This window comes from Lontra canadensis, unplaced genomic scaffold (assembly GCF_010015895.1).
Source record: "Lontra canadensis isolate GAN:19392208 unplaced genomic scaffold, GSC_riverotter_1.0 scaffold5, whole genome shotgun sequence".
Lineage (NCBI taxonomy): Eukaryota > Metazoa > Chordata > Mammalia > Carnivora > Mustelidae > Lontra > Lontra canadensis.
In genome coordinates, this window is record NW_022630999.1 from 22947568 (window position 1) to 23235925 (window position 288358).

The 288358-nt window shown below is 39.8% G+C and overlaps 1 long non-coding RNA gene, 1 other non-coding gene and 1 pseudogene across 2 annotated transcripts; 2 read left to right on the top strand and 1 right to left on the bottom strand.

The window, feature by feature from the left end:
- The first annotated feature begins 13371 nt into the window (after positions 1-13371).
- LOC116864252 lies at positions 13372-133782 on the top strand. Its single transcript, XR_004381974.1, has 3 exons — positions 13372-13456; positions 80101-80159; positions 133730-133782. It is a non-coding gene; the product is annotated as an uncharacterized LOC116864252 (long non-coding RNA).
- Positions 126619-126727, top strand: LOC116864459. The gene has a single exon (XR_004382017.1). It is a non-coding gene; the product is annotated as a U6 spliceosomal RNA (small nuclear RNA).
- Positions 133783-226300: 92518 nt separating the features above from the next.
- LOC116864444 lies at positions 226301-226460 on the bottom strand (annotated as a pseudogene).
- Positions 226461-288358: the final 61898 nt, after the last annotated feature.

Sequence of the window (288358 nt, forward strand, 5' to 3'; positions counted from 1 at the left end):
TGGTGATAGCAGTATCCTGAGCCGGCCAGAGCTTTTTTAAGCAATCTGGCAGCCCTTTTTAGTAATAAGAGGTAAATCATTCTGCTGTTCCTTGCTATTCGAAGCATTAATCATGTTGAATTCCTTTGTTATTCTGGGGTCTAGATCAAGTGTAATTCTATAGGAATTCCATTGTAATCTAGTATTAATTAATCTTTGTTTTATAATGCCAAAAACCTTTCTCTGCATTTGTTTGCTCGTACATCAGTTATTAGCTTTGTTAGTACCTAACTCTAGCGGTGGAATTGTTACTCCTCTCCCTCTCTCTCATTTTCTTTTTCATCTCTATCTTGGAAATTGTCATTTTCCTTAAGTAGGAACTCTGGGCAGCTCTTGTATTAAGGAGGACTTTGTTACACCAAAGAGTTTTGAGAGGTGGGAGGCGAGGATGAGAGAAGGCTGGTAGCAATCTCCTTAAGGAGCTAGAAAAACTGGGGTTCAAACTCCAGCTCTGCCACTTACTGTGTTATTTTCGGATAGGTTAGATAACCTCAGTTTCCTTTTCTTTAAAGCAGACATTAAAATGGTTCCTATTTTCTGGGATTATTGTGAAAATTAAGTAACAGCTAGTTCTGCCTCCAGTGATGACTAAAGCTGTCCAGGGAGTGGATATACTCCCTGTCCCGTGATGGTATCATCCTCAGTCAGTAATGCTGTGTGTCTTTCTTCCCGGATGTAGGAAGCCATGGTAGATCATTGCTAGTGTCACTTTCAACTTGAAGATTTGGAGTGTTTGCATAGAAACCATGTGTTACTGGCTCCAGGAAACACCTGCCTGCCCCTTGGCTCTTCCCAGAATACGCCTAAGCAACAATGGAGGGTCAGAGGCTGAGATTCTTGGCTTTTCAGTGGTAAATAATGAATGTTGTACCAGCTGCCGGCAGACTCTGAAACCTTCTGTTTTGAGATGCAGGAGAGAGGGAGAGAGAACCCAATATGCATTTATCTGGTCATCATCTTCAAATAGCTCTTTTCAGATTTCAAAAAAGGTAACACTATCCTTTTTTTCTGGCTGGCTTTCTGCATCCTGCCACAAAATAGGACTCCTGGCCCTAGATTTTGACCTGGTATAAAAAGCAGTATATTTTTATGACCTGGTAACAGTCACATTTCTACACCATAAAATATTAAAGCAGGCATGACAGTGCCTTTAAGATCTTTGAGGCAGGTGCTATCAAAATGTGCCCCTTTATTATTTATTTATTTGACTCTTTCTGTATAGCGAAGCTTAAATGCTTTTCAGGCCAAATAATTAAATTCCATTATGGAAAGGGGATTGTTGGCAAAATGTGCTCACTCTGGCTATTACTCTTGAGGCCCCAGGGGAACTCCATGGAGGGGAATAAAAAAATCTGGCTTATGTTTATATGTATTATATGTACTATGACATATATAGAGCCCATAGGAGTGATGCCACATAAGAAACTACATGGGGAGGGGCCGTTAGAGATCCTGTTCTTCTAGCCAGCATCCTCTTTGAGCAGGAATTTGGCTTCAAGTATACACCCCTTGCGCCAAATACTGCATGTCCTATGAGCTGAGAATGGCTTTTTGTGTTTTACATTAGATGGTTGAAAAAAAAAATCAAAAGAAGAAGAATATTTTGTAGCATGGGAAAATTATATGAAATCAAAATCTCATTGTTTGTAACATTTTTTTTATTGGAACATAGCCACACCCATTTGTTTAGTTATTATCTGTGGCTGCTTTTGCACTGTACAAATTGAGTGGTTCTGACAGAGACCATGAGCGGCAAAGCTGAAAATACTTACTATCTGGCCATTTGTAGGAAAAATTGGCTGATCCCCTGTCTAAGAAGAATTTGGACTTGGGGTCTGGAAAGGATAGTGTTGGGACTAGAAGAGTTTGAGATCTTTTATGCTGTTGATGCATTTGGTTTGTGACTCTTGATGTTGATGAACTTGAGTATTTCATGAAATGGACAGACAGTCAGGTTAAGGGAAGAAGACAGGGATTAAAAAGGTAGTTTTGGTATCCCAAAACTCTCTCCCCCTAAGGCAGCTCCCAGGGCTGCACACGGGGTGACATCCTTTCCTTCCCTCTCTAGTGCCTCCTGTATCTTCTGTTCCTCATCGTCTCTACTGCTGTCACCCAAGAATAAGCCATGACCATTTCTCCTGGTCTTTGAGAAAAGCTTTTTCACTGGTCTATTTCCATTCTTGCCCAATAACAGTTCCTCCTCCACATAACAGCTGCAATGATTTTTTTTTTTTAACCAAAACTGATCATATAACCTCCCTCAGATTTTTGCATGGATATGTATTTTTCACTTCATTCAAGTCTCTGCTTGGAAAGGGTTTCCTTGCCCTCTCTTTTGAGAGTAGCCTCCACCTCATCCCCTCATGATTATCTTATTACCTGATTTTATTGCTCTGCTAGCGTTTGTCACTGTGTTACATTATCTTGGTTGGTTTACTGGATAATGCTTGCTTTCTCCTAGTAGAATGGCAGCTGATCAGAGTAAACACCTTGACTGTCTTATTCATTAGGGTATTTCTAATACTCATGTGTTCCCCACATGATACTTAAGAAAAGTTTGTTGAGTGAATGAGTAAATGGATCGGCCCTCCTGGCGGCAACGCCATAGAGTATTGGCATCACATTCTGCTTGCATGCCTCTCCAGCGGTGCGGAGACATTCTTAATTTCCTTCATTGTCTTTTGCCCATCAGTGTGTCATACATAAGGCAGCATGTTGACCCAGCAACTGCACTGAGGGCCAATTTATGAAACGTTAGTCCTGTATTCTGTGCCTTAGATCCCTTGAAAAATCTGAGTTTGTTTCCGGATCCTTTCCATTTCCAGGGACGTTATACAGGTGTTTCAGGATGTCCAGATACTAATACTAGCTTCATCATTAAGAGTATGGGTCACAGAGTTAGACTGACTGTGTTTATATCCTTGACTGCTATGACACTTGGGCGGGGGATTCAGCCTGTCTGTGCATCAGTTTTCCCATCTCTAAATGAGGCTTAATTATAGCGCCAGCTCACAGTTTGTTGTGGGGCTCAGATGAGATTGTGACTATAACACAGGTGGTTATATATATTATATAAACATAATCCTGCCACGTGGCAAATACTTGATGAATGTTGCTATTGTTGCTATTATTATTAGCTGAGGATTTCCCACTTAATTAATCTTTCACTTAACCAACAATTTTTCTTAAAAGAATTCATTGTATGCTACAGACAGTGCAGATTCTGAGGGTAAACTGGCAAAACAGACATATCTCTGCCCTCGAGGAGACAAAAACAAACATTACTTAAATTTTGGTTTTATGGCATTCAGTTCTGGAATAGTAGAGGAGTCAAGACCTAAATAAGGTCTTAAAACCAGGTAGGTAGAAGAATAGCAAAGTGCATTTCTAGAATAATACAGTGACAGGGAAATGTCTCTTAGACTTTGGTACAAGGTAGTCTATTAGAAGGTGATGGAAAGAAAAGGATGAGAGAAAGCATAACAGACCTCAGCAAAATTAGCTCTGACTTCAATCCCAAACAATGTCAGTGCTTACTCATCATGTCTCTCCCCTATAATGCTGACATAATTCCCCTCATTGATTCATTAAAAACAGTTTTCTCAAAAGTCATACAGCTAAATATGGAATTTTATTTTTTTTTTGTCTTTAACATTCGCTTCAAATCACTACTCTAGCAGGGTGGTAACATTTTAGAGTCCTTTTTATTTGAAAGCATTTTACAATGATTTTTAAAAAAATATTTTTTTACTTATTTATTTGACAGAGAGAGAGATACAGTGAGAGAGGGGGAACACAGCAGAGGGAGTGGAAGAGGGAGAAGCAGGGTCTCCATGGAGCAGGGAGCCCAATGTGGGGTTTGATCTCAGGACCCCAGGATCATGACCTGAGCTGAAGGCAGATGCTTAACAACTGAGCCACCCAGGTGCCCCCATTTTACAATTATTTTGTGAGAGTTTCCAAATATACATGATGACAGGTACTGTTATTCCCATTTTATGGATGATGTATGAAAGGTGGAGTGACAAAAGACAAAGGGTCTAACACACGAAGAGTGGCTTGAGAAGTATGAGAAATGAAGGCCCACAGAATTTGGGTAATGATGGAGACCAAGGCGTGGTATTAGGCTGCTAAGGTATGGCTTCTGGCTTTAAAACTTACTGTGAGACCAAGGCATATTATTAACCTGTTTGAGCTTCAGTTATGTCATCTGGGGAATGGAGATAAACATATTTTTCAAGGTGCCTATGGAAATCAAATCAAACAGTATTTATAAAGCGCTTGCTGTGGTGACTGGCTTAGGTTAACTTCTCGATACCTGGTAGCTCTAAATGTTATCACCAAGTTTCTTGACTATCTTTTGATAGTAATGAATCTCTGTCACATATTCTTTTTGTGTGTGTGTGTGTGTGTCACATATTGTTATTTCATCTAATTTTTCAGTGCAAGAGTTGTTCACTTCTGAAATGGACTCAACACTAGAGCAGGAAAGACCCCTCAGTTTCCCATAACATTAGTGTCTTGAGAGAAGTTTCTAGATGTTTGGACCCAAAAGAGTCCTGTGGTCAAGTAAATAAACAATAACTTCAAATCATTAAACCAATTTCTTCAAGGCAGGATTTTTACGATGCTAATGTGGATTTCCAGGAATATTCCCCAAAGTTTATGTCCTCAGAGCTCTTTTCCATGAACAACTATTAATAGCTCATGGAACCCTCGTGCTCCTTGTGATAGGCATTGGAAAGTCCTAATCTGGTTAACCCTCATTTTACAAAGGAGGAAGCTAAGATTAAGAGAGGAAAAATGGGGGCACCTGAGTGGCTCACTGGGTTAAGCCTCTGCCTTTGGCTCAGGTCATGATCTCAGGGTCCTAGGATCGAGCCCCGCATCGGGCTCCCTGCTCAGCAGGGAGTCTGCTTCCCCCTAACCCTCTGCCTGCCTCTCTGACTGCTTGTGACCTCTCTCTCTCTGTCAAATAAATAAATAAAATCTTAAAAAAAGGAGAGAGAGGAAAAAATGGTTGTCCAAAGTCACAGAGAGTTCATGGCAGATGGGGAGTAGAACCCTGTCTTGATCTGCTGTCTTTCTGTCTACTCTTTATTTTCTTCCTCCCTTGCACTATAGCTGTTTCCATGGATGTTTGTGTTGTATGTGGGGATATCTCCATGTCCTTCCATATCCTCTCCTTCAGCTCTCAAGTGGTTCGACTGGAGACCCCTTCACAGAGCCCCATCTCCTCTTACTCAGGAACACCTCCTCATTCTTGTCTCTTAAGTTTCCTGCCATCTGCATTCTTCCTCTTGGATCCTTTTCTTTTCTAAGGCTAACCTTCCTATTTTGCAGTAAACCTTTGATGGCTGAGAAAAACTGTGGGTAGCAGACACTGTCATGCTCCCCCAGATCCCCTTGGATCTCTTTCATGTAACTTTCCCTCAGTGCTTTTTCTTTTCTGACCTGAACTTGTTAGTGTTTTTGAGGGACACTCTAGGATGATTGCAATGGCTTCACCCCAATTCTCAGAGGGGTAGAAATACCTGGAATTTACTTGCCCAGGGCTGCTCTTTGCCAACAACTGACTTGTGCAGGAGTACAAAAGCCCAGCTTCTTTGCCTCGAATTGAGACAAACTCTGAGGTATATGCTTTATGTTCCAGGGTTCCCTATGGGATCAGACTTATTCTTATATCCATGCAGATTTGCCAGAAATCAAGCCTTAACTTAGTTTCTCTCTCTACCCCTGTCCTACTTCTCCCTTAATGATTTATCCTGGAACATTTCTTTAGCAAATCACTTGTCCCTGAATCATTCTCCCAGAGGGTATTTATTTCTTTCCCTCCTCTCCCCTCCCAGACTCTGTTTCTAAGGAGCCCCACCTAAAACACTAAGTTTCCACATCTTAGAGAGATAATATGCATTTAATAAGGAGGAGAGATACAATGGGAATATCAGCCACTAGGCAAAGCTAGTGCTTAGTATACTTTTTTTGTGGGTAGGTGGTATAGGGGATAAGACAGGAGGACTTTAATGAGCCCTGCGAATTGAGCCATGTAGATGACTTACATTTTAATGTGTTAGGTTTCTTCTTAGTAAAGGAAGGAAAAAAAAAGACTCTAGGAATGCCCTTATTTTGGCAATGGATGTAAAAAAATAATCTAAGTATGTATTGGTTTTATGGATCAGAGGAAATGGAGGGATAATGGAGGAAAAAGGGGGTAATTTTGCATCTAAGAAGTTGTATGTCAAGGTCCATTTTGGCATATCAGCTAGGGTCTCTTGTAACTATCACCAATATGTCACCAATCCTTTTTATCCTGCACATGCTGGCAGCTTATTTTAAATCATCATGCCCCAGATGACATGGTTTTTGTCCTCCACCAGATGGTTCAATTAGTCGAGATTCTGAAAAAGCCAATTGGAACATTCTTTCAGCTCCATCTATTCAAGTCAGCCATCCCTTCAAAGCTGGGTGGGGACTCTGAGAGCAGCCGATTTACCCAGCCCCAAGGCATCAGGGTTATTACTTTTTGATGGGCTCCTAGAGGGCTGGAAGAGGCTGCCAGTGTGACTTATATATTGGACAATGCCAACACCAGAAGAAAATAGAGAGAAGAGCTTTCTTTCTGTTGGACGGTTTGGAATGAACATGTTAAGGAGGTGTGATGGAAGAACCTATTTCCTATTCTTCCGCCATGGCACACTCCAAGTCAATGCAGTCATGCTGGTTTTGATTCTCTAGTGTCTTGGTGCTACCTGGATGCCCTTACTTGAATGAAACATGGAATTAGTTCCACATTTCTTCCCTTGAAATTAGCATATTAATGTGGCAGATTGATAATGCTAGAAGGATGGATGCTTGAACACACAGGCTGCCTTCTGAGTGCTCCAACTAGCGGTTTCTTTTTTCAGAGTGAAACTCAGTACACTGGCACCAAGTCATAGGATTTAAAATGTGAAAGGCATCATTTAGTTCAACCTCCTCATCTTACCTGGAGGAAATCTAAGGCTTAAGTAGATGGCATGATCAGATTCAAGGGAAGCTTGTTGGGCCTGTAAACTGGAGGCTGAATGAAGCAATTTTCTTACGATTTCTCATTTTAAGGAGGCAACTTGGTGGTGGTGAGAAAAATGAAATATGTGCTTTTGAGTTAATAAACCTGGGTTCAATTCTTCATATTAGGTATAACTTGGGTAAAAAAACAAAAAAACAAAATACAAAACAAAACAAAAACCTCCCTGAATTTTAGTTTCTTTACTCTTAAAACTGGGATAGAAACACCTTCTTAGCAGGGGAATTAGATTGAAAAAATTCTGTAGAAAGTTTTTAGTACAGAGTTGGCTCATAGCAAGGGCTATGCAAATGTTGTCTCATTGCCTTTTCTTTCCTCCCAAAGGCACAGAGCTGATTAATGGCAAATTTGGCTACCAGTTTTCTTGACTTCTGATTTGGTATTCCTTCTACCTCACGTTCACTCATTCTTTGATTCTTTGATTCTGAACGATTTTCTTCTTGTGACTCAGTTTGTTTGTAAATTTTAGAAAATTAGCAACTATAAGATGGGGATTACAAATTACTGTAAAAGGAGACTCAGGGTGGAATGGTTTATTCCAGACACAGAGTAGCAAGAATGGTTGATAAGGGGGGGGGAATGATATTGATTGATGAATTAATGAATACAAGAAATATTTATTGGGAACCTGAAATGATTGGGGTACCAGAGGTAACTCAGAAGTGATAAAAGCAGATTCAGACCCTGTGCTCACCAAGTCACTTGAGGTGGGATCAAGGAGGATTTGTTTTTTAAGTAGACCTTGACTGATCTTTACTCCCTTTGAGTATGTGCAAGATACAGCTAAATGTAGGTTGAACAAAAGACAGCCCTAGTAGGAGCAACTTCTTTTTTTAAAAAATTTATTTCTTTTCAGCATAACAGAATTCATTGTTTATGCACCACCCCTGGTACTCCATGCAATACGTGCCCTCCATAATACCCACCACCTGGCTCCCCCAACCTCCCACCCGTCCCCCCACCCCTTCAAAACCCTCAGATTGTTTTTCAGAGTCCATAGTCTCTCATGGTTCATCTCCCCTTCCATTTTCCCTCAACTCCCTTCTCCTCTCCATCTCCCTATGTCCTCTATGTTATTTGTTATGCTCCACAAATAAGTGAAACCATATGATAATTGACTCTCTCTGCTTGACTTACTTCACTCAGCATAATCTCTTCCAGTCCCGTCCATGTTGATACAAAAGTTGGGTATTCAACAACTTCTGATCAGAATACGGAACTCAGAGACACAGTAAAAGCTGAAAATGTAGCTTTTAAAAGTATTTAGGAAAATGCTTTGATGATAGATGGATAATTAGGTATGAAGGGAAAGAAAGATGTTTTAGGGGATATTCCCAACCTTTTACATTAATACAGAGAAGACGGAACTCTTTTCCATATCTCATTCTTTTAGCAATAGGATGGAGTCAAGAGAGTTTCCATCAATGAGTACTTATCAAGCACCAGGCATTGTGCTGGGTGCTTTAAATGCATTACCTCACTTAATCTTTACAGAATGGGGTGGTACATTTTAAAATCACCCCTAATTTTACAGATACCAGAATTAGGATTTAGGCAATCTGGCTCCAGAGCCCAGGTCATTAAACCACTTCTTGGCCCATCTGGCAGGCTCAGCTCTGCAGTTCACAATGCTGCACACTTTGGAAATAACTGAATTTCTCTGTGATTCACTTTCCTCATCTGTAAAATAGGTTCTGCTCCAGGATTGTGTTGAGGACAAATGAGCTAATAATAGTGAAAGTGTATGGTTAATTTGCCTGACAGGTAAGGTGACCAGTTGTCCCAATTTTCTTGCGAGGTTTTCATTTTTAACACTAAAAGTACTGTATCCTCAGAAATCTCTCAGTTCCAGGCAAGTTGGGACAGTTGGTCACCTCTGTGCAAGTCCCATTCCAACCTGTAGACTCTTTGGGCAAAGTGTTCATAGATTTTGGGAGAACAGGAAGCAGCTTGAGGAGGCAAATGAATATTAGCTGATGATCTAAGACACTGTCAACTTCTGTGGGCTGAAAGCCTTAAGGGAAGTTTCCCTGATAAGGCCTGTGAGAAAAGTGGGGGCGTTAGAGCAGCATGCAGGAAACAGGATGCTTGTCAAGCCACGGTTCTAATGCTTTAAATCTGTAAGCCTCTGATGCACAGCCTGTGTTCAGAGGCTGGAGATAAATTACTGATTACAAGGGGCAGGGGTGGGAAGGCAAAAGGTAGGGGGCAGGGAGCCCTGGTGGCAAACTCAGCCAACTTTGGCTTTCTCCAGGTAGAGCTTTTTCCCTTTCTTCTTTTATAGAACATGCATTTTGGTGAATTTGAATCTGATTTTGTCATTGACTAACCATATGATATTGAATAAGCTACTTTACCTCTTTATTTTATTTTTTAAAAGTTTTTAAATTTTAATTTCAGTACAGTAAACATACAGTGTTATGTTAGTTTCAAGTGTATAATTTAGTGGTTCAAAAATTCTGTACAGTACTTACTGTTCATCATGATAAGTGTACTATTAATCTCCATCCCCTATTTAACTAATTCCCTCACCCTCCTACCTTTTGGTAACCCTCAGATTGCTCTCTATAATTAAAAGTCTGTTTTTCTCGCTTTCCCCTATTTTTTCCTTTTGCTTGTTTGTTTTGTTGAGGAAATCATGTGGTATTTGTTTCTCTGACTTATTTCACTTAGCATTATACTCTGTAGAGCCATTAATGTCATTGCAAATGGCATGATTTTGTTCCTTTTTTATGGCTGAATAGTTTTCTATTTTTTGTAAAAAAATATATATACCACATACATATACCATATGTATACACACCACATACATATACCATATATACTACATATATTTTATGTATATACACCATACATATATGTATATATATACACACACACACACCACATATATATACATACCACATATATATATGCCATACGTATACACTATATACCCATCTTCTTTATCCATTTACCAATTAATGGACATTTGGGCTGCTTCCATATCTTGACTATTGTAAATAATGCCGCTATAAACATAGGGGTGCATGTATCTTTATGAATTAGTGTTCTTGTGTTCTTTGGGGAAATACCCAGTACTGCAATGACTGGATCACATAGTAGTTCTATTTCTAACTTTTTGAGGGACTTCCATACTGTTTTCCAGAGTACCTGCACCAGTTTGCATTTCCACCAACATTGCATGAGTGTTCCTTTTCCTCCACATCCTTACCAAAACCTGTTCTTTCTTGTGTTGTTGATTTTATATTATTTTTAAAAAGGTTGATTTATTTATTGGAGAGAGAGTGGGAGAGAGAGTGCAAGCATGAGTGGGGGGAGAGGCAGAGGTAGAGAATCTTCATACAGACGCCCTGCTGAGCCTGGAGCCCAACTCAGGGCTCTGTCTCAGGACCCATGAGATCATGACCTGAGCTAAAATCAAGAGTTGGACACTTAACCAACTGAGTCACCCAGGCATCTCTCTTGTGTTGTTGATTATAGTCATTCTGACAGATGTGAGGTGATAACAACGCATTGTAGTTTTGATTTGCGTTTCCCTGATGGTAAGTGATGATGAGCATCTTTTCATGTGTCTGTTGGCCATCTGGATATCTTCTTTGGAGAAATGTGTATTCAAGTCTTCTGCCCATTTTTTTTTAAGATTTTATTTATTTATTTATTTGACAAACAGAGATCACAAGTAGGTTGAGAGGCAGGCAGAGAGAGAGAGAGAGAGAGGGGAGGAAGCAGTCTCCCTGCTGAGCAGAGGGCCCAATGTGGGGCTTGATCCCAGGACCCTGGGATCATGACCTGAGCCAAAGGCAGAGGTTTTAACCCACTGAGCCACCCAGGCACCCCGTTCTGCCCATTTTTTAATTGGATTATTTGTTTTTTGGGTGTTGAGTTGTGCAAGTTCTTGATATATTTTGGATACTAGCCCTTTATTGAATGTATCATTAGCAAATATTTCTTCCATTCTGTAGGTTGCCTTTTAGTTTTGTTGATTGTTTCCTTTGCTGTGCAGAAGCTTTTTATTTTGATGTAGTTCTAATAGTTTATTTTTGCTTTTATTTTCCTTGCCCCAGGAGACATATCTTGAAAGAAGTTGCTACAGTTGATGTCAAAGAAGTTATTGCCTTTTCTAGGATTTTCTAAGATTCTTATGCTTCCAGGTCTTACTTACATTTAGGTCTTTAATCCATTTTGAATTTATTTTTGTATATGGTATAAGAGAGTGGTCCAGGTTCATTCTTTTATTTGTTGCTGTCGAGTTTTCCCAAGACCATGTGTTGAAGAGACTGTCTTTTCCCCATTGGATATCTTCCCTGCTTTGTTTAAAGACTAATGGACCATGTAATTTTGGGTTTATTTCTGGATTTTCAATTCTGTTCTATTGATCTATGTGTCTGTTTTTGTACCAGCACCATACTGTTTTGATTACTGCAGTTTTGAAATACAACTTAAAGTCCAGAACTGTGATGCCTCCAGCTTTGCTTTTCTTTTTCAAAGTTGCTTTGGCTATTTGGGGTCTTTGTGTTTCCACACAAATTTTATCCCCATCCACCACTACCCTTCCCTCTGATAACAGTCAGGGTCTGTTTCTTGGTTTTTGTCATTTTCTTTCTCTTGTTTCCACTTTGTTCATTTATTTTGTTTCTTAAATTCCACATATGAGTGAAATCGTATGGTATTTGTCTTTCTCTGACTGACTTATTTCACTTAGCATTATACTCTGTAGCTCCATCCATGTTGGAAATGACAAGATTTCATTCTTTTTTATGGCTAAACTATTCACCTCCTTAATCCTTAATTACTGTATCCATAAAATGGGAATTACATAATCATTCCTAACTTCCGGTGGAGTGGTTAGCATTGAATATGAAACTGTGACTGACATGACGGGAGCATTCAATAATTCTTAGTTACTGCTATTGCTACTACTATTCCTACTCCTACTATTATTATTAAATACTCTATTAGGGTAGGGTTGCCAGATTTTACAAATAAAAATACAAATGCCTGTTAAGTCTGAATTTCAGATAAACAAAAAATATTTCTCAGGACATACTTATACTAAAAAGTTATTCATTATTAACTTCAAATTCAAACTTAACTGGACATTCTGCATTTTATCTGGCAATCCTGTATTAGAATGATGAAACTATCCTAGGTCTACAGGCTTTCCTGGGACACAGGACTTCTAATCTAAAATCAGGACAGTCACATGGGCATGATTTGTTACTCTGTTAAGGTAGAAGTCTGGTTGCTGTTTAGAAGGTCACACTTGAAATTCAGATGATAGTGGTGTGGACTCTTTCCCTAAAAATACACGTCTGTGTTTTGCATATATTTTCAGGAATTTCTTAGACTCTTTGAAGCCTATCCCATGAATTCCTGGTTAAGAATAGAGATTCTGAAAAATCGTCCAAGTTTGAAGCAACTTTCCTTATTCTTCTCTGGCAAAACCTGTGAACATCATTTGAGGAGATTCAAGAAATATGTGGTGAGGGAGCTGTGGACCTCGAATCACTCCCCAGATGAGTTTTCAGAAGATAAGTACATTGATTGATAGAAGGAAGATTAGTGCCTGTGTCTATGTATCATAAGATGAGATAGTCTCTATGTTGAATTTCATCCACTTAGTTAATTCAAGCTTTCTTCTAAATCCACTTTGAGGCCACAATGATCTGTTTTGACGGTCCAAATTGATCAAGTTGATTGAACTTTCATATTTATTATTTTCCCATATGAAGAATTGAGACAGGTCCCAGACCCATCCGAATCTGGGGGATATGAAATAGAAGATAGAAAAAAGCATATGCCTACCTAGCTCTCGCTCCTTTTTCCTTATAGCACTTACTAGTTCTTTTCTCTTTTAGAAAATATCATGAAATATATACACAAGTTGCTGAATATAACAGACAAGGACAGGATAGAGAGTGATGATAAATAAATAACCACATACTCACCATACAGCCTAAGAACTAGAATATCATCAATCATTCAAAGACATGTGTATGTCCTTTGTTTTCACTGTTATACAGTGTTCAATTGAATGAATATATTTTGACCTATTTATTCATGATAACTGATGGACATTTGGGTTGTTTCAGGTTTTCTTTTTATTCTTCTTTTTTTTTTCTTTTTTCCAAGCAGTGCTATGAACATTCTTACACATGTCTTCTTGAGATACAAGGACAAGTGTTTCTCTGTGGTGTACCTTTAGGAGTGGAATTGTTGGGTTGGAGAACAGATATAGCTTCCACTCTATGCTGATTGCTTCTGCAGGTCTCAGAAGAAGAAGAGAAGTCACAGTCTCACCAGCAGTGTATGGGAAACCCCATTACTCCACATCAACACCAACACTTGGTATGGTCAGACTTGTTAGTTTTTGTCTATATGGTAGATGTGAAATAGTGTCTCATCGAGGTTAAAACATTTTTTGTTATCACATATAAGGCTGAGTATCTTTTCACATGCTTATTGCCATTCATCGTTTCCTTTTGTGCAAAATGGCCATTCATGTCTTTTGCCAATTTTCTATTTTTATTGCTTAGATTTGTTGCTTATATATGTTGCAAATGTCACTTCCCAGGTTGTGGTTTTCTTGTCACTCTTTATGAAGAGTGGTTTGTTACGTGCTTATGCTTGTCATATTTATAACTACTTGCTCAGTGTCTGCCCCTCTGACTAGATTGTAAGCACCATGAGGCCAGGCATGGAGTCTAGCTCTGTCTTCAGTACTAGTACAGCACCTGAGGTACATAGTAGGTGTTCAATAAATATAAACATATAAGTATACCTACACATAAATATGTCGTGTAATAAGGAGTCATTGTTATTGCTGTTTTTGAAACTGCCTTTCACAGAGAAGAGCAGAGCAGGTTAGGTAGGAAATCTCTGCTATTTACTAGTTTGGTGACTTTTGGGCAATTAACCTTGTTGTGCATCAAATCCTTTACCTGGAAAATGCTATCTGGTAGGATTGTTGAGTGAATAGTACAAGGAACTTTGAGCAGTGACTGGTAGGTAGTGAGCACTACATAAATGTGGGCTGTTATTCTTATTTTTCTGCTGAGTGAAAACCCAGGTTAAATGTTTCTAATGATATGTTTGGGAATCATAGAGTGCTGGCTTATTCTGCATTGCTGAAGGGAGAATATTTGAGATGACAGGGGCAGTTGGGTGTTAGGTAGAGAAAGGGTAGAGGACACTCTAGAGGTAGAGTACCTGAGAAGGGACTTTGAAACTGTCAACTGTGTATTTTTTTAAATTTAAATTTAAATTTATTTATTTATCTTGCTTTGAATAATATATATTTATTTTTTTAAGTTTTTTTTTTTTTAAAGATTTTATTTATTTATTTGACAGAGAGAGACACAGCGAGAGAGGAAAGACAAGCAGGGGGAGTTAGAGAGGGAGAAGCAGGCCTCCCGTGGAGCAGGGAGCCTGATGCCGGGGCTCAGTCCCAGGACCCTGGGATCATGACCTGAGCTAAAGGCAGAGGCTTAATGACCGAGCCACCCAGGCGCCCCTAAGTTTTTTAAAATTTTCAGTGTATTTTTATATTTATTTGTTATTAACATACAATTTATTATTTGCCCCATAAGTGTATTTTTAAGAATAGCAGAAATCCCACATAAGAGACTCTTAACTATAGGAAACAAACTGAGGGTTGCTGGGGAAGATATGGGGGAAGGGGGGGGATGGGGTAAGTAGGGCACTTGAAGTAATGAGCACTGGGTGTTGTATGCAACTGATGAATCACTAAATTCTGCCTCTGAGACTAATAATACAGTATATGTTAATTAAATTGGATTTAAATAAAAGAGACTAGCAGAAGTCCTCTAATCTGATATGATAGGAGCAGTGTACAGTTAATTAAAAAAGAGGTTAAATCAAGATATCATTTAAAAACACATTTATACATTTTATTTTAATGTAAAAGACACACAAAGCAAATGTTCATCTCCTCATCATTTGATGTTCAGTGAAGGTCTTTGTTTCCTGGTCAAGTCACCCGCCATTGAAGTTCTTTGCTTTTCTTGCACCAGGCACTCTGTAATGCACCATCTGTGAATTCTAGTTTTTATTTTTTAAAATTGGATTGTCAGCTTAAAAGAAACTTGGGATGTTATCTCAGTGCAGAGTCCTTCCAGAGGTTTACTATTATCCCCATCTTTTGTAGTTACTCTTTTTCTCAAAGATTGAACCTGACAGTAATTCCTTTAAAAGCATACCTTTATCGAGTCTATACAATGCATTTGCCTCAGTTTTGATAGAAGTGAGAGTTGTATTTTTATACTTATATTTATCTGTTTATATTTAGTTGAATTACATAATTACAATAGCAGTACAACTGTCCCAAACAAGATTAGGGAATAACAATGTTTGGGCATCAGTTATGAGTTGTACAGAGGTCATGGGAAGCGTGGCTGGTCAGACAGGGGTCATTCAACGTGGCTTCTAATGTAGCTCACTGGAGGCCACAGACTGTCTTTCTCTGAGATCATTAGTAAAATCGTCATTGTTTGCTCCTAATTCTCTGGGATTGGATGTTTTGGGGGCAACCTGAGGAGGAGTTGAAGTTCACATCTGGGTGCCTTCAGTGGAAAACTTAGATGACTCCCTGGACACAGGACTCAGGGAAGGGCAGTTGAGGGAGTCTGAGGAATTACAGGTATCTTAGAGAGATGTAGGGCTTCCCCCACACCACAGAATTAGGATTTTGAGGTAATTTTATTGAGATTTCAAGTGACAGAAGTGTCAGATGACATGATAAAGAAATAAATGTGTTCAAGGAGCTTAGACGTTAATTCAAAAGGAAATTCCCCTGTGTCTTTTCATAGATGTTTGTATGTTATGAGAGGACCAGAGAGAGGTGGTTTTACAAGTGGGATTTTCTAGGGGCCATGAATTCTCTCCACAGGCTGTTAGGACTGATCTACCAATTAGACCACCTTTACCTTCTTTTCAGTCTCTGTATGCCTAGGGCTCAGCATGGCTGAGGAGACTGGGGTGCGAGGAAGGAGGTGGGAAGATTTATCTGCACAGATCTGAGGTATTTTCACCATCCTGCCGTGGTATGTGCAACAGTGCCTCTCTCAGGAAAGCTCAGACCTTGTCATGTTTATGGAGTACCTTGCAGTTTAAAACCAAACCAAAATTCCAGTCCTATTTACTCCACACCAAGTTTTAGTCATTCTTGTGGTAGGCCTAATGCTTGCTTCTTAAGATATTAAAATCTTGGTGAAAATGCAGATTTGATAAAAGTGGTAATGAAGGAAACTTCCATCCACCCATAATAGTTTAGAATGAATTAATTTTCCAAATTAGTAAAAAGAGAGTAGAGTCTCAAGGGAAGGGAACACTTGGCATATTTTGACTAGGGGGTGTGTTATCTGAAGGTTGAGAGTGCATGGGAGTATTTGAAAGAGAACCTTAGCTAACTTTGAGACTCTGGGCAACAAAAGGGCACTATGATGCACTGGATGCTTCATTGGGAGGATACCAAATAAAGAGAATAACAAGGAGCTGAACAGCACCTTGGTATTTTTCACAGTTTTGTCTAATGGCTTTGGCCCTGACCATTAGACCCTGCTGGCTGACTTTGGTTTCTTTGTGTTCCCTGGAATAGCCAACAACTGGCCTTGTGAAATTTTTTTCTTCTATGCCTTACATGTATTGAGCACAGGGGAGCTCTGGTTCTTCCCTAAGGACAGTGAGGGGCAAATAAGTCTTTATATTGGATTTGGCAGAGGCTGGAATGACCATGTACTGATGCTGTATGCTATGTTTTCTTTAATGTATATTCCATGGATGAAATCATTGGGCAGATGTTGGTTTAGCTGGTTTCAGTATCCAGGTTCTGAATTCCCAGGGGGGTCTGCACGGTTTTCCATTAGCAATAATTATTATTATTTTAGTCACTAACCCTTAGTTGGGTTCTTACTATGAATATGTGATGAACTAGCCACTCTCTATGCATTATCTCATTGAATCTTCCCAGCAGAACTGTGAGGTGGGTACTATTATTTTGAGGAAACTGAGGCTGCCTAAGTTTAAAAAAAATGAATAAAGCTGGTAAGTGGCAGAGCCCGGGTTTGAACTTGGTTTGTCTGGCTTTAAAGCTGGTACTCTTAATGACTATGTGGAAATATAGCCTCTGAGCAATCAAAGAGTCTATTCTTTTTCTTTCAGTTCTAGAGAAATCACAGGAAGTATCTTTTCACCCCATTTGCAGACTTGCCTGAGTTGAACTCTGTTGCAGCTAAAAAGTTATCCTCTGGGCTTATTCCAGTATGTGAGGAACGTGCAGATTGCTGTGCCATCTCAAGATCATGGTGTCCAGGTCAGAGCAACAGAGAGAAACTTCCAAACATGCTGGAGCTAATGATGCTATAAAACTCAGGCCTCTGTAGGCCAAGGCCATTGCAGCCATTGGAACAGCGCAGACAAGAATGGCCATCTGAGAAAACCTTCCCAGATGTATGAAAAAAAAAATCACAAAACAACAGAACAAAACCAAGGGAGAAGTAATTTTTTCGTGTGAGGGCAGGTGTAGGTTTGTGACTTCCTGGAGCACTTGGAAATTACAGCAGTTCTCAATTTCATGTGCTCAAGAAAGATTGCTCTTTGCTTTTCTTTAAAATAACCTCAGTCCCCATTTCACTGGTAGACCAGAAATTTAGTCTTGCTGAGTTCTGGGGACCAGCTCCTGGGGATGGCCCAGGTCATCAGCCATCAACGTGCCTCATTTGATGAGATTCCCATAAACTCGGCTCACATGGTGTGATTCCTGCCCTGTTGCTTTTGTGTCACAAGTGGGAAAAGAGCATCATTGTCAGCAGGGAACCACACAGCCATTCCTTGCTAAAGTATTGCTATTTTTCCAGAACACTACCAGATGATGCCCTCAGGTGTCTTCCCCTGTCTTTTCTTTCTTTCTTTCTTTCTTTTTTTTTTAAGATTTTATTTATTTATTTGACAGAGAGAGAGAGAGATCACAAATAGGCAGAGAGAGAGGGGGAAGCAGGCTCCGTGCTGAGCAGAGAGCCCAATGCGGGGGCTCAATCCCAGGACCCTGAGATCATGACCTGAGCTGAAGGCAGAGGCTTAACCCACTGAGCCACCCAAGTGCCCCTCTCTGTCTTTTCCTTCCATGTTTAGGAATTTCCTTCTTTCTTGAGATAATTCATTTCTCTTCTTGTTTCTATCCGGTGAGTGAATTACCTCTGGTCTCCAACCCTATTTTCTTATGCATTAAAGACTCCTGGCATATTCTCTTCAGTAGATTTAGGCCAAGAATTGCAAACTCAAATGCCCACAGAGGCTGGATAGGAATGGAAGTGAGTAAAGCAGCTTGTCAGCGGCTTGGTCTATATAAAGGGGAGGTTTCTGCTTAGTTCAGGCTTGCTGTTGTCATTCACCGTGCCCCGTATTGCCGGATCTTCTGATTTTTCAAGAAAAGCTGAAAATCCAGATTTTTAGGAGCGATTTCCTTTATGTCAAATGTTGGCTAAAGTCTTTAGAACTAATCTGTGTAGGCCAGACTGAATTGTCCATGGGCCATCAGGTTGTCATCACCAGTACAGGCTTTTGAGAGCAAAAGTCAAGGAAGAAAGTGTTTCATAGTCACAGACCTTCCCTCAGGGAAGCACAGGGCTTGGTACCTGATTGGGTACAGGGGAAAGGAAAAAGGAAAAGACAGGAAAGAAAAGCACATAAATGAATTTCTCAGACAATTGTGTGACTATAAAACACATTGCTTTGACTCACAATGTCTGCTTTCCTAAAAAGAAATCTTCTTTAAGTCTTAGGCTTTGCTTTTCTCAAATCAGTCGCTTGGGAATTAATAAGTCAACTAACTTTTCAGCCTGAATTTCACACACTTATTACATACTTCATCATGAAGTTTATACCTGCTGGGTGCTAAAGTTAACGTTATGTTTTCACATTGATGGAGTCAAGATGTAGCGAGGTTACTTTGTTTCATTCCTAGTTTTTGATGCAAATTTGTTTTTTAGAAAGCATTCTCAACTCTGGAGAGACATTTCACAGGGATGTTGCCTCTACTCAAAAGATGACTAGTGTGGAAGAGTATATACAATCAATTCCTACTTCTACTACTATCAGTGAATGAATATATACTTAGGGAACCCTCTCTCAGTCCAAATTTACTTGGCTGAAAGTGACACATACTTAATTCAAACTGGCTTAAGGAGAGGAGGAATTTTTGTGGAAAAGTGAAAAATTGTCTCTCTCCAGTGGTATGCTTCAGGGGTGACATGGTCCAAGGGCTCAACTGATGTCATGAGGACTTGGTCTCTCTTCATTTCTCAGCTCTGCCTCTTGCCATGTTGGCTTCATTCCCAGGCTTCTTGTGATGGCCCTGGAATCTCCAGGCTCAAATTCTCTTTCCTGCTAACAGACCCATGGGAAAACATGATGCCTTTCTCTCCCTAGTCCCAGGAAAAGCCTCCCTGACTCTGATTAGATTATGAGCCCATTCCCCAAGTCACTTGCTTGGCTTGGAGAATGCAGCTTTTTGATCAACCAAGCCTGAGTTAATATCAGTCTTATAACTCCAACCCCTCAAAGAGGGCCCCCTAGAGACTGAAGCAGAATCAACTCTTCCCAAAGCACATGAATTAAGACTTAGAGATGGGGGCTCCTGAGCAAAGCTGGGATGCTGTTATTTGAAGAAGGATATATGGATGCTGCGTGGAAAAATAATAGATGTCTGTGCTGAGTAGAGTAGTAAATATATGGTTCTCACCATCATATCCCCAGTACATTGGATCATCTTTAGAATTCCTAACCAGCATGCTGATGGTGAATAATGTTAAATTTATGTAATGGAGATATGGTTTGGGAAAGTCAAATGAGGTGTAAAGTTGAATATTTTTTTTAAAAGATTTTATTTATTTATTCAACAGACAGAGATCACAAGTAGGCAGAGAGGCAGAGAGAGGGGCAGAAGGAGGCTCCCTGCTGAGCAGAGAGCCTGATGCGGGGCTCGATCCCAGGACCCTGAGATCATGACCTGAGCTGGAGGCAGAGGCTTTAACCCACTGAGCCACCCAGGCACCCCAAAAGTTAAATATTTTATTTGGAGAACTGTGGTTATATTTTGTAAGATAAAGAATGGGAGCAATAACTCATCAGGTGCCTATGTCCCATTTAAACAATGAAACTAAAAGCTCTATGAAGGTAAAAATTATGCCTTATCCTGCTTGGTTTTTTTCTCACAGGAACTGACGTCACAGAAGTAAGCACATAAACAATACTTAGTGGTTTGAATAATTGAGGACTCAGTGATACAGAAGGAAATGACAGCTACCACTTATAGAACATTATGTCCTAGACTCTATCAGACTTGATTTAAAATCTCCAATATGCCAGCAAATGACTCAGTTATCTCAAGATCATTTGTACAACAGGACCAAGAGCAATACTTAGGCTGGATTCTGGTGAGGCATAAATATGACCTCAAAGGTCCCTGGCATACTTTCCACTAAATGAATACTGGGCATTATTATTTTTATATAATCTTTTTTACAACTGACACTTTTTATTACCCTGTTTTATTCTTTCCACAAATAATAATGAAAATACTATTTTTATTTCCATTCTATCCATAAGAAAACAGGCTCAGAAAGTGTAAGATACTCAATCAGGGTCATATGTGAGTAAGGGATGGAGCAGGAATTTGTTTGTTTTTTAAAGATTTTATTTATTTATTTGACAGAGAGAGAGAGATTACAAGTAGGCAGAGAGGCAGGCAGAGAGAGAAGGGGAAGCAGGCTCCCCGCTGAGCAGAGAGCCCGACGTGGGACTCGATTCCAGGGCCCCGGGATCACAACCCAAGCTGAAAGCAGAGGCTTAACCCACAGAGCCACCCAGGCGCCCCACGGAATTTGAACCTAGTTTTGCCTGCCTCCTCAATTACTCTTTTATTCTGCCTTCTTATCCTTTACTCTGCCATCTGAGAAGATGTAAATTACCCAATCCCTGAATTCCTGTTTTTTTGTGGGGAGTGAGGCAAACCACTGGTAATGCAGAAAGAAACCAAAGAACCTCTTGCTTCATTTAATTAAGTAATTTTTCTCCACGTAGGGCAGTTCTATAGAGTCCTGACACTGAGACTTCCCTAACAAATGCAAATGAATGTACATTATAAAGCCATTCTTCAGTTAGAGCAGAGCCTTTGGTAAATGCCCTGGCCTCAAACAGCTAGGTGGCCACCCACACGTGGCTCATCTCAAAGCTGTGATTGTTGCCACAGGGATGAAGGGATGATGAGCCCCTTCTTCTAAGTCACAGGCAGCCTGCAGGGGATTTCACTGAACAGTTAAGAAGTACTTACTTAGTTCTGGGCACTGTTCTAAGCATTTTACAAATATTATCTCATTTAATCTTTTCAAGAACCCATTTGAACCCAAGGAACCAGCATTTGTGTTTTCGTTGTGAATAGAAAATAGAGTGCTTACCTTTTTTTTTTTTTTGAAGATTTTATTTATTTATTTATTTGTCAGAGAGAGAGAGAGAGAGAGTGAGAGCGCACACAAGCAGACAGAGTGGCTGGCAGAGGCAGCGAGAGAAGCAGGTTCCCTACCGAGCAAGGAGCCTGATGTGGGACTCGATCCCAGGACCCTAGGATCATGACCTGAGCCGAAGGCAGCGGCTTAACCAACTGAGCCACCCAGGCGTCCCTAGAGTGCTTATTTTGTGCCAGACACTGCTCAAGGAGCTTCAGATACATTGGATTACCTGTTTAATCTTCACAAACAACACCATGACATAAGATACTATTATTATCATTCCTATTTTACAAGTAAGGAGACTGAATATGGGAAGAGGAAGAAATTTACCCAGGGTCACACAGCTGGTACTTAGTAGCTCTGGGATTTGAATCCAAGCAGTCTGGCCTCAGAAAGTGCACTTACTTGCTAACTACCCTGGACAGTAACCTCCTATTCCCTGATTGCTTAAAAATAGGTAACTCTTTTTTTGCCATTGAAACTTTAAGAAAATAAATACAGCAGCTCTGTCTAAAGTGAACACTGTTGGTTCTCAACTTAAACTCATTGACCAGATTTTCTTGAATACTTAGCTGAGATAATTAGAAAAGTAGGAAGCTGTGAACGGCATTGACCCTGTACTTAGAGTGATATGAACCATTTATTGGCTCTATGACCTTGGGCAAATTATTTTACTTCTTTGAACCTCAGTTTATTAATCAGTAAAATGGGGTAATAGTATGCTTATCTCATGGGGTTTACTGAAGAATCAAAGAGAAAACCATGTAAAGACCTCATATAGTGCCTGGAATGAAGAAAGACACCAATATTTTTATTATTACAGACTAACATTTTGCCACCATAGGGATGATCTTGTTAGGTACCCTATTAAAAATGCCCTATAAACACATGAAAAAAAAAATCTCCTTATAAAGAAACAAGCCCTTCATTTTGTGATTAATCCTTGACTGTGTTATCTGTTGAATATCAGTCTCTTTCACTGAACTATAGAGTCCACTGAGCTATAAACTCTACCAGTCTGTGAACTCAATGAATGTGTTTATATTGTCTGATTTTGATGCATGGCCTCATTGGGGACCTTGGTATAAAGAAGGAACATCTGTGTTCACTGGCTTGAACAAGATTTGGACATTTTAGAATATAAAAAAATTTATAAGAACAACTCTAGATATAGGGATATTAGTTTACAATACCCAGTTGGGATTAATTCTTTGTCATTTGGGGCCAACATCATCTGATGGACAGTATTCTGTTCTCTGTTTGGTTCAAGACTGACTCTATACAGTTTTGGGTTTAGGTGAGTGTCTTCTGGAACATATCTTCCATCTATTTGCACATAACCTTTCTCTTTATCTGGGGACTCTCCACTATAGGGCCCTACTTAAAAAATCTTCCCCAGAAGTGGCCCATCCCCTCTTTCACTAAAAAATTAATTGTAATTGGAGGGGAAAACATTTAAATATTGACAGTAGTTCTCTGAGAGTACAAAGTGCTTAACATAGGGCTTGGCACAGTTTTTATTAAAGAGAAAGAACGAAAAAGGGAAGAAACCCAAAGAAAGAGCTAGAATTTTACATGAAACTGAAAAGATATCCTTTTCCACTTTTACCCTCATAAACCTGAAACATTTGTTTTTATGGTGATATTTTTAGCCCACTCAGAAATGTATTGATTTGTTTCCTGTGACTCATTGTCTGTTTCTTCTTTCTATGTTAAAAAAACATATTAAATATCAGTGTGATAATATAAATATATATGTGTGGGTGGATGGAAGGGTGAAGGGAATTTTCTTTTAAATTCTAAGAAGGGAAATAGCTTTCTCGTATGTTCCCACATCATCAATCAACTCATCACATCCTCAGTCTACTTCATTTTCTCCTTCGAAATAATCACATCTGATCATAAAGCTTGAGAAAAAAAGGTTTCAGAACGTTCTGGAGATGGCCCATTATTTGGGGGCCTGTAGACTTTCTTGTAGCTTTCATTCAGGGTTGAAGAGCCATCCAGTGCTATTTCCGTTTTAGGCAGTAGAGGGCAGTCGTCTCTACTCCTGCCTACCCAAGATTACCCCGCAACATTATGTTTATGCAAACAGCCTTTGACATAATAGCTTTGAAACAGCTGAAAATTGAATTGTGCCTTGAGGCCAAACATCTAGACCACCACCTTTGTTATATTCATCTGCCACAGTAAATTGGGTTCACCATTGGCTCCGGGAGCTGCTTTCTCGTAGATTCTGGCCCCACAATAACTTTGCGTGGGAGAAAGACAAATGTGGCTTCCTCACACAAAATGTTGACGGGGGTTTCATTTCACAAACTCTTATCTGAGGGGCTGGAGATTGCAGTGTGGATTTCTCCAGCCATCTGAAGAAAAGAAAAAAGAAAAGAAAAGAAAAGAAAAGAGAAAAGAAAAGAAAAAAGAAAAGAAAAGAAAAGAAAAGAAAAAGGAAAGGAAAGGAAAGGAAAGGAAAGGAAAGGAAAGGAAAACAGGAAACCTAAACCAAATCCATCTAATTCTGGAATCTCTCTGTGTGTGTTTCCATAGCTTTTTAGTTTCTCCACATAATCTAATTAGGACTTCGCCTCCCGAAATAAATACCTAATAAAGAATGAACCTATTAAAAGACTAAATTTACTACACACCCGTTTGTGCAAACCCTCTGTATGTTTCCTTGAAGGGTAATGCCGATGAAATTGAACATTGTTTGACTGGATAATGGTCTCCCGCTGTAAGACGAATTATAGATAATAAACGTCGAGGGGGGGAAAGCCAGTCGCTTTATTGAATTCCATCGATGATAATGCCGTCACCTGAAATAGCTGCCTGAAAAGAGTGTAAATGGGAGAGAAGCAGCGGCATCCAGAGCCAATTTGCAACTGGGGAACAGTTCATTTTATTGGAAGTAATTTTATTTTGCTTTGGGTTCACTGCCCTGGTTTGGGGGGTTGACATAAAGTAGATGTTTAAGAGAAATATGTTTGTGGGCACCATGAATGCTTTTCACAGGAGGGTACTTAGGCATTGATTAATAGATTCATTTATCAATAAATATTTAATGAGGGCCTACTGTGTGCTAGGCACTATTTGGAAGCTGAGGATAGGATAGTGAGCAAAACGGGTGTGTGTTACTCTCCTGAAACTTACAGTCTACTGGAGGAGGTAGAATCCATTCGTTAGCAAATATTTATCAAAAGGACTCCCAGATCAGTATAAAGATGGCTACCAAGGAGTTTATTAGCATGTTGTGAGCTCACTTAATGGATTCAAATCCTGTCACCATACTGTTCTGGGACTCAGTTTGCTTTTCTTCATAGAAGTCTATAGTAATTCCTGTCCAGTTTGCCTAATAAGATTGATGTTTGAGTAAAATAAGGAAATATGCAAAAAAGTGTTCTGTAGTCAATGTAGTCAGTGGGGGTTATTATGGTGGACTTGTGCTTTTCTAGGGCCTACCCACAAGGATCTTACAAAATTCCTAGGTAGACAAGAGGAATATAGGTTGATCAGCAGTAAGTAGTTCAGTTTATGGGTAAGTAATAAAGTGTGTGCCACAAATGGTAAAATAATTTGAATCAAGTCCGGAAGAAGGTAGGCCTTGAAGACAAGATGGGTTTAGAAAAAGAAGAGCAGGAGTCTCAGACTAGTCTATATTTTGGGCATATGGGATGCTGATGTATACACTGACAGTTGGAAAACCCTGGTGATGGTGGTGGGGAAGGTTGTTTGAGTGGATTCAGCTCAAGTTCAGCGTTCCTTTTTTAATTTTTTAAAGATTTATTTATTTGAGAGAGAGCATGCAAAGGGGAGGAGGGGTGGGGGTGGGGAGAGAAAGAGAGCGAGAGAGAAGCCCAAGCAGATTCCATGCTGAGCAGGGAGACTGATGTGGGATTTGATCCCAGCACCCTGGGATCATGACCTGAACTGAAGGCAGTTGCTTGATTGAGCCAACCAGGTGCCTCTCAAGTTCAGAATTCTTTATGGACCAATCTGTTAGGTTGACATCTGATCTAATGTCAGATGGTACTTCAGTGACCTTCTTTGTTTTTTGGTTTCTACCCTTCTTTTGCCTTTCATGTCTCACCTGGCTACTACATACTCTCTACCACTCTTCCTCCAAGCCTTCCCTGCGTCTTGAGGACCCTGCTTCCCAAAGCTGTGGCTGGTTGTTACATGATCCATACTAAGACACTGATGGGAGATCAAAAAGACCTTCACATTTTATGTCACTTTCCTGAAAAGGCAATGCTTAAAACCAGGGCTTCTCAAATTTTTGTGATGTGTGGACCCCTTTTATTTTTTATTTTTATTTTATTTTATTTTCTTAAAGATTTTATTCATTTATTTGACAGAGATCACAAGTAGGCAGAGAGGCAGGCAGAGAGAGAGGAGGAAGCAGGCCTCCCGCCGAGCAGAGAGCTCAACGCGGGGCTCGATCCCAGGACCCTGGGATCATGACCTGAGCTGAAGGCAGAGGCTTTAGCCCACTGAGCCACCCAGGCATCCCTGTGGACCCCTTTTAAAGGGAAAAATTCTCTCAACTCTAGAGAAGACAACCCCCATTTGGAAAACACTGACTTAAACTTTCAATTATAAACTGTCATTGCTAAAGAGAAGATTTGGTCTTATGGTTGCTAATTTTTTTTCTTTTGAAATTATCATTTCAATGAAATGAAATGAAATGAAAACATGGAATTAAAAAGTGTTTTTGAAACTTTTAGGCGCTGGGGAAAATTGGCCTTTCTGGGCCCTTTAAAATAAGCACTTCAGGGAAATCCCTACACCCCCAGGGTCTCAGTTCCCCATTTACTTTCTCCATTTCTCTGTTATGTTTCTTTAGACAGCTAAGTGACATTTCTTCGATGATTAATGATGTTGGGGTCCCTCAGGAGTCCCATACTGTCCACTTGTAAGGATCTGAAAAGGACCAGATCTCTGAATTTCTGTTCAAATGCACTGTTGTGTTCAGTGCTAGCTCCATAGGCTGGTTCTCCACTCAGCTGTGAAGGAGAGCTATCCCTGTTGAAGGCTCCTGTGAAGCCTCAGAGAGTCATCTTCATCGTCTGCCTCCACATTAACATATTCTCCAGCCTCATGGAGAAATCTAGTCAGAAGAGGCAGCCATTCTGAGACAATTTCCTACATTTGGAGCACAAATTCTGTAAGCTCAAGAGCACACCTTCATCTTTGAGGGATTCGTGTCAAGTCGTCCTTGCTGATACCTTTGGTGTGTCTACATCTTGGACAGCAGGAAAGGAAGAAGATAGGAAAAGACAAAGGTAGAGTATAAGAAACGTAGAAATATTAGAGGAACAAAACATGGTAGAAAAGAGAAAAGAAAAGATGTTTCCATGTGATGCCATCAAAAAAGACATTGGGCAGTGGGACTAAAATACATTGAGTATATACTGCATACCAGCTGATTTACAAAGCCCCCTGCTGTATAGTGGTGTGGACCCTCCACTGAGAAAATCACCTATATAATAAATCAATTTAAATCCAGCCCTGAATCCTGATGGCTGGAGGAAAACCCAGCCTCTATCATTATGGGAGTTCCCTCAGCCACCCGTGCTGTTCCTTCAACCCTGCACCAGGAATTTGCCAAGGTCCTAGGCTTTTTCTTAATGCCAGATACAAGTGGCCACGTTGGTCCATATAGATTGGCTCTCAGGGCTTCTCCAGACCCTTCAGTTGCTGGCTGTTGGGGTTTGGACTCTGATGAGCCCAGAAGCCCCTGTATCCAGGGTTGAGACTCCACTAGTACACCAAGTATCTATTCCTATGAGCTCTACTTCTTGCTTGTACTTCACCTCTTTTTTTAAATTACAGAAACTTTCTTTTTCCCTCTCTACTCCCTTCCTCAAAAGCATCCCTCTTCTCTTCCCTTTGGGTTTACTGCCACAATCTCTTCAAAGTTATGGGGTTTTTACGAAAGATAGAATCATTGACTTAAGCAGCTTTTGTTTTATATCCTGTGGAACTCTCTAAGGCTAGGAATATTAAGGATCAGAATACATGTTTGGGAAGGGGGAGGAAGGAAAATTAAAGTAGAACACTAATTAATATCTTAAAGAAATTTTCTGCCCAGTGATAATATTCAAATCATTCAGGAAAAAAATCCTGTCTTCAGGAGCCCTTTAGAATATGATGAAAGGATTTGGATATCTGTCTAATTTTCTTGTAGCTCTTTAAAAAACATCTTTTGAATAGATACTACTTGCTCATGGTTCAGAATTCAAAAAACAAGATGTATCATAAAAAGATACCCTCTCGACCTTATTCCCAACCACCAGTTCACACCAGAGGCAATCACTGTTACCTGATTGTTGTGTTTCCTGCTAGAAATATTCTGTGCATGTATGATCATATATGAATATAGTATATTATTCTGCCCCCTTTTTTTGCTTAATATATATTTTTAACTTCTTTTGCATAATTATACAGAGCTCTCTCTTTAATTTTAACCTTAACTATATTATACTTTATGTATTTACTATAATTTCTTTTACCGGCCCTCTGTTGATGGAAATTTAGGATGTTTCAATCTTTTGCCAATATAAATAATAACAATCCTAATTACTGTATATAGGTTTAGATAAATTTCAGGATAAATCACTAGAGCTTTAATTGTTGAGTTAAAAAATATGTACATTTTAAATTTTGACAAACTTCACTAAATTACTTTTCTCAGAGATTAAATTAATTCACATTCTTATCAATCAGATTTTCAATGTGTCTGTTTTCTTATGTTCAAAGCAAATTGGTATAATTTTTTATCATTGTTAATCTGATAGGTCAAACATGATATCTCAGTACAGTTTTTTTATGTTTATTTCTCTTAACTTGAGGAAGTTGTATAAGATTAATATGTTTACAAGTCATTTTTATCTAATTTTCTATGAAGTGTATATGTCCTTGCCTATTTCTATTTTGGTAGTTGGGTTTTTCTTACTGATTTCTTTTTTTTTTTTTAAGATTTTATTTATTTATTTGACAGAGAGATCACAAGTAGACAGAGAAGCAGGCAGAGAGAGAGGGAAGCAGGCTCCCCGCTGAGCAGAGAGTCCGATGCGGGACTCGATCCCAGGACCGTGAGATCATGACCTGAGCCAAAGGAAGCGGCTTAACCCACTGAGCCACCCAGGCGCCCCATTCTTACTGATTTCTAATGGCCCTTTGTATATTAATGAAAATAGTCTTTGGTCTACGATATGCATTGCAAGCTACCTTTTCTCTAGTTTGTTATGTGTCTTTGGCTTTTTTTTTGTTTTTTTTTTTTTCTGTTTTCTTTCATGCAGAATTTTGTGGAGCAAAATTCATCTATAATTCATTTTGGCATCTGAATTTTTGGTTACATACAGGAATGCTTTCCTTGTTATAAGATTATAACATTTCCCTCAGTGTTTTCTATTCTAGAACCTTTATGGTTTCACATTTTGCACTTTAATCTTTGGCTCATCTGGAATGCCTTTTGTGTAGGGAATGATTTAGGAATCAAACATCATTTATTTTCCCAGATGATTATTCAGTTTTCCCAATACCATTTTACTAATTTGCAGTTCTTTAAAAAAAATAAATAAGAATTCTTTGGAATGTATGCTCTTTCTGAATTCTGATTCCAGAATCTGAGTGGGACTAGTTGGCAGGTAGCTTGAGTTTCCCAGGTACGCAATAATGAATGACTGCTATTGAGAAGTCAGGAAATGAGTCCCAGAGGTAGCTGGGAGGAGGGGGGGGCGGGGAGGAGACTATCTTCATTTCTTAACCCCTTTCATAGATGTTTATAACCTTGGGAAGAAAGGGTTGGCTCGAGTTAACACTCTTGGTGCCAAATCTTGGCAGCAAATAAAAACCTAGTTAGAACTGATAGTAAATAAGGTATAACGAGCCCATGTTAAATATATACTTTGCTATCATGTAGGAAGGCCATTTAGCTTATAATAGCTTTTTTCTACTATAAATTATTTTTTAATATTTCTAAGGAAATTTTTTACAAAAATATCTCAGAGAGGTGATTTTTATCTCTAGAGGCACTTAGTCTGAACTGTTTCCTTTTTGTTTTTCCCCACAGAGTGATTTACTGTACTGGCAGCATTTTTTCCATAGTCAACTCTGTTATATGAAATTCTTTGTCCTATGTCACAGTCACAAATCATTTATCTTGGTTATTTTGGGGTAAAGATACTTTCCAGTAAGATGTAGTTATTCTGTTATGTATCCCCCTCCACTGTCCTTGTCTCTCTCTGGGGCTATCTTTCCATGAAACTCTTGGATCATCAATCAATTTTTGACCGTCCAGTTCATTGAAGCGCAGATTTATCTGGTAGTTTTGGTTGGGTAGACCCAGCATTTGGCATTGTGCGGACACAGCAAAAGTATCTCTCAACAGATAGTACTCAAATCTTCAGTAAGAAGGCACTGATCTTAAAGTCTTTAAATGGAAAATATGTGTGACAAGGGAGCCATCTGAGATAACTATTTATGGGGAATTCTCATTTGGGAAAAGAGCATATTCTCTAGGTCAGTGGTTCTAAAAATTAGTGGGTACAAGGAGCACCTGCAGAGTTTGTTAATGTTGATTCTTTGACCCACCCCTAAAATTCACGACTTCTTAAATCTGGGATGCTTTCTAGGACATTTTGTTAATACACTCTTCAAGTGAATCTGATATAAGCCCACAAACAACACTTTAAGGTTCTTCACTAAATTACATTGATTAGGCAGTGTTGGTTTTCAGTGAAACAGGTGGGAGACCATGTTTGACTTTGGACTTTGTCCTTCATGTTTTCTCTATGCTCTTCTGCTCTTGGTCTCCAGTCTCTTGTCACCTTCAATTCCACCATCACTCCCTGTGCTCTTGACCATGACAATGCAGTCTCAGTTGCTTGCCATAGCCCTTTTCCTAATGAAAGTAGACCGTCTTGTTTTCATCACCTGAGAGTATTGATGAGAAATGGAATGGCTATGCTAGTGGACTCTTAATTTCAGATCAACCAACATTCTTCTTGGAATACTCAATATATATTAATTCAATGAACATTTATCAAGTGCCTGCTTTTCAAAGGTGCTGGGGATAAGATGATGAAGCACACAGCCTCTATCTTCAAGGAGGTCATGTTCTGGGGCGCCTGGGTGGCTCAGTGGGTTAAAGCCTCTGCCTTCGGCTCAGGTCATGATCCCAGGGTCTTGGGATCGAGCCCCATATCGGGCTCTCTGCTCGGCAGGGAGCCTGCTTCCTCCTCTCTCTCTGCCTGCCTCTCTGCCTACTTGTGATCTCTGTCAAATAAATAAAATCTTTAAAAAAAAAAAAAAAAAAAAAAAAAGGAGGTCATGTTCTGGATCAGAACTTTTTTTTTGGTGAAAACCTCAGTAGTAAATGTTTTAGGCATTCTGAGTCATAAAGTCTCTACTACAACTACTAAACGCTGTCATTATAAGGTGAAAGCAGCCATAGACAGTATATAAACAGTGAATGTTGTATGTTCTAAAACATTTTTATTTGCAAAATTAGTTGGTGGATCCTTGGTCTAAAGGGCATGGGCAAGCAACAATTACATACATTGTGATAATGCTGGAATAAAGGCTAGGACCAGGAATAGCAATTGTGCTTCATCTCAAGAGCCAGCTCTGATCAGTTGGTAGTGAGTGCTTAGAACAGTCGATTCATTCATTCACTCAACATTTATTTACTTATTTGGTACCTTTATGTGCCAGATTTAATGGAACAAACTACAATTATTTATTAGCTTTATTTTCCACAGATTGGGAGTTGAGCATTAGGGCTGTGTATTTGCTACCAATGAGCTATCTTAAGGATACACAAATGAGTAAGGAATATTCTACATGTATACATCCATATACTCAAGGAATTCAGTTTTGTGCTATCCTAGTAGTGTAAGTACTATTATGCCCCTTTTACAGATACTAAAGGAATGTTAAGGAATGTACTAAGATCACTCAGCTAGTAAGCTATGGAATAGCATTTCAACCCCCATTTCCTGCTCATAAATCCAAGACCTTTTCCCTACACCCCAGCTGTTTTTAATAATAATGATTTATAGTACAGAGTTCATGGCTTGAACTGTAGTGTAAACCCAGAGGTCAATGACCTTTAAAAAATTCCAGTCTCTTTCCTTCTGACATGCCTAGACAAGGTTGACACTGAAGCTGATCACAATAACCTTGTTAGCAAGGGGTGTGAGAAACACGGTTGTTGAGCTTTTGCTATTTGTGCATGTATGTGTGTTTGAGGATGAGTGTGTAACCCTACTGAAGACAAGGCCCTCATAATCCAGTCTCAGAGCTGTGCTGCAAAGAACGTAGTTTAAAAAAAAAAATGTTACTATCAAATGACTCAAGTTCTTTATTTAAATTGCTCAAATCTTAAGAAGGGATACAAATGCCACAAAAGCTCTTCTAAAAATATTCCTCTCATCTAATCATCTAACTCCCCCATACCTTGCAGCTTCTCCTTCTCTAAAATTTTTATGAAATTCATAGGAAAGCTCCAGCTCTCCGTGCTAGTCTTTGTGCCTTTTGTTCACCCCTCCCCTGCTTCTATCACAGAATTTAAAGAACCATTCTGACAGTAGCAGAACCTGTCCCAAAGGGCTAGAGAAGGGAATAAACCAAGTGAGCAAAACCAAAAAGTCATTTGTGATGTACTCATTATACTTCCTTGTTCTCATCAGGCAGGTCTACAGAAATCCTCCTTGAGCACCCTGTGTGAAGTTGTCTTCCCCCAAGCCTTCCTACTCTATTACTTTGTTTTCTTTTCTTCATAGTACTCATCATTAACATTAATTAGTTATAGCACTAATTGTTTTGCTTACATGTTTATTGTCCAGCTCTCTGCCCATCTTTGAAACACTAGGCTGAGTTCAAAGAGAAGTATCTTGTTTCTCCTGTTACCTGGTATATAGTATGTGCTCAATAAATATTTGTGGGAAAATGAATGAATATTGCAACCTTAACATGTTAAATGTCTTGGGATTTTATAGATCTCTTGCGGTTTTATAAATAATAATGCTTTGATTCAAAGAAATTCCTAATAGTATGATATGAGGTGTCAGGATCAAGCCTGTGGGGAAGCTATTTTTGGTCATGGGACCTTCTTGGTATGCCTTTAATTAAATAAGTAGATAGAGGAAGGATCTTGTGAATGGTATACTGTGGACATTAATATGAGTGTTTGTTTTGCCTTGACAAGCCTTGGGAGCTTTCGGACTGCCCTATAATTATACGCAGCTATTTTGTGTATTTACTCTTCCTTAGAGGAAGGTCCACAGCTTTCTTCAGATACTTAGTGGGATCCATGACCTTCCAGATTTTAAGAACTCCAGCTTTCCAATGCTGTTATACCTATATTCAGGATCTTTTATTGACATTCATCAGGAGTAAGATATTCCTGGGTTTTCAGAGGAATTAGAACAATGATAACTAGAGTAATAGGGGGGTGAGTCTTCTCTCTTTTTCTGTCTGTGTAAATTGTTTGTCATGTACTCATGAGACTGGCGTTTCTATTTTTTTCAAAATGGAAATCTTCAAGAAAATTTATAACAATGATATATATTTGTTATTTAATAAAATCCCATAGTGTTGCAAGTGAAATTTTCCTAATCCCACACTTCAGAAATTACTCCTAATACTTTGTGTATATACGTTCCAACATTGGCTGCAAAGATTAATAGACTTGCATTATGCACAATTTTTATGCTAGGAAATAATTAAAATGGGTAAGGGAGAAAATAACTGTTGAACGACTGGATGAAGGAATGCTTATTTTTGTGGTCACTTCTGATTTCCCCATTCCAAGTGTGTTGAGGCAAGGACATGGCAAGTACCACAACTACAGCAACAGGTAACATTTATTAAGTGCTTACTGGCGTCGTGCTAAGTGTTTTATGTGCCTGATTTTCAGCCCTGTGATTCAATTATAATTTCTTTTAACAGCTCAAGAAACCGAGGTGCAGAGAAATGAATCTACTTGTTTGAATTAAGTGGCTTGAAAGATCCAAGACTTACTGGCAGCAAAGCCCACTCTCTTGGTTTTTCACCTCAACTCTGCCGAGTTACCATGATGATAGAGGAGTAGTGTGTGAGGAGAACAAGGCAGAATTTGCTCCCCCCTGAGTTCTTTCCTGGGGTAAGGTCATGGAGAGCAGTTCTCTTAACCTCTGCCCTTGTCTCCATCCACTGTCCTTTGAGGAACTCAGTGCAAATTAAATTCCTCAAAATGGTGGTCCAGAAAAACTCAGAAGGGGGTACAAAAATTGAACTGCATCTCTGAAATTCTCATATCAAATTATTTTTAAAATAACTATGTTAAAGCTTCCCATGACACAAGAACTTTCTAAGTAAGAGTGGGATCAACAACTAGTTCAGGGAGAAGGAAGTCAATGATGTGATGTGGTAGTCATTGGAAGCTGGGACATCTACTCTTATTATTAATGATACTAATAATGATGATAAATGAAGTATATTTGTTGGATTTCAGCAAAGTCTTAATTACAAGATGAACACAAAGACACACTCTTTTTAACAAAGGCATTAATGTATGAATGGTGATCACTTATTACTTGCCTATGGACTGCACTTCTGATCTGAGTAAGAGAGTTTCCCAACTTCTGTTCTAGGAAGATTGGTGAGCAGGCCAATTCCAGGTCAACAACCCTACAAAGAAGAGGTACTGTTTAAAAATTCTACTCTTATGCCCCTGAAGTTCTGGGAGTTTAAGTATCATGAATCTGAGAATTTCCTAACATGTAGGACCCTTGGGAAATATCATGTCCTGGTCCTGCATTTATAGATAAATAAGCTGAGGCCAAAAGTGAGAAATTCCTCGCCCAAGCTTACCCAGTTGCAGGGTTAAGAATCCAAATTTCCAGACTTCCATGACTATGTACCTTTTATCCATTCAATGCTGCCTTCTTAGGACTTGGACTATAAATTGTCTTAGACCATTAATTCAGTGGAAAACTATGCATTGTTTAGGTCATGCCCTTCTAGACTGTTGGATTCTCACCTTTCATTGCCCTTGAAGGGTTTTATTACTTTGTAAAGTATAGGTAACAGATAGCAAAGCAAAAATAATTCTTGTTCCTTGATAAGCAAATGAATATGCAATTGAGTTCTATCCAGTGGACAACCAGTCGTTTTATGTCCATTTTCATATTCTTTTAAATAACACAAATTTGTTGGGTGCCTGGGTGGCTCATTTGGTTGTGTCTGACCCTTGATTTCAGCTCAAGTCATGATCTCAGCGTCCTGGGGTCAAGTCCCACATCAGGCTCTCTGCTCAGTGGAGAGACTGCTTGAGATTTCCTCTTTCTCCCTCTGCCCCTCCCCCTTGCTTGCTCTCTCTCTCTCTCTCTCTCAAATAAACAAATACATCTTTAAAAAAAATAACATAGATTTGTGTTGGTTATATACATATACATATGTATATATACATTTGAACTGGTTATATCATCTGCTTGGTTCCTTTATTTAATGAGTTGAATAATAAATGATATCTTCAACATGTGTCCTATATGTGTATAACTTATAATTTTGCTTTTTTTCGTGGAAATTATCTTTTAACACTACCATCTTCATGTATTTTGGACATATCCAAGAACCATATTTTACTTAATATCTTTCTTGAAATTAACTCACTTTAAAATACTTAATCTATTTTAGGAGGATATTTGGTATCCATAATATAGTGGAAACTGTTTACCAGAAATAGAAATTAAGCATAAAAAAGAAATACAATGAAAATAAAACAATGTTATTGAATTTTAACTGGAATTTTACTGGTTTGTGAACACTCTGAACCCAGGGCTTGCTTTATCTCTGTTATAATGGATATTAGTGGGGATTAAGAAATGTATCTTTCTCCTTGTACTGGCCTGGTCAGAAGAATTGAAAGAAAATGGAAATGAAATGAACTTTCTTATAATGAGAGTCAGTGTTATTTAGTGCTGTGTTCATGTACCATCTTAAATCACATCCCATACCACCTAAAAGTGTCTTGAGGTCACAGGGAAGGATATGTGTCCACATTTTAGGAAACACTGTTTTAGATAATTATTTTTTTGCTAATCTTGTAAATGAAGACAAACAATGCTTCTATCATTTACACTAGCACATGATAAAGTTGTTTATAGTTAAGAACTAGAACAAATTTTATAAAAGCGTCCTTTTATCTAAAACGTCAACTAGCAAGAACATATCCATATAATTGAAAATAGACAATGTCTCTGAGTTGCTGTGACAAAGGCCCATTATTTTATTCTCAAGGACTAGCTACTTTCATGCCTTTATACAGATATAGTAAATGTAAAATAAAGGCAGATTAAAAGCAAGTTCTGAGATGCCTGGGTGGCTCAGTTGAGCATCTATCTTTGACTCAGATCATGATACCAGGGTCCTGGGATTGAGTCCTGCATTGGGCTCCTTGCGCAGCTGGGATCCTGCTTCTTCCTTTGTCTGCTGCTCCCTCTGCTTGTGCTCTCTCTCTCTTTCTCTCTGACAAATAAATTAAAAAATCTTTTTTTTAAGCAAGTTCTGTTGACATTATGGGGACAAAGAGAGGAGTTGTGTGAAAGCAGAGTTGTCTGGATAATTGAGTGTAGGACCAGACAGCACTGTACACATGCATGAACTCCTGAGACCTTCCTTGCCCGTGTTACGGTAGTAACGATCAAGAATGACTGCCAGGCCTTTAGCTCCAATTCACAGCTCTTTCTTTAGCTCCTGTTCTCCATAATCCATAACCTTGGAGACATCCTCACTGTGGGTACCCTACAGAGGTCCAGAAACCAACTATTTATCTTTTGCCCCAATCATATTCTTCCTCTTAAGTTCCTTAGCTCAGTGAATGGCATGTCTATTTTCCAGGTGCCTGTGCCAGGAAGCTGAGGTCGTTTTCTGACTCTCGCCCCTCTTCCATCATGTTCAGTTGATCATCAGGTCCTTTGGGGTCCATTGCTTCAAAAATTTCAAATTTGTCATCTTCTTTTATTCCTATTGCCATTATTTATGTTAAATCATCCTCTTCTGTGAAGTAGACATCTTCAACATCTTCCTAACTGTTCTCCCTGCCTTAGGTTCCTTTGTGCACCTCAAGTCTATCTTACATATTTCTGTGAATCAATTTTATAATGTGAAAGTCTTCTTTAAAGTTTAATGTGGCTCCATATTGTAGTCAGAATGAAGCCTGGACCACTTATGGCAGTTTGTATGGTTTGTAATAGTCTGGCCCTGCCTCCTTCACTAGTCTTTATTTATTGACAGTCCCTCTTCCAAAAACCTTTATGTTATCCTGTCCACCAGCATCTGTACCCATATACCGTTTTGGTCCTGCGGTAATAAATGAATTACTCATGTGTCTATCTAAAGCTAAGTTCTTTTATTTGTGCCCTAAATCCTGATATTGTGCCTACTCATGGACATTATTTTAGCAATTCTTCCCTTTCTCTCCTACAGTCTCAATATTTTCCTCTTTAATGGATTATTCTCATCAGCATTTAAATATGTGGTTTTTTTTTCACATCTTTGATTCTACCTTTTTTTATGCCAGTTGTGACTCCATTTCTTTGTTTTCCTATACTGTTTTAATTTTCTTACTTTCCTTTCTCTCTTAAACCTACTCCACTCAAGATTTACCCCCATACCTCTTATCAAAATGGTTTCTGCTAAGGTTACCAAGTGACTTCCCTACTATTTAATTTAGTAGTTGTTTTTTAGAATTCCTGTTATCTGACCTATCACCAGCTTTTGATGAATACTGAGTACTTTTTCCTTCTTAATGCTTGCTTTCCTTGGCTTCCAGAACATCACACATTTGCTTGGCTTTCCTCCTACCTCACTGGTTGTTGCCTCCAAATCTCCTTTCTTCATTTCTCTTCTTCCTGCCTTCTGAATATTGGAGTGCCCCAGGACTCATCCGTAGTCTTCCTCTTCTTTCCATCTACATTCATTCTTTTGGAGAGTTTGACTGGTCACCTCGCTTTAAATGCTATCTGTGTGCTGGTGACCTTCCAATTTATATCTTCAGCCAGACCTCTCTCCTAAATCTCAGACTCATACATTCTACAGCATGCTCAGTTTCTTCACTTGGATACCTGATAGACATCTCAAATGCAACTTGTTCAAAATTGAATTTCTGATCTCCCTTTTCACTTCCACCTCAAACCTGCTTTATCCACAGTCTTTCTCTTAGCAGTTGATAGCATTTACATCCTTTCATATGCTCAAGCACAAAGTATGCAGTCATATTTGAATACTTTGTCTTTCACGTCCCTCAACCAAGCTGTCAGGAAATACTATGGACTTGGCCTTCAAAATGTATGCAGAATTCAACCACTTATCACCTCTACTGCTGCCAGTCTAGCTACTATCATCACTAGCTTGGGTTACTTCAGTAACCTTCGAACATATCTCCTATGTCTGCCTGCCTTGGGGGCTTTGCTGCATGCTGTTCTCTCTGTCTGGAATGCCAGTTCTTCAGATATCAGCATGGCAGTCTCCTTTAGGTCTTTGCTCCTAGGCCACCTTCTCAATGAAGCCTTCCCTGACCACACTAGTTACATATTACATATTATACATTAACTCACCTATTAAATTTATCTTTTATTCATAGTCTTCACACAACAATGGCAGTTGCCCATAATAAGGCTGTGCAGGATATGTACACCTTTCCTAAACTTACCTTGACTCATTGATGGGATGCCATGCTCACTTGAACAATGGATAGTGGGCCTGAGCTTAGGTTCCTCTTACCTTCCAGGCCATAGCCCCAAGATTATGGAGACACCAGATCCCTTGGATGTTATGAAAGGGGGTCACCTGGTAAGGATGGTAAGGTGGGGAATCCATGTTCTGAGCACTATTTGTCTCCTGCTTCATTGGCTAGGTTTGAACAAATGCCTTGACTTCTCAGGCCTTACTTTTCTAGCTTAAGAATTTCCTTTTTTGGCAAGTGTGAACTTTGCAAGCCTAAATTTTCCTTCTGTTCTTATGTTGATAAACTAATTAAAAATACAGCTTATCAAAATGTACAGCATAGCAGATACAAGTATAGACTCAGGCTGCTTGGGTTCTAATTCTGGCACTGTATATAAGTTGTTTATAAGTTGTGTGACATTAACATCATCCCTTCTGTCTCAATTTTTCCATCTATGAATAAACACAATAACAAGACCTCATTGTTATTTCCAGAGATAGATTACCTTATTTTGGGTTTCAGGTTTGGGAGTGGAAGGATATGGGTGGAGACATTGAGTGGAAATCCCAACAAAAATTTCTTCCTGACCAAAATGGTTGTGCCTGTGGGAAAGTGAGAACAACAACCGTCATCCATTGACTAGATGAATTAGTTTGGTATTGACTAATTGGTGGACCCTGCTCAGTAAATGCTGTTTGAAAAAAATAAATGAATGAATGTATCTGGAAAATAATACTGTACATGCATCCTAGAACCCTGTGAAGTTGAATTCGATATCCAGGTAGGAGAGCAATTTGAATTTATATAGCCCTTTTCTACTAAGTATATCAAAGTACATACAATCAGTTCTGGTTTATATATGTGTGGTTAGCTATGGTAGATTTTTGATGTCCTGCTGTCTTTGCAATGCATGTCAATTTGGTTTTGGGCTACCTCTCTTTGTTCTTAGGTTGGAAGTAACAGGGAGGGCACCATAAGGCAATGCAAACTCATTTTAGTTGCAGTTTAGAAATAATGGTGAAGATAAATTGGGGTTTGGAAATGTAAACTGAGTGTTCCAAAGCTGAATGAAAATGAGTTTTGCATTATCTGTTCATTTACATTGTTTACATAGCACTTCCCTTCCCACAGTGTGAATAATTACTGTGGGGAAGTGGAAAGAACATGGGATTTAGACTCGGATACATCTAGGTTTGAGTCTAAGTTCCTTTACTTTATAGCTATGTGCCCTTAGCAAGTCCATTAACTTCCCTAAATCTCAGTTTTCTTATCTTTAAGTATAGGTGTTATGGACTGACATTCAAGATTGAAGCTCTAACCATGACTTTATTTGGAGACAGGGCCTTTAAGGAGGTAATTAAGGTTAAATGAAGTCATAAGGGTGGGGATTTTATTCAACATGGCTGGCGTCCTTATAAGAAGAGGAAGAGACACTGGGTGTGCATGCATAGAGGAAAGGACATGTGAGGAATTTTACGGTAAAAATTTTACAGGTAAAACTGCAGAAGGCAGCTGTTTGCAAGTTAAGGAGAGAGGCCTCATCAGAAACTAACCCTGCTGACGCTTTGATTCTGGACTTAAATCCTCCGGAACAGAACTTACTCTAGAAGTAAGAGGGTAAATTTCTGTTGTTCAAGCCACCAAATCTGTTTTATTCTCTTCTGGCAACCTGAGCAAACTAATACAATAGGTAATAATGCTGTGCTGGTGCTGCTGGTGATGATTGTGATAAGAGTCACAATAATACTATCACCCTCAGAGGAAACATACTACAGAGATTTAGAGTGAAGTTTTGAAGTCAGAATTAACTAGCTCATCATAGCTCTGCTACTTACTGGCTCTGTAATTAGATTTTTAACCTATCTGAACATAAAATGAATAGCATCAACCTCAGAATGATGCCATGGGACACCATTGAATAAGTTATTGTGTATAAAATGTTTAGTTCATTGCTTGTGTATGCCATGAAACAAGATATGTGCTTCATACATATTAGTATTTAAAAATCACACCTGTACAACTTATTTTATAGTTTTGTGAGGACGAAGTAAAATATTGCACATGAAGGTGCTGTGTAGAATTAAGTAATTTTATTGTTAAAGATGTGACAATTTTGGACATTTGTAAACATTATTCATTTAACAAATACTTAATGTGTTTATGTTATATGTAAACTCTAATTTATAAACTTTAATTCTGTGGTATTTCCCTTCAAGTTTCTCGGATGAGTCCAAGTGTTTTTGAATAGTTAGGTAGCTGTGCTGTTGGTCAGAGGTACAGCAATCTCCGAACCATATTCTTTGATGGGCTTCTAGCAGGCAAAAAGTTAAAATTGCATTCTATTGATCTCCATGACCCAGAGATGGAAAGGGTTGGTTGTTAATGAAGCACAGTCATTATTCCAGGTAGAGAATTCTTCAAGAATAAAAATTAATAACAGAAGGAAGTTCAGATCTATAAGCCCTTAATAGCGTATGTTTAAGTTTCAGATTGCTTGATGCTTTTAGTCATGCCTGGGTTTATTTAAATTTAAAAAATACTGGTCTTGATTTTTTTGTTAAGATATTCTTAGGAATTTTACCTTTTAAGTTTCTATGTAAGTGGGATCTTTCCTTAATAGGAAATATTCAAATGGATTTTTGCTGACATATAGTAAAGCTATTAATTTTTATTTATCTTTTATCTTACTCCATGCTGAGCTCCCTTGTTAGCTTAAATAGATTTTTTTGGCTGATTCCTTTGGATTTTCTAGGGAGATAATTATAATTGCAAATAATTTTGTCTTTTCCTTTTTAATATTTATTTAACATTTCTTTTTCTTGTCCTACTGCATTGGTTAAAGCCTCCAGAACAAATCTCATGGTTTGGCATGTTTGCTTATTCCTAATTTCAATAGAGGTATCCTTAGTCTTTCATCATTATATATGTTTGCTGTTACTATATGATATATATTTTAAATACCATGTTAAGAAAGTTTCCTTCAGTTTCTAGCTTAATAACAATTCATAATTTGATTTGTCTGTTCTCTTTGGTTGAGGTCACTATTTTCATTTATTCAGACTAGGACCATCTTCCTATTCCCCCTGGACCCATAAGTCAAGGCCTAGGAGGGAGCTGGTGGAGAGTGTTGATGAATCTTAAGCAACCACAATGCCTCATTGTATAGATTCTTCTAAGTTAGGCCAACTATAGGAACTTGAACGAAACTGGTTAAACCACTGAAAAAAATGAATACTAATTTTTTTGAATTGTCAAACCAAACCCAAATGTTATTTTTTAATTGAATGAGAGTCAAAGAAAAGGTCTTTTTTTTTTTTTTTAAAGTCCCTAGGAAATTTGTTCAGAGCAGTCCCAAAGCTATATATTTTTTGAGTACTGTTGAAATGGAACAAAGGGAGAACTTCAAATGTCTCTAAATTCAATCTGCCAGGACAAATGGTTCATCCATGCAAAGTTCCTGGTAACAGGAGGCATACTGCTGGAGTTGGGGTGGCCAGACTCTGGAAGTGGCAGCAAAATTCTAGCTCTTGCTTCTGATGTTGCAGTATTACTCCAGCCTCACCCCAGGACTTTAACAGAGTATGAACCTTGGTCAATCTGGTATTAGGAATCCAGCCCAAGGTATCACTTCCCAGGATATATACTTGAGGAGGGATAAGTAGACTGTATATGTATATATATATGTAATTTGTCTATAACCACCACCCTACCTGCCATCATAATGATGAAGCAAAAGGCATTAGCTACTTTTCTATGTAGGTGTAGGTGTAGGAGTAGCTGTTTTCCTATGAAAAAGTAAAATAGGCAAAATACTTCTTTAGTCCTTCAGTTTTGCCTCTCTGTCCCCTTCCATGTTTTCAGGAAGGGTCAGGTCTTATTTGCCTTTGCAGTACTAAATGGTCGCACCATGTAAAATCTTAATATTTCAGGGAAAAGTTCTTTGACTGCTGTCCTACCCCAATTTAGGTCAGTTTGAATCTTTTGGTCACCTTATTATCCCATCAGAAGTGAAATTATTTCCCATATTTTTGTCTATTTCTTGGTTTAATATCTGTCTTCGCAACTAGAGGTTAAGCTCCATGAGGGCAGTTATTTGGAATGTGACTTGCTCATAGTATGTTTCCAGTAAGTATTGAATAGACGGTTGGGCAGGTGGCCTGGAGAACCACAGTGAGAGAACTCTCATATTGTTTTTGCTGTAGTCGTGGTTGCCAGACTTTTTGAATATGACCATAACCTGCTCTCTGTCTTTTTAAATAATCCTCAGTTTATGATGTTCCCCCATGACTATCATAGTAATCCTACTAGAAGTACTTTTGGGTTACATGCCTTGTAATTAATCTTCAGTGCCAAATGTTGAGTTCAGTTGGTCTAACAGATGAAATGCAATTCTTAGAAAAACAAAACAAAAACAAAACTCAATTCAAGCTCCATCCACAGTTTGGCTTCATTCTCACATCTCACTGTTTTCCTGAGGTAAGAACATACTTTGTATTTCCTGCTCCTCTGCCTTTGCCCAAGTTATTTCTCTCTAAAATCCTTTGTTTCCTCAGCTATGTAATGCTAAACCTCATTCCAGACCCAGTTTAAACCTCACCTTCTCCAGAAACTCTTCACTTATGGCTCAGTTCCTCCCTCTTTCCAAAAAGTCCCCTTAGCACTTACATTCTGATGCTCTTACTTAGTACATAGCCCTGATGATGTTGAATTCAGCTCTGTCAGAGACTGTGTTCCCTGAGAAGCAGACTCGGGTGGAGTTGAGTGAGGCAGGATGTTTGTTAGGCGTGCCCTTTGGACTAACATCTATAGCAGGGAGATTCAGGAGTGGGCAGAGGGAGAAACAGAGCTTACTAGAACCCCACTGATGAGGGGAGCTGTGGCCAGTCAGAGCTGCTTGGCATTGACTAAAATGGCCCAGCTCTTACATTCATATGGTAATCAGTCCCTGGATGTGGCCACCTTGGGCTGGGAGTGATCTAGGACAAGGCAGTTTTTTAGAGTTGTTCTAATCCCTGGAGTGGCAGCCGCTAAATGCTCTTTGCAGATAGCACTCCCAGCAGGTGGAACAAATTATTCCTTCCTTCCTTCCTTCCTTCCTTCCTTCCTTCCTTCCTTCCTCCCTCTCTTTCTCTCTTTTCCTCCCTCCCTCCCTCCTTCCCTTCCCTTCCCTTCCCTTTCCTTCCTTCCTTCCTTCTCTCTCTCTTTCTTAGACAAGGACAGCATGTGTGGGGTGTGGGAGATGGGCAGAGGGAGAGAGAATCTTAAGCAGGCTCCATGCTCAGTGCAAGCCTGACACGGGCCTTGATAACACAACCCTGAGATCATGCATGACCTGAGCCAAATCAAGAGTCAGATGCTTAACCCACTGGGTCACTCAGGTGCCCCAGGACAAATTCTTTCTTAAGAGGTAATCAGTGTCTGCCACAAGCTTCTTAAGGTACAGACCATGTCTTATATATCTATGAAGACCTAGAATGCTTAGCCCTGTGCTTGACACAAAATCAATGCTCAGAGCACCAATAGATGCTAAATGAATTGCCAGTTGTTTTTGGTCTAGATTCTTATTTCTGACCATACAATGAGTTCTTTGAAATGAAGAATACTTGCTCCTCCAGAACTTATTACGAGGTTTTTCACATAGTATAGGAGATTTATTTGGCTGCCTTTTAGAGCTAATCCATGGGTATGTGTTTCATAGTTGGGTACATATCTGTTTTGGGTTGGCTTTATATTTCAAGCACATATGTCATGGTGGATGAATGTGTGTTGTGGTTGGTATAGATTGTGGCTGAGGGCTTGGGGTATGCCTGTGATGTAGCTGAAGAATTCTATGCCTGTGAATGCTGAGTTTTTGTGGTGCCCGTCTTGGTGCATGTCTTCACAATTTGATATACATAGGTTATGAAGTGTATATGGATGGTATTGGTGTTTGTGATGGTTGAACTTGGACATGATGACTGGGGAAAGAGAGAGAGATGAAGTTGTGAGGGTGTGTATGTTATGAGGGCTGTGTGTGTGTGTGTGTTTGTGTGCACATAAATATGCGTGTGCATGCTCGAGTATGAGCACGTGCTGGCTAGAGAGCATTTGCCCTGGCTGGGGTATGGTTGTTGTCGGGAGCCCAGACTCTAAGCTGTAGGCCCCTCTCCTCTGGCCTTGTGAGGGCTGAGCAGGGCCTATCCCCAGCCCTAGCAGCAGGAAGTCCCTCCACTTTCAACAGACAGCAGTATCAGCCATAATTAAAGCTAATTATTCCACGGTGCTCCGCATGTGTGTTGGCCTCCAAAGTACCCTGCAATGAACGGGGAGGCAGCAGGGCTGTTTTTCTTCATAAAAACTTATGAGGAGCGCTGAGCAGATTAACAGCTTTAATGACAAAAATTACCGCTTACAACACTGACTTCAAATCAAAGAACAATATCCGCAGACAGATATTTTCATGGTTTTCATAACAATTCATTATAGGTGGCACCAAGGGATTACATTTTTATTTCCCCTGTGTCGTCTTTCTCAGACTCAGGTTCATTTCTCTTAATGAGGCGGCGGAAGATAAAGGGCAGAGACAGTGCCTCCATGGCGGCTGCTGCGCGAGAGGCATTTAGGGTCACAGAGCCATCAGAGCTCCAAGAGGAGGGGCTGAGGAGAGAGAGTGATGGGAGCAAGAGGCTTCCTGCCATAATGAACCAAAATTAAGACATAAATTCTCCCACCTTTGTTCCAACAGCTCCAACTCGGGGATTCAGCTTTTTAATGAGGAATGGATCAGAAGCAAAAATTATTAGCTAATTAATTGTACAGAGAACAAAAAAACCCCCAAAAAATCTTGCAAGAAGGATTGGGAAAGGGGAGCTGTCCTGTCCCAGCAGCTCTTCAGAAGCAGCACTGAAGGGGAAGTTTCCATGTCCGCACAGTGGCATTGGGAAATGGGACTAGGTGTGTGGGGGGCTGGTTCGTGTTGGCCAGGCTTGGCTTGATAAGATAGAATGTGGTGGAGATCCAAAGGGCTTATGTGGAGGAGCCTCCCATTATGCCCACTTGCTGATTTCCTTTAGACTCTTGACACAGTGGCTTTCTGATTGAGCCAAATAGAGCAGAACCAGTTGAAGAGTCAAGTGTAGTAACTTCCCTCAGTGTGGCTTCTGACCCCTGACCATTGGATCAGTGGCACTCAAGCTTAAGTGTTTGTAAGAACCACTTGGGAAGCCTGGAAAAGTACAGCTTCCTGAGTCTGATTCACCAGGCTTGGGCTGGGGCCTAGGGATCTGCATTTAAAACAAATATACCAGGTGATTTTTCTGCCTCTGCCTACTTAAGGTTAGAAGTCACTGGTCTGTGCTCAGAATCAGGAATGCTATTCCATTTCTTATTGTCCCTAGGTTCTGCATGTGACTTTGGACTGCTTATTTCTTTATTCGGTGTCTTGGTTTTCTTGTCACTGCATAGAGGACAATAATACCAGTTGAGAAATTACTTTGAGATGAATGCCTCATTTGCTTTCACTGCTTGTAAAACCCAAATTAAATCTTGAAATCCTGGCATACTCTTTACAATCCATTCAGATTTCTAACAGGTTTATAAATAAAATAATTAAAACAGAAAAATACATTGCTTGTCATCAGCTTTTCATTTTGAATTTGGTCTTTCTTTGCTACTATTTCTCTGGGTACTGGTAGGGTAAAGATTTTAAAATTTTTTATTGTGAGACTCCAGAAATAGAGATAACAAAATGGTTGTGACAGGAATATGAGAAAAGGCAGATGGGTCTATAGTGCATTTAGTGTGCAGCAGACAACATCTGAGTGTCTTGATTAAAATTTGTCAGACTATACATCTCCTTCTATCAATTTCAACAGGTCAAGGAACATTAACACTGCAACTATCTGTGAGGGACAAATGCAACTGCATATGATTATCTTTGTGTGTTAGACAATGAGAGGATCCTGCATTATAGAATTATGATTATAGCTTGTATGTTGGACATTGTGTTGGGTATCGATATTTTGGAGATGAATAAGATACATTTCCTGCCAATATGAAGCTCATTGTCTAGAGGAAACTAGGTAGAGGAATAGATAATTATTATATTGTGTGGTCATACATCCTTGGTACCATAGAGGTACAGAGGAATGACACATCATTCTTGGTAGGAAGCAGAGAGAGGCAGTGTGGAGGGTTTGGGAGAATGTCATGGCATTGGAAGGCAATGAAGGAAGATTCTTATTGGTAGTACCAACACTTGGCACAATAGTCAAATGGGTAAATATTGTTTCTGGCACAGCCTCAGTCTCTGGTTTCAAGAACTCTCTCTCCACTTGAGGTATCTTCTGATCCAGGGAAAACCAATGACTTGGATACCCAGGGATTCTTCTGTGGCTCAACACCACTACAATGTGCCTTTCTCCACACCACTGCTTACAATGAATGCTTCCTAACCACCAACACTTGACTATGCTGTGCTCTAGTCATTCATCTAAATGATGACTTGGAACAACTTAAGCTCTTCTTGCGTTTCCTTTTGCCTTTCACTTTAAATAGTCACTAAGATCCGATCCATTGTTTCTATCTCTGCAATGTCTTTTGATTTCTTTCTCTTTTTCTTTTGAATTTGCCATCACCCTACACCAGATTTTTATCCTCTCTGACCTAAATTAATAACAATCTTAAAGTACTCTTTTTGCCTTTAATTTTTCTGCCATTTGATACATTCTCTACATGACCATATATGTTATTCAAAATAGATATATGAAGAGTTACCTTTTTTCTTATATTTGTTGGATAAATGTAATCACTTCTATGTGGCCTTAGAGGCCCTGGATATTTTGACCCAATTCCAGTCTTTCTAAGATCATCTTCTTCTGCTAGGTTCTGGCTTCAACCATGCAAAATGCTCGAGTATTATCTCCAGTGAGTCATTTGTCATCTTTGAGCACACAGTGTAGTTCCATGTTTTCATGCCTGTGTAATATGATTCCCTCTGCTTGGAATGCGTCTTAGAGAAATTTATACCCCAATTCCTTCCTAAAGGAGTTAGAAATAAGATTGGATAATTGAACTGATTAGATGATTGGATGATTGAAATAATAGGTAGTACCTCCTCTATCACGAGTCTGTGTAATGGGTAAAAAGAAGTTCATATGGTTTGGTCTAGTCCTTGGTCTTAACAGTTCAACACATTAAGGAATGTTTCATTACTTTATTCTAACCATGTTCCCCACAGTCCCATTCTTAAATATATGCTGAGAAATGTTAAATATTTACAGTTGATTTCATAAAGTGATTGATTCCTTTTGGACTTCTTCTGTCACGCTGTTGGAATTTAATGAGTTTTTTTTTTTTAACTTAAGCACTCAACTTCATTTTTCACCTATTACAAATTCTAATGATAAATATTTATTAAGTGCTTATGATATCCCAGGCATGGTTCTAAATTACTTACCTGAAATTAACTCATGAAATTCTCACATTAGTCCAACAGGGTAGGTTCTGTTATTATTGCCTATTTTAAAGATGAGGACACTGGTGCCACAGAAAGGTCAAATTACTTGACTAGTAAGTGGTGGCCCTCTGGCTCCAGAACCTGCGTTCATATATACTAAGCCAGTAAATTATGTGCTTCTGGATAGGGAACTGTCTCATGGAGGTGGGCACTCAAATTCTCTTTGGTCTCAGCCATTCCTCTGCAAGCCATATATGCCCATAACAAAGCCATAAAAATGGACATTTTATTACCAGCATATGCTTAGCCTTGTACTTAAAATAGATTCCTTGCGATCATCTGGAGGACACGTTTTGACTAAGACAGGAGAACAAGGCCTAGAATCTAAGCTGTCAAAGAGGTTTTCTTTGCCCCTTTTTCTGAGCCTTTGTCTCTCTTTATCTTATCACTCTAGGGGGTGAGCAAAGGTCAGTGGGGGGAGAAATAAGCCAAAGAGCAAAAATAGCAGCAACAGGCATTAGTCTTGCAGCCTACAGCAGAGCTGATTTACACTGCTTGGTGATGGGATCATCTAGAAAGCCTTTGTATATAGCACAGTGCATATTCTTCTTCTTCTTAAGGATATTAATATGCATATCATATCTATCTTTGGTATATTGTAGTAGACTAGAGAACAATGCTGGGTTTGTAAGAGGCCTCAATCAATTTTTATAGAAACGAATGCAAGATTCCTTAAGTAGAGAAGCACAGCGATGGCTTTATGCATAATTAGGTATGTTTATGTAAATTATGGTTTACTCATATAGTAGAATGCTTTGTGGTCATTAAAATATATATATTTTTAATTTTTACAAATAATTTGAAATGAAATAAGAATTAATGATGTAATGTTAAGTGTAAAAACAGGATGCAAGATTATTATACAGTGTGGTCTCAGCTATGTAAAAATAGGCATAATAGGTATTAAAAAAGAATAAAGATGATCTTTACTTGCTTCTCCAGGATATATTGTTAAATAGTAAAGCAAGAAGCAGAATAAGTTCTATGGAATAATATCATTTCATGTAAAAACGTATATATTTCAAGTCCACACAAAAAAACTTTTACTCTGGGGAATAAAACTGGGGGTGGTAATAGTTACAGTGGAAGAATAGAGTACAAGATCTTAATTTTTAGACTCCCCCCCCCTTTTTTTTCCCTAGATCGATCTTTCTTTCTTTCTTTCTTTCTTTTTTTTTTTTTTTACCATGTCCATACATTTTCTTTTCAATAATGAAAGTTTCTTTTTTATAATGATATAGATACATAAGTGTGTCAGTTAACATAAGGGGAGCGTAAGTTTGTGGGCCATTTAACTTTACTTCTTTTATCTTTTTTTGAGTATCTAAATGTTCTAAAATGAGTATATTTTATTTTTATAAAAGAAATATTAAACATGATTTGAGACAAGCTGAAAATCTGGAATGGTAGCCAGGGACAGAATTAGAAGGGAAGTCTCTGTGCTGTTCTTGCAAAGAACTCAAGCATCCCTTAGTCATGTGGTCAGAGATTGCCTCCTCAGAGAGGCCTTGTCCTGAGCACTTGCTCTGAGCTAAGCTCTTCTAATATTCTCTGCATAACACCTTGTTTGGTATCTTTCACTGCATGTTCACCATCATCTTGTTTGTTGGTGTGTTTGCTTAATGTTTGTGTCGTCTTCTGGGCTATGGGTTCTGATCTGGGATCACATATGGTTGTTTACTCCAGCACTCCAGTCCAATGCCTGCTGCATGATCGGTGCTCAACAAATATTTGTTGAGTTACGAAATGAATGGGTGAACATTCAACCTCTATATGATCTTTATATCCTAGAACCCACCAACAAAGGTCTTTGTAGGTAAGAAGAGAAACATCCACAGTGGACTTATGCTTTAGCATGCTGGATGAGCATGGTCCCAGCCAAGGGTCCCAAACACCAAGATAGCAAGAAGAGAAGGATGGGCTCAGGAAATGTGTTAAAGGAGTGGATACCTTATACTTAGGACAGCTATGTCATACTGTCATGTGGGCATTGTCATTGGTATGGTGGCAGGTATCATTTTATCAGATTTATGGTGAAGGCTCCTCTGTTGTTACATGGGCACATATATTGGGAATGAGGGATAGAAGGTGCACCACCAAATGTTATCATTAACCCCGGTGAAAGCCCACATTTCCTCGGCAAGTAAGACTACGATATTAGAGGTAACGGCTTGAAATTGTAGCAAAGAATTTGGAGAGCTGTATTTTTCTAGACTTGGCTGGGCTGGGAGCTGGCTGTTTGTCTTTGATGTAGTTATTCCACCTCTCCAAGTCTTGTTTTCTTATTTATAAAGTGGGGCACTGAGTGATAATCTCTGAGGGTTTGGGGGATGTACCATTGAATGATTGATAAAATAAGAAGAAACTTTTCAGTATGATTTTCTAGGCACTGTCAATAGGGTCCTAATGTGAGACATGGTACAAAAGTAGGATGTGAGTCTGGTCATGGATTAAAGACTAATGTGATGTGATAAAATGTTATCCCAACATCTTTCTATAGAAAAGAGTTACAGTCTTCAGTGACTACAAACCAGTATGCATGAAATGGATCAGGTATGTGCATAGAAAAATTCTGGCTTTGCCATCTACTCTCTGAGTGACCCCAGGAAAGTTTCTAAGCCTCAGTTTAGTTTTTAGTTTTTTTTTTTTTTTAATAAAATGAGGATAATAATAGTAATACTTATTATTACAAGGATTTCTCTAAGGATCAAATAAGAGGATGTGTGAAAAGCCACTAGAGTGGTGCCTGGTCTATTGTACTGCTCAATAACCATCAGCCTTTATAAGTTAATATCAGTTATAATTACAGAGTGTAGATCATGTGCAAGGATTTCATTGGTTCTCCATGGCCCTCTTTAAACCTTGTTTAGCCCACTGAGCCACCCAGGTGCCCCAGAACCTTGTTTAAAGAAAAGAGTTCTCTTTAAGGGAGTGCATGTGTGGTAAAATGCTTCCTGCTCTAGAGAAGAGCCCCTACCAAGGATGTACATGTTATTAATAAAGCCACCATTTTCACCCTCCAGGTGCTTGGGCTCCATCTTCTCCTTTGGGCCTTACAACAACTTCTATGAGGTCAGTCTTCCTCTCCCTTGTGTGGCTGAGCTTCAGCAAAGTTACCTGCCTGAGTTGGGGGCAATGCCAGGGATGGGAACCAAGGTCTGTTTGACTTCAAAGACCCTGCATTTAAGCCCTGGGCTATATAACCTTTTGCAACCATTATTTGTGCTTTCTCTGAGCTCCATTTTCTGGCAGCCAAAGGTCATTCTTGTCTGTCCTCTTCTGTCATAGGCTTATGGGTTGCAGAGAGTGGGAGTTGTTCTTCTGTATTCCCCATGGGTTTCCTGGGGTTCTCTTCCATCTGTTCCAGCATTAGCTGTAAACTGTGTGTAGGGTCTTCAACCTTAAATCCTCTTGGCACTTCCAAATGAGAGAAGGTGACCCCAAGTTCAGACCAGCATGGGCTGTCCACAAAGCGTGGGAAAATTATCAGCAGAGACAAAAAAAAAAAAAAAAAAAAAAAAAAATTTCTCCCTCAAGAACTGTTTTTGTAGGGCTGCATTTTCCGATGTGAAGAGCACATTTTTTGTTAATCTGCTCTCAATGGCAGAATCAGGGAGAGTGGGAACAGGGCTATTTTATCTACCCAAAACAATTCATCAAACGAGCTCAGGGGATCTGAGATAGTGTCTAACAAATAAAAGTCAACATTGCTCCCTTTGTCTTGGGCCATGCATGCAAACCATTTCTTTTAAAGGTAAGAGGGGTCATCTTGATGTTCTATGGATGTCAGCAGGCACTACATGCTTTCTTTTACCCCTTCCTGTCCCCCAGGAAACCTGGCGATCTCAGAGGCTGCTTAGGAGGAACAGTGGGAAAGAAATGGATGTCAAGGGCAAACAGAAAGAGCTTGGTCATTGTGGAGAGTTTGGGCTTCTGTGGGAAAGAACTGGCTAGGCCTCTGGCAGAGAACTGAAGAGTAGAGACACAGTTCCTTTCATGGAAGGCCCACCTCAAGAATATTGTAGCTTTCCCTCTGCTTTGGGACAAGAAATGTAATAATAATGATTTCAGTTAATGTTCCATGAGCTCTTTCAGAGTGTTTGGCATGAGGCTAAAGGCCTACATAGGCTGTCTTATTTTATCTTCACAGAAGTCCTGGGAGGAGTGACAATTATTATTCCCAATTTCTGAATTGACAACTGAGGCTCAGGGGGGGAGAGTCACTATCCTGAGGTCACACAGCCAGAAGGCAGAGGAGGTTAAGGTTTGGACGTGGGGAATCTGATTCTAATCCCATACTAGAAGACCCAGACAAGCTGTGAGTTACTCACTATCTTACTTAACTCAAGCTAGTTAGAGGGCAGAACTAGGATTAGAATTTGTAGGGTTTCTGATTTTTGTGTGTGTGTGTGTTTTTTTAAACAATATTGCACTGCTTTTTTGATTTAAATTGCCACAGGAATGACATTTCAAAGGAGCAAATTCAATACAGCATTCAATTCATTCAAATTAATCTCCCAAATGAATGGTCAAGCTTGGTAGTCTCTCTTAAACATTGCCAAAGAGCAGTCAAGGTGATTTTTTTGGTTGTTGTTAAATTCTCTTTAATTATTTTTTTCTGAATATAAAAGGAATATAAATCAATTGCAGAAAACTTGGAAAACAAAATAAAGTAAAATAAAATAAGGACCCGTAACTCTACCACCCAGAGATAGTGTTAGCATTTGAGCATGTTTTAAAAGCATAGCTGATATCAGAATATATATATATTTATATATATATAATTTTATTTTTACAACTTAAAATTATATTAGCTATGACAAATAGGTTTTCAATCTAATGCACATCTGATTGATTGATATTTAAAAGGCTTCTGAGGCCTCATCTGGGTTCTTGGTATTGTGATGAACTAATGATAATTGCTATTGGTTCATAGTTGAGGACCGTGTCTGGAGAAGCATTTATTTGGCATACTGTCAAGGACTGCATCGTGGCTGTACTCCATTTGAAGACATTTTGATGATAGTTTTATTTCCAGGAGCAATGATGTTGGGACAGGCTGAGAGCTTACTCTCGTATTGATGAAGTTTGCCTGGTGGCCTGGATTAGAGCCAGGATTTCCCTTGCTGCCAGTACTCCATGCACCAGAAGGATATGGGTAATATCTTGATAGGTATGTGGAGGCCCCATTCCTGGGGACAGAGGAACTAGCTGCAGGGATAGCTACTGCTTTATAAACTCAGCCCAGGACACTGCCATCCTGGCAATTGAATAGCATGCCTTGCTGAGTTTGTCAGTGTCACCTTACCCCATCCCATGTTTGTCTGGATACTTGGTTGTCATCTTACATGTGGCTTTCTGCATAGCCAAGAGCAGAAGTCAATCACTAATGTTAGAACCCTTTACTACTATTTATGAATCTTTTTTTTTTTTTTTTTTTAAAGATTTTATTTATTTATTTGACAGAGAGAGATCACAGTAGACAGAGAGGCAGGCAGAGAGAGAGAGAGGGAAGCAGGCTCCCTGCTGAGCAGAGAGCCCCATGCGGGACTCGATCCCAGGACCCCGAGATCATGACCTGAGCCGAAGGCAGCGGCTTAACCCACTGAGCCACCCAGGCGCCCCCTATTTATGAATCTTATTAAATCACGAAAATAGTGATCACGAGAACCTTAGGGCTGGAAAGTACTTTCAGGCACATTCCAAGGCCGTTATAGAAGAGGCCACCAAATCTCACAGAGTATGACAGGGGCAGATCACCCATCCAGCTAGTGGCAGAGTCAGGCCTGAGGTCAAGTTATCCTGACCTGTGTTCAGTTATTATCTTGACTTGTTGATTTGTTTTTATAAACTCTATGGCATTACATTTTTTATAAGGAGAAAAAGACATTGATGAATAGATTTAGAGTCCTACAGAGGTGATGAACTTGGGTGCCTGGGTGGCTCAGGTGAAGTGTCTTCCTTCAGCTCAGGTCATGAGGATCCCAGATTCTGGGATCAAATCCCACATTGGGCTCCTTGCTCAGTGGAGAGTCTGCTTCTCTGCCCCTCCCTAGCTCGTGCTCTCTCTGTCAAATAAATAAATAAATAAATCAATCAATCTTAAAAAAGGAAAAAAAAAAAAAAAAGAAATGATGCACTTAGAGAGAAAAGCACTGTTGTGTAATTTACCTTTATATCTTGATTCTTCCAGTTATCTATGTCTACTGTGACTGGTTTCCAAAACAAAAATTAGATCATGGGGTCAAGGAGTTATTTGATTTGTGAATTTATTTTTAATCAAGGTCTCATAAAGCTTTAAACATAAAATCATGTTTACTTATATAGTGATAGCTAACATTTATTGAATAAATACTGTTTTGAGATTTTTCATGATTTTTCTCATTTTCCCACAATCCTGTCATTTAAGTATCAGGAGTATGCTTACTATATAGATGAGAAAAACAAGGTTAGAGAAGTTAAAAGACTCAACAGATTCAAAGCTTATAAAAGCCATTTTTCTCTCTGATTCACAAATCTGTTGCCTTGTTCACTATGCCATTCTAGTTCCTGGTTCACATTGCATACATATGAGATATAATTTAGGAATCAACTGACTTACTGAAATAATAAAATCAGCTAAATCTGGGGAATAGGGTCACTATCCCCATGACTAAAGATCTTTGATTATTTTTGCCGATATACACTAAGCTGGCACCTGGTGGCAGGTCCTCCAAGTCAAATTTAACTGTGTTTGGGAGTCTTGATGCCACTTATGTCTATCGTAATGAACTGACCCAGGTTGACGTTTGAGCTTTCCAGTGTTCAGACTCTCTTTTCCAAACCACAGTCTCCATCTTGTGGGCAGTGGGCTTTGAAGGTGGCTGAATTTAAGGAGGAAAAAGGGAGATGGTGGCAGGGAATGGGACTAATCTCTTTTGAAGTCCTGCTTATGATTTGGGGACCATGCTCTACTTGAGGTCCTGATGCTCTCTCACCAGAGGCCTGGTAACTTGATGGTTAAAATGCATTTGCTCACTCTTTAAGAGACAGCAGTTTCATCATATTACTTTTAGGCTCTCCTTGGTGACTGGATGCCTGGGTTGTGTCATAAAAGGCCAGTTAAAAAGAAAAATGTGCACAAAGCCAAGGCACATCCTCTACCCTCCAAATCAGGTCACATCCCTGTTAGGATTTGTACATCCTCTGCTCTCTGGAGATCAGGTTTGCTTCTCTGGGGTCAGTTGTGCTGTTTTATGGCCTGGGCTAACCTTATGATGTCACTGAGTCATCAGAGGAGGTGGTATGGGGTTAAGAAAGACTAGCTCCTAAGAAGCAGGGCCAAGTACAGAGGGGCTAAGCAGGGACCTAGAAACATCTGTAGAGGGCCAAAGAAAGGGACTGGGAAGGGTCATCAGGCAGGACTTTGCCATTTGCTGCAAGAAAATGCTTCTTGCTACACCTGGGCAGGTGGACATGGTGACGGTCCATCAGCCAGTTATTTGCACCTGAGCACAAATCTGGCTCTGAGGCTCTGGAAAAACCAACCAACCAACCAACCAACCAACCAACTAGCCAGCCAGCCAACCAACCAAACACAGAAGTAGCCTTGCTGGTCAATAGGTTGTTAAAAATAGCAATTAATATCTACTCCCATTTTACTCCATTAAGTGTATAGGTCTCATATATCATTCAGGACATAGCAGATAGCACTAAGGAATAATTCTGGTTCCAATAAAGCTGGGAATTTATTTTGCTGGTGCCATGTTTATCATTTCCAAGGCAGGTTTTTTTTTTTTTTTTTTTTCCTGTTAAGAGTTCTTAAAAAAATAAGGGGCACCTGTGTGGCTCAGTGGGTTAAGCCTCTGCCTTCGGCTCGGGTCATGATCCCAGGGTCCTGGGATCAAGCCCCACACCTCTGGCTCTCTGCTCAGCAGGAAGCCTGCTTCCTCCCTCTCTCTCTGCCTGCCTCTCTGCCTAATTGTGATCTCTGTCTGTCAAATAAATAAATAAAATCTTAAAAAAAAAAAGATTTCTTAAAAAAATAATACTAATACTAAAGAGAACTCCATCAGGCCCATTTCCCCAGGAAGTTTGGAATTCTAGAGGCTTAGGAGAGAGATGTTTGTTTTGGCCAGGAGCACTGTCAGAAAAATGATTGTCTATAGAAAGAGCACTGGGTTGAGAGTCTGAATACCTGAGTTGTCAACCCTGCCTCAGCCATCATTTTGCGGAGGACACTGGGCAGATCCTTGACCCCCTGCAGCTTCAGGTTCCTGCTCTAAATGTGAGATTTGGGTTAGTTAACTCTTGGAGTTTTTGTGTAGCTTGAAAATACCAAGCATTGATTTCTTTAGCCTCTTTGTGATATAATTAAATAACCCTTTCCAGCTCCTGAGACCGCTGGGAAACGCTCTTTGAAAATATGTATATATCTAGCTCCTAACTCATTGAGTCCTTGTGAGCTGGTCTGAAAAGACTCCAGAGGTCACTGGGAACCACTTTTGTAGATTAGCATCAATATAGAGATCCGGAGGGGGAAAACATACACACACACACCCCACCACCACCACCACCACCACCACCAACAACAACAACAACAATAACAACAAAACAAACCAGATTTGGAGGCTGGAAGGAATTAGAGAAATAACAAATAAGAAAGCAGGCTGGACATAGTGAGACTTGAGTCATTTGTTGATAATAAAAGGACCTTTCCCAACCACCTTCATCCTTATGATAGTTTCATCTTTATGTGCGTGTGTAAGTATTTACATTTACATTTAATTTTTGTAATTACATTTACATTTAATAAATGGGAACTGACTGAAGTTTGTTGAAAATAAAGTTCATTTAAAATATTTTGTAACCCTTGACAATCATTGCCCAAGCAACCACTGAAGGACCACATGGGATAGATCCCAACACAGAGAGTGCTCTTCCTGGTGAGTGTTGAAGTATCTTCAACTCAAATCAAATTAAAGCAACAAAAAATGGACTTTACTTCTGCCTCCCTCCCGAACCACTGCTCTGTCTCCTGGGTTTCCAGATGCTCTTCATAAAAATAGATGTTACATGTTACCTTTCTTTTAGTCTTGCCTTACTTTGCAGCCTGCCCCCCAGGACTTCCCTGTCTTTTGTCACTTCTGGGCCATTTCATCGCTGCAGCTCTGTGTCTCCCGTTCTCCATTAGCTCTTATCCTGCTTGCCCTAGCTAAAGCCTCCAGAATTATTGGCAAAATTGCCTCCTAAACCACTTCCTCTCACACAACTTTCTAGGCCTTTTAAAAAATATTATTATTACTAAAAACATAATCTTGGTTCACTGTAGAAAATTTAGAAAATGAAAGACAAGCAAAAAAGAAATATAGAAATTACCCCTAATCCGGTGACCCCGAGAGAGCCGTTATTAAAATGCTAGCGTATTTCCTGGCGTTTATGGGTGGAGAGAAGAGAGTGAGGAGAAAACAGTGCAAGATGAGGGTAAAGAGAGTGGGGTACCACACACAGAGCTTGGTAGATGTACTAGGGATTTGGAACTTTATTCTGAGTGCAATGAAAAGATGACAAGGGATTTTAGCAGGGTTGAGATGATCATATATGTGTTTTAGAAAGACCACTATGACTGCAGTGCGGAGACCACACTGAGGGCCAGAGACCAGTTAGGAAGCTGTCCAGGCAACTTAATACTTCACCTTACGTCCTTTCAGTCTTCTGGAATATTGTTTTTTTCTCCCTGGGTCCATACAAATTCGACCCTTCCCTCAAGCACCTTGAAGTGGCCAGCTGTTCAAAGCCTTCCTGACTTTCCTCTCCCCAGTGCATGGGTCCACGTTTTACTAGTTGCTCCATGGGGTATAACCCACGGTTGCACTGAACCGCAGCAATCTTGTGGAGATGAGCATTAAGCTTTTCATCTTTGCGTCTCCATCATCATTACTGCTTTGTCTATAGAAAGATCTTATCAGACACGATAAATTTATTTATACTAAAATGTAAATGAAACTGAATCTATTACCCCTCCCAGGGCAACAGCTTTTCAAAAACTTCACACCTATTGAAAATGGAGAGAATAGTATATTGAGCTGGTAAATAACACTGGTCAGTTTCCCAATCGCTGAAATGCAAGTATTGCTTCATTTGCACTCCCTCCCACTCCATCCTTCCTCAGACATCTTAAATTGCACTTGCATTGTAGTAGACAAGACAAACTAATCCCAAAGAATGCATCTTTGAGGGCAAACTACTGGCATTTTACTAGATGGTTATAGAAAAATAATTTTCATAGGTGCTCTTTTAAACAACCATATAGCATATAAGGAAATTCAGTTCTTGCATTGTCATACACACACACACACACACATACACATACATGACATGTATATATGACATGTATAGATGACAAATGTATATATATTTATATATATCAATAACAAATGTATATTATTTTTTTTGTGTGTATACATATATATGTGTATATATATATATATATACACATATATATATGTATATATATATATAAAACCATGAGACACCTAATGCTTTTGGGAAGGAAAATGTTGCCATAAAGTCTAGCACATTTTTCTGGGAGATTTGAAACAGCATATTAAAAAGAGATCAAATTACTCTTTTGAGGAGAGGTGCCTGGAGAAGGAGAGCATGCCCGACAGAATGACCTTCCACTCTTAAAGATATTTGAGGCCAGGAAATGTGCTGAAGGAGTCAGCTCCTACAAAACTTAGGGTGGTGCTAGAGAGTAGTGCTCAAAAAGGCAATCTTTATTTATTTTTTTCTTTAGGCAACATAATTAAACGATAATAGTACCATGTAGCACAGTTTTATGAAGCAATAATCCAGTTCCCAAATGGGTAAACTATAAACCTGATGGCCAAGTCATTTATCCCAGTGAGGGAGCCCGATTATTGCAGGGGAAAGCAGGGGATCACCCATTATAATGATTTTGCTACACGAGCTCAAATAAGTCTAAGACACTCCATGTGGATTCTTACCCTGGGTAGGGAAGCCGAAGCTTTGATCCTAAGGGAAAGATGAAGGTAAGTGGGGTGGGTTGGGGCCTAGAGGTGTATTGGAGAGAGCTCAGGGAGGATAAGACCTTGCAAAAGAAGTTAAACGGTAGGAATCACTTGGTAGGAGTGGGTGAAATCAATAAACTTATAGTTTCAGAAAAAGTCTGACCACAGTTCCTTACACTTCCTTGCTCAGAGAGCAAGAAACTATTTTCTAAGGAAAATGGAGAGGGTAAAGGAACTATTATTTTTGGGGTCCCAACTATATGCCCAGCATGTATATAGATTTTTATCTCATTTAATCCCCGCTGCAACCCTGTGAAGTAAGGATTATCTTCTATATTCTATAACTGAGAAAAATGAAACTCAGAGAAGTTAAGCCATTTACCCAGGGACACAGAACTCATGTTTTGAGGTCAAGATTCAAACCCGCTCCTCTGACTACTGTAGTGTGTCTCCGCAGGGCAGGTCCAAGGAAGAACCTCTGATATCTGACCTGGCGCTGGGTGGATGCTCTCCAGGGGACACTTAGTGGTTCCTGATTACAAAATGTTCTTATGCTCTGAGCAGTAAAGAAAGAATGCTGAACACATTTTTTTTTTTTTTTTTTTCCTAATGGCATCTTTGGAGCCAGGAAAGCAGCCTCCCATTCTTCGCAGTGCCTAGATCTATCCTCTTCACTGGCCATTTATTTTTCCCCTGCAAAGCACTTATTTTAGTCTTCAAGAACTCAGCATACTGCCAGGCATGTGATAAGACATCAATAAATCTTGTGCAGTAAATACACAAATAAATGAAAACATCATCCACACATGTATCTCTGCCCATAGAGCCATATTCTACTCTATTGCCATATTTTGGGGGGAGGTTCAAATGTTCACCCATCTTTACTTCTTCACCTTACTAAAGTCCACTGTTATGTTTCCTTTTTCCCCCATCTTCCTAGAGCACTTTTTATCCATACTCTCATGTCTCCGAGAACTCCTATACTGTAGACTTTGTTCTTGGTTTGGCATGGGGAAATCTTGCCTCTCTGTTCAGAGTAAAAGAACCTAAGCATATGGACTGTGTCTTATTATCCTGTGTCCTCATAGCATCTATCACAGCCTTCCATTAGAGGCTTCTCACAAATGTTGGTTGAATTGAAGAACCAAAGTAAATTTGAGGAGACAAAAGGCGTAGTGGTTAAGAGCATGGACTTCAGAGAGAAACAGAACTTTTTTTTAGAAAGCTGGCTCTATACCTGCCAGCCTTGAAAGTTGTTATTCTCTCTCTAAATGTCATCTTCCTCATCTGTAAAATGTGGACAACAATAGCAACTGCTTAGGTTGGTGTGAAGGTTAAATGAAGCAGAACAGGGCAAGGGCTAAGCACAGTGGTTGACATATGCTCCTTGCTCCAGTAAGTGGTAGGAAAAGGGAAAAGGGAATGTAGACAGCAAGGGTGGTGACCTCAGTTTTTTTGGAACAGAAAAGGGTGTGGCTAGGGAGGGGAGGGGCGAGGAATCCCTTAACTAGATCCAACAGTGATAACCCTTGGAGGTGTGGCTCACTCTCAAAGTCATCTGGTCTTAGACGTTATAGCTGTTATTTACTCTCTTCCCTTGACTTTGAGACAGTCTTCTCTGTCTTCTGTCCCTCATTTGGGGATTACAAGTCAGGGTCCCACCTGGTGCATCTCTGCTGTTTTCAAGTATGAGAAACTCACAGTGATTAAGGAATTCCATCTAAGAAATCTTTCCCTGACCAAAACCAAGAAAACTCCCTAAAACCCACCTATCACCATCACCACCACCACCAAAAAGCCACAAAGAATACATTGCAGCAGAAAAAAAGGAAATCAAGACTTACTGAGTACTTCCCATATGCTAAGCAGTTATTGAGAATGTGCTATACTACATTGTGTCAACAAAAGTAGGACATTCTAGTGGGAAAAGCAGGCAATAAAGAAATAAATAATATTTTAAATTATTAGGTAGTATGAAGAGGAAAATGAAGTAGGGTAAAGGGATAGAAAGTGATGAGAATGCTGTTTTAGATAGTGCATTCAAGGGAGGCCTTGATAAGGTGAGGTTTGAATAGAAACATGAAGTCTGGAGGGAGTAAGTTGCTTCAATATCTAGAGGAAGGACATTCCAGATAGAGGAGGAGAGCACAAATCTTTGGAGGTGTTCAACATGGCTGTTGTGATCAAGAAACTGAAAGAAGGCAGATCTCATTGCATTGGGATGATAGAGGAAGAAAGTGACAAGAGATGGGATGGAGAGATATCCAGGAACCAGATCATATAGGACCTTGTAGGCAGTATCGTCCTTATCCCCACGCAAGAGTGTTAGAGGATCCTACATACTACAGTCACAGAAAGCATCAACTTATTAACAGACACACAGGCCTACATTCCTTGTGATTCAGCATTCAGTGTTAGCACACAGCAACCCAGACTTGCAACTAACCACTGTTCAGGCCCCAGAGGAACCCTTCCCCATGTTTCTTGGCCTATGATCTCAAAACAGAAGGTCAACAATGCATCCAGATTCTGTAAAGTTTTGATTGAAGTATAAGCTGCTGCTGACTTTGTAAATAGGCACTGATTTGGAGTGTGGAAAGGATTTGAGTGGATGAAGTATTTAGGTAAAAGAAAAGATAAATTAATCTGATAAATTCTGCCCCTCAGATGTCAAAAAACTTTTGCATAATGAAGTACAAAATTATTTCCCAACAGTGTGAAGCATCTATTTCCTTGCTTTACCTCATATTTCAAAATGTGCTTCTGAAAATACTCATGAACACAGTTGCATGTGGTGGCTGAAGAAAGTTTTACAATAGTAAGAAATTCATATTACTCTTAAACTTATCTATCTATCTATCTATCTATGTATCTATCTATCTATCGGTAAAAAGTGTGAAGTGTGGTATGATACCGAGTCTTTTTTTTTTGAGAGAAAGAGGGCACGTGAGTGGGATTGGTGAGGGGGGTGGGAGGGTGGTGGGGAGAGGGACAGGAGGAGTGGAAGAGAGAATCCGGGCAGTCTCCATGCTCAGTGCAGAGCCCCACATGGGGCTGGATCCCATGACCCTGAGACTATCACCTGAGCTGAAAACAAGAGTCAGATGTTCAACGGACTGGGGCACCCAGGTGCCTCATGATACCGAATCTTTATGCTGGTGATAAGGTGACCTTTCAAGCCAAAGTTACAAATGGTTTCATTTTTAGAAAAAAATTTAATATATTTAATTAATTAAAACTACATTTCAGCTCATTTAAATAATTATATTTAAATTTATATTCATTAATATAATTAACCTTTTGCCTTTAAATTTTAGTAGATAATTTTGAATATTTAAGAATAAAAATAGCATTTTTGCAAACAAAAATTTAAGTGTTTTGATTTTTAAATTTATATTAATTAAAGTTTTTGATGAAATTTATTCAAATACTGTATACTTTGAATATAATTACTTTTTAATACCTTAGACTACTTCTATTAATTGAACATGATTAGTTTTGTTGAAATTAAAACAGGAAAATCTTATAGAATGCATAGTAATTAATAAATTATCCACATATTTATTTTATTATTCATCCAAATAGCCAAATAAGCGTAATAATAATGAAGTTGAATAGTCTTTGATATTTTGTCAATTATCAGACATTTAAAAATCATAGATTTATACTTTTAGTCATTTTTTTTTAATAAAAGGTTTTATTTATTTGACAGAGATCACAAGTAGGCAGAGAGGCAGGCAGAGAGAGAGGGGGAAGCAGTCTTCCTACTGAGCAGAGAGCCCAATATGGGGCTCGATTCCAGGACCCTGGGATTATGATCTGGGCCGAAGGCAGACACTAATGACGGAATCATCCAGATGCCCCTCTGACTTATATTCTTAAAATGATCACTGTGGCTACTGGTGGAGAGCAGATGAAACCAGGGGCCAAGCACACTTGTTAGCAGACTAGGCTATTGCAGGAGTCCAGGCAGGTTGGTGGGATTAGGGTGGTGGAGATAGAATTGGTGAGAATTAGTCTGGATCTGTTTTTTAAAAGAAGAACCAAGATTTGCTTATAGATTGGTGTAGAATGTAATAGAGAAGATTGGTTTTGGACCCAAACAACTGGCAAGTGACAGTGCTTTTTACTTGCCTTTTAGGATTGTTGTGAGGATTATTTAACTGAAATAACATATGTAAAATGTCTATTACAGTGCCTACTGCCTAATAGTTGCTCAATAAATGATAGTCATATTTTATTATCTTCTCATTTTCTCCTCTCTAGAGCCATGCAAGATGCTGATGTTATGCTTTTATTTTTGTTTTCTAGAAAAAGAAATTGGTCAAGAAATTAAATGATTTAGTCAAGGTCATACAGCTAATGAACTGAAAAATCCAGTTTAGAATTAGAAATTTCTCTATGGGGGGCACCTGGGTGGCTCAGTGGGTTAAGCCTCTTCCTCTGGCTTAGGTCATGATCTCAGGGTCCTGGGATGGAGCCCCACATCGGGCTCTCTGCTCAGCAGGGAGCCTGTTTCCCTCCCTCTCTCTGCCTGCCTCTCTGCCTACCTGTGATCTCTTTCTCTGTCAAATAAAAAAATAAAATCTTAAAAAATAAAAGAAATTTCTCTATGAAAGGAACTGCAGAGAGCCTTTGAGGGCAGCTAGACCAGGATAGCAGTTGGCGTTTGCTGGGTGTGGTTTGAGAATCTGGAATTTAAACTTTGGTTATCTGCAGATGTGTTTTGGAAGAGGCGCAGGTACAGATGCCTCTTGGTGCCTGGTTGGCTTAGTTGGTGGAGCATCAGACTCTTGATTTCAGCTCAGGTCTTAATCTTGGGGTTGTGGGTGTGAGCCCTGCATTAAACAAAAACCAAACAAAAAAAAAAACAAAGCCTCTTCATGGAGGTAGAGATCAGGATTTCTGAGTGTCTGGAAGAGTCAGTTAGTGATGAGGACAACTCATCAGGAAATCAGAAACTTTTCACTCTAAGTCCGTTTAGATTACTGCTTTGCCCTTCCTGCACCTGTTAGTCTCAATGAGTTACAGTCATTTAACAGCAGCAGTTCCCGATGTCTATTGGTTGTTGCATTCCAGGCACCATTCTAGGCCCTTTTCTTATATTATTTTTCCTTTAATCCTCACAACAGCCCCTTGAGGGAAATACTATTGTTATTCCTAGTTCACAAGTTAGAAGACTGAGGCATGCTCTGGTTGAGTATCTTGCACAAGGTGACACAGCTAAGTCATAGCACAGCCAGGGTTTGAAACTAAGCGTCAGAAATCACCTGCTTTCAAGTTCAACCTGTTCATTTTGCAGATATTAAAATGGAAACTCAGCTTGAGAGGTCAAGCGCCTTGCTTAAGATCACACAGCTAGTTGATGGCAGAACCTACAACTTTCAAACCCTAGCCCAAGTCTCTTTCACCATCCTGAGCTGAAAGGAGCTTTGCTTGCCTGTTGGAGGCTTTGGCCTGCTTAAGGAATGAATCCAGATCCGGGCACAGTTTCTGATTTTTGGCTTGATGGTTTTGAAATTATAGCTTCTTAAATCTTTTTTCGATCGTGGATCTTGTTTTATGAACCTGGTTGGGAGACCGTATTCACAGTTCTCTACTTGGTTTCCACATGTGATCAACAGCAGACTCCTGCAAACAAGTCAGTTCCAAAAGTTTTTCTTTTAAACACTAGAATTGGAAGGGATTTTGATGGAGTTAGGACTTGCCTCCCCTTTTCCTCCTTCTCACTATTAAACTGTAAGAGAAAGGATCACTATTAAACTGAAAGAGAAAGGAAATGGAGTAAGTCCTGTTTGAATTTGCATCTCAAAATTAGCTCCTGAAATGAAAGCTCTGCAACTCAACCTTGACCCTATGGGCTTAGGAAGACCATTTCAGTTTCTTACAGAGGCAGAGAGGTGTCTGGGATGGAATAGTGATGGTAAACTTCCAGTGGGAATTCGTCTAAACTGCAGTCAATTTACAAATTTCCTGCCTTAGTTTCTTCACATACAGAGTTCTTCTTGCAAGGGTCAATGAGTGAATTCCTAAATATTATTCCTAAATAACTCATTTGTTGTCCAGAATAATAAAAAAAAACCCTTGCTTCCCCCAACACCACCCCACTCCAAACTACTGTAGTTTCTTGCTTAAAGTCCTGTTGCTGTTCTTTGCTTTAACAGTGGTGAGATTCAAGAAGCTAATATTTGGTATAGACTTTTCATCTCTGTAAAATATTTTCCTTTTTTTTTTTGTTGATTTCCAAAACGCCAAATGAGATGGCAAACACAGGATCTATGTGTCAAAAGATGCTGATGCAAGATGCTGATGTTATGGAGATAAGGGGGAAAGGGCTTTTTAGCCACTTGCATTGTCTAGCTAACACAAGGTTTACTCTGGAGTCTTGCCCTCAGCGAGCCAGGTCGAGATGGTTTCATGTCTTCTCTAGGTAAAGAGCCAGGCTTGTCCAATTAGAGATTTAATTTTAAATAAAAATGCCAGAGCTTCAGATTTCCTTTTTAAAGCCCCAGTGGGTGTGATTGCATTCTGGGGACATAAGATGGGGCTAAAAACTCTACAAAGCTGCTATTCTAGGTGTCTAAACTCACTAGCTAAGATCACAGCAGGGACCACAGACGTCACACCTGGAATCTGGAATGAGCATTATAAAATTGGCAAGGCTGAAAAGGCATTAGTAAACATTATTAAGAATTCCTTGCAGGCAATTAGACTCCAACAATATCTTTGGGAAATGTTTTTCCCCTTTTCTTTCTTTCTTTCTTTCTTTTTTTTTTTTTTTTTTGCATCTTTATTTCTATCTTGCTAATGAGAGAGTAATGAGCCACATACTTGTTACCTAGAAGGAATATCTTGGCAAAGCTCTAGTGAACTTAAAAACAGTATTTACAAACTGATTATTGCTTGCATTCATTATAAATTTTAAATTAGAAGGAATTGTAATAAAGAGAGCCAGGAAACAAGTTGTTCCTCACTTGGAGTTTCCATGGGCTCTTAAATGGTGACATGCTAAGATTTTTGCCACTGACGGATTGGCAATGGGAGATGTTCTTGGACCGCATGAGAGAATGTTTCACAGCTCTGGATTTGTTTATTCCCCTTGTTTGTTTCATACAACACGATTGTCCTAACTCACTGTCAAGGCAATGATGTCTGATATGTAGAGGTGAAAAATTTGTTTTCTGTTGAAAACACATTGGATTTTTTGCACTCTCTCCACTAACTCACACCACCCCATTCCTTCCCGTTTAGTTATTCATTTCCTTCCTGAGCTCTCTACTCTAGAAGAGGGAGAAAATTTGGTTAATAAGATCAGGCTCTTGACCTTGGCTGAAACACTTCCCTCCTTGCCTGAAGCGCTTATGCTTCCCACTGACCTACAGGGACTGGGAGACAGACAAGCCAACCCAGAGACCTGGCCCCCCCACAGGAGGTCCATTTTGAGTCCCAAATGCCATTTAGAAGGCCTAGGAAAAGATGAGCTTCATATCCTTTCTCTCTTCCTTGCCCTTTAATGTCCCACTTATATTTTTCCCTTTGGCTGTGACCGAAAATTTGGAGGAGTACAGCTAGGCCACCCGTCATCATTTTTGTCTTCTCATTGGCTTGATCTACATATTTTTATTATTTTTGTTTTTGTTTTTGTTTGGTTTAGCATCTGAATGTTCTTCTTACCTACCTGTAGAGGTCAGTTTGGGCTAAGTAATTTACTTGCATTATTTCATTTGCTGTTCATGACAGTCCCTAAGGAAAGTGAGGCTTAGAGAAATTTAGAAAGTTAACGAAGCGGGGGTTTTAACCAAGGAGGTCAGACTTCAGAACACTTGGCTCAAGTGTCAGTTGAATGGAAGCAAACACTGCATATCATTTCTCTAACATGAATGGATTTATTACAATACTTTCCACCACTTAAGGGATGAAGTGATTGGCACAAGAGTACTGAAATGGACATAGTAGTCTAGAATTGGGTTCTAAATGTTGGGTTCCTATATCCAGAAAGCAGATGAGTCCTACTGACTGCAAAAGCAGGCACACACACACACACACACACACACACACACACACACACACACCAAAAAACCACAGTGTATCTTCGCCTTTATGTGGAAGATCCACTTATGTTTGGTTTCCTTCTTTGGGACCTATTAGTAAGTCCTCTTGTCCTGTAATCTCTGACAGTAGCTGTGTGATCAGGGAATAGTTGTTTTACAGGACCTTGAACCACGTTGCAGGTTGACACAAGGAGTGGACACAAGCTATTCTGTTTGTAGTTCCCCACTGGGACTATGCTTGACTTGGGAGTCAGGAGACTTCTGATGAATCTGGAAAAGTAGGAAAGCCTTCATTGATTTCAGAGAATTAAAAAAAAAATCTCTTATATCATGGAATATAGCATACTAATTACGAGCATAAGGCTTTGGAAGCAAACATAAGATCCAGTCTGAACCTTGGCTTGGCATCTTAGTCATGTGTGATTTTAGGTACATTCTATACCTTGGTTCTGCCATCCATTAAATGGAGATAAAAATTCTAAATGTCTCTAGAGATACTGTGAGGATTAAATGAGATAATGCATAATAAGATGCTTAGCCCAGTGCTGGGAATGTAGTAAATGCTCAAATAGTATTAACTATGATTATGTGTCTGTTTTCCTTGGTCACTATTGAATTTTGCTATTGGTGATGTAAGGGTCTGATAAGAAAGGCTATTTCAAGCTTTTTAAAGGGGTACATAGGGACCAATCTGACGGGCAGTGCGAATCAATGCAAGGGACTTAGGGTCATATGAGATAGCCAGAGGATGCTGGGAGAAAGGATGCTTCATAAAGAATTTCTATCAGCAAGGCTGTACCTTGCTACTAGGTCTGGTACAGAAATGGCCCCAGGTCATTTCCAAATTTGAAAGGAACTAGGATTGGGAGCATCTAGGCCTATCAGAGATGTATGAATACTAGCCTAGGAGGTGGGCATTACTCTGGCTGGGGAGTCTGAATTTCAGGTGAATGCATCCAGAAAAAACACAAAGTAATAAGTCAGAAACTGGACAGAAGCAGAAATGAACACAAGGTATAGATACAGATACACACACTAAAATAAGACTTCACATTTGTATTATTTGTTATGGTTTATGAAATGTTTTCATATTCATTACCATTATGCAGAGTATAACAGCCTTAAGTCATTAGCTGGGTGAAGAGAAACCTTGCAGTCTGAAGAGAAAGCCATGGCTTTTAGGAACTAAGAGATCCATAAAAACAAAGGATAGGTGAGGAAGGCAGGGGACCAGACGTGGAACGTCAACACCAGTAAGGTTACATTTAAGCAGATTATATTATCTTGCTGAGCCTCAGTTTCCTTTCTTGCTAAATGAGAATAAATATGGTATCTGCCTTACCAGGTTGTCATTAAGACGGAATGAAGCAATGAATGCAAAATGCTTAATGCTAAGTAAGTTCTTACATAGTTGTGAGCTGGTCAATGGTAAGGAGTGTCTGGGATATTTAGTGAGGACAGTTACCTGGGAACGGATTTTGAGGGCAATGAAGAAAAGAGAAGTTAGGGGAAGAAAGGTGAACAAAAAGAGTTGTCCTGCTTGGTATTTTTGGGCTAATTTTGAAATTAATAAAGCTAGAAGTAGGACTGTCAGTGTTTCTTCTCTTGTACCAGTCTTACTTTCTAATTTCTGGGCCTAAATATGAGACCTCTGTACCCCCATGACCATGTCTGGCACACCAGACATCCATCTGGCCTCACTTTGTCTCAGTGAATTCCTAATGCAAAACACCATGTTCTTGGTGTGAGATCCTGGGCCTTGGCAAAGGATTAAGCTGAAACATCCTGTCCCTCTAGTTCAGAGAGGAGAAGATCTTTCTGCACATTTCTAAAGAAGTTGGCAGTGCTTTTTGGAAATACTGCTGAGAGGCCAAAGCTTTGGCCAGGTCTGGGAGCTTGCACTGAAAGTTTCCTTGTAGAGTAAGAGTTTACCCGTGATTCTAGGTCTTAATAGATCTCTGGTAAGGTATCTCCATCTCTTAGGTGACACGTTCACTAGTAGTGTTCTCAGCAACTTCTGATTGTGATTATCATCAGAATGCCCTTGGCTACCCCTTCCCTACTTCTGCCTCTAGGACTCTCCTTGAGATTAGACTGTTTTCTTCTTAACTCACTGTCTTTCAATCTGTTTGTTCTACCCATCCACTCATCCACCAACCCATCCATCCACCCATCCATCCATCCATCCATCCGTCCAACCATCCATTGAACACTTCAATTAACATTAATGCTTACTTTATTAATTTTCACCCTGGTTCTGAAAAAGTCTTCATTGTGGATTCCATTACTAAGGTATATGGCTTGGCATCTTCCCTGATTTTTTGTTATCTTCTAACTTCTTTCAACTTAATAGATTTCTGGATCTCATCAACTTGCTCTTCTCATGTCTTGTGGTTATATCTAGGTTGATAGTCTCATACTAGTACCCTTAATTTTCAGTGGTGAGGCTTCTAGAAGCTTGAATGAAGTATTGGATTTTGGAAGTATGTTGAATTCCTCTTTGTTTTAAGTGAAAGAAACAAGCAGCTTGCTTTTCCAGTCTTCAGAATGGGGTCTGAGAGTTGGAGCTTGGTTGGCCTGGTCATTGCTATCAATTGGGAGGTGAGAAAAAAAAATGCTGAAGACTTCTTATTAATTGCACATTTCTGGGCTCCTTCCCACAATCACCAAACTGTAATACTCTCTTCAAAGGAACTAATTTCCTTTGTGGGGAAAGCAAAGTGATCAAACAAGATGCTGAAAATGCCAGTCATTTTAGTTAATCTATCACTTATACTGTCTATAGGATAGATGCTGATGAATTTTTACATCCATGACTCCCGCATCACCAGATCCTGTCATCAGGGACCAGGGTAGAAACTTGATTTCTTGAAATCCAAGTCACCTTTTTTTTTAATTGTTAGATCTAACTTTATTTGTGTCCAGGAACCTGGGATGATAAGATTGTTAGCCATTGATTCTTACCTCATCCCATAGTTCCTTTTCTTTAAAAAATCTCAACTATGTGGTCACTATAAGATGTCTAATTTTGGGAATCTCTTCATTTTTGACCATACCTTACACCATCACTGACTTGGTTAAATTCAGGCCTCTGTGGAGAGTAAAGTCTCTTACTATACAAAATCATCCAGTTCTAGTCTGATCAGCACCTCTTGACAGGGCTTGGACCAAAACCTCAGTGTGGCCTTCCCACCTGTTCCCTGGTTTTCTTGCTCCATTTGTGGTTCTCATAAAGACGGTAAGCAATTAGGCTGTTCAGTTGTAGCACATGGTAGTGTAAAATTATGGAATTTAGGATTTTAATGAGTTCAGGTGCCATACAAAAGAACTCCCCTACTCCTACCCCCTCCCCTTGTCCATAAAATTATATGGCTTTAGAATTGGGGCTTTATGCAGCCTGGACTAAGCCATTTTATTTAAAGAAAAAAATAGACCAGGAGAAAAAAAAAGAACCAACACAATTATATGCAGATTTCTTCATAAATCAGGCACTGCAGCAGCTGTGCGGCACATGTTGGCGATCCTGAGTTTGTTGCTGGAACTTGAAAGATAAACATGAACCTGTTTCCACAGAGGAAAATCTGTTCACAGCAAGGAGCTGACCCTGTTCTTTAAACAAGGATGATGGTGTGGCAGCCTGCTGTGCCCTGCTCTGTGTTGCTGTTTGGTGGTGAGGGTCACATAAAGAAGAGACCAAAGAATGAGAAGTGATTTACCTAGGGCAAAAGGAATCAGCAACAGACCCCGAAGAGTAGGCAGAACTTGACTCTTCCACCCAACATTCTCGGGCCCAATTAGCTAGGTCATTGGAGCAGGCCAGATTTTTCATATGTATTTTCAGAGGTGAAAGATCTTTTGCCCTAGAGCTACATAATGTAGAAAAAGGGTATGCAATTTATAATGAAATAGTAGTTCTGAGACTTATCTCCTTTTAAATATATGTACATGTCCCCAGAGCTCCCGCCAAGCCCTGTGCTTGCCCTAGGTGTGTGGAGAAGGGAAGGACAAACAGAGGGGATCCATCTGTTTTAGGATTCACTGTGCAAGGCTGATTGCTTTTTCTCTGGCTTAGTGCCAATAGTAACTCATTGTAAGGTCCAGCTGTTGCCAGCCGTTTCCTTGGTCCAGGTATTCCTTTGGGAATGGAATGTAGTGCAACATATTTCTTAGCTGGCTTTTTGTGGGAATGGGTCCCTCAGCTCAACCTGCCTCTGTCTGCTTCAAATGAAAGGAGTAGCATTGTAGGTAATGGTGAGGGTCACTTTGTGACAATATGGTGGAGATTGATACTCACATCTGTGAGGTCAGTTAATTAACTGGGACTAATGGTGATGTAAACTGCCCGAAGCAGATGTGGCTAACCTCCTTTCTTCTGCTGCTAAATAAAAGGAGAAAGTTTGGAAGAGAGTCTGATCATCTCCTTTCCCCCCTATTTTCCCCCTACAACTATGTCTTGGTGCTGCGTTTGAGAAGAGTTAATAATACAGGGACCCTTGAGAGAATTTCAGGCTAAAAGTATTGTTGGGTGGGTCTGTGCCTTTCAAGAATTTTATCCCAGCATGGTTTTCTACATTAGGCACTGGCCAAATGAAAAGGTCTGTTGGCACTAGATGATTTTCTCAACCTGGAAAAATGTTAATGATCTCAGAAGCATGACTTTTTGTCCTTTCTGATGACTACTGTTCAATCTGTCACCCCAAGCCTCTAAAGGAAAACTCATATACTCAAGACACAAATACACACACACACACTCACACACATGATGCTTCATTATTAATAAATGAATGGAGCTATTTGTTATTTATTATTTAAACCTTCAATACTGGCTGGCCTGAGTGATACATGAAATATAGGCAAGTAATTTATTTATTAGAGAAAATAATGATTTTTTCCCCCACAGCATAACCCCCTCTGACCCAAAACAGCAAGAGCTTTATCAAATACAAATACGATGGCTTGTAATTTTAGAGTCTTCCAGAGCATTGTAACTGACAACCTTTTTAACATAAGTACATTGAACAAATAATTTATAGATGTATTCTGGGAATATTTTAGGGTATTTTATTACTACTTCTGAAAGCTTGGCATGTTATCGATTTTGGCATATTAATATAACCTAAAAGGGAGGGCACATGCTCAGCTCCTAATCCACATCAGCTTTGATGGCAAACAATATATTTTACTGAAGGGAGCCTTGAACCAAAGCAGTAGAGGTTAACAATTACACATCATAGCCAAAAGTTTAAGATAATGAATTTCACTCATTACAGAACTTCCATTTTGGGGACTGAAACAAATTTTGCATACTTAGGGTCTCATCCAAATTTCTCAACCACCATTTGTCAGCATGAGCTTTCCTTTCCTTACGCCTGTTTCTCTCTTGCCACTTCCTTAGGATTCATGAAGCCTACTTCCTGCTGAAAGGACCACTGTTACCCTTTTCCAAAAACGTATTTTTAGAATGGGTTTTGGGAGTTCATTTAAAAGAGGTTACTTTGTCCCTCCTTGTATCACTTGCTTCTTTTAGGTGGTTTCTAGGTGATGAAGGCTTAAGTTATCGACATCTTGTTCATATTTGGTATTTTTAAGTACTTATCTACTTGTTACATTTAGACCCAGAGCTTTATTTCACACACATTATTTTCCAAATTTCTGACCCCAGCATGGAGGCTCCTCCTTAATTTGTCCTCACTGTCTTCAGTCCTCAGTTAAAACTCGATGCATGTGCCAAGCTAGCCTCTTGCTGTCTTTGAGCCCACCCCTCCCCCCATCATTCCTGCCTTTATACCTTTGATGCTGTGCTCTTCTCTTGTCTGCCATCTCATCTTTTTTGTGTGTGAAGATTTTCCTGACCCCTCCGATAATTATCTTCTCCTTCTCTGAACCTCTGTACAACTCGGCAGCTCTCCCTTATGATTTAGCACTTTACTATGAGTAGCCTTGAATTAGTCCTAGTATCTCTTTCACATGTATCATTTATCCTGGATTGACTATGAGTAATTTGAGGGAAGGAATCATATAGGTTCCGTTTTCATTGTAGCTGCACATCACTCAGGATACAGCTAAGCAGATATTGGCAGCTCAGTCCATATTATATTCAGCAGACACCAAGTTTAATTTATACTGAAATCTAAGAAGAATCAACAACAATTTTCAAAGTATAGCTCAGCCTGTCTCCCTCTAGTCATTCAAAAGTTACAGTATGATTGGATATTCTACAAAATTTTGGTGGGCACAGTTATTGGGGATGCACTTTCTTTGCCTTTATTATTATTCTTAATGTGAAAATATTATAAATATAATAAATGCTGTTAGAAGGGCTTGAAAATCTGGCAAAGCTAAAAGAAGAAAATGAAATAATCTCCCATAATCCCTTCACCTATAGCAAGCACTAATACCTTGGTATCTACCCTTCCAGACTATTTTGTGTGGTATATGTATGTATACACACAATTTCACATATGTTGGTATTATCAGATATGTTTCACATATGTTGCTTCATTCATTCCTTTGGATAAATTATCAGAAATAATTTGCTGGGACAAAAGGATATCTGTAACGTATAAAGATAAGCATGTGCACCCATGCATGCGTGCGTGTGTGTGTGTGTGTGTGTGTGTGTATGTGTGTGTATGTAGGTACCTTAAAAAGGCATCATACACTATGCAGTCTTTTGTAACCTGTTTTTCTACATGTCAGTAATGTAGCTTTCATGACTGCATAGCAAGTCATTGTCCCCTAACTTATTTAACCAATTAATTGTTATTGAGCTTTTAGGGTTTTTAACTTTATACTTCCAAAAACAGTGCTGCAAATGAGCTTTCTTGTAGGTAAATATTTGTGCATATTTTCCATGATTTCCTCAGGATAGATGCCCAGAAGTGGAATTTCCAGGGCAAAGGGACATGCATATTTTTAAGACACCTATGACACATTGCCAAACTGTCTTCAGAAAAGTGGCATTCACTTACGGTACTACAGGTGGTAATTAAGATGGTCCTTTTCCCATCCCTGACATTTCAAAGGTATTGCAATGGAACATGAAGAGCCACCATTGGGAGAGGACGGTAGGGTTTACAGTGAGGGAAGTGAACAGCTGCCAATGTGTTGCCATTGCAGCTTCCTAAAAGACAGACCTGAGATGCCACTCATTTGCTTAATTAAAATTCCTGTTTGCCTCCGATCCCTGAGGAATCAAGTTCTAATCCCTTGGTTGGGCCTTTTGTGATCTGTCCTCAAAGTTTGGCTGAGCTCTGCTGACCCCTGTTCTCCCACATCCATGCACTTTAAGCTCCTCCTGTGCTAAGAACCTTATCTTGTCCAGAATAGACCCTCCCCTCTTACACCTTTCTAGCTTTGTACCCAGGGACAATGCTCATCTATACAGAATCATCTGTTATAGCTATGGATTAATCATAGTTCAAGTAATAATGGCCAGTGCACTTGTCAAAAAAGGAAAGTAAGTATGAGTTGGTCAAAACTCTGTGTTACAAAATGTCAATGGTTTATTGTCACATAAATAACATAGTTTAATATTCCTTCTTTGCTAAGAAATGTGTTATGTGCTTTCCTTGGATTATCATTTTTGGCTATGTTATCATTCCATATTTTAGATTAGGAAACTGAGAAAATTTCAGAAAACTTAAGTAACTTGTCCAAGGACATGAATAGAAAGTGGTGAGTTGGGATTTGAAACCTGAAAATAATGGTAGTAATACTGATAATGATACTGTTAACTGTACCACATAATGCCGTCCACCAGAGATGCCTCATTGGGTCTCTTGACAGCCTGCTGCATTCATGCCAGGATAAAGGGGTGTCTGCTGGCTTACAAAAAGACAAGGGCCCTGATGTATCTTTGCAATCCAAAATTAAACAGTATATAGTTCAGGTTTTCAAGTGAAAAGTTAAAATATCTAGTGGAAACTTTATCTTATCCATGTAGATCAGGGTTTCTTAATAGCCACACTATTGACATTTATAACTAAAGCATTCTTTGTTGTGGGGGAGCTGTGCTTTCCCTCCCCTGCCCCAAGTTGTGACAACCAGAAATATCTCCAGACATTGTAAATATATCCTAGCAGAGGCAGGCACATTCCCAGGGAACCACTGGCATAACTGGAAAAATGCAGTGGACTTTTGTCCTTATTTTTGGCTGGTCCTCTGAACCCTTTTCCTGTTATTCTGGAATCCTCACCTTATGAGATGAGACATTTCTGGTTGTCACAACTGGGGGTTAGAGGGTGCTATTGGGATCCAGTGTTGCTACTGGGTAGAGCTACAATGCACAGCATAGCCCCTGACTATGAAGAAGACTGCACCCCCAAAATATCAAGAGCTCCTTTACCTTTGTAAGCCCTTCTGACAGATTTCTTTATTTTCGACTTAAGCTAGTTCAGTAACTGGAAACTGACAAACAGTCTCATGGCATGCCCATCTTCAGAGTCTGAAAAAATCCGGAAGCCCTTTAAGAATTACTTTGTACCTGGCATTGTTTGTTTAGTCTTGTCATAAATAGTTATTAAGCATCTTTTATGTGCCAAGCACTGTGCTAGGTGCCGGGGATATAATTGCTTAGCAGACAAGGTTATTTCTCTCCTGGCCAAACAGATAGCCAAAGAGTAAGAGGGGAAGGGTGGGAGGGGCACAGTATCAGGGGGTACTTACACAGTTTGGAGGCAATGTTCCTGTCAGAAACCCCAGAGGAAATGGTAATTAAACTGAGGTCTGAAAGAGGAGGAGAAGTAATCCAGGAAAGAGGATGAGGAAGGATGTCCTGTGCAGAAAGAACAAAATTAGGAGGAGAGGGGGAACAGGAAGAAGAGGGAAATGCTGGGTGTGAGGGAGAAAAAGAGAGCCAAGAGAGGAGAAGTGGGGGGTGGGAAGGCAGAGGGAGAGAGAAGGACAGGGATATGGACAGGGATGGAAGCTGGGAGAGAGACTAAGAGAGGGAGGTCTCCAAGGAGAAAGATCCGAGTAAAACAAACTGGAGTGGCTGAAGCAGGATTTCTTTGCATTCTCCATAGCTCCGGAACCGCCAGGGGAGGTCTCTGAGTTATAATTCCCATAGACTATACATGGGACCCTCAAGCAACCTGCCTTGAGGGCCACCGGTCCCCTGCTGTGGCAGTGCAACTTGAGAATAATGTCTGGTGCTTGGGGCTGAGAAGGGAGGGAGGAGATTAATATAGACATTTATTTATTTTTCATTTTGCATTTAGCTTGGTGTGGGCTGACTGCTTTTCAGGATCTGATTATTCCCTCCCTGAGGGTCCTGTGGTCAGATGCCAGCTGTGAGGATCTGTTACCATGGGTGACATTTTCATCCAATGGGGGATCGTGCAGCTTGTTTGCAGAGTGGCAGATGGAGCAGCTAATCGATACAGTCTGGGGAGGGGTGGGCGTCCCTGCCCCCAGTGGCCCTGCCACACAATGAGAGCCGGTCCCCAGGGGCTTGTGGAACACACGCCAGTGACTGGGCCTTTGATTGGAAAAGACCTCACTCACTAGGGGTTCTGGCCCCAAACAATGCCTTGTTCTTTACTAAGGTGGCCTCCACACTTCCAGGATTTTTACAGCCCCAGGCTCAGGCAACACTCCTGGGAAAAACGACTGCCAAACCCTTCTCAGCTCTGTGTGGATGATACTGAGTATTCCATCCCAGTCAAACTCAGCAGGCATTTGTAAGCATCATCTATGTTCAAGCAGTATCCTGAGTTGGGGGAAAGAACAAGGTAACGTCCTGCCTTCAAGGACCTTAGGATGTAATTAGGAGCTTTCAGTCTGGCTATGGAATAGCCGGAAGCCACTCAGTCATCCATCCAACTCATTTATTGAATAACCTGCTCTGTGTTGGAGGCTGGGATACAAAGATGGGCAAGATGTGGTTGGTGCCCCCAGTACCATATTTAACTCTATATGCCATGGAAAAATAGAAATAGCTAGGGCTTACTGAGTCCTTTTTCTGCATTGTCTCATGAAATGCCTATAACTCTAAGAGGTAGATACCAATATTGTCCCCATTTTGGTCCTCCCCCTCAGGGATTCCAATAATTCTGACGTTGGAACGTTTCATGGCGTCATTTATTTCCCTAATTCTGTTTTCGTGGCTTCTAAGCTGTTTGTTCCAGGCTTCCTCCTGACCCTTTTTCTCTATCTGTTTGTCCTTCAGATCACTAATTCTATCTTCTACCTCAGTTACCCTAGCTTTTAGAGAATTTAGATAAGATTGGAACTCATTGAGAACGTTGTGAACATCATCCCTGCTGGCTTTCACTTCTGCCCTAATCAATTCCATTTTGTCATCCATGGCTTTCTCCAACCTAGCTATTGCCTGGATAATTGTCAGCCTGAATTCCCTTTCCGACATACTGTCTATGTCCATACCCAATAGCTCTGATGCAGAAGGCCCAGTCTCTGAATTTTTCTTCTTCTTCTTCTTCTTTTTTTTTTTTTTTGAATTTTTCTTCTGTTGGACATTCCTCCTCCTAGTCATTTTGGTGAGAGATGGCTGAACGGATGTGTAGCTGAATGTATCGACTGTGGTGCAGGCAAGGTGCACTCTGGAACGCTTCTGCCCACTGACGTCTTCTGCCCCCATAGAGATCCAGAAGTGTATAATTCTAATCTCAAGCTGATTTCATGGGTGATCAGAGTTTGTTGGTAGGTAATCAGCTCACTTTAGGGGACGGGTTGAAACGGCGCCTCCTCCTACTTCTGCCCCATCTTGTCTTCTCCTCAATATTGTCCCCATTTTTGGATGTGGAAACTGAGATCTAGAGTAGAGCAGTGACTTGTATTGATCTACACTTTAGAACTATTTCCACTGATGTTGCAAGTGTTTTAGCACTTGAAATTCATACCCACACATACATATACATGTACATATATACATGTAAATTCTCTTTTGGGAAAATATACCAAATGTCTAATAATATGTCTATTATGTTACAAAACAAAATTTAACGGAGTGAATTTTGAAGATCTTATTGGTTTTTTCAACAATTCTAAATCAGGCAGCATCCACTCTAGAAGGTAGACAGGGACTCTGAGGAGCTGTACAAAATGAAAGACTTTTATAGGCAAAAGGGAGCAGGAACAAGGACGTTGTATTGGGCAAAAAACCAGATTGGTTATTGCAAAGTAACTTTCCTTTAGGGGAAGGCAGATTACCTAGCTAGTGCTGATTGGGCAATTCCTGATTGACTGTTTTAAGGTTCCATCTCTGGGAGAGCTGAAACTTTAATTAAATCTTGGTTTGGTGAGATGGGGCTTAGCATAAGTGACTCCATTTTGGACATGTTTTCTTGTCTATTATTCTTATTATTATATTATTTTTTAGGGAGAGTATGAGCAGGCAGGGGTAGAGGGAGAGGAAGAGAGAGAATCTCAAGCACTGTATGTAACACCCAGAGCAGAGCCTGACCCAGGGCTCCATCTCACAATCCTGCAATCAGGCATGACTTACGCCAAAATCAAGAGTCAGATGCTTAACTGATTGAGTCACCCAAGTGCCCCATGTTGTCTCACTTTTAACAATTATTTTGCATTACTTAAGATCAGGTGGTAAGAAAAACTTCATTCCTTGATCTCTTAATCCCTGTGGATAAAGAGTCATCAAACCTGGGACTTTGTACTTCTGAGTGATGTGGGACTAGGCTGTTCATCAAACTGAACCTCAACTTTCTCATCCTCAAGTAGAAATGTTAAGGTTGACCTTGTGTGTACCTTAGCAGGGTTTTCTGATAACCAAATGAAAATCATAATAATGTAATCAATGAACCCAAAATGGTAACCCCTATGATAATCAGGAATCTCCTGGGCTTTATAGATGAAGTTGTGGTGCTCTTCCCAGCCTTTCTTGCCATTACCATTTCTGTTGTTTTGGTTGAGAAGCTGGCACATGAAAAGTTTCTAGAACTGGGAGGGTAGTTCACCAAATAAACAAGGAGACTACTCTTCACTCTCTCTGCTCTTGCAAGAAAAACATGAAACAAAGCACAGCCAAGTTTTCATCATCTCCCTCCTTCCTCTCTACTTTGATACAGGTTTCTCAAGTCTTATCACATGCCTGCTTCTTCCTCACCCCACCCCCACCCCAAATTGGTAATTCATTTCTTTTAAGCCACTACACATATAAGCATCACTATTTTAATTAACGAGAAGCAAACAGAAGTAAGGAGCTAGAAGGCACAGCAAGAGAGCCCACCACTTGCGTGCTTTAATTATTCATCGTGGTAAATAAAATTAAATATTTTCCCAGCAATCCAGAGCAGTATCTGAAGTAATTACACTGTCAAATTCATCAAAAATTCTCTCATCAAAATAAGAACCTTGATATCATTTAATAATTTATAATACAAATGCACAGAAATTCTAAAATATTATAAATAGAAAACTGCAGGGTAAATGAACATGAATTAGTTAGGGTTTATGTTCTAGAAAGAGGCTGTCATGAGCTGTATAAATTTTTAATCAGAAATACTTTTGATGCCTAATTTAGAGTATGGAATATACCAAGAACTGTAGAATACAAAGAACACGATAAAAGAAATAACATTTTCCTGCTGCTTGGAGATGCACAAATTCACTGCTTTTTCAGAAACACAGGACCCAAGATTACTTCAGGCAGAAGGAAGGAATGTCGTCTTTGATGCTTTGTATGTTCCAGATCACTTGTGGCACCTTACATGTTGTCTACGTGGGTAACAAATGAATTAACCTCCATGCAATGACCGTGAGAAGCAAATGGGAAAAGTCTGGTTCATTTCCACCGATAGAGAAAGGCAGTCTCAACCATTGAACCTTGTAAAAACAATGTGTGATTCTGGAAACCATATGGTTTCATCCCAGTTTTGGAATGGTTTTGATCTGTTGAGTTTCTGTATGGAAAAAGCCTGGATCAAATAGAGTAAACCACATTTTTCTTCTCCTTATTCTCAGAGAAGTATTCTCATACATCTATGTCCTGCCTTGCTTTAGGAAAAATCTGTGGGGACTTACCTGTCTCAGGACAGGTGAGGAATGGCCAAGGCTTTATTTTACCAGAATGAATGGGAGAACAGCAGCTCCACTGACCACTGGTCAGCTCCACTGATCAGGAAGGGAGGTCAGAGATGAAAAGTGGGCTTCAAGATGCTAATTAGAAAAGAAGTAAGAGCAATTTTTAAAACAATTTTGCTTTATTGTGTCATCTCATAGGTCTAAGAGTTTAGCATGGAGAGTGACATAATAATCAGAGAGATCTTTTTACAAAAAAGGTAAGACTGATCTGCTTTTATGCTTAAAACCTTTCTAAAGCTTCCTCTTGTGCTTAAAAGTCAAAGACCCTTAATAAGCATTTCAGAGCCCTGAGGGTTCTAGTTCCTGTGGGCTTCTTCGGATGATATCGCACCCATCTGCTCTCTTGTGCTCTGTGCTCTCTTCTACCTCCAGTCTGATTGAACACACTCTGTTCCCTCTGCTTGGCACATTCTTTTCCTTTTTTTGCTGGGCAAACTCCTCCTTATCCTTCAGGGCTTAGTTCAGAAATCCTTCTTTCAGGAAATTGTCTATGACCACCAGTGCTATCAGGCTGTCCTGTTATATCTTCCGTGGCACCTTGCAGCCCCCCCATCTTTATAAATGTGCTGTATTTGTTACACTTAGAGTGAATTACTTATAATGATGTACTTACTCTTTGTCTTCCGTGATAAATAGAAACTTGGTGAAGGCAGAGACCATCTATATCAGAGACTTTCTTTTGACCCCCCACTATGAGACACTTTATGATCTATAACCCCCAACCCCCAGACTTACCCTCTTTCTTCGTTCTGCCCCCCCCCAATACTCCCCAGTTTGTCCATTGAGATCTACCTCTTCATTGTTCCTGATCTGTTCCTCTCAGTCTGAATGGCATGCTCCTTCTCCTTCTTTAGGTCTGTAGTCGCATTTCATCAACTGGGGAAATTTTCTCTTTTTAAAATTTCCATCTGCTGCCTGCCAATCAATGCTGCCTATTCCACTTTCTTGCAGTTTTGGGGTCTCCTTAGCATTTAGTGTCAGTTAGCCTGCTAGGCGCTTACCTGCATCTTGTTTGTGTCTTTCTCTTCCAAGTAAGCTCTATGGGCACAGGGGTTTGTCTGCGTTGCTCACTGCTGTAGCCTCAGTCTGTAGAACATGACTTGGCACATAGTAGGCCCTCATAAATATTGGTTGAAAGAATGAATGGAAGTAACCACCTCTAGATAGAGGCAAAAACAGATGAAGAGCTAACATCTTTGAGGGATACTCTTTTATAAGAATGTGGGGGCTTGGAGGAGTGGATGCCATAGTGGGTAGGGGTGACTTCCCCCCTTCCCAGTGTGGGCTGTTTAGGTCTGTATGAGGTCCTAATGCCTATGGCTTCTTCTGAGAAAGTTTATGGTTGGTGAAGTAATAGGTGGGAAAGAATGCCTGGTGAGGAAATGATTAATCTGTTGCTATAAATCAGGGATGACAAATGGGCTTCAGTGCCAGTGCCCGTTTCATTTGATTGGTAGTACTTCCTTGGAAGGCTGTGTTGAGGATTCTGAGGCTTTTCTAGGTCTAATTGTTGTAATCAGAGATGTCTTAGGCTAGAAGCGGGGATGTGGCAGCATTTGCTTCATGCATTTGTATCCTGCTCCCTAATGCTTGAACTTGGTTATGGTCTTTCCCATGAAACCAGGCTCCCAAAGGGGCTAATGATACCCCCATTAGGCTATTTGCTGTGAAAGCTAAAGGTTAAGGTATTCAATAGGGGCCTAAGAATCCATATCGTTTGGGGGATTTTGGATATATCCTGTTGAATGATTTACTTTTTTCTCCATGGGATCAATTGGCTGAGCTGTAGTGGTGGTTTATAGCTTAGAGATTCTAAGCAAGAGGGCAGACCTCTTCTAGTCTCACTTCTTTAGACTGGCTATTCAGACCAATCCCTTGTTGTTAAGAAAGTCTACAGACAATGACCCAAGATAGACCTAGTTATGTAAAATCTTGGCCTGAAGAAGAGACTCTGGCCCTAATGCAATTCGCCCAGCATGCAAACCCTGTAAGCTCATTTACCCAGGCAAGCTACCTCTTCCCTTCCCAGTGCTACCATCAACCCCATCTCCAATAGCCACCCTGCCAAGGCTCAGCTCCCCCTTCTATCAATTGTAATTAATGACATTGTTTCTTTTCTGAAAGACTTTCCTATCCCTACACTGACACCCTTCACTTCATTGAACATTCTCTTATCACATCTGCTTTCTTGCAGCTGTTTCCACATGTGCCTGATTCAATTTCTTATACTAAGTATTTATGTATTTTTAGTATTTTCATATGTGTTTGTTTTCTCCCTTACTAGATTTAAGCTCCCTGAAGAGAGGGGGCCACTATAAATATGTCCAGAATATTTATATTTATATGCAGTCAGTATTAACATATTTTTTGTCAGCACATGTTTTTTGTCTAAAAGGATCACTGTCTAATACACTATTGCCTGGATTCAATAAGCCTACCAGTTAAAAGACACAATTGATATAATCTTATTTGGAGGACCATTTTGCAATATCTCTCAAATTGTTGAATGTGTATGCCTTCTCTTCCAGCAATTCTCCTTTTTGGAATTTATTCTACAGAAATTCTCATAAGAGTATGCAAATATCTATGTCTATATGTAAAAGAGTGATCAGTACAGAATTGTTTGTGATAATGAGCATGAGAACAACCTAAATGTCCATCCTGAAAGAAATTGTGATATAAATTATGGTGCAGACACACAGTGAAATACTATGCAATCTTTAAAAAAGAAAAGTAATTAGCCAGGATCCCTGGGTGGCTCAGTCAGTTGTCTGCCTTCAGCTCTCAGGTCATGATCTTGGGGTCCTGGGATAGAGCCCCACATTGGGCTCCCTGCTCAGTGGGGAGTCTGCTTCTCTCTCTGCCTCTCCCCTCTGCTCATGCTCTTTCTCTCTGTCTCTCTCTTTCTAATAAATAAATAAAATCTTAAAAAAAGAAAAAAAATAATAAGCTGTATGTTGACAAGCAAAAGCATTCATGATATTATGTATAATTGTATAGGATAGTACTTTTTAAAAAAGATTTTATTTATTTATTTGACGGAGAAAGACACAGTGAGAGAGGGAACACAAGCAAGTGTAGTGGGAGAGGGAGAAGCAGGCTTCCCTGGGAGCCCGACATGGGGCTTGATCCCAGGACCCTGGGAACATGACCTGAGCCAAAGGCAGACACTTAATAACTGAACCACCCAGGCACCTCTAAAATGGTATTTTTTGCAATAAGCCACAAATATATGTACAGATGTGCATATGTATACAGACATGTGAACATACATAGAAAAGGACTAGAGGACATACACCAAATTATTAGTGATTTATCTATGACGGGTAGGATTAGGAAAGCAAAACATTTTATTTTTTTAATCTTTTACTGATTTGGACTTTTTTTTTTTTAAGATTTTATTTATTTATTTGACAGACAGAGATCACAAGTAGGCAGAGAGGCCAGGCAGAGAGAGGAGGGGAAGCAGGCTCCCTGCTGAGCAGAGAGCCCGATGCGGGGCTCAACCCCAGGACCCTGAAATCATGACCTGAGCTGAAGGCAGAGGCTTTAACCCGCTGAGCCACCCAGGTGCCCCCTGATTTGGACTTTTTTTATTCTCTTTTTATCCCAGCTTTATTGAGATACAATTGACATCTAACATTGTATAAGCTTAAGGTATATAGTGATTTGATACACTCATATTTTGCAAAATGATAGCCACCATAGCATTAGCTAATACCTCCATCCTATCACAAAAATTCCCATTTCTGTTTTGTGGTCAGAACATTTAAGATCTAGTCTCTTAGCAATAGTCAAGTATATAGTACAGTATGGAAAAAATTTTAATGGACATATAATCATTCTAAAATTAAAGATATTTTAAGAAGAGTTTATTATAAAAAGAAGGCATAGCAGTTGTGTTTGCCAAAATATCCTGAAGTTTAGAAATGTTACCAAAATAATTCAGTAACCATTTTAGTTGCCCCCGGGGTGCTTAGCTATTTCTTAGAAGCATTAAATATGACTAAATGTGGTGTTTGCCTGAAGGAATTGTTCTTTTTCACTTCCTCATTGATATCAAGCTAGACTATGTGACTTGCTCTGATTAATGACATGTGAGTGAAAGTCATATGTGTAGGGCACCTGGTGGCTCAGTTGGTTAAGCTTCTGCCTTTAGCTCAGGTCATGATCTTGGTGTCCTAGGATAGAGTGCCACATTGGGCTCCCTGCTCAGAAGAGAGCCTGCTTCTCCCTCTCCCTCACCCCCTCCCTCCTGCTCGTTTTTTCTCTCTCTCTCAAATAAATAAATAAAATCTTAAAAAAAAAAAAAAAGAATGTGATATGTGAAATTTCTGAACGGAACTTTTAAGAGCCAGTTCATGGTTTGGCATGCTTTGTTTCTTGCTTTGTCACAAAGTCAGTAATATTTCAGAAAAGAGTTTACTCATTGGGCTGGGTTCCTGGAGCAGAGCTTCAGCCAATACTGATGGACATGTTACACAAGCAAGAAATAGAACCTTGTTGTTGTAAAGCCCTGAGATATGCGGGTTGTTTCTTACCGTGGCATTACCTAGACTGGTAAACCTGCTCACGGACTTCATCAGTCCCTTAAATAGAGGCCTTCATTGGCCTGGAAGTGATGAGTTCCTTTTCTAATCCTAGCCTTGCCACAAACTTTCTGAAAGATTGTATCAGCTGGGATCCTCTAGATTGAAAGAAATTCAAAGTACAGCAAAAACTAACTTAAGGATATTTACTATTGTGTGTAACAGGAAGTCCAGAATCACAGGTTCATGACGTCACTGAGGACTGCTATCTTTCTGCTTAGCCTTTCTGTTATGGTTGTCTGGTGGCTATAGAAGTTTCATGCGTCGTATGCAGATATTACAGTATCTCATGAAGAAGAAGAGCAGTGTTTCTTCCTATGTGTTTCTTTTTCTTCTTTCTTGTTTTTATGGAGGAAAGTATTTACTGTTAATTCCCCAGGAAATTATCTCCAGATCCCGTTGGCTAGGATTGGTCACATGTCTGTGCCTGAGCAATGGCAGTGACATGGCTGAGGTTGGCTTTGACCAGCCATGGTTCTTTCATTTTGGGAGTGGCAGTGGCCCCCTTTTCTGAGCACATGACTGTATGACAAGTGATTACCCCAACAGAGTTGTCCTCTGGGAAGAGCAGGAGGATGGAATTAGTGTTTACCTCAAAGACCTTAAGCAAGTACATTCCTCCTTGGACCTTAGTTCCTCCACTAATAATCTGAGAATGTTGGACAAATAGGCTTCCAATAACAGATTATTATCACAGAGTCCATGGACTTTGTCCCCTTTAGTAATGGGGTCAAAACTTCCTTACAGGGCTTTGGATGGTCAAGGCTATTGTCTGTGCCCCAGAGTACCACTGCCTTAGGTCATTAAAAGTCTTGTCTCATCAGCTTCCTGACACACAGACACATTATGTGTTCCAGCCCCCATAAAATCTTGCATCTTGGATTTTACATGCCCAGTGTGAATGTGATCTAGGTGAGGGAAATAAATGTGCAGTTTGTTAGCTTTTACTTACATATCAGATTGACTTTTAAAATGCTTTGAAAACTTATGAAGTGCTTTCTGCTTGGAGATTTTCTCCAATAGCTCCCTCTTCTCCCATGCGCCATACTCCCAGATCTCTGCATCCTTTCACAATTTGAATTGACTCAAGGTGCTTTATTGGCCAATTTAATATAAGCCAGTCTCAAGTGCTCTTGAGCCTTGAACTCCAAAAATAATTTATAATCATTATTATTGAAAATAATAGAAATGATTTTGGGTCAGGGAGCTACAAACCCAAGTTAGTTGATTTTGTGGGATTGAAGCTGAAGTCTTCACTTCTTCTTTCAAGGCACCAGTTTTCTTGTATCTAGGCACTGGCTGATAACTGCCTGGGAATGAGATGGGCTTGCCTTAGAAAAGTGTGAGAGCTCTTATATTTTATTAGGCAAGGTAGGCATGTATACAGCCAAGACCTGCTCAGGCAGTGGAAGGCGGCTGGAGAGGGATCTGTAAAAATGGATACAGTTGAAGTCATCCTGTCTCCCCCATCTTACTACATGCCCTGGAAGGCTTTTATGAACTGTTTGTAGCTTTGCCACTTGGTTATAACTGTGAGCAGTTGTCCTAAACTATGTGTAATTTCTTGATTGGCTTTGATGAGGTCATTTTTTCCCCCATGATAATGTGCTGGGATACTGAAATCACCCTCTTTTTCCCAAGAGGCACATTACCACCACACTCTGGTCCATGGGAGGGATGACTATTAAAGAGAATGACTTCAACCATCTCAAACTATCAGTCCTGTTTTTCACCACTAGGTTATAGCCTACTAGGGCTCTTGGGTTGGGTTTGTATTCCTGGAGAGCCTCTTAGAAATGTTGCTTTTGGGCCAGAGTAGCCCAAGTGGTGTCAGTCAAATCCAAATCACCAGATTACAATGAGCATAACCCATCATATAGTTATTCCAAATACCTCGACATTGAGAAGTGATTGATTGGATGATTGGCTGAGTCTCTTATAGAGAGGGTAAGAAGTCTTCCTCAGGCCAAGTGAAACAAAACCATAAAAAAAAAAAAAACCCACAGTGAAAAGGAAGAGTAGATTTCTCATTTTGCAAACTTTTTATTGTTAAACACAGATATTAAAAGTCACACAAAATAGCTGTATAGATTAATGAGTTCTAAGGCAGCACCCTTCTCACCACCATTGAGGTCAAGAGATAAAATTTTGTCATTCACCCTAGAAAGCTATTTGCTCTATTGAATCTCACCCCTCTTTTTCCCCAAAAGTAACCTGACTTTTATGGTAATCACTTCCTTGTGTCCCATATAGTTTTATCATCCAAGTGAGCATCCTGAAACCCTCTAGTTCAGTCTTACCCATTAAAAAAAAATTGACATTATCTTCAAATCTCCTTTAACATACACATTTCTCATAGAGTCCCTTCTTTTTCTTACAATTTACCTTTTGACCTCTGGAGTTTTCCTACAATATGGATGTTGCTGATTATGTACTTATTGTACAGTTCACTATGTTCCTCTGTCTTCTGTATTGTCTGCAAGTTGGGAACTGTCTTTAGAGACCTGATTAAATTGGCAGGTGGCATTGAGCTATTTCACCAGGAGGCATATGATATCCAATTTTTGCTCTTTTTTGAATGTTAACATCAGTCAATGGTCAATGTTTGGATCCATTAGTTCACTGGGAAGGACTAAATGGTGATGTCTAATTCTACCATTTTCCGTTCATTTATTAGCTAGAAAACTTAGAAGCAGATGCTTCCCCTCATTTACTCTTTGATTATCCAGTGGTACAGTTCAGGATATGCTTGACTCTTTCTCTTTATTTACCATAAAGATAATGAATTGGTTCTCTATCCTCCTCTGAAGGTAACCAGTTAGTTTTTAAAACTATTGTTATAAATTCAAGGACTTGAGTATTAATTGATGTATTCCTAGATTGCATTTTTAATTTTTATTTCCATTGTCTTTAATGTTCCGAATACATGGGTCAGTGTTTGTGCTTGGAAACTTGGTTATCTCCCTGCCTCCAAATCACCTGGAAAGGAAGCAGCAAAATTCTCCATAGACTGCGCAAAGACCAGTGGGAGAGGCTTGATTTTAATTTTGTGTTTATTTTTGGTTTTAATCACAGGTTAGGGCTAGTGGCAATGAATGAAAGGAGTTCTAGCTGAGGGACTTTGAAACTTTATGGTCTGATTGTCAAGATTCTTGTCACTGTCAGATGGGTGCCATTAAAGACCCATTTATCCATCCTTTTCTCTTAAGGTTCCCTGAGCTCCAAGCCCCTTCTGATTCCCATGTTTTTCTTTGCATGTGGCTTGATAACAGGAGGAGAATGCCCCAGTCATACAGTGCAAATATTTTCATTTTGCTCAATAATTTTCTCACTAGAAATGAATAAATTGGCATTTTGTTGTCAAAAATATATATATATTTTTTTTTATAATTTTATTTTTTATAAACATATATATATATATATTTTTCCCCCAGGGGTACAGGTCTGTGAATCTCCACGTTTACAAACTTCAAGCACTCACCATAGCACATACCCTACCCAATGTCCATAACCCCCCCCAACCCCCCTCTGCCCAGCAACCCTCAGTTTGTTTTGTGAGATTAAGAGTCACTTATGGTTTGTCTCCCTCCCAATCCCAACTTGTTTCATTTACTCTTCTCCTACCACATTAACCCCCCATGTTGCATCTCCTCTCCCTCATATCAGGGAGATCATATGATAGTTGTCTTTCTCCGATTGACTTATTTCGCTAAGCATGATACCCTCTAGTTCCATCCATGTTGTCGCAAATGGCAAGATTTCATTTCTTTTGATGGCTGCATAGTATTCCATTGTATATATATACCACATCTTCTTTATCCATTCGTCTGTTGATGGACATCTAGGTTCTTTCCATAGTTTGGCTATTGTAGACATTGCTGCTATAAACATTCGGGTGCACGTGCCCCTTCGGATCACTACCTTTGTATCTTTAGGGTAAATACCCAGCAGTGCAATTGCTGGGTCATAGGGTAGTTCTATTTTCAACATTTTGAGGAACCTCCATGCTGTTTTCCAGAGTGGTTGCACCAGCTTGCATTCCCACCAACAGTGTAGGAGGGTTCCCCTTTCTCCGCATCCTCGCCAGCATCTGTCATTTCCGGACTTGTTAATTTTAGCCATTCTGACTGGTGTGAGGTGGTATCTCATTGTGGTTTTGATTTGTATTTCCCTGATGCCGAGTGATATGGAGCACTTTTTCATGTGTCTGTTGGCCATCTGGATGTCTTCTTTGCAGAAATGTCTGTTCATGTCTTCTGCCCATTTCTTGATGGGATTATTTGTTCTTTGGGTGTTGAGTTTGCTAAGTTCTTTATAGATTCTGGACACTAGCCCTTTATCTGATATGTCGTTTGCAAATATCTTCTCCCATTCTGTCAGTTGTCTTTTGGTTTTGTTAACTGTTTCCTTTGCTGTGCAAAAGCTTTTGATCTTGATAAAATCCCAATAGTTCATTTTTGCCCTTGCTTCCCTTGCCTTTGGCGATGTTCCTAGGAAGATGTTGCTGCGGCTGAGGTCGAAGAGGTTTCTGCCTGTGTTCTCCTCAAGGATGTTGATGGATTCCTTTCTCACATTGAGGTCCTTCATCCATTTTGAGTCTATTTTCGTGTGTGGTGTGAGGAAATGATCCAATTTCATTTTTCTGCATGTGGCTGTCCAATTTTCCCAACACCATTTATTGAAGAGGCTGTCTTTTTTCCATTGGACATTCTTTCCTGCTTTGTCGAAGATTAGTTGACCATAGAGTTGAGGGTCTATTTCTGGGCTCTCTATTCTGTTCCATTGATCTATGTGTCTGTTTTTGTGCCAGTACCATGCTGTCTTGATGATGACAGCTTTGTAATAGAGCTTGAAGTCCGGAATTGTGATGCCACCAACTCTGGCTTTCTTTTTCAATATTCCTTTGGCTATTCGCGGTCTTTTCTGGTTCCATATAAATTTTAGGATTATTTGTTCCATTTCTTTGAAAAAAATGGATGGTACTTTGATAGGAATTGCATTAAATGTGTAGATTGCTTTAGGTAGCATAGACATTTTCACAATATTTATTCTTCCAATCCAGGAGCATGGAACATTTTTCCATTTCTTTGTGTCTTCCTCAATTTCTTTCATGAGTACTTTATAGTTTTCTGTGTATAGATTCCTAGCCTCTTTGGTTAGGTTTATTCCTAGGTATCTTATAGTTTTGGGTGCAATTGTAAATGGGATGGACTCCTTAATTTCTCTTTCTTCTGTCTTATTGTTGGTGTAGAGAAATGCGACTGATTTCTGTGCATTGATTTTATATCCTGACACATTACTGAATTCCTGTACAAGTTCTAGCAGTTTTGGAGTGGAGTCTTTTGGGTTTTCCACATATAGTATCATATCATCTGCGAAGAGTGATAGTTTGACTTCTTCTTTGCCGATTTGGATGCCTTTAATTTCTTTTTGTTGTCTGATTGCTGAGGCTAGGACTTCTAGTACTATGTTGAATAGCAGTGGTGATAACGGACATCCCTGCCGTGTTCCTGACCTTAGCAGAAAAGCTTTCAGTTTTTCTCCATTGAGAATGATATTTGCGATGGGTTTTTCATAGATGGCTTTGATAATATTGAGGTATGTGCCCTCTATCCCTACACTTTGAAGAGTTTTGATCAGGAAGGGATGCTGTACTTTGTCAAATGCTTTTTCAGCATCTATGGAGAGTATCATATGGTTCCTGTTTTTTCTTTTATTAATGTGTTGTATCACATTGATTGATTTGCGGATGTTGAACCAACCTTGCAGCCCTGGAATAAATCCCACTTGGTCGTGGTGAATAATCCTTTTAATGTACTGTTGAATCCTATTGGCTAGTATTTTGGTGAGAATTTTTGCATCTGTGTTCATCAAGGATATTGGTCTGTAGTTCTCTTTTTTGATGGGATCCTTGTCTGGTTTGGGGATCAAGGTGAGGCTGGCCTCATAAAATGAGTTTGGAAGTTTTCCTTCCATTTCTATTTTTTGGAACAGTCTCAGGAGAATAGGAATTAGTTCTTCTTTAAATGTTTGGTAGAATTCCCCCGGGAAGCCGTCTGGCCCTGGGCTTTTGTTTGTTTGGAGATTTTTGATGACTGTTTCAATCTCCTTACTGGTTATGGGTCTGTTCAGGCTTTCTATTTCTTCCTGGTTCAGTTGTGGTAGTTTATATGTCTCTAGGAATGCATCCATTTCTTCCAGATTGTCAAATTTGTTGGCATAGAGTTGCTCATAATATGTTCTTATAATTGTCTGTATTTCTTGGGTGTTAGTTGTGATCTCTCCTCTTTCATTCATGATTTTATTTATTTGGGTCCTTTCTCTTTTCTTTTTGATAAGTCTGGCCAGGGGCTTATCAATCTTATTAATTCTTTCAAAGAACCAGCTCCTAGTTTCGTTGATTTGTTCTATTGTTTTTTTGGTTTCTATTTCATTGATTTCTGCTCTGATCTTTATGATTTCTCTTCTCCTGCTGGGTTTAGGGTTTCTTTCTTGTTCTTTCTCCAGCTCCTTTAGGTGTAGGGTTAGGTTGTGTACCTGAGACCTTTCTTGTTTCTTGAGAAAGGCTTGTACCGCTATATATTTTCCTCTCAGGACTGCCTTTGTTGTATCCCACAGATTTTGAACTGTTGTATTTTCATTATCATTTGTTTCCATGAATTTTTTCAATTCTTGTTTAATTTCCTGGTTGACCCATTCATTCTTTAGAAGGATGCTGTTTAGTCGCCATATATTTGGGTTCTTTCCAAATTTCCTCTTGCGATTGAGTTCTAGCTTCAGAGCATTGTGGTCTGAAAATATGCAGGGAATGATCCCAATTTTTTGATAACAGTTAAGACCTGATTTAGAACCAAGGATGTGATCTATTCTGGAGAATGTTCCATGGGCACTAGAGAAGAATGTGTATTCTGTTGCTTTGGGATGAAATGTTCTGAATATATCTGTGATGTCCATCTGGTCCAGTGTGTCATTTAAGGCCTTTATTTCCTTGTTGATCTTTTGCTTGGATGATCTGTCCATTTCAGTGAGGGGAGTGTTAAAGTCCCCTACTATTATTGTATGATTGTCGATGTGTTTCTTTGATTTTGTTATTAATTGGTTTATATAGTTGGCTGCTCCCACGTTAGGGGCATAGATATTTACAATTGTTAGATCTTCTTGTTGGACAGATCCTTTGAGTATGATATAGTGTCCATCTTCATCTCTTATTATAGTCTTTGGTTTAAAATCTAAGTGATCTGATATAAGGATTGCCACTCCTGCTTTCTTCTGATGTCCATTAGCATGGTAAATTCTTTTCCACCCCCTCACTTTAAATCTGAAAGTGTCTTCGGGTTTAAAATGAGTTTCTTGTAGGCAACATATAGATGGGTTTTGTTTTTTTATCCATTCTGATACCCTGTGTCTTTTGATTGGGGCATTTAGCCCATTTACATTCAGGGTAACTATTGAGAGATATGAATTTAGTGCCATTGTATTGCCTGTAAGGTGACTGCTATTGTATATTGTTTCTGTTCCTTTCTGATCTACTACTTTTAGGTTCTCTCTTTGCTTAGAGGACACCTTTCAATATTTCCTGTAGAGCTGGCTTGGTGTTTGCAAATTCTTTCAGTTTTTGTTTGTCCTGGAAGCTTTTAATCTCTCCTTCTATTTTCAATGATAGCCTAGCTGGATATAGTATTCTTGGCTGCATGTTTTTCTCGTTTAGTACTCTGAATATATCATGCCAGCTCTTTCTGGCCTGCCAGGTCTCTGTGGATAAGTCTGCTGCCAATCTAATATTTTTACCATTGTATGTTACAGACTTCTTCTCCCGGGCTGCTTTCAGGATTTTCTCTTTGTCACTAAGACTTGTAAATTTGACTATTAGGTGACGGGGTGTGGACCTATTCTTATTGATTTTGAGTGGGGTTCTCTGAACCTCCTGGATTTTGATGCTTGTTCCCTTTGCCATATTGGGGAAATTCTCTCCAATAATTCTCTCCAATATACCTTCTGCTCCCCTCTCTCTTTCTTCTTCTTCTGGAATCCCAATTATTCTAATGTTGTTTCATCTGATGGTGTCACTTATCTCTCGAATTCTGCCCTCGTGGTCCAGTAGTTGTTTGTCCCTCTTTTGTTCAGCTTCCTTATTCTCTGTCATCTGGTCTTCTATATTGCTAATTCTTTCTTCTGCCTCATTTATCCTAGCAGTGAGAGCCTCCATTTTTGATTGCACCTCATTAATAGCTTTTTTTATTTCAACTTGATTAGATTTTAGTTCTTTTATTTCTCCAGAAAGGGCTTTTATATCTCCCGAGAGCGTTTCTCTAATATCTTCCATGCCTTTTTCGAGCCCAGCTAGAACCTTGAGAATCGTCATTCTGAACTCTAAATCTGACATATTACCAATGTCTGTATTGATTAGGTCCTTAGCCTTTGGTACTGCCTCTTGTTCTTTTTTTTGTGGTGAATTTTTCCGCCTTGTCATTTTGTCCAGATAAGAGTATATGAAGGAGTAAGTAAAATACTAAAAGGGTGGCAACAACCCCAGGAAAATATGCTTTAGCCAAATCAGAAGAGATCCCAAATCGTGAGGGGGGGGGGAGGGGATAAAAAGAGGTTCAGAAAGAAAAAAAAAATAAAAAAGAAAAAAGAAACAAATAAAAAAAAAGAAAACCAATAATGAAAAAAATATAAAAAGGAAAAAATATATATATATTAGATAAACTAGTTAAAAAACGTTAAAAAAGAAAAGGGTAAAAGTTTAAAAAAATTTAGCAGAAGAAGAGAAAAAAATTGAAAAAGAAAAAAAAATTAAATTAACTGCAAGGCTAAAGAATCATGGGGAGAAAGCCATGAGTTCCGTGCTTTGCTTTCTCCTCCTCTGGAATTCCGCTGCTCTCCTTGGTATTGAAACCGCACTCCTCGTAAGTGAACTTGGTCCTGGCTGGGTTTCTTGTTGATCTTCTGGGGGAGGGGCCTGTTGTAGTGATTTTCAAGTGTCTTTGCCCCAGGCGGAGTCGCACCGCCCTTACCAGGGCCCGGGCTGAGTAATCCGCTCGGGTTTGCTTTCGGGAGCTGTTGTTCCCTGAGCGCTTTCCGTAGAGTCCGGAGGACGGGAAGGAAGATGGCGGCCTCCCAGTCTCCGGCCCGGAGGAGCCGAGAGCTCGGGGTCCCACTCCTCAGTGCGCCCTCAGGGAACAGCGTCCAATTACTCCCGTCTGCCTGGCCTCCGGCTGCGCTCCGAGCTCACCGAGCCTGCGACCGGTTCAAGGTAAGCCCGAGCTGTGAGCTCACTCCTCGGCTCCGTCTCTGTAGCCGGCTTCCCCGTTCTAATACCTGCGAGCTCTGCGACACTCAGACACCCCGATCCTTCTGTGACCCTGCGGGACCTGAGGCCACACTGGCCCCGCATGGGCTTCACCCCAGTTAAGCCTCTGGAGCGATGTCCCTCAGCGGAACAGACTTTTAAAAGTCCCGATTTTGTGCTCCGTTGCTCTGCCGCTTGCCGGGAGCCGGCCCCTCCCCCCGGGGTCTGTCTTCCCGTCCCTTTGGATTCACTTCTCCGCCAGTCCTACCTTTCAGCAAGTGGTTGATTTTCTGTTTCTAGAATTGCTGTTCTTCTTCTCTTCGATCTCCCGTTGGATTTGTAGGTGTTTGCAATCTTTAGATAAGCTATCTAGCTGATCTCCCGCAACCTGAAGTAGTCTCAGCTGCTACTTCTCCGCCATCTTGACTCGTCTCCTGTCAAAAATATATTTTATATTCTTTTCCAAGTAAATGTGAACCCTAGAAATGCTTTCACTATAACCTTGTTTCTATCAAATTGTTTCTGTCCAGTTTTAGGATAACTCTGTACCTGGACTGTTCTTTTCCTAGATTTCTTCCAAGGGAGAGACTTACAGTCATTCTAGATAACTGAAGAAAAGCACATTCTTTTCAAGCTGAGTCCACTCACCCACATGGCCCTGAGGCAGGCCATTGGTTCCTCTCATTCTCTCACTCCAACTAGCAATGAGGTACTACTGTTAGAAAACAGGTACCTTTCCTTGGCAACAGCAGCTGCTAACAAACAAGTAGGTCATTAGCTAGGGTAATGATGGATATAACCAGATTGCCTTCCTGGCCTTAAAAAAAAGAAAATCAGTCCTTACCAAATTATCCCGCCCTGCTCCCAGAATAGATGAGAATGTCATTTTGGTATTTGAGTCTGTAAAGAAGCATTTCAAATCCACAGATGAACTAAAACACATTCTTACCTTATCTTATCACACGTGGAAAAAAACAAATTTTGTGTTTTACTTTCTTACTCTTTCTTTTCTCTGGACATACCTAAGCATAAGTTACAAAATTGCTTACTCCTGGCAATAAATCTAATGCTTTGTATTATCTATGAGGAATTGGCTTGTAAAATTTCAAAGCCCTAGTCTCTTTGGTTGAGTCATATGGAAAATAAAAGTTAATAAAAAATAGTAATAAAAGATGGGAGGAGTAAAAAAAAAAGTAATAAATACTGATTTTCTATAACCCACTAAGCAAAGCCTAAATTAAATGATTTTACTTAAAGCTTTGTTGGCAGAATAATTAATGAAAAACACCAGGCTTAAACAATTGGCCATCCATCTTTAAGCATAAGTGAAGGACAGAATCCATATGACATTCCACTGAGGATGAAAAATGAACAATTGCATGGGACCTGGATGATCCTATTTGACAGAGCACCCTCGAGACTTTTTAAATGTCCTTTTTCCTGGGACATATGGACTCTACACCATTGTCATATTTAATCTGAGAAACTGGGTTCCCATGCATTCTATTTGTTTGTTTCCTTGCTTGAGGCCTGTGGCTGGGGCCTCATGAGTTTGTGGCAATTGGAGTCAGATTTGTTTGGCCTTAAAGATGAAATAAGACAAAACCATAAACATGCTACAAAACACCAGAATATAAAGGGGATTATTGGTGCCATAATTAGAGAACTAGGAGGTCATTATGCCAGTTGTCCCTCCACCCACCCAACTATATGCCTCTCTGTTGGGCCAAGAACAAAAGAGATTTAAAAATCAGACAGTCCTGAATTTATTTCAGTGGAAACCCTCTTAAGTCTGGGTGTAGTTGGAGGGCATTTACTTGACAAACGAAGAGTGTTTACTCTGTCTTGGAGTCTCAGAAATCAGAGAACAATCAAAAGAAGTCAACCCCAAATAACCAAAGAATCTGAGCATCTTGTTATATAACCCTACACATTGTGTGAGAAAAGAAACTCACGTATGTGCATATCCCTTCAATTATTTGAACGTCCAGGTTCCCCTTCAATTCTCATTTCAAAAGTCTGACAGCTGGAGGGAACTGCTTTATCCCAAGGAAGTGAGTTGTCCATTACTGGAGGTGTTTAACCAGAGATCTGAAGGCCATCTGTCAGGGATAGTGGACCTAGGATTTATTCACACACTGAATAGATATTTGAAAAAGATAACTCAAGAAACTTTCCAACTCTGAGCAGTTAGGATGCTCTGAGTGTTAGAATGCAGGCACATAAATTTAAAGGGAAATTAACTTTTGAAGACCATAACATGTACCCTTCTAGGAAATATTTTCCTAAGGAAGTGAGTACCAAAGAAATGCTTTCAGAGAATGGGAGAAAATATAAGACTTGGAGAAAATGTGGTCATATTGAAAATCCATTGGTCATTGAATCAAATTTTAATATGTCTGTGTACCTTTTATTCCTGCCAGGTTTTCTTACTATACATTGTGGCCTTTTTTTTTCCCCTTAAAGATTTTATTTATTTATTTGACAGAGAGAGAGAGATCACAAGCAGGCAGAGAGGCAAGCAGAGACAGAGAGGGAAGTAGGTTCCCCGCTGAGCAGAGAGCCCGATGTGGGGCTCAATTCCAGAACCCCGAGATCAGGACCCCAAGATCATGACCCGAGCCGAAGACAGAGGCTTTAACCCACTGAGCCACCCAGGTGCCCCATTATGGCCTTTTGACCTCCAATGAAAAGAAATAACTTCACATGCATATGTGAAAATCTCTCTTACCTAGTCCTGACTCCCAGAGAAAAGGGAGACAGGAAATACAAGTATGTGTTGCATAATCAAATATGATTTTTTTAAACCCTTTTGAAAGCTTTTTGCTTAGTAATTTAGTTATTCAGAGAGATGTGATATCTTAAGGCATACAGAGTTCGTTCAGAACTCTCATAAATTACTTTCCATGGTACACTGGAAACTGGTTTAAAACAATCCAACCAGGGCATGGAATTTAATAAAAAATCTTTTTCTATTCAAGAATAACTGTATGTTGAAAAATCAGAAGTTTATTGGAACAACATTGAATTAACCATTGATGAGTCCCCCAAGTGGGTTATAGAGTAAAAAGGTGTACAGAGAATACGGAAGGAATGACTATCCTGGATTAAGAATAGTAAATATGTATTGTACATACCACTGTTTTCCTATCCTGTACTCATGGCAGACATCATTAATTGAGCATAGCACTCTCTGAATTGGGCTTAATTTCACAGTCTTAGCACAGAACTCCAGGCGGTTCTGTCATTTGACTAGAGTCCTTCGGTCATTCTTCTATGAACTCTTCTGTGCTGGCTTTCCTCTCCACTATGGACAAAAACAACTCTTGTCAAAGTTGCTGGTGATTCAGTTCCATATTGCCAAGACCAAATATCACTTCTTAGGGTTCATCTTGTTCAACTTGTTAGCAATTGATCTCTCCTTGTTTTTTAATGTACTTCTTCACTTGGCTTCTAGGACACCATACTCACTTGGTTTTCCTCCTACCTCATTATTTTTCCTTCTCAATATCCTTTCTGGCTCCTTCTCATCACCTACATTTCTAAATACTGGAGTGCCCTCAGACCCTGACTTCTCTGTCTTCACTCACATTTGATGATCTCATCAGTTTCAGGGCTTTAAATACCATCTGTACACCGATAATGATCAAATTGTATCTTCAGCTTGGACCTCTCTTTAACTCGAGTCCCAATTCCCTATTTAAAGTTCCACTTAAGTGGCTATTAGATGACTCAAGCGTAACATGCTTAAAATTTAACAATTTAATTTTATTCCTCAAGCCTATTTCTCCCCGTAATATCTTTTATTTTAGTTGCTCAGACTAAATCTTGAAGTCATTGCTGACCGACCTTCCTTCCTTCCTTCCTTCCTTCCTTCCTTCCTTCCTTCCTTCCTGTCTTTCTTTTAAAACCATGTATAATCCATCAGAAAATCTTGTTGCCACTACCTTAAATTTGAATTTGGAATCCAACTACTTCTTACCACCTTTATAGTTGTTATGTCCTTGGGTCTTTGGCTAAATACCTAATACCTACTGTGTGGACAACTCACTTCTGGAAAAAGTAGTTCCTTCTAGCTGACAGTCTTCAGAAATGAAGATTGAAGGGTATGATATTATGATTTATAGTAAGAAGTATGTATTTGTTCTTTGTCCCTGTTTCTGGCATAGTGCTTCTAAAACCCTTGGAATTTCCTAACTGATGGGAACAAAAAAGTGTCTTTTATTAGGTTAATGAGGTGACTTTTAGAGTGCAGCTAAAGAACAGGGCTGGTTGCCAGTGGAGCTGAGCCTGTGATTAGAGTTGGAACTTTCAGTCCCACCTCCTCCGACCTCCTGGGAGGGTAAAGGGGCTGGAGATTGAGTTTAACTGTCAACTACCAATGATTCAACTAATCATGCCGATGTACTGAAACCTCCATAAAAACCCACTGTTATTATCTCTGGCACCTGAAATGATTCTGTCTTAGGCCAGATTTCCTGGAAATAGACTCTGAGACTAGTGAGAAAGAGAAAGGTATTTCCTGGGGCAGGTTTGCAGGAACAACACCTAGGAGGGAGTGAGGAAGTAAGATTGGACAGAGGTGGATGTAGAATTGCAGCAGAGACTGTGGCCTCAGGACTGGGATGGACCTTGGGTTGCCCTGAACTGAAGCAAGGGGACTAGACCTTTGTGCTCCAGAAATGAGCAATCATTTCTGGATGTGAGCAGCTGCCAGAGAAAGGGCCAATATTCCCAGAGACTATGAGAATGAATGTGTCAGTTTGGGTGGTGTCCTATAGCACCTCTACATGTGCTTGAGATGTGGCTGATGTTTCAAAATATTTGCTTTCCAAGGCCAGGAGATACAGTGGAATGATGCAGAGGACATAGGTAGAGTTAGCAGAAGCCCAGCCTCAGAAGCCAGAGGTGCTTTTCAGCTTTGGAAAGCTGATACTGGACATGAAAGTGGGAGGCATCTCTTCTCTGTGTCCTTGGGAGCAAGATCAAGAGAGACTATTTCCCAAGAAGAGAACAGATTGCTTTTGGGCAAATTTTTCCTAGAGATTCTTAAAAATGGATAAGGAATCATAAACTTGATACAAAGAAGCTGAAAAGCCCATGATTTAAAAATTATATCACAACCCAAGTTAATTTCCTTTTTTCTTTTCTTTTTCTTTCTTCTTCTTCTTCTTCTTCTTTTTTTTTTTTTTGCCTATCAGTAATTCCAAGTTAATTCTCAGTGTCTCAAGCCTCTAAGGTTTATGCCTTTTGGAACATTCAAAGCAACATAAGCAAAGTTAATATTCACTCATCCATTTACTCACTAATTCTTTCATGCATTCATTCATTCACTCATTGATTCAACAATTTCTTATTAAATCGACAGGTGGTAAATATACAAAACTACTACTATTAACTGTCTTTGAAAAAAATTCTTTCATTGTCTCAGGTACTGTGCTAAGTAGTTTACTACATGGATTATCTTAGTTCACATTACAATTCTATAAAGTAGAATATTTTATAGAAATATATAAAGTAGGTATTATGGTACTATTTTTCTAACTTTTTTTTTTTTTTTTTTTTTTTAGTTTAGAGCAGTTAAATCATTTGCTCAAAGGTCACAGAACTAGTAAATGGCAGAGCCTGGCCTGCATTCAAGATGTTTGAGTTTGTAAAAGAATAGTATATTCTCTTTACAAATAAAGAATAACCTTATCCTCAAGAGGACTACAGTCCAGTAGGGAGACAGATAAATCAATAAATGAGAGAGTCAAGATGTGTATCTAGGTCCAAGTGTCAAGTACATGTTCTTCTCTACCTATTTGTATACTTTGAGGATGGAAGATTATACTATTTCTAGTGATTTAATCAGGATGCTTTTGGCTGCACATAACAGATTGTCCAAGAGAAAGTGGTTTAAACAGTAGGATTATTGCACACAAGAATTCTGGAGGTTAGGAAGTGCTGGGGTTTGTTGGTTTGGCTCAGTGAGGTCAGGGTTCTGGGTTAGCTTCCCCAAGACACTTGGCCCAGATCTGGACTAGTTCAGGCACAAACAGAATAAAGAAATAAATATGAGAAGGAGTAACAGGGATGTCTTCCATTCCTAACTCTAAACAGCTGTTCTCAGGGGCTGGGTTAGAAGGGAGGATGCTACCTGGGTTTTGTTCTTTAAAATGTTCAGAAATGTAACAGATTATCTACTGCTGAGACCCACTACTTTTAATGCAAAAACATTTTTGGATAAAATCTAGGGAGCCATGTAGCACTAAAACAGTTTCTTGCTTGTGAAGTCTTGATGGAGTATGTGAAGCATTTGACCATTAGTCCTGTCACACACTGATTCGAGTACTTACTGAAGGAAGTTGCCTGCGTTTCTTCTTCCTGGAATAAAGTGTTACTTACCACTGTGAACATCTTTCACTGGGTTCGTGAACAATGTAGCAGAACTGAGTAATAAACAGAATGCTGTCAAATATATATCTTCTCATAATAGATCCTATACCTTAAAATGCCTACAGGGAATCACTTTTTAAAGTCTATAACATGCAGTAGTTTTGATACGACTGGTTGAGCCATGCAGAAATGATTAAAAAAAGAGTAATAAATTCAGATTTTACACCAGGCACCGAGCATTAAGCCAAAATGAAACTACCATACTCAAATCTTCTAGAGCTTAGAGCTAATTAGACCTACATTTCCGAATGGCACAAGCATCATGCAATGCAGCAATTGTTATAATAACTATATTCTCATCTAGTGCTGGATGGTGATTTACACCAGGAACGTCTGCTAGGGCTAATGGATATTGTAGGAGGAAACCTCTGGGGGCTCTGGAGCAAGACTGGGAATTTTGTCCCTGGGCACCTCTCTCCATTGGATTCCTGGTGATTGTGTTGAGTGTTCGGTGGAGCAGAGATATAGCCCAGGAGGAGCAATGTCTCTGTGTATTTTAAGTACCACTGAAACACAGCGTTTCAGATAATGACTGGGTTTTATATAGATTTGAGGAGAAGCAGTAGTTTGTACTACTTCTTGAGATTGTTGGGAGGATAAAGTCTGACTCTGTCTATTAAGTTCTTACCATAGTGCCTAGCACATAGTGAGTACTCAATAAGTGGTGGCTGTTTTAAAAAATAAATGCTTTATCTATAGGTTGGAATGTATGGTTTATCCTAGATTGACATTTGGCTCTAAAAGGAGGCACTATTTCAACTGAAGCAAAGTGGTTAGTGACTTCAATGCCCTGGATTTCCCCAGAAAATTACATAAGCAAGGGTAATCCAGGGTCTCTGTTGATCCTGGCTGACATTCCACACGTCTAAGTATGCTTAGCTCCTGCCTGAGAAATACAGGCTTGATTCAGTGGAAAACGTGTCTGAACATTCCAGTCCTCACTTCTCCTTTATAAAGAGAGCCTGTTGTGCTAGTAGGAAGAACTCCAAATTACTTGCAAAGGGGATGGTAGAGAGGGCAGAAGGTGGGTAGTAGGCTAGCGGCCAAGTGGGTGGGGAAGAGGGGATTCCTCATAAATGCCACACAAATGCATGATCCAAGGGGTTGGTGTGGACTGTCTTCCTGGGGGACCAGATTGCCACATCATGATGATTTTCTGAATTCTTTTCAAATTCATTATTCATACCTTAAAAAATGAAACTCAGATACACGGAATGCCTCTTTTCTATCCAGAACTGGGTCAAGCCTTTTATATATGTGATCTTTTCTAATCCTCTCAATAATCCTGCAATGTGGATATTATTAGCCCCATTCTTTTTGGATAGGGACACTGACATTTGGTGTGGTTACATGACCTGGCCATTAGGCCACCCAGTTAATAGGTAGACTGGAGTCTAGCTCAGTCAAAAAGCCACGATCACACCACTGTCCCCATGGTCCCTGTGGGGAGGTTGTGGGATTGTATTTGTTCATTGTCCCCAGATGCTCTGAGTTTGTAGTACATGACCTCATGCTTTTTGGCTACCAATCAAGGAATGAATTAATCTTCCCACCAGCCTTGATTGATTCCTTGCCTCATACTTAGCACCACACTAGTTAGAGTGGGCACACATTAAAAAAATATGAAACAAGGTCCCTGGTTTCAAGGAAAGAGCACACTTGAAGCATTAGGTGAATAGTACAATATCTTGAGTGAAGAAAGACTAACATGGCAAGTATTGCAGCCATGTGCTGCGTAGCTCACAGCATCTACTTCTTGCAACCCATGTCAGACACTGTAATTCTTTTCTTGCTGATTCTGGACATGGTTTCAGTCTCAGAATCCTTCTCAACATAGCATCTCAGGTGGCCACAACTCTGGGAGCTAGTCGCATCTTTCCTGTAAGTACTGTTGTCAATCAGAGGAGTAGGAGATTAAGAAGGCCTGGAGGGGTCAGTGAAGGCTAAATGGGAATGGTGGGTTGAAGCCCAGCTCCGAGTAAGGGGAAGAATTTAGCAGTAGAATTGTAAGAACGGAAAATATTCCAGGTGGAAAGAAGCACATTAACAAAGCCCCTGAGATGAGAGTGAGGGAGTAGCCTCCTGGGGTTGGGACAAGAGTGAATTTCCCAAAGTGATGCTTTTGGGGCAGACACAATGAGATTGAATAGGACTTTTTTTTGGACTTGATTTTGACCTATTTATGAACACCATAGCGTATCAGAGATAATAAGGTAGTAAGAATAGTAACTCCTATTTATTAAGATTATTTTACCAGTTGTACCACTACTGCATACATGCGTTGTCTTATTTTATCCTTGGAGCAACCCTGAAAGAGAAGTACTGCTATTCCCATTTTATAAAAGGGAATAACTAGTGTTTAAGGATAATAGGCTATATATACCTAGTTACATAGCTGGTAGGGAATGTTACTGAAGTTCAAAAATATCTTACAGATTTTAACAAAAAATATCTGAGACTGTGGACTTTATCTTCCCAGCATGTTCCTCCCTTACATGTGTAAACAGTGACATATGCGTATAAACATACAATACACTCACATACAAAATCTCATATGCAAAGAATCATATACATGTACCATATACAGATGTAGCTACATGTATATACACATATATATGCACATACCCATACATGTTCTTGCACACTTATATTACACACATCCATATATGCACATATACATATACCATATACACACTATTCTTCTAGGAAGAGTCACTGTTCTTTGATCACCATGGTAAGTATATGACCCAGACCAGGCAGAATCAGCCTTTTCTCCCAGCATTTGAATCTTGGGCGAAGATACACAGATGTGGAAGGAAGCTGAGATATCGGATAGCAGTGTTTGGCACAACCAAATTGGGATTTTAAGGTGGTATCACTCAAGGAGAGAATAGGATCTGTTGTGCCTGTGGTACTCCAATGAGCCACATAAAGTATAGAGCCCTGCTTTTATCCCGTAGGCACAAAGAATCCCAGTAGTTGAGAAAAAGAGAGGGGTCTTAAATAACTTTTGATATGTTAATTCCGCCCAATAGAGAAATGTGGACCAGTGATTGTCATAATCTTGCCATCTCATCAATCAAATGAAGACCCTAGTTTTGAACTACTACCTTAGGCTCCCTTGATCCTCATACTTAGCACCACACAAAAGCATGATCTTACATTTTTCAGTGTAAGATAGAATGGACCATTTCTTCTTTCTTCAAATTCATTTTTTCCTTGGCTTCTGTGCCACTGCAGTGACTTGATTTTCTCATTTCTGGTGACTCCTTCTCAATATATGCTCTGTGGGTTCTACTTCATCCACTTTTCTTTTAAATGTTGATATCCTACAAGGTTTTATCACTGTTATATCTCTCTTGGTTTATGACCTTTTCCTGGTCAACTTTGTTATGGTGGCCATCTGCTGTTTTGGCCCTCCTAGTATCCATCCTACCCTTCCTTTAGTTAAAGCGAATTGATTTATTGTGGTGGAACCAACAAAACCTCTCCTAATCTCAGTATATGTGGTTCTGGTATGCTGGTGAATGTTTAACAATCAGCATTCGGGGCGGGGGGGAAGCCATGGTTTTAAACATTTTTTTGGAGTAAATATGCCCACCATAGTTAGTGCCTTTTGAACACATGTTTGTTGAGCACCTAATATGTGCCAGGAGGTACTGTTTTAGATACTGGGAATCCAGAAGGTGAATAGAATTTATTTTATTTTTATTTTATTTTTTTAAGATTTTATTTATTTATGAGAGAGAGAGAGAGAGCGAGCACAGGCAGACAGAATGGCAGGCAGAGGCAGAGGGAGAAGCAGGCTCCCTGCAGAGCAAGGAGCCCGATGTGGGACTCGATCCCAGGACGCTGGGATCATGACCTGAGCCGAAGGCAGCTGCTCAACCAACTGAGCCACCCAGGCGTCCCCAGAAGGTGAACAGAATTTAAATAGTCTTTGTGCTCATGGCTCCTATTCCAGTGTGACGATAGATAAAAACAATTAATTAAGTACATAAATTAATGAACAAGGTAATATCAGGTAATGACAAGTACTATAAAATAAAGTAGAGTAAAAGTAAAAAGAATGATTGAGGTAGGAAGCTATCTTAGACAGTATGTTCAGGGACGTCTTCACTAGAAACTGACATTTGAGCTCAGACCTGAATGAGGAGAAGCAAAACGGTTAAGAGTTGGGGGAGCAGCCCAAACCTGTAGCCCTAGAACTTTTGCTGGATTTATTTGCAAAGAGGTAGTCTTTTTATACAGATGTTACTAAATTTGTAGGATGTCAGTCTGGAAGTGCTGGTGGTGTTCATTTTCCCACCTTGAGGGGAGAGAAACCCTGAGATAAGAAATAGAGGCTGATACCTAGTAGTGCTATTTGGATATTTGGACATCCTTATGCAACTGTATATAATGCCAGCATATTCGTGCATTTTTAAACACATGAGCCAGAAAATACTACTGCCTGTCACCCCCCCACCAACTTTTTTGGTTCATACAATTTGTGTCTTAACTAACATCTTAATTAATATACATATCCACCCCATGTCTACATGTCTTCAAGTACTACTTATTACGGAGCGAATGACTCCAAAATCTCTCTATAGATTGGATCTGATTCTAAAATCCAAATACATGTAGCAGCCACCTAGTAGGTATCTTCCCCTGCAGGTGTTTGGAAACCATGTAAATTTCAGTTCATGATTTTTCTTTCCCAAACTGCTCACTCTGTTTTTTATTTCTACACACCATGCCAAGCCAAAACCCTGGGTGTCGTTCTGTATTCCTTACTCTCCTTCAAACTGCTGAAGAAATTAACCATTAATTCTCATGGCTCATAAACGTCTAGCGAACACACCTCCTGTTTCCATTCCCACAATTCAAGCTCAGGTGCCTCTATCTCACCTAGATTTCAAGTATCTTTCGATTCTTCCTGCCCTTTAGTTCCTTTTCTTATTTTAAGACATTCATAGAATGGTAAATGTGACTTAGGATCTTGTGTCAGTTAGGATTCTCCAGAGAAATGGAACCACAAGGAGGAACCACTAGGAGTTTTATACATATATGCATATATATTTGTATATATGTGTGTGTCTTTTAAACAATTGGCTCATGCACTTGTGGGGGATGGCAAGTCTGTAATAGGTAGGGCAGGCTGGCAGGCTGGCTGCTCAGGCAGGATTTCTTTAGTCTTAAGGTAGAAATTTTTCTTTGGGAAAACTTTGTCTTTTCAGTTTTTGCTCTTAAGGCCCACAACTCACTGGGGGAGGCCCACCCACATTATGGAGTATAATCTGCTTTACTTAAAGTCAACTGATGGTAACAATAAGTCATACCTACAAAATGCCTTTACCACAACATCTAGACTAGTGTTTGGCCAGATAACTGGCCACCAGAGGGAAGGTAAGTTGACACATAAAATTAAGCAACATGGATGTGAAGTAGGTGTTACAGAGCTGGTCACCTCCAGACTTTGAGAGTTCCTGGCTGATTTCGCTAGTTCCTTGAGAAGGCAAGCTGAGGGTTGAAGGCATAGTTTAGTGTGCAAGAAAACCATCAGAGTGCTTGTTGTCAAAAATGTTGGTTCCATTGGGGAAGGTATGTGCGATGGTGAGTGCTGTGAAGTGTGTAAACCTGGCGATTCACAGACCTGTACCCCTGGGGATAAAAATATATTATGTTATATTATATATTTATAATAAATTAAAAAAAAAGTTGGTTCCCTGACTTCATTCTCAGAGGATTCTTATTCTTATTCTTAATCCCAAGAGGATTCTTATTCCTACAGTGGGTATGAAGTTAACTTCATGGATCTTCATCAAGATTTAAAAAAAAAAAGGAGAATGAAAAGATGATAGAATCGGAGGGCATCCCCTGTGGTAAAAGTGGGTACTGTTTCAGTGAAATGTTCGTTTCACTTTATGAGTATGTGCATGAGGTGCTGGGGGGTTATTGTAACTGTGGGTCATAGTCAAGGTCAAAAAAACTTGAAAGACGCTGGTGAGGAATATAGTCACTATTCACCCTTGTGACATGATATGGCAAGTGACTCTTCTCTTACTCTGTGGAATTTTATCGCCATTGACAGCTTCATCCATCCTTAAATGGACAATTTCTTCATCTTCTGGTCTCACTGAGTCCAGTGGTTATGGAGTAATGAATTGTTAAGGCAGAGAGGGTTCAAAACAAGGGTTTGAAATCCCCATTCCAACAAGTTCCTGCATTCTCCTGCTTCTGTCCAGTTCCTCCTCACCCTTCCCTAGAGTCCCTCTTTGCAATTTGTAGGACTTTCTGTTGCCTGTACTGCAGGGACAGCAGAAGCCTGCACTCAGTTGTAGGGTCAAGCACCCCACAGAGCAGATAGCAATAGCAAAGTGTACTTTAATAACTCACTTCCCGAGCAGCTCTGGAAACCAAGTGCGAGATTTCCAGCTCTGTTGCTCCTCGGTTTCCTGGCCCGGGGGAAGACCTGACTGATGGCTTTGAATATCCATCAACAAATAATAAATAATAATAATAACCTGCCTGCCGCAGGCTTGTCGGAGCCAGGGAGGTTGGGTTTGCTGACGCTTTCTCGTTTTTTAATACAACTTCAAAGTCAATTTTAAGCAGAAACCATAGCAGCTTTGCACTGCAGGAATTTCTCCTTGCCACTGTCCTTAAGTCTGATTCCCAGGGTTGGGACCCATCTTAGTAGGATTGTGAAATGGGTGATGTGTCTGTTGTGACCTGGGATTCTCAGATCTGCAGTTTTTTTCTCTCTTCGGATGCACCCTGTCTCGGACACCATTGTATTCTCAAATGTCCCGACTTCCCCCTCCTTTCTTCCAGGTTATGGGTTGGAAAAGACCCAGATTGAGTAAATGAGTCCTGGGGTCTGAGGGACTACCCACTTCAGGGAGACTTGCCCTGCATAATGATTAAGATCTTGGGCTTTGAGCTCTGAATGCCTAGGTTCAAATGTGAATTTCTGCTCTTTCACCTCTGTGTGTGTGTGTGACCTTGAGCATATTACTTAGCTTCTCCAAGCCTCAATTCCTCGTCTGTAAAACAAGAATAGTATGAATAGTAGTAATTATCATAGGCAACATTTATTTAGTGCTTGTTGTGTCCTGGGCCGTATCCTAAGTACTTTATCTGCATTGGTTCTTTGAACCCCACGAGGGAGGTAATAGAATTGTCTTTGGCTTACAGACGTGGATACTGAGGCGGAGAGTAGTTGAGGAGTGTGTACCCCAGGCCACATGGCTGCTGAGTAGTGGGCTGGGATCACTCACAGGGCTGAGCCTCTGCTCCATGTCTCCTGCATGCTAAGTGGCAGTCAGCATGGCCAGGCTTACTTAAAATCCAGACTGTGGGACAGGGGAATTTTCCCTTTAGGATTTTGATTAACCCAAAGTAAATACTTTTAAGTCCAAATTTTCAGGTCCAGGGAGATTGTTGGTACAGATAATTATCCCTACTCTGCTCGATCCCCCAGACAAGCCCTTACAGCCAGGTTCGGGCTTTGCCTCTCCCGAATGTCAGCTCATTGACCAGACAGACTTTGCATTTTGAGATTCTTTACAGCACATTGGAAAGTTGATCCCCAATGTTAAGAGAGTTTTGAAGTCCACTCTGCATGGTGAATGAGTTCTTGGGTGAGGGTCCTGGCTTGCAAGCCCTTCCTACTCCAATTTGTGTAAAGCACGGCCGACCCATGGCGATTCTCCTTTACGCTGCAGTATTCTTGGTTGGAGAAAACTTGGAGACATCAGCTTGTTAGGGTGCCTTCATTTACCAGATTACTTTCCTTTCTCTCTCTCTCTCTCTTTTTTTATTTTTTTTTTTGAAGATTTTATTTATTCATTTGACAGAGAGAGATCACAAGTAGGCAGAGAGGCAGGCAGAGAGAGAGGAGGAAGCAGGCTCCCTGCCGAGCAGAGAGCCCGATATGGGACTCGATCCCAGGACCCTGAGATCGCAATCTGAGCCGAAGGCAGAGGTTCAGCCCACTAAGCCACTCAGGTGCCCCTTTCCTCTCTCTTTTGAGGAACCAGTGTCCCTGCACCCAGGTAGAAGCGCAGTGGGAATGAGGTGTTGACTGTCTGGGTTTGCTTTGTGTCAGCCACCTGGCCCTGGCCTGGACCACAGATTCCGTGTGGAAAACTGCTCTGGGTCTATCCGGGGCTAGACTGAGGGGCCCTCCTGTATTTTACACAAGCTAGGTTCTGGGCTGGAGATCTTGCATTTGTTGTTTTCCACACTCTCTGCTACCTCATTGCTCACACTGAACCACCCAGAGATGAATAATTTAGCTGGCCTAGGAATAAAAGTCCCAGTACCCTCGTCTCACTTCATTTAGGATTCACATTTAGCAGCTAGAGGTAGAAGGGGACGGGGAGAGTGACTGCAAGAGGCCATAAACCCGGGATATGTCACAGCTTTATGGCCTCTCTTGTGAAGGAAGTTTGCCAGTCTCAGGCACGAAATGGCCCAAATCCCAACCGTGGGAAGCACGTTCCAATAGGACTCCTGGAAAATGATTCAGCCACACTCACTCCTAATCCGATTTAATGGTCCTATTTTGATAGTATTACGTATTTATTTGCTGGTTAGGAGAAAAACCACCACCTCACAGCGTCTCCCTCTCCCCACAGGTGCTCTAAAAACAGGCCTACTGGAGGAGCCCCTCGTCCTTCCTCCATTGGGGGACTTAGGGCTCTAATGTGAGAACGTGGCTTTCAGACGGGGGGTGGGCTGGGATGTTTGAAAGGTCAGGGACGAGGGAGTAGGGTGGCTGTGTTAAAAGTTCTAAACAAGCCAGCTGGGGCGGGAGCATGGTCGTGAGGGAACATTATCTGGTGTGATTCTTTGTTTTCACGGCATCACCTCCGATTCCTCAGACCAACAGAATCACCAAGCTGTAAACCGCACACCTTACAAATCAGGGTTCCCTGACGTGGCTGGAGCGTTCATTACCAGCCGTAAAGGCACGCCAGCAAGAGAGGCTGCTGTTCTGTAGCCCAATTTTCCATCGCAATAACCCAATTAACTGGTGTGTGTGTTTGTTTTACAAAGCTCCAAGCTACAATAAACCATACAGATACGTGGGCTGCAGAAAGCTCTGTAATTAGGACAAGGTGTACAAATTAAACTACTCTTTTTAAACTTCAAACCAGCTAACTTCTGACATACTGTACTGCTGGGGCTTCTGGGACCGAACCCAATTAACATCTTAGTATTTTATAAGCATCGTTTTAATTGCATTTGTATGCAATCTTCTCTCCAAGTGCCTTTCAAGGTGCTAGTCCTTGTTCTGCTTTTATTACTTTGGTGATTTAAATCTTCTCTCTCAGAGGTTCCTGTTAATAATGACTACTCTGCTACTTCAAATGCTGGTCCAACATAAAACTCGTCTCTCAAAAGAATTATGCTTTAAAACAGTTACATTTAACTTTATTATTACATTTTTAATTTTTTCTCTGTTTGAACATTATGCCTTGAAACATTTTATCAACCTGTCAGCTCTTGTAATGGCTAGAAAAGAGATTCTTTTTGGAAGGAGGATGATGGCTTTCCCCCACACCGTCGCTTTTGCTCCCCTTTAGTCTGGATTAAAGGTCTTCGGTGCCACTGGATGGCCTGGTGATGAGGGGGCATTTAAATGAGTGAATCTGGGGTTTCTAAGTTTCCTGGAGGGTTTTGGAGCATTTTTGTCTATTTTGGGGCTGGGACTAGGATGAGGCAGGTGAAGTGTTTTCCTCCTGGGCAAAATTTAAGTAGGCAATGAAAAGTGCAGGGATTGAGATAAATAATATTTTAATGCAACATTAAGAAATAAAATCAGGAAAATATAACTTGCAGACCAGCTGGCCTGATTTTGCAAATGAATTTTTCCGAATCCAGGGCTGAAGCTGGGATAAGGTGAGTTGAGGCAACATTGTACAACTATAGACTGGGTTTCTGTTTTTATTTAAAATTCTGGTATTTTGTTCACTATGGATTTTTTTTGGCCTTCATTTCTATTTTTTTTTAAATTGCATTAAACTATTTCTTTTGATTCCTGAGTTTTTGGTACGCCCTTAAATTTTGCACCTGGGTAAGTGTCTCATTTGCCTCCCCTGGTTTAGACCCCACTATAAACCTAAGGGCAAAGAAGACTTAAAAAGGGATTTAAGCATATGAAGAGGTCCCGAAGGCAAGTTTTCACACAGTGAGTCAAAAATGTAGCGAAAAACTCAGCTGTGTGTATTTCTTTCTGAGCATGGTGAGCACTGACCTCACTTTCTACTTAGAAACATCCAAACAAATGTCAATGTCTGAGTTTATGAGAACGACCGAATGCCAAACTCTCCTCCTTCCTAACCCGAGCCCCCAAAAGCAAAGTGTTTCCATAATTTTCCTTTGGTGCTTCTTATTGCAGGAAGGAGTTAGGAAAAATGAGTACTAATGTTGTGCTCAATTAGGATTTCTGTTATCTGGATAAAAATATACAGTCTTGAGCAGGCAGTGAGATCCTCCTGGAATATTTTAAACCTTTTTGCTTGATTGAGTGTCTTGTCAAACAAAACTGGCAGCCTCTCTCCCAGAGCTGCCTGAATCTATGCAGATATGATTTCTATCATGCCTTTATTATGTGTAGTCTGTAATAAGGATGAGCACATATAAATCATCTCTGGATGGCAGTTAGGATGCAATACTCAAAGGAGAAAGACATTTCTGCTTTCAAATGTCTAGCGATTTCAGATATTATATAGCAAGTGTCCCCTGAACTGCACAATCTTCAATTCTACTCAAGCCCTTCTGTGGAAGAATGAGACTTTCATATCTTTCTTTGCAAGAATCACTAGTGAGATAAGAATTGTGTCACTAAGACCGGAGCACCGTATCTTTTTGGCTAGTCTGATATCAAAGTTACATTTGAAAAGATCATCTTCCTGTAATTTGGTTCAAGAGGCTGGTCTTGAGAAATGGTGGGGGAGACCTCAGGTTGGGGGTCTGCTTTGCTTTACCGGGAAATACAGAAGACATGGGGAGGTACAAAACTCTGCAGCAGGACAAAGTACATTTCTGGTGAGATTTCAAAGGGTCAGTCTTCTCCCTGAATCAGGACTGAATCATAAATATCTCAGCCCCCCTCTCCATGACACAAAGGGTAATTTGGTAACAAAACAAAACAAAACAAAACAAAACAAAACAAACACTACCACAAATCCAAATGGAAAGGCTCTAGACCTGGCTACTAATATTTCTGAGTGCTTATTTGGCAAGAATTAAGCATCTCCTTGTACTACCTCATTTAGTCTTCAGTAGACTACAGCAACTTAGGTACTATTAGAATACCTATTGTATAGATAAGGGAAGGTAAGCAAGTTAATTAATAAAGTGGTCTTGGGCCACTTCACCTCTCACATCTCAGGAGGCTTGGAAATTGAAGCAAGTGGGAGGTCAGAGGCTCTCAGGTCCCTGATCTCAAGATCTGATGCAGTTAAAAGGCAGAGTCCATAGCAATTCTTTGCTTGGGTTGTAGTGTGTGTGTGTGTGAATGGACTGGGAGTGGCAGTGGGGAGTATGGTAAATCCCAGACACACTGTGAAGTGACATTTATCTTTAGGCTCTCCCATTCTTTGGTCTGGGGTTGTCTCTTCCTCTCTAGGATTCTTGGATTTGACTGTGTAGACCCACCAGACCAGTACTCAGCCTTTCTCATGATGCAGCACACATAGAAAATGACAAATGAGAACTTCAGATGGGGGGCCAGGCTACCCCTGTGTCTGCTGCCCAGCTGCCTGCAGGCTGAGGGAGATTAGGATATGTACTCCTATAACAGAGTTGTGGGAAGCTGTGTAACAGACCAGGACTGCCAGGAGGTCTGGAGCCATGTGTCTTTGCGCCTAGCACAATTGTTGACTAGATACATCAATAGAACCATGCCTGGTGCAAAGGGACACATTGTGATAAAATAATTCCCACGAAGTTCCTAGCGATTTAACTAATTAATATACATATGTCAGTCTGCCCTTCATTTTGGGAACATTAACTCTTATGAGAGGGTGATCTTTGGGAGCAAGGAACTTTTCCCAGCACCTGTCATCAAGCGAGTGGCTTCTCTGTCCTACAGGAAGAGGTGAGAGGTGAGGATTAGCATGCCTCTTATCTTATCAGTAAGATAAGGAAGGAGGCTTGGGGAGAGAGCAAAGAACTGAGAGAAGACAAAAAAGGCAGGAAGAGAGGAGCATTTCATGACCTGAGTCTTTTTTAATGGGATTATGGGGCCATGGTTGTCTGAACACAAACCCAGGAAGTAGCTGTGACGTGCACTTTTTCTACTTATCTTCAGGCAGCTCCGGCCAGATAAGGGGTGTCACTGTAATTTCTCACTTTGGCTGCTATGACTATGCTGTTGTCCAACCCCAGGCCTCAGTGTCTGTGCGCGGGCTTCCCTGGGCTTTCTCAGAAATCCAAATGGTTGGCATTAAAGATCCAGACCTTGTCAGCTGAGCTGCTAAGAGCTGAAATCCCAGCTGGTAAGATGCATGGTCCTCCAGAGCGCAGTAGAAGGAGCATTGTTCTGTATGGGTCCTAGATCTCACTCTTTATTATTATAAAATGGAGATAGTAATTTCTTCCCAGACCATCTTCCAGAATTGTCAAAGGCAATCCAATCTCCATAAAAGTGCTTTGAACACTGTAAAGTCCGTACAACTATAAGATATTACCCTGATTTGAGGTGACAATATAATTTCAAATTTGGAAGGGAACCCTGTGTAGAGGTCCGTCGATCTACCCCTTCATCTCAGTGCACAGTGATTTGCCCTTAAGCGATTTGATGCTGGAGGTTGCAAATCCTACTCTGGAACTCTGTACGGGGGGCGGGGCATTCTACAGTCTCATTCACTCCTGTGTCCTTATTGGTACTTAACCTAAAATTTGCCTGTTGCCTCGGGAGCACTTATCTTTCTTTACTTCTGATACAGGTGGAAGAAAGCAAGTCTAAATCATCCACAGAGGCATGGACCTTTGTGTCCTTAAAGAACACCTGGAGTGTCCCCCACGGACTTCTTTTCCTTCCAGGAGGGGTCCCTGCTCTCAGAGGTCTTTTCACTTACTTCCCAATCTCACTTTCTTTCCTTCAGTTATTTGTACTGTTCTTTGTGGTAGCTGAGGTTCCAATTGTCCAATTTCTGTCCTTCCTGTCTTGTGGTCCAGGAGTGAGGATATACCTACCTGGCCTACTCTTGATGGAGAGGAGGTATGATTGAGAAGTCTCTGTGACCAGCAGTTGGTAATAGAGGAGAGGTGGGCCATTTTAGTCCACTGTGTTGCTGATCATTGACCTAAGAGAGTCCTCGTGGCAGTCCCTGGTCAGATTTAGCCTAGCCTCTGGCAGCTGGAGGCCTGTGGCAGGTGATAGTCGCTGAGCAGATTAACTTTGCTAGCTTGATGTAGAAAGACTCTGGGGCATGGCCTAGATAGATTAAACTCAGAATCAGCTGACATCTGCATATGGAAGACATTTAATACATGATTCAGTAATTGCTCAGATGGATGCCTGAGGTCAGCAAAAGAATCTAGGAAAACAGAATTCCAGGGTGCCCAGTTCTAGCCTTTGACAGGCGGTGTGACTTGGATAAGTCACTTGGCCTTGCTGAGCCACGACTTCCTGACCTGTAAAATGAGAGCAATACCTATTTCACAGGATGTTGTACGAAGACTGGAAGAGCTCACGCGTGTGAACGTGTGGAGGGCAGTTAGTTTAATTTTCAAATTATAAAAGGGGTTTTATTATTTTATTAACATTATCATTCACGTCCCTAAACAAACTTCTCTATCTCCTTGGGCAGAAAGGAAGGGAAGCATAAATTCTTAGGATTCTAAGTGGCCAAAAGGGCCAATCATGTCAGATTAGATTTCCCATTCGCCAAGCAGGGACACTGCCTTTCTAGGGTGGAGACTCTGGAGCTTGATTAAGTTTCCTTGTCTGGCTGGGCCCGGACGGACCAGGCTGGCTGAGGTGCCCATGCCAGAGGGGGACTGAGTCTTAATTTTTCAGCTGGCCTTTTGAGTGTTATGTCAGGTTGGTTGAGGGTCCATTGTCTTGGAAACCTTCTTGAGGCTAAAGAAATGGCTCTGACACTGACCCTGCACTCAAGACCTTCCCAGGGTTCAATCATTCCTTCATTCAGCTGGCATTTATTATGCTACTGTGTCTCAGGCACTGTGCTAATTTTCAGGGTACCATCATAAACAAGACACATACTGTCTTTACTTTTATGGAAGCTACATTCTAACTTGCTGTGGATGGACTTCAGGGCATCCACGAACTTCCTAAAATTGGATACAAAATTACATGTTTTTCCCCCCCTTGGGGAAATGTTTGTATCTTTGATAGGATTTTCAAAGGGGCCCAGGACTCCTCCGAAAGGGTTAAGAACCATAGTCTGGTGGGAAAGATAAGCTATTCACATGAAGCAGTAGCTACAAGGCAGGAAGTGTCTTGTAGAGTATACACTGTGGGAGTACACTGTGTACAAAAGAGGGAGTGATTCTTGTCAGCTGGGCTCTTTGGGGAAGGCAGAGTGGAGAAGGATATGTCTGACTTGATCCTTAAAAGATGGGAGAGTGCAGTTCATTGCCTCTTTATTGCATAACTCCTAGAGAAACCATTTATATCATGGTCTATTTGAATAGTGTCCCTTGGAGTTGAGCAGTATACAGCCTGAATAGCCATATATAGCCACGCTGACTTGACTAGGGGAGAGAAACCATCTTTGTGTTGGTGAATTATGGCGTTTTTTTTTTTTTTTTTAAGATTTTATTTATTTATTTGACAGAGAGAGAGAGAGAGATCACACGTAGACAGAGAGGCAGGCAGAGAGAGAAGGGGAAGCAGGCTCCCCACCAAGCAGAGAGACATTATGGGGTTGGGTCCCAGGACTCTGAGATCATGACCTGGGCTGAAGGCAGGGGCATAACCCACTGAGCCACCCAGGCACACCGAGTTATGGCTTTCTTGAGCAGGTTATTCCAATTACTCCTTTGTCGTATCTCGCCAACAGAATAGAAAGACTAACAGGAGAAAGACCAAAGAAAAATTCTGTCATATCACTGCTTGGGGAGCAACCTTAAGTGTGTGAATAGAATCAATTTTCTTATTTTTCCATGTAATTACTTGAAATCCTCACATGACAGGATGCCTGGGTGGCTCATTGGTTAAGAATCTGCCTTCGATTCAGGTCATTGATCCCAGGGTTCTGGGATTGAGTTCCACATTGGGCTTCTGGCTCAGTGGGGAGCCTGCTTCTCCCTCTGCCTGCCACTCCCCCTGCTTGTGCTTGTGTGCTTGCTCTCTCTCTTTATCTTCCTCTCTCTGGCAAATAAGTAAGTAAAATCTTAAAAAAAAAAAAAAATCCTACCATGACTTACTAAAGCAAATCTCCCATCACCCCTTGACTTATTCCAAACCCCAGGGCTAGCTTACTTAGCCTGAAGGGTTGTTAATCTTTGTTGGACACCTACTGAGGAGGGAATTGGAGTATGGTCAATCTTCTAGTGATATAGTTTCTCACTGGAGCATGGTGTGGCTGGTGAAGCATAGTTCTGCAGCATTCTTGGGGGAGGCTTTGGCTCAAGTCTGGTCATGGTAACACTTAGGAACTTAGGTTTTCTTAGCTTGTCTTCACTTGCTCCAATCAAATTTGTCAACAGCATCATCTGCTATGGGCTGGCTTCAAAGTCTACCCCTTCTCCAGCCTAGAACATGGATCTCACTTCTCACCTCTGACCCCTCCCCTGATGTGGGGCTGCTTCTTTCTCAAACCCTCAAGAGGTAGGTTTATTACATCCTTATCTAAGAACAGTTGAGTACTCTCACAATATCTCCCTTTTGAAGAAAGTTCCCATCAGGGATTTCTACCATAACATAGATGGTAAGAAAGAAAAAGAAACTTAGCCCAAGCTCACTCTCTGGTAGACAGTCCTCTTATGAGCTCTCTCTCTACAAACAAGTTTCACAGGAAAGGTGGTGCAATGGGAACATCATGAGTTTTAAAGTACGAATTTGGATTTGGAGGCTGCATCAGATCTGTGGCATTGGACAGCTTATTTAATCTTCTCTGAGCTTTATTTTCTTCCTCTCTGAAATCTTTATATATTACCCACCTCAGAGGGTTGTTACGCAGATTAAATAAGATGATGCGCATAAAGCGTTTAACACTGTGCTTGGCTTAGAGGTAGTACTCAATAAACTTTATCTAGAAGTAGTAGTAATAGATGAAGGAGAAGAGGAAAAATGGAAGGAGGAAAAAGAAAATTGGACAAGTGGCTGCAATGGCAGGAGCCATAGCAGATAGACAGCACTCAAGTTCGCCCTAATGTAACTCCTGTATCATACACCAGCAGCCATCCTCCCTATAACTTCTTTCTCTCAAAAGCAGAAGAAATTGTAACCAGGGATTTCTCTCAGGTCCAGTGTCTTGGGTGCCATTTTGTCTTTGGGGGTTTCTATTTCTTGTCTTTCTCAGTAGATGAGAGTCCTCTGATGCCCTGAGCTGACCTTCTCAGCTGTGAGGCTTCAGTTATCCCCACCTCCAGGCAGCCCAGTGCATCTTCCACATTCTCCCCAGTAGGCCTTCCCTGTGAACCCCAGCCAGCCTCCCACTCAGCTTCTTACAGCTGATCCTTCCTGTTTAAGGCTTGGAGGCATTGGTGTCCTTGGGCCTACTTTCTGTTAGCTCTGTTCTGCTAAGGCTCATTGTAGGGATTAAGAGAGCTCTTCCTAGGAGCCTTACGCCCTCCAGTGGGGTGTCTTGTGGGACTGGGGCCTATAGCCAAGGGATGACCCCAGTGACATAGCAACCATAGAAGTAGGAGTCAGGCATATGTTCCACGCTCTAATTGGCCCCCTACTCTGTCCAGGCAGTGGCCCAGAGTGTGTTTCAAGGAAAATTGGCATTTATGTATTGAGCTCTTCTTGGCTCCTGTTGGTCAAAGAAGAGTACTGTGCTATGCGCTGATCTCCCCCATTAAAAAACAGAAGGGACTAGAATGCTCTGTGCTTCTCTACGGTCTAGTAAACCCCAAGATTCAAGCAGACTTCTGTTTTGCACCCTGAATCCAGTTATGGATGTGGTATTACTTGGTGCCTCCATTTCTCATGGTATCTACCCAGACCCCAGATCTCATGATAATTAGAAAGTAGTTCCAGCATGTCTAGAGGTGGGGGGGAGGGACACTCTCCCTTGCCCTCACTTACACACATCAACATTAGTTTTGTCACCTTGAGCAAGTCACCTTCTCAATTTTTTAATCTGTAAACTGGAAAATGGTAATGGTCGTTGTGATAAGATGACTTGTAGGCCCTTGGCACAGTACCTAGCAGGTAGTAAGTGCTTAGTAAACATTTGTTACTGTTCTCATTTTTTGCTTGAATAGCTCTTTTAATTTCCCAAAGCTTTCACACACCTCTTACTTAAAATCTCAAGCCTAATGGAAACTCTTTGTGGGAAATCAGTCTCACTTGACTGTTGAAGAAACCGAGGCACCGAGAAGTAGGGTGGCTTGACCAAGATAACACAGCAAGCCTGGATGAGGTCAGGTCTTCTGACTAACAGGGTTCTCCCTCCTGGACCTGAGAGAATAAATCCAGGGACTTCATCATCTACAGGCACAGCCCGTACTTGAAAGTTTCCACAAGAAGCTTTGCTACTCTGGCATATGTTGATGTCTTGGTAAGAACTTGTGGTAAAATCTTATTCCTTCCTCAAAGTCAGGCTCAAATATGGATGATGTAAAGGAAATTCTCCAGCTCCCCAGGCTGAATTAATCCTTCTTGCCTTGTATTTTGGACAAATACCTGATTAGGCACTTGATATCATACCATAACTGAATTGTCATTGGCCAGGAATTTTGTGAAGTAAAAAACAATGTCTTATGCATATTTGTATCCTAAATAGTTCAGAGTAGGTGTTCCCTAAATATCTACTGAATTAATTCTACTGATAATGGTGCCACTATGAGCCCACTTGATCTTATAGCAACCCTATGAGCTAGGTTCTATTATTGTCCCCATTTTTTGGACAGGAACACTGAAGTCTAGGGAATAATGAAATTATTACTTAACTTGTTACTTAACCAAGTTACTTAACTTGGTGAGGTTACACAGCTAGAAAGTAGCAGGACTGAGATTTGAATCTAGATCTTACCATCTTCAGCTCTAAGCTCTTAACCAATTATTTCCAGGTTCTTGTGCCCATTCACATGGAGCATCTTCCTCTAGGTGACAAATATCTATTCCAGAAGCTGTCCGGGTCTGCCTGCCAAGAGCAGAAGTAAGAAGGAGCTGGGGAGTTCTGAGCTGAGTGGAACAGAAGAGCCTAAAAAGACTTATTTCCTCTGTATGAAGTTAAAAGGCAAATGGCTTCAACTCTTCCGAAGTGCCTCTCTCCGAGCAGCCCCATGGTTCAGCCATGTATGAGGTTGTAGCATGTTAGAAAGTCTTTGAGAAATGGTATCTCTTCTCTCGAGGTTGACCTTTTCTGGGGCCCATGAGCCAGCTGACCTTTGTATGCCCCCTCAGCAACAGTGGCTGAGGGCTAACTCTTCAGTAAACATTCCTCACCTATTGCTGAATCAAGTAAATGGAAGTTGCCAGTGTGTGATTGGGACCAGGAGTTAGATCTCCAGAAGGGAGATGCTAAATGGAGAAATACCAGTGATAATTTAAGTGGGATTGAACATATGGGGGCACTTATAATGGATAGCTGGAGCTTCTGGGTTGGTAAGTAACGAAGAAAGGGCATGTGCTGAAAGCCTTCAAAGCAGGTCACATAACTGTGTCTGGGTATCAGGATCATCATGGTATGTCTCTTAACCCAGGTTCCTGGTTAAGATCAAAGAAAAAAACCCATGGTTCCTGCCCAAGGCTCTTCAGTCTTTTGACTGGAAGGAACTTTAGAGATAATCTAATCTAGCAAATATATAATTTTCATCTTCCCACTCCCCAGTCCTGTTTCCATAGCAATGGCAGATATCGCTAACTGATGGCAGCATTCTCTCTGGAAAGGCCTAGATGCAACCTCAGAATCCTTTTATACTTAGTGGTCTGTGAAATCATGGAGTTGTCCATAGAAGCCAACCAAGACCTTCGAATTTTAGCTTAGTTCTCTCCACATGGTTCCTTCTTGGGAAGGAGTAGGAGACTTGGGGAATCCTTCCTAGGAAATATAGGGGTTTGTGTCTTTGTTGGATATCACTTAGGATAACTTGAGGTCTTGGAAAGAACACTAAATCAAAGATATGAAGTCAGGATCTGGCCTCGACGTTGTCACAAAGGAATTAAGTGATCTTAGGCAAGGCATCACCTTCCTGGATCTGTATGCCTCATCTGTAAAAGGAAAGGCTTGAGAGGAGTGCATGATTGCCATGGACCCTCTTTTAGTAGTGTGGCTATGTTGAGAAATAGCATGCCCTTGTTCGTAGGGGGCAGTGTCTATATGCCCCACATCACTAAGGGTAGACATGTGACAATCACACTTCTACTCTCCACTCCCATGCCCATAGCTTCCACTGGTAATATGGACCCTGTGTAGACTTGGTCTTAGAGTCATTTTCATTCTTTTTAGCAGGGGGTCACTACCAACTGAGGTTTGCAGGAAGCCACTACCAACTGAGGTTTGCAAGGAAAATGAAAACCATTTGCCATTTGTTGTGGGTTAAGTTGTGTCTTTCCAAAAATTCACGTTGAAGTTCCAATCCCTGGTACCTCAGAATGGGACTGTATTTGGAGACAGGGTCTTTACAGAGGTAGTTAAATTAATATGAGGTCAACAGGGTGGGCCCTAATTCAATATGACTGGTGTCCTTATAAGAAGAGGAAACTTGGGGGCACCTGGGTGGCTCAGTGGGTTAAGCCTCTTCCTTTGGATCAGGTCATGATCTCAGGGTCCTGGGATCGAGCCCTGCATCAGGGTCTCTGCTCAGCGGGGAGCCTGCTTCCCCCTCTCTCTCTGCCTGCCTCTTTGCCTACTTGTGATCTCTCTCTCTCTGTCAAATAAATAAATAAAATATTAAAAAAAGCAGAAGAGGAAACTTGGACAGAACAATGTACAGAGAGAAGATGATGGGAAGACACAGAAGAAAATGGTCATCTGCAAGACAAGGAGAGAGTCCTGGAACAGATCCTTTTTCATGGCTTTCAGAAAGGAAGTCCCCCTGCTGACAACTTGATCTTGGACTCCTAGCCTCCAGAACTATAAGGAAATGATTCTCTGTTGTTAAAGTCACCCCCTTAAGGGTATTTTGTTATGGCAGCCCTTGCAGACTCCTATACCATCCTTGCCTATATGGAATCTGGCAGGAGAGAAGCAAACAAAAATACAAAATAATCAGAGCAGTTTATTTTGTCCTCATTCCCATTGTCAAAGCCTGGCCTTGAAGACCTGGTGAGTTTGGGGTTTATTGTCAAGGAACTATAAAAGTAGAATGTGGAGAGCTATTCCCCTATTTCTATGGGCTTGAGTAAGCTTGGATTTCTCTGAACCTCATCTCCTCATCTCTAGAGGGAGATCTAGATTGAAGCAGATATTTTCAGATTCCTTCAGAAGCATAAAAATTCTTCGTTCAAACAAAATTTAGGCAGACATTTCATAGGTAAAACCTAAATGAAAATGAAGCTGTTGTGATGAGGTAGAAGTGTTGGGGAGGGGAGTGTCTTAAGCCTGTCTTCTCTCTATTCCCTAGACTCTTAGCACAGCTAAAATTGAAAAGACCCCATCCCAAGTCAGACATTCTGCAAATCTGAGAGTCTAACATCTGAGTCTGTTGGACTGTGGAATGCTTGAGAGAGGAGCTGTCTCTTAAGTAACATACCATGATGCCAGGTTATACAGCAGGCACTCAATTCATGTGAAAGGAAGGAAGGAGGAAGAAACAATTGGGAAAAAAAGGAAAGAATAACAGATGTTGCCAGAGAATTCTGGAGGTGGCCTGAGCAGTTCTGCAGATGCATCTTTAAGACATTCTATTTTGTTTGCTTAGGAGAAGTCTCCTGGAGTTCCCTAGCCATCGGGCAGAGCCTGTTGGTTCACCTAGAACTTCCTTGCCATTTCTAGGGACAAAGGCCACAAACTGAAACTAAATCAGACACTGGAGAAATAGGGGTGGCTGGAAATGGACTAAAATCTCCCCAAGGCCAAGGGTTAAACCACTTTTTTTTTTTTCAGACCAGTTGGGGTTTACTGGCTGAGGGTAGAAACTGGGAGCCTGGAAGACTGGGGTTGGAGGTTGGTTTTCTTCTCAGCTCCTAGCTAAGGGTTTGACTTTTCACCTGCTAGATGGCGCTGTCCTCTAAGGAAAAACGCCAGCTCTGCTCCACTGGGGCTCAGTCCAGGAAACAGAACAACTAAAGTTGAAAGAATTGGTGGGCGAGAGGTAGAGGAGCTGGGAACCCTCCTTCCCCCTACCCCACCTCCCCACCCTCGCCCCCAGCGACATCTCCTTTTGTGGTGGTTCTGGTTTCCTTTACAGTTCTTATTTTGCAGTGTGGGTGTTTCACACACTCCATCTGAAAATTCTCAGGGCCTTTTGCTCCTAACAAAAGTGAGTAGGAAGTGTGTGTGTGTGTGTGTGTGCGCGCGCGCGCACGCATTGTGAGGAGGGCAGGGATGGTCCCTGAGCTTCTGCCCCAAGGCTGCAACTTACAAATGACATGTTCCAGCCCTGGTCTTTGACCTTGACTTAAATGAGATCAGTTGGAAAAAAACCAGTCCGTTCTTCATTCTGCTCACCAAGCTGGACCCCTGAGATTCCTGGTGGCTTTCTTTACTCTGAAGCCTTCTCGCTCAGCTCCAGTCTGCAGGGACAGACGACATGTGGGGACTGAGACTCCCTTTCCCCAGGCAATGTTAGTGTTAGACTGACAGGCTGGCTCCATCCGGGTCTGCATGTGAAATCAGGGCCGCAGCCTGCAACTACTCCCACTCTATCAGCAGCCAGAAGGAAGGAAAACAAAGATAAGGGGGGGATGGAAACCAGGAGGGGACCCAAGAGGAGAGAGGGGAGGGCTGAGGAAAGGCAGGAGACAAGGGAACAAAGACCAGAGGTGAAGGGTGAAGGGGGTGGGGAGAGGCCAGAGGGACTGGAGGGACCAGGTGTCCGTAAAGAAAGGAAGGGCCATATAGAGGAGCCGTGGTGGAGGAGAGAGGATGGACCAACGGGGGTCAGGGGAAGACAAGGAAGCTGGAATGGAGCTTTTAAATCTGTGCTAAAGCCGGGAAACTGCGCAGGCAGGGGGAAGGAGGCTGTGCCAGGCAAACAGAAAAACAGAGGGAGAGGAAGTCTAGTAATTAGAGAAAACCTGACCAAGGGCCTGAAAGGAGGAGAAAACCACTGCGGTGGGGACATTGCAGAAAAGCAAGGCAGGAGACAGTGGCAAGGAAGCGTTGAAGCAGGCGGCGGGGGTGGGGGGGGTGATGGAAGCAAGGGAGGCAGAGAGCAGAGCAGCGAGATGTGGAACAAGCAAAACACAGCACAACTGAGAGTGAGGGAACAGGGAGGGAACCGTGAAAAGAATGCTCACCTTATAGTCATAAAAACTGGAATGTGTGTGTTTTGGCCTGCAGCCATTGTCCAAGAAACACAGTGTGGCTTTTAAGCACATTGTGGAGTGGTTGGTCCACACGTTAGTAGCGTGCCCTGGTCTGCTGCTTTGAAATGCAGCTGCTCTGAGCTGCCCACTTGGCGGCCGGTAGCCTGCTGTCGGGGACATCCGATGCAACCTGCTGTCTGTACCCAGGGTCATTCCTGCTCTATTTATGGTGCTCTAAGTTCAGACGCACCAGCTTCTCTTCCAGGGCAACTGCTTTGCTTTGGGGGCTAAGAGTTGAGATGTGTATCATGCTGGTGACCTGCTTGCTGTCTCCTGAATCAGTGGTTCCTTTGAGGATGTTTCTCAATGGGGCTGGCTCTGGGAGAGCAGAGTGGGAGGCACGTTAAAGGCAATGCAGGATGGATGTGAAGGCGAGGGCCCCTTGAGTCTGACAGTTACAATTCTGCTCCTTGTTTTTCCATTTTACTGTGTAAACCAGCGTATATGTTTTAGTCTCTTCTAGCCTCAGCTACCCATCGTACAATTGGGCTCATATCTCACCGATCTCATAGGATTCTGATGACACCTGAGGAGATGATCTCTGCAGCTGGCAGGGTGGCTAGTTCATATTAATGCTCACTAACTGCTAGCTGTTCTTTGTATTATTATTCAAGACCAGATGACGCTGTGTGTGTGTGTGTGTGTGTGCACACGTGTGCGTGTGCCCATGCCCATATGTGTTTGGGATAAGGGGCTTAGATTTAGAAGTGTCTCAGCAAGGGAATGATTTTTTGTGAAGATAGAACCAGCAGTGACATGTGTGCTGCTTTGAGAAGTAGGGAGACCATTTTGGTGACCAAAGCATGTATGAGATAGTAAGAAACTGGACTAGGGATTGGGGGAACTGAAAAAAATATAAAAGAGTATTTTGAGAGGCAGCCCAAACCTGAAGATCTTCATGATGGACGGGTGGCGGGAAAAGGACGTTTTACACATGACTTTAAGGTTTCTGGCCATAGAATAAGGTCAGAGGGAGCTCTCAAGCTAAGAATGATTTTTTTTTTTTAATGTTTTAAAATGATTGTAAAAAACAAAAATGAAAACAAAGAAGAACCTGTGACAAAGACCATATGTGGTCTGCGAAGCCCAAAATATTTACTATCTGGCCCTTTATAGAGTTACCACAACTCGGTTCTACTTAGGGATCAGAAGAAAAGTGTGCTCCCAAATTGGGAAGCCTGGAGAGGTTTTAGACAGAGTGCAATGTCCCCAGAAAATTAGAGGATTGGGACTAAAGCATTGAAACCCACAAGAAATACTAGCTTTTGCTATTATTGAGAACATAGAGGCCCAGGGATGGAAATGAACATGACATATGCTGAAACAACAGTAAGATGGTGGATTGGTTTGGCAAATAACAGTAAACAAATCTCACTTGTAATTATGACCATCACTATTATGACTCTATTTCTGTCATTGGGACTTGGGGTCTTGGTCTTGGGACCCTGGTGTTCTTAAAGCATGAGGTTTGCTAAGATCCCTTCCAATTCTTATTTTTTTGCTCATTTCTCCCTCCTTCCTCATTTCCCTTCCTTCCTTCCCTCTATGTGGAACATGCTTAATTCTCTTTGGCATTTCTGACAGCAGGGCCATTTCTTCTCCATCCTCTTTAAAATCCTGATCGTGTAAGAACTGGTTCTATTTTTCCCTTCACTATTCCCAGTGATCTGGCTTCTTTTTGCAGCCCCTCCCCCTCCAGGCACTTCCAACAAAAGAGTCAGGTCATTTTTCATGCGGTATCAGCCCAGTGTCAGCCTCCAAAGCGTTTGTCCTTGTTTCTCTGAGTGTCGGAAGTTCTCTGTCTTCCCACTAGGACTTTCTGAGAGCATGGAGTGGATCCCAGAATTTCTAATCCTTCCTGCTGCAACCGAGCCTCTTCCCACACTTTGTTTGGGAAAAAAATGATTGGCGGGGGCGGGGGGGAGCCAGTGAAGGAGCAAGGCACTCAGCCCTGGCCAGCTCAGGCTGGGGTCTGTGCTGATGGACCAGCTGTGCCCTCCCTGTTACTCAGGGCTGTCTTGAGAGGCCAGTCAGGGGACAAAGATTAGGGTCATCAAGATAAGACAGAGAATATTCAAACTGGAAGCAAAAAGAGGCTGTTTTTCCAATAGTAAGTAATCAGGGAACAGGAGGATGTAATTTGCAGATTAGGAAAGTGAACAAAGAACATAAAATTAACTTTATAGCAAAGAGGAGCGCAGTCTGTTTGAAGAAATAAACCTCCATAAAGCATTATTGTTGATAAAATCAGACTGTTGATTTAAACTAAATAGGAAATATGACCGAATCAGGGAGAGGATGGGGGCTCAGTGGAAGCTGAAGTTTAAACTTCAGGCAGAAATGGAAGGGTGGGATGGAGGGACCTGATGGGGCATGGTAGCCATGGTGGGGGAGAGATGTAGGACCAGAGCAAGGATGCGTGTGCTAGGGGGCATTGAGAGGAGGGTTGTGCCTTACCAGGATGCCCAAGTCACCTTCACTTAGGGGTTGTCTTCATTTGAAAAGTGGCATTGATTTCCAAGAACTGGTAAATAACAGATACGGTTTTGCTACGCATGCAGTCCCTCCCTACCCCTCTCCTGTTTTTAATTCTCAAATACCCACAAAAGCTCATTTGAAACACTAGCAACTTCCTATTTGAACACTAGTAGTTCATACCAAAGCAGAAGAGTCCCAAAGCAACGCCTTTGATCCTGAGGTGATTAGAACAGGGCTTCCATCCCCTTCTATCAGAGACAAGTTGGTGAGACTAGGATAATGCTCCCACCGTGGGAAATCTAGCTGTGCTGGGAGCTGCCCTTTATTTCCCCATGCCAAGCCTTCTTGGCCCCACATTGCCTAGCATGAGAGACAGATTTATTGTTTTTACTGTCTTTGACCTGCTAAGGCAGGACTCTTCCCAAGACAGGTTCAGAGAAGAATCCCTGTTTAGTAGTGTACTCAGAAGTTGCCATTTGCCCCTCCCAGTCCATTTTTCTCCCTTTTCTCTCTTGCTCCCAACCCTGGAAGCTGCATCTTGGAAATCCATCATCTTCTGGCTTTCTGTAGAGTACAGCTTATGGGAGGTCCCCGTAGGACACAGGTAGGCTAGGATTGAGAGAGAGAGCAGAGCCTTAAGGCCTAGATTCCCTCCCTGCCAGGTTGTAGGCTGGCAGCGCCTTTCTCTACCAAAGGTCAGAGTGAGTTCAGGGCACTGTTCTTGTTTGTTCAGGCCCAGAGGTATTCAAGGTACCCTTATAGCTGCTACACTTGGATTGCTTCACCATCCTTTGTCGGCTTCCTTTAAATGTGTCCTTGTGTTTAATAGTCCCTTCGTTAAGCTCTCTTCTAATGCCCCCATTTGAATGTTGTACCATTCTTGTAGGCCTTTGAAGGATATAAGTAATGAGAGCTCCTACTTGAAGATCAGAAGGCCTGGGCTACAGCTGAGTACCTATTACAAGTTGACTATGGGACCTGGGCAAGTTGCTTCTGCTTTTGGCTTTAGTTTCTTCATCTATGAAATGGAGATGATGGTGAGACCACCTTTCAGTGAAAGCAGGCTATAATTCTGTTTCCACTAGGGGTGTAGTGGGCAGGGTTTTGTGGAAAATAAGCATTTTGAATCCTGGTTTTTATATTTCCTAAATGTGTAGCCTTGGCCAAGTCTCTTGATCTCTTTGAATCTTGGTTTGCATTTTCAGTAAAACATGGGAGGTAACCCTTCCCTTGAAGTTGAAGGGGCACTCCCTTTGGCAGCACATACAGTAAAATTGGAATGATACAGAGGAGATTAGCATGGTCCCTGTGCGAGGATGACATGTAAGTTGAGGGGGAGGATTAAATAAAATTGCATGTTTGAAAGCAGCTAGAATCACTCTCATTACATGGGAGGCATTCAATCCACGTTAGAACCTTTCTTTTCTTTCCTGGCTTTCTTAAAGGGAAAATGCCTGAGCATGAGGGGAAAGAAGTTTGGTGGCTCTGGAGATTTCCATTCTTTCCATCTCTAATTCTGTTTATTTATATTTGTTTACATCTTAGCTCACAGACTCCAATTCATGTATTCCTTCCAATCTGTCTGTCCTTGAAGATTTCTCCCTAGAGCAAGTCCTTCAAAAGGAGGGCAGGTCTGTGGTTAGCTGGAGGGAGGGAACTAGGAGCAGGACTCAGGTACTATGCTACTCGGCTACCTAGTGTTCTGACCAGGACAAGGATTTTTTTTCACAGCTCAGAGTTCTCTGGGATAGCTGACATATTTCAGGAACTTTACCTTTCTTCTTTATGCAGAAGTCACCATCGTAAGTGAAGGATTGAGCCTCTAATTTTTCATGATAATCACTCATACCTAGATTTTAGGCCAAAAAGAGCTCTTGCTCAACCCAATCAATAGTCCTGTTCACCCCCAAACTTGCCATAAGTGATTTTATAAACACGTTTTTAAAAAAAAGTATATGGAGTGGGACTCTTGAAATTTTTTGCTGGAAGTTTTAGTATTTAAGTGCATGACCTGCCACAGATAGGTCTAGATATGGGTAAAGCTGTGAGTGAAAGAAATCTTATTAGTACTTTCTTCCATTTACTCTCACTGTCCCCTTTTTTCATTTTAGTATCTCAGTCTTCAAGTACTCAACATCTGTAACTGCCTGTAGTTGACCAGAGACTCTTGTAGTCAAATAGACCCCATAATTCTAATTGAGTATATAAACTTATCTGTCTTATGTCTGTCGGTACCCACTGAATGTTCTCAAATGTATGATAACTTGGTCCATTCTTTTACCCATTCATCTATTCAATCACCCACCCACCTTACCAGTCAACTGGAAAATACTGATTGGAGATTCACAAAATATGGTGGTAGGCTTTGTTTAATAATTTTAAAAAGTGTGAGTCACAGTTCCAGACTTAAGGAATATAGAATGTGTTTGTGGGCTCAAAACAAGTAAAAAATATAAGAAGTTCTCTCATAATACTAGTGCAAGCGAGGGCTAAGTGTCCAAGAGTGATAGACATTGTTGAGGCTCAAAGGAAAGAAGCAGGACAATGGGGCAGAGTAATAAGGACTGACTTTAGAGAAGATATGGGAATGGAGCCAGGCCTTGAAGGATGGGTAGAGTTTGTGTGAGTAGAAAGAAAAGAGAAAGAGAAGAGAAGGCTGGAGAAATGGGAAAAGTTAGAATTCTAAAAGTAGACCTGTTTGGCTGGAGTAGAGCATTTGAGAAAGTAGTGGTGGTAAGATTGGAAAGGTTGTTTAAGACTGATTTCTGGAAGAGAGGCTTGAATGTGAAGCTGGGAAGCATAAGCATTTCCTATAGGTAATAAAGAACTCTAAACCCTTTTTCTAGCCAGAGAGAGGAATCTAGTAGAAGTCTGCAGATTGATTTTGAGTATGGGGTGTTTGCATTATCTGTTGACTCACTGATTCACTGATTGCATGCAACACAAGTTTAATGAGCTCTGTTAAGCGCTTAACTCAATGATCATAGCTGGACACTAGTTATTATGTCCTAGTTCCTTCAGAAATCAAAGGAGTCTTTGCTTTGGGGAGAGCTTCTTAATTCATCATGACCAAATAGTTAACCCAGAGAGAAAGAATACAAATAACCACTACAGTTAATTCCTTTTTTAAAAAAATATTTTTATTGTAAAATTAAACACAGACACAGAAAACCAAACCAAACAAATATGTGGCTTAGTGAATTATTATACAGTGAACACCCTTATAACTACCACCAAAATCAAGAAATAGAATTGCCAGCCAGCCCTATAACCCTTCCACATGCCTCATCCTAACACAATCCCTTTCTACCTCCCAAAGGTCACCACTGTGACCTTTATAATAACCACTTTCTTGCATTTATTTATGGTTTTATGACTCAATTGTGTACCCCTAAACCCTCTAGTTTAGTCTTGCCCATTTGTTTTTTAATTTGATATGCCTTTTAGGTCTCTTTTAATCTATGGTCTCCTCCCTCTATCTCTTTCTTTTCTTTCTCTGGTGACGAATTTGGGTCATTTGGCCTGTCAAGTTTCCTATAGTCAGATTTGCTGACTTCTTAGTCATGGTACAGTTCAATGTGTTCCTCTGTCTTCTGAATTTCCTGCAAATTGGGAGCTGAATCTAAAGGCTTGACCTGACACAGGTCTGATTCCTTTAACAAGGTTAAGATGGTGTTATGTCTTGTGTTGAAGCAGATGCTCAGTGTCTATAATCCTTAATTCATTGGGATTTACAAAATAGTAATATTTTAATTCTACATTTTCTTTTAATTATCACTTGGGATAATTTTATCAAGAGACACTTCCCCTCATCTATTATTCTGTTACCCAGTACTGTAATTCATAGAGGATAGGTAGGAAAAGGTTTGATTATTTCCTTCTTCTACCCAATTTGCAAGATGACAATTGGATCATTGTTTCCTCAGAAGGTGACCAATTAATATTTCTTAAATATATGCCATAAACTCTTGAATTTGTTTATATTTATATTTGATGAGTTTTAGTCTATCATAAAACTCAAATCTTTGGCCAGTGGAAAACTCTTCAAGGTGCTTCCTGAGTTCTAGTAGTCTTTGACAGCTTCCTTCTAACTGCATGTCAAGATATACCAAACACATCATAAACATTTCCTGCCTCAGACCTGGAATTAGTCATTTCTCCAAGAAATACTAGTTTAGTTCAAGGGGATATGTCATTTGAAGATCAAATCCGAATGCTATTCGGTTGACTTTTGTTTTTAAGTCTTTTTAATGGAAAGAGCCGGGATAAACAATTACCCCATGAGTTCACACTGATATTTCTAATTCAGATTCATATCTACAGAATGTTTACTTAACATCTTCTATTATTGGAGTAGTTCCTTTCTTTCACCAGAAAATCCTTTAAGGCAGGGGGGATGGTAGAATTAGAATATCCCATAATTAGCATTTGCTTTTTTAAACTTTACATATACAACTTTATCAGGATAGTAATATTCATACTATAACTGACATTATTGTTACTGAAAGTAGATAAAATGGTTTTTTTTTTTGCATATGCTGATCATCTCCCCATTTTTTAATAGTTGTAGTGTATTCATACTTTGAATCATATACTAGAGTCTCTACCTTTTAACCCTCATTTATTCTTTTATCTGCAAGTAACTATATATCTAAAATTTGCCAGCAATACCTGTCTGAAAATTGTTCCTTAGTAGACTCCTTAGGAAGGTCTCCTGGGAATAATATTCTCAGAGTCTTAACATGTTATTAGCAGTTTGTGAATTCCTGGATAAAAAAATCCTTAGTTCACATTTTCTCTCCTTGAATATCTTAAATACATTACTCTAATTTCTTCTGGCAAAAAGCTTTGCTGTCAAAAAAAAAATCTGAGGATAATTTAATTTGATTTCCCTTGTAAATTATATGCTCCTTTTTGCCTAGATATCTAATTTTTTCCCCTTTTCTTTTAAATACAATATTTTTTTTCCTAGAATATCTTGTTTTTTGGTCATTCTGGGTCAATATTCTCAGGTACATGGTATGCTTTTTTCAACATATAGTTCAAATCATCTTTTATATTAGGAAAACTTTATTGTATTACAGTTTTTGGTATTTTCTTTGTTCTCTTGAGATTTTTCTGTTCCCTTGGTTACTTTTTCGGGGTCTCCTAATAGTTGTATATTGGATCCTCTTTGCCTATCTTCCAGTTAACTCTTTTTTTAATGTAAATTCCAATTGTTTGGATTTCATCATAATGCATAAGCAGTCTGGGCAAGTGGGCTTATTTCTAAACTGATTTGGGGGTAATGGCTGACCATGGCTTTTTATATTACTTTCTTTGTATTGAGGGGGCATGGAGAATCTGAGCTGTAATCCCCAAAGAACAGTGTGTATTTCCAGTAGAATAATAGGCCAGTAGAAAAGACAGTTTGGTGTCCCGAGACTCATTGTCCCTCAGATCATACGGCCTAAAGATCTGAGATTGGTACTGGAGGTGAATCCTCCACTTTTTATGGAATTCAAAATCCTTTCTTTGGTTCTTCTAATTACTAAAGCCCATTAGGCACGGAAAGCTTCACTTTCTTCAAGCATATAAATTTAAGGAAATTTCATATATTTGTTTCCCTATAGAACCTAAAATAACAACGATGAGAAGGACTCTTCATGCAGGGGGAATGATAGGAGCAAATGTGTGGGAGCCGGTCTGAGCAAAAATGGTTTATGGCTCAATAGGATAATTTTTAATGGAGAAGGGATAAAATAATTATCTTCAGCATCCTGTGTTCTGTGTGGTTCAAAGAAAAACCACTCATTATAATAGTGTGAAGTTGCTGACCCATATGACTTGGACTTTTGTTTCTGAATTACAAATTTAGTGGCTTAAACAATATAGATTTATTCTCTTACAGTTTTGGAGGTCAGAAGTCTAAAATGGGTTAAGATCAAGTGTTGGCAGGGTTCCTTCTGAGGCTAGGGGAGGAATTTGCTTCCATGCCTTTTTAGCTTTAGGTGGCCCTTGGTATTTCTTTGCTTATGGCTTTTTCTTTCCATCATCAAACTGTATCATTCCAGTCTCTGCCTCATCACATTGCTTTCTCTCTGCCCCCAAATCTTCCTTTGCGTTTTTGTTATAGGGACACTTGTGATTACATATAGGGTCCACCCAGATAATCCAGGATATTCTCCTTATTTCATAATCCTTAACTTAATCACATCTGCAAAGTCCCTTTTGCCATATAATGTAAGATTCATAGGTTTTGGGGATTTGGGCATGGATATATTTGGGCAGCCACTATTTAGCCTAACATATGCATAATCTTTTTATACCAAAGAATCTCTAATGACAGAGGGAAGTAAACTCATTTCCATGTTGGTGATTGAGTTGCAGCTCAAAACAGTCTCCTGGAAGCCTGTGGTTTCTTTGAAGACTAGCATTTTACCTTAAAGGTGTTTGAATTTTGTAGGATACTCTACACATATGCTTGCTAGCCTAATTTCCTGCAACAAAAGAAAAATTGGTCTGGGAAGATGGGCCACGGTGCTTCCATGGCTGTAAGAAGTCTGGAATACTGCCTTACACCCTGGTAATAACTGTATTTTATTTGGATGGCATGACATGACATCACAGAAAAGAGTGTGAATTAAAAGGTGTCATTAGCTTCCACTACAATTGATTCAGGTCTAGCTTGATAATCTGGAGGGAGAGGATCCCCAATAGATTCTGATTTTCTCTTGCTCAGAATCCCCAATCATGCCTGAGTCCCATGAGTGAGGCAGGACGTCTCAGTGGGGTGTGAGGTAAAGACAGCAAGTCATACTTGTCCTTCAATGAGAGTGAGTCCCAGGAGATCATGGATACCATCTACTCTACAGTGTTGGGTCAGGAGCTGGTTCTCATGGAATGCTCATCTGTGGATTGAGATTTAGAGTGGACCTTCCTTGTTTTCCTGACCCAGGATCCATGGATGATCTCTCTTTCCTGTCACAGGTCTTATCATGCACAGAGTCAGCACTCTAGGCCTGATTTCTACTAATGGAAGAGGGAGGAGCCCCCCGCCCCCATCCTGCAGCTCTCTGCATGACAGGCCATGCATAGTTATTATGCCCACTTTCTTTGAATCCTTCCTCTCCTTCTACCCCCAACCCCTTCTGCTCTGTAACTGCTCAGGGTCCCAGGACAGTTGAAATTGGGCCAGCTGGGGTGCTATTTTTAACTTCTTCACATAGCACAGCTGAGGACTTGGCCCCCACACAGTTGCATCCACCCACTGTTTCTTCCTCTCGGAGGATGCAGACAGAAAACCAATGCCTGTGCCTGGAGTGGAGGGGGCATGGGAGGCAGGAGGCCCAGTTGTTTTCTCACAACCTCCTGGCTCACCCAGCTCTGCTTACTGCAGTGTGTAGTATGGCAATACGACAGTTCATTAAATGTGGCATTCATGTGTGTGGCACACTGCTTTGAGCCTGTTTTATGCTATGATAAAGACTACATCTGTCAGGCTATATTGGCTCATGTTGGGGTCAGGAAGAGAATTATATTGCCCAGAATTGCTCTCTCCTTTCCTCTTACTAGAGGAAGACGTCTCTTCCCTTCCTCCAGAGCCAGCTGAGAGGCCCTCTCTCTGAGGGACAGAGTGCACAGAAATCTATCTACCCACTGGGTGGATGGATATCCCAGTATCAGGAAAAAGATGGGTCAACTTCAAATTATTTCACTCTTTAAGGGACTTGCCCTAGAATGTCAGAGAATCTCTGTGACCAGTTAACAAACTGACACATTATATCTATATGTCTGTGTACACACACATATATACATATACACAAATACTATATGTGATATAATGTATAATACATATTATAATATTACACATATTTGTGTGTAATACATGTATATGAAGAATTTTTTTGACTGATTTTAGTTTTGAAACTTTTCACCAGGCATTTTTGTTTCAGTTAATCACGTTTCTATTGCAGCCTGGGGACTTTTTAAAACATTTCTAGAACCCTCTATCTTGCTCCCAAAGGCTTAAGCATTATTTGATAATTAGACTTCACAATTATGTTATACATTTTGGAGAGAAGTGTGGGTTGGGGGAGGGTGGGAGGAAGAAAGTTGTGTGTGTTAGTTAATGTGGGAGGAATGAGGGTTATTATCTGGGGATTGGAGGAATGCTTATGAGAGAAAGAAGTTCACTCTGTCAAGATTGTGTTGGTTGCCAGTTCTCTGTGAAACCCTCACTTAGACACAGAGAAGGGTGGGGGTAGGGGGACACTGGAAACTTTCTCGCCTTCCCTAATTAAAATGATGCCAGAAAACAAGATCCACATAGAGGCCAGTTACATGCCACTTAAAAAGAAATATGCTTCATTACAGTTTCTCTTCATTTCCTGGAACTCACAATGGGAACATGAGAAAGGAAGATTTGTTGAAATCCTGGGAAGAGCATTTTGGTACTCACCCACCTGTTAACTTGGTATCACAATAAATCACTCACTGCTAAAATGACAGGTTTTCTCTCTTTCTTTCTGTCTTGTGTTCACATACCTTCTGCCTCTCCAAGTCCACACATTCACGTTAGCAAAATGCACTACCCTGTACTCTTGAAGTCTATTCCTTTGGCTCATCTTCTAGAGGAAACCATCACCTTTTCCTCTTCAAAAGGTACATTTTCCCTGTGTTTTCATTTTATGGAAATTATTGTGTTTTCTTCTTTTTTAAGGGGAAAATTCTGTTTTGTTGATTGGATCTGATTTCAACAAGGTTGGGTATGGGGCTGATTTTAAAAGTGAGAGAGAAAACGAGAGGAGGGACTGTGTGTTGCACTGTATATTGTGTGTGTAAGTACACACAGAGGGCCTAAGCATTCTTGGGCAAGAATTACCCTCAGGCAGAATATTAAAGTAGATGAAGATGTGTGCTAAGGACCACTTTTTTCTTCATCACTTTTATTCCAAGTCCAAGATGTCAGAGGATCATAGTACTTAAACCAAGCTATAGTGGAATTCCAGGCAATACCAGAAAATGGGAAAAGCTTTTCTTGTTTGCTTGTTTACCTGCAATTTATTATTATTATTAGCTTTTCATTGGGAGGAAGGGTGAGAGAAATTACTGAATTTAAGGGTTCTTCTAGAATCACATTACTTATGGTACTGCTTGAGGTTAGTCATGCTAAATGGTTTTTCTCTTGGTCAGGGCAATAAGGTCAGGGTTTCCCAGTTTAAAGACATAGGAGTTGTGACTGTGATGGAGATGAGTGAACTCATCTGAGTGTTAGACAACTGGGAGTGAAGGACTGTGCAAACAGGGGACCACACCACCCAACCTCAGTCATTGCTGTTGGGCAGGAATGTGAGCCCAGTGCTGTCAGACCATTGATTTTTTTTTTTTTTTTCTGGATTATTGTGTGAAGTCTCATGGTTTAAAAGTGCTGATCACTCTTCAAATTAAGGGGGGGGGGAACACCCTACCAGACAAATAAAACAGATCAGATTTCTGGATGTCTCTGCCCCAGAACAAAGAGGATTAAGAGCATTATGGTCCATTAACATGACACATGACCTTGGAAAGGTTTGCTTACTCAATTTTAAACTAAATGATTGGGGTAGATGAGCTTCACAAGTTTTTCTTCCTTAGATCCTTCCAGATTTTTTAACTCTTGAGTTCTGTGTTCTAACCTTCAAGATCCCTTCATCTCCTACTACTTCATGAAGAACTGGGTAGATGCCCAAAAGAAGAAATGAGGAGAAGAAACATATAGATGAGGGTCAGAATGGATTAGGTAACAGGAGATATTGCCTGCTCACTTGCCACTACATGCTTTTGCAGAAAAGCCTTCCTTTGAGTTATTTATGATAGCCATCTTTCCCTCCCCTTAACACCCATAGTCCTTTTCCCACCCTCTCCTTCAATAAGTAAGTTCATTCAGTGTATTTATTAGTTGCCTGCCTGGGGCCATTAGTATATACCCTTATGGCTCCCATCACTTTCCCACTTGTATTGTAGTTATTTGAATAAAAGGATGGAGAAAACTTTTTTCCCCAAATTCCCAGGATACCAGGGAAGGAAGACTGGCCTGTAGGTTGTGCTAGCTATGAGAGAAGCAAGGTGGGCTTACACTTCACAGATGAATGTACATGGTGAGGCAGGTCATCTTTTAGAAAGCCCAGATTTTGGGAACCAGAGGAGAATGAGGTAAAGGGCCACCAAGATGGCAGAAAACTGTATGTGTGTGATGTCACCCCCTCCACTCATCTCAGTTCTTCCACAAAGTTACCAAAATCATGAGATACTGGTGCCCAATCATATCAGCAGACTTAAATGCATCAGCAGAGAAAGAAGGCCAGGAATTTGCAGAAGTCATAGGGCAAACTATGGATTCCAAGAAGTTATGATATTGTCTGAACCAATTTTGAGTTCGGGTGAGCCCCCTAGGTAACATTTGGGTATACGTGGGTACATTCAGGCATGTTATCACCTTGGTTAAATTGTGAGCTTTTTCAGAACAAGATCTTTATTAAAGTTGTTTCTGTAGGTTAAATGCAGTCAACACAGTGCTTTTGCACACAGCAGATTCTAGTAAATACTTGCTGACTGACTGAATGACCAGTCGAATGAATGAATGAGTAGAGGAGAGAGCTGTGAACTCCAGTCTTTGAACGTGAATGCAGGCCTTGCATGGATAGACAGACAAGAAATAAAGCAATCTGGAAAGGGTTAATTTCTGCCTTCAGCATTCACAGGAAGGATAATGTATGCTGGGGAGGGAAAGCATTAGTCTTTCCCTTTTGAAACCCCCGAAAAATTTGTCTGAAGCATGTATTTAAATGGGCGGTATACAGGTGTTTTCAGAGCTGCAGCAGCCCCGGAGAAGGCCTCAGGGCAAACCAGAGAAGACGATACTTGGTAACGAGAAACACTCCTCAGCTACTCTGCATGCTTCAGTGGGAAAATGCAAATCAACTCATTTCCGCTTTTGAGGACAACTTCAGATAAAGGGGTCCCCGGGCAAAGTAACCCCTTCAATGTGCCTGGCTGTCTTTCCCCATTGCTATCTTTTCCTGCACTACCTGCTGTGCGAGCTGTAGGGGGTGGGGAGGGGGCTGTGGATTGGCGGCACAGGAGAGGAGAGAGGAGATGCATAGTAATGAGAAGCTGAGGGAGGAGAGAGAAGGAAGGGGGCTTTCGTGGGTGGGTGCAACTTTGTGTAAAAGGCCTTGAACTAGGAGGTGGAATTAACTCCAGTTCTGTCTCTGTGGCCACCAGCTGAGGGTGACCTTGGGCAAGAGGTGGGATTCACAGACAGTCACTCTCAAGTGAATGTTGAAATCATTCCAATTTCATCATCTAGGTTTTTTTCTTGTTTTGTTTTTTTGTTTTTTCCCCCCACATTGAGAAACTGAGATCTGAGGTATCAATAGGGAGTAAGTAGAAGGCAAGGATTAAAATACAGGTCCCTGGCTGCCAAAACAGAGTCCCTCCACCCATCCGCAGTGTCATGCTAAGAGGTGCCTGGATCAACAGGCGTTGGTTTCCATGTTTCATAATTTGGATGTGAATGTTTGGTTGTGTCTCAGGGCTCAGTTAAGATTTTAAAGATCTGAATAACTCAAAAAATTGTGGTGACCTTCCCTCCTCCCAATTTAGGTGAATGAAAATAAAAACCAGGCAAAACTGCAATTGAATTACAATAAAGTAGAATAGAGAATGATTCTTTTCCATGATGACTACTCTAATAAATTCCAAATAGCAAATTTGACTTAAAATTTTGATTTTGGGTTCTCCTGTTTCACCAGTGTGTCTCAGGCACATGCCTTTTTTTTTTTTTTTTTTTTTTTTTTTTGTTATTGGGAAATCCTGTGTATGGATCTCGAGTGTCATGAGATACCTAATTTTGAATGAGTGCATGAGAGGGTTGTGTGAACAGACATTTGGGCAATTGCTATTTTTGTGTTTATGTGGTTTTCTAAGGTATTAAATGCATATGGGTTTTCTGGGTGAATATGTATGTATACATATGCAGTTTTCTCTTTCTATGGAGTGAGGCAACCTAATTGCTAAAATTGGTAGGCTCTAGTTTGCTAAATGAGATGACATTTGTCAAAGAGTCTTTCACATGACCTGTATTCAATGCACGGTTACTTTTTCCTCACCAAATAAAAGACAGAACTACTCCAAATGAATCCCTATCTAAACTTGAAGTAGTCTGAGTAAGAAAAGCATCTGGGACCTGAATTTTTAGAGAAAGTTGTGTATCATAGGAGTCAAAGATAGGGCAGGTCAGTTTCAGACATTATAGATTTTCATAATTTGCTTTTTATGGGTAGAGGCAAGAGTCAATCAGCAAAGAGTTAACTGTAGTTTTTCTGTGTGTACATATTAGCAACTTATGTGTAAGATACATCTATATATCTCTACCTATATCTCTATATCTGTCTATATAGACACACATACATACATACATACATACATACATACATTGCTTCATATTGGTGGCCTTTGGTTTTGGTTTGGTTTGGCTCTCCAGGAGCAGGAGGTAAGAGGGTTCCTGCACATCTTCGTCTGTAATCCATAACCTGGAGTCAATATAAGCCCTGCTTGATTCCTATTTGCTCTAGAGACTCCTCTGGAAAGAAGTTTCTGCATGTTAGCGTGAGATACTCATTCAAAACAAAGTCTGAAGTTATATTCCCAGTGATCATCACAAGAGTGGGAGGAATTCACTGTAGGGTACCCTACATTTTTTCCCCCAAGTAGCTTTCTCATCTGTCCTGCTAGGTTTGTCTCAGAAAAGAGTATTTTTTTTTTAAGATTTTATTTATTTATTTGACAGAGAAAAACACTGAGAGAGGGAATGTAAGCAGGGGGAGTGGGAGAGGGAGAAGCAGGCTTCCCGCTGAGCAGGGAGCCAGATGCGGAGCTCGATCCCAGGACCCTGGGATCATGACTAGATCGGAAGGCAGACACCTAACGACTGAGGCACCCAGACACCCCAGGAAAGATGATCTTTTCTATGCTAGTGTTTGTTGAGTCTTTAATGTAGGCCACTGGTTCTCAGGGGTGGCAGTTTTGCATACCATATTTACCTTCCCTTTCCAAAGGGTATTTGGGAATACTTGGAGACAATTTTGGTTACCAAAACCAGGAGAGGAGGAGTGCTCTGGACATCTCGTGGCTAGAAGCAGAGATGCTGCTAGAGCACAATGCACACACTTTCTCCCGCCCAACAAAAATTAGCTGCCCCCAAATGTCAGTCATACTGAAGTTGAGAAACCCTGGTGAATGCCAAGCTGTCTGTTCCTTCATGACAGGCAAGTTTCCATTAACTTCTCACAGATCCAGTGGGCTAGGTACCGCTGTCCTCCGCCTTTGAAAGTGAAAGGGTAATATGGCATGGAGAGAAGAAATGACATGACCGAGGCCACTAAGGCCCAGGTGCAGGACTGCGCATAAGCCAGATCCATCTTCCAGACCGTTTTAAGCAGCACTCTGTGCCGCAGACATCCTTATCTGTGTTTGACCGGCATCCCAGAGAATGAGCTATTTCCACTCAGTATGCTGCAGCACCCACAGATACAGGTGACTTGTTCCCGCCCAGGAGAGACCAGTCTAGATTTTGTCATTCTCTCTTACCGCATGGTGTATTCTGTGCCAAATGTCACCTGTAGAGTAAACTTTGTCCCTGTTTACCCCCTTATTTCCTTTCATTTCTTTGCCTGGCCCTCTTGGTTTTGCTTTTCTCAGACTGCAACAATCTAGCTCGCCTTCTAAACTGTAACTATAACCCCTTTCTTAAAGAGCCATCCAAGTAGCTGGAGGGCCACCTTTGCGGATGGCTAATGAGATGGTTATCCTGGGGGACAGAGTATTGACAATTGCCACTGGGCCGAAGAAGAGGACAATTTCCTCTGAAACAGGACAGTCCCTTACATTCATTTTTAAAATTTTTTGATGAAATTCTCTGGCTGTCCAGAGGCTAGGAAAACAAAAATAAATCTGAATTTCGGTTCCAGATTGTGCCAAGATTTCACAGGAAAGCTTTCTTTCACAAAAGCCTTCTGAGAAATTCCTTTATCAGGAGAGAAAAGCATTCCTGGAGATCTCATTAGGTAAATTACTCTCAGATTAACATATTTTATTAATTACCTATTATGAGACCCCCTAAGCTAAACAATCATAAAAACAACAAAAAGAAGTAAATATAGTTCCCAGTGACTAATAGATGCCATAAAAGACATAATCAGTAAAATCAATTATATGCATTATTATAATGAAAGGTACAGTTAGTGCTTTAAAAAAATAATTAGGTTATTGGGTAAGAGGAAGCTAACCCCCCTTCATTACCCCTGGAGCAAGCCCCGGAGGCTTCACTCAAAGGCTTTTAGTATAGAAATCATTGGTTTTATTGGCCAGGCAAATTAGTGACTCCATTAGCTTCACCAGTGGGGGACCCTGGTTTTCCTAAGTCACCAGGTGCTTTTGATCTGGTTGTACATTTTCTCGAGTGGAAAAATAGGGGGTTGGAACAATGCATCAAGATGAGTACAAAATATTTGCCGGTCTAAATGTGTGGCAAGGGGTAGGAACCAAGGCAGAGGAAGTTAAAATGGGGGCGGGTGGTGGTTTGGCTGTGTGTGGACTGGGGCGCCGTGTGCATACTCTCTGTGCTACATGTGCGTGCCCGCCCAGCACACATGTTTGTGCCACTTGAGAGCTTATCAACATTTCCAAACCTCTGTCCAGAGCTCAACTTGCCCGTCTTGTTTTGTATGTAAAAATATTCCACTTAAACCTGTAGCCGAGCTACCTCCAAAGTGCCAATAAATAATATATGCAAAGTTTTTTTTTTTTTATCAATATAAAGAAACGTGGAGTTGTGAGGCTGGTGAAAACTCGCATTAGACAATGTAATGAAGCAGGAATTAGAACAGCGTAGTTCCTCTGGCCATTATAAATGAGGACGGTAGCTACCTGGAGAATGGGAAAACTGATGAGTACAGTCTGTTGGGGAGAGCAGGAGGAAAATTTCCCTCAGGAACACATTTCAAATTACTTATTTATGAACTGATGAACTGGGAGACCACCTATCGAGACATCGGCGTAAGCAGACTGCTGCAGACAGCTACAGAACTCCAGCTAATTGTGCGGCTGTTTTCTGTTAGAACTCCTGCTCTCCAGCTGGGCTTTGGAGGCAGGAAATTTAGGCTATGACTAGAAGTTACGCTTTTCCTCTTTCTTGTCCGCATAAATATATACATACATATTTTAATCTGCTTGAATCGGTTTGGCGGGGGCCTGGGAAAAAGCCGCTACAACCGGCCGGGGAAGGACTGAGGTGAAGATGAGGGAGGTTTGGGTGTTGAACGGTTTAGCAGGTTATGCCCCACATTCTGGGAGGGAATTGAGTTCGGGGCTCCTGTGTCAGCTCTCAAAAGGCTGTTGGATCAGGCCGTGGAGAGCCACATCTTCCTCCTTCCCTTCCCGGTAGGTCAGCGTCCTCCTCCCCCTTCTCAACACCTTTATCGCCATGGCGACAGGGTATTGCATGCTTGCTCCGTGCTGGGCTTTCTGCAGTGTTTTACATGAATGATCTCATTTTATCCGCATGAGACCCTATGAAGTAGGTACATTGTTGTCCCCATCGCATAGGTAAAAAAACCGAAGGATGAGGGAAGTAAAGCAACTTGGGCAAGGCCATGAGTCCAAAGCCATCTGATCTCATGACTCAGCCTCCTAATCATCTCCTGGGCGGCTGTAAATGTTCACGGAAGGAAGGAAAGAGCATCTCCCATTGGGGAAAGCTATGGGCTTATGCTCCGAGTTGCAGACTGCATGGTGAGGGGAAAGGAATCAGACAATCAGGGAGCCAGGGGTGTTGTTGGGAGACAGTGTAGCTGACTGGATAAGAGCTAAGTCCCTTAGGGATTTTTATTATTACCTCCATTTTACAGATAAGGTAACCGAGACTCCACAAAGTGCTGCAAACTTGTCCTAAGTCACATATGTAAGTTACAGAGCTAGGATGTGAACTGGGTCTAGGCTGTGAGCTTCCCACTAGGTAGACTAGCTCCTTGAGGGGAGGGTCTAAATCTTATTCAAGCTTTAATTCCCAGTACCTGGGAAAATACCTTGGGTAATGGGTCCTCAATACATACTTGCTGAAATGAATTTTCAGCTTTAAATTCAGCGAGCTTATGGAGTTCTTGCAGAGGTCCCCATTCCTTGGCCAATACTGCAATAATAGCAGCTTATCATATTTATTGACAATTAACTGTGTGCCAGGCTCTGTGCCATGCCAGTACACGATCATCTCATTCAATCCTCAGAACTTGATGAAACTGGTTTTTTTCTCATTATTATCTCTAGATTATATTGAAGGCATTGAAGCCTGGAGATGTTAAGTCAGTGGTAATCAACTGGGAGTGATTTTCCTCCCGACTCCCCCAACAAAAGGAACAATGGACATTCTGAAGACAGCCAGAGTAAGGAAGGTGGGCAGGTGTGCTATTGGCACCTTAATGAGTAGAAGCTAGGTTGTTGTAAACATCCTGCAATGCACAGGGCACCTTCCCACAACAAAGAATATCCAGGCCAAAATGTCAATATTGAGATAATCCGGGTTAAGCGCTTGCCCAAGCTGTTAAGGAGCAGAGCCAGGATTCAAATTCCCTATCTGACTCCAGGGCCTGTGTGCCGATCATCTACTGAACAATTCCCCCAGTCCCTCTCTGCTTGGATACCCTATGGTTTGCTCGGAAGACACAGTTCTATTATAACATGAATTGGGGTTGGCTTGGGGAGGTAAGTGACTCGAGGGAACAAACCAGGAGCCTCTAGTGGGGATCTATGTGCAAAGTAAATCTGTATTCTCAGCCTGCCTGATCTTGGGGTCCTGACTATACCAAATAAATAAATGCTCTCTGCGTGGCAATTCCGTCAGGACCAGATAAAGCTGGAGCCGGGGGGACTTGGTGGGAGGACTGCAGGGCTGGGGCATCCCAGATGGCTGACTGCAATCCTTCTTCCCGTGTAGCTTCTGGAAATCCCCAAAAACTCTCTGAGCTTTTATTTCTTTAACTGTGGGACAGACAAGGCTCCAGTCTGCCTGATTGTCCAAGCTGTTTACAAAACCACGTGAGCAAATGACTGCCTAAGAGTCATTGAAAAGGGCTTACACATTGGCTGGGATTCCCTTCTTTACTTTGACAAACATGTAATGATAACAGTGAAAACTTAGACCACTCGTACTGAGTATTTGTCTTTGCCAGGCATTTCTCTAGACTGGATATACTCATTTCATTTGTTCTTCAAAACAATTCCATGAAGAAGGTACTAATTTAGAAGGGCCCCATGCTTGGTTCAATCAATACTCTGGTGTAACCATACCTCTGATATAAATTCCTAATAATATTTGAACAAGGGGCCCTGTATTTTTATTTTTCAGTGAGTCCTGTAATTTATGTAGCTCATTTTCCCCCTTTAGATCTGTCTGCTTCTAGCCTAAATGTATAATAAGCCCTCATTAGCGCACCTGTCAGAAATGGCCTATTGCCCCCTGTAGGGTCACAGAAATAAGGGTTTTTAAAGTTGATTATTTCCCTATGAAAAGAAGTGGTGACATTTACCAGGCTTATCAATCAGTACTATCTACACATTGATCAGGTAGAAAGGGCAGGAAACTAGACCAGAGGGAATAAAATAATAAAGAACTAGTTAAATAGTCAGGCTCTGGGTTCAGACAGCATCACAACAACAGCTATGGTAATAATGATAACAGAAAGAGTATAATCCACAGCAAAACCTTCCTGAATTTCCCATGTACAAAGCCCTATGCTAAATGCTTTGACATGCATGATCTCCTTTAATGCTCACAGTAAATCTTGGGGTATGCATTACATTATTATTTCTGTCTTTCAGACGCAGAAATCATGGCTAAATGGAATGACTTACCCAACACATCATGTAGCCTGAGATGGGAGCCTGGCTCTATTTGTTGACTATGATGCCTTGTGTCAGCAACCATTCTGTACCTCACTTTGAGTGTGTGTGAATGGGAATATAGCTTACTTTATAAAATTATTATACATGTTGAATTAGGTAATGCAATCTGGGAATGTAGAGGAAGGGCCTTGCCCATTTTGCTTATTGTTGTATGCCGTATTTTAGAAGAGTGCCTGGATACACAGTTGGTGCATCAGCTATCCACTGCCAAAATGCCATGCAATAACCACTCACAAAACTTTAATGGTATATAGTAATAAGCAATAGAGTGTAACTTTATTGCTTGTATGTCAAGTCAGTTGGTGTAGTCCCAATAGCTTATTTTTTGCTTTTGTTTCTCTTGTCTTAGGAGATACACCTAGAAAAATTTTGCCATGGATGACGTCAAAGAAATCATTGCCTAAGTTTTCTTCTAGAAGTTTTGTGGCTTCAGGTCTCACATTTAGGTCTTTAATCCATTTTGAGTTTATTCTTATGTACGGTGTGAGAGAGTAATCCAGCTTCCTTCTTTCATACATAGCTGTCCAGTTTTCCCAGCACCATTTGTTAAAGAGACTGTCCTTTCCCCATTGTATATTCTTGCCTCCTTTGTCATAGAATTAACTCATATAATGTGGGTTTATTTCTGGACTCTCTATTCTGTCTCATTGATTTGTTTTTATTTTTGTGGCGATACTATACTATTTTGATTACTACAGCTTTGTAGTATATCTTGAAATCTAGAATTGTAACGTCTCCAGCTTTGTTTTTCTTTTTTAAGAAGAAGATAGCTTTGGCTATTCGGTATCATTTGTGGTTCCATACAGATTTTAGTATTATTTGCTTATTTTTGTGGCAAAAAACCCCCCAAGAACTATTGGTACTTTGATAAAGATTACATTGAATTTGAATCTGTAGATTGCTTTGGGTGGTATGGACACTTTAACAGTACTGATTCTGGGACTGCACCAAAATAAAGAGCTTTTGCACATTGAAGGAAATCATCAACAGAATGGAAAGGCAACCCACTGAATAGGAGAAGGTATTTGCATGTGTTATATCCAACAGATTAATATCCAAACTATATAAAGAACTTATACAATTCAACACCAAAAAAATCTGATTAAAAAATGGATATAGGAACTGAATAGACATTTTTCTAAAGAAAACATACAGATGGCAAACAGACACATGAAGAGATGCTTGACATTACTGATTATCAGGGAAATGAAAATCAAAACTACAATGAGGTTTTACCTTACACCTGCCAGAATGGTTAGAAATAAAAAGATAAGAAATAGGGGCACCAGGGTGGCTCAGTCAGTTAAGCATCTGGCTTTGATTTTGGCTCAGGTCATGATCTCAGTGTTGTGAGATGGAGCTCCATGTCTGGTTCCATACTTAGTGTGGAGTCTGCTTGAGATTCTCTCTCCCTCTCCCTTTGCCTCCCCCCACTACTTGCACATGTTCTCTCTCTCTCTCTCTCTAAAAAAAATAAATAAAATATTTTTTTGAAAAAAGATAAGAAATAACAAATGTTGTTGAGGATGTGGAGAAAAAGGAACCTTGTACACGGTGGGGAATGTAAATTGGTGCAGCCACTGTAGAAAACAGTATGGAGGCTCCTCAAAAAATTAAAAATAGAAAGACCATATGATCCAGTGATTCAACTACTGGATATTTGCCTAAAGAAAATGAAAACACTAATTGGAAAAAGATATGTGAACCCCTATGTTTATTGCAGCATTAATTACAATAAACAACATATGGAAACAACCTGAGTTCATCAATAGATGAATAAATAAAAAAGAACTGGCGTATATATACAATAAAATATTATTCAACCACAAAAAAGATAAAATCTTGCCATTTCTGACAATATGGATGGACCTGGAGGGCATTATGCAAAGTGAAATAAGTCAGAGAAAGACAAATACCATATGATTTCACTTATATGTGTAATCTAACAACAAAACAAAACAAATGAATAAACAAATAAAGAAACAGATCCATAAATACAGAGAACACACTGATGGTTGCAAAGGCGAGGAGGTAGGGGAATGGGAATGGGTGAAAGGGAATGGAAGATAAAGGGTTTCAGTTATGGAGTCAATAAGCCATGGGAGTAAAAGGCACAGCATAGAGAATATAGTCTATGGGTGCTGTAATTGCATTGTATGGTGTCAGATGGTAGCTGGGTACAGTTTGGTGGTGAACACAGCAGAAGTATAAGCTTGTTGACTCATTGTGTTGCCCATCTAAAACTAATGTAAAAATGTGTGTCAACTATCCTTCAATTAAAAAAAAAAGAGTCTGTTGGACTCTATCTAGATAGGTCTACTGATCTTGTGTGGGTTTGCTCATGGGTTTGAGGGTCACTTGGTTTTTGTCTAGGGTACCTGAGGCAACTTAGTTATTTGCCACATATCTCTCTTCCTGCAGAAGGACAGCCTGAGCACATTCTTATAGTAACATCAGAGGTACCAGCGTGCAAGTAGAAATGCACAAAGGCTTTTTCAAGCCTCTGGTTACTTCACATCTGCTAATACACCACTGGCCAAAGCACCACTGGGCCAAGCCCAGAGTCAAGTTGTAGGATAGGTCACCTGGACCAAGGTGGGAGAGGTGAAGAATTGGGGCCAATTTGCAATCAATGTACCATAATTGATCTCAGTAAATATTTGAAAAAAGGATTTTAAAGTGCTTGAGCGTGATAAAGGATAAAAAAATGGTAGTTTACTCGTTTTGGGCAAAATAGTTGAAGGGAATTTAAGAGGTACAAACTTACAGTCATAAAATAAATAAGTCATGGGGATGTAAAGTATAACACAGGAAATATAGTCAATAATATTGTAATAACTTGGTATGGTGACAGATGGTAACTACACTTACTGTGGTGAGCATTTTGTAATGTGTATAAATGTCCAATCACTATGTTGTACACCTGAAGCTAATATAATATTTTATGTCAACTATACTTCAATTGAAGAAAAAAAATCCTGATGGTTAAAAAAATCATAATAAAAATAGTAGTCAAAACAATTATCAAAATTACCTGATAAACTGTGGGTTTTATAAAAGGGTTAATCCAGGGGAAGGATTTGACAATACATAGCCTTTTGACCAATCATGCATTTTTATTGTTGTTTTTCTTTAAGTTTCCAAAATATACTGAGGGTGTCAGCTAGACATAGTGCCACTTTTCTTTTAAAAAGGGCTAAGATTTCACAGGTCACAAAAGTAAGTGATGAAACAGTTTCTGCAGAACCAAGGTAACCATAAGGCTCTTTCAATTTGTCAAAATAAATTCCATTCTCAGCAAATTTCCTCTGACACCTTTTCATATCATGGTTCCATGCCTTTGTTTTAATCCAATGGGGCATGGACTTGGGTTTTGAGAGTAGTGATTGTTTAAACATTCCTTTTGACAACTCCTGACAGAGCCTAGGATGGAAGCAGCTCACCTTAAGCCTGAATTTGGCCCAGTGCCTCTTGGCAGGCCCTGTCTAACTGCTCTTGAGTGCTGCTTATGGAGCAATAGGCCCCCCAAATTCTAATTTCTTCTAACGGGTTGAAGGGTTTGCTTCTAAGTGAGCATGTGTGTCTCAGAGCTGCTGCTCTGTGCAGCGACGATGATGACAGGTTGGTTTAATGCAGCTTTTGCCAAGATTAAGGGGTTGTCAGACAAGTATCATGGGAGACTGAGGGATTACTCTGAAAAATCACTCTGAATTGCTAACAGAGAGCTAGCATTCAAGTGGGGGTAGGCTTCCTTGTATTTGAGGAGCTGCAGAGAGGTCCTTAGCAGACCTGACTTCCCTCCTCGCTCTGAGAACAGATTAGGTGAGCCACTGAGATGCCTTCAACCTACGGTTATGGGTCCCAGGAGGGCCCAGGATTAGACATTAGGGGCTCTATCAACCTTGTAAAATAGCATGCAGAAGTATATCCTCATAAACATAGGACTTTTTTTTTCCCCCCCTAGGAGAGAGGGCCATACCTTTCATCAGCATCTCAAGGGTTTGTGACTCTCAAATAGAGAGCTGTCCTGTTCAGTTCTCCAGACAGGGCTCTGTGGTTAATTTTAAGGAGTTTTTTCTGTACACTGTAATGAGCAGCCAGTAAAGTTTAAAGAAGTAAGGCGGAGGGGCGCCTGGGTGGCTCAGTGGGTTAAAGCATCTGCCTTCGGCTCAGGTCATGATCTCAGTGTCCTGGGATCGAGCCTCTCACAGGGCTCCCTGCTCACTGGGGACCCTGCTTCCCTTCCTCTCTCTCTGCCTGCCTCTCTGCCTACTTGTGATCTCTGTCAAATAAAGAAAATCTAAAAAGAAAAAAAAAGAAATAAGGCAAAATGAGTAGGCTTGTCTCTTCTAACCAGGATCTGTTTTCTCTGGATCCATCTTATGAACTTGTACTTGATTTCTCTCATCATCTCTGATTTCTTTAGGTTGGCGAGCTAGTTTCAATTTCACCTTGGGATGTTGCCTCTCAGGATACTCACCTCAGTTTCATATTCTGTAGTCAGCTTCTGACCCTGTACCCTAGATAGGCTCCTGGGACCCAGTAGTCCGGCTTGGGTCAGGACCCCCAGGCTCCTGCCTGGCCAGCAGGGAATTAAATACAATAAATAAAAGGAGATGTGGCAAAGATAACATCTTACTCATCACATTTTTTCCTGTTTGTGAGCATGCAGGAAGATTACATTTCCAAACATCCCTTGCAGCTAAGTTGTTACCATGTAACTGAGTCTGGTTAATTGAACATGGGCAGCAGTGATGTACACCATTTCCAGGACTTGGCCTTTACATGGTCATGTGTGATTCTCCAGCCCTTTCCTTCCCTGCCATGGGAACCATGTGTTCTAGAATTGTGTCAACAAAGTGGAGAGGGGTCACCTAAGTTCCATGGCCTATGATGTGAATGGGAAATAAAACTTTGTTGTGCTAAGCTTTAGGGTTTATCTGTTGTAACAGCTTGTGTTAACAGGTGATAACATATGAAAGTCCTTTGTAATCTTCAAAATAACTTATATTTTGTGATTTAATCATTATTTATATTCTCTCACTGATAAAAGATATGCAGTGATCATCACATTATCATAATTGCTCTTGTTTTTACCTCTTTATGTTGCAAATGGCAGAATCCCACTCGGATAAGCTCTATAAGAAAGGGGGAACTTTTGGGGGTGGGTTGCATAAGGGTTTTGGGTAGAGGATTTTTGAGGCCCAGGGTTCTAAATATTATCATGACTTGTTTTTCTCTGTCTCAGTTCTTCCTTCCTTACTGTTGACTTTATCTGCATTTATACCCTCTCCAGAGGTTGGGGTGGGAGTGGGGTGTCCCTGGCTATTCAAAACTTGTATTCTACCAGCTAGGAAGAATAACAAAAATCCGAGACCACCTTTTTACCATTTGTTCCAGCAAGTCTCTAGGGAGTGCCTTTATGGCTTGGCTTGAGTGACCCTACTCATCCCTGAACTGGTCAGGCACGGTGTGGTTGTTTGCTCAGGCTTAGATTATAGGGTCACCCTTGGAGACTGGTGATGGTGACAGCTTTCCACTGCCAACCACATAGGTTAATATTGGTGTAGAAATGTCCCTCAAAAGAAAACTGGATTGTTAGTCTCCAAAAGGTTAATGGATATTCACTATAGCCAAATTATAATAATTAAAATTAATATTTATTAAGTACTTGCTGTATGTTAGAAAAGTGTGAAACATTTTTCATACAGTATTTCATTTAGACCCCCCCAAGAACCTGAGGAGGTAGATTTTGTTATTTATGGAGTAATGGCAATGGCATCATTGATCATTTTCCATAATGCAGATTTGATGTGAATTTATACATATTTTTTAGTGCTAACATGATTGCAGCAGTGACCATATCCATTGATAATCTAATTGTTCTTGCAGTAAAAGAACAATGGAATTTCAAGGGAAGAATCGTCTGGCATAGGACTGTTCTTGCTTTAGTGATTCAGGCCATCAAATGAACAACAAGAAATATGGGCCTTACATTGTATTTATTCGTGGAAAGATATTCATATAACACTGTTCCAGTATCATCAGTACAACCATAATTCATGATGCTGACAACAGAGCAATGCATTCTGTGTGGTCTCACCATCGAGGAAACCTGAATTTGAAGCTGAAGCTGCCAAAACAGAAATAAAAGCCATAAATCACAAATATTCAAATTCTTCTTCCTGTTCTGACACATACAACTATAGCATTTCAGGGCCACAGAGATGAAAGGAACCTCCTGTTTCACACCTCTTAAATTCTCCCTTCAAACTGGACTTAGGTTGTCAGATGGTTGGGCACACTTTGAAGCTGATCATGGAGGGTGGAAAGGGGATGGGGAAAGAGTCACAACTCAGCCTTTTAGCAAATGTGCTGAGAAATGGGGACAGTTAGAGGGCCATTTAATGAATGTGTGAAAAAGAAATAGTGTAAACGGCAGATTTCTTTCATCCACAGGCAAGGAGACATTTTCTCCTTGGCTATGAAGGACATTCCTTCCTAAGAGTTCACCACAAATTTACCCTCTGATTTCCTGTTTGGTGAATTGAGTTCAGTGACACTTTGATTAATGCTATACCTATTTTCACTGACAGAATAGTAGCTTTTACTTGGGGCTATGTATTAGGTGCTTTTCTCAGCTCAACTTTAGAATCCCAATAGAGAGTTAGTTTGTTGTGGCAAAGATGGATACCTGTCCACCAGAAATTTGTTATCCTCATTCTATACCATGTAGTTATCACCGCAAAGCAGTTGCTTAGTCAGGGACTACATTTTCCAATACCCAATATATCCAATGGAATATGGAGGAAACTTTTCTTGGGTTTTCTAAGAAGTCAGTGTGACAGTTCTGTTTTCTTTCTTTCCATGTACTGACTAAACACAGAGGCCTCCAAGATTCTAGGGGATGCTTGTGGAGCTACAAGAGGAAGGTGCCTGGGTCCTGAATCACTACATGGAGAGAGAAAAAGGTCTCCAATTAGGAAAGTCCAAGTGAACTTCCAGGACAATGACAACATTTTGGAGAGTCTGACATTAGAACCCTATAACCTCATAGACCCTGGATTCTAAGATCTCTTATCAAGATTGGCCTTCCTGGGAAACATTCCTAATTCTAGACCTGTGCTGTCCAATATGGTAGCCACTAGCTACATGTGGTTACTTGACATGAATTTTACATTAATTAGAATAAATAAGACAAAAATTTCTATTCTTTAGTTGTACTAGCTATATTTCAACTTGACATGTGGCAAGGGGTGTCATATTGGACAGTATGCATATAGAATATTTGCTTCATTGCAGAAAGTTCTATTAGGCATACTGCTCTACAGTATGGGAATTCTAGATGGTGAATTTATCTAGAGGAAATAGCAGGGAAGTCTATAAGTAGTAATAGGGCTTTAGCATCTGGACTACAATTCATTTGTTTTTTCACTTGTCCCTCTTCTTGCCAGAGTTTGTGAGGTGTTTAGAGCAGGGATTACCTTGTGCATCTTTGTATCTCTAACATTTAATATACATAATAGGTACTCAGGAATATCTTTTGAGCAAATGAAGGAAACTCAGTTGTTGGGATAATTTGGGAGAAGGAATTCCAAAGGGTTGGTGACTGGCATTGCTTGGATCATTCCTGTTCATATATGGTGAAGACTGGTCCCAGAGATGAAACTAAACCAAATGATTTCAGGGGCAGGAAAGGGAGACACAGAGAGACAAGAAGCTATATAGAGCTTGGCACTATGTGGATTTCTTTGAGGTTTTAAGGTATTAGCTGGCTAAACTGGCAAATTAAATTATTCTAAATGACCTCCTGGGTAAACTCTCTCAAGACCTGTGCTGACTTTGCACGTAATAGGCTCTTCATTGATAGGGGTCGAATGAAAGTATTTTAATAGTATTATGTTATCTTTGTTTATTTTCTGTTTCTCAACCCTGCCGTCTGTCTACCATTATATCCCTCAATGGAATGAAAGTTCTGTGGTGGTAAGGGCTTCATCTCTTTTACTTATAGCTGCATCTTCAACTCCAAGGACAGTGTCATAGCTAATATGTCATAACTCAACAGATATTTCTGGAATAATGAAGGAAGAACCTTAAATAACTTAACCCAAAGAACTGCATAAAGATGGAAATTCTACAGACTGGCAAAACAGAGAAATAATTTTGGGGACAGAAGAGACACATCTGAGAGTTCTCAAATAATCTCTTAAAATGATCCACTGACTGCCTATGTACAGGACTAGACCAGCCCTCATAAATGATATGCCTCAATTTGAAATTTAAATCCCCATAGGACTCTAGGTGCATACACGGCATAATACTAAATGGCTGATAACTTATGACATTTATTTCCCCACATGAAGAACCACAGGGCAGCATCTCTTGTCAGGAAGGAAACAGATTTGTCAGAAAGGAAACCAGCCATCATATGCTCTTTGTATTTTTATGATTTATGTATTTATTGGATGCACCCACCACTTAACAACCTCTGGGTACTTTTATATGTTTCATAGACAAAAGGCAGACACTGCTTTTGTGGATTATGAGGTGGAGAGGTACCAAAAAAATAACATCCATAAATCCCAAAGCACATCATAAAATCATCAAATGCTACAGAAGCTGTATTTAGGTTCTCCCAAGTAATCAGACACCTAAATGGAAAATACTGGAGACCTGAGCTTTAGTTCTGGCCCTGGGATATATTAGATTTCATGGCCCTAATCTCTCTTAGCCTCATTTGTTTATCTCTAAAATGGGCATAATAATAACAGTAATTGCCTGGCTTATCTTGCAGGGCTGAGGAATCAAATGCTCATTTGATTCATGAATCACAGAGTCCCCAGATGTAACTGACTAGCATTAAAAAAAAAAAAAAGCTCCATATCTGTGTGAATTTGAATTTCCTTTTGACTCTCTGTAATCTGAGTTCCAAAATGATGTTTTGTTATTACTTTGTGTTATACTCTTCCTCAAATATGATTTGTGCTCCCTTCCTTGATGACTTTGATCATGATCTTTTCTCTGTTTAGTATTTCTCATCCAGTCATTGTCAGTTGTTAAGATTTTTAGGCCTCTCAATTCATACCTGAACTACCAGAAATAAAAGACAACAAATCAGACTAATAGCTCTCAATTTATTAAGTCCTTACTGATTATCTGACATTATGTTTTTATGTACATCAGCTTAGTTCATCGTCATAAAAACCCTATGAGGTAGGTGCTATTATTATCCCATTTTATGAATGAAGAAACTGAGGTTTAGAGAAGGCGAGTAACTCGACCAAGGTCATGCAGATAATAACTGGCCAAATCAGAATTGCAGCTTAAAACTCACGTTTTTGACCTTTAGTTTTTTCCTACAGTGTTATTAACTATATTCTCTATGCTGTATTTTTAATCTCCATGACTTATTTATTTTATAACTGGAATTTTGTATTTCTTTTTTTTTTAAGATTTTATTTATTTATTTGACAGAGAGAGAGATCACAAGTAAGCAGATAGGCAGGCAGAGAGAGGGGGATGCAGGCTCCCCACTGAGCAGAGAGCCCGATGTGGGCCTCCATCCCAGGACCCTGAGATCACTACCTGAGCCAAAGGCAGAGGCTTAACCTACTGAGCCACCCAGGCGCCCCATGGAATTTTGTATTTCTTTAATCCCTATTATACATTTGCCCATTTTCCCACCCCTCCCCTCCCTTCTGGCAACCACCTCTTTGTTCTCTGTATTTAAGAGTATGGTTTGTTGTTGTCGTTTGTTCATTTGTCTTGTTTTTAGATTCCACATATAAATGAAATCATATGGCACTTTTCTTTCTCTGTCCTACTTACTTCACTTAGCATAATACCTGCTAGGCTCATCCATGTTGCTGGAAATGGCACAATCTCTTCCTTTTTTATGGCAGTTAATATTCCTCTGTGTGTGTGCGTGTGTGTGTGGCAGTGCCCATATGCATTACATCTTCTTTACCCATTCATGCTTCCATATCTTGACTATTGTCAAGAAAATTCTCATTTTTCCTCAGTGTCTCCTGTCTCAGGAGAGGGCACTGCCATTCACTCACTTGTTTAATCTCTAAATCTAGGAGTCATTCTTGGTGGCTTCTTTCTTCACTTCTCCTTTCTTCAAATCCAGCAACAAATCCCATTGATTCTACTTTCAAAATTTTTATCCCCCATCAATGATAAGTACTTTGTATTGTAATACTTAGTTTTGTCATATCAAACTCAGTAGCTACAATGATTAGGAAGCAGACGTTAACTGTTAATATAAAGAAAGAATTTACTGCAGGGAATTTTGAGGTGAAATGCCTCTAAGCCTTTGGGTGATTGTGAAATGTTCACAGTATCATATAGATCTACATGACCATGACTGCAAGGTGAAAAGCTGTACATAATTCTATCTTTTTGCTACATTCAGGTTGCTGTGTTAGTGTGCAACAATATCAGTTCCATTGCGATGCTCTGGGCAGTTTTGAAATAGCTACTGGTTCACAGGTTGGATTGCAGAAGAGTGGGAATTCATGCTATATTTGGGGTTGTCACAGAAGGCTTTGTTGGAAAAGTGGTACTTGGATTAAAGCCTTATTATATTGATTAGAGTATATTAAATACAGAGAAAAAAAAGAGTATTCAACAAGAGAGGAGTTTTGGGAACAAAAGTATAAAATATGGGGTTATGCAATTTATATTTAGGTAGTCCATGGGAGCAACAGGAAGGCTAAAGTGAAAGGTTTAAACAAGTTATAGGTGAAAAGTTTCACATTGTAGATTTCACTTTTTTTTAACCCAATATTTATGGAATACATGTTATCTAGGCAAGTGCTGCATGAGGTGTTTTTCATGCTTTCTTTTTTTTTTTCTTTTTTAAAAAGATTTATTTATTTATTTATTTGAGAATGTGAGAGTTGGGGGTGAGGTGGAGTGGGTAGCAGGGGAGAGGGAAGGAGAGCCTTCAACAGATTCCACACAGAGCGTGGAGCCCAAATGGGGCTCAATCTCATGACATTGAGATCACAATCTGAGCTGAAACCAAGTGTCAGTTGCTTAACCAACTGTGCCACCCAGGCACCCCAACATGTGTTGCTTTATTTAATTATTGCAACAGTCCTATGATGTGGGTACTCTTCCTTCCTTCCTTCCTTCCTTCCTTCCTTCCCTCCTTCCTTCCTTCCTTCCTTCCCTTTCTTTTGATGTGGGTACTATTCTCATTTTTATTTTTATTTTTATTATTTTTTAAAGATTTTATTTATTTGAGAGAGAGTGAGAGCAAGAGAGAGTAAACAGGAGCAGTGGGGAGGGGCAGAGGGAGAGGGAGAAGCAGACTCCCTTCTGAGAAAGAAGCCCCATGCAGATCTTGATCCTAGGACCCTGGGATCATGACCAGAACCAAAAGCAGACACTTAACCTGCTGAGCCACCCAGGCACCCAGGATGTGGGTAGTATTTTTTATCTCATTTTTTACAAGAGGAGATTGGCTCAGAGAGGTAAAGAAACTTGACTGAAATCATGTAGCAAGGGCTAGAAAGGGGACTCAAATCTAGGCATTTGAATTTTAGAGGCTCTGCTCATTCCCACTGTGCTACGCTTCCTCTTCAAGCAATATTACCCCATGGTGATGCAAGTGTAGAGATATTAGAGCTTTGAGATGGGCAGAAGGCACATATTTTTTGTTTCTAAAACTTCTAAAAAGAGACAAGCTTAGCTTATCTCCAGAAATAGGAGTTATTGCAAATTTTAGTCAACCTTAGTGGACACAACATTCTGGATTCTGATATCTTCAAAACTGGGATATATGGCAAACTGACAACTAGCTCAAGCTGCCTCACAGATACGTCATACCTTTCATGAGAAAGGATCTAAATCTGCCAATTTGTCCTCACTCAGCATGAAGCATCTGTTGGGTGGGGTTTCAAATCAAGCCAATTAGAGACAGTTCTGTCTTTTCCCATATTCAGTCTTTAACATAGATGCTTTGTTGGTACTGGGGGAATAGAATTGATTTCTGTCAATACAGGCACTTCCTGATAGCAGTTGCAAAGTCATTGGTTACAGAGGCCAATAGTTAATCACGGAGGCCAGATAGAGACCACAGGGATTGTACGAAGATGTAGCCAGCACTCAACTTTTGCGGATTCTCACCATATGAAAATAGAGGGTCAGATGATCTTCAAGAGATGTAAAATCCCAGTCAAATATCCTGATTTTTATATATTGACAATAAATTAAATGAAAACAACAAAACACTGTTCGGACCAAAGGAAACAGACCAGTTTGCCACTGCTGACTTTAATGTGCCTCTTTAGTATTGGGAGATATCTGGCTTTTCAAAACTGGCTTTGGGATTAGTTTCTCCAGGAGACTTCTTAATGGAATTTTCAAGAGTGACTTAGAGACAAGTTGGATTGCCCTTGGTGACCAAATCTGATGCATCCAAGCCTTTTCGTGTTTAAGGCCACTGATTCTCCTATGTCCTTCATGCCAACTGAACTCCTAAATATCCCTCTGTGTTTGTGGAAGTTTGGGGAGTCTAGAATCAATAACCCAGTAGTGTGTTTCAGGAGTACCACATCCGGAATGAATCACCCTTCATTCCCTTTAATAGATCAGTCATCAGGGGAACCTGATTGCTCCCCTATCCATATCATACTTTGATTCATTTACACTTAAGTGATGAAAGTGGTCTTTTTTTCCTCTCTCTTTAAATGGATACTAACCCAGGAGGGGCTTGGGGAGTTGTAAAGGGGAGTGCTGACTCCTTGGACATGCTCTTGGTTGCATTCTCAAATGGCCCACTCAATTAGGGGTAATATTTCATTGACTTATGTGTATGATGGCTCCCTAGCCAGCAGTGTTTTCTAAATGGTCCTGAGGCAAGACTTTGGGCTTTGAAAACAGCCCTTCATCACCTTTATGTCTGAGGCTGCGTTGGCACAGCCCAGATTGAAGCAGTTATTTTCATCAGGGGGAGAAGCCACAGTCTCTGGTTGGAAATGTCTTGACTTGGCTGTTTTCACTTGTCAAAAGAATGGTTGTTCTGACACTATCTGGGGCTGGGTTCATGCAGCTACATTATCTACATGTTGAATCTGGCCATTCAGGTACCTGTCTGGATTTTCTATCATGGTTAAAAAAAAAAAAAAAGATTGTCAGATTAAAAAAATATCAGGCTTTTCATATCCCTTCTTACACAGATAGTACAGCTGCTTTCAGATAACAGTCATTCCTACAGAAGGCTTTAGGTCAGTGCTTGCTTTAAATTGGCCTCAGGTTCAAGTGTGAAGCATGCAGTTGCCTTGTTTGATATTTCTATTAGCAGCAGAACTTCCAGACAATGGGAAGGTGTATGTGTCTATGTTTGTGTGCTCTAGTCTCTAGGTATAGTGGACGAGGGTGGAAACTTTTCTGGCAGGTGGGAGAATGCACAGTGTAGGTGACCTTCTACTCTAATTATAAGACTGGCTTGATCTGAATCTGTATGAAGTAACTGATTGGATTCAGTGATAAAATGTTCTCAGCAGAGAAACCTCAAACATCTGTAAATGGCTGTACCTTTGTCTCTGAATTAGTGGCTGGGTATAATCTGTGGCAAATACAAAGTTTGGAAAGCAGCTGCCATTTGAAGAATACAGTAGCCTTGTGAGGGCAAGAACTACAATAATAAAAGCCAAAATAAACTTAGGGTACTATGTAGAGATACCTTTCTGATAATGTTGATACTTTATGTCTGTGGATTATTTAATCATCACAGCAACCCTACAAGGTTATTATAATTATAATATAATATGCATATATTATATAATATATAATGTATATTATTATATAATTATATTTTATATATAACATAATATAGTAAATTATTATAACATAATATTATATATAACATATAATATATAATATATAATAAATATATGTATATATTATATATTATAAATATATATTATATATAATATAATAATACTAATTATTATTATTGTCATTATTACTATTTTATAGATGAGAAAATGGAGGCATGGAAAGATAAATCACTTGCCGAGGTAGAAGTAGTAAAACTTGGACTTGAAAATAGGCCACCTGTTTCTTTTATACTGTTTCTTTACCCTGTCTACCCTGCAGTCATGCTTTTCTTGTTCCATAGTTGAATCTCCGAGTCTTACACAGTACTTGGCACCTAGTAGATGGGTTGGATAAATGCTAATGGTTGGATAAAAGCCATTTGAAAGACATGAATTTCCATACAAATGCCAAGTGGTATTGTTATTGCTGATGCTATTATTGTTAATAATAACAGTTACCATATACTGGGCTCTTTTTATGTGCCAGGCACTATGCTAGCACTTTGAAAACATTATTTAATTTCCTCCTCATAACAATTTCATTTGGCAAATAGGAACACCGAGGCACTGAACACATAATTATGTACACTTAGAAGTTCTGCTGGAAAATAACAGTGCCAGAACTTGACCAGAGGTCTGCTTTTATTCCGGAGCTCATTGCCATGATGATCAGTGCTTATGAAAGCTTCTATTTATTTATTCTGTCAAACGATTCTCCTCTTGATATTTACTCAGGATATATTAAAAAAAAGCTACTATGATGATAAGCAAATGATAGCATTTGAGGTACATTCAGTTGACAAATATTTGTTGGATGATATAAAAAATATTGTGCTCAATGGCCTAGGGCAGTGTTTCCCAACACTTCAGTCTTTGTACATCATCTTCATGATTTTTGCCGAATCTAAATTCCCTGTGAACTTGGACTTAACATTTTTCTACAGAAATTCGTTTTTGAAAGCTATTATGTATTTATATTCCACAGTAATGATATTTTGAGGGGTTCTTTTTTAAAAAAAGATTTTATTTATTTATTTGAGAGAGAGAGCATGAGTGTGTGTAGAGGGGGAGGGGCAGAGGCAGAGGAAGAGGGACAAGCAGACTCCCTGCTAAGTGGGGAGCCAGATGCTGGGCTCTATCCCAGGAAACTGAGATCATGACCTGAGCTGAAATCAAGAGTCAGTGGCTTAAATGACTGAGCCACCCAGGTGCCCTTGAAGGATTCTTAATGTGTTTATATCTAGGACACATTAAAATAGTATTGGTACTCATAGAAAATGCTTTCTAGGGGCGCCTGGGTGGCTCAGTGGGTTAAAGCCTCTGCCTTCAGCTCAGGTCATGATCTCAGGGTTCTGGGATAGAGCCCTGCATCGGGCTCTCTGCTCAGTGGGGAGCCTGCTTCCCCCCTCCTCTCTCTCTGCCTGCCTCTCTGCCTACTTGTGATCTCTGTCTGTTAAATAAATAAATAAAATCTTTAAAAAAATGCTTTCTATTTAATATGTAATAATGTTAATTATTTAGCAATATTTTCTCTTTAGAGAAAATGTACTACCATCTAAAGTCTCCTTTCACACTTCCTTTAGTTCACTCATCCCTCCATGGGAAACAGAGGATACAAGGATACAAAAAAATTTGCTCCATCTGCAAATCTATGAAGCAAACAATAGTTTGGGAGCAGGTAAATAAACCATGTGGGCTCCTAATAGCTTACATCCAACTCTCCTTCAAGGAACTCATATTTCTTTGAGGGAAGCAAGCTATATGACACAGGGAATGGTCCAGATAGCAAGGAAGGAGCTCACAGGAGGCAGAAGACACGGGTTGGACAGTGGAGTTTCCTGCAGGATGGGCAGGGTTAGGGAGGAGTTGTGAAAGGGTTACTTCCAAGTGCCCATAGAAGCCCAGTTTCCAGCTCAATAGTTCTTTAACTTCTAATTTGCACCCTACACCTTTAGTGTATGCAGCTCTGATCAAAATCACAAATCAGATTCAGGTCTCAAGGGCAAAAGGGTCATATTTCAGGTCATCTCACCTTCATATTACACTGAAACTGACCTTTTTCATTTTCTTTTTTTTACTCTTAAGTTTATAGCATATACCATCTGTTTTCAATTTTGTGAAGAGTAACAAAAAAAAATCTAATCCAGTTTCTCAAAACACTTAATTTTTTAAGAAAAAATAGTCTTGTTTTTTCATTTTAATACTTTAGTACTTAACAAGTGGTATTTACTTACCAACATAATCTATGCAATTTTTCACCAAGATAATGCATCTGTTTTTCTCTCGTCCATTCTAATACTTACCATCTTCTAGTGCTTGCTATTAAAGATTGAGAGGAGTTAAAGATGTAAGCCAAAGCAGGTAATTTCCTGAAGAGAAGAAATGTACCTTAAATGATTTCTCTTTGTTAGATCTTTTTATTCTCCTTTCATTTGGCTCTTTATGAAAAACAAAAAAGGGAAAAATGGGTGACAAATGTGTTTTGGATCCAGAGAGGTGACAGGAAACCTCTGAAAGCAGAATTAAAAAAAAAAATTAATTTCCCTGAACCAGAGTTGGAGTTGGCCTTTTAACACTGTTGCACATTAATGCTGCTTCCCCTCCCACTGGGAAGCCAAGGCCCGAGTGGCAGTCATTACTGCCAATAGCACAGTTACCCAATGGATTCCTGGAAGGGCTCACTTAAAAGATTCAGCCAGATCCTCTCCAGGGGCTTCCAGTTCCCATCATCCCAGGAATGAAATATTTAGTATCATCTTTCTGCACCTGAGGCTGCCATGGATTAAATTCTTGCTGCCTCCATTACTGGGGCAGCCAAGAGCTTGGGCTGAAGGGATTGGATGTGAAGTGCTTAATGGCTGCACTTGGCTGAGAAAAGGAGAGGAAAAGAATAGGCCAGAACCATAGTGACTAGTGTTGATCAGAGGCTGGAGAATAGACCTTCCAGAGATGCTGTGGCTCCAGAAGAAATGTGCCTGGATCCTGCCCCCCTTTATCTGCCCCACCTACCTGCCACTAAACAGCGTATTTCAAAATCACGTTTCATATATATGTATAATCACCTGTGGTCACCTGTTCAATACAAACAAGCCTGCACAAAGGGTGCTGGGTGATAAGTCTTAATCTGGACACATTCACGTTGGTTTTCCTTCTCTTGTCTGTTCCAGAAATGTGTAAATTTTCCCCCAAATGGTGTCTTTAGTTCTCTGTTTTTACTCTCTACACTCTCTTTGCATAAGCTCCCATCACCTATGAACTATGGGAATGAGTTCCAAATCTACTATTTTGGTGCAGTTGTCGTCTTAGCATATATTAACTGCTTAATGAAAGTTTATTTAATAGTTGAATGGATGAATGAATATCATTTCCCCCAAGTTCTAGACTTACCTTTTTGACGGTGTGTAGAACATCTCTTCCTAAATATCTGTGATACGCTAAATAATGGCTCCCCCAACTATGTCCATGTCCCAGTCCCAGGAACCTGTGAACATTAACTTAGATGACAAAAAGTTAAGGATTTTGAAATGGGGAAATTATCCAGAATTATCCCAGTGAACCTGTTGTAATTACAAGCCTGGTTACAAAAGGGGTGCAGGAAGACAGAGAAGAAATATGTGATGATGGAAGCAAAAAATGGAATGACGTGACAAGGATCCAGGAAATGCTGGCAGCCCCAAGAATCTAGAAGAGGCAAGGAACGGATATTTCCCTGGAGCCTCCAGGAAGAACCAGCTCTGCAAACCCCTTGATTTTTACTTTGTAAGACTACTTTGGAGTTCTGATCCCCATAACTGAAAGAAATTAAATGGCATTGTTGAAAGCCACTAGGTTTATGGTAATATGTTATAGCAGTAACAAGAAACTATTGCGATGTCTTATGATGATTCTAACATAACAATCCCAAAGACAAACTCACCACTTCTCCCAATTCTACCTTTCAACCTTCCCTAATGGCTAGCTCATTCTCATAGTCTCTTGAACAAGGGAAATCTAAGTCTCTTTTGCTTTCCCTTTCAGTCATTCTAGACCTGGAGTGTTTCTCAAATCTGTCCCCTTTATTTGGAACTCTGACAATATTCCCAGTAGCTGGAACACACTGCCTGGTATATAGTAACTTCTCATGAAATGTTTGTTAAATGAATGCGAGTTGTGACTCCTCCTTCTTGATTCCTTTAAAACGTTCTTTCCTTTGTGTAGAATGACCATTGTGAAATCTCTGAGGGTAGGGGCAGTGTCTTTTCCCAACCCTCCATACAGTTCTGAAACTATGGTCACCCAAACATGGTGAAGCAGTAATTAGACTTAGTCCTTTTCACTGCTCGGCTATTGAATACTGTTAGTGGGTGGTGAAGAGCACCAATTCGGGAGTTAGATGCAATTGTAGTTAGATGGTTTCTATCCATGCTCTGTAATTATCTTGTGTGATTCTTTCTGGCAAGACACTAACCTTTTCAAACTGCAGTTTCTTCAACTATAAAATGAGATAACGATTACACTTACCTTTTGGGTTATTCTAAGGAATGCACTGGGGTTTGCCTCAGGGTAATAAATGGTCAATACGTCTGAGTTCCTATCATTATTTCCCTGTAGACAAGGGAGGACCCACATTAAGCCTCTTAGTTAGCCAGTGGCTGAAGTGTGGGTTGTATATTCATGTGTGGGGGTACAACAGCATTAACAGAGAAAGAGGGCAAAGAATGGGGGTGGGGAAGGCAGGGAGGCACGCATTTTGCATTCAGTAATCGAGCACAATTTGGAAACACTTGCCTTGTGTAGCCCTCAGCTGCCTGTGAAATTCATCTGAATCTTGTTCCGTTGGCCTATGGGGTATTTTCAAATACAAATTAGGTTGGCCAGAATTCCTTTTCTGCACCAACTCTCCTGGGTGCAACTTAGAGGTTATTAAGATGCCTAATAAAAGGAGAGAGCACATTTAATAACATTACCATGAGCTCGACGGAGCTGAGCTATGCGGGCCCACGGTGCCCCAGAGCCTGCAGCCTCCTGCCACCGGTGCACTTGCTTAGAAGAGGCCCTATAATTATCCACATTTAAAAAGCACCATTAAATCCATCGAGGCAGTCATGTCCCATATGCAGGGCCTTTCTGCCCACATGACCCGGGAGACTCAGGGCCTGGCTTCTTGAGGTGGGAGGAGGAGAGGGAATAGATGTAAGTTCTTGGGCTAATGTGACGGCTGGTTAAACTCACAAAATGGCAGATCTGCTAAGCACCATTGTCATTCCTGTAGGAGCATCTCCTCCCTTTCCGTATTTATTTACCAGACCTTTATTGAGCATTGGCCAAGTTTCAGCACTGTACCACTGCTTCTCTGGCAGGATCCCATTTAAGCCTTACAACAACTCATTCGGTAGATCAGTGGTTCTCAACAAGCAGTGATTTCCCCCCGTGGACATTTGGCCACGTCTGGAGACATTTGTGGTTGTCACAGCTGGGGTGAGGGGTGCTGCTGGCAACTAGTGGGCAGAGACCCGGGAAGCTGCTCAAGACCCTGCAGTACAGCAAGCAGGTCCCGACAACGGTGGTAGATGCTACTCCTTTCCTCATTTACAAATGAGGAAACTGAGGCCCAGAGTGATTATGAGAGTGTCTGATGTCACACGGCTGGTAAGTGATGGAGCTGGCAGAGGCTGAGTGCTCATCACCATGCTAGATGGCTTCCTAGTGTCTCCCTCTGCACCCATCCTTCGCTGGTGAGCTTCCTCTCCGCCCTCCCAACAACCAGTTACAATTATGCTTATTGGGAATAATACGATGTTTGCTTTGGTGGGAGTTATTTCCTATAAAGAAGATTCCTTTGAGCACATGTGAAATCATTGTACAGCTTGAATGTATTAGTGGCCTGTGCAAGAGTGGAGTCTACACTTAGCTTTAATCTACATGAAATGTGGATATATTACTCTTTTTCAAGCACCTAATATCTACATGTGGTTTTGGAGATATTCCACTCCAAGTAAAGAGCTTTCAGTGGTTTCAGAGGTAGTGATCTGTGGGGGGAGCATTTGTTGGCCTGGAACAGGGAAGGCGCAGTGCACTAGAAATGATACTGATCTGAAACCAGGCGCTCTGCTCTGTTTGGCCCCTGGGCCTTTGCACAGCCATTGCCTCTGTTAGAACACTCTTCCTTCTTTTCTGGCTCATTCATTTTCTTCCTTCAGGTCTCACTTCAACAGTCGTCTCTTGGGAAGCTTTCCCTAGACCTTGGCTAAGCATCTTCCTGTGTGCTTCCTGAGCTCTAAGTCTTAGATCAACTCTCTCCATAAGGAATATAATGAGCTGCATATGTAGTTTAAGGTTTTCATGGTAGCCCCATTAAAAATATTAAACAAGGGACAGATGAAATTAATTTTCATAATCTATTTTATTTAACCCTATATATTTACAACATTAACATCTTAATATGTAATCAATACAAAAGTTATTAATGAGATATTTTACATTTTTCTAACTAAATCTTTGAAATCTGGTGTGTATATATGTGTTCATATTTATAGCTCCACTCAATTTAGATGCTAAATTTTCAATGGTTAAAGTGAAATATAGTCCTGCCAAAATAACAAAGCTGCATTTAATAGAAAAATATTTCACACTGCTTTAGTTTTTAAATTTAAATTTATTAAAATGAAATTAAATTAAGAAATTCAGTTCCTCGGTTTCAGAAGCCACATTTTAAGTGTTCAATAGCCACATGTTCTAGATTACTGCAAGTTCCAGTTAGCTGAAATTGCCTGTTGATTTGTCTTTTCCTGCCACCAGATCATAACCTTTTTGAGATCAAGGATTAGGTCTTGTTCACTGTATTTGCCAGTGCCTGGCACAGATTTTGGTACATAGCAGGCACTCAATAAATACCTGTTAAATGGCTTGAGATAATACATCTAATCATGGTTTTGTCCTTGACTTACTGTGTAATCTTCATAAGTCAAGTTCTTCTCCAATAAAATGGGAGTTTGGGAGGCTTTTGGAAGCCTGTTGCACTGGGTGGTAACAAATATCATGGGATCAAAGGGATCTGTGGTCAAACAAGTGTGAAAAACACGGGGTCCAATAAAAGGAGCAAGTTTCTTTACTGTAGGGCTTCTCAAGGCCTTGAAGGTTTCAGAGCACTATGACTTGACAGGATTAAACTTTTAACTTAATTTAATTTTAATAAATCAAAAACTTTAAATTAGAGAAGATGTCCTGGAGTGCCTGGGTGGCTTAGTCAGTGAAGCGTCTGCCTTCGGCTCAGGTCATGATCCCAGCCCCATATTGGGATCCCTGTCAACAGGAGCCTGCTTTTCCCTCTTCCTCTGCCTGCTGCTCTCTCTCTGTCAAATAAATAAATAAAAGTCTTAAAAAAAAAATAAAGACGATGTCCTATTATTCCAACATGTATTACAGTAGAACTTTTCTTCTCAGAGCATTTGCAGGACTGGCTCTCCCTGGAACACGATCCAGGAATCCCTGGGTTGCCATAAGTCTCTTCAGCTTTATATTCCTCCAGATTTAGTCTGTGTTTAAGGTCATGGTCTCAAGGGCTTGTGACAATGTGCACTGATTTCTTTTCAGTTTTATTAAATCTATCTTTCTCTTGACAAGAAAAAAGTGGGGGTGTAGAGTAACAACTCACTCTTTGCCATCAAGTGACGCAGAATCAGTGCCTTAACTTACTCAAGATGGTTTCCAGATTAGAAAGTAGGAGTTCTTAAAATATTGCTCATTGTCACAGAGGCAGTGAAAACAATCTTCATTTATTTATTTCCTCCTCCCATCCCACCTGACAAGGTACACAATGAAAATATGTTACTTGCCCTTTTCTTAATGGCTGACATAGTGTTTTCAATGAAAAGGCAATGTTTGGTTCCCATTAGGAATGAATTTTAGGGTGCCTGGGTGGTCCAGTCGGTTAAGCATCAGCCTTTGGCTCAGGTCATGACCCCAGGGTTCTGGGATCGAGTCCCACATAGGGCTCCCAGCTTGACAGGGAGCCTGCTTTTCCTACTCCCTCTGTTATCTCCCCGCCCCCTACTTGTGCTTGCTCTCTCTCTCTGTCAAATAATTAAATAAAATCTTTAAAAAAAGGAATGAATTATTAAATGGAACTATATGAATTTACCCATATTCAACCACTTTTGACCTGCAAAACATGACAATTTCATATGATTCAACATACTAATTATAATAAGTCCCTCTACTTGTAACAGTTATTGGAAAGCTAAGGTGGAACTGTGTTTATGAAGTAATATAGTTTAGAAATACATAGCAAAGTATTTTTTTATATGCAAAATCACTATATTTAAGCCTTCTGAAGAGCAAATGTTGAGAATTGTGTGTAAACTAACAGATCAAGCCACATATACATCATGGATTCAGACTGTAGTCCCACAGAATAAACCTTTATATATTGTAGAGTCATTATCGAATTACCACCCAGTCCTGTTATGCTAAGAAAGCCTAAATTTCTCATCCTTTCTCCACAGTCTAATATTTATCCTCTAAGGCTTTGTTGAGTTCCCAGCACCCCACAGCTATGTTTTCTTGTCCAAACCTGTACTTAGTTTTCTTAGGGATTTTTGTTTGGTACATTCAGTCAACTGTCTTCATCACTGTGAACAATGTTGCTCCAATCAGGTCAGTTAACAACCACTCAGAATCTTTAATTTATTCACAGTGGCCAGTCTTCTTATTCTGCAATTTTGTACTCAACGTGCCAACTGCCAGGACCTGAATCTTGGACCAACAAGCCATGAGGAGGCCCAGCCAGAGCAGAAAGGACATTTGCTTTGGTGTCCAGCAAACTTGTTTTCGATACTAGCCCTGCACTTGACCAGTGGTAAATTTTATTCTCAGTGTTGAACTTTCTTAACCCCCTGTGTACCAGCTTATTATGAAGGATTTTATAAAGTATGCAGATGAACAGCCCCATGAAGAGGTATAGGGTGAGGTCTTCAATAGTCCCTAGAGGAGATTTTTGTCCCTATGGAACTGGGGTGTACCACCCTCCTGAAATGTGGATGTGTTCACCAGCCTGGAAGCTCTCAGAGCAAAGTTTTAAATGTGTGTATATATGACACTGCAGTTCTTTTCTTTTAAAAATTTATTTATTTTTGTGAGAGAGAGAGAAAAAAGAGAGCAAGCGAGCACATGAGCGGGGGTTAGGGAGCAGGATAGAAGGGCAAAGGGAGAAGAAGGCTCCCTGCCAAGCAGAGGATGCAGGACTTGATCCCAGGACCCCAGAATTATGACCTGAGACAAAGGTAGGTGCTTAACAGGCTGAGCCACCTGGGACGCCCATGACACTGCAATCTATATCCAGGAATTTATCCTAAGACCTTAAAGGATAAAAACACAAAGATGTACATATATACAGGGTTGTTTGTTGCAGTGCTATTTTTTTTCCATTTTATTTTATTTTATTTTTTTTAGTGTTCCAGCATTCATTGTTTATGCACCACACCCAGCCCTCCATGCAATACGTACCCTCCATAATACCCACCACCTAGCTCCCCCAACCCACCACCCTTCTCCCCTCCAAAACCCTCAGTTTGTTTCTCAGAGTTCACAGTCTCTCATGGTGTGTCTCCCCTTCCAGTGCTATTTGTAATAGCAAAAATTGGAAGCCACTTAAACTTCCAATTGGTTAATCATCATAAATCTACACAGTAGAATATAAGGATGGTATTAGAATGATGATATGTATCTGCATTTGTTGGCATAGAATGTCTGTGGCATATTTTTAAGGTAAAAAGGGTAGATTTCAATTTTAGCATTTGTAGTATGATCTCATTAAAATAAATATTTATTTGTGAGTATAGGTGTATAGTACAGAAATATATCTAAAAGGATTTATGTAAACATATTAATAGAAATTCTATCTAAATGGTAAGTGTAAAAGAGATTACTTTCCATATGGGATAATACTTAAATTGCCCTTCATATGTAATGCCCTGACATTTCTATTGTAGGAATTTCAAGACTCTTGGCCTAGGTAAATAGGGTGGGTGAAAGATGGAGACAAGTTTGTTTGTTTTAACTCTGTGGACTTTTGACTGAATCTCTCTGTGAGTTTAACTTAGGGAAGAAAACTCTAGGTTGGCTTTGTAATTTTGGAAGGGATTCAATGCTACTCTAGTATATATTAATACTTTATATGAATAATGTCTTGCTTTCCACTAGCTTTTTGGAATGCTGGCACACACATTACAGCACTCCAATTTACTAAATACTTGTAGGTGGCTGTGCATACATCTCTATTTTTACACTCTCTTTACAAGGTAGGAAAACTCCCCATATTGCTGATGAGAAGACTAAGCCTCAGGGAGGACAAGTAATACAAGATCCCATTGCTAGTGAGGGCTAGGTTGGTGTTTTTTCCATTGTATCATGATTTTATTTTGTCTTATTTTGCCCTAAATCACCCTCCATCTGATTCCTCCAACATACTAAGGGAGACTGACCCTCCTCCAAAGTTTTCAACCAGGTGTGGAGAAGCACCATGAAGATAGTATTGCAATGAAACACACATCTGTGGTGTCAGAGTTCATGAAACTGAAGCCTCCTCTACTGCTTACTGGCTATGTAACCCTTGGAAAATTACTGAACTTTTTCACTCCTTCATTTTTTCTTCTGTAAAATGGGGTAGTAATAGTTATACCTACGTTGTAGGCTTGTGAGAGGACCAATGGAAACAATTCAGGTGTTCTAGTTCATAGTAAGTGGTGGTAGAAAAATGTTAGTCACTGTCACTAACTTCCTTCTTTCTTTTCTTTTCTTTGTTTTAAAATTATCGTCCTTATAAAAGCCTCACATGGACCAAGGAATGGAGACAGAAGTTCCATGCCTTGTCAAAGGTGATGCATAGTTGATAAAAGATGGAGTAGCTCTTTTTCAGTCTTCCCATTCCGCAGAGGGCACGCATGGGTTGTTTTGAGTAGAGGGTAGAAGTTGTAATGGGGGCTCAGGGTAGAAGGGTGTTTCTTCTGGTAAGACATGCAGTAGGTGAATGGAATGAAACAGCAACTAATCCAACCCAGCCCCAAACCACAAATGTCAACAGATATTTTATGGCAGAGAAGGTGCCAACGAACATGTCACATGCTCTTTTGAAAATAAATGAAGCCACATAGGGACTCTAAAGTAAAAAATAAGAACTGGGCTGTTTATGGATCTCCTCTGGCTCCATTTTATGGTGTTTCAAATTCCACAGCAGGAAGAAGCACTGTAGGAGGAGCCCCACCGTATGATTGAGAGGTCACCCGGCTCCCTGTTATCTAGTTGCACCACACGGGGCAAGTCACTCAGGGCTTCTGCAGCTGCCTCATCACCGGTGGGGTAAATAAACTGTTCGTGGGTTTGTTAGGAAGATAATTCCAGTATTGAGTTTTTGATTTGGTTGCTCTAAACTGAAGTTCAAGTCAAATACAGTGGTCTGTTCCCCAGAGGGCTTGACACCTGCTTCCCTTTGGAAGTCGTTTCGAAGGTGCTTCATGGAATCAGACAGTAAAGTATCTCAGAAATTATCTTGTGATTGTATTTCACTGATTTTTAATTTTTTTTTTTGTCAGTGGTAGATTCTTTTTTGCAGGGGAAATTTAATGTAGAACCTCAACATATAAAACACGAAAGGAGAGTTGCCCTAGTTGAAGCAAAAGGGCCAACCTTGTCCACTTTTCTTGCACCAGAGCCCATCTCTCTGGGTCGTCTCCAGAACTAGGGATCCTGGAGAGCATAATTTGAAAATGTGCTCTTAAACCTTGATAGGTGCAGAATCACTGCTGGTTACAAAGCAGATGCCCGGGTCCCACCCCAAAATGAAGGAATCAGAATCTAAACTTTCAACAAGGTACTCACATTCTCTAAAGTTCAAGAATCATTGTGCTTTCATGTTACAAGCATGGAAACTGACATCCAGAGCAGGGAGGTTATTTGTCTGTAGTCACACAACTAGTGATGGGTCCACGCCTAACAGCCAGGGCTCCTGGCAGCTCACATAGATTCCTTAGTTGCAAGCAATAGGAACTCTGGCGAACATAAGCAGAAGAACTCATTGGAAAGTTATTTTATGCTTCAGAAAGTGGAAGAGAAAGCACAAGACCCAGGAGTCAGTAATGCTCCACTGAAGCAGGAATTAACAAGAGTCCCTTCAGGACACCACTGCCCAAAACAGTCAATTAGCACCAGTGTTGGTCCTTGGGGCACTTTATCAGTAGTCAGAATCTTGGGGAAGAAGGTCTGATTGGTACAGCTTTGACAAGGAGGTCCCCTTGGCTGATCACAGTGAACCTTGACCGACAGTTCCAGGAAGACCTTATTCCCTTATTTGCTGGGTGTGATAGATCTCAGTAAGGTGATGCTACCATAGAAAGTGAAATGCAGGTTAGGAGGCAAAAAACATCATGCCCATATCCTCAGCCACCTTTCCCACCACGCTGTGCTGTCTCCTCTGTCGGTGGCTGGAGGAGGGCAATGCTTCACACACACACACACACACACACACACACACACGCACAATCCAATTGAAATGAAGGAGTTAAGGTAAATTCTGTGGCTTAACTATCAGCCAAATGACATTTTAACAGCTTTTTTAGCATAGCCTGACTGGACTGAGACCTTCCCTGCAAAATGCCTTAATCCCTGGCCTCTAAATAGAGAGTTATTTTCAATTTCTTCAGTTCCTAATGTTTTAAATGGAACTACTGTTCCCCTTAGAGCACCCAGTGGCTGGCTGGAGACCTTTATTGATATATATATAAATTACCCCAATCCCCTCCGCTGCCTACAGATCCAATCATATTGAACTAATGCGCATATAAATAAAAACCTGGAAGTGTGGTTTATGGCAATAAGTAGTGCAGCCGAAGTTTATACCATTCTGCAAAGACACCTTGATACATTGCTGATAATCTTCATAATGTGTTTAAAGAGGCAGTGTGTCCGCTCAAGCTGGAGCACCTTGGGAACTGAACAGGAAATCTGATTCCCGAGCTTCTGATTGACCAAGAGAAGAATCTGTCCTGCCAGGAGGAGGCTTACCCCAGGCAATAAGTGGCCCAGAGGCAGGAAATCCTTTCCCAAAGTCTCCATAAAGAGAGGGGCTGACCTACAAAATGTACAGGGGTTGGACCATGAGTTCTCCTGCCATCTTTTTGTGCCTGTGTTCTGTGATTAATCCTGATAGCCTGGCTCCAGAGAAGATGCGCCTAGGCTGGGAGCGTTTTGCAGAGCAGAAGTCTTTTACCCCATGAAGATGTGTCAGGGGACACCCTGGAGTGATGTGTTCATTCCTGGAGGGCCATGTACCGTACCTCCCTTACCTGTCTTCAGTCTATTCTATGCAATGCAGCCAGAGCTATCTTTCTTGAAGGTAAATCTGATTTTGGCTGCTCTGCACACTTTCAATGACTTAACTAGCCTTGTGAGCCTTTCAGGCTTTGAGCCATGCCCACCCCTCAGCCGCATCAAGTTCTGCACTCCCTAGCCTGTCGACTCCAACCACTGTGCTCTTTTCCTCTTTTACTTTGTTGTGAATGCTCTTGTCTCTGCCTGGACTGCACAGTTCATATAACATAGGACCAGATCCCCACCTGTTGTGCACATCTTCTATTCCACTGAACAAGTTCCCCTACCTCTTTGCCTTTCCTCCCCATTATCCCATGAGTCCTAAGTGCACTTCCTGGCTCTTCTGAGTCCCATCCACCTGTGCTCATATCTTCTTATTCGTGTACATTTCCTTTACCCTTCCACCTGGAAAGAATCTCTCTCATGTCTCTTATAATGAACTTATTACTTTTAACTTAATATCGTATTGATTTATGTGTGTGCATTAATTTCCCTTCTTGTCTGGATATGCCTGGGACTGGTTCATCTTTGAATTCTCTTGAGCTCCTATAGTACCTTCCTATAATAGGGGCTCAGTAAGTGTTTGTTGGTTGTAAGAATGAATAAATGTAAAAATGCATGGCTATTGACCATAGCGGGAGGTGCCAGCCCTGGACAAGAACTCAAAGTGGGAACTTTGGGCAATGGGTATGAAAAACATGAAGCTGCCTGTGTGCCTGGGAGCCTGGGAAAAGGGGGCATGTAGCATGGAAGTGTAGGGAGGGGAATGGAGAGTAGAGGTAGATAGGGGAGGTAGGGAAGAGGGATTGGTTCTGTTTTTGAGCATTTTGCTTGGGACAAGCCCTAAAGCTAAGCCCAAAGAGGAAACAGAGGCAAAATAAGGAGAACACATTATCCTTGCTCTGTGTTGTAAGAAGTGGCTGTGTGTGCCCCAAGTATTGGGCCCAATAATCCTTTTGGGGTTTGGGTAGAAAATATTAGAATTTGAATTTATATGGATTTCTCATTTAAGAATTTCCTATTTTTCTTATGTTTTAATATGTCTCTATTGCATTAGTGTTGTGATACATGTATGTGATATGTGATATGAAAATAAATATGTGCATATATAGATATTTATACATTGGATTGGATGACACCATTTTTTTGTTTTAAAGATTTTATTTATTTATTTGTGTGAGAGACAGTGAGAGAGAGCATGAGCAAGGAGAAGGTCAGAGGGAGAAGCAGACTTCCCATGGAGCTGGGAGCCCAATGTGGGACTCGATCCCGGGACTCCAGGATCATGACCTGAGCCGAAGGCAGTCGTCCAACCAACTGAGCCACCCAGGCATCCCCCATTTTTTTGTTTTAACTGATGGAGTATGCAATCAAAGTTTACAGACTGCTGGGGGCCCTGATTGGCTCAGTTGGTTAAGTGTCCAACTCTAGATCTCAGCTCTGGTCTTGATCTCAGGGGCGTGAGTTCAAGCCCCACATTAGGCTCCACACCGAGCTTTGAGCCTACTTACAACCGAGCCTACTTAAAACAAAACAAAACAAAACAAAACAAAACAAAACAAAACACGTTAACACGGTGTCACTTTAGAGATTCAATCCCTGTGCTGAACTAGATGCTGCCAATAACCATTTAACCTTGAAGTGATATTAACAGTTTCACCTACTACCCAGGAAAATAAAAGGAAGTTCCTTTAGTTTACCTATCTGTATGCTCTTTTAAGATCTCATTCGAAGTTCAGTGTAATGTAATAAAGTACACTGGCCTTGGGATCGTTCAGCCTTTGTTTCTAATTCTGGCTCTGCCCCATACTAGCAATGTAAACTTGGGCAAGTCAGCCTCTCTGGGTCTCAGTTTCTCATTTGTAAAATGGGATTGATATCAGTCCTTATTTCAAAAATGAGATAATTCTTGTGAAACATTTAGTAAAATGCAGGACACATACACCATAGCTGCAGAAGGACCTGGTCCAGGCATGCCATCCGCTGGTGACCACTTCTTCCTGTGCCCATAGCAGACATCACTAATTGATCTCAGCCTTTTTCCTTCTGGACTTAGACTAGACCTCCAGGATTAGGTCACATAATGATTTTTCTTTCCCCTGGGGGTAGCTGCAATCTCTGAAAAGCATTCGCTATGAGAAGCTGCTAATGTACAGAAACAACTTTGTGGACTTTCTAGCAGCAGGAGAGATCCCAGTGAGACTTGAGGAAGAGCTTTTCCTATTTAAGATCCCAGTGGGATGTTATCAAGCAGGTCTTTGAAAACTTTCCTCTAGGGATTTTTGGGGCTATGGCAACAACAATGAGGATAATGCCTCACATTTTGAGCAGTGCTTTATAGTTTTCAAAGCACTTTCATGCACATTTTCTAACTTCATCTTCATAGCAACCCTGCCTGGCAAAGCAGAGCCAGCATTAGACTCAGAAAAATAGCAATTTTTTTTTTTAAGTGAAAAGAACCCTAGAGACTTTGTCCAACCTCCTCATTTTATAGACAAAGAAATTGATGCCAGAGAGGATGACTTGTTCCAGGTAAGTTACCTGAAGCCCAGGCACTTGCGTTCTACTTCTTGGTATCATCTACTATTCCCAGTAAATGCTTAAGAAAGATTAGTCGAAAAAGGAATGAATGGAGAAATGACTCTATAAATCAAGGTAGTCTCTTAGTAGCTAAATCAGGATCACAGAACCTCCTGTCTGTGATGGGGGTGGCAGGGAACATTTTCTTCCAACCCCCTACACCTATTAATTGCCATTGCCTGTATGTTCACCTGGCAGTACCAGCAGGTTCCAAATATGAGAAATGGGTCAGCACAGGTTTTGGATTTTACCAGAAGCTAGAAGTAGGTGGGAAGTCTAAATTCCATAGTGTTTGTGTTAGGGCTGGTGAAGGACCTTTTATTGGTGATGATTTTGAAATATTAGACTCTTGTAGATTTAACAATCTCAAAATGTTGAAGTTTGCTTTACCTGTGGTTATGGTAGTACCTGGGTCTCTTTGCTGATGCTCGTACCTGTTCTTCCTTCCCTACTTCTAGGACTAAGGGAATCCCACCTCTTCCATATTATGTGTTTTCTTAAGTTTCCCTTAATGAGGAAGGGAGTCCATACATGGCCGATCTTATAGGAGATCCTAATTTGGGTTGACTGATATCACAGGGTCACATGGAAATAATGAGAGTGTGGTTTCTTGGTATTTGGGATGACTAGACTAGCAGCACGAATATTTGCCTAAGCACTAATGTGAATTAATTCCCTCCTCTCTTCCTTTTGAATTGGATACTGACTTTCCTAAGCACTCTAAGGAGGTACAGAATTTGAAGACCATTAGGAAACAGCAATTGGGAGATGAGGCAAAATATCTACAAGTGAGGTAATTAAGTGATAATTTGTAGATCTGACCAGGATTAAGAAGGGGCACAATTATAGTATTAGGAGTTCACTGAAGAAGTTCACTATGGGCTATAGCCTGGAACTTGAATTGGATGTAGAAGAACAATATCTATATTATTTACCTAAGAAAGAACTTATTACATGCCAGGCACTATTGTTATAAATACTGATTCACTTAATCCTCCTAACAAACTTTTCAAATAGATACTCTTTTTAAAAAAAATATTTTATTTATTTATTTGACAGACCGAGATCACAAGTAGGCAGAGAGGCAGGCAGAGAGAGAGGGAGAAGCAGGCTTCCTGCCCAGCAGAGAGCCCTATGTGGGGCTTGATCCCAGGACCCTGAGATCAGACCCGAGCCAAAGACAGAGGCTTAACCATCTGAACCACCCAGGTGCCCTCAAAAATATACTCCCATCACCATTTTATAGATGAGGAAATTCAGCTAAGTGGATGGAGCTTAAGTAACTCACCAGAAGTCGGGTGGGATTTGAACCCAAGGCAGCCCAGTGTCCAGCATCTTAGCTACTACTTACTCTTGGAGTAAGGAATTGGGAGGGCAGAGAACAGGGGAGAGGTGTGGGCAACAAATGAGGAAAGAGTATTTACAATGGGTACAGTGTATTCAGGACAACCAGCTGGGCTGGAGTTTGGATGTTAATACTGGGGATACCAGCAGAGAATTATGAAAATATGTAAATAGGTTTGGGTGTGATTATAGTTTGTGGTGATTAGAACAGAATAGAACAGAATAGAACCTGATAATACATCTGTGGTGGTTTTAGGTTTTAGAATCCATGGATTCTTCGATATTCCTCCCAGAGGTGGAACTGGACTGCCGTCCTCTTAAGTATAGAGTGACTCACTTCTAATAGAATACAGTGAAATGAAGGTGTGTGACTTCTAAGACAAGGTCATCAAGGCATTGTGGTTTCCTCCCTCTTTGTCTCTTTTGGGTCTTACTTTGGGGGAAGCTAGCTGCCAGGTTGTGAGGTCACTCCAGAAGCTCCATGGAGAAACCCACCTGGTGAGGAGCGGAGGCACTTGCCAACAGCCATGTGAGCAAGCCTTCTTGCAAGTGATTCCTGTAGCCTTGATCAGGTCTTCAGATTACAGTAGCTCTGGCCAGCAACTTGACTGCGATCTCATTTTGACAGCTAAGACTTTTCTGGATTCCTGAGCACAGAAACTGGAAGATAATGCTTGTTTATTGTTTTAAGCTGCCAACTTTGGGGATAACTTGCTATATAGCAATAAATAATCAGTGCAACCCTTGGTGCTATGTTGAGTTTAGACTTTATCTTATAATCCTAGCCCCATGCTTCGTATTGAGTGCCTGGCTGATGAATGGGTCCCAGAATGAATTAAAGATGATAGGGAGTCACTGGACGTTTTTGAGCAGGTGAACAACATGATGACAGTTCATTTCTAGAAAAATTAATGCAGAGTGAGTGGGCAGTGAATTAGAGGTGGAGGACATTTGTGGGAGGGAGGCACTTCAGTTGGCTGAAATGTCTTCAGCATGTAAGGCTTAGGTTTAGGGTGAGGGGAAGGAACAAAACAAATACAAGTTCCATGAGAGTCTGGCCCTTGCTTGTCTTTCTTTACACAAGAGCCCCAGAGCCTTGCACAGCACTTGGCACATCGTAAGCATTCAATAATGTTTATTGAATGAATGAACGATTGAATGAATGAGTGAGTAAGTGGGTGAGTGAATTAAAAAAAAATAGAAATGTGGTGCTCCAGAAAACTTGGTTCCTACTTTTCTTTAGAAATGAAAACTCTCCAAAGATTCTATAGGTAATATCTGGAGTAGTTCTCAGTGACCTCAAACTCTATTTTCTATTTCTGTGATCCTGATTGGGGCCAGCTTGTTTTCAAAGCCCATTCCCATTCTGAAGTTGATTTTAAAATATTCCTTTTCTTTTCACATCATTCATGCCACAAACATTTACTGGGCATCTATAATATACTTGGCATTGTGATGGGCCCCAGGGGGAGAAGATGAGTGAAGGATGGTCCTGTGGTGCTTCAGTATTTCTTTCTCTGCTTTTATCTCTAGTCATCTCAGAAGTTTATTTTTGAAATAAAGATTCATTTTCTTGGTGGAATTCTTAAGTGGGGAGCGATGAGATGAATTCGGGCTTTTAGGAACTGCTTTTAGAACTTGTGGATGACTTCCACTGTTTGCTGCTCACCCTTGCTGATATGCCCTATTAATATTCAAAAGCTGTCACTTTATTTTATCTTTGTTCTTTAGTAGACTAGACTGCTGGCTGGGAGAACCTGGTTTGTCTGGGTTAGTCTTGTCACACTGTGGGGTAGGACAAAAAGAGACATGGCTCAAGGTTGTTAGCATTTTAAAAATTTGGGGGGGGGAGTTTCTGCATATTTTTCATGGTATCACACTCTATTTCATTGACTTCTGTCCCCTTTTCTTGTAAATAAGATTTAACATTGTTAGGAGCAATCCCAGGCGTGGCCTGCTGTTGAGTGGACAGTTGCTAGAGGGCACACAGTCTGGATTTAAGGCTGAAGAAAAGCTCCAGGGATGGCATTCATCTATCAAGGCCATAGTTCTCTTTAATAGCAGTGACTGGAATGTTGTGTTAGAAAGGATTCTAATGCGTACTCGAGCATGGTAGGGAAGAGCAGTGTTAGTGATGGCTGCCCAGGGGCAAGGGTATGGGGACTTGCAGCATCCATTTGGAGCAACTATTGAAAGGCTGAGCCTTAGTTTAGGTGTTCTGGGTAAGGAACCAGATGAATGGAGCCTAAGAAAAGTTTCATTTCCCTTGACTAATCTTTTCTCCATCTCTTTATAATCTTCTCTTTCACTGTTGCCTGTTCTCCCTGCTCCTATTTCCCTGTTCTTTCTTCTCATGCTCCCTTGTTTCTCCTTTTCTTCTTTCTCTGCCTCCACATACCTCTCTTTCAGCTGATTTAAAGTGTACCTCCTCACACCCAGCCAGCTACACACATCTGACGTAACTATGGCTCTTCTGGGTTAGTCTAAGTATGTTCAGAACTATGTAGTGGTTAGGGTGATGGAGGTCGATGGCTTTACAACACCCCAGGCTCTGTTTTGCCTCTAATCCCTCTGGCCTTCTTTGATATGCTGGCAGAGGGACTAAAGAGGCCAGGTCATTGGATCTGCAAGGCCACAGTCAAGTACATGACCAAGAAGGAGCTCTCAACATGAGGAAGATGTACACACATGTAACCCTCTGCTTCCCCTCTCCACACTATACACAGATGGACAAGTAAGTCTCCCCCGAGTCTCTCTTTTCTCTGGTTCTTCTCACCAGAATTAAATTCACTTAACATTTTAAAAGAAAAAACATCTGAAAATATTCACACACTGGACTCTAAAGGAGGAACGGTGTTTCATTTACATTTGCTTTCCATTTAAGTCAAGGTGCACACACTCAAAGCTGCTTCCTCTAGCAGATGCAGACTCGACTATTATCATAATGCTTCCTTTTTTCCCCTTCTCTCCATTTGATAACCACATTTTACTCTTAAATATTTCGTTTTCTTTTATTCAGTCTTTTAGGTTGCTATATTGGAACAGAAGGGAGCAGGGAGACAGTCTTTTTCTCGTCCCAGTTGATATTCGTCTGTCTGCCTAAAATTTTTTTTCCTTTTTTTTTTTTTTTTTCACTTACCACCATTTTGGCTTGTGGATATAGGTTTTTTTTTTTTTTTTTTTTTTTTTAACCTCTAAGCACGTTGAATGTCTTTAGGCTTCCACGTTAGACAGGAGACTGATAGGATAATGATGATGGAATGTTAAATGCTATCTATGTAAATCAGCTCCATCAATGGGTACAAGATTCAGCTACTTTAGGCCTTTTTTTTGACATACATTTTCATTTTTTTTAAGGAGAATAATATTGGATTGTTATTAACCTACTTTAGAAGGATCTTTGTATTACCAGACACATTACTATTTTGCATAAAGTCATATTAAATTTTGGTACGATGTACAACATCGTTTTCCCCTAAATGCTGCTTTTAACCTCCAAGTAGTTTCTTTTGTATTTTTGATGGAAGATTGGTTTCTGATAGCCAGATCCCAATTGGGAAGTAGAAAGGGAAAAATGAAGATCTTTACATGCTCTCTGAAGGCAGGGAAAAGCAACTTATGTTTTCTCCACTTATTCGAAGTATGAAAATCAGCTGGGTAGATTCTAAGAGTGATTATGTTTTGAGGTGATCCATGAAACTTCTGCTTCATCTTTGGGTTCTAGAACACAGCCATTAAGAGCTAAGTTTCAAACAGGGTTGGATTTGGTTAAGGGCATGAGAATGGTTATCACTCTCGGTTGCAACTAAGACAGGCTTTAACTTAGACCTGGTTGTACGTGAGAATACATGAGGATGCGTGTGGCCTTGAGGGTGGCCTGGAAGTAGGACTTCAAGAGACGTCATCAGGTTTCTGTCTTTTCTCCCTCCCTCTTTCCCATCTCTCTTTTCCCATCTTCCTCTCCCTGTTTTTTTTTTTTTTCTCACTGCCCATTTTTACTTTCCTCTCTGATTTATCTCTGACTTATCTCCCCATCTTTCTCTTTCTCCCTGCATCACTCTATATTTCATTTCGCTTCTCCATTTCTCTCTCTTCCCACCCTTTCTCCCCTGTTGTGCTCTCTCCATTTTCTCCCCTCCATCTTTCTTTCACCCCATTTCTACCCATATCTCCATATCCCATTTTTCCATCTCCCATTTTTGTCTCCCCACCTCCTCCATCTCTCTCCTCTCCTTTCTTCTCCCCAACCTCGCTTCCACCTGTCTTTCTCTCATCTCTCCTCCAACTCATTTTCTCTCTACCCCATCTGACTCTCTCTCCTCCACATCTTTCCCATCTCTCAACCTTTTCATACAGACTATGTAGTTGTTTCCTCAACATAGTGGGGGACATGACACAGGCAGCTCCAGTTTTACACGTTCCCAGCTTGATGACTCCATAGCAAAAAGAATGCTTCTCCCCTAGACTCCAGTTTTATGTAAATTTCAGAGAAGTTTTTCATTAACCTGGCTTGGGTTACATGCCTACCTCTTGGAATTAATTCACTTACACCAGCAAAATAAGATATCTCATGTAGGTCAAATGCCTATCTGTGTGGCCAGTGGCGATGAGGGTAGGGGCAAGGTGTTTAGATTGGCAGCCCCATAATAATCACTTAGAGCAGGAAAGGAGCCTTCCATTGAGGAAATGAGAATATTATTAACAGAAGAAATGGGAGACAGATTCTGGGCAGACAAGAACAGCAGATATGTACCACAACCACCAAGACAGGGTTATGGCAAGAAGAGAACACTTTCCCATACCACTATCTTGTTCTGGCCAAAAAATGTGTACTGATAAGTGGGTAGGAGTTGAATTTCTTGCTAGTGCATGTGGATGATCTTTTCTCTTTGGTCTTAGAGATCCTTCTAGCTTGTAGAAAAGACCCAGTTTTTAATCCCACCAGTGACCTTTCCTCCTTGTCACTTATGTCTTCTACCTCCCAGTCTGTTGTAAGGGATCGCCTCAGGTGAGTCAAAAAAGTCACACATCTGCCACCCTTGGTCTCTTGCCTTAGGCTGCTTCTCATTCTAACCGTAGCACTCCACCTGGTTCCTTGGGGTTTCTTAATTCCCACAACAGACATGAGCTAAACCCTCTTTATCCATGATTCATCTTGAAACAGTGAGCACATTTCAGAAAAAGAAGTAAAAAACAGGAATAAAATAATCACAAGCAAGAAGGAATAATATAATTCAACATTTCGGTATTGTAACGGCAATTGGGGGACTGGAGTGTGAAGGAGTATATTCCGTCTCATGGTGTATCAGCAGTTTGAACTGATTTACAGAGACAGAGATTGGGCCTACAGGAAGATGGGGAGAGAACAGAAAAGTGAAGCCAGGAAGCCACTGACACTCCCTTTGCTTTCTCTGCACTAAGCTAGGGGTGAATGTCCTTCACTCAGTATAAACAAGCCAGGAGTTAGGAACTTGGGTGGGGAGAATGACAAGCATACCTTTAATTGGTATGGAAAGCATTTTGTTGGATCTACTTCCTTCAAAATGCCTTAACTGAAGAGAGCCAACCCCCAAAATGACTTGAGGCCAATTCAATTTCTCCCTGATAAATAGAGCCAGGAGTGTTGACGATGTATGTCAACGGAGAAACCAAACTCATGGATCCTGCTCAAGATGTTTATGGAAGGAGGTCGTGGGGCAAGAGGGGAAACTGGGCTCAGAGGATGGTGCTGAGAGCTCTGTTTCCTCCACCAGGATGTTAATAGCAGTTTCTGGCTGAGCTTGTGGCTTGAGCTGCCCATTTTGGATTTGGCTGGTGACTCTTCTGGGCAGGCTTTGTGCCTCTGCCTGTTTGTGTTAGAATGCGACACATGGACCCAGCAGTCAGCCAGGTGCCAACCATGTAATCTGACACCATATGTTCCCAAGTCAGGAGAGAATAGAGCAGATTTTTTTTTTTTCCAGTTTTGGAAGTAGGTTAATTACATTCATCTATATTTTCGGCTCTGAGGGTCAGAGATGCGAAATGATTCCTGACATATTTAGGTGGTCATTCATGACCAAAATTATTAAGTATGAACTTTACCATTTACAAGATGGGACAAAGAGAATATTCTTAGAGTGAGCCACAGCTCAAAAAGATATTCCCTTAGTAAGAATGTTCCTCATTGGCACCACTGTTAAAAATGGATTTAAAGTGTTGTTTGGAGGGGAAATCGGTGTTGCTCATTTTATCAGCATTCTCTGCCCAGGTGTTGGTTTGTTTGTGATATTTAACTGTTTTTTTCACTGGATGTTGATGGATGGAGCCAGCTGTGTCATTTCTCTGTGGCTTTTTGTTCTTAAAGTTTAAGTATCAAAGCCAAACTTTTGACTAAAGAATGAAGTCTAATTGACTCAGAGCATTTAACCAATGCAAGCTAATGACGGTCTTTCACATGGCTAGCGTTTGTTGAGAGTTTGATCAGTGCCAAGAAGGTGCTGAGATGTTTACATGCAATATCCTATCAATCCTTGAACAACTCCTGTGACAAGAGCTCTTCATTGTCCTAGTCTTACAGTTAAGAAGTGGGATATGCCTGTTATCCTGCATTAGCCCCTCTAGGTGTATACCTCACACTTTTGCACACTGTTCAGTACCTGGAAGGCTGACAGATAAGGATCCCATCCGCTGTTCCCCTGTCCTCTGGCTTCCTTCTGGGTTTGGCAGTGGAGAGCCCTGATAATGAAAGCTTCCTAGCTTTTCTTAGAAAGATAGCAGGATAGGGGCACCTGGGTGGCTCAGCAGGTTAAAGCCTCTGCCTTCGGCTCAGGTCATGATCCCAGGGTCCTGGGATCGAGCCCCACATCAGGATCTCTGCTCGGCAAGGAGCCTGCTTCCCACCCCCTCTCTCTGCTTGCCTCTCTGCCTACTTGTGATCTCTCTCTGTCAAATAAATAAATAAAATCTTAAAAAAAAAAAAGAAAAAGAAAGATAGCAGGAGAGAGGGAGGAGAGTGATCTATAACTAAAGTAGTTTGCCACCCCTGCGCCCCTGTCTATAAACCCAACCTCTTTACTCTGAGTAAACTACTAAGCATCTCTGCCCCTCAGATTTTTATCTCTGAAATAGAGATGAGTCTACCTATCTCTTGGGTGATGGTGTGGAAGGTCAAATTAGATGCTGCATTGGAAATTACCAATAAAAATTAAAAACCAAATCAAAAGTTTGAAAAAGAACAAAATAAACCAAAACAAAGCAGAAGGTAGAAAACAAATAGCCAAAACCTAATGTTTAGAAAAGAGAAAAAGGTAAAACTAATAAACAAATTAAAAAGCTGGTGTTTCAAGAAATCAATAAACAAACCACTAGCTCAGTTAGTCGAGAAGAAGAAATGGGAGAAAGTGCAAGTATACAAAGTAAGAAACAGTAAAAAGCAAACAAAACTAAAAACATCATTAGAAAATACTTTGAATTCTGTGAAATAAACTTGAAAACCTAAATAAATGTATAATTTTAAGAAAATACAACTCACTAAAGTGATCCCAGTAGACAAAAGCTGAACAATTTCCTAGAAGAAAAAAAGAAATTATCAAAGACCTACCACAAAACAAAACAAGAAAACAAAGCAACAAACAAAGCAACTGGCCTAAATAATTTCATACAGAAACTGGACCTATAATAAAACATAATATAAACATAAAATAAAATAAAACATAATATAAACATAAAATAAAAAATAAAATGAATAAAATAAAATAAAAAATGAAATAAAATATAAAATAAAAAATAAAAGCACACTCCCTCTGGCATAGAAGACAAAAGCAGCTATGGCAGAATACATTGTATGCAGGTGATGTCCCAGGTGGGGCTAGGGGATCTGGGCAGGATATGGGTGTCTGCTGCATTAGGGAACGCTCTCTAATTGCAAAATATCAATATCAATAAAAATATCAAGGAGCCCACAGGCTACTTGTACAATGTGAAGGAAAAGGAAAAACACACCTTTACATTGCCTAAACCTGCCTTGGTAATTTCCAATGCAGCATCTAATTTAACCTTCCACACCATCACCCAAGAGATAGGTAGACTCATCTCTATTTCAGAGATAAAAATCTGAGGGGCAGAGATGCTTAGTAGTTTACTCAGAGTAAAGAGGTTGGGTTTATAGACAGGGGCGCAGGGATGGCAAACTACTTTAGTTATAGATCACTCTCCTCCCTCTCTCCTGCTATCTTTCTTTTTCTTTTGTTTTAAAGATTTTATTTATTTATTTGACAGAGAGAGATCACAAGTAGGCAGAGAGGCAGGCAGAGAGAGGGGGCCGGAAGCAGGCTCCTTGCCGAGCAGAGAGCCCGATGTGGGGCTCGATCCCAGATGAGACCATGACCTGAGCTGAAGTCAGAGGCTTAACCCACTGAGCCAACCAGGTGCCCATGTTTTATAGATTCTAACATATGTAGTTCTTAAAAATGATCACTATAATGTTTTCTTTATCACATATTAATTTTCATGCATATTCGAGCCTCTGTTCTGTTCTATCTGTATCATTTGTCCATCTTTTATTTTTTTTATTTTATTTTTTTTATAATTTTATTTTTTATAAACATATATATATATATATATATATATATATTTCCCCCCCCCCAGGGGTACAGGTCTGTGAATCTCCACGTTGACACACTTCACAGCACTCACCATAGCACATACCTACCTTTTATTTTTTTAGGATCAAAAATTTTAAGTTACTATAGGTTTTAGTTCGTTTATGAGAACAAAATTGATTTTTGTGTATTTCTTTTATAAATGACCACTTTATTAATGTTTTTCTTGTTTCTACTTTTTTGTTTATTCTTTTGTGTTTTCTAAGTGTGATATCACTTATGCACATAATGACAAATTGTACATTCATTGTTCCAATAATTGTATCTCTTATTTTGTTGATTTTAAATGTACTGGCTGGCACTTTTAGAACAATATTAAATAACAAATATAAAAGAATGTCCCCATGAGTGGGGGACAGGCCAAATGGGTGAAGTGGAGTGGGAGATACAGGTGTCATTATGCAATGAATAGGTCACAAGGATAAAAGGTACAGCATAGGGAGTAAGTGAATGGTATTATAATACTGTTGTGCAGAGACAGATGGGAGCTACACTTGTGGTAAGCATAAGCATAACATATAGACTTGTCAAATCACCATGTTGTACACCTGAAACTAATATAAAAAAAAAAGAAAAAGAAAGATAGCAGGAGAGAGGGAGGAGAGTGATCTATAACTAAAGTAGAACTAAAAATTGTGTGTTAACTATACTTTAAAAACAAAAAGAAAAGAATGCCCCTCCCACCCCTCTGTCATATTGCTGGCTTTAATGGAGATCCTTCTAGTGTTTCACTAGTTAGTAGGATTCTTCGTGTTTTTTAAAAATATGATTCTTAATTTGGGGCAATCTATATGTGTTTTTTTTCAAAAAGTAAGTTTTTTTTTTTTTTAACTTGGAGATGGATTTAAATTTTAACAAATGCTTTTGGCAATTTTCTTGGTAATCGTAGTTTTCTCCTTTGACCTATTTATATGATTAATTTCATTAATGGATTTTTCTGAGATTAAAAAATACTTTTGAATTCCTGGAGTGAATCAATATGCCTAATGTACTGCCATTACTCTCATTGTTAACATTTTATTTAGGACTTTACATTAATATTTTTAAAGTTAGGATGGTTTGCATATTTTCTATTTGTGATATTTTACTTGTCAAAAATTTAATTCTTAATGGATTTCTAATAGTCTACCACATGGATATGGCACAAATTAATGTCACTATGGTTCCTTTATATAGACACTTATGTTGCTTCTAGTTTTCAGCATTGTAAATAAGTGACAATGAAGAGTCTTATTAATCCCTCTCCTTAGTCTCAACTCATTCACCACTTCGTAAAAGAATCCCTTCCTGACCCTCTGACTCTATCAAATCCTTCAGTTATCTGGAGTTATCTTTTCTTCACAGAGCTTGTTATGCCTATAATTTACATAGACTGTATATTTAGCTGATTGCCATCTATCTTCTCCAGCTAGGTGGTAAATGCCATGAAGTCCAGGATTATGACTGATATTGCATCTTTCAAGGAGCTCAGTGTCTAGCCCATAGTATGTGCTCAATAAACATTTTCTGAATACTGATTACCATCTATCTACATGCATTTACTTCTAAGGAGAGTAGGCTTATTACAGAAAGGGAAACTTTAATTTTAACTTTATTTTCAGTGTATGTTGAGATAATATTTTGGTTGGAGCGTGGGATGAACTTGATTGTTTTCATAATAGACAAGAGAGGAATTGATTAGAGTTGGGATGATGGAGAAGGGGCAGGTGGACAGTAGTTAGAAAGGCTGTGATCTGTGAGAGGGAAGCTGAAACATAGGCCCTAGAGCTGATGGTGAGGACAGTAAAAAGTTTCAGAGAAAAGATTTTTCATATGAAATACCATACAATGGGATCTTTCTCCACAACTCTGAAGTCTTCAGAAAAGACTATTCAGCTTATCAAGTGCTTAGCCTGAATTGATTTTTTTTTAAGATTTTATTTATTTATTTGACAGAGAGCACAAACAGGGGTAGCAGCAGAAGGAGAGAGAAAAGCAGACTCCCCACTGAGCAGGGAGCCCGATGCAGGGCTTGATCCCAGGACCCCAGGATCATGACCTGAGCCGAAGGCAAAGGCTTAATGGACTGAGCCACCCAGGCACCCCCTGAATAGATTTCTTATGAAAATTATTTTTGTGAAGCTAAGACAGAGTTGGTTATTCATTAAGTACAAAAATGACACTGTCATCTAAGTTTCACCTGATTAAGTTTAACAGAAGGAAATGTAAAGCCCTGCGTATACATTAAAAAAAAATCAGTTGTCCGAATAAAGCTTTAAGGAACACCCATTTTTGATAGCTTTCTCTTTGAAAACATGAACGATTATCTGAGTGCAACATGAGCCAATTCTTTGTGGTCAGTATTAAAACTAAAAATATAAATGCGGTAATTAATTGGAGGACAGAATCCTAGTCAAAGTACGTTATAGTTCTACTTTAGCCTATTGGTCAGACTACATTTAAAGTATTTTTTATAGGCTTTTACTTTAGTTTTTGGCAGACTTGATAGAACCCAGAATGCTACCTTGTAGAGAAGAGTTTGGGAAGCCATGTCCTAAAAGTAACATTTGAGGGGAGTTTAGTCTTAAAAAGGAAGAAGCTTGAGGGCCACTTGTTGGCTGTCCTCAAACATATTGAAGGACTTCCATAATGAAGAGGGATAGATACTGTTCTGTGAGATAAAGAAGACATATTTGAAACAATGGGAGATATTGCAAGGCAGAAGATGTAGACTTAATATTTGGAAAAGCTTTGTAGATTAAACTGAGCTACACTGCTGTTAGATGAGGGAGCTTTCTGGATTTGAGGATTCTAGGAGAAGCTGGATGGCCATCTGTAGGAGACATTCATAGAGGAGATTTCTGCATTGACTGGGTCAGATACAAGGCTTCTTCATTCTTTTTCAGTGGAGAGGCTATAAAAAAGGCTAGCTGCCTCACTGGTTTCCTTGTTACTAGCTTATTATCTCCTTTACCCTGTAGGCTGTAAGCTCTGTGAGGATGAGGGCTATCTATGTCTATTTTGTTCACACTGAATTACCACAGCCTGGCATAGAGCTTTGTTTTCAATAGTTACCTAGTGAGGTAAAATGAATGGTTGCCATCCTAGGTAGCCACGGCTAATGGAGCAGCTTAGCTCCAATGGAAGAAAGGAAATTAATCAAAGGGACTGTGTCAGTTGATTTTTGTCTTTCCCTGGGCCCTGTCTTTTATGTACCAGGTATTGAGCCAATAGGAGACCTTTTAGGTGTCGCCTTCCTTTCTCCATTCATGAGCTGGCAGAGTGGTTAAGAGCACAGTTCCCAGAGTCAGATTCCTTTGTATTACTTTCATAGAGTTGTTATGAGGATTGAATGTGTGTGTGTGTGTGTGTGTGTGTGTGTGTGTGTGTGTGTGTGTAAGCTGTTATAAATTGGTATAAATTCCTAAAATTAAGCTGTTGGAAAATATAGGACACACAGTAGGGCTTTGAGTAGTATACAGGATGGTGAATTATTTCCCTATATATATAGGTGCTTACGAAGAAGCCCTCTAAAAAAAATTTTATTTTCTTCTTCACATTAGGGAGGTAGAAGGCTGGATCCAAGATCCAGCTTTGCCATAAGCTATGATCTTAGGCAGGTCATTCCCGTCCCTGAAACATCAGTAATATGGCTCTGAAAATAGCAGTCTCGACTACCTTGAGAGTAAAATGAGCTAAAATACGTGGTGGGGGCTTGATAACTATATAGAATAAAATGCATACCTTTAGTGTTATTATGCTTATATCTTTATACCTTGCCCCCAGTACACACACTTTGTAGTGGAGACCTGGTTCAGCTACTGGATTACAGGAAAAGGATTTTTCCATTCTTCCAGGTTTAGCTCTTCTCATAATCTCTTCCTGAGAAGGGGAGGGTGGAGGGAATACATCCTTTTTGCTTTAAAGCTGATCAGGATGCTCAGTTGTAAGGTCCTAGATCAGAAAGAAAAATTGCTATTTTGATTTCCACACTGTTCTTCCATGCCGTTTCTTTCTCAGCCCCTCTTGAAATTTCTCTAGTTCTCCTGTGGTATAAAGTGAGTCAGAATGGCAAATGAAACATGCAGGAGACATAAATTCCAGGCATAAAATATATATCAAATATACATCTATCAATTGGCTTTATGCTATCTGAGCTGCCCCCAGGGTGTCAGTGGATCAGGTGAATGGATTTCTGCCACTGTGGGTAATTCCATAAGGTAATAGGGTGGGCCCTAATGCAGTGGAGAGGCAATATTCTCCCAGTTATATATCATGGTTTAAAAGGGGAATTTGTATATTTTGATTTTGCGAGTCAATGAAGTTGAATCCCCAAGGCACTCTCGGAGCTCAGGCTTTCTGAGGCTGTGGAGATGAACTGGCGGAAAGCCAGGAAGGCAGCCTAAAGAGAAGGAAGCCACCTCCACTACAGAGGCCTGGTCCAGAAAGGCTCAGTCCTGAGACCTTCCAGAAAGCTCAGGGTAGAGATAATCACCATATAAATGTTATATATTTTTCCCATTTAGTTGGCCAAGCTAAGGATAATACCAAAGAGTGAATTTATTTAACCAAATAGGAAAAAAGAAATTGGAGCTATTTGATTGACTGACAAAACTCAGTCAGAGGTGCTCAGTCAGCTAGTTGTGCTGTGAGAATTCAGTGAAAGTGAAGAAAGATAGAGATGAAGAGAGAAACACGATGAATAGTTAATACTTATTAAGATAACATCTTGTTTTCCAGGTACTGTGCTTAGCACTTTCCATGCACTAATTTAATACTTTCTACAACTCTCTGAGGTAAGAACTATGATTATCATTCACATTTTATGGTTGAGGAAGTTAAGGCATGGAGAGGTTAAGCAACTTGCTCAAGCACCACCTAGTCAGTGGTAGAGTAGGGATTTGAAACCCCTCTTAACCACTATACCTTACTACCTCCAAAGGAGTAAAGCTCTTTCCAATTTGAGGAATGATTTTCTAGGCTCCAGGAAGTCTGATGACTTAGGTTTAGAAAAGTTTAATCGGAAATGAGAGTATTAGAAATGCGCCTAGAAGCAGGTTAGTACTTCTTAATATGCTAATACGCTTAAGAACTGTTTCTGCAGTTCTGCAAAATTAGTTGGGGGGTAGGAAGAAGCCTAGTTTGACCTGACTTTAGATAAAAATCTCTGTTAGCAAAATCCACACTTGGACTCAGCCCAAGGAGCCCGGTTAGAGATCTGACTTGCCTTAGATGTAAGAGATTTTGAGATTCCAAAAATAGGGTCCTGAAGAAGGATGCAGACTTTGATTTGATTACTGAAGTAGAGCTGTGCTAAACATTTCCTATCATTGATGAGTCCCAAGTCCAGTACACAGCATGTGTACATTAATAAGCAGGATACAACAAATGAGTCCCTAATATCCAATCTCTTCCTGCTAACAGAACTCAGTTTCATTCAGGCAGTCACCCCCTGCCCCCACCCTGCCCCCATAGAGCCAGTTACCTCAGACACAGCCCATCCCAGTCTCAGATCCCAGGGGTAGATCAGATTGGATTTAGGGTATTCCAATTCCTCTAGCCTGTGATTGGTTCAACAATGGGCGTATGACTTGATACTGGCCAGTCAAAATTGAGAGGAAGTGGGCGAGGAGGGAGAGAGGTTGAGGTGTCCGGGTAAATTTTCTTCTATTTTAAGAGAAAAGCTCAGAAAGTTTATCTTTTTCTTTACTCTGGAAGTAGCTGTGTTTGTATAGTGATAACTATATATATCTCACAGAGCTTTATAACTTTCTGGAAGACCCAACTAAAATCAGCTTAAAGAATATGGGTTTATTTTCTAATTTGTCACACAAGAAGTTCAGAGGTAAGACAGTTCCAGTGTTGGCTAATTATAGGGGCACAAGTTTCCTTCCATCTTTCTGTAATGTGTGTTGGTAACTTTCTTTGTGGTGACAAGATGGTCATAGCAACTCCAAGAATCATTTCACACAGGAGAGGCAAGAATGTTCAGAGGCAGGAAATGGGGCAAGTTCCTGACTTGTATCCCTTTACACGAGTCTGGAAAACATTAGAAGGGCCAAAGCTGACTTCCCCTTACATTGCCAAGATTTGTTACATGCACATTCTTCAAACAATTGTGGGAAGACAAATGGAATGGCCATAATTGGTTTAGATAATTAACCACCAGATTTAGGAGGAGTTAATGAAGTACACTGATGTCTGATACCCGAACAAAGCAGGGCTACTTTGGAAAGGAAGAAATGGGAGTGTGTAACTGTTGGATAGATAATCAATAGGGTTGGCCACAGGCTGCAACAATTGTCACCAGGCTAACAGTATGAATGAAACCAACACAAGGATGACAGTGTAGACAGACAGAAAGAATCCGAGTCCTTGATGACATAATGAGCTACTGAATCAAACCAAATAGAAAGCCTGCCCAACTACCTGTAGACCTTCCATTATGTGCCATAAATCTGTTCGAGGTTTCTGTAATTTAAAACTGAGATCACTGAACGCAGATACAAGGTCCTTAATAAACACTTGGTAATGAACAAATGAATGAATGAACAAGGAAATGCATTTGAAATTTATGTTCTAAGAATGAAAGTTTTTATTGTATCTGACATTAGAATGGGCAAATTTTAAAAAAGTAAGAATAAGTCAGATTTTGATGTATTGAGAACGCACAGTGAATCCTTTTGAAAAGACAATTTTTTATCTTATGAAATTGTTCTTTTTTAAAAAAAAATAGGAGTAACTGTGGTTATTATGGTTGAAAGAAAATTTCTTTCTTTCCTATCTTTCTCTTTCCTTTTTTTTTAAAAAATTAATTAATTATTTATTTATTTGACAGACACAGATCACAAGTAGGCAGAGAGGCAGGCAAAGAGAGAGGAGGAAGCAGGCTCCCTGCTAAGCAGAGAGCTCGATGCGGGGCTCGATCCCAGGACCCTGGGATCACGACCTGAGCTGAAGACAGAGGCTTTAACCTACTGAGCCACCCAGGAGCCCCTCTTTCTTTCTTTCTTTCTTTCTTAATTTTATTTTATTTCTTCAGCGTTCCAAGATTCATTGTTTATGGAGCCCACGTATTGCATGGAGCCCAGTGCTCCATGCAATACGTGCCCTCCTCCATACCCACCACCAGGCTCACCCATCCTCTCTCCCCCTTCCCTTCCAAAACCCTCAGTTTGCTTCTCAGAGTCCACAGTCTCTCATGGTTTGTCTCCCCCTCTGATTTCCCCCAATTCACTTTTCCTTTCCTTCTCCTAATGTCCTCCATGTTATTCCTTATGCTCCACAAGTAAGTGAAACCATATGATAATTGACTTTCTCTGCTTGACTTATTTCACTCAGCATAATCTCCTCCAGTTCCATCCATGTTGATACAAAAGTTGGGTATTCATCCTTTCTGAAGGAGGCATAATATTCCATTGTATATATGGACCACTTCCTCTTTATCCATTCGTCTGTTGAAGGGCATCTCGGCTCCCTCCGCAGTTTGGCAATTGTGGCCATTGCTGCTATGAACATTGGGGTACATATGGCCCTTCCTTTCACTACATGTGTATCTTTAGGGTAAATACCCAGTAGTGCAATTGCCAGGTCATAGGGTAGCTCTATTTTTAATTTCTTAAGGATTCTCTGCAGTGTTTTCCAAAGTGGCTGCATCAACTCGCATTCCCACCAACAGTGTAAGAGGGTTCCCCTTTCTCCACATCCTCTCCAACACTTGTTTCTTGTCTTGTTGATTTTTGCCATTCTAACTGGTGTAATGTGGTATCTCAATGTGGTTTTGATTTGAATCTCCCTGATGGCTAATGATGATGAACATTTTTTTCATGTGTCTGTTAGCCATTTGTATGTTGAAAGAAAATTTCTATAAATAACCAGGTCTCTTCTCAATGGATACAAAGTAGGGAGATTAGATAGATATACTGGGAAAGTATTTAATAAAACCTTTATCAAATACCTGTTGAGTGGTTAGTATGTGTCAGGCACTGTGACTAGCTTCAGGGATATAATAATGTACAAGATGGACATGAGCCTGGCTTTCACAAGTTTGGAGCTTGATTTAACAATTATTTCTTCTATGTTTTAGATTCTAATAGATTCTAAACCAGTAAAGAACTATTAGTAGCAGTTTTGTTTTACTAAAAATTATACAAATTGAATATGTAATATTTGCTGATTTTATAACACTTATGAAGAGTAGATATATAAAAATTACTATGAAAATCATTAACATTAATAGGTATCTACCATTGATTGAGGACTTCTTATGTGCCATGCACAGTTCTAAATGCCATATATGCATAGTCATATACTTCTAATAGTACTCCTGTAAGGCGGATACAATTAGTAATCCTGTTTTGCAGAAGAGAAACTTGAAGCAGAGAAAGGTTAAATATTTTTCTAAGGGTACACACCTAGTAAGTTACTTAGCTGGGATTTGAACACTGCTATTTTTGTTCCAGAGCCTATTTTCATAACCACTACTATATGAGCATGGCATTTTATTCCCAGTGGTGCAGATGTGAATCTGAGCCTCAGACAGTGGACAAGATTCACCCTCTTTACAGTTGAGGGAATTTGTACCTATCTCATAGAATGTTCTAAGTATTAAATGAAATAATATACTGGAAGAATATGTAAAAATAAATGTAGTGCCTGGTATAGAAGAAGCCTTAAAAAACAGAGGGCTTTATTATTATTATAAGTCTAGATCTTGGTTTTCTGATCTAATGCTAGGGATTATCAGGAATCTCTGAATTTCTTAAACCCACAGTGTTTCTTTACCACACTCATTTTTTTCTTAAACCCTCTCAACGTATAGCCCCTACTTGTTTTGCAAGTGTTGCTGGTGGACGTTATAAAAGGTGATGGAGACTCATGAATATAAGTTAGAGAGACAGTCGTCTCTAATTGCATCATTTCACTTTTCTGAGAGTGGCCAAGATTAGCATAAGAAATCTAGAATGGCTAGGCAATGAGTTCTATATCAGTTAGCAAAAAAAAAAAAAAAAAAAAAAAAAAAAAAAGTTATCACAGAATTGTAGATTGAAAGGGACTCGAAAGCATATGCAGTCTAACCTCCTTCTTTGGAATCCTCACTAAGGGATACTTTCTGAAATTTGAATTTGGGCCTGGGGTATATGTGAAGATGTTTACCAGTTTTCTATCACACAGAGGAAAACAAACCAGGTTAATTCTTTTTTAAAATACATTTTGACTTGAACTACCACATATATACAGAAAAGAGCACTAACCATGTAGCTCTATTTTCACAAAATGAAACAACAGAAAATAGCTTAATGAATTCTAACAAAGTGAACACACATGTGTAACCAACATCCAGAGAAGAAATAGAACTTTTCCAGCACCCCAGAAGCCTTCTTTGTGCCCTCTTCCTGTTACTAACCCTTCAAAGATAATTGTTATCCTGACTTTGATGCCACAAACCAGTTTTGCACATTTCTGAACACAATATAAGTAGATTCACACAGCATACGTTCCTTGTGTCTGGTTTCATTCTCTCGACATAACATTTGTGAGAGTTATCCGTGTTGCATAAGACTATGGTTTCTTCTTACTCATTGCTATGTGGTTTTTTTATTGTATGACCATATACAATTTATTTACCCATTCTTCTGTTGATGAACAATTAGTTTTTTTTCTAGTTCGGTTTATTAATTACAGTGTTTCTGTAAACATTCTTGGACGTGTTTTTTTTTTTTTCCTAGATTTTATTTATTTATTTGACACAGAGAGAGAGATCACAAGCAGGCAGAGAGGCAGACAAAGAGAGAGGGGAAGCAGGCTCCCTGCCAAGCAGAGAGCCCGATGTGGGGCTCGATCCCAGGACCCTGAGACCACGACCTGAGCCGAAGACAGAGGCTTAACCCTCTGAGCCACCCAGGTGCCCCTTTGGACGTGTCTTTTGGTGAACATTTGTTTCCATTTCCGTTGGGTATATACCTGGGACTGGAATTACTAGGTCATGGGAATGCATGTTTTTGGCTTTAGTTGATGCTGGACAATTTTCCAGGATTGTTTTCCAGTCTAGAAAGATTTAGTTTAACTTTTGAGAGGACAAGACCTAGTGGGAAACATTGGAAGACCCATTGTAAGTGTGCTATATTTGGGCTGAAGCATCAGAAGCTTCTGGTGAATAAACTCATTTGTTTGTCATATATTTATTGAGCACCTACTATGTGCTAGGCCCTATGCTAGAGGCTCTAAGCCTTTGAAGACCTTATGGTCTAATGGAGAGAGAAAATTCAAACCTATAATCTCAATACTATATTTACAAACTGTAATAAGTACTATGAAGGAAAATTAGAGGATGCCATAAGCCCAATAGACTAATGTCCTCCCCCTTTTTTTTTCTTCCTAAAGGGAAGAAAAAAAAAAAAAAGAAAGAAAGAAAGGCAACCTACCTCTAACTGTAATAGCCTTAATTGTGAACTAGCTTCTAAGCTGTCAGATTGGAACCTAATTAATCACTGAGGGTGGTATGGAATTGATGAATTGCTTTGGTGCTCTTTTACTAGTATAAATCTTTGATTTAATGATTGCTGCTCTCTGATTCATACCGTACTACCCCAGTGATCAATATAGATGATGAATGGCTGATTTTCAAGAACCACCCACTTGCTAATGCTCCTTTACATATACAGTGTATGTATATATGAATTAGTACACAAGACGGATTTCTGACAAAGAGGCGAAGGGTGAGGTAATATTATAGGTTGAAGAAGAGGAGGGGCACAGATGGGTGAGATGAATGGAATTTGCTAATAACAGTTGGGAGGAAATTTTCAGAAAGGGGAAAATAAACCTCTCAGTGGGAGAATCCTCCTTTAACTTTTTACCAGGCTTCTTCAACTAAGCCTTCCAGTTCAAGGATTTGTTGTGGCTTTGGAGGAGACTTAACTATCCACAGCTCTTTCAGAGTGAGAAATTCATGGTAGGATAAGAACTACAGATAATTTACTAGCTATGGATTTCTTTGCTTCATTTCAGAGTCTCCATTGCTGAGGGGGAAGCACGCAGGCGGGGGGGAGGTTGACTGTGGTTGCAGCAGTCCATGAAGACCTGTTTTGTGGTTTGTTCATTCAATCTAGAACTATTTATTGAATACCTGTCATATTCTAAGCCCCAAGCTAGGTACTGGAAATATACTGGTGAGTAAGATTAAACCTCTATCCTCAGGGAACTTTTTATCTAGAAGGATCAGTGAGGCTACTAGAATCTTCTATTGGTCTGGCCGATATGCACATGCTGTACTTCCCCCCGGTGTTTTTGAGATACCTGTTTTCTAGTTTCACAGAATTATCTTGAGGCCTCTCTTACCCTCTCTGTGTCTCATACACACATGTATCTTGTGATTTCCTCATCTGTCAAATCTTTACTCTCTCAAATTTATTAGGGAAAGCTGGATTTATGCAGTGTAACTGTGAATGAGACCTGTTCTGTTGTGAGTTTTACAGAAACCAATCTTTTTATTATCATGCTATACCTATGACACCAACTGAATAGTGAACTATTACATAAATATAAGGTGTTTTGAATTCCAAGTGACTTCTCTGGAGGACATAATCAAAGAAATCTTAAACACTTTCTTGTTGCATGATTGGTTTTGATAGCAAGAAGTTGCAAAACACTTAAAGACCTGTCACTGAAATTTATGGTCAAATGTGATGAAATGATTCAAAATAATTATGTAATTATAGAGACCTCCGTTGATATGAAAAGAATTTCCCATCATATGATTGAATTAAAAAAGGTTAAAGAATAACATGTATAATTATGATTGTTGGCACATAATACATATTCAGTAAATATTTGTCAGCAAACTAATCACTGGATTTTTGTAGCTTTCCACTACTTCCCTATAAGCAAAAAAAAGATGAATGGAATAATGCTTCCTGTAGTGTTAACAATAGTTATCTTAGGGTAATAGAATTTCAAGTGGAAAAAAAAAGACATTTTAAAAAATATGTGTTCTTAATAGGTTGATGTTTTTTATAATGAGTGATTTATTTATATACCCAGAAAATATGAACTATTTTAATTTTTTTTAAAAAACAGTCTTTTGAGTAAGAACAGTTTCCATCTGTTCAAAGGGAGGCTCGAAACCTCTCTTCTCTGGGATTTGATCTTCCTCAGTATGGGAGAGAATTAAGAAAATCAACTCCTGGGCAAAGACTAGCATCTCTTTCACAAGGCCTGAAGGGCTGATTCCGTCAAAGCCCCCTTGGAGAAATCTTAGTGATTCTGCGTTTCTCCTCCTGGGAGCTGGTGTGCTCTCCCTCTCCTGAAACTAGGGGATTCTCACGTTTATTACTATTGTGGCTTTTCCTCCCCTTTACCCACTTCACCCAGGCAGATTTCTTGTTTTATCTGGCACCCAGTAGAGCTCTGCTGAGCTGAGGGCCTGTTCTTTCCCACCAATCCTCATCCAATTAATTGATAAAAAATTAATAATTTAATTTTAGTGATGGGAATTCTATACCATTCTCCAGGCTCCCATTTCACTAGGCATCCCCGAGTCGCCTCATACAGACAAGCACGTGAAGCGAGAAGAAGGAACATTTTTTTTTTTTTTAATATTTTAAGTGGATTTGGCCACTTGAGCATCTTTGGAGAGCAGGTGAAAGAACAGGAGGCGCAGAGCAAAAATGGTCCCCCTAGAAATCAGGAGGTTGAAAGGAAATTGGTAGGGAAAAAAAAATCACATTTGTTCCCTCTGTGCTTGTGGATATTTTTGGGACTTTTGCCAACCTACTTACTTATTTTAACCCTGAACTGCATATGAGTGACACAACTCCATTGATTTTTGGATTCATTTAAAAGTAGGAGCTCTGAACTCAGACAGTCTTCACTAGCTATGGGACCTTTGGCTTCAATGTTTTCATCTGTAAAATTGAACTAATGAGACAACCTTCCTTGTAGCGTTGTTGTGACGATCAGTGAGATTATGTGCTCGTAGCATTTAGCCTAGTATTTGACATTTCACAAGAGCTCAAAAAGTTCTAGGAATAATAATGACTATTCTTTCTGCAAGTGATTATTTACAAAGAGGTTGAGCTAAAATTTATCATGTTATTAGAAGAGGATGTTTCTTCTTATACTAATGTTAGTCTAAGAAGGAAGATTTATTTGAAGAAATTTGCTCTTTAAGGCCCTGGTATAATAGAACTGCAATGCTTGAACAACTCAGTATAGTTTTCAGCTCCCCTCATGTGTCTTCTAAACCCTGCTTATAAGCAACTGGCATAGAGATCATATATTATTTTTAGGTACTTATTTAAGTATACCCTCTGCTACATATTCTGTCAATACTAATTTGAATTACCTTAAGTTTTAAAAATATTGCTTTGTTAAATATGTTCTCTAAATCAGATATCTACTTAAATCAAAGGGACCTTTACCTATTTTTTAACAAATTGGTGGGGTTTCAGTGTACAATAGAGTTGCTAGTTTAGACTGTGTTAAAATTATGTGAGTATCTGAATTAAACCCTTTTGAGTTTTATTCATATAAATTCCTTGATGTGAAGAGCCGTGACATTATTTGTAAACATCTTCATTCTCCTTTATTCCACAGTAAACCCATGGAGACTAATAACTGCTCACTTATCTTTTTGTCATACACAGCCCACACACCATTTGTAGCCTTATGTATAGTGCAGAGTAGATGCTCAATAAATATTGAATGAATGGTGGTCAAGAGTTTGTGGGAACAGGTATTTGTAGGGCTGGCTAAGGGGAAGATGGTCTTAAACATGACCATTTCATGTCTGCCTGCTTTTATCTCCTACACAGATTATGAAATCCTTGTGCTCACTATGTGTTTTGTATTTCTTTTGTGCCTTTTCTGACCATGTCTAGAGTGGTGGAGGTTTAGTAAATACTTACTGAATTGGGCTAAAGTAAGTAGAAGGAGGCAGAATAAAATAGGCTGCTATTGATCGTAAACTGAGAAAGCAATTGCTCTGATTTAAGACCCTCAGTCGAATTTTTGTGAGTCTTCCCGCCTTTCCAGTGCGTGGAAACAAAAGTTGATTGCCCATGGAAAACGGGTCATATCAAGAGAGAGTCTTAACTCCCCCACTTTTTGCACAAAGGATTGTGACTTATTTAAGAAGTTTAACTGTTGACACACAGTTTGGATTTTATAACTAACTACCATATTTTTTTTTAGAATATGCTTTCAGCTATGGAAGGACCCTGGAGCAGTTACCTGGGTAATTATATTTACCAGGCTTCTCCTCAAATGGAGATAGAAGAGAGCATAGAGGGAAACATTTGCTGCCTTTCCAAACTGAGATTTCTTTGCTTGTAAAGCAGAATGAAGCTACAAGCTCAGCCTCATAGACCCAGGCTAACACTGACTCTGTCATTGGAAGGACACTGAACTTTCCCTCCCAGCTTTAAGTGATATGTTGGCTTGACTGGGCATCTCAAAGCTTTGTAGCTAGGAGGATAGACCTAGGGAACAGGTAGAGGACTTGAAGTTTGAGGAGAGTGGGGTCATTGAACAGCTGATATGATTGGTACTTCCTCAGTAGTTGCAGGGAAAGAGGCTGCTCCAAATCCCATCATAAGAACCATATTCTGTGTAACAAGGAGAGGCCATTTCCCTCATGAAAAGTAGCTGAGAATAAATAGATAATGGGAGAGAAGAACCTTGGAAGTCAGTCCTTCAGGGTGTTTTTATTTCCCCACTCCTAGAGAGGAGTTAGTGTGGCATAGTTGGGTGAGGGTGAAGAAGCTACCGACTTGGATACCAACAGCTGAGTGCACGCAGCCTCTGGAGCACAGAGCTCACCAGCCAGTGAGGCCTTTATGACAGCTGCAAAAGCAATGGCTACATAAACTTTCTCAAGGAGGGGAGAAAACGGAATGAGAAAGACATTCTTGCAGTAAGAAAAACATAATAAATCCAAGAGCTACACATAGCCTGGGAGTTTTTATGATCATAGCCAGGCATGAAGGAATGACTGAACTTAACTAAAGCTGTTAATTACCTGGGTGAGATCAAAAGCCCAAGTAAGGGAATATATTTATGATGCACCTTACAGGATATGCTTCAACTTCTTACTTTTTTATTAATTGGTTTGATTAAATAGATTTAAAGAGCCTGAGCAGAGCCTTTTAAATCATATTCCATATTGATCTAATGAAATAGTCAATAAATTTACTAACATAGCCCCTTTCCTTTGTACAGTCTGGAGGGAAATGCTTCACTGAATGGTTATAACTCAACTCCGAACCTCACTGCTATTCCCACAGTGACTCATAGAGAGCAGGGGGATGCTGGGAAAATCTTTCAGGCCATTTGTGGGAGTGCTTGAATAAGTGGTTTAACACCTGTTACAGACTACTCACCACCCTTTATCCTACCCCCCCTCCCAAGCCCTTTGGTGCTTCATGGCAGACTTTACTTGAGCTGGCCAGTGTTGTGTGCCTTGTAAATTCTACGCATAATTTACCAAATTTACTTATGTATGCCACCATCTGTTATAGCCCTGATTCTGGGGCTTCAAGACTCCAGTGATATTTCAGAACCTTTGACTTTTATTCATTTGTCTATCCAGTTCTGTAAATAGTGACAAAATGAGACTCTGTCAATAGATAAAATATAGTGTGCTGGGGTAAGTAACCTCTACAATGAGATTCCTCAGTCTCTCAATAAATCTGAACTAAATCATGGGAAACTTTGAAAAAGTAGCTTCTTTGTGTCCGTTTTCTCACCTTCTATGGTAGCGAAGGGAACCTAGACGGTGGAGAGCATGTGGATAAGAGGTCTCTTATGTGATTTTGTTTAGACACTGACATTTCTTTTTGTTGTTGTTTTTTTAAGATTTTATTTATTTATTTGACAGACAGAGATCACAAATAGGCAGAGAGGCAGGCAGAGAGGGGGGGGGGGGATTCTCCCCGCTGAACAAAGAGCCCGATGAGAGGCTCGATCCCAGGACCCATGACCTGAGCCGAAGGCAGAGGCTTTAACCCACTGAGCCACCTGGGCACCCTTAGACACTAACATTTCAAAATTTCTTTCATTGAGTGTGAAATGGAACAAGAACAAGATTTTGAATTTGCCTTATAGCCACTGGTACCCAGGGTAGGCCTAAAAGCAATGTTCTGGGGATACAGTTTCCTTGGGTTTGAGTGTCAAGTCAGCACAGAGGTGACAGAATTTGAAAATCCCTTTGAAGATCCCTTAATGTGCTCATACAAGACAGTTAGTGATTTTGTGCTTAAAATTCTGCAAGTAATTCTTTAAGTATGAGAAATGCTGCAAAAAGGAACAGGAGCAGGATAGGTGTTCAGGTCTGAGGAATTCAAGCCATTCTACCTTTAAAAACCCCATGAAATTCTTAGCTGTGACTAGGGGATGTATTGGAGTTCCCAAAGCCAGTCTGGCTACCTACAGGTTTTAGTGGACCCTATTTTAATATTAAGCCGCTATATCTCATCTTGGGGGACTGGGGTGGTGGGAGGGTGGTAGGTCCAGGCTGCAAAATCTTCAAGCCTACGTTAAGTTAGGGCTTGACGCAATTTCACTGTACTCCACACAGGGCAGTTTGTGGATGGAAAGTGACTTTAAAAATTAAACACCATGGTGAATTCAAATGCTGAACTCATTCAGAGCGAAGGAGAAACCCCTGTAATTGAGGCCTTTCTCGCTGCTTCTATTTCCCCTCCTCCCCCTCATTGTATCTTCAATTATCTGGGTAATTTGGTCCTGAGGGCATAAATTCCTTTATAACTCAAATCCATTATGCAGAGAAGAGTCATCAGGAAATTACTCAGATTGCATCCCAGACGCAGTGTCAAGGTTTTGGAGCAGATCCGGACTTCCATTAGCGCAGCGCTGCTCTTGATTTTAGATCTGAGCCTGGAGGCTGGACATCCACTGTTCTTCCCTTCGTCCCTCTTTGTTTCAGCAAGAGCTGCCTGTAGGGAAGCCCCGTGCTGGTGCTGGCTGGCGATGGCTTCTCTCCACCCGAGGCCACTGATGCTGCCAGCTTGCCTTGGACGGTGTAGACACGCTCATTCCAGGCCAGGGAGAGCTGTTGCCAGGCGGGCAGGCATATGTTTCTGCCTTGTCTCGCCGTCTCCAAGAGCCAGGGACCCAGGCCTTTTAATTCCTGTAAACCTCAGGCCTTCTGGTGGAGAGCTGGTTTTCATGTTTGTGCCCTGACAGGCACTGTCTTTGTGCTGTCGGTGGTCTGTGAGCTGCCTGCCTTTGGGTTTACAGGCGCTCCATTGCAAATGCAAACAATTTCGATTTAGATTTTGGAAGAGGACATTTTAGTATCTTGCTAGCTACGTTATCTGGCTTTATTCTTTGTAGCTTTCTGGTTTACTGGGGATACTTAGTTGTTTCTTTTAGAAAAAAGAATGGGTATGGGTATGTATTTTCCCTCTTGTTCTTTTTTGTTGCCATACAGTGGTGATCCAGAGGAAGACAGCTTGGATGGGTCTTGGATTTTTGGTGTCAGGCAGACTTACGTGTATTGCATTTTATCTGTCTCCCCTCACAATTATGTAAACATCCTGAGAACACAGATTCTTGTCTATTTCCTGTTGTATCCCCAGTGTCTGGCATTGTGTCAGGTACACAGTAGGTGCTCAATAAATAAAGAATGTGAGTAAATGAATGAATAGACTCTGATTCGCCTCCTGAGTTAGGATCTTTGTGATTTTATGCAAGATATTTTTCAAATATCCCATTTCTCAGTTTGTCACCTGGAAAATGGTTGCAAAATGTGTAAAACCATCTAGAAAGTACCTGGCATAGTCCTATGTTCGATAAATGTTAGGAGCTCCCTCTTCTCTTGTTTGTCAGCCATAGGGTGACAAACTCTTTATGGACAAGGATCTAGTTTCATTCTCCATATCCAGGACCTAACACCATCCCTACACTTAGTAGGCATTCGGTTACTGTTTGTTGAATGAATGAAAGAATGAATGAGTTTAATTCTCCATGTGAATAAACGAAATTGTTGAAATCAAGCCCAGAGAAGATATCTTTCAGTTTTTTCTCATTCTTGTATCTCAGTTTCCATTCAGGGGAAATGAACTGAGAATTCTCCACAAATCATCTGGATCTGTGGATTATGTAGACCATTTGAAATGGAATTTTATCCTGGAATTTTCTTTTCAGCCCCAAAAAAACTATTCATAGGGTAAAACCCAGGTGATTTTCTGGCCATAATTCTTTATACACTTATAAGATTTTGTGTTCTATATGTAATTTTTGCATATTTGTGATGTTAGGTTATTAAACCCACTCTCTGAGTTAAGTACACTTACTACTATTGCACCCATTCAGCAGGTAAGAAAACCGAGGCAGATCATGGAGATTTGCCAAAGTCAGACTATTGTTTAGTGGCATCCAAGTTAGAAACTGAATTTCCTTGCCCCAAACTCTTTTCACTAGATCATGCAGCTTTCATGATTATTGAGCTGAAAGGGGGATACAGGTGTTTTGTTCTCCTATTCACTTTGTCAATATTGCTTATTTGCAAAATCTCCTTGCCTCTTTTTTTAAATATGATGTGAAGTCTGTATCTGCCATACCATTTACAAATTGCTCCACGCTGTATTTTTATTGTTATTTCTAACATATAGTCAATTTCTTAGCTTGCAGCTCAACTAATCATGCTTGAGTAATTTTGAAGGGAACTTTTGTTTAGTTGAAATTTGGAAGGTGTTGAAGAGTTGGTCTTCCGGGTTTCAGCACTGCTTTCGCTAGATCTAATGCAGCTGAGAAATTCTATATTACCTACCATACCATGTTAAGGTATGGTTATTTCAATGTTCAAGACTGTTTTCATTAGTTATATCTCTCTTTTGGCAAAATAGGAAGAGAAGAATCTTTTTGAATAGATAACGATAAAGAATAAACTTTCCAAAAGATGTGTCTGTGCTGGGAAAATTTGAGAACTTTTTTCTTTTTTTTAAACTTCTGATAAAGTAACATGTAAACTGAACACAAATCGAAGGTGACATATGATTTATTTACCATTGACCATCCTGATCCTGTCCACAGGGTGATATATTAAGTACTTCTTCACTTAGTACTGGAGGTGTTCAGTGCAAACCTTTTTTGTTTGTTTTGCTTTGTTTTGTTCTCAGAGCTAACCTTTTAAAAGATGAGTTGGAGCATTTTTACAAAGGGCAGTTAATGCAGTATGGTAACCTACTGTGGAGACAATTACCAGAATGGAGATGATTATGATTCTTTTCCAATGCTGCTCTAGGTATGAGCATTTGGATGCAAGAAGTGTCCTCAAACTGTGGAACATTACATCAAGGATATCCTTAGTTAATTGCTGAAACATAGAGAATTCCAAAATCTGGTTCATGCATTTATTCTTTATTGTACTGAACTAACAGCTTCCATATCAAGAATGTGTTTTCATGACTTTAGTGCAAATCCTACTGTGGCCTGCAAGTTCCTGTCTCATCTGGCACCTTCCCAACCTCACCTTGCTTTACTCTAAACTTTTCTCACTGCATTCCATCTACATTGGTCTTTTTTCTTTTTCTTCCAATGCATCAAGCTAATTTCCATCAGAAGGTTTGTCTGTGCTGGTCCTTCTTGTCTGGAATGATTTTCCCCTTGGTCTTCATATAGTCCATTGGTTCCTGAGCAGGGGTTATTTTGTCCTACAGGGGATATTTGGCAATGTTTAGAGATATTTTTGATTGTCATGACTTAGCGGTGGGGTTGCAACTAGAATCATGGCTGAATGCTGCTGAATATCCTATAATATACAGGATAACTCCCCACAACACAGAAATATCCAGCCCAAAATATCAATAATGTTGAGGCTGAGAAACCTCGAGTTATAGCTGATCTTTCTCCATGTTCAAGTGTTAGCTCAAATGTAACTTCTCCCTCGGACAGGGATCTTCCCCACCACCTTCTCTAAAGCAGCCTCTCTCCTATTACTTTATTTTCTGTTCTCTATAACTCCAAGCGTCATATGAGATTTTCTTTCCCCCACTTTTTTTTACTGTGTTATGTTAGTCACCATACAGTACATCATTAGTTTTTGATGTAGTGTTCCATGATTCATTGTTCGCGTATCACACCCAGTGCTCCGTGCAATACATGCCCTCCTTAATACCCATCACCAGGCTATCCTATCCTCCAACTCCCTCCCCTCCAAAACCCTAAGTTTGTTTCCCAGAGTACATAGTCTATTATGGTTTGTTTCCCCCTCCAATTCCCTGCCTTCATTTTCCCCTTCCTTCTCCTAATGTCCTCCATGCTATTCCTTATGTTCCATAAATAAGTGAAACCATATGATAATTGACTTTCTCTGCTTGATCGATTTCACTCAGCATAATCTCCTCCAGTCCCATCCACATTGATGCAAAATTTGGGTATTCATCCTTTCTTATGGCTGAGTAATATTCCATCATGTATATGGACCACATCTTCTTTATCCATTCATCTATTGAGGGGTATCTTGGCTCTTTCTACAGGTTGGCTATTGTGGACATTGCTGCTATGAACATTGGGGTGCGTATGGTCCTTCTTTTCACTATATCTGTATCTTTGGGGTAAATACCCAGTAGTGCAATCGTCAGGTCATAGGGTAGCTCTATTTGTAATTTTTTGAGGAAACTTCACACTGTTTTCCAAAGTGGCTGCACCAATTTGCATTCCCACCAACAGTGTCAGAGGGATCCCTTTTCTCCACATTCTGTCCAACATTTGTTGTTTCTTGCCTTGTCAATTTTGCCATTCTAACTGGTGTAATGTGGCATCTCAATGTGGTTTAGATTTGAATTTCTCTGATGGCCAATGATGATGAACATTTTTTCATGTGTCTGTTAGCCATTTGAATGTCTTCTTTGGAGAAGTGTCTGTTCATGTCTTCTGCCCATTTTTTGACTTATTTGTTTTTTTTGGGGTGTTGATTGAGAAGTTCTTTATAGATCTTGGATATCAGCCCTCTATCTGTAGTGTCATTTGCAAATGTCTTCTCCCATTCCATGGGTTACCTCTTTGTTTTGTTGTTTTGCTGACTGTTTCCTTTGATGTGCAGAAGTTTTTATCTTGATGAAGCCCCCAAAGTTCATTTTTGCTTTTATATCCCTTGCCTTTGGAGATGGGTCTTGAAAGAAGCCACCTTCCCTTCACCCCTCCCTTTTATTTTCCTTTATTTATTTATTTATTTATTGTGGGTCCTTTTGTTTGTTTTCGTTTTTGTACTTTATAAATCTTATTCTTAGGTTTCATTTTGGCTGGTTTTTTTTTTTTTTTTTTTTTTTTTTTTTTTTTTTTTTTTTTTTTTTTGGTGGTGGTGGCTTCCAATTGCTCTGAACTTTCCCAGGGTACACCTTATCTGGATTGTGGTTAATATTTTCAGCTATACATACCCTCAACCACAACTTAACAGAATGACTAGGAGGAGGAACTCCCAACAAAGAAAAGACCCAGAGACAATGACTTCTCTCACAAACCTAAAGGATATGGATATAAGCAAGATGTCAGAAATAGACTTCAGGGTAACAGTTATGAAGACAATAGCTAGGCTGGAGAAAACTATTAATGGCAATATAGATTCTCTAAGAGCAGAAATGAGAGCTGATCTGGCAGAACTTAAAAATGCTGTCAATGAGATCCAATATAATCTAGATACTCTAAATAAACAAGGCAGAAGAATGAACTAGTGATCTGGAAGACAAACTGATAGAAAAGAAAGAACAGGAGGAGGCCTGGAACAAACAGCTTAAAATCCATGAAAACAAAATTAGAGAAATAAATGATGCCATGAAATGTTCCAATGTCAGAATACTGGTATCTCTGGTGGGGGGGTGGGGTGGAGAGTGAGAGAGGACTAGAAGATATATTTGAGCAAATCATAGCTGAGAATGTCCCTAATCTGGGGAATGAAACAGGCATTCCTGTCCTTGGGAGGACCCCTCCCAAGATCAAGGAGAACAGGCCAACTCCCCAGCATGTAATAGTAAAACTCACAAATCTTAGAACCAAGGAAACCATCTTAAGGGCAGTTAGGGGGAAGAGATTCCTTAAGTACAGAGGGAGGAACATCAGAATAAAATCAGACCTGTCCATAGAGACCTGGCAAGCCAGAATAGCTGGCAAAACATATTCACGGTACTACATGAGAAGAACATGCAGCCAAGAATTCTTTAGCTGGGAAGTCTGTCATTCAGAATGGTTGGAGTGATAAGGAGCTCCTGAGACTGGCAGAAACAGAAAAAATATGTGACCACTAAGGCAGCCCTTCAAGAAGTATTAAGGGGAGTGGTCTATAAAAGGAGATTTTCTTTCTTTATGTATTTATTTACTATTTTTTTGTCTGCCTGTTCTCTCTAAAATGTAAAGTACACTGAAAAAAGGACCTTGTTTGTCTTGTTTACCACTGTCTTCCCAAAGCCCAGACAATGTTAGCATTTAGCAGATGCTCGGTGCACATTTCTTGGAAGAAAAGAAGGAAGGAAGGATGGAAGGAAGGAAGGAAGGAAGGAAAGAAGGAAGGAAGGAAGGAAGGAAGGAAGGAAGGAAGGAAGGAAGGAAGGATAAAGAGAAAGAGAGAAGAAAAAGAGAAAAATAAAGAAAGAGAGAGAGAGAAAGAAATGATTGAATGGATGGAAAGATGGACAGATGATAGATAATGAATAAAGAGACTGAAAAAGCTTATAATATTAAAAATTCTTCCTTCTTTGTAATGATAGATATCAAAAATTTCTAATAGACAAACCCTATTTGACTAACACATGCAATTTTATGTTGTCACAAGAATACCACTGGTAATAGTTCCTGGTGGAAGTATGTACTGTAAATGATCATCAATATGATACCCAGTTTTCAGAAGAAGCTCACTGGATCCATTAACACTTGTCTTCAGTCCGAAGGACTCATGGGTTTCATTAGTTTATTAATAGCACAGCTGGAATCTAGGAGACTGACTCTGGGATCTGGTCATTTATATGAGTATTGATGTTTGTGATTGGGACAATCTTAATATTCTTTTCCATGTATTTGTTCTGAGGATTATGGGATTTTCTTCATTTATTTTCTCAGCCATGGCTGTTCTTAGTTTTCACTGCTTTGTTTGTATTGCTGCCGGTCATTGCTTACTGACCTCTTTTGATGATTACATGTTGAGAATGAACTTTTGAGGAACCTCTTTGTTTTTGGTGTCTTTTATGAATAGTTCAATTAATCAACAATTTTACTTAAAAGAGAATTACAAAAAGTCACCTGGATTATCAATTGTGGAATAAAGTTAATGCAATGTAATGTAGTTGGTACTAATATTAGACTGAATGTAACTGAATTGATATTTTATAATTGGGAAGGCAGCTTGAGATAACAATGGTCTCACAATCATCATAATGATTTTGAATTGTCCTTGCCCCACAGGTGGGTGAGAGTGCCAAGTCACAGAGAGAGATTCTCTGGGTTTAATGGCACATACGTTTACTTTACCACGGAAAACACATGTTTCATAAAGACATGACTTTATCGACTTTTCCTCTGGCTTCCTACTGAGCCTTTAAACTCTGGAACTTTCATCATGCTTCCATCCCCCACTCCCAGCCTCTGTCTTTATCCCCTAATTACATGAGCTTAACTTCCCCTGACCTACAGAGAGTCAAGAAAAATTGGCATATAAAGCTCTGTTGTGTTTTGGTCTGACCTATGGGTCCTTTAAATGAAGCCAGGGTACAGTGTGGGGGTTTGAGCTGTTAATGTCTGAACGCCCTTAAGAAGCATAAATCTCTCCAAACCCAAGGGGGACTTGAATGTGGTGATTTCCAACCTTCTTGGATTTGTGACACCTTATGGCTTGATTTGCTAACACCTTTTCCCTCCTTTTAAAAGTAACAGGTGTGGCATATGTTTATTTAAAAAATTAAAGTAAATAATTATTTATACATTTTTGTTATTATTTTGCTTTATTTTTGAGGGTGAGGGAAGAGAGAAGTACTTTGGAGCCTTTTTAATGGCCTCAATAGCTGGTTCCTTGGGGTTAGCTCAAATTTAATCCTCTCTTTATCCCTGACCCCATTACCATGATTCTAGCTAATTTAACCTTGCCTTCTTTGAACTGTTATTTGTACTCTCTTGTGTGACACTTGGCCATATGCTGTTCTCTCTTGTTCTCTAATTGCTTCTAATATGTTTTAGGTCTCCAGTGTTATCATTTATCTCAGATCTGACGCATTTGTAAGCAGAGTAGATGCACAGTTAAAAAAAAAAATTGAGTACTCAGAGACATCCTTGGTTGGGAGTAGTGGTACCACTCATATTTGAAACATAAGGTTCTCAGTATTCATTGAATAATTTCTAGAGAATAGAGAAGAAAATCTACCCCATGATCAACTAAGGATGCCTCCCTATAAATTCTGTGGAAAGAGCAGTGACAGCCCTACTACCAGACACTATGGATGTCTATTCTTTGTGCTCCTGGATGGAAATCAAATCTTGTGAAATGGAATTCAAATGATTCCTTTTAAGAATGCCATGATGTAGCCAGGAACTCTTAGCTCATTATTCTAAGATTGCTTCTCCTCTTTGAGAATGTAGGAAGAACAACCATAGGAAGAACAACAGGTTGACTTGGTATCTCACCAGTCATCTTACATGACCATGACTTTGGTCCCTCCTGACCTATTGTATCATTCCTTTCAGTAGGAAGTGGGAGGAGAAACTTCTGCCAGCCATCTCATTCCTTGGATAGGGATTCCAAACAGTGTGCCTTTAGTTTCTCTTACATCTCTCCCAGAATTATAATTTTATATTCCATGTATTTCTTTGGTTCTTATCTCAAGCTCCTGAAAGTGAGGTTGGACTGAGAGATAAACAAGAAACATTCCATTATGTAGCTTGCTAAAATCTCTCTTTATATCTATAATAGATCAGTGATGTGGGTTTTTGTCACATCTCCAACCCTTCTTCCTTCAGGATGAACTTTCTGTGTAGGGATTCTCCCAATAGTTAAAGGGTAAGCATTTTACTTGCTCTTTCTTGAATCCTAATTCCAATGTTCCTGGAACCTCCCTATACTAGAAAGTTCAGCAGATACCTTCCTATGCACAGTACTTCCTGAGGGAAACTTCCTTATTCTTTGTACCTCCCTCCAGTGGGTCACAAATATTTAGATTAGAGATGGGTGTAAGACTCAAGGATAACCAATTAATAAATTTGCCAGTTACACAGGTTAGTGTGAGAAATGAGTTGAAGAGATGCATATCTCACCCTTGGGAGTTTGAACTGGGAAACTTGGAGAGCCCAAGGACACAAAACGCCCCAAGCTAGAGCCACGGACATCCGGAATTACATGCAAATAGAATTTGAAATGGAATAGAAACTGTTTGAGTACAAGGAGTATCCAGTTGACAGATGGGGAGAATTAGGCAGAAGTGCAAAGAGTAGCTAAAATAATATGAAAAAGAGACCATTAGACCTGTGTGAAAGCCGGGGAAGGTATTCAGCCCCTAGATAGGGCTCCATTCTTGATGGCTTCCCATTTCTATTTGAAATATGTACTTACAATGAACTCTCCTTCTTATGAGCTTACTTGAGTCAGTCTTCCTGATACCAAATCCTGACCCCACAATCACACAACATTAATATGACATATGATTATTTTTTCCTGGGAAGTCCTTTGGCTTCTTATAAGGGTGTGACTTGTAGGGGCTGACCCTGACATGCTAGAGTTCTCCAAAGGGATGGGCCAATCAGGTCACTGGATCTAGGTATGTTTTAAAGCACATAAAACATATTTTCATTTGAATGAGCAATGTCACTTTTTACTTGAGGGCATTATTAAGCCTCTTAGGAAATTGCTTCAGCCATAGTCATAATTCTTATTCCTATTAATCACTTCTCCACTCAGTAGTGTGGAGCCCAGCCTTGTGACTTACTTTGGCTGATGGAATACGGGTAGAAGTGGTAGAGTGCCAGTCTGAGACTAGAATTTAAAAGCGCTGTAAGCTTCCACATGCTCCTCTTGGACTTCTGCCATCACTAGGAAAAGAACACACCCCAGGAAGCTTATGGGTCCCAAAAGAATGAGAGACACATAGGGCAGATCAGCCCCAGCCATTGTAGCTGAATCTTAAACCTGTGAGCTGGTTAATAAATGCTTATTCTAGTTTGTTACTGAGATTTTATGATTGTTATGTAATCATAGCTGATTACTAATATCTGCGTTCTCGAACTTTCTCTTTCCTTTGACTATACTTCCTCTTGATTTTACCCTCCTCTCTGGTCACTTCTCAGTTTTCCTTATGATCCCCCCCCCCTTTACCTGCCCTTGAAGTGTTGGTATTGTTCAAGCTTCTGGCCAAGCTCTCCTCTATTTTTTTAATATACATTCTCTTTGAGTGATCTAAATACCTGTGACTTCAATGCTCTTTATAATCAGATGGATCTCATATTTTCTCTGGTCTAGACTTAAGTCACTTTCAGATCCATACGTATACAGACAACTATTGATCATTTCCTCCTAGATGCTTTGCAGGCTCCTTGAAATCAGCTTGTCTATGATGGAATTAATCTTTGTTTTCCCCCATCCTCAACTTGCTTCTCCTCCTTGATTTCTTCTGACTTAACTAGCACTGTCCTTTGCTTAGCTGTCCAAACCTTGATTTCTCTCTCTTCCAGTCTTTCGTTTCATACATAGGTGGTCACTAACTGTATAGATTTCTACCCATTAAATGTCACTGACCACTATGTTCCATTCACTGTATTCACAGCTGTATCAGACATCTATCCTCTCTCACAGAAACCACTTCCCAAGTGGTCTTGCTGCCTCTAGTGTGGACCTCTCACCATCCATCCTTTTGCTCTCTTGAAGCCCATTCTCTGATATTGCTTCCAAAGTCATATATGAGCACAGCAAATGTCTCTAGTGGTTTCTTTTTATACCCTTCAGGCAAAGTCTAAACTCTTTAGCAAGGCATATAAATCCCTTCATGACCTGGCCTCCTCTACTTTTTACTGTAATTTTTATTGTAATTAGTATAAGTCACAGCTCTTGTCCTTGGCTCTCAAGAGACTAACAAATACACAGGAAAGTACATGGATTATAAATATGAAGAAAGGAGCCAACAAGTACAGGGCACTATACGCATGGAAGGTGCACCTAACCCATGATGGGGTAGGAGGAGAAGAGGAGGCTTCCAGATCCTCCAAGCTAATCTAAGGCCTGAAGGAAGAGGAAACATAAACCACACCAAGGGGTGAGTGAAATAGGAAGAGGAAAAAAGTGGCCCAGGTAGAAGGACCTGCATGATCCAAGGCCTGGAAGCAAGCACCATGTGCTTGAAGAACTGAGGAAATCAGTCCAGTGGAGCATAAAGAACAGTGCTGACTTCAACTGCAGCTATGCTGGGTCTTATGAGCCATATTAAGGAGTCAGACTCTGTTAAAGCCGCAACTGACAAGCAAGATTAAAATGTTGATCAAGCAAAATAAGTTATATAATTACCTAGAAGAATATTTATTTTGGGGATTCTTGGAACAGACTTGATTACATCGTGGGTTTGTAGTTTTTTAAAGATTGCAGTATTGCTCTAAAATGAATTTTTATTGACTCTCAGAGCACGAAGGTGAAAGAAACCTCCAGAGGTCATTGAGATTTTAGCCCTGCCTTTAGGCAGAACCATACATAAATCTTTCCAGACAGATGGGTGTTTGTTGGCAAAGGTATTCAGCCGCAAAGAAGTAATCGCTGCTTTTGTTGACAGATTTAGAGATGTTTTGCCAAACACTATCTTAAAATACTATGATTAGATGTAATTTTGCAAAAATGAGTCTATAATGGAGGTGATTCACTTGCCGTATCAGCTAAGGAGTATCTTCTATTTACAGTTTATTTAATTTACATTTGATTAATTTACACTGAGTGCAAGCAGTTACTCTATAATTATCTCTTCGCCTGCATCAGGATACATGCAACATTATGTTTGGAAAATTGTGAAGTCAGAAGATGTTAACATAGAAAACACCCATTAAGTAATCTCTTTCACCTACTTACCATCAAAGCAAACCTTTTATGACTTTAGATTCATGAAGGGTTTTTCAAATCTGTATTTCCCACACATCCTAGCACAAAAAATGATTTACCTTCCATTTTCACAATTTAACATCTAAGCTGTCACAAACCATAATTTTCTGTTTGTTTAGTCCTGCTAACTCCACCATAATTGGGGAAGTTATTTAAGACATATCTTTTGGGAAATCATATTCATGTATATCATATGAACTTCTCCTAGGCAAGAACTGTGTTCTCTTGAATCATTTATTCATTTAATTTTTAAAATATTTATTATGCACTTTGGAAATTATGGTAGATGGCACTCAAACTTACATTTGACTCCAAACACTAAGCCAAGGGTTGGCAAACCATAGACGTTGGGCCAATCTGACCTGCTGCCTGTTTTTGTGTGGCCTTCAAGCAAAGAATAGTTTCAACATTGTTTTCAGTAGTTGAAAAACATTCAAAAGAAGACTATTTCATGACACATGAATATTATATAAAACTTGAATTTCAGTGTTCATAAATAGTTTTACTGGAACATAACATAATAACACTTATTTTTTTACACATTATATATGGTTGCTTTTGTGCTGTAAGGGTACATTGAATAGTTGCAATGAGACTGTATGGTTCTCCATGCCTAGAAATATTTACAGTCTGGCTCTTTACGGAACAAGTTTGCTGATCCCTAGCCTACAGTAATCGTGGTAATCTCATTTCCCCTGCGAGTGAATGGTTTGAGAACAAACATAAAACCTAATCCTGGGAAATGGAGTATCAGAAGTATGCTAAGGGTTTCTGGGAGATGGTTATGGCCACTCTAAAAAAGACACAGGAGAAAAATGGTTCCTTCTTCCTCAGTTATTGTTGTACCTGGATGAGAGGCCTGGAACTGTGGCAGCCATCTTATGCTCATGAAGACTCCACGTGAAGGCAAGGCCACCTCCCTGAGATGGCAGCAGGAAGGTGGGAAGAGCCAGGCTCTTGATGTGACGTTGAATCATTGCATGAGCCCTGGATCCCATCCTGCCTCTGTATTTGGTGTTGTATGATATGGCACAGTTCCTTAATGCTCAGCCAGTTTGATGTGGGGTTTTCTGTTCCTTGATGCCAAGGCATCTTACATAGGTCTTTACAGCCCGCCAGCCACTATGCCAGGTGTTGGGAATATAGCATCAAAAAATAAAATAAAACATAGTCCCTGTTCTCTACCAGCTCAGTTTAGTAGGGAGACCTCTCTAAGAAAAATGGGATAAAGAATATTTAAGGCTGTCTTGAGAAGTTGGGGTGAATTTCATAAATTCAGACAGTGATTTGGACTTCATCAGGCCAATTTACAGGGGACTGACACTTCCAGGAAAGGAGAAAGACATATAAAAAGACACAGAAGAGATGAAACAATATGGTGTTTGGGAGTAACCGCAAACAGTTTGGTATGACTGAAGAGGGAAGGAGCAGGTAGAATTTCCCTGGTTCAGAACTTGGATGTGCTGTTGCAACAAACACTAGGACAACTACTACTAGTACTACAAAAAGAATTGGCACAAACAACAGATATTATTTATTGAGTACAAACTAGAGGAGGCATGTTAAATGTATTCTCTCATTTCATTTTATTCAGGGAGGGTTCTACTTAGTCGTTCAAGGCACAGTGAAGTTCGATGACTTGTCCAAGGTCACTTAGTGAATATGTGTAGAGGTGTGAACAAAACCTTGATCTTTCTGATTCTAAGCTGGAGTCCAGACTAGCATACCTAAAGCCTTAGAGGTCCTGTGGGAGGGTTTGGTCAAATCTTATTGTATATTGTATATTTCTACTTCTCTTTATCTACCAATGCTTCATCTAAAGTTATTGCCATCTTTGTCTGGGCCACTGCAGTAGCTTCCAGCCTGACCTGAATGCATCTACCCTTGCCTGCACCCAACCCTGCAGTGGATTCAGGGACCCTTGTGTACCTTGCACCATCATTATTGTAGTTCCATCCACTGCAATACAATTGAATTGCAAAGTTAAAAAAAAAAAAAACAACTTCTAAAAGTACACATTTGGAAGTGAATATGGAAATCTTAGACATGAACTTAGACTTACCACTTCAAATGGCCTTCATGACTGTGCCAGTGGGCACTCCTGACAGTGTAGTCTGTACAATAGAGAATCCTGGTTTTTTTTGTTTTGTTTTGTTTTTTTTAATGCCAGTGTCTGTGTATTCTAATATCCAGTTGCAGTAAAAATATATGTTATTCTACCTGGTTACATTCTAAATATACATGTCCTAAGATCTAAAATGCAAATTTCCAATACCCTGCTTTATGAAGCAAAAATTTAAGGTACAAGGAGAAAGAGGACAATTTTTGAATTCACAGGCAATGGCAAATAGCTGGGTCAAATGAAAAGCAGAGCAAAAGCCGGGTTGTCAAATGCCTGGGTGTCAGAGGCAATTAAGAGAAGTGCTTCAAGAGTGGGGCTGATGGAAAAGGGAAAAGGATATGGGAGAGGATCTGGGGTCCCATGAGAGTGCAGTGACAAAAAAGCATCAGGAAGGGAGATGGTAGAAAATGTAGGAGGTCACTTGTGGGTGGGTATGAAAAGAATGGGGTGAGTTTATAGGTGGAAGGGTCCAAGCGGGAGTGGGGGGCAGGCTTCTGTGGCCATGCAGAACCATTGTGACATGCATGGGCCATGGGGTCAGAGGGCCTGCATTCCACTGTCAGCTCTGCCACTGCACCACCTGGAGAGGATCACTACATCTCATGAGCCTTTGTTTCCTCATCTGTAAAATGGGAATAATCATAGAACCTACCTCGTAGGTAGGTAGGAGGATTAAATGAAGTCATCTGTGTTAAGCACCTAGGTTAAATGTAAGTGCAAGAGGCAGAATAAAAGGTTTGGTAATTATCAGCTGCATTGATATCATTATTATTATGTCTGGCAGGATAGAGCGCATCAGTCTTCCAGACTCACACAGAATCTTCCTCATGAGGCAGAATGCCGATGTCTGTCCAGCACAGCCATCTGTTGAATGAGTGAATGGCTCTTACCGCTTGAATTGGTATCATTAATATTTTTTGGTTGGACCATTTCTGCAGTTGATTTACCCGTCCTCTCGCAGGGTATACAGTGGTGAGAATTTTAATGCATGAGTGGTTTGGGCAACAGCCTCAAAATGTCTTATTTTTACTACGTATTATTATAGCATTACATTCATAGTTAGGGGTCAGCTGCCATTTCCTGAGGTTTATAACATGCCTGTTTTAATTAACATCAAGCTAAATTTTGGCATACAGGTGGTCAGCCCAGATGTGAATGTTATTTTTAAAAGTGCCTTATGGCTGTTAAATCTCTTTCTTTAAAATAGCAAAACATATATGAGTATGTGTGCGTGGTGGGGGAAGGGGCTGGAGAGTAGTAAAAATCTGAAATACTGATTATTTCAGGCCTTCTTAAGACAAGCTTCTATGATGAAAAGATTCCTTCAAAATTATTAAAATATGCTTTCATGGACCACAAACTAATACATTGAATAGAAGCCAGAATAACAATAAAAATGAGGTGACCACACATTGGATAGATAAAAGAAAGTATGTAGAGGGCTGTATACACACTCTGCAGTTTAGGAAAATAAGCACAGAACAGGGATACTATGTCACAGGGATGCAGTTAACAGAGATGGGAGATGGGCATAGGATTTCTAACTTTTATTTAGAGATAAAATAGTCCTCAAATTTCTAGCTTATCTAAATAATATATCCTGGATATGTGTGTATACACAGTATACACACAAATACTTTTTCTCACTTATATACACAAATCATGCATATAGATACTACACACTCATAAGCATGTGTTATAAACTCAGTCGCTAATAGATATGTTGATTTCTGGAAAATTAATTCACTCTCCTTGAGACTTACTCTTTTATTGCTAAATAAGGGTGCTGAGCTCAGTGACTCATGCAAATCATCATTGATAGCCCCTTCTTTATCTCCACATCCAGTTCACTGCCAGGTCTAGTTAATTTTACCTCCTACATACTTATCAAATCTTTCTACTTCTCTTTATCTACCAATGCTTCATCTAAAGTTATTGCCATCTTTGTCTGGGCCACTGCAGTAGCTTCCAGCCTGACCTGAATGCATCTACCCTTGCCTGCACCCAAAGCTATTTTCCATACTAGTCCTAGAGTTATCTATTTAAAGTGAAATCCAAACATATTATGACTGTGGTTAGGGCATTGGCCTTCCAGTCATTGCTCTTTGGATAAAGACAAGAAACCTTCACCTTGGCCTTCAAAAGTCTGCAAAATCTTGGCCCTGCCTATTTCTCCTACATGACCTTCTGGTTTTCTACACTCTGAACATACTGGATTTCTTTATTTCCCACACTTCTTATTAACACAGAGGTTTGCTAGGCAGTCCTTTTTGCCTAAAATGGCCTTATCCTTTCTTTCCTTCCTTACCCAATCAATTGAACCTAAAATTCCTTAACTTGGGGACAGTCTTTCTCTCCACAGTGAAAAAGCAAGAATGCAGACACCATTGGGGTGAGGCACACACTGATTGTGTGATGGTGTAAATGACATATCCTGAGTTTCTTACAGATAGTATGTCTTGACAGAGGGGGGAAAAATCAGAATCAATGACTGAATTTCTAACCATTATTCAAGAACACTGACTCCATAAAAATTCCAAGTTGAATATACCTCTTCCTCCTCAGAATCCCATCTGAGCTATAGGACGAGGGAAGTATTATTATCATTCCCATTCTGTGATTGAGAAAACCGAGGGTAGGAGAAGTTGAATAATCTAAACACATCTAATTGGTGACTGGTTGGCCTGAAATTCAAACACAAGCTCTATTTGATTGTAGATTTATAGCTCATTCCTGTTCCTGGTCAGCTACCTTCATGTGGAAGAACAAAAAGGCACAAGCATAGGGTTTTAGATGCCAGTGCTAACAGCTATCAAAATTCAATACAACTTTAATGTCTAGCATTGTAAGTCAATTGTTTATCTGGTGTTAAAGGAAAACAATCCAATAAAACTTGACCCAGTGACCGTGTATCACCATTAGCCTCTAAAGTCTTTTATATAACTGGATATTGCTGGTTTCCAGTGGAACCTCCCAATGGAAGTTTTTTGATCCTTGGATGATACCCTGGAAATAGCAGAGTGAGCAAACCCCACCCACAGAGAAGTTAATTCTGGCTTTCTTGCCATGTTTATGGCAAACATTCAGTGAGCCTGCTAGAATTAAATGGCAAAATTCATCACAACTAATTTCTATTTGTCATCTATTAAGCTACATTGTTTTGTCCTCAACGTCAGGTTAAATAATGAACCTCTCGCAATGGAGTAAATTAACCTCCACTTTATGTTCATGTCATTGTCAATGGAAACATCACTTGCACAAATGAAAAAGATTCATTAGTAACACGAATGCACAAGCTCCAGGCAAGTAAAAGATAAGAGCGATTGAGACCTTGTCATAATGCACTGTCACAGAGCCCCTTGTTATTTATGATGCTTGCTATAATCTGTGGAGATTATTTTTGGCAATGGCAATTAGCCCACAGTTCATCGGGGCAGATATGGGGCTGAGTCTGCCTTTGACAGGTATGTTGCCCTGGCTTCGAGGGGCTGTTATCCTTGAGAAATGTAATCCCATCTACATGTTGCCGGGAGTTCATCTGGCTTTCTTGTCAGAGGAGGCTGGGGACGTAAGCTATGCATGGCCGGCTACTTCTAAATGCTCAGCTGCCTGACATGAGGACACTTCTCGTTTACATTGCTGCCTGATTCTGAAAGGTCACGGCCCTTGCTCATAGATAGGATCCAGCATCATCTGTCTTTTGCCTGATTTCATTCATACTTTGTCAGGGCAAACATTTCTCAGTTGTTCAGAACATGGTTGTCTAAATGGTAATTTATTTGGATCCTTTCCTTCTCTTTTGTTTCACTTGTTCCTTTTGGCCATTTTGCGTTTTCTTTAGGAAGCAGATAAAAAGAATAATGATAATACATTCACATACTGGTGGGGATGTAAATTCATACCCCCTTTTGGAAAAGCAGGTCAGCAAGGAGGATCAAAACCTTCAAAAAATGTGAGTACCATTTGACCCAATTGTGCCACTGCTGTGATTTTACCCTAAGGAATCAAGTGTGTGCACATACAAAGATTTAGTGGCAAGTCACCTTTATCTTAGAGGGCTTAAGATAGGGAGGGGGAAAGATGTGTGTTTTTGGTGGGCTCTTTTTGCAGAGGTAGAAGGTTTATTGAAGACACAATTTGGGATGGCTGCTCAGGCCACAATTCCTCTGCTGGGATATATCTTGGCTAATCCTCTTTTTTGGGTAGTATTCCATGCTCCCATCGGCCATGGGGGGTGACCCATGTGATCTAGACCTGGCCATCCATTTTCTGACCTCAACAATTGGTCTAGGTGTAGGTATCCATACCCAAACCACCCAGTCAGAATTCTTCTTTGAGATTTTTAGCAAAAAGAAGCTTGGATGATAAATGCACTTTCTTTCCATTTCTCTTTGTAGAATTGTAGGGATGTGAGCTGCCTGCGTGTTTCCAAACTTGTGGCAAAGGCATACTGACCAGTGACACTGACATCCTGAGTGGACCATTTGCAACTGAAAAGTGTGTGACGTGGTATCTCAGTCTGAGACCAGTGATCCAGACAAGCCACATTTTCCTTTAATTCCTCTTGAAGTCAAAAAGTGGAAGCAGTGACATTCTCATCTTTTTTGAGTAGGGCCTCAGTTTCTCCATATTGTAAAATGAACTCAACAATACTGATCTGTTCCCACTAAGGGGTGAAGCAAGGTTATGTGAAATTAGAGTTCATCAAATACTTTGAGATCCTGCCTGGACTGAAAATCACCTGAAGCTCTAAAGTGCAATTAGCACCTTGTTTCTTCTTCTTTCTTTTTGGCATAAAGTTTCGAAAAAGTTACTTTAAAATGTTCTATTAAATTGATTTTCAGGATCGTGAATGCTGGAAGATTGACAGCTCTGGGAAGAGCGCCATCTCTCAAGTGCGCATTTCAGGAGTAGCAGTGAGTTGAAATTGCCCCCCTCTCACTACAGCATGAAGCCTCTGCTGACATGACGTGATGTGCCCAGCGCTCAGCAGGGGAGGGAGATGTTTCCGTGACTCCTTCGGCTCTTTTTTTTTTTTTTTTTTCCCATTTCCTCCTAGTTGCTATGACTTCATGGCACATCTTTGTGAGTGTGAACTGAAGCACTTCTAACTTGTGCCGTCTGGGTCACTGACTATGGTAACTAGGGAGGATTGGGAAGCAGGTACAAATTGACTTCAACTTCCACTGTCTGACTTAAGGACAGATTGTCTGCAAAACCCAGAAACAGCCCCACTGGCAAAAGTAAAGGTGAAAGTGAAGTTTTTTTTAATGCCGATGGCCATCACTTGTTTACACAGAAAGCAAAGTACAGTTGGGTCCCTCAGAGAAAGCCAGGAACCGAGTGGTTTTGGATTTTTCAAACATCCCTGAATCTCTCCAGTTCTCCCTGCTTGCACAGGGTCTGAATGGACCTATCAACTTCTACTAAGTCTCTACTGTCCTCAGTCTCTAAAAGTCCCCTCAGACATCTAATCAATGGAGTTTCTCTATGCTTCTTGGTTCAAATGAGAGAGACAGAGAGAGAATAACTAATAGTTCAGTGAGCCATTGGTTGATATTCCTTGCATCAAGTGTCATTCTTAATCCAGTCATCTGTATCTAGAGATGACCATGGCTGTGTGGGATTATAGAGGGGAGAAGAGTAGTTGGGGGTGCCCATGAGTAGGCAAGAACTGGCATTACTAGTCCATCTTTCAGTTGATGGATGGCTTTGTAATATAATAACTTGCTAGGCTGGACCTCATGTCCCCAAGTCGTCTTCTTGGTATGTGTCCAGTTACGGTGGGTCGCAGAGAACTTCCTTATGTGAGATTTGGAGGTTGGAGATGAAGCTGTCGTCATTCTGTAGCTCACACATTGTGCCTTATCTGAAGGGTTACTGCTGTTGCATGAGGAAGCAGTCAGGCACGTCTCCCAACTATTCCTACTTCTTGGGGACCCTCCTTCAGATTTTTCTAACTCTTGGGCAATGTGTGTGTTTAGATCCATGATGAAAGACCTAGGCTTCTGGAGGAAATCCACACCATCTAGGTCAGAAGCAATGAGAACTTACATGGCTCCAGGACTTCTTTGTGGGCTCCAGCTCACATAGTGGCTTCCAGCTTGTCTTTGTTCACTTTGATCCCTTCCCTGGCTCCATGATTCATCAGGGAAGGAAAGATCGCAGCTTTATAAAGTCTATTTAACAAGCTACCATAATTGTGTAGAGTTAAATTTCCTGTACTACATCTTATAATATGTACATGTACATATCTACACACATACATGTCCATTCTCCTGGTTCTGCTTCTCTGATTGAATCCTGACTGGTAATAGTTGATTGTAAGCACGCTCACTTAGTGACAGTGATTCTTTCTTTCTGGCAAAATACTCAGTGCTACTATCTTCTTTTTATTATCCAGATTTTTTTTAAACGTTTTACTTATTTATTTGAGAGAGAGAGCACAAGCAGGCAGAGGGGCAGAGGGAAAGGTAGAAGCAGACTTCCCGCTGAGCAGGGAGCACGATATGGGGTTTGACCTGACTTTCTGACCTGAGCTGAAGGCAGACACTTAACTGACTGAGTCACCCAGATGCCCCAGTGTCCAGATCTTCTCTTCAAACTGTATTCCTTGGGGGAAATTTCTTGTACTTTTCATCTTCTTTTTATTATGATCTACCTATGAATATAGTAGATTAATTCACTCTAAGGTAATAGGAGGTGATTGAATGGTTGGGGACAATCCCCTACTTTTAGCTCTTCCTTGCTCATTGCAGTACAACCAGAATTCCTTCTTCCAGTTCCTTGAATATGTCAGTATCATTTCACATTTGTCACTTTTTCATGTGTTGTTCCTTTTGCCTAGAATGCTCTTCCTCTGACTTCTCAAATCTGTCTTCATTTCATCTTCAAGTCTCATGTGAAATGGACTCTGCTTGAAGAGGCTTTCCTGTGTCACCACATGTTATGTGGAACTGGTTGATGGGTAACAGCTGTTTGGACCATGGTCTTAAGAAGGATTCTGAGGCTGAATCTATGCCTGTAAGGAAAAGTTGTTGTGATCAATTAACGATGCCTGCCATAGGTATGGGATAGAACACTGCAGAATCTTTTCTGTATATCTCTTCTTTTTTGGCTGAAAGAATTTTGCATTAACTAAAGCCCAAAATTCAGGCTCTGCTGCTGACTTGCTGTAAGATTTTTACTTAATTATGTGATCACTCTGCCTCACACTCACCAACAAGTACCCACAGTGAACTCAGACCACCAAGGCATGTGGGTGTGTGTAGAGGGAGATGGGGTTTCAATAGATAAATGTGGATATTCAATGACATCTGGAGTCCCTGAGAAAGCAAGGAAACTTAAATACCTTATTTTTAGAAATAATGACCCCTTACCTATATTTCTATGCAAACATTTATAGGGAGAAACTATTAATCTTGCCTTTTAAAAAGCTAGGGAAATAAAAAAGAAAGACTATGCGGAAACACCTTCTGGCTGCCTCATTCTCTGAGGATACTAGAGAAACTGGCTATGTCTGTGGGTTGTGTAGCTACTAACCAGATTGTGACCTTTGAGCAAGTCCGTTAACCTCTCAGGGCATCGACTTTCTAATCGGTAGCAGACATATTGCACTTCTTCTAAGATACGGTGTCAAATTTCCTGTAATAAAAATGTTGGCAAGATGGAGAGACTCCAGAAAGTGGTGAAATTAAAGGGTAGGAGAGAGATTCTCTGGGGAAAACAATGGGGTTTGTTGACTGCTGATGCAGGACTGCAGTGTCGCTTTAGGGAAGGCAGGGAATCTTCAAATCTCTTTTCCCTGGTGTCTCTATCCAGTTTTGATCTGTGACTTCAAATTAGTGTGTGAATGACAAGACACTACAAAGAAGCATTAGGTGTTTTGTGGGCAGCCTTCATGTGTCCAGGGTGGGAGAGAGGGCAGGGCTGGGGATCAGCCTTGGTCCAGAGAGACACTGCTGCCTGCCAACTGCCCCTTGGGGAGCCCAGCAGCAGTCTGGGGAGCTACATGACTCCAGGCAAGTCTGATCAATAAAGGGCATCCTTACTATAGCAACGCAGCACAGTGGCAGGGCTGCCTGTGGATCACGTGCCCCTTCCCCAGACACAGTGGAGTTTGGAGCAGGCAATTAGAAGTTGGGGGCAGCTTCTCTCAGAGGTCGAAAAGCTGACAGATGAGCAAAGAGCTTTTCTGCTCTTCCATCCCATTGTGGGCATGGAAGACTTTTAGCCTACTCACCTTTGGTATTAGCCCTTCTTGGATTATATAATAAACAAAAAAAATCACAGGAAAGACGTAGGAGTAGAAGCATGGGGACATCCACAAAAAGGGAGGAGATTCTCTTATTAATAACAACAACAATAATGACAATTAATTTTTATTGTTTGTGTGACTCTTTGATTAATGTCTGCCCCTCCCCAAATGGTGGCTCCCTGAACACGGAGACCATAAGTGTTTTCACATACCCCTACGTCCACTGCATCTTGTGACTCAATATACATTTACTGAATGAGTGAGTCAACTGTTTATTGCAAGAAAGATACCATACTGGGGCTTTAACATAGACTTTCTCGTTCAATCCTCATAAGGATTTTGTACGATAAGTATTATTATTACCCCCATTTTACTGACAAGTCAAAAAGAGGCCATGACTGTTAAAGCAAGTTGCCTAACGTCAGCCAGAAGTGTCTATACTCTTACAGGAGGGTACGTTGGTTTTGTAGTTACTAAAGCAGGGTTTCCTAACCATGACAGTAGCTGGCTTTGGGGTTCGATGATTTTTTGTTGTAAAGGGCTGTCCTGTGCTTTTTAGGATGTTAGTAGCACCCCTAACCTCTATTTACTAGAAGCCATTAACACACCTTCCTCCTCCCCATTTGTCTCTAGATGTTGTCAAGTGTCCCCTTGGGGAAAAATCACCCCCAGTTGAGAGCTACTGTACTAAAGGAGAGTCCAAAGTGAGCTCAACTCTGAAAGATGGTTTATTTTGCCTGTCCCTCACAGTGTGTATGAACGGATGGTGTATTTGTTACACTTATTATAGGTGTAGGTGTTGCCTGGTGAAGCTTTAATGGGGTCTTTTGTAAAGCCACTTAGGTGTGTTTATGTGTATGTGAATAAGGGAGTCATGTCGTATCAGGTCTTTGGGGTCATGGCTCATTGGTTATAAACTGGCAAGTCCCTCATCCTGGAAGCTGGATGAAGGGAGAGGACTCCAAAGGGTCTATGGGTTACTTCTGAGATTCATGTTAGCTTTAATATAAAATTGCATCAGTCCTAGAATGATGGCTATAGGTAGCCTGATATATAGAAAGAGCAAATGCTTAGGAGACCTTTAGACTCTGATGTGAGTTTTCCTGGACAAGTCATTTAATTTCTATGAGCTTGCTTCCTCATCTGTAAAATTAGGGATTCTGGGAAGATTGCTTTAGATGATAGTCAGTTCTAAGACACCCAGGCTGACATCGGCTCCTATCTCCAGGTGTGTGTGTGAAGGCAAAGGAGATGGGCCAATCCAAAGGTTCCTCAAAGATTACATCTTTATTCCTATTCCTGTCTTTGTAATTTGTAACCTTCACTGGGCACTTTTTATATGCCATTATTCTAAGAGCTTCATATGTATTATATCAGTTGATCCTCATAATTCCTGATAAACACAGACATAAAAATGCTTGGCTAGCTGATCACATAACTGGATTCCAATGTCTTTCCCCTATTGACATTGTTTAGAGAATGTGGTTGAAGTTCAATGAATTATCAATTGAATTCCACAAAACAATTTTGTTCCTATCTGCTGGATATGGAATTTGGGAGCCAGTGATATTTTTTATTCCGTATAACATATATGATAGGATAGTTTCATAATTATTCTTGAAGCAAGTTGGGACCTTCATGCTGATGGGAGCAGCAAAATAATTTCATGTGATTCTCCCACAATACAATACATATTGCATAATTTTCCTATTGAGAAGAATGATGTTTTCCAGATGCAATCATATATAAACCTAATTATGAAATGCCCACCAGGGTATAATTTAAATTAATCTATTCTGCTTTTAAAAAATGCATTCTTTCCACACTGAGATATTTTATTTATGCTTTGGAAAACTATATAATTTGAATTTTTAACTATCATGCCTAATTCCTCAAAGGAAAGCAATTAGTCATTAGAACTTCTTTCATTTGCTGTAGCGAATCTTCTATTCATTTCTAAATTCTACTTAGTTTTTCCTGCTCTTTGGGTTTGGAGGTCCTACAGTCCAGGTAGGTATAGTAGTGTTCACAGACCTGTATTCTAAACTGTTCTCTTCTACCATTTTGCTTAAGGTGGTTGTTTACAAACTTTATCATGTCACATCACTATCAATAAAACATCTTTGAGCATGCATCTCTAATGTATGCACAGTTGTGATAAATTATATATATATTTGTAAAGTTACATTTGTTTCCTTTTTTTAAAAATGAAAATAAGGATTAAAAACAAACTGTATTATTTTCATATCTGTTTGAGTCATTTTCCACACATTCTATTTGAGAGTCCATTTTGACAGAGTAGTAATACAGTCTATTTTCTTATTTCATTAATGGGATTATTATCTATCTTGTGTATTTCACAGGATTGTGAAGAGCATCAAATGAAATAATAGTGACTATAATAACAGTATCAGTTAGCTATTGCTATGTAACAAACCACCCAAAACTCAGTGGTTTAAAACAATAAGTATTTATTGATTTATAATTCTGTGGTTTAGCAGTTTGGACTGGGTTCTTTTGCCAGCCTTAACTGGACTCATTCTTGTGGTCACATATCAGCTGGTGGCTTAGGGTGAGCTAGTGATCCAGCATGACCTCATTTCATTTGCATATCCGGGGTTGGTATTGGCTGTGGGATGGGCCTCCATGTGGTCTCTCATCCCCAAGGAGGCTAGTTTGGGCTTATTCACATAGTGATGGGATTATGCTAAAAAGGTGAAAACAGATGAGAATCCTCTTAAGGCCTATACTTAGAACTGATATGTTACTTCTGCTGCATTCTACTGATGAGAACAAGTCACAAAACCAGTGCAGTTTCCAGGGGTGGAGAGAAAGACTCCATCTCTTGATGGGAGTTGCAGAGTGCTTGAAGCTGGGTTATTTTAATGATTCTCCCAAATAAACTTAAGATATATTGCTATACTAAGATGTTCTTCATAGTTTGGGTTGAAAGTCTTCGTTTAGAGGACTTACCATAAGTTTTCAACTGTGTTTTGCTAGAAGTTTCATTCTTCTTTGCACCAAACTATTAGATATTTTAAATCCATAAGTAATCATCTAGTGCAAACTTTTCATTGGCAGATAGTGAAAATGAGGCTTAGGGACATTTGTTATGATGATTATTTTTGCCTCATATACTTTCCAAAGATCTGAGTAGCCTTATAATAGAAAATACAGATATAATAGAAGTGGGTTCATGGGTACAAATTTTGTTCGTCTGTTTTAGTTTTTTAAGGTAAGGTGGAAAGAGGAATGGTTGAATCAAAAAGTCTAGGCTGAGGAAAGTCATTGCACTTGGAGATAAATATAGGTTCTAAGCTTTCAAATGCTTAGGGCCAAAGGAGAATGTGTCTGCGTAGCTATAATTATCCAGTGAAATACAGAAAACCTCTTTCATTCCCTAAGTTTGAACTTGGGAGGGGGAAGATTTACCTCACAGGTATTTGTATAAGAAGCATCGTGTCTTGATTGCTGTTGTTATTATGAGCTATTTAACATATATCTGGTTTTTATACTACTTTTCCAGGAGAGAGAATTATGTTGAAGGTAATAAATTGAGACTATAAGACTCTTGGGGAATTTGTAAAAGAAAGCAAATAAAACTTAAAAAAGTAAAATTATTGAAATAAAAAAGTTACTGGGTGAATCAAATTGCAGATTAGACATAATTAAAAAGCAAATTAGTGGATTAGAAGACAAACCTGAAGAAATTACACAGAATGCAACACAGAGAAAGAGGAAAATTGTTAAGAGAAAGAGTCATAGATTTAAGAGAATCTAAATTATGTCTAAACAGTTCCAGAAGAAGAGAATAAGAATGGGGATAATATTTGAGGGGATAATGACTGATGATTTTCCTGGAGTTAATAAAACTTTCAGATTAAGAAAGAGTAATGAGCAGGATAAATAAAAATAAATCTGTAGCCAAACACATAATAGTAAAACAAAGAAATCTTAAAAGCAAACAGAAAAAGACCTCCAGGTCATCTATATACTTAGTCTTAATTTCTACAAATGAAAAATAATTAAACAACAAGCACTGAATTTCAGTAGCTACAATGGAGTCCAGAATATCTTCAAAGACTGAAAGCAGAAATCTGTCAATCTAGAATTATATATCCAATTAAATCTTTCAAGAATGGTTGGGGGGGGGGAAAGAAATATATATAATATATATTATATATTAACACATTATATTATATTATATATTAACACATATATATAATTATTAATATATATTAAGTCAATATATATTAACACAGCTATATAATCTTTCTTTTGGCTGCCTGGTATGCCTTTTTCTATCATTTTATTTTATATAAACAGCGCCGCTGGTGTAGTGGTATCATGCAAGATTCCCATTTTATTTTATATATATATGTGTTAAGGCAGAAACATTACTGAGGATAAAGAGTGCTACCATTTAAATGAAAATGTTTCAACTCATCAGGGAAAGATAATGTTTTTAAGTTTGTGTGTACCTAATAATATAGTTTCAAATTATATAAAGTAAAAACTGAAAGAATTACAAAGAGAAACTGACAAACACCTTAGTGGGAACTTAAACATAACTTTTTTCAAAAACTGACAGATCAGGCAGATAAAATATTGGTAAGAATAGAGAACATTTGAATAGTAAAATTAACAACATTAATTTATATGTCACATGTAGTTCTATAACTCATTTTCAAAGATACATATAACATTTATGGAAATTGACTCTTTACTAGGACATAAATCAAATCCCAACAAATTTTTAAAAAATCAACATTAAGAAAAGAAAAAAATCAGCGTCATGTGGATACTGATTCACACAGACTCTATTTTCGTACCGTAGATAAGACATTAAAAAAATGAATTGTCCCTCAAAGTATTTTATATATAGAAGCTAAGAAAAACATAAGTCTACACTTGATCTTAGCCAAAAGGCTGAGAAGTGATGAGAAAAACATCATTCTAAATAACTTGTGTCAAAAGGTAAATTATAATGAAAATTAGAAAATTCTTGGATCTGAACAACAGCAAAAGCATAACAGAGGCACATGGGTGGCTCAGTGGGTTAAGCCTCTGCCTTTGGCTCAGGTCATGATCTCAGGGTCCTGGGATCGAGCCACGCATTGGGCTCTCTGCTCAGCGGGGAGCCTGCTTCCCCCTCTCTCTCTACCTCCTTCTCTGCCTACTGGTGATTTCTGTCTGTCAGATAAATAAACAAAATCTTTTTAAAAAAATTTCATATTAAAATTTGTGGGATATAAGAAAGATGGTGCTAGAAGCAACTCAAAGCTATATTTGGTTAGAATAGAAAAGAAGAAAGGCTAAAAATTAGTAAGCAAACATCTAATTTAAATTAGAAAAAAATGAGAAACAAAGAATATAGAAGCAAGGAACTAGTAAAGATAATAAAGAAATTAATGTAGGAGGGAGCTTTGAACTTCTTCCCATGCTAGCCATGATTGTCACTAGTGCAGTTCACCAAATATTTCCACTCCTAGGCTAATGGGATGGCATTTTCCCTGGCCTTGGCATTATGTGTGGCCATGTGATTTGTTTTGGCTGATGAAATGTGAGTGGAAGGAGGATGTGTCACTTCTGGGTGGAAAACTTGTTTGTTAGTGCAAGATTTACAAAGAACTCTGTCTTTCCCTCTGCTCTGCTGAATGAATAGCAATGTTCCAGATGGTGGCTGCTCCATTAGCCTGATACAGAAACAGAGCTCCCATCCTGCCTACAATGGACAAGTAGTATGGGCAAGAAATAAAAGTCACTGGTTGTGAAGTGGCAACTGTTTGTTATAATGGCATAACCTAGTGAGTAATTCCCAACTGGGTGTTGATTTTGCCTTTGAGGAAACATTTGACAATGTCTGGAGATAACTTTGGTTGTCACAACTCAGGGTGGGGGAGTTGTGCTACTGATATGCAGTGGGGAGAGTCCAGAGATGCTGCTGAACATCCTATAGTGGACAAGACAGCCCACCGGACAAAGAATTATTTAGCACAAAATATCAATAGTGCCAATGCGAGAAAACCTGATATGGTATATGTGGCTTGATAAAATAGCATAAATATTCTAAAAGTCTACAATTCTGCTCTATAGGAATGGTAGAAATGGCCTTGACTTGAAGATACTGAGATAGTAATAAGCAAATGTTTACCAAAGCAAGTGGAATCCCATTGAGATTTTGGCTTCTATTGCAGGGGACTCTTCACTAGGTCCCCTGACTTTGTTTAGCATATTCAGGCCATTTTTTTTTTTTCTCTTCCCTCCAATGTGGCTTGGTGAAAATCAAGCATAATGACTGGACCAAGAGTGTTAATGTAGAGTTGAGTCATTCTGTATGTAGTGATGTGGGCCAGGTCACTCACCAGTGGAGGATTCTCTCTCTCTCTATTTCCGGGTAATTCTCTTCACTGAAGACATAAGTCTGCTTATACATAAGTCTGTCAAATGGTGTCTGTACCTGCCCCTCTCTCTGTCTCTGGGTCTCTTTATCTTTTTCCTCTGGCCTTTCTTCTTTTTCACTTCTGCCTTCCATGCAGCCGAAGTACTGGCACGGCCAGGGTGTTTGCCTCAGAAACAGTTGAGTCATTTCTCTGCAGTTTCTTCTCCTCTGTGGCAGCTAAGTGTGCAAGCTACTTCCCTGACCACAGCCCAAACCAGCTTGAAGTGGGGCATTGTGAGAAAACATGCTCTTTTTTGTAGTCTGTGGATGTCTGAGTTTATTCATTTTGGAGGTGGCATGTATGATACATTGACCATCTAACTAGACAAAAGCAGTGTTCCACATGGTCCAGTCCAGACCACAGATTCTCTGCACTGAAATTTGGAGCCCAGGTCTCTAGTGATAGTATTACTTTGATTTCCATCTGCCATTATTCCTCGAGCCCATCAATCCCCTGAGCAAGGCACTTGAGGGGATGGCTGCAGTTTGGGATAAGATTGGGGTATTTCAAGATCCCTTGGCCATAATATTATATAACTGCAAGCCAGATAAACCTTATTTCTAACACTCTTTGGCAATTTAATTCTCTAGTTTACCAAGACTAAGTCATGATTGATCTCAGCAGAGAACTTTTATCCTCTTGCCCAATAAACTCAATGATGAGTTAGTTATCAGCTAGCATTTTTGAGCACTTACTATTTACTAAATGATATTATAAGCATTTTACATGAATTATATGTTTAAATTCTCAGGAACCCAATTTTAAGCAGATACTATTACTATCCTGATTTAACATCTGAGCCCAGTGGAGAGCAGAGAATTTAAGAAATTTGCTAGTAAGTGGAACAGCGGGCACTGCAACATGGCACTCTTGGACTCCAGAGACTGTACTGGTAACCTCTATGCCATATTGCTCATCCTATGTCTTAGCTTGTAGTCATCCCATTTTTATTACAGGCCAGAAGATGGTGGTCTTCCTGTGGTGGGCCACATGGGCCATGTAGAGACCCATTGTGGGCAGAACTGGTTGCTGCCCCTTCACTCAAGCTTGTCCTGCCTGGACCTTGGGAACAACAATTCAAAACATTGGGTCTTAGTATGTAACATCCATACTCAGAAGTCAAAATGGAAAACGGACCTCGCGCGTTGCTGTGCTTCTTTCTCTTGCATTGAATACAAAGACTTTGGTAGACCCTCAGGGGATGTCAGATAGAAAAGCAAGTACATCAGGTTGATTTGGGAAATTGGTGCTGTAAGCTCCTCAGAATCACAACCCCCATGTTTCCTTAATTAGAGAGGTGGGCCTACAATCAATATTCTTGCTATTGCTTGCTATGCCATTCCCCCTGCTTCCCAGCTAGCTACTCTGGGGATTTTCAGCTGACGACGGTGCAATCCTCCTGGGACTGTGCAAGGCACAGAGGGGGAGATGGAACACAATTTGTTGGCCTGTTATATGGGGTTGCTAAAGCACAGGACTGCATTCATCAAAGCCAGCATGGTTCCCCTGCAATTTTATATTCAGAATGCGTGTTGCTTAAGGTTCACTTACAACTGATGGCAGGATGCAGTAGATAGGCTGAAACATTGTCTAGAAGTGTTTAGGCATTTTAATTTTTTTTCCCTTTTGCTGCAAGAAAAGAATACGCAAAACTCCAAGTAAGAAACACTGTCCCAAGCCCTGAACTCTGCCCAGATGTCTGTTACCTGCTGCTCAGAAATATTCAAGTATTCGAGGAAAAAGGATGCAAATTATCTATCACTATGGGAATCCGAAACCGGTTTATATTTTCTTACCCAATGAAAGAAACAGAGGTGAAAAGAAAGAAAATAACTGATTAGTCTTGAGGCATGGTCAAAACAGGTCACTGAGGCTGTGTTTATGGGGATAATATAATTACAGCCATTTTCAAAAGTGTTCAGCCTCCCCCAAAATAAATATTAGTGAGGAAAGATAAGTTAGGAGCCCCAATTAGCCAGATTGGAACAGTTTCACTGCTTGGATATGTAAGTCTCCAGTTCACTTTTCTTGTATAAACACAGCTGTGATGTACCAGCACATGCCTTGGCATGCCCTGATGCAGAGGTAAGATGGAAGTTCTTAAGGAGAATTCTGGAAGCTGTGTTTATCATCTTGTCCCTTGCCACCTTGCCTTAGGACCATGTCTTTATTTGGCATAAAATTGACAAAGAAAACACAAGCTCAGCTAAATGGTTCCTTTGTAACCTGAAGAAAAGACCTTGAGCTGTGACCTCAAAAGAGTTATATCAATAAAAAAATTCCCCTAAAACACTTATTCTTCTGTAATTTAAGCCCTTTCACTGTTGTTATTGTTAAAGAATGAATTGGTATATTATTTTACTTGCTCTGCATCTTGGGACAGAGAATGGTCTAATAAAATGTCAGGTTGCTCTTCAAACAGGATTGTCCAGCCTGAAAACGTACCCTTCCTAAACATAGTCTTCATTTGGGAAATTAGCTAATGACAATCAAAGAGAATGTTTAGAGAAGCAGTGAAGGGAAAGGAAAACAAAGGGAATTAAGTTTGAGCAGGGGTGAATTTATACACTCCAGCTTCAGGGTTTGAAACAGCGTGAAATCCAACAGCTATTCATTGAAGACCTCCTCAGCGTGAGGGATTAATGCTCTGCATTGGGGATAAAAACAAGAGTTTGTTAGCTCCCCGTGTTGGCGCTCAGTAACTTTATAACCTGAGGTGAATGGAAGCTTACAACCGAGTAGTTGGTACTAATGCCTTATTTATTTATTTATTTTTAAAATATTTTATTTATTTATTTGACAGACAGAGATCACAAGTAGGCAGAGAGGCAGGCAGGGAGAGAGGCAGGCAGGGAGAGAGAGCAGAGAGCCCGATGCGGGGCTCGATCCCAGGACTTTGGGATCATGACCTGAGCCAAAGGCAGAGGCTTTAACCCACTGAGCCACTCAGGTGCCCCTAATGCCTTATTTTAAAAAAAATTTTTTTATACAACTGTCTGGGTTAACAGTGTTCTTCCCTAGGCTAACATTGGCACGGTCAGAGGAGGGAAACAGATAAACATGGGATGGCAAATAGATTTCCTTTCTTATGACGATACTGATCAGTAGAGTCAACTCTGAGAAGATGACTGAGGCCAAGTCTGGATTTGATTAATGATGTCTGTCATGGGTACAGGAGGAGAGAATGGTGGCAGGATATGGTATATTTGATATCGTGATGTAAACTGTATTGTTTGAGCTGTAGCAAAGGCTATGTCTATCCCCAAATAGCTTCTTCACTATTTTGCTGAAGTACTTGTAAATGATCACCTCTTATTGCTGCTTGGCCTACATTATTATTAAAAAAAAAAAAAAAGAAAAAAGAAAAAGAAAGAGAAAGAGAGCTATCATGTATTGGGTTCTTCATATATGCCAGGCAGTACTTGCGCTTTGCATATATTATCTGATTCATTCCTATTGTGTAGATGAAGACAGTGAGACCCGTTCTCTAGAAATTGAACCAAAGTCTTTTGGGCTCCAAAGTCTATGTCTCTAAATACAGTTTATATAGCAGATTGCTTTTGGGCTTTCAGTGAGGCCTTTCGTGCCTCTCTTCATTATGCTGAGAAAGCATGTCTCCTGAGAAACCAGGAGAATATTGAACAAGAGTGTGGAGAACAGAAAATGCAAAACACAGATCTGGAACAACTTTGACCTTAACCCGTTGCAGGCCACAATTTCCCAGGTCAAGTAACCCACTGATTCTTCAAAAATCATTGGCCTATTTAGTGGGGCTCTTCCTTAGGGATCCAATGTACTTCCTAAAATGATGAGTTTGTAAAATTTGCTTTTATTAGGCAATGACTTAAAATTGCAGAGAACACAGAATGGGGCTATGTTGGCGAGAGGTGCTCCGATGGGTCTGAGGCATGAGATGCAGCAGAGAAGACAAGTCAGAGTAGTCATTGCAGAGAGGAACAGTACTCACTTCTTTATTCCATTGTTCATTTACCCAACAAAGACTTAACAAGTATGTGCTTAGCTCTAGGCATTGCACCAAATGTTGGGGATGTAGATAACTGAACATAGGAAGGTTTCAGAAGGGAGGAGACTAGCTCCGAAAATAAATGATACACTTAACAGAGTTTACTTAAGGTTGCACTGACTTCCACCCTTTCCACTTAGAGTCTGCTTTCTTCACTATTAATATCATTATTATTACAGCACTCATATCACCATTTTAATTCCAAACAACATAGATGAGACATGAACATATGTATGCATCATATTAAATAAAGAAAGGTCAAATGCAATATTTTATCTGGAATATGATCATAGCCATGTAAAAATTATATGAGTGTAGCAGGATGACCTAACTAAAACTGTGTCTGAAGATTTTGAAACATTTATGAGTAAAAGCTGAAAAAATTCCTGTCATTTAGAAGCTGCAAAGATTTTCTGTCTTATAAGAAAGTCAGCCTTCTGAACTTGTCTGGGTCAGACTGGTTTTTGTTCTAGGAGAATCACCGAATTTTCTCTATGTTACCCAAATGTAAAGCAAGACCACCTCTTATTTGGGGGGCTTGTAAAATCATGGAGATACTCTTGACTGAGAGGCTGAATGCCCTGTATGATCAGTACATTTGTGGCCCATGTATGAGCCAGAGCTCCTCATGTTTCTGTTTTCTGGGTGATTTAGAGGGCACAGTGCCTTAGATATGGTTGCCTGTGTGCAGGTGACCTGGAGATTGCTATATGATCTACTGCCTCCAGGGGAGGTGATTTCCAGAAGGATAAGCAAATGAGATCTTCCATTTCATCCTGGGAGGATCAGACTGGTTTGAAGTAGAGGATGGAGTTTTTGATGATCTATTGGAGATCTAGTAATCCAGACTTTGAGAAATGCTCCGATTCTGGATTATTGTTCTTTTATATTAATTTCATGCTGGGACCAAAGAGTGGGACCACATTCTTGTGGGAGAGGATAGCCTTTGCTTTAGGTGGGAATGGTATAGCCTCTGTCAATCACCCTGGCCAAGAGTGGATCTACTAAGAATGAAGATTATGGTCTGAGATGATCTTCTTGGGAGATGTGGCTGTGGAACCCGGACTGTAAGGAAGGGAGATGGCTTTGGCTACACTTTGAATTGAGGCTAGGGCAGGGGATATCTCCATAACTGACTCCCAGAGGGAGCATCCGGACCTATTCTAGGGGTAGAGGCAAGTTTTTCTCTGTTGTAGCTTTCTTTTGTTCTTCTTGAACTATAAATGGAATTGTATTAGAAGTTGGAGGCTAGTCTCAATACTGCTGTGCAGAATCAAGGGAAAGGCCTCTTGCATTTTGGGGGTTCTAGACTAGAGAGGAGATTCACTTCTGTTCTGAGGCCACTGTGATGGAACCAAGACCTGGAACTGCTGGAGAGGCAGGGTGCGGGGAAAGTAACGTAATTACCGACTCCCCTCCACCTTCCCAATGCCTATCCCTCTGCCCACCCCTAATTCTCCTAGATACAAAAGGCAAGGGAATCCTGAAAGAGTGGGGTGGCTCCTAAAATTTGACATTCAAGCTGGTAAGGCTTAAAAACCTGGGCAGGCAAACTCATTTTTAAATAACAGAAAGGAAAGTGATGGTAAATTTAAAAAGAAGAAGAAGGAGGAGGTGGGGTGGGGGAGACAGGAAAGAAAAGAAAAATAGGAAAGAAGTGAACTTGGGTTTTCAGTGCCCTTTCTGTGGCTTCCCAGCCCTTGTACTTTCCAGGCCCAGGCTGTGTTATTCCAGGATCTTTCTCTCTTTATTCACTCTCATTTTCATGGTTAGTGTCTTCACAGTATGTTTTCTTCTCCCCATAAACTAACAACCCGTGCTTACTGCAGACAAGTTGTAAAATGGAGGAATCTATAAAGAAGAAAACAGTCCCTACTCTGAAATCACCGGTGCGAACATTTGTCACCTTCCACTGACTGTGTGTGACCTTTGTGTATCTGATTGCTTGAGCTGGATTCTTTCTCGGAGCCTCTCTTTTGCCTTTGGACTTTTTAACTCTCTGGTTTGTAACTTGCTGTTTCTCAGCACCTTTCTTTCACTCTGCCTGTTCACACAGGATTCCTAGCTGTGACGCGGGCTGCCGTTAGCCCCATTTTAAAGCACTCATGTGTAGCATCAGCATCTCTGGTGAAAACAATGATGCAGTCAGCTTTATCCTTGAGCCAGGTTCAGTGCGGCAAAAAGCTCCCAATGTGAGAGGCACGAGAAAACCAGGACCAGAGGTAGGGAGACCTGCCGATTCAGTATGCCTGATTCAGTCACCGTGGTACTTGTGTCTTTTGAGAAGAATGGAGGGCAAAAATCACACACGCGCTGGTTAAATTTTCTATCTTTCCCTCTCATTATTTTTTCCACTAAGACCGTAGACAGCGGTTGAATTTATGTAATTGAATGTGCAAATGACATACTTTCTCAGTAAAACAGAGCAGCCAGAGGAGCTAAAACACTTATCTTTCTAAAATATCAAAAATCAGTCGCTCCACATTAGCGCATTGTTAACGTAAGCTGTAACAGCTACCCGAATATTATATTTTACCTCTAGAATACGTCTGTGAAAGAGTATTTGGTTACGTGTGTGTTTGTGTGCATGCGTGTCTCACCATCTAGGTATATATAAAACCAGAGTAACTAATTCTGTATCAGGTAAATGGATTAGGGAGTGTTGAAGAGGAGCCATTTTCTTCACAACGTTTCAATAACGAGTAAATGGCGTAGAGAAATACAGGTTGTCCCGAGAGGCAGAGCCTGTCCTTGGCTCTGGGCTATGCAAGCCCTGTAGGTTCTGAGCACCAGTGATACAAATTGTGCCAATCTGTTAGAGCAGACCCGGCTTCCCAGTGGTTTTGTGACTGTCGCCTGCCTCTGCATCTCTTATAATGAAATGGTTCTTGGACAGCTGGGTTATCAGCAAAGAGCTATGTAGGAAATGCCCTGCCCAATTAATCAGATGTCATTCTGACCAGATTTCTTTAGCACATTGCTTCATAGTAAACAGCAGAGATTAATAAATGAAAATCAAGAAGAGACAAAGAAGAAAGGCATCATTTCTATGTATACTTGTCTTAAGGCATATTTTTCCATTTCTGAAACTTGAAAAATAACCATCTGGAAAGAATCATATTATAGACAAGGCATGTCATGACATTTACAGCAAATATTTTTGCTGTGAGGATCAGTATTCTCTCATTGCCCCATCAACTGCCATATAATCAGATACCCATAAAGTATTCAATAAATAGAGGGTTCCTGCAATAAATCAATAGTGCAGGAATAATATGGTTTAAGTGTTCACATTTTCCTTTGTTTATCCTTCTTTTTAAACACACATTTTTGCATCACAAGCCTCCTTAAACGCTTGTCTTTGTTTCTTTGCCTCTCAGCCACCCAGTCTCGGGCAAATGACATTAGACTGCACCACTGCAGAGAGATCTCTGGCATAAATAAATGTATCAGGAGGTCAAGAGGTCAAGAGCATAAATGAGGCAAAGATTTCAAAGAAATCACCGACCAAATGATTTATAAATCATGGAAAATACTGCTCCAGCCATAAAAGAGAAATTAAATTTATACATCATGAGCTTCAGGATGCTTTGGGTTCTGGTAGGTAACTGGGTTAGAAATGGAAGAGCTTATGTCATCCTGTTGTGGGTTTGGAGCCTTGTTATAGCGGCATTTACCCCAGGACTCTAAATCAGGAGGATTGAGATTAAACTCCCCCTCCCTTCTCCTGTGTCTCCAGAAACATTTGCTTTTACCTCTGACCTGGAATTTCCACCACACCAGGCTCGGCTCTGGAGTGGGGTAAGAATCAATTCACTGTTGGGCAGAAATGGTATAATACCCGTGAGTGGAGACAAGCCTCCCATCTGTTGGTGAAAGGCTGACAGTCCCACCTTTGTGTGTAGGAAAGCAAGGAAGAATTATAGCATCTGCCCCAGCCGGCCAAGGAAGCTGTGAAACTGGGGACTTCTGGAACACAACAGCCGAAGCATCTATAGGAGAGAGTAAAAAACATGAGCCAGTCTCTGTAAAAAGAACAATAATACTTTATGCTATAATGATCTGTAAAGGGAATCTTTCCAGAACTTTTACAGCTTCAAAATAATCCTTTCTACTTTTTTGCCATATTTTCTTCAAAGACACAATGTTCAATCATTTCTCTCTTCTCCTCCCTGTCCACTCCTTTTTCTCCTGGATTTGGAAAAATATCAGATTGAAAACTGTGAAGCTTGAAAGTGTCTATTTATTTTAGCTCTATATGAATTCGTGAAATGTACACAATGATCTCTACATAAAACTGAAGTAATTTCATGGGGAAACTTGCCGAAAACACACTCAATTGGGAACGTCACTTCCGAGTTAAACAGATGTGAAGCAGCAAATGACACCATGAACAGCCATCAAAGTTTGGAATTGATTGCTGCTCTTTATGACCTAACCGATGGAGACTGAAACTTGGGGCTAGTTTTAAAGTTTTCCTGGAAACAAATTTTGCTAATCCCACTCAATGGAAACAATATGCTGGTTCCTAGCTTGAAATACAGATTTGTGGTGATGACAGAGAAAAACAATATACTGTGTCAGATTTCCTTTGTGCTCACAATGCAAGGTAGGATTTCAGTGGAGTTCTAAGTTTCTTTCCTTCTCTCTCTCTCTCTCTCTCTTTCTCTTTCTCTCATGCTTCGGTCTTTAGCTTTCAGATGTTGTAAGAACAAAATCTGTTTGAGGTGTGTAAATTTTTGGTTGTGTGTTTTGATTTTTAAATGTCTTCAGACATTTTGTACTCAAGCATTGAGAGAAGGAAATGTAAAGCACATTTTCCCCCCCTTAATCTCCTTTTCCTAGTATTCCTAGATCTAGGTGTATATTAAAGGAAATTTAATCCACAACTTGCTGATGCACTTATGCTTAAGTCATCAAAATTGGATTTTGAGTCACCTTGCTTAATAAGTCACTCCAATCCCCTTTTTCTTTCTAATTGGGAAATTGGGCCTCATGGGTGGGGCCATAGATTCATATTATGGTTAGAATTCAGGCTCCTGAGGATTGGTTGGCACCATTTTCTTTATCTCTGGAAGGATACTTTATCTTCCCCTATCTTGGAATCACTCTAAAATACCCCAACGGGCCCTCTATCCTTAGAATCATTCTTTTCCCCAAAGAAATTTAGTATAAAAAGTTGAATAGGTTAAGAAAAAGTAATCTCACATAAGCTGTATCTGCTTTTCTCTGCCTTAACTGTTTCACTTTAAAGAGAAGCAAATCTGAAAATAAAGTAGAAATTTTGCAAAGATCTGAACATGTTATTACAAACCTTTTCAATAGTTTTCCCCAATATTTTCATAGGCATTGGCTTGAGTTAAGTCTTTATTACTCAATGTTAAGGACAAAAAAGAGGATATTAATTTACATCTCATCAAAAATGTATAAAGCATATGTTTGGAGAGAAACTGTTAAACTTAGGACTAGGCTAATGATGAATTTATTTGCATTTTTTTTCTGGTGAATTGTTAGGAATTTTGAAGGTTTTTCTGTTGAGCCATGGTTGTTTGCCCTTTTAATCTCTTCTGACACCCCATCTCCACTGTTTACAGACACAGCTCTGTGTCTCAGAGTTGGGCTTTCATATAGTTGGGTCTGTTGTGCCAGGGAATGGAGAGATAATTTTTGCTGCCAGTAAAAGAAATTGCTGAGTTTGTTACATCTTAAAATTTTATTTGTTTTCATGGAAGTGAGCAACTTGTTTTGCCATATTTGCCTTTTCTGGCCCATTGGCTTTTGATCACATCTCATGGCTTTTTTTAGCACATGATGTTTTATTTGCACTGATAAAGTTGTAATCTTGAACATGCAGATGGAGAGGGGGCTGCGGGATCCTGTAAATAGACTGTGTGATGAGATTTATCTATTATTACACGGCTGCTATAAAACGTGTAACACACCCAGGATGACAGGCAGGGTGACTGTGTGTTGGGAATCCAAGTAGAGAGTAAATAACACAGTAATTCACTAATGCTAGTCAGAACTAGGGTGGGCCAAAAAAAAAAAAAAAAAAAAAAAAAAAAAAATTCCCTAATCTCTTTGTCTGATTTTTAGCATGGAATGTCTTTAATATGATCTGACTTAATGGGTATCAGATATGATTTTTCAGAGCCTGCTTTAAAGAACAGAGAAGAATTTTTTATACATAGTCCATCATGTACAGAAGACTGTGATTTAAGAATTCTTGACATTTTTTTCTTTTGTTGTCTAAATATCTTCTCCTTCAATTTCTCTTTGCCATTGACAATCTTATTTAATTTGTAGTGAAAACGATTAGGAGAATGGCCTCTGTGGTTAGAAGTTCGAATCCTGCCTCAACTATGATCACTGTGTGATTTTATGCAAACTGCTTGACCTGTTTGCTTCAGTTCTCTTTTTCCTGGGTGGTGAAGAGAGTATTACCTACCAGGTAGAGTCGTGGTGAAGCTTAAGTTCATGGAGAGCAGAAGGTTTCTTGGCATAGGGTTAATGCTTATTCAGTGTTAACTGTTGATGTGACTTAGCTAATTGCCTGGCACACACATTTGAATAGGTAATTTTAGGGAAACCAGGCCAGTCCACGCTTACATGATTTTTTTTTTTTTTTTAAGATTTTATTTATTTATTTGAGAGAGAGGCAGTGAGAGAGAGCATGAGTGAGGAGAAGGTCAGAGGCAGAAGCAGACTCCCCATGGAGCTGGGAGCCCGATGCGGGACTCGATCCCAGGACTCCGGGATCATGACCTGAGCCGAAAGCAGTCATCCAACCAACTGAGCCACCCAGGCGTCCCCGCTTACATGATTTTAACCCAGTCATGTATGAATTGCTAAAATTACTCAACAACTCCTGAATTAAGGCTCTGAGATCCTCAAAGGTGAACTGTAAAATCAAGCATTTGGTTATGTGTCAGAGAATACCGGCATAAGTATGAATATTTTATGGTTAAGAAAAGCAGAAATGAGGAGTACAAATCTGATACCCAGGGAAGAGTAGTAGATTACGAATTAGAAGATGTGCCACCAAAAAACAAACAAACAAACAAAAAAAAAAAACCCCAAAACAAAAAAGCATGACCTTGGGCAAATCACATATCCTCCTTGAATCTCATCAGCCAAATGAGAACGAGAGTGATGAGACCCACTCTGTGTGTTTCCCAGGGTTATTATGGGAGCCCATTAGAAGAAGCATGGGCAAAAGAAGGCACTCTGAAAAGATGAATGTGCTGTTCTGGCAGGAGGTGATGCAAGTTGAATGACAGAGCAGGTTCCTGCCCATCAATCCTGCATTTCCGCCTGTTACTTCTTCAGTCTGGGATGTTGGAGATGGCCCAATTGCAAATTCTAGGGCATGCATGTGGCCTGTTGATTGCACCGGTGCCTGCCATGGAAAAGGAGCTGGGGTACATTTTTATGTGTCAGGTCCAGGCAGATAGTTTTGCTTTGGGAATAAAGAGGCATTCCTGAGTGAGATGGGACACATGGATAGACCCCAAATCCTCCAAACGAGCATCCAAATGTTTGAAGCATCGTGCCCTTCGATGTCTGAATGATACCTAGCAATTTTATGACAGTATTCCTTAGTCAGAGTCACAGAGTTCAGCAGCCACCCCCTAGAGCCCTGGCAAAGGCAGTCTCTGAAAATGCCAGAAGAGGGGGGAGTTAATGTACAGTGCAGTAGAGCAGGGCCCAGGGAGCCCAGATCCAAGCCAGGAGACAATGAGAGAGAGAGAGAGAGGGGGAGAGAATATGAATGTAAGGTACAGTTGTACACGGAGGACCAGAAACTGGCCTAGGCCACCAATCCAGATGCAGAAATAAGAGGAGGGGGTTTGGTGGGGGCCCCAATCCATCACTCAGCCTGGCGCGGGCAGGGAAGTCACGAGCCTGGCACCAGCCGCTGCGCTCTGGGGCCGCCTCCCTGCCTTGGGCGGCAGAAGGGCTGCAGGCTGAACCGTGACGTCCTGGGCCTGTGCTCCTCAACAGATGGCACTGTAAATCTGAAATATTCCACAGGAGAAAGACAAATGGGAATCAGCCGAGAAGGCTTGGAGCCTGACATACGGAGTGGAATAAATAGAGGCCCGGCATCCTTATGGAGCTGTTCCTTCCTCCTGCTCTTAAATATCATACTTCTGAAGTCATCTCCCCCTGGAACTCCCAGCAGCTGAATGGGTCCATAAACACGGTTCTCTCCAGGCAGAAGGAAACCAAAAACCAAGGCAGTACTCCTATAGTTCCAGCCCACGGAAGTGGGCTGGAGAGGTGTGGGGATGTTTACCTTGAACTTTGAATAATTTCATCCCCCAACCAGCTCCCGCTGGTGACTCCCTGCCCTGGCCCCCAGCCCACAACACTGAGCTGCAATAAGCTCTTCCCTACTCTTCCCCTCAGATTTTCTCAAACATTTATTGATTCATCCTCTATCCAAGGCACTATCATTTATTCACTCATGAGTCACTTATTCCTTCTTCACTGAGCCACTTCCTTGTGCCATATGCTGTTCTAAGGGACTGAGGCCACAAAGATGACTGTGATGGTGATTTCTCTTTAAGAGGTTCAAATTTGGTCTCATGGAAGGGTATTAAACAGGCTTAGGAAACCAAAAAAATGGTTAAAGAGCCCACTCTGTAGAGTTAGAGAAGCTCTGAAGGTCCTGATAAGATTTGGAGCTCAGTATCATTCTATTGGTGGTCCAATGAGCCCATTTATGACAGCCTTCACCTGGGGTGTTTCCGAAGGTCGGGTTTGGGACCAACACATAGTTTTATGAAAATATTAAAATGTTTTCACAGTGCCCATACAGAAAATAAAGTTCCTCTCTTACCCATTATGCTGTAGCTTTGCCTGCCTTCTCATACGCCCACCGCTTTGCTGCCTCTGGATCTTTGTGCACGCTGCTCTGATTTCACGGAAAACTCTGCCCTTTTCCTTGCATGGATACCTCACTGCAAGCTTGATGGTGTGAGCATAAATAACACCTCTCCAGGGAGGCAGGATCATGTCGTGGTTGAGTGTAGAGCTTGGGACAGACCTGACAGGATTAAAGTTCAAATCTGCTAACTGCTAGCTCTGTGATCTTGGGCAAATTCCTTAACCTCTCTGTTATTCAGCTTCCCTTTTTAAAAAATGCGGGTTGTGGGGTGCCTGGGTGGCTCAGTGGGTTAAGTCTCTGCCTTCGGCTCAGGTCATGATCTCAGGATTCTGGGATTGAGCCCCGAGTTGGGCTCTCTGCTCCGCGGGGAGTCTGCTTCCCTCTCTCTCTCTGCCTGCTTCTTTGCCTACTTGTGATCTCTCTCTGTGTCAAATAAATAAAACCTTTAAAAAAATGCGAGTTGTTATGATATCTATCCCATAGGATTATTTGGAGGTTTAAATAAGAAAATATATGTAAAATATTTAGAACAACATTCAATAAATACTAGTTTTTATTGTTCCTTGACCATCACATCTAAGCTGGTTTGCCCCTATTAATTAAGCAGAGAATACTCTGTTATGCTTCCTTTTGGTTTCCATTAAAGCATTTACCACACTTACACATAGCAATTATGTAAGGCAATTCTGTATTTATTTACTTGTTAATTATCTGTATTCCTCATTAGATTGTAAGCTCCACAAGGCTCTTTCCCTTACCAAAGTATCCCTAGCACCTAGTATAGCGCCTGGATATAGTAGATGGTAAATAAATATTTGTCAAACAAGTGACGAGTAAAGGAATGAACAAATAAATGAATGTTAAGCCAAAAGTTCTTTGGATAGTGGGGCTCTTTAAAAGATGCAATGAGAAAGCTTTATAAAGCATATGAATTTTTTAAAAAAAAGTTGAGGATTGATCTTTGAAGTATGGGACTTGGAAATCATTTTTTCCTGGTTTCCTAATGAAGGAGAGTTCTGGGTGCCAGACAAAATTCCATAAATTTTCCCATGTTGTAAGGGGCTTCTGCGGATATTCTGTATAGAGCATGAAATATATATGAATTGTAGCAAGTCTCAAAAGGGAAAAAAATAGCTGTATCTTTTTCAGATACAGGTGAGAAGTTTGCATTGAATCTTCCTAATGAAAATCAGTATCCTAAAAGTGAAATTAAGTTCATGCAACTAAATATTCATTCAGTCTAACTTGCTTGTTAGCAAAAGCACCCAATCCACCACTGGGATCCCTGTTGCTAAGTTGCCTCAAGAAACAAATTGATTAATGGATTTTCTTTTTTCTAAACGCCTTTCAAGTTAGCAGGTCAAATAGCTAAGATTTCATTAGGGCTACTCTAGTCAGTGATAGCTGTGCAGTTTGGTTTCAAACACCTGATTTATAGATTGCTCAAAGTCCCCACAGAATTGATTGTGTTTGGGGGGTTTTGGAAGCCTATGCATTGTCATTAACTATCTATAAGGGATTTAGGGTCAGGAAAGGGGGCAGGAAGCCCTGCCAAGAAGGGCAGTTCAATGAGATGAAGTGGTAGAGCCAGTACACTCCCCCTTCAACCTATGTTCTCAAAACCCCAGTATATATTAAAATTGTCTGTGAATATCAGTAATGTTTTAAATGAGAACTTACGTGGGGAATTGGGAACCAGCAAGATACAGTCGCATGCTGATGGGGGATTCAAAAAGAACACAGAAAATGACAGTAAAACCCAGTGGCTGAAATTTGATAGGGAAAAGTTTATTTTTGATAATTGAGACTTGTCTTATTAAACTTAGTCAAGTCTTCAACTGTCTGCTTCATTTTGGTACCTGATGGTACCAAATAGCATTAGTACAGTAAAGGTGAAGATCTATATATCTATACATGTATTTTTCTGTGTATGTATCTGTATCTATGTTTATACCTATATTTTTGTCTATGGCTCTGTATCTAACCATGCATAATTGTGGTTCATATCATGAACCAATATAGTAGGTGCATAGAAAATGATCTATTTTTTTATGTATTACCGAAGGAATTGAAACTGGGAAGATAGCTAGAAAACCAATGGTGGAGAAGGAGGACCAGGAAAGCAAAGGTGGCTGAAGAAACCCAAGATTCCATAACAAAAGATACCCAAAGATGGAAACTCTAGGATCCAAAAGAACATAATTTTCTAAGATAAACCAATATTTGAAACTGTTTTGGAAATTAGAGTTTACCTCTGAATTTCCAGGTATGGTTGAAAGTCCATAAGTGATAAATTGCCAAGGTAGCTTTTTCTTTTCTTTCTTTCTTTCTTTCTTCTTTTTTTTTAAGATTTTATTTATTTATTTGACAAACAGAGAACACAAGTAGGCAGAGAGACAGGCAGAGAGAGCGGGGGGAAGCAGGCTCCCTGCCAAGCAGAGAGCCTGATGCGGGGCTCAATCCCAGGACCCTGGGATCATGACCTGAGCCGAAGGCAGAAGCTTTAACCCACTGAGCCACCCAGGCGCCCCACCAAGGTAGCTTTCTTTAAAGGTTAATGTCAAGTGCAATTTTTTAAGCTGGAACAGATCTTATAAGTTCTATTCAAAGATTTTTAATAAACTTAGAGAATTTTTAATAGTTTTACATTGATACAGAAGTTGTAGGAATTACAGAGCATTCCTGTATAGACTGTGCCATTTTCCTTCTTATTGACATTGCTCTAGTACATTTGTCACAACTCATTAACCGATATTAAACACAATCTTCTCATTTTGCAGACAAAGAAAATGAGTCTCAGAGGGTTAAATGATTTGTCCCTTGCCATGGCAAGGGGACAACCAGGACCTGATTTCCTTGACTGTCAGCCAAGTCTAGTAAACTGTGCTTCTCTATCTTGTGATTTCATACACTTCTCTGTTATTTCTGATGAATCTTTACAAACAAATCTGGTTCAGAAATTTAAGGTGTGAAATAGATAAAAGCAGAGCCCTTGTGGGTAAAGTGTCCCCCGCCTATCCCCCGGGGACACCTGAGGCATCTTTGAATAACTCTTCGGACTCAAAGGAGGAGAGTTTGGCAACAGCTCAGCAGTTCCATAGCAGAACTTGTAAGTGAACCATCTGGCACCATCTGCCCTGTGAAGCTGGAGGTGGGACTGTAACTGACTGAGCTAAGAGCCAACATGAGAAAGGAGGTAGACCAGGTACACAGGTCACAGGTGGGACCCGCTATTCGATAAGAAGTGTAATCTTCATCCTTTGAGATTAAACTGATTAAAGAGAGGAGAGTCGGGGCGCCTGGGTGGCTCAGTGGGTTAAGCCTCTGCCTTCGGCTCAGGTCATGATCCCAGGGTCCTGGGATCGAGCCCCACATCGGGCTCTCTGCTCAGCGGGGAGCCTGCTTCCCCCTCTCTCTCTGTCTGCCTCTCTGCCTCCTTGTGATCTCTGTCTGTCAAATAAATAAAAAAAAAAAAAAATTTAAAGAGAGGAGAGTCAAATAGCATATTTGAGTTCATATAAATCTCCTAACTGCATCCTTAGTATCATGTATTCTAGAGAAGATTGGCTATGTTTGGGTTCTCTATTATGTATCCACTTTCTCTGTATTTCTATTATGTATCCACTTTCTCTGCTTTCCCCATTCCTAGAAAAAAATTGCTTCTTCCCCTTCCTTAATTCTTCCTTTTACTGGTCTTGGCTAGAGGAAAAGACAGTGAATAAAAGCCTAATAATAATAATAATAATAATAATAATGGGAAAAAAAGAGAGAATGGAAAAAAAAAAAAAGGTAGTATGAAACGGGACCTAAAGTTGCAGCCCAGAATGAGAAACATTTGTTTAATGCCCAGAACTGTCATACACAAACTGTATGATGTACAAGGAGTTTTTCCATCTCTCTGTGGAACACCAGTGATAATCTTGTCAGGTGCTCCAGTATGTTGCTAAGGTAATTAAGTGAAATAATGGATTGAAATAGTTGTGCCTCCTGCTTGGGACATTGTCAAGTGTTGATAAACATTGGTTGTTATTGTTTTTACTAGTACAAGAACTGTTTGTATTATTATCAAAAGGGAAATAAATGCATGAGAGTGAATAAGCAGCTTTTCGATAGTCAATCTTTTGTTTTTAGGAACCATCTATTGAATGTTCACCTTTTCCAAAGTACTTGCTTTTCCCCTTGAATCTTTTTGACAATTCTTTATTTCTTTAGTAATAATAAAATAATACAGTCTCTCATTCATACAGTATGATTAGCTTGCCAAAATCAAATTAACTAACTTCATAAAGGTGGGTTTTTTTTTGTTTTTTCTTTTTTGTTTTGGTTTGTCTGGTTATTTTGTTTTTTGTTTTTTGTAAATAGTCTGATACTCTACTGACAGAGCTATCTGGGCTATACTATCTTTAAAAACAAAATTGACATTTGGCACTTTTCTTGAACCAGTCATTTATTCAACAACTGTTTACTGAGTGCCCACCATGTGCCAGCACTGTTCTAGTCGTTTGGGACACACAAAACAAATATCCATGCCATGAGTCAGAGCTAAACCTAAGATAATAATAGTAAATTTTATTATATGTCAGAAGGTAGTAAGTGCCATGGAAAAAGAAAAAAAAAATGTAGGGCAGGGTAAGGAGAACTGGGATCACAGAGGCTGGGTTTTATTTTGCTTTGTTTTCAATCAAGTGTGACCCTCTTAATATCTCTTTGAGCTCTGTAGGCAGACCTGAGCATTTGGAGACAACTGGATGCTGAAAGAACTATATTTCTGCCATTCTTGGCTGCTTCTCCATTCTGTTACCTTCTAAAGGGTCAGCTTTCCCTGCTGCAGCAGCCTATCTCACATACATAGCTCAGTTCTTGTCTGCTACCAATGCCAGCAGATCCTTTTTTTTTTTTTTTTTAACCAGTCGGAACCAGGCCCTTACAGTTATCCCTACCCAGAACCCAGCCAGTGGCACATGAAAAGTGATGTTCTAGAGTGTGGGCAACTCCTCTCCTCCTGGTGTCTTTCTGGGATTATGGGCAAATGAGGGAACTCCATCTAGATGTTAGGTGGAGGTCCCTGAGTTTTCTAGCCCCTCTTATAGGAATCCCAGCTTTCATTCCCAGGTGAGCTGCTGGAACACTCAAGCACAAGGTAGCATTATCATTAATCTCCCAACCAGGGCTCCTATTAATGTGTCACTGAAGCAACCTATTTTTTTTTTAATAACAGTTCCCACCCCTTTGATATAGTGGACATGTGTCAAAAAAATCAGAGGCCATCCGTATCTTATCTTACATTAGGAAGAGTCATGTAGAAATGTCCCTTCATTACCAGGACAGTCATGTCAAAAAGAATCGACTTATTGTCAACGTTTCTAACCTAACAATGTTAATGGAGCCTTTAGACATCCTTTCTCCTCATTTGTTTCTTAGATGCCTATCAAGGAGACAGTTGTGCGAGAGTTTCCAAGCTCTGGGGAGCCCTGTGTATATGTATAAAATGACAGCAATCTAGGTTGCTTATTATAAAAGGGTATAGGGGTAGGTAGGAAGATTGAGGTGGTGGGGGGAAAGTGTGCTTTTGGCAGGGTACCGGGGTGGCGAGCGACCCCAAGCAAGACTTGACTCAAGCTCCAAAGCTAGCTATTATTTTTCCCCTCTCCTGTCCTCCCTCTAAAAATTTTCAGTACTGCATAACAAATATTTTTACTGAATGAAGGTAACCTTTAAGACAGTTCCCAGCAAGGTTAAAATACTTCTCTCCCTTAATTCATATATGTCGTTAGTTCGTTCCTCCCTTCCTCCAACCCTCCCTCCCTCCTTTCCTTTCTTCATTCTTTTTTATTTTTTCCTTTTCCCTGAGGCAGAGGAGGAAATAGGGGAAGAAACCACTGGCTGGAGAATTTTTTACAGCCTTCAGAAAGTACCTGGTGCTGGGTAGGAGGATTTGCAGGTCAGGGCCAATCTTGGAAGAACCAGCTCTCTGCCAACATGCCGTCGGCCATTCAGTGCTAATCAATGGTAACGAGATGACAGGTTGATATTAGTGAATAAAGCAATAAGCCATTTCCCCTGTAGAAGTTACACAAATGACTTGTCCTAACAGCGTGAAACTATTGGAATTTTTCTAGGAAATGCCCGTGGGCTCTTACAGTAAATCTCTTTCAGATATGGATAATTCATCCTTCTTTCTCTTAAAACACAATGAATGTGCTCCTTAGGTCTGTAAGTCCTAATCAACCCCACTCATAGGCATTTGAACTCTGTCCAGTCAGCATGATTCAGAGACATAACCATCAACTCTGTGCACAGTATGTTTATAGCCTTCAAGGGGGTATTTACCATTTGGGAGAATGCTCAGTACCTGAATGCCCCTCCTCTGTAGCGATCTCTCCTGTGTAACTCCTGGAGAAAAGTAGTGCTCTGCCTCCCATGTTGGAAGCTGATAGGATCTAGTTCCATTCTCACCAACCCCTGGCAACCAGACAGTGGGCTGATGATCTGGGTTCAGCCAACTGGATGTTCCATCCTGGCCCTTTGGGTTGTGAGCCGGGGGTGAAATTTTGGTAGAATCATTCATAGTGGTAGACCTAGTGGCAACAGCTGCATCTTTCTGTAGTGATGGCACTAGTTCTAGCAATAGTCATATTCTCCCTCTGGTGTTCCTTTTGAAAACAGTTGTGGATCTCTTGGATATAGCTTGTTTTCCTGGACTTTGAGTTTGGGAGCTGATACTTTGAGTCATCTGACACCCTTATCAAAGTACCTTCCCACTTAAGTTAGCCAGAGTTGGTCTCTGACCATCAGAAAAGCTTTATATTGTTTCGGTCCTATTTCAGTATGGAGAGTGTGGGATTCCAGATACCTCTTCCTACATTTTGTAAAGGAGAAAGCTAAAGTTGAGCAAGGTGACTGACTTTCCCATGTTTTTGCTAGTTAGTGGCAGAGTTGAGACTTGAAGTGAGCCTGGGAGACCCGTGGAGTCAGTGCACATGTCTTATTTAGTATAACATGTCCAGGACCTGGTGAAGGATGTAGCAAAGGACCAGACTCTCAAGAATATTTGCACTCCACATTCAGGCTATAGGATACAGCGTTACCTCTATTTGATAGGTGAGAGACTGTGACCTAGAGTACCTCAGGGCCATTGCTTTCTTTTTTTTTTTTAATAAAACTTTTTTTTTAAAGATTTTATTTATTTATCTGAAGGAGAGAGAATGAGAGAGAGAGAGAGAGAGAGAGAGAGAGAGAGAGAGAATGAATGGGGGGAGGGTCAGAGGGAGAAGCAGACTCTCTGGTGAGCAGGGAGCCCGATGCGGGACTGGATCCTGGGACTCCCGGATCATGACCTGAGCCAAAGGCAGACGCTTAACCAACTGAGCCACCCAGGTGCCTCATCAGGACATTTCTAATACAGAAATGTTTGCTGTTTTTCAGGAGCATGGACTCAGGAAACCTGAAGCACAACCACAGTCACACCCAACTTTCTGTCCAAATTGATCCCATTAGTCAGCATTCCTGAAGGGGCGCATAGTATGGAAGGATATTGTGGGAACTGGAGACTAAAAGGTGGGAAGAATGAAATGCTATTTATTTATGCAGTTTTTAGTGAAGTGCCTGTGTTCTACTGGGCACCTGACGTATATCTATTTCATCTTATCCTAACAATGGTTAACAATATGATGTAGGTACTGTTATTGCCCTTATTTTACAGATGAGGAATCTGAGACCTGGGGAGGCTAAGTCTCTTGCTCCAGATTCATAGCCAGTAAGCCACAGCGCCAGGTAGGACTGATGTCATGGCCCAAGCTTCTAACCCATATATTGTACCAATGGGGCTTGTTGACATTTAAATCTGCAGTTCATTGATGATGGTTGACTGCTTTGTAGTGCATTTCATTTAAAAAAAAATGTATACTATTGCTTATGTAATTCCAAGATCATGATCTTTGAGAGAGATATTCCCTCCTCCACTATTTTCTTTTCTTTTCTTTTTCTTTTTTTTTTTTTTTTGTGGGAGAAAGCTGAAATTTGGAAGACTTGGCAAAGAGAGTGTTAATGTGCTAACATCAAATGAATTCCATGGATTTTCTATTCATTAAGGCCCATTTCCCCACACATAACTCACCTCAGTTTGGTTATACTACTCCAGGGTATGCTAGTAAAAGGGAGAAAAATGGGGAAGCCAGCCAGAAGGAGGTGTTTTTGGCTGCAAAAATCAACTTACACCTACCAACAAAGAAAAACAGAAAGGCTTTGCCAAACAGTAAATATCAAGTTCATTGCCTAAGCCCCAGAAGAAAACGTATTAAGCAATTTATGATACCTTTTTGAGTCTATGGTCACCTGATACTACTTGGCTGTGAATTTTGGGAATTGCAATTCAGCAATTGGGAGATGAATTACAGCAAAAATTCTGGTCATTTTATACCTCTGATAAAGTATTGGGGATGACAAAGCATGAGTCTCCTTTGCCTGAGAAAATGTGCATTTATTTATTAATTCACTGAATAAATTTACTGAGTACCTACTATGTACCAGGCATCTTTTAGCACCAGGGATAAAGCAGTCACCTTGACTTGCAATAGTCCTCTCTTACAGAGTCTAGCTAGGGAATATGGATAAAATTAAGAAGACAAATAAATGAATAATTTCAGAGGATGGTGAGTGACTTGAAGAACACCAATTAAGTGCTTTGATGGAGGATGGAAGGTGGAGAGGGAATAATTTAAATTGGATGGTCTGGAAGCTCTCCCTGAGGCCTTAATGTTAAGAAAAAGGCAGCCACTCAAATGTCTAGAGCCAAACATTCTGGACAGGAGGGTGAGCAAATGCAAAGGACCTCACGGAAATAGAACTTGGTGTGTTAGAGAACCAGAAAGAACCATGGGCCAGAATTTAGTGAGAGAAGGGAGAGAGGGAAGGGTTGAGGTCAGAGGTCAACAGAGCAGATCATGTTAAGGCCTTTGGTCCTTCATGTTCAAGAGTCTATTCCTTAACCTAAAAAGAGTGAGAAAGTCTTGGGAGTATTCAAGTGAGACTATTGACGTCTAATTGACAATGATTGAAGGTTCCCGGGGCAGTTTCAGTAGAGGGTGGTGGGGAGAGGCCTAGGAATAAAAGCTGAGAGAAGGGTTAGGGCATTGTAGCCATACTATAGAAATGTTAGTGTTGTTGGGCAGAAGAGTGTAGGTCCGTAAAGTAAGCTCAACTATTAAAAAAAAGTGGGGGTGGGTAGTGTGTGTCCTAAAATGTATATTCATAGTGGCTTTCAACCCTGGCTGCACCTTTGAATCACACTTGAAACCTCTTAGAAATATAGCTACCTGGGGTCTCTCCCAGAATATTTTGATTGAGCAGATCTGGGAAAGGCATGTCTTTTAAGACTCAAACAACAGGAGATTCTAAAGTGTAGCAAGGTTTGAGACCACTGGTTTAAAAACGTTTCCACATTCACTACTTCTTTCGATTGTCTCAGAATTTGTGAGACAGCTGTTGTTGCTGCCCCATTTCATGGATGAAGGAACTGAAGTTCGCAGAGGGATGGCAATTTATTTACGATCACGTGGTGAGCAGAAGACAGCATCCTGTTCTCTATATGCAAACCCAGCGCTCTCTCTCTTACTCCACCGCATACCCCAGAAAGTAGCCAGCAACTAGGTCACGGTCTTTAAAAATCCAAGATAGAGAAGGATGTTCACCGTCAGCAAGCAAAGAGCAAAATGGAAATTTGCAGACAAAGTGGGAGACCATGACGGGAAGGTGATGTATAGAGGCCCTCCTTCGTGGTATTTAGAAAGATGGATCAGATGGCCTGGAAACTGACAGGGTGGTGAAAACGTGTTTGAGGGGATTCAGAGGGGAGAGTTTTGAGGGAGGGTGGTAGAGATGATTAGGTTTGGGGGGATGAAGATGCTTCCATGAATCAATACTCTAGTGGTTATCCATTATTTTTTGGTGGTTTAGCATCCATTCCAATTTCTTTTTGGAGACAAACAGAGGTGGAGATGTCTTCTCCATTGCTTTGAGTCACTTGAATTGTAATCATGTTGAGCCTGGTTTTGCAACCTGCCTTTGATCCTGGGATACCTCTACATCTTCTAACAAATCCCCTTTTTGCTTATAGGGGTCCAGAACCAGTTTTCATTGCTTTCAACAAATTAGTCCTGTCCCTGTTTGATGTGGTGAGCATTTATAGAAGGAAGACTGGGTGTGCAATTCCCTAAGTTGGCAAGCAGCCTAAATTTGCATTCTCCTATCCCACTTTCCACACTCAACCTTTCTAGGTATCTCTCTGTTTTCTGCTTTTGTAAAGATCACTGATTTCTTCTCTGGAATGCACATCTTCCTCTATTTATACACAGTGAAATGAGTGCCAAGAAAGAGAGATAATGGATAATCAAGAAGGATCATTCCTTCAATCCATTCTTTATCTAGCAGCCAGAGTGATTTTTTTCAAAATGGAAGTCATGGCACTCCCAGGCTGAAAACCCTTTAGTGGCTTCCTATTGTGACTAGGATAATGATGAATCCATTAGTGCCTATCAGGCCCCAGGAGATGTGATTGCTTATAAGGATTCAACTTCCTCTTACCCCATCTTTGATATCTATGCTCTAAACTTACACATATTTTTGTAGTTACATGTAGGTACTCTGTCCCAGCTGCCAGAGGACCTTTGCCCATTCTTTTCCTTTACTCAAAGACTCTTCTTTTTCCATTTTGCCATTTTGTAAATTCCTTCTTTACACTTTAGAACTACACTATTTCCCCAGATAAACCTTATCTACTATCCTGATTAGGTTAAATCCAGCCGCATTCCCCTCTACTCTCTCCTGCCCCCATCCTAGGCACCACACATAGCATATCTCATTGTAAGCACCAGTCACAATGGCAATTTCACAATTTGTTTTTGTGGTTCCTCATATTTGATTAATGTTTAGGCCCCAACGAGTCTGTAAATTTTGTGAAAGCAAATCCCATATTTTTTTTTCATCATGTTCAAAGTTCACAGCATAATGCTTGATGCATAATGATAAAAACGGTAAGAATAGGACTAACAATAACAATCAAAGTAGTAGCTTCCATTTTTTATACTACAAGGTGTTTTAAGCCCCTTACATGTGTTCTCAACAACCTTATGGTGCTCCGCCATTATTCCCATGTAAATATGGGGAAGCAGATACAAAGAGACTAAATGACTTAATAAAGGTCACACAGCTAAAAAGTACTGGAGCTCAGGTGACAACCTACACAATATGGTTCCAAAGTTGGTGCTTTTAACTATAATGTTACCTTTCTTCTATGCACAATAGTTGTTCAGTAAGTGTTCACTGAATGAAGAAATGAATGAAAGTGGGAAGGAATGAACACATGACCCTAGAAATCTGGGAGTAAAATTCCAGAGATCTGAACTCAATGCCAACTCTGCCTGACACCTCTGTGTAATTTCATCCTTGAAGACCTCTGTTCCCTTTGTGTGAGCAAGGGGGAGTGAGACAGACAAGTGTTAAGCACAAACCCTCTGGGACTCTAAGCTGGCATGATTTAAAAGGCCACATCTGGATTTAGCTCTTGGACTTTGTAAGCTTAAAACAAAAATGACCGAGGTAGAGAACTTACTCCCTAGATCATAAGGGAATTCGTGGTCCCTGGAACTGAAACAATAAAAGGAAAAACCATGTGGATGGAACCTACATCATGATTTTGGACCAAGGAAACAAGAAGTTGTAGGCCTTTCTCTGTCCATTATTTTAGGTATTGTGCAAGGTGCGATTTAGGGGATAATTCTCAACCATTACTTCCTTCTTGAGATATACTCATTATTAGCAGTTCTGAATGCCTGCTGGAGGAATCGCAGAGCTAATTTTTCCCCTTCCTAATGTAGTTATACAAAAGTCTCATTGCATTAATATTTTTGCAATTGTGCTGTAACTGAAGCCACAGAAAACTGCTCACCAGGGATCCTGAGCCTTGCAAACAAGTCTCCCTAAGCCTGCATGGAAAATGCAGACGTGCTCCTCTGTTGCTAGTTAAGCTTGCTGGAACGTTAATGCATGCCTCCTACAGCATTTTAGACCCAGGCCCCAGACCCAGGCCCCTCTCCCCACCCCCCAATGCTGCCACCAGGGTCCTATGTGCCTCCTAAACACTTGGCTGCAGCACTTGGGACATTTTATTGAGGCAGCTTTACTGGAAGGATCCAATTACAGGGTATAGCGAGTTAGATTCAGTGCCCCGGTTAACAATGCTATGGAGAACACTGAGGTTCCTTTAGCCCTTCCTGGTATAAAAGAAATGAACAGAGTAATGGCAAACAGCCCCTGAGATGGCTGCTGCTTCTGGACACGAGCACACCACTGGGTTTTTAAAAATCTTTATATTTTTATTCATGTATAAAAAGCAATACATCCTAGTTGCAGGGGGAAAAAAAGTCAAACAATAGGAAGTAGAAAGAGTAAAAAGTAAACCTCTCCCTTTCTACCTTTAAAACCCCACATTACTTCCCCTGAGGTAAGCACTGTTTTCAGTTTGTTATATATCCTTCCAGATCTTTATTTATTGAATTTACAAACAAAATTATATTATACTTGAAAAATTTCTGTCCACATTTTTCTGCAACTTTATTTTGTGCCTTAACAATACATCGTGACGTTTTCCACATCAGTGCATGTAAGTCTACCTTTTAAACTGGTCCTTTGCAATTTCTAGTATGTCTCTATTACACAATTCTCTTAACCATTTCCTCTTGTCAATGCATGTTTAGATGTTTCCAAAATTTTGTCTATTACAAATAATGCTGCAATGAATATCTTTGTAGTTTCTTTGAGTATTATACTGTGCACATGTGGAAATTTCTTTAGGGTAAATTCTATCTGGGATGTTCAAGTTCAGATTTCCTGAAGAGCTGAGACCAACCTTTGGAGGAGTTTGTTTTTTAAAATCATAATTAAAAAAGTAAAATAGCGCTGTAATCACATGACAGATCTACATATTTGCTCTATTATTACTGTCCTTCATCCAGCCAGCTAAACCACCAACCCCACAGGTAACTACTGCTGTTTCTTAGATTTTCTTCTGAAGCTTTTTGATGCATAAACACACAAATATGAATGTATTTTCTTATTTCTTCCTTGTTTTTTCACATAAGAGGTAACATATTTTGTACACTATTCTGCTCTTGCTGTTTTCTCTCACTCATACATCTGATAGGTCTTTTCATATAAATAGAGAGCTTACCTTTGTCATTACCTTTTAAAATTTTTAGCTAATAGACTTTATTTTTTAGAATGGCTTTCAGTTTACAGAAAATTTGATAGAAACTACGAAGATACAGAGAGCACAGAGTTCCCATATGATGCTGCTTCTGTCCTCCCCCACATTTCCCCTATTATTAACATCTTGTATTTGGGTGGTACATTTATTAAAATTGATGAACCACTACCAATACACTTTTTATTAACAAAAGTCCATAATTTTCGTGAGGGTTCATTCTTTGTGTTGTACGCTACTATGAGTTCTGAAAAATGCATAATCTCTTGTTTTTACCCTTACAGTATCATACGAAATAGTTTAATAATTGCCCTAAGGATTACTTGTGTTCCACCTAGTTGTCCTTTTGTCCCTCCCTGGCAACTATTAATGTCTCTGTAGTTTTACCTTTTCCAGAATGTTATATAGTTGGAATCATATAGTAATATGTAGCCTTTTCAAACTGGCTTCTTTTACTTAACAATGTGCATAGCAAATTTCTCCATGGTTTCTCATGGCTTGATCACTTTTTTTTTTTTTTTTGGTATCACTGAATAATTCATATAGATGTACCACAGTTTGTTTATTCATTCACCTATTAAAGGACATATTGGTTGCTTCCAAGTTTTGGCAGCTATGAATAAAAACTGCTATAAACATCCATGTGCATGGTTTTATGTGGTTATAAGTTTCATACCAAGAAGTACAATTGCTGAATCATATGCTAAGTGTTGTTTAGATTTATAAGAAATTGCCAAACTGTCTTCCAAAATTGCTGTACTATTTTGCATTTCACCAGCAATCAAGAAAAGTTCCTGTTATTATACATCTTTGCTAGCATTTGGTGTTCAGACTTTAGATTTCAGTCATTCTAAAAGATGTGTACTGGTATCTCATGTTGTTTTAATTTTCATTACCCTAATGACATGATGTTGAACATCTTTTCATATGCTTCTTTGTCATCTGTATAATTTTTTGGTTTGGTGTCTCTTCAGATCTTTTGTTTTTTATATTTTGTTGTTTGTTTCCTTGTTGAGTTTTAAGAGTTTTTGTATATTTGAGGCTTTTAAATTTTTTAAATCTTTATTTTTTTAATTAATTAATTAATTAATTTTTATTTATTTATTTTTAGAGAGAGTGAGTACCCTAGTAGGGGAGGAGAGGGGCTGAGGGAGAGGAGGAGAGAATCTTAAGCAGGCTTCATGCCCAGTGCATAACCTGACTCAGGGCTCAATCTCAGGACCCGAGATTATGACCTGAGCCAAAATCAAGAGTCAGATGCTTAAATTGACTGAGCCACCCAGGTGCCCCAAGAGTTTTTTGCGTATTTTGGATACAAGTTTTTTATTGGATTTGTTTTGCAAATATTTTATCTCAGTTTATGACTTGCCATTTCATTTTCGTAAGTGTCTTTTGCAGAGCAGAAGTTTGTAATCTTAATGAAGTCTAACATAATTTTTTCTTTCATGGGTTGTACATTTTTTTTTTTTGAAGATTTTATTTATTTGCCAGAAAGAGAGAGAGATGGTGCACAGCTGGGGGGAAGGGAGGGAGGGCCAGAGGGGAGATGCAGACTCCCCACTGAGCAAGAATTCCCAACTCTGGGCTCCATCCCAGGAGCCTGGGATCATGACCTAAGCCAAAGGCAGATACTTAACCAACTGAGCCACCCAAGCTCCCCATCATGGATTGTACTTTTTGTGTTATATCTAAAAGCTCAACACCAAGCCCAAACTCACCTAGATTTTTTTTTTAATTAACATATAATGTATTATTTACTTCAGGGGTACAGGTCTGTGAATCATCAGTCTTATACAATTCACAGCACTCACCATAGCACATACCCTCCCCAATGTAAGTCACCTAGATTTTTCCCTGTGTTTTCACCTAGAAGTTTTATGGTTTTGCATTTTACATTTTGGTCTGTGATCCATTTTGAGTTAATTTTTATGAAAAGTGCAAGTATTGGGCTTATTTCTTCGTGTGGGAATGTCCAGTTGTTCCAACATGATTTGTTTTTAAAAAAATATCCTTTCATTATTGAATTACCTTTGCTCCTTCATCAAAGATGAGTTGATTATTTTTGTGTGAGTCTATTTTGGGGGTCTTTATTAATTTTCTGTGATCTATTTATCTATTTTTTGCCAGTACCACACTGTCTTTATTATTGTAACTTTGCAACTAAGTCTTACATTTAGGTAGAGTTACTTGTCTGACTTTATTATTCCTCAGAGTTGAGTTAGCTATTCTAGATATTTTGCCTTTTCATATAAAATTTAGAATCACCCTGTTAATATACAAAAAGAAACTTACTAGGATTTTATTGGGATTGCATTGAATTTCTATATCAATCTGAGAAGAATTGACGTCTTAATATTGGGTCTTTCTATATATGAATGTGGGATATCTATTTATTTAGATATTTACTTTCTTTCATCAGAGTTTTGGAACTTCCCTTATATGATCTTGCATATTTTTTCTTATATTGATACCTATGTATTTCATTTTAATGGGGGAATGGAATGCTAATGCAAATGGTGCTATGTTTTAAATTTTAAATTCCAATTGTTGTTTGTTGGAATATAGGAAAGTGGTTGACTTTTGTATATTAACTTTGTGTCCTACAACCTTGCCATCATCACTTATTGTTCTGGAAATTTTTCTAATGATTCTTTGAGGTTTTCTATATAACTTCTCATGTCATCTGGGAACAAAGACAGTTTTATTTCTTCCTTCCCAGTCTGTTTACTTTTTATTGCTTTTTCTTGCCTTATTGCATTAACTAGAACATCTAGCAGGTTGTTGAAAAGCAGTGGGAAGAGGGGACATCATTGCCTTGTTCATATTCTTTGGGGAAAGTATCTAGAAACTCATATTATGTATTATGTTAGCTCTATTGTAGATGTTCTTTACTATGTCGAAAACGTTTCACTCCATTCCTAGCTTGCTGAGAGTTTTTATTATGAGCAGCCTGATGCTATGTCTCTTGGAAATTTAGTAATTATTGACTCAATTTCTGTATACATATAGGCATATTCAGATTACTTTTTTTATCCTTTTATAAGTTTTGATACATTATACCTTCTAAAGAGTTGGTCCATTTCATCTAGGTTATCAAATTTGTGGGCATGGAATTGCCAAATACACATTTATTATCCTTTTAATGTCCATAAGATTGATAGTGATAGCCCATCTCTTGTTTTTGATATTAGTTATTTGTGTTTTCTCTCTTTTTTCCTCTTACTTTGCCTAGCTAGAGGTTTGCGAATTTTATTGATTTTTTTCCAAAAGAAAACAGCTTTTGATTTTATTGATTTTATTGTTTTCTTGTTCTCAATTTCATTGATTCTTGCTCTGCTTTTTAAATTTTTTTTTCTGTTTAATTTGGATTTAATTGGCTCTCCTTTTTGTAGTTTCCTAAGATGGAAGTTTAGATTGTTAATTTTAGATTTTTCTTTTTTTTTCTAATATATGCATTCAATGTTATAAATTTCCTTTTAAACATTATTCTTACTACATACCACAAATTTTTGTAAGTTGTATTTTTATTTTCATTTAGTTCCAAATATTTTAAAATTTCTCTTGATACTTCTTCTTTAACCAATATGTTATTTAGAAGTGTGTTGTTTAATTTCCAGATATTTTGTGAATTTCTAGCTATCTTTTTGTTATTGATTCCTGGTTTAATTCCACTATGGTCTGGGAGCATACTCTATTTAATTTCTATTCTTTTAAATTTGTTAGAGTGTGTTTTATGGTCCATAATTTGGTCTATCTTGATGAAGGTTCCATGTGAGCTTGAGAAGAATGTGTATTCTGCTGTTGTTGGGTGAAGTATTCTTTAAAAGTCAGTTTGATCCAGTTGATTGATGGTCCTATTCAGTTCAACTATACATTCACAGATCTCCTACCTGCTGGATTGTCAATTACTGAGAGGGGTGTTGAAGTCTTCAAACATAATAGTGAATATATCTTTTTTTTCTTGGAGTTCTGTCACTTTTTACCTCATATTTTGACACTGTTAGGCACATACACAGTAAGGATTGTTATGTCTTCCTGGAGTATTGACCTTTTTATCATTATCTAATACCCTCTTTATCACTGATAATTTTCTTTGCTCTGAAGTCTACTTTGTCTGAAATTAATATAGTCACCCTAGCTTTCCCTTGATTAGTATTAGCATGTTTTGTCTCTCTTTATCCTTGGTTTATTTGTCTTTATGTTTAACATACATATCTTGTAGACAGTGTATAATTGGGTCTTTTTTTTTTTTTCCTTTAAACTGGTCTCTAATAGTCTTTGTCTTTTATTTGGTGTGCTTACACCATTCACATTTAAAGTGATTATTGAGGTGCACCTGGATGGCTCAGTCTGTTAAGCATCTGACTCTTGGTTTCAGCTCAGGTCATGATTTCAGGGTCATGAGATTGAGCCCTGTGTTGGGCTCCACACTCACTGTGAATTCTGCTTGACATTCTCTCTCTGATTCCTCCTATGCCCCTCCCCCAACTTGTGTGCACTTGCCCTCTCTCTTTCAAAAATAATAAACAAACAAACAAGCAAATAAATAAAATATTTAAAATTATAAAGTGATTATTGACATATTTGGATTAATATCTACTATATTTGTAATTAATTTGTATTCATTTCCCTAGTTCTTTGTATCTTTTTGTTTTCCACTCCTTTCCTTCAATGGCTTTAATTGAGCATTTCATATGATTTCATTTTCTTTGCTCTCTTAGTATAAATAGAATAGGATAAAAGTATTAGAATTAAATTCTTTTATTTAATTTTTTAAAAAGATTTTATTTATTTGCGAGAGAGAGAGAGAGCGAGCACAAGCAGAGGGAGAAGCAGAGGGAGAAGCAGACTCCCCACTGAGTGGGGATCCCAACTCAGGGCTCCATCCCAGGAACCTGGGATCATGACCTAAGCCAAAGGTAGATGCTTAATTGACTAAGCCACCTGGGCACCCTGCTATTAAAATTCTTTTAGTGGTTTCCCTAAGTTTGCAATATACAGTATATTTAAGTTTATTCATATATAGACACTATACTATGAATATATATACCATTTATATATCTTACATATGTAAAAATTAATTATGCTGCTTCGTGGTTAATGAGGTTATTTTATATAACACAGTATTCCCACTTCTTCCCTCTTGTATCTTTTTATGACATTACTGTTACTCATTTCACTTATCTACAAATCAAAGTCATCTAATATATATTGCTATTATTGTTCTGAACAAATTATTAGATGAATGACAAATGAAATATTTTAATTTACCTTCTTTATTTCTTCTCTGATGCTCCTTTTTAAATGTTTATCAGAATTTCATATTATTTTTCTTTTTCCTAAAGAATTTCTTTTAATATTTCTTGCAAGTCAGGTTTAATTCTCTCAATTTTTGTTTGTCTGAGAAACTTTTTATTTCTTCACTTTTGATGGATAATTTTGGTGGATACAAAATTCTTGGCTGGTGATTTTGTTTTTTCAACACTTAAATAGCATTATGCTGGTATGGAGTCTTTATATTTTAATATTTGATAATAATAGAATGCTCTCATTTCTCTTGAAAGATTCTGCCCTCCCCTTCCACTCAAAGTTTTACTGGTCATGAATATATGTATACCCACCCCCCCAACACATATATAATATACATATACATACACACACATTTTATATATATATATGTATATATATATATATGAAGATAAAATGAGAATGTCTAATTCTAAACTAACCCCATAAGAAAACCCTTTTTTAAAAAATTGGGATTACATTACATTTATAAATTAATAAAAGAATTTTATCTTCATTATATTGAGTCTTTCTATCAAAAAGTATGGTGTTTTAATTTATTTATATGTTATTTTGTATCCTTCAGCTCTGTTTTAAAGTTTTCTTCTTATTTAGTGTCACATTTTTATAGTTAATTTATCCTCAATAGTTTTATTTATGTTGTGCTAATATAAATATGCTATTTTTTCATCATATCTTTTAACGGGTTATTGTTTATTTATATGTTTATACATACAGATTATTGATTTCTCTGTACAAATTTTCAATCTTATTTCACTCAACTATTACTTTTTATAATCATTTTTGAATACTTCTCTTAGGTTTTTCAGGCATACTAAGTGTCATCTTCAAAAAGTAGTGGATTTACCTCTATCCTAACTTTCATATACATATTTTCTTTTTCTTTTCTAATTGTGCTTTCCAGTACTTCCAATACAGTGTTAAAGAATAGTGCAATAGTAGTGTATGATTGTCTTGACTGTCACTGTAGTGGAAATACTCACTGTTCAGTGGTTCTCATATTAGGGTGATACCAATTCCTTAGAGGGACATTTGGGAATGTCAGGGTATATTTTGTTTTTATAATAATTCAGGGAAGTTGCTTCTGGAATTTAGTATGTGAGTGACTCAGGGATAAAATGTTAATAGAACATTTGTTGAGAAAAAAATGACTCTAGTGTTTTCCAGTGATCATTGGCTTGAGATAATTGTGGTTTTTTGGTTTTTTTTATCTTATTGGGTATTTTTGTTAAGAATGATTAACTTTTTTGAATGATTTCTCAGCATATATGGAGATAAAAGGTCATAAGATTTTTTTTGTGTAAATCTATGTTAATATGATACATAATATTAATATATTAAAATATATCTTTTTTTAGGTGGAGGGGAGAATACAGAGGGAGAGAGAGTATCTTAAGCAGGCTCCACACTCGACATGGAGCCTAATGTGGGGCTTGATCTCACAGCCCTGAGATCATGACCTGAGCTGAAATCAAGAGATGGATGCTTAACTGACTGAGCCACCCAGGTGTCCCAATGGATATCTTAATACTGCAAATTCCTTTTATTTTTAGAATAAACCCCAATGGTCAGATGTGTGTTTTTAAAAATATGTTATTAAATTGTGTTTATTAATATTAAGCTTCAATATTATAAGTGAATTGGGCTAGTAGTTTCGTTATTTGTGTATGTGTATGTGTGTCTATAGGAGCACATGCTTGATATTTGCCAGTTCCTTGTTTCATTTTAGGTAGTGTTGGAATTATTTTTAAGATCAGAAAATTCCCCTGTGAAATCATCTGGACATGTAGAGATGCAGGAATGAAGAATGATTATAACCAAACTAATTTCTCTATGTCTTCTTTGAAAATCAGAGTTTACATTTTTCTATCCATTTTAGAGTCTGCTTTGGTAAGGTATGTTTTCCAAGAATGTTACCCATTTCATCTATGTTTTCAAATTTATTGACATAGAGTTGAATAAAATTGTTTCTTACTTTGTAAAACTTTTATAATTTTATTAAAAAACTTGTTTCTCTCTTTTTCTTGTTTAGGTTAGGTAGTTTATCTTTTATTTTTAGTTTCAAAATAACCAGTTTTGAAAGGCCAGAATAATATGTAAACCTTTGGGTAAGAAAGGGAAGGACATTTTTTTTTTTTAATGCATGTATCTATTTGGGCAAAAGGAATACAGGAAAGGTAAACCATAAACTAAGAAGATTGGTTACCTACAGGGATGGTTAGTAATGGGGTAAAAAGAATGAGGGAATGAGAATGGGGTAGGAGAGATGAGTGGGGAACAATGCATTACTAAGAATGTCTTTTTTAGCTCTGATGCTTAGAACCATGGTAATACTTCTCATACTGAAAAAGAAAATTAATATCCACTGGGATATGGGTGGAATCCAAAATAGAATATAAAAATCACAAATTAAACTAACTGTATTACAGATGAATAACAAGCACACTGAAAGGGATGGGGAAGAAAAGAATAAACCTAAGTAACTCTGGAAATGGTATTTTTACTGTACACTACAGGGCTAATGACAAAAAGAACTATACTTAAATATTGTGTGCTAGCCACTAAATGTGGTTCTCATAGGGATATGGTGAGCAAGCCTGAAACTCTGCATACCCTAGAACTGTACAAAGTAATACATGTAATGAAAGCAGGTTTCTTATTTTCAGAGAAACAAGTTAAAATAAGGAAAGGGAGAAGGCAAAGAATAGGCTGTGTGGTGTTGGATTAAAATTAGAGATGTTAATATGAACTAATACTTTTTAGTATATACAAGATACAGACCTAAATGGAGATATGTGTGTATGCAGGAGATATGTGTGTATGTAGTATACACACGTACAGATACTTCCTAGGTGTGTCCACAAAGAGGGGCTAGACACTGATCCCAGTACTTCAGTTGTGCTTTCCATAGATCATTCTCCAAAAGTAGGAACCAGGGCTTCTTTAAGAAATAGTGGATTTCAAGGATGCAGCAGAGAATACAGACAAGATGAACCTAGAAGAAACCGTGACTCCAGAAGTAAAGAAATATTTTTTCATTGACAAAGACATGTTTGAAAGGATACTGGAAACAACTTGAAGAAGGTACCAGGGTCCAACACAGACATTTTGGACAAGAGAATTAAAAATGCTAGATTGCATTATAATCTGTAAAGTAAACTAAATCATCCATGGGTCTCTGTCAATATAAATAAATGATTAAATGAATAAATGGGGAGAGACACAGCTCTTCCTTATAGTAGTACCCCATTAATAAACATAGAACAAATGATAAAAAGAGAAAGTGCTATTAGCTGGAGACTGCAGTAATTGTAATCAAGAACCATCAATGGGTACTAAAATCAATCAGTGAAAAGCAACGTATTTACATGGTGTCAAAATATTTCCCCAGAAGATGTTCATTAACTACAAGGGGGAAAATAGTAGTTTTACAATGCAGAAACATGACCTATCCCTCCCTACCAAGTTGACATCATCAGTAATGAGACATACAAACATTGGTATGTTCGGATACAGTGTACTTCTGAGATAGTCTTGCCAAAGACTCAAACTTGAATCCGATTATGAGAAAATACTAGAGAAACCCAAATAGGAGGACGTTCCAGAAAACAGCTAACAAATACTCATCAAAAATGTCAAGGTCATGAGGTTAAGGAAAAGCTAGGAATTGTCACATATTGGAGGAGGCTAAACTAAATGCAATGTAGAGTCGTGGACTGCATCCTGGGCCAGAAAAAGGGGATTTGTGGGAAAACTGGCCAAGTTTGAGTGCAGTCTGTAGATTCGTTAACGGTATTGCATTTGTTTAATTGTCTGGTTTCAATAGTTGCACTAGAGTTATGCAATATGTTAACACTGGGGAATTGGGGTAATGGGCATACAGGATCTCTATGTACTGATTTTGCAACTTTTCTGCATACCGAAAAGTATTGCAAAATTCAAAGTTAAAAAATAACTTGCTTTTGATTTTGTCATTAGTTTTCCCATTCTGTTGTATAACTCATTAATTTCTGGTTTTATTCCTCTTATCTCCTTATGCTTTCTTTTGGTTTACTTTATTGTTTTATTTATAACTTTTAAAATCATAAAATTCTTTTGTTTTCATTTTCTATTTTATTGATAGAAATATTTAAGGCTAAGGATTCACAACCCTCCAATGTTGAGAAAAGCTATAGGGTTTTATAATAAGTATCTCATATTCTCATGATCTGGATTTTACAATTAATAGTTTATTGTATTTGCTTTATCACATACCTAGCCCTCTATCCAACACTTCTTCAATCCATTTTATTTTTTTCATGCGTTTAAAAATAAGCAATAGATATTAGTACAGCCTGTCCCCCAAATACTTCAACATGCATGTTATGAACCAGAGTTCGCTATTTGTTTACCTTTTTTTTTGAGGTAAAGTTTCCAAACAATGTTATAGATATTTCTCACTGTCTCTTGCTATTTATTGAATATTGAAGTGGAAAAACTGGGAGCATTTTTCTCCACCTTATAACTGACCTAATGTGGCTCACTGACTCCAGAGTATTCTTTCTTTGTCTTTAAAATTCAAGACTTTCCCAGATATTATCATTGTCTATCTTCTCGGATCATTTTTTCTGGTACACGCTAACATCTTTCAGTGGGTAAATTCAGCCATCTCTAAAGTTTTCTTAGATCTTATTCTCCATATGTGGTCTGGTCTGTTGCCTTTGTTTTATTGAATGTGAACTTCAATTACATGATTGCTACAACTTCTTATCCTTTTTTTTATAAGTATCTTTAATCATGAATCCTTTAAAACTCTTTATTCAGTATTGTTTCCTCTCTTGTTGTCTATTATTTCTCTTACTGAACATCCTACAGTGTCTGTTCTCCCATTTGTTTGTTCAAAGATGGAAGGTTTCTATTTTTCAAACATTTCTTTGTATTTCTTACTGAGTTCTGCCGGTTCTCATTTCATCATCTATAGTCTTATCATCCGTTACCTGGCATTCTATGTCTGTTTTGTAGTATTCCTTTGTAGGCATGTTTGTTTCACTATTGTTTTTAAATTCATGAAATGAAGGCTGGTTCCTTAAAAAAAAAAAAGCCTGCTTCCCTTTAATATTTTTCTAGTGAGGTTCTTTACCTACCTTTTTTGCTGCCCTTCTCCACTTTTTTCGCCACATTATATTTGCATCAATGCTGTATTTACTCCTTTTTTACTATTCATCTTTAAATCATTTGGATTTTTCGTGGCTAGATATTTGCAGGAGTTTCCGAGTAGGGGTGCTAGGCAGTCCTCAAAGTCTGGTAGCACATCTCACATCTCTCTGGATCCCTAAGGATCCAGAAACAGGAGTAAACCCTGAAATAGTAGTGTTAAAGATAATCAGGCATGAAGGGAAAAAGGGGGGGAAAATAGTTTTTCCTAAATACATTTACATATGGTAGATTTAGTAACGGTGTGCTGCCTTTGCTGTTAGTAATATGTCTTTAGTTAACATACAAATAAAGGAAAGTTTTTTACTTTAGGCTGCCTGGGGTCTTTTTGTGCACATCTAACACTGTCATTTGCTCCTACTAGGTGTGCAATGTTTGTACAATTGAATTATTGGGTAGAATGAATTATAATAAAAGAAAAAGAGAAAAAGTAAAACTGAAGCTCTTTCTTTTAACTGTGGAGATGATCCTTATCAGCAGTGGGTGAGGAGTCCTTCTCTATTAAGATCCCACTGCAGGGATGCCTGGGTGGCTCCATCATTAAGCATCTGCCTTCAGCTCAGGTCTTGATCCCAGAGTCCTGGGATCGAGTCCCATTTAGGGCTCCCTGCTCAGCGGGAAGTCTGCTTCTCCCTCTCCCTCTGCTGCTCCTTCTGCTTGTGCTCTTTCTCTCTGTTAAATAAATAAATAAATAAGTAAAATCTTAAAAGAAAAAAAAAAAAGAAGATCCCACTGCATATTGTTTGTATAATTTAATGAAAAAGACAGAGATTTTATCCTCTAGCTAGTTGAAAAAACGACCTGAAATAACACTGGATCATTAGGTTCTTTATGTTTTATATATAAAGGTTCTTTATATTTTATAGGTTCTTTATATCAGACCTTAGTTTCTTTATATTTTATAATCCCCCGTTTTTAAAAGTTTTTAAAAAATTATTTAAGTATTTTGGAGAGAGAGAGAGCACGAGCAGGGGTAGGGGCAAGAGAGGGAGACAAGCAGACTCCCTGCTGAGCAGGCAGCAGACATGGGGTGGATCTCAGGACCCTAAAATCATAACCGAGCTGAAACTAAGAGTCAGAGTCCCAACCGACTGAGCCACCCAGGCGCTCCTAGTATCCCCTTTTATGACCTACAATCAACTTAATAGAGTGGACAGAGTTTACTTTCAGTTCCCTAAACACATATTATTTATTTTTAAAAAACAATTAATTGTGTGTTTATGCTAAAGGACACATTTTGCAAACAAATTTAGTCTTTGATTAAAAAATTCAGTTGAGGAAAGGAAATTCATGGGAATCTTTTTATTCTGCCCCTCATTCCATTGTTATTTAATCCTATAATGGTGGTGATGTGTTTCAATGTTTGAGTTGGAATTTTAGTATATGAGTTTTTAAATATAGGAGTAAATCCTAAAGAAATTTTCTTCTTTAAAATAAAGAAGTCTTATCTTTGCAGTATGTTTTTATTTGCTTTATTCGAGGATAGGGAACATGAATAAATAACCAGTCACCAGCTGTTTTTAGCTTTTCCAAGGTTCAGAATCTTACCTGGGGTGTGAAGAAACAGAGCAGTCTCTTGGTCTGCAGATGAGATGATTACCGAAGCTATCGCATGCTGGCACTGAGCATCTCCAGTTAGAACATGTATTGATGCAAAGAATAAAAAGCCATACTGGGAAGGCTAGGGTGATCAAAATATCTCTGGCTCATGGACGAGGGGGTGTCAGATGTCTCTTTCTTAAGAGAACTGCTGTTTGTGGACTGAGGGAGTGTGCTTTTTGTATTTATATGATGGATTTGAGATTCTGGGATGTGTGTGTATTTAATTTTATGATAAGAAGTAGTCTGATAAGAAAAAGCCTTCTCATTATGTTAAAGGCAACACCTGTTTTGCTGGGGAAGGGCAGGAAGGTACAGATGGACCATGTGGCTAATTCAGCTAAGTGGCCAAATCAATGCTCAGTGGCATATTTGAAAGCAACCAGTTTGAAAGTAGAAACTGACTTGTCTATTTAAAAAAGGATAGGGGGTGGTGGTGGCAAGAAAAGACATCTTTGGAAATTAAATCTGCTTAACATGGCTTAAAAGCATTAAAGATAATAAAATAACAATGCTGTTTCCACAGACCAACTCTCTTGCTCAACCAACACCAAAGCATCATTCAATTTTCCAGATGCAGGGACTAGTTTTCAAAAGATGGATTCATGTTACTCTGGAAAGCTCCCAAACAAATAATGTCTCTTTATTGGAAGCAAATGAAGAAAAAAGAGGATCTGTGGGGGAGTGAGAGCTACATAATTGTATTAAAGCATAAACTTAGCAGTTCAGATAGGGATCCGTGAGAGAAATCATTGCCCCGGGTTTAAGCAGAGAGAAGCTGCAATCAGAACCACTCGATAGGGTAGCCTTGCTAGTGATTGAGAAGATGATGGGGAACAACACAGAGCCCCAACTCAAGAATTCAGCCAGGATTGGATTTAAGCTAGTTTTGTTGCACTTTGGGGACCTGGAAGACCTTGGAGGTTGATTGTCTGGCAGGGGAGGTAGGAGGGAGACTTGGTGAGTTGGGAGAATGTAGCTTCTAACAATTCTGGCTCTGGGGTCCAGCATTCTTGCATGAAGTATGACTCTGCTCTTTAACAGTGCTACAGCTTTGGACAAGCAACCCGATCTCTGATTTTTTTTTTTTTTCTCATCTGTAAAAGGAGCTAAAACTAGTATTGATTTCAGACGATTGTGAGGGGAGATTAAAAATGCTAATATGTACAAGACACCTGGCCCAGATGCCGAGCATATAGTTAGGATACATAAATGTAAGCTGCTATAATATTATTTTGCTAAAATAATAATAACAATAATAATAGTAAGCCCAGGATTTAAGTTTTAGATTCTTCTTGGTTTAAAATGTCTTCCTACTACACAATTTTCTCTTGCATATTCATTAATTATTCCACCAGTTTAGTCTTTGGAAAACTTTCCCCACATCTCAGACCCCTGAATAGGACCTGTATCCAAGAATTGTATTGAAAGCATGCATTTATTCATCTCTCATTCATTCATTCATTCATCAGTGGCCATTTATTGAGAAGCTACTGTATGCTAGATCCCATTTGGAGACAGATATACATATAATGGTGAAAGAGGCAGATTTTTTCATTGTAGGAATTTATGACATGGTAGGCGATGTACATAGTAAAGCAGACCAGTGGGACCAAGTTCTGGGGATTTGGGCAATGGCTTTCTGGGAGAAATATATAAATTAAAACCTGAAAGATAAGCAAAAATTACTCAGTTGAAGTAGAGACATGAATGGATAAGAACAGAGAACTATTCCAGAAAGGAAGAGAAGTATGTTAAAAGCAATAGTGGGAAAGAGAATGAGGCACCGCCCATGTGACTGGATAAGTGGTATGAAGAGAGGAGTGTCCAGAGATCAGAGGAGGGCTGGAGTTAGATATGAAGGGCTTTGTTAAACACATTCAAAGAACATTCATTTTACCCTGAGGGTAATGAGAATGGAAAAGAGAGAATTCTAACATTTCAGTGAAAGCAGATCTACATTTTTTTTCATACCATATTTTAGTTATTCCATTGTTTCTTTATGACAAGTCTAAGACATGGAGAAGGGCAACTATCTCTCCCTTTTTGTAGCCAAGAAAACAGTGTTAGAATCATGTCCTTCCAGGTGACTGCCAAGTTCCATTTTATAAGACAACCTGATGACAAAAAGCATCTCTTCCCTTACTTCCCAATACACACTTATTTCTCCAAATTTAATTGATGGGATGTTGATGCTGAGATATTGTTCAAGGAGAAAAATTTATAGAACAGGGCAAATCCTTCAGGAAGATAGGTGACCTGATATGGGCCCCTATAGCTCCCAAATCATTTGATTCCATGGAGCTCAACATGCCTTGGCCTGCCTTCTCCATTTGGAAGCTCGGTCTGGGTCTGTTCTTGAAACCCATTGAGGAAACCATGTGAGGTTATCTCCATTACTCCCTCAAATCTTCCTCCCTTGGCACAAGGAAACAGTTAAAATGAGTGGGAATTTGAAAAAGGTCCAAGTGCAGCAGTGCATTGATCACACATATCAGAGAGAGTCCAAAAGCAGTGAGAGCAAGCAATATTTAGTCCAGAGATTCATGACTCTCATCAGGCTCAGGTGACTGTATGTACGTACATACATACACAAGTGAGCAATAACAAACATTAAAAACAGGGCTTTACCAGCTTGGAATTTTTCCAGCAAACAATTTTCCTCATTTTCTTCACCTTCTTAATGATTCTTTTCTCCCTTGGTTTTTTATCCTCATGAAAAGCCAATGAATTCATGAACAAGGATAAAATTCTCACAACCTGAGAGAGAGAATGAATAGGAAATAATTGTTGGAGGAGGCAACTTTTTTTTTCTTTAAATGACAAGCTTTTGGATGAAAGATGCTACCCTAGTTACCTAGAAAGCAGAGAATAAGGCTTTGCTTCTAGATATAATAGATAATTTTTGTAACCATATAAGATGTCGTTTACTTTTAGAAAATTATTTTTATTTTGAAATGATTTTAAATTGCAGAAGACCTACAAAAATAGTACTCATAGCCTTCATGCAGTATACACTTATGCTAACAGCTAATGTAACCAAGAAATTAATTTTGGTACAATACTATTAACCAAAATACAAAACTTATTTAGGTTTTACTAGTTTTTCCAGCAATGTATTTTTATGTCCCAGGATTTCACTTTGCATTTAGTTTTATGTTTCCTTAGTCATTTCCAGTCTGTAATATTTCCTCTGTCTTCCCTAGTCTTTCACAACCTTGACACATTTGAAGAGTACTTGCCTATTATTTTGTAGAATGTTGGGCAGTTTGAATTTGTCTGATATTATATTGATGTTAGACATTATTGGGAAGAATACAGAAGAGGTGAGGTGCCCTACTCCAGGCACATGATAGGGGGACATTGTATCAGTGTGTGTTATTGCTGACGTTAACCTTGACCACTTGGCTAACATCCATTGCCTGGCTGGCTGCCTGGACTTTCCACTGTAAACATTTTCTCTTTTGAAATTACTAAATATTTTTTAGAGGATACTTTGGGATTATGCAGATATTCTGTTTCTGTGTAAACTTTTACTCACCAATTTAAGCGTCCATGGATGGCCTTTGTCTACTGTGATGTTTTAATGGTGATCTTCTATTTCTCTCATTCTTTTTAGATGCATTAGTTGGAATTCTTCTGTAAGGAAGAGTTATCACTTCTCCTTCATGTATTTATTTATTCAGTATGCTCGTGTACATTTTTGTTACTTGGATTATGATCCAGTATTATTTTATTTATTTTGTTGCTTGATTATTTGAATTTTGGTCATTGGCAGCATTTCCAGATTGGCCCCTGTGGCATTTCCATATACTATCATTTGGGTTTTTATTGTTGTTCTTTTGTTTTGTTTTGTTTTGTTTTGTTTTGTTTTGTTTTTGAGCCCTTGGGAACTTCCTTACTTTCTGGTCCCACAAGATACTCAAGGCCCCTGGTGTATATTCCTCACTCCAGTCTAGAAACCAACCAGTTGTCCAAGATGCCTGGCTCCTTTTATTGGAGAATGGTAACTTAGAGGGTCTGGGTGTTAGGTGTGGTTATTACTATTGAAGTCTCACTCTTTCTAGGTTCTCTCAGTGAATAGAGCTAGAAAAAACATGCATGTGTACTAACTCATGCATACATACAGATCTATAGTTGTTTATCTGTTCCATAAATTGATACCTTCAACTTAATCCAGCACTCTAGGGTTCATTCTAGTCTTCCCTCTTTCCTTATTTTTAACTACTTTCTATGACAGTAAGAAACTTGACTCATTACTTACAATGAATATATTTATTTGTTCAACCTTATACACAAATAGCACTTCAGAATTTCTAACCAGTCCTCCTTTCCTAAACAGATTTACTAGCTAGAGTATAGTACTTGTGTATAATACTTTCTGTCTTTAGCCTAATAGTACTACCTTCCCAAAACATTATTTCCGAAAGTTACTTAGGCCAACTACATTGTCTCCAAACCCTTTGGTGTGGTTATGTGATTCATTTGAAATTCATTTAAATTTATTTGCTACTTATATAAATTCATATTTATTTATTTATTTATTTATATTTATTTTATATATATATTTATTTATATAAATAAAATATAAATTTATTGCTAGTTATATTTTTCCTGCCACATCATGGTTTGTTATTATTATTTTTTACATTTACGTAAAGTATGGTAGTTTTGTGTTTAACTTTGTAAGAAACCTCCAAACTGTTTCCAAAATGACTTTCCCATTTCATATTCCTACCGACAATATATGAGAATTCTAGTTGCTGTACATCATTGCCTGAACTTAGTATTGCATGTGTTGTTGTTTGTTTGTTTGTTTTAGCCATTCTAATAAGTGTTGTATAGGTCAGAGTTCACTTTTTTTGGACATGCAATTATTTAATCACCATTTGTTGAAAAGACTATCTTTACTCCATAATTGCCTTTACAACTTGGTTAAAAATCACTCAGTTCTATATGTGTGAGTTTGTTTGTGGCTTTCTGTTCTATTCATTGATCTTTGTGTCTATCTTCACCAATACTATGAAGTCTTAATTTATTATGGCATAGAGAAGTATAGGAAGCATTTATTTGCATCACCCCACCCCCCAGTCTGGAGCAGCGGAATGCCAAGATCCCCTCAGAGGGAATTCACCCCATGGGACAAAACAAATGGGAGGATCCCAGAAATCCTTGTCACCTTCCTGGACATCTGCAGCTTTTGCTACTGAGGACCCCTGCAGTCTTCACCGATGCTGAACTCAATAGATAGAGACACCTGGAGTCCCTACCACTTCATCTCCTTCCTGGGGCTGGAGGTGTTCCTGTGCTGAGACCTGCTCCAGATGGCCCAAGTTGTTGCTGTGCTCTGCACTTCTTGATTGGGGTACCACAGTGCCTACCATTTACAGAATTAGAGTTGCCATTGTCCTACACCCTGCCTCCTGAGTCCTAATGACCCTCCACCACTGAGACTATGAAGCTGGTGCTCTGTACTCTGCCCCATGGGTCTTGAGTTACAGATGTGACCCACCATCACCAGAGCTGTGCTGCTGCTGCTCTACACCCTGTCCTCTGGGGCCTGAGGTGGGTCTTAGACTTGCCATCCCCAGGAGGTTAGGCTGCTGTTGTGACACATTTCCTGGGCCCAGGCTAGTAGTATCATCCCTGGGCCCATACTCATTGCTGCATCCTGCCTCCTCACCACTCTCAATTCACCATGGTGAGCCCTAGAGACCCAGATCCTAGTTCTGTAGGTGATCTAGACCCAGATTCTATACACATGCCTATACCTCAGGCATTGGTACCTATGCTACAGTAAATATGCTGTGCCCCAGGCCCCATATATCATAGTAATTTCATGTGACCCTGCGCCCAGGACCCTGGCTCCACTGCCAGGCACTGTATTTTTTTAAGTTTATCTAGATCTCCCCTTTCCCCAATACACATATATACACATACCTCATGCTTTGTTAAGAATTTCCTCAGGTCCTCACTTTATCCCCATCTATCAGTGCTAGGGAAAAGCCTCTCTTTGGATTTCTCTGCTTGAGTCTCACACAGATGGCCTCACATCTTCTAGAAGTAAAGTAGCTCTATTGTTTTATCCCTTGCAACACCCTCAGAGAGAACCAAAGGTGCCGGTCTACTATTCTAGTACCATAATTTGCAGAAACTTAGTCTTAGCAACATGACCTGTTAATTGTGCCCTCAAATATCCAAGTTTGGATCTGAGGCTGGAAAAGTTCTACTCCATGCACAATAAAAGGAAGAATAATGTAGACAATAATAAGAATCTCCCATTGATGTAGATTAGTCAAGTTTATACATTACAAAGATAATTTGGTTTGTGGGTATGTGCAATTCTTTCCTTTTAATTCTCTTAGCTATTCCATATCTCTCCAATAGTTTTGTTTGCTTATTATCAAGAAATGGACACAGAGCCACTTCAATTTATAAGTTTAAAAGATAACTTATGAATATTTTCCTATATAGTGGTAGCACATTACCTGTGATGTACCATATGCATGATTGTAGCCTTAGCAATGTATGAGAAAGCAAAGTTGAAAACTTCTGAACTAGTGAAAAGAAGGGCCATATGCACCCCAATGTTCATAGTAGCAATGTCCACAATAACCAAAATGTGGAAAAGCCAAGATGCCCTTCAACAGATGAATGGATAAAGATGTGGTCCATATACACAATGGAATATTACTCAGCCATCAGAAAGGATGAGTACCCAAATTTGGCATCAACTTGGATGGGACCGGAGGAGATTATACTAAATGAAATAAGTCAAGCAGAGAAATAAGTTTCTGAATCATAAGTTTCAGTTATTTGTGGAACATAAGGAATAGCATGGAGGACATTAAGAGAAGGGAAAAATGAAGGGGGAGAAATCAGAGTGGGAGATGAACCATGAGAGACTATGGACTCTGGGAAACAAAAGGAGAGTTTCAGAAGGGAGGGAGGTAGGGGGATGGGTGAGCCTTGTGATGGGTATTTAGGAGGGCATGGATTGTATGAAGCACTGGGTGTTATACTCAAACAATGAGTCATGGAACACTACATCAAAAACTAATGATGTACTGAATAGTGAATAACCTAACACAATTAAAAAAAGAAAAAAGAAAACTTCTGAACTAGTTTAACTCTTCATCTGAGTTTTGAGACCCCCTTACATTTCTGCCAAGTAATTATTCATCCTCTGCTTGCATACCTCCAGTGACAAGGGATCTCACTTCCTGAGGGAACTCCAATTCTCAATAAGCTTAGTGCAGATGAAGCCAAAATCTATCTCTCTGAAATTTTTCTCCATTTTATTCTATATTTTTAGGCTAGGTAGAAAATATCTGTGAAGAGGTCATGGCACAGGGCAGACTTTTGGCTCTTTCCCTAAGGTCTTAGCCAAACCTTTGATGTACCACTGGACTTGGTCTTGTTTTGTTTTAATGGGGAATTTTACTTGATGATTGAAGCTGATTAGCATTCCAAAGCAGAGATGAAAGAGGACATTTTGGAGCACATCCAACCAAGAGTTGTATTTGAAGCTAATCTACTGAGAGAATGTAGAGGTGTGAAAAGCACAGAGCAGATGACCTTTGCCCTCTCTAGACATCACTGAATACCAGTCTTACCCAAAGGAGCAGTATAGTCTAAGAAAGAAAGTCCATCTCTATGGAAATGCATTTGGATCCATAGCATGAGGGCAAACAAACAAAATTATTTTCTAGACAAAGCAATAGTTTATAGACTGAATAACAGTGTTCAAGAATCCAGATTTTAGAAAGAGACTGCCGGGGTTTGAATCACAGCTCTGCCATTACTAGTCATGTGATTTTAGACAAATTCTTTGATCTCTAAACATCAGCCTCTTCATCAGTACACTAGGAATACTAATAGCACTATGTCATAAGATTATTATGACAGTTAACTGTGGTAAATCACATAATGGATCATTATGGGAAATTATTATTTATGTTTAAAAATTTACATTAAATTTTAAAAAGGTAATTTTGGTAAAAATTTCATAGATAAGTTGACTCACTTTCTTTTTTTCCAAAATAAAAGTTTATCTAAATTGGAAATCAAATTCATTTAAATGGCCTCCCTCTTCTCTTTTTGTTCTCCATTGACTCATGTCAAAAAAGATAGCTTTGCCAATCTCATCTGGACAGCTCTTTACAAAGAATGTCGACAACTGTGGAAATACTGTATTTAAAACCTAAGGGTTTAGGGTTTTGGGGTGCCTGTGTGTCTTAGTCGGTTGAGCATCTGACTCTTGGTCAGGTCAGGTCATGATCTCATGGGTTGTGAGATAGAGCTCCCTGTGGTCTCTGGGCTCAGAGAGAAGTCTAATTGAAGATTCTCTCCCTATGATCCTCTCCCTACTCACACCTGCATGTTCTCTCTCTCAATCTCTCTCTCTCTCTGTCTAAAATAACTAACTAAATAAATAAATAATCTTAAAAAAACAACAACCCAAAAGTAAGATCTTAATAATGAGTACCTTCATGAGACTACTGGTTTTAACTTTCTCTACATAGGAATTTAGATTCATTGAACTTTTCTTCTCTAATGTTATATACACAATCTAAAAAATATTTTGATTCAACTGTTTGGATTAGGAATTCTGTGTAGACATAGCCAACATTGTTGCTGGAGGGAAAATATGAAGAGGGCAAAGTGAGAAAAATCACAGCCTGGGGATAAAAGAAGAATAAAGGGAAAAAACAATTGTGCTCTTTATGAAGAGCATTGAGACCAACATTTGAGCTACCTCCAATGTTTATTGTGATCTGGGGGCCAATGAAATACATGTTCTTTGACAGTGTCTTCCAAATTTTAACTGATAGACCAAAGTGGTGTCTTATTGTTTGATATAACTAAAGTTGAACAAAGTATTTCTTTTATTGTGGACTTTCTGTTCATATCTCTTCTGCCCATTTTCTATTGGGTTTGTGCATTATTTATATTAGATTGTTTTTATTGTTTTCTTTTTGTGTTGTTTGTTAAGCTTATTCTTGGAGGTTTATAAAAACTCTTTACATGTCAAGAAAACGATCCTTTTCACATGAAGAAATGTTTGTGTTTCATATTGTCAAATTAAGGGCATGACATCATTTAAAAATATGAATCAGGAAAGCATCAATAGTTCTGGAAAATGATTATGTGTGTGTGTGTGTGTGTGTGTGTGTGCAAGTTTATTTTATTCAATTTAATTATAATATGAGCATGAAACATCACCAAATTAGCACTTATTCCTATTTAAAAGAAAGTAAAGAAAAAACATTTTATGTTCAATTTTGTTCACTTTTTAAAATTTTTTATTTTTATTACTGTTTCTTTTAGAAAAGCATCCTTTCTTCTGAACCTCTATCAACAAAGATATTTGATACATATTGTGCCACTTTTATTTTAAGGTTCAGTAAGAGTTTTATTCATACATTTTAGTTTTAAAAACATGTCAAGATTGGGTAAGGATCCTGTTAAGAATACCACAGTGTTTATTTTCTCTATTTTTCCTTCCAGATACAGTGTGGGGCAACAATAGTATTTTGCTTAAGGAAGCTCACTGCATATAATTGCTCTCAAGGTACTGTGTTGTGCCGTTACACTGTTTGGTTATATCTGAGTATAATTTCTTGTTTCTCTTATTTTTAACCAGTAATATCTGGCACTATCTTAAACTTTGGGTGTTCAATAATAGATATTAACTAGTGAAATTAATTAAGCCAATTGATACATTATTAATACTTGTCATTATTAATAATAGTAGTGGAAGTAGTAAATAGAGCTATAGTTTTTAGTATTTCTTTTCTAGAATATAAGAAAAGAGGAAGATATGATCAGTTTTCTAATCTGTAAAATAGGAACACAAATAGCATTTTCCCTATGAGAAAATGGTGTCCTTTTCCCATTCCCAATAAAATATACAGAGCTCAGCAATGCTCAAATCACTCCCCAAAATTGCTAAATTAACTCCTTTTTTTAACAGGTTTTTTTTTAAGATTTTATTTATTTATTTGACAGACAGAGATCACAAGTTGGCAGAGAAGCAGGCAGAGAGAGAAGAGGAAGCAGGCTCCCTGCTGAGCAGAGTGCCCAATTCGGGGCTCGATCCCAGGACCTGGGATCATGACCCGAGCTGAAGGCAGAGGCTTTAACCCACTGAGCCACCCAGGCGCCCCGATTAAGTCCTTTTCTAAGAAAATGACCCAAACAGAGGGAGGAAAACAACTGCAAGCTATCCAGTATTGTGTGTGTACTGAGGAGATTAATTACCAGGAGTTTGATTCTATGTTTGACCAAGAGAGAAATGCGATTCTTTCTGAGTTGAGCACATAGGCATTTAGAGACTTTTATCGTCAAGAGTGTTTCAGGAAAAGTTTCCCCTCCATTGTCATGGTTTATTATTGGATTATATGATTTTCATTTTTTCCATCCCCGGACTTACCACTTTAAATGCTCCATCCTTTGCAATCAAATGTATTTCTTAAGCTTCATTTATAAGCAACAATAGTGATGTTCTATGGAATGGAAAAAGAAAAGGAGGGAAAAAATTGAGAAGAGATCTAATTTACCAGAACACATCTTAAGGAATGAGAAGAAGAGAAACCTGTCTCTTGGAACTCTCATGCTCCAATACAGGGCCAGTTGTAGGTTCACAGGGCTGTGGGTTTTAGAGGCAGATTTCTGAGAAACGGGTTTTGTTGGAAAGGGGAGCCACAGAGCCACAGGCCTATTGCAAAAGTGTTTGGGGGCCCTGCTGACCTAACAGCTACTAAAACACTTCCAAGGATAAGAAATGCTAGAAATAATAAACAAATATCACCAACCTCCTTGGGTTAGGAGCAAGATTTGGAAGTGAAGCGTGAAGATGGTGTAGAGCTAAGACCCTGGACATAGAAAAAAACAAGTTCTTTTATAAAGCCTTGTTTGCTACATCTGCCTCTTGGTTCTTGTCTCTGTCCATGCAGAAGGGAGAGAACTTAGTAAGGAGTCTGAAGATCCCAGAGTTCATATCCACGCTTTAATCTCGAGTTATTTTCTCTATGAATCCACAGCCTTGAGGGTCCTCTTGTCATGGCCTGCAGTCTATGATCCTACCTTATAAGTACAAGGGCAAAGCCCACAGTATTAAATATAAGCAAATCCTTTCTAAGCAAGTTAAGCTATTTTTTTTTCAAGATTTTATTTATTTATTTGACACAGAAAGAGAGAGCACAAGCTGGAGGAGTGGCAGAGGGAGAGGGAGAAAAGCAGACATCCTGCTGAGCAGGGAGCCCCATGTCTGGCCTTGATCCCAGGATTCCAGGATCATGACCTGATCCAAAGGGAGATGCTTAACTGACTGAGCCACCCAGGTACCCCAAGTTAAGCTATTTTGATGAATACATTTTTGTGTGAAGTCCTGGACTTTTTGATCATAAAACTATTAATGTCATCACTCTCCCAGCTGCCTCTACCTCCCATCAACCCACCCATTTCCCGTAGATTTTTAAATTGTTTTAGAACTAGCCTGAAATATGCTGACATGTTAGTATAAAATATAAGTTTGCCAGACTAACTCTTGTATCTTACAATTTTAGAGCTGATTAAAAATGCCCTTGGGGATATTCTGGTTCAATTTCCTCATTTTAGGAAAGAGCGTCAACATGCTGTTTACCCAAAGATCAGAAATTGCCACTGCCACATCCAGAGCCTCAGACCCCACCATCGCAGTACAGTTGGCCTGACCGCTAACACGGGGTTCACCTCCTTGCCTGAGGGCTTTCCTTTTGCCCCTGAAGCCCACTCTGTCCACCCAAACGACAGGCCAGAAATGCCTGGGGAATTACTGTCCCATACTCCAGCAGTCTTTTGCCAGTGATAGACATCCATAAATATGTACCCCTGTTTCTTCACCATCAGCCCCCACCTCGCCTATTAAATAATTCTGAGGCCTGTGTTCATGTCTATACTCACCCCAGGGCTCCCAGCTGATTATGTTCTATTTGCTCACAATGGTAACTTATATTATAATTTAATATAATTAGCTTATAATTATATAATAACATTTGTTATAGGTGGTAACTATAACATATTATATATTACAGGTGATTATATATATATTAATATTATACTACTATATATGTATAATATATACATAAATATATACTTATACATATATATACATATGTGTGTGTGTGTGTGTGTGTGTGTGTGTGTATTAGTATAATAGCCCTCCTATGCTGGCATATATATGTATGTATATATATATATATACATACATATATATGTATATGTATATAGCAGTATAATAGCCCCCCATATACATACACTCACACATATATGTGTATGTATGTGTGTGTGTGTGTGTGTGTGTGTGTATACACACATATATAGTAGTATAATAGCCCCCCTTATACTGGCATCCTTCCTTTTTCAGGTTACTTCCCCATTACTCTACCCCTGCTTCCTGGATTGCCTTCCAAAATCTATCATTTCCACTCAGATCCTAATCTCAGGTTCTGCTTCTGGGGGACTTCAAAGATAAACCTTCAAAGATGCATCTTGCACCTACTTCTACTTTTTTCTAGCACATGGTTTCCTAATGATTTGTTTTTGTAGCTGTGACTCCTACCAGTTAGTAGATTTGCTGATGACTGTCAATTGCTTTTCAACTTTGCTTTCTTATGCATAATTAAACTGAACTTGCAAGACTTCCTCACTGGTTACTCCAGAGCTGGGAGGAAGTGCCCAGGGCTCCTGGTTCCTGTGGTTCTCTTCATGCAACAGCATCATTCATGCCTTCTCTTGGTGACCTTTACTGTTTCTGCCCATCCAGCATGCATTCTACCTTTGGCCAATTTCAGTCCTCAAGGATAGGGCTTCAGATCCATACGTAGTTCTTACCTCTGACCATAGTGATTTGCTTAGAGATCCAAATTGATGGAGCTGCTAGGAAAGAGGCTTGTTCTTTCCCTCTCCCTTCTCCTTCCTTCTTGCCTTCCTTCCCCTCGCCCCTGCTTCTTTGATTTCTCTCCCTTCTTCCCTTCTTCCCTTCCTTCCCTCTCCCTTCCTCTCTCTCTCTCTCTCTCTTTCTTCCTTCCTCCCTTCCTCCTTTCCTCTCTCTCCCCTTCCTTCCTTTTCCTTCCTTCCCTCCCCTCCCCTTCCCTTCCCTTGCCTTCCTTCCCTTCTCCTTCTTTCCTACTTCCCTTCCTCCCTTCCTTTCTTCTCTCTCTCTCTCTTTCTTTCTTTTTTTTTTTTAAGATTTTATTTATTTATTTGACAGACAGAGATCACAAATAGGCAGAGAGGCAGGCAGAGAGAGAGGAAGGGAAGCAGGCTCCCCGCTGAGCAGAGAGCCCAATGCGGGGGCTCAATCCCAGGACCCTGGGATCATGACCTGAGCAGAAGACAGAGGCTTTAACCCACTGAGCCACTCAGGCACCCCCCTCTCTCTCTTTCTTATTACTAGAGTTACTAGAGCTTATAGGAATATAAGCCTAAAGTTTCTGGTAAACAGCTGACTATCAACAGAAGAGAGTCTGCTTATGGTAAAACCAATAGGGGGAGAGTAGAATGAATGTTTAGAGGGGGTGGGGGGAGGAGCTGAATCCTAAACACACTTAGTTTTTGCATACAGATGTGTCTACAGATCTTGAACTTTCAGCTATGCAAGTTAGCATATTACCATTTTTGCTTAAGTCCGTTGAATTGAGTTTCTTAGAGTCAAGTACAAGTTTTGTTAAATTACCCACTTTGTAGCAGACCCTGGCCAGGTACTAGCGTGCAGGGATACACAAACTATCACTTTCCACATAGAATTTGCATATTAATGGCTGATTTGAAGAGTAATATTATAACACTGTGCTTTTAATCTTCTTGGCTTCCTTTCTTGGAGCCATCATGTTTCTTCTTTTCTTGACTTTCTGAAGAGACAAAGAAGCTGGTTTATTTTCCTTTCAATATCCTCAGTCACACAAAACTCCTTTCTAGTACTTTTTTTAAGAGGCCAGCATATCCTGGTTGTTTGTTCCACATGATGAATGTCCCCATTGCTTATTAACCTCCAAAATAGGCAGCCCCCACCATTAGGGCTTATAGTCTATATGAGACAACATAAAAACAAGACATATTCTCCCCCATGCACATTTCAAATGAAATGTAACGGAAGAGAAATAAATAAAAATGAGAAAAAAAATGACTTAAATGGTTTATGTTGGAAAATGTTATATGGGCAATAATGGTGCTTATATGGGCTTTGGGCAGAGACTTTGATAATGAAGGTTAAATGAGGGAATGTTGCAAAAAATGTTCACTGTTCATAAAAATAAATCTCTGGTATGAACCAGAATGAAATAAACAGAGTTGCAGGCGCCGGGAGCAGCTGGGGTGACCTCAGCCTCAGGTTGGTAATAGCCAGACTCACCGCAACCACACACTCTCACCTCAGCAGGATTCACTTAGCTCTCCATCACAGGCACTTGGAGTTCCGCAGCCTCGGGGGTGGCTCTTCAGCTGTCTCAGTGGAAAACAAAGGCCTTGTCGTCTCAGGCATTTTTCCAACTTGCGTCCTGGCAGGGTTTCCAGGAACCCTGCCTTTCTAGGTTAAGTATCAGTCCAGGAGTTCCAGACGCAAATGTCCACAGGGGCAGCAGGTTTCGTAGGAGTGAAATGGACTTGGAGAGGATAGTGGTAAATTGGAAAAAAACATGCCCCATTTGAAAGGGTCACCACTACTACCACTACTCAGCTCCAGCTGACAGTGGCAATGCTGTCACTCGGTGGGGTCAGACCTTTCTATTTCTCAAGGGTGAGCTAGAAATCTGAATTTTATATGAATTTTTCTGATTTTTAAGGGTGGGCAATCCGTTTCTGTTGAATATATATATATATATATATATATTTTATATTCTATATATATTATATTCCATATATAATTTTTCTATATATAATTATATATATGTGTGTGTGTGTGTATGTGTGTGTGTGTGTGTATATATATATATATATATATATATATATATATATATATATTTGTAGTGGGGTGGGGGGAAGGCAAAATAATACATGTTTATAGAACAGAACTGGCTGAGCAGCATCCAATTTCAATCCCTCACTAAGTGAATACTGAGATTATAAATATCATTGTTTGGTTTCATTGATTGTTGCTGCAGAATTGTCAGTAAAGTTCCTCCATACTGTGTAGTCCTGGAGGTAAGAGTTTATATTAGAAACAACCATTCATTAGCATGAACTATGTTCTGGGCATTTTGCTATGGGCTTTACGGGGATTATTTCATTATATTCCCCCTACATTCCTAAAAGGGAAGCACTAGTGTTAACCTACATTATAGAAGGGGAAACTGACGTTTCCAGAAATGAAATAGTTGACCACAGTCATTATATTGGATATCCTGTGTACACCATTTTACATCTTCTTGACCTCGCCACTGATGCTAGCCAAGGCTACCACTTTACTTCATGCTCTTCTCTCTGGCTTCCTTTGGTTGTCTGGGGACATTAACACATCATGGGATGACCCTCCACCAATGGGGGGATTAAGTGGATAAAGGCTTTTGTCTCCAGCTGACAGGTTTTTTTTTAATTTAATTTAATTTAATTTTTGTGTGTGTATGTTCCAAAATTCATTGTTTATGCACCACACCCAGGGATCCATGCAATACGTGCCCTCCATAACACCCACCATCAGGCTCACCCAACCCCCAACTCCCCTGCTCTCCAAAACCCTTAGTTTGTTTCTCAGAGTCCACTGTCTCTCATGATTTGTCTTCCCCTCCGATTTCCCCCAACTCACTTCTCCTCCCCATCTCCCCATGTCCTCCGTGTTATTTCTTATGCTCCACAAGTAAGCGAAACCATATGATAATTGACTATCTCTGCCTCACTTATTTCACTCAGCACACCAGCACTCCAGTCCCGTTCATGTTGATACAAAAGTTGGGTATTCATCCTTTCTGATGGAGGCATAATACTCCATTGTATATATGGACCATATCTTCTTTATCCATTCGTCTGTTGAAGGGCATCATGGTTCTTTCCACAGTTTGGTGACTGTGGCCATTGTTGCTATGAAATTTAGGATACAGATAGCCCTTCTGTTCATTACATCTGTATCTTTGGGGTAAATACCCAGTAGTGCAATTGCAGGGTCATAGGGAATCTCTATTTTTAATTTCTTAACCCACTGAGCCACCCAGGTGCCCCTATTTTAAATTTCTTAAGGAATCTCCACACTGTTTTCCAAAGTGGCTACACCAACTTGCATTCCCACCAACAGTGTAAGAAGGTTCCCCTTTCTCTCCAACCCTTGTTGTTTACTATTTTGTTGATTTTGTCCATTCTAACTGGTGTAAGGTGATATCTCAATGTGGTTTTGATTTGAATCTCCCTGATGGCTAATGATGATGAATGGCTAATGATGGTTAGCCATTTGTATGTTGTCTTTGAAGAAGTGTCTGTTCATGTCTTCTGCCCATTTTTTTGATTATCGGTTTTGTGTGTTGAGTTTGAGGAGTTCTTTATAGATCTTGGATATCAGCCCTTTGTCTGTAGTGTCATTTGTGAATATCTTCTCCCATTCTGTGGGTTGCCTCCTTGTATTGCTGACTGTTTTTTTTTGCTGTGCAGAAACTTTTGGTCTTGATGAGGTCCCAAAAGTTCACTTTTGCTTTTGTTTCTTTTGCCCTTGGGGACATGTCTTGAAAGAAGTTGCTGTGGCTGATGTCAAAGAGGTTACTTCCTATGTTCTCCTCTATGATTTTGATAGATTCCTGCCTCACATTGAGGTCTTACTCTCTCTTTTCACAGAAGACATGATACTTTATATGGAAAACCCAAAAGACTCCACTCTGACTACTAGAACTCATACAGCAATTCAGTAATGTGGCAGGATACAAAATCAATGTACAGAAATCAGTTGCTTTCCTATACACTAACAATGAAAATATAGAAAGGGAAATTAGAGAATCGATTCCATTTACTATAGCACCAAGAACCAAAGAAACCTGGGAATAAACCTAACCAAAGGGGTAAAGGATCTGTATTCAAGGAACTATAGAACACTCATGAAAGAAATTAAAGAAGACAAAAAAGGTGGAAGAGCATTCCATGCTCATGGATCGGAAGAATAAACATTGTTAAAAATGTCTCTACTGCCTAGAGCAATCTGTACTTTCAATGCCATACCGATTAAAATTCCACCGGTATTTTTCAAAGAGCTGGAACAAACAATCCTAAAATTTGTATGGAACCAGAAGAGACCCCGAATTGCTAAGGAAATGTTGAAAAAGAAAAACAAAACTGGGGGCATCACGTTGCCTGATTTCAAGCTTTACTACAAAGCTGTGATCACCAAGACAGAATGGTACTGGCACAAAAACAGACACATAGACCAGTGGAACAGAGTAGAGAGCCCAGATATGGACCCTCAGCTCTATGGTCAAATAATCTTTGACAAAGCAGGAAAAAATATACAGTGGAAAAAAGACACTCTCTTTAATAAATGGTGCTGGGAAAATTGGACAACTATGTATAGAAAAATGGTACTCGACCATTCTCTTACACCATACACAAAGATAAACTCAAATGGCTGACAGTTTTGACACATATTCCATAAGATTCCTCAGAAGACTTTAAGTTTTCTCCCATTTTTCTTCCAATATGTGGTTATCTCAGTCTGCCATTCATTTTCCCAATTTAGACAGATATGTGGTCTTGAAAACTATTTTACTTCCTTTTTAAAAAAAATAATTAACTAGTTAAATTTTTAGTTGAGATATAATTGACATGCAACATTGTGTAAGTATAAAGTAAATAATGTGTCAGTTTGATACATTTATATACTGTAATATGATTACACAAGCATTAGTGTTAGATAACACTTCTATCACATCACATAATTATCATTTCTTTTTGTGGTGAGAACAGTTAAGATCTATTTTCTTAGCAACTTTGAAGTTTATAATACAACATTGTTTACTATAATCACTATGCTGTGCATTAGAGATAGAGCATATTTATCTACTAAATGCAAGTTAGTATTCTTAAAAACATCTCCTCAATTTTCCCACCCCCCAAACCCTGTAACCACCATTCTACTCTGTTTTTACAAGTTTGACATATATTTTATTTTTTATTTTATATATATTTTATATTTTGTAAGTTCCACATGTAAGTGATAACATATAATATTTGTCTTTGTCTGACTTATTTCACTTAGCATAATACCCTCAAGGTCTATTCATGTTGTTGCAAATGGAGGGATTTCCTTCTTTCTCAAGGAATGTTATTTCATTGTATGTGTATATACATGTGTGGTACAGATGTATGTACCACATCTTCTTTAGCCATTTATCTGTTGACAGATACTTAGGTCGTTTGCATTATCTTGTATATGTGAATAATGCCATAATGAACAAGGGTGTACAGATATTTCTTTGAGATATTGATTTCAATTCCTTCAGATATGCACCCAGAAGTAAGATCACTGGATCATATGATAGTTCAATTTGTCATTTTTTGAGGTAGTGCCACTGTTTTCTATAATGGTTCTACCATTTTTACAATCCCACAAATATCATGTAAGGGTTCCCTAATCTCTATATCCTTTCCAACATTTGTTCTTTCTTGTCTTTGATAATAGTCATTCTAACAGAACTGAGGTGATATCGTGGTTTTGATTTCCATTTCTCTGATGATTAGTGACGTGAGCATCTTCTCATGTATCTATTGGCCATTTGTATGTCTTTTTTGGTAAAATGCCTATTCAGGTCCTTTGCCTATTTTTAAATCACATTATTACTTTTTTGCTATTGATTTGTTTAACTTCTTTATGTATTTTGGATATTAAACCCATATCAGATCTGTTTTGTGAATATTTTCTCTCATTCCTTAGTTGCCATTTCAATCTATTAACTGTCCTTTGCTATGCAGAAGCTCTTTAGTTTAATGTAATCTCACTTGCTTATTTTAGTGTTTTATCTAAGAAATCGTTGACAAGACTAATGTCAATAATCTTTTCCCCTATGTTTTCTTCTTTGGGTTTTACAGTTTCAGGTCTTATGGTTCAGTCTTTTACCAATTGTGAGTTAATTTTGTGAGTGGTACAAGAGAATGGTCTAGTTCCTCCTTTTGCATGTGGATAATCTGGTTTTCCCCAACACCATTTATTGAAGAGACTGTCCTTTCCCCATTGTGTGTACTTGATGCCCTTGTCAATAATTAGTTGACCGTATATGCACGGGTTTTGTCTGGACTCTATATTCTGTGCCATTTGTCTATGTGTCTTCTGTTGCTCTAAGGAAAAAAAAAACAACAACAAACAACCCTCAAGGATAATAACAAATGGCAGTGAGACTGTCTTTCTGACATGGAAACATGATGGAGTCTGGGAAATAGGGTTACTGGCCCCTCTATGAGCTGCAGCTCAGCTCCAGCTGGCTGTCACTGTGCAGGAATGCAGGTTCTATCATGCCAGATCTCCTAATTGTTCAAGAGAAGTCAGAAACTCAGAGATGTTTTTTAGATGTTGACAATGAATTCAGATTTCTTAAAAAACAGTAGGCAAGCCAACACTGGCAGAGCAAATAGAACACATCTACAAATTGTTCTTTTCTCTCTTTTTTTTTTTTAAGATTTTTATTTATTTGATAGAGACACAGCCAGAGAGAGAACACAAGCAGGGGGAGTGGGAGAGGGAGAAGCAGGCTTCCCGCTGAGCAGGAGCCTGATGCGGGGCTGGATCCCAGGACCCTGGGATTATGACCTGAGCTGAAGGCAGACACTTAATGACTGAGCCACCCAGGTGCCCCTACAAATTGTTCTTTACACACAGGTCACTGGCCTGCTTTCTGTATTATAGGTTCAGCTCTTTGTCCCCCCAAATCTCTGAACCATGTTTTCCTGGAGAGGTGCAAGACTTGGGAGAGTGCATAGTACATGGCAGGCCACTGAATTTGTCACTTAGGATTCTCTTCACTTTCTATTTCTAGGAGAAGTAGGTTAAGATGTGTTTATGTATTTCTCTCTCTCTCTCTCTCTCTCTGTGTGTGTGTGTTTGCTAAGGATTCAGAAAGAGACCTAATTCAAGAGAAACTAACAAGTATTACATTGACTTTCTTCAGACACTATGAAGGGGCCAAGGAAAAACAAATTAATTATCCAAATAGATGTCTTTTGCTGATGGATGGCAATATTTGAACATGTTAGATAGATATTTTTAAAAAGACTTCTTAAATCAGCAAGAAGGGAGTATATGACTTTCATTTTTTTTTTCTTTGTGCAAAATCATTGTGTCCCCTGACCAAATTTCTATTGGCCTTGATGATTAGTTGGCTATTTTAGTTCTTCATTGTGTCAGCCTTTAGTAAGAGCCTCTTCTGAATGGGACTTGCTATGTCATAACTATATAAAATATTCATTAATATGATGCTTTTAATGGATTTGTTTGGAATGAACTTAAGTGGAAGGAGCCATCACTGATTTGTGGAGCAGGAAGGCTCTTCCAGGGCTGTCCTGCCTTGTCCCCAAAGCCCCTCCATCTGCCCTCTTTGCTTGCAGGCTCTAATCTGAGAGGGGACACTGAGACCATTCTGATGGGGGTTTTCCAGACTGGAAATTCTATTCCTTTTGCATGAATATGTTCCAACTTTGGGTTTTTATGTTGTGTTCAGTGGAAGTATGCTACAGCTTTTCTGAATTATACTAAAGTACTTTTGCCATGTAGAATTAATTGCCTAGTGTGTGAATGCTCAAGCTCTGAAATTAGACAAATTTAGCTTTGAATCCTGGTTTTGCCACCTACTAATTGTGTGGCCCTCAGGCAAGTATCTTAACATCTCTGTGGCCTCAGTTTCATCATCTTTTAAACTAGAGCAATGCTAGTATTTAATTCATACAATATTTGAAGATTGAATGGGGATAGTTTGCAAAGTAACCTAGTGCCTGAGACCTATTAAAAACTGATTAACTTTAGGGGTGCCTGAGTGGCTCAGTCAGTTAAGCATCTGCCTCAGCTCAGGTCATGATCCCAGGGCCCTGGGACAGAGCCCCACTTAGGGCTCCCTCCTCAGTGGGGAACCTGATTCTCCCTCTCCCCCTGCTTGTGCTCACTCTCTCTCTTTCTCAACTAAGTAAATAAAATCTTTTAAAAATTTATTACCTTTATCCATTATTCTCTAAGTAGTAGGCATGCAACTGCTGCCACATATCTGGGTCCATTTGAAGTTTTTACAGAACCTTCTGCTAGACAAGTGCCATTTGGTTCTTACTCATACCGATAGAGCAGGTATAACCAAGCACCTTTAAACCAATGAATGAAATATGGACCTGAGAGGTTAAATGAAATGATCAAGACTCCTATGCAAGGTGGTGATGGGACCTGGGAATAGAATGAAATATTTTGACTTCTTCCTCAGCATTAATTCCAATCCTTTATATCAGATTAAAAGTTTTTCTTTTTATTTTTTGCATCTAGAGTACATCTGAACCTAAATCATGCCATTGTTTTTGTTTTTAGAGAGAGGGAGAGAGAGAGAGGAAAGGGGGAGGGGCAGAGGAAAAGAGACAATTTTTTAAAAGATTTTTATTTAGTCATTTGAGAGAGAGAAAGAGAGCACAAGTTGGGGGTAGGGGTGGAAGGGCTGAGGAGAAGCAGACTTCCCATGGAGCAGGGAGTCCAACTCAGGACTCAATCACAGGACCTTAGGATCATGACCTGAGGTGAAGGCGGACACTTTAGTGACTGAGACACCCAGGTACCCTGGAGAGAGAGAATCTGAAACAGACTCCCCTCTGAGCTTGGAGCTGGACACAAGGCTCGATTTCACAACTCTGAGGTCATGACCTGAGCTGAAAACAATAGTTGGATGCTTTAACCGATGAGCCACCCAAGTGCCCATGAAGTCATGCCATAGTGATCTCTACTATTTGATTTCTATCTGTGCACCTCTGTACTTTTCAGTCCTCAGTGCTCACCTTCTTTCCAACCTTTTGAAATATGGTCACATAAGATAAATAACAATAAAAAATTCTCCCTATCTTAACAATATAAACCTCAAAATCTGGACTCTTGAGGCCCAGCCCAGGCATCCAGCAAGCATACTATCGTTTTAGCCCATCCCATCCATTCCTTCC